Source organism: Haematobia irritans, chromosome 1 (assembly GCF_050003625.1).
Source record: "Haematobia irritans isolate KBUSLIRL chromosome 1, ASM5000362v1, whole genome shotgun sequence".
In the NCBI taxonomy this organism is placed as follows: domain Eukaryota; kingdom Metazoa; phylum Arthropoda; class Insecta; order Diptera; family Muscidae; genus Haematobia; species Haematobia irritans.
The window spans coordinates 17766714-18055071 of record NC_134397.1 but is presented as its reverse complement, the minus strand read 5'-3'; the positions used below and the strand labels follow the sequence as shown (position 1 = coordinate 18055071).

General features: G+C 26.7%; 1 protein-coding gene across 2 annotated transcripts; it reads right to left on the bottom strand.

Moving 5' to 3' along the window:
* Window positions 1-50912: 50912 nt before the first annotated feature.
* On the bottom strand, window positions 50913-275915 carry wat (waterproof). 2 transcript variants are annotated; one of them, XM_075289488.1, is made up of 10 exons: window positions 275110-275915; window positions 209125-209155; window positions 89655-90078; window positions 69526-69597; window positions 69134-69246; window positions 64124-64628; window positions 63818-64010; window positions 63503-63742; window positions 57266-57523; window positions 50913-51745 (listed from the first exon to the last, which is right to left on the bottom strand). In XM_075289488.1, the coding sequence occupies exons 3-10, from the start codon at window positions 89848-89850 to the stop codon at window positions 51655-51657; spliced, it is 1668 nt and encodes a 555-aa protein (XP_075145603.1). In that variant the 5' UTR covers window positions 89851-90078; window positions 209125-209155; window positions 275110-275915; the 3' UTR covers window positions 50913-51654. The 2 variants fall into 2 exon arrangements, with proteins under 2 accessions (XP_075145603.1, XP_075145604.1); XM_075289489.1 differs by lacking the exon at window positions 209125-209155.
* Between the last annotated feature and the right edge of the window lie 12443 nt (window positions 275916-288358).

Genomic DNA, 288358 nt, shown 5'->3' with positions numbered 1-288358 from the left:
TATCAACCAATTACCAGAATAAATTCGGGTAATTCACTCAACCCAAAGTGAACTACACTTGAACCTCCCGAAAAAGGGTTTGATAGTCGGCTACTGCCTAAACAAATTTGCAAGCATTTCTCTTTTCCTTTGCCAAACTCAAATCATCGATTTGAATGTATATGGCTGGGTTTGTTTTTGAGCGTGCTTCCTCTATCTTCATTCGTTTTGTTCGTTATTGTTGGCTTCTCTTCAATCGTTAGTTTTGTTTTTGATCTCAGCTTAAAGCCATGCATTGACTAAACTACATGTGTAGCTTAACCAACAGAGGAAAATTTTATTTCTATAGAAAATGTTGTCAAAATTGTATTTCCATACAAAATTTTGTCAAAATTTTATTTCTACACAAAATATTGTCAAAATTTTATTTCTATACAAAATGTTGTCAAAATTGTATTTCCATACAAAATTTTGTCAAAGTTTTATTTCTATAGAAAATTTTATCAAAATTTTATTTATATAGAAAATTTTGTCAAATTTTATTTCTGTAGAAAATTTTGTCCAAATTTTATTTCTGTAGAAAATTTTGTTCAAAATTTGTTTCTCTAGAAAATTTTGTCGAAATTGTATTTCCATACAAAATTTTGTCAAAATTGCATTTCCATACAAATTTTTGTCAAAATTGTATTTCCATACAAAACTTTATTAAAAATTTATTTCTATAGAAAATTTTGTCAAAATTTTTTGTCTATAGAAAATTTTTTCAAAATTTTTGTCTATAGAAAATTTTGTCAAAATATTTTGTCTATAGAAAATTTTGTCAAAATATTTTTTCTATAGAAAATTTTGTCAACATTTTATTTCTATAGAAAAATTTGTCAAAATTTTTTGGCGGTAGCAAATTTTGTCAAAATATTAAGTATATTTAACTATAGCCAGTGTATTTAACTATAGCTCCCACAAAAAATTTAAGAATTCATCCCGGAACAAACTCCCAATTCCTCTCCCTTTGCATAGATACACACACAAGATTTTCCATAGTTAAGATGTTAACATATCATTTGTGTGTTTTGTTTGCCATTAACTTCATTTCACCAATATCCATATCTCACATTCCTAAATTTCCCCTAGATAAGACAAAAAAAAAACAGAATACCAGCTAATATTAGCCTGCTCATAGGTGGAACAAAACATAGATCCAAAACAAAAATTAAGGCTCGCAATAGCAAAATCATTAGCCAAGATAATATAGCTAGAATTTAAGATAAACTCTCCAAAAGCTATTAAAAATTTTCGATAATGACTCTTAATGATTTTTATTGCGTCCTCTTTTTTACGTTATCCTTGCATCTCTTGTGAGTTTCCTTCACAGTTTTAACCTAACCACCATCCCATGTGTGTGTGGGGGGATGGCTGAATGAAAGAATTTTGCTGATATTCATTTCATGGATTGACTGAATAGCAGGGAGTCTTACTCGTTGTTTTTAGCATCATACAAATTTCCTAACAAGAGATGACATACAAGGAAATGGAAGGAAAGGAGATTTTTTGTAAAGGGAAATTTTTATAATTAAAAAAATCGCTTGAAAAATGTATTTGAAGGCGCTTTTGAAATCATAGTTGAATATCAAATAGCTTATGTTCGGGTTTACATCTCATAATGCTTTTATATGAATATTGTTTATACAGTGAAAACTCTTAAAACTTGCATACTCTAAGAACTCCCTCGAAAGTACACAGAAAAAAATTTCACAAAAATTTTTCCAATTAATATCTTAATTGAGTTTTAAAAAATATTCAATTAAAACTTTAATTGTTTAAACAAATTTTTTAATTGAAAAAAAAAACTATCATAAAAATTAATAGTATCAATTAATTTTTTTTTAAACTGACTTTCAATTAATTTTTTAATTGATACTATCATTTGTGTGATTGAAGACATTTCAAATAAATCGATTTCGTGATTGAATCAGAAAAAAATTTTGTTTTTTGTTTTTTTTATTTTGTTTTGTGTGTACAGACAAAAAAAATGTTTTTTTTTTTTTTAATCTGATCCAATTTTGAGGCAATTTTGCAAAATTGTATTTATGATTTATCGGTAGATAAATATGTATTAGAAGTATTGGCAAATTGGAGTAATTTTTACAAGTTTTCGACTTAGCAGTATAGCGATTTTATAAGGAAAATTTTGTTATTTTGGGCCATTTTTGCCCAAATTGGAAAAACGTATTTATGGAAGCTATATCGAAATCTGAACCGATTTCTATCAAATTTATCAAGCATAGTTACTATGTTAATTCTACTCCCTGTGCAAAGTTTCAAGTAAATCGGGGTAAAACTTTGGCCTATGTGGTCACATTTGTGCAAATCGGGCGAAAGATATATATGGGAGTTATATCTAAATCTGAATCGATTTAAATCAAATTTCGCACACTTCACTATAGTACTAATTGTTTTCCTTGTGCAAAATTTCAAGCAAATTTGAGTAAAACTCTGGCTTCTGGGGCCATATAAGTCCATATCGGGCGAAAGATATATATATAGGAGCTATATCTAAATCTGAACCGATTTCAATAAAATTTAGCAAAATTGATTATAGTACTAATTGTACTCGTAATGCAAAATTTCAAGAAAATCAGGGTAAAACTCTGGTTTCTGGAGCCATATAAGTCCATATCGGCCTAAAGATACATATGGGAGCTATATCTAAATCTAAACCGATTTCTTCCAAAATCAATAGGGTTTTATTCTGACCCAAAACAGAAACTTGTGCCAAACTTGATTGGACTAAAACTGCGACCTAGACTTTGATTTAAAAAACTATGTTCACCGAGAGATGGACGCAAGGACAGACGGACATGGCTAGATCGACTCAGGGACCCATCCTGAGCCTTATTGCCAAAGACTCCATGTGTCTATCTCGTCTCCTTCTGGATGTTGCAAACATATACCCTAACTACTACAGGGTATTGCGTATACGTATTAAGGTAAAAATTAATAATACGTATACGCACTAAAGGCTGAAACTTAGACATTGGTGCGCGTAAGTTTTATGATTATTAATTTTATTTTATTTTTTTTTAGTTTTAGATCTCGAAAACAAAATATTCCTTAGCTGTTGTAGTGAAGAATAGTTAATTTTTGGTAAAATCAGTATTTTTTAAATACATAAAAATAATCCAATATCTCTTAAAAAAAACACACTCTACTGCTAATAATATAATAAGTATGCGACTGTATTCAATTTGAGGTCAAAATTAATAATACGTATACGCACAGAGGGCTGAAACCCAGACATTGGTGCGTATGAATATTATTATTTTTATACCCTCCACCATGGGATGGGGGTACATTAACTTTGTCATTTCGTTTGTAACACATCGAAATATTGCTCTAAGACCCCATAAAGTATATATATTCTAGGTCGTGGTGAAATTCTGAGTCGATCTAAGTATGTCCGTCCGTCCGTCTGTTGAAATCACGATAACTCCAGAACAAAAAAAGCTATCGACTTGAAACAATTAGTTGTTATTGAAGCAGGTCGGATGGCATTGCAAATGGGCCATATCGGTGCACTTTTACGTATAGCCCCCATATTAACGGACCCCCAGATATGGCTTGCGAAGCCTCTTGAAGGAGATAAAATTCATCTGATCCGGTCGAAATTTGGTACGTGGTGTTAGTATATGGTATCTAGTAACCATGCAAAAATTGGTCGATATGGGTCCATAATTATATATAGCCCCCATATAAACCGATCCCCAGATTTGACCTCCGGAGCCTCTTGGAAGACCAAAATTCATTTGATTCAGTTGAAATTTGGTACGTGGTGTAAATATATCGCCTCAAATACCCATGCAAAAATTGGTCGAAATCGGTCCATAATTATATATAGTCCCCATATAAACCGATCACCAGATTTGACCTCCGGAGCCTCTTGGAAGACCAAAATTCATCTGATTCGGTTGAAATTTGGTAGGTGATGTTAGTATTGGATCTCCAATAACCATGCAAAAATTGGTCCACATCGGTCCATAATTATATATAGCCCCCATGGCCCAGATTTAGCTTTCGGAGCCTCTAAGAGAAGCAAACTTCATCCGATCCGGCAGAAATAGGGTACGTGGTGTTAGTATATGGTCTCTAACAACCATGCAAAAATTCCTCCATATCGGTCCATAATCGCCAGATTTGAACTCCGGAGCCTCTTGGAGGAGCAAAATTCATACGATTCGGGTGAAATTTGGTACATTGCGCTAGTATATGGCCGCTAACAACCATGCTAGGTTAGGTTGGGTTAGGTTAGGTGGCAGCCCGATGTATCAGGCTCACTTAGACTATTCAGTCCATTGTGATACCACATTGGTGAACTTCTCTCTTATCACTGAGTGCTGCCCGATTCCATGTTAAGCTCAATGACAAAGGACCTCCTTTTTATAGCCGAGTCCGGACGGCGTTCCATATTGCAGTGAAACCACTTAGAGAAGCTTTGAAACCCTCAGAAATGTCACCAACATTATTGAGCTGGGATAATCCACCGCTGAAAAACTTTTTTGGTGTTCGGTCGAAGCAGGAATCGAACCCACGACCTTGTGTATGCAAGGCGGGAATGCTAACCATTGCACCACGGTGGCTCCCCTATATTCCCTATCCCCAATCACACAAATATTGGTCCATATCGGTACATAATCATGGTTGCACTCGAGCCAAAAATAATCTACCAAGATTTTATGTCTATAGAAAATTTTGTCAAAATTTTATTTCTATAGAAAATTTTGTCAAAATTTTATTTCTATAGAAAATTTTGTCTAAATTTTATTTCTATAGAAAATTTTGTCAAAATTTTATTTCTATAGAAAATTTTGTCAAAATTTTATTTCTATAGAAAATTTTGTCTAAATTTTATTTCTATAGAAAATTTTGACAAAATTTTATTTCTATAGAAAATTTTGTGAAAATTTTATTTCTATAGAAAATTTTGTCACAATTTTATTTCTATAGAAAATTTTGTCAAAATTTTATTTCTATAGAAAATTTTGACAAAATTTTATTTCTATAGAAAATTTTGTCAACATTTTATTTCTATAGAAAATTTTGTCTAAATTTTATTTCTATAGAAAATTTTGTCAAAATGTTATTTGTATAGAAAATTTTGACAAAATTTTATTTCTATAGAAAATTTTGTGAAAATTTTATTTCTATAGAAAATTTTGTCAAAATTTTATTTCTATAGAAAATTTTGTCACAATTTTATTTCTATAGAAAATTTTGTCTAAATTTTATTTCTATAGAAAATTTTGTCAAAATGTTATTTCTATAGAAAATTTTGTCAAAATTTTATTTCTATAGAAAATTTTGTCAAAATTTTATTTCTATAGAAAATTTTGTCAAAATGTTATTTTTATAGAAAATTTTGACAAAATTTTATTTCTATAGAAAATTTTGTGAAAATTTTATTTCTATAGAAAATTTTGTGAAAATTTTATTTCTATAGAAAATTTTGTCAAAATTTTATTTCTATAGAAAATTTTGTCAAAATTTTATTTCTATAGAAATTTTTGTCAAAATTTTATTTATATTGAAAATTTTGTCAAAATTTTATTTCTATAGAAAATTTTGTCAATATTTTATTTTTATAGAAAATTTTGTCAAAATTTTATTTATATTGAAAATTTTGTTAAAATTTTATTTTTCTAGAAAATTTTGTCAAAATTTTATTTCTATAGAAAATTTTGTCAAAATTTTATTTCTATAGAAATGTTTGTCTAAATTTTATTTCTATAGAAAAATTTATCAAAATTTTATTTCTATAGAAGATTTTGTCAAAATTTTATTTCTATAGAAAATGTTGTCAACATTTTATTTCTATAGAAAATTTTATTTCTATAGAAAATTGAGTCAAACTGAATTATATACGTATTTAATCGGTTTTTTTGTGAAATATATATTTCGTATGGACTAACTTACAATTTAGAAGACGGTATTAAGAAGTTTTAAGATAGCTTGCTATCGTCAAGTATTATCGCAACCCAAGGTGGAGGGTACATAATATTCGGCCTGGCCAAATATTATGTATACACCTTACGACCGTACGGTATATGCTTTTTTATTTTTAGATCTTGAAAACTACATATTCCTTAGCTGTTGTAGTGAAGAAAAGTTAATTTTTGGTTAAATTAGTATTTTCTTAAAATAAAATAAAAAATTCAATATCTCTTAAAAACACACTTTACTGGTATAATTAGTATGCGACTTTATTCAATTTGAGGTCAAAATTAATAATACGTATACGCACAGAGGACTGAAACCCAGACATTGGTGCGTATGAATATTATTAGTTTTAATTTGTTTTATTTGTAAACTAGGAAAGTTATATATTCCTTAACTGTTACAATGAAGATAAATTAATTTATCGTAAATTTTAACCCATGGTGTAGACTGTAGGCAACATACCGTTCGAATGCCTCAAAATTAATAGAAATAACTTCTTTTGCTCAATCACGCACTGTATCCCGTGGTTTACATACTGAGCTAATAAACTTGTAAAAATTGAACAATCAGGTGGCACTACTTGCTGACATTGACATTTCTTTATTGACTATTGGTATTTACGAAAAGTGCCGGTTTGGTGTGAATTCAAAAAATAATACAAATTGTTGTGCTTGTGTTTTGTGTGTAATCTTGATAAATTGGAGAGGTAAGTGTTTGATCTTTTTGTAGAATGTTCTATTTGAACTATTTTTTCCTTTTGAAAATAAAGATTCCATGATTTTTTTTAATTTTATAGTGTTTTGAAAATTGTCTCTTATAATTCGTACATTTTTTCATATTATTATTAATAATTTTGTTTTATTTTTAAACATTGAAAGCTATATATTCCTTAACTGCTACAGTGAAGATAAGGTAAATGTAAGTGTTCTCTAAAAATAAAAAATAAAGATCCTGTGAATTTCTTGATTTTTATATGTTTTTTTTTTATATCTCGTAAAAAAAACTTTGCCGGTAATAATATAAGTATGGGACTGTATCTAATTTAATTTTATGTCATAATTAATAATACGTATACGCACTAAGGGCTATAACTTACACTATGGTGCGTATAAGTATTATTATTATTTTTTATTTTAGGACCTAAATAGCCATTTATTCCTTAATTATTTTTTTTAATGAAGATAAGTTAATTTGTGGTATAATAAATATAAGTGTTTCCTAAAAATTAAAAAATCAAACACACACACACGTTTGACCATCTCTTATGAAAACGTCTTCCATATTCCAATATCCTAGTAGATTTCCTTAAGTAGTCTATTAAATTTCCTTTCACATTCTCACATTCTCTTTTGTTTGCTATTAGCCAAAAGGACATCCCTAAAAATTTTGGAATATTTTAGCTTCGAAGAAGAATGGAATATTCAAATCTTGATAAAACCATCACATGCAGATTTGTAAAATCAATGGTAGAAGATAGGCAGGCAACTTACACTTGAATTTCAATATTCCCGCTAAGCGGATGAAGATGAAATACACTTTCTCGGATATAAATGTGTGTGTGTGTGAAAAAAGCGCTTTGCAGGTTGTGAATGGCTGTGATTGCGATGATGATGATGGTGATGGCACTCTTAACGAAGCCGGCAGGTGGTATTTTGCAAGCTCGATATGTTGACCACACGTTTCGACTTACAGGGCCATTGGCAATGTAAATCACCCGGTCTGATGTTGTCGCGGTTGCCGCCGTCGTCGTTGTCGTAGCCACGGTCGTTTCACGGTGTTTTAATAAACACGTAAAAATTACTTTCCGCCAGGTTTTTTACCGTCAGTCTTTAGTAACTTGTGCTGGTGATTGTTTTCTGTTTTTTTATGGAAGCATTACAAGTTTGTGTGTGTCCATAGGAGAAGTGTAATAAACACTTTATGAACTTGGTATATTCATTCGTTCAGGGTTTTTTCCGCCTCTACATTTCATTTACTTGATTGTGGCCATTGAACTTCCGCCAACATAAAATTTTCCGGTAATCATTTTTTTATTATTTTATTTTTTTTTCGAATTTGAACACGTCCGTATGTTAATTTTCTACGAAGTTTTTATAGTTAAGGAATATACCGTAAATACGCTCACACAAAACCAAATTAAATGTCCACGTCCATCTTCATGGTGAAAGTGTACCGAACTAAATGCCAGAGCATCTGAAAACAGGACATATGCATTAAATTCCTGTGTTTGGTTCAATTTTTCGGTTTCGGTTTCTGTTTGATTGAGAGTTGAATATTAAAAATTCAAGAAATCAAAAAACAAAGAGTTTTTCTTTTATACCCTCCCACTTTGACAACCACCTTGGAGGGAAAAACAAAATTGCAATCACAGAAAATATGGACACATCAATCTTAGACAACAAAAAAAAATTCTAAACGAATACGTTACTCATCCGTTTCCTCATATCCAAACAATAATGGAGAGGGAGAGAGAGAGAGTGTGCTATATTTGAGTTAACTGTAAATGCAGAGAACTCTGCAAACATATCCAGAAAATTTAAGGGAGTCACACTTTCGCTACTCTTTTTCCCCTTATGGCTGTGTGTGAGAGTATGAGTGTGAGTTATTTCTCTGCATTTGCATTCTCTGAGAATGCATTTAGTTTTGGCTGATGGAGTTATTCCATATGGGTGAAATGGTCTAGACCTTAAACATATCCCGAATTCAAATGGGTTCTATTCGAATTGAATAGGATTTAGATTTCCGTTATACGAGGGCTCACTTTTATATGACGAGATTAGAGAACAAAAAAAAATTACTTCCATAGAAAATTTTGTTAAAACTTTATTTCTATTGAAAATTTTGTCACAATTTAATTTTTATAGAATCTTTTTTTCAAAATTTTATTTCAATAGAAATTTTATGCAAAATTTTATTTCTATAGACAATTTTGTAAGAATTTCATTTCAGTAGAAATTTTTGGCAAAATTTTATTTCTTTAGAAATTTTTGGCAAAATTTTATTTCTTTAGAAATTTTTGGCAAAATTTTATTTCTTTAGAAATTTTTGGCAAAATTTTATATCTATAGCAAATTTTGTCAACATTTTATTTCTATAGAAAAGTTTGTCAAAATTTTATTTTTATAGAAAATATTGTAAAAATTCTATTTCTATATAAAATTTGGTCAAAATTTTATATCTATAGCACCATTTTGTTAAAATTTTAATCTTATCGAAAATTTTGATAAAATTTTACTTCTATAATTTTTTTTTTTTAATTTTATTTCTCTAGAAAATTTTGTCAAAATTTTATTTCTATAGAAAATTTTGTCAAAATTTTATTTCTATAGAAATTTTGTCAAAATTGGATTTCTATAAAAAATTTTGTCATTATTTTTGTTTTTATAGAAAATCTTATTAAAATTTTATTTTTATAGACAATTTTTGCACAATTTAATTTTTAAAGAAATTCTTTTTTTTAATTTTAGTTCTATTGAGAATTTTGTCAAAATTTTATTTCCATAAAAAATTTTATCAAAATTTTATTTCTATAGAAATTTTATGCAAAATTTTATTTCTATAGAAAATTTTGTAAGAATTTAATTTCAGTAGAAATTTTTGGCAAAATGTTATATCTATAGCAAATTTTGAAAAAAATTTATATCTATAGCAAATTTTGTTAAAATTTTATATCTATGGCAAATTTTGTTAAAATTTTATTTCTATAGAAAATTTTGTCAAAATTTTATATCTATAGCAAATTTTGTCAACATTTTATTTCTATAGAAAAGTTTGTCAAAATTTTATTTTTATAGAAAATTTTGTAAAAATTCTATTTCTATATAAAATTTGGTCAAAATTTTATATCTATAGCACCATTTTGTTAAAATTTTAATCTTATCGAAAATTTTGATAAAATTTTACTTCTATAATATTTTTTTTAAATTTTATTTCTCTAGAAAATTTTGTCAAAATTTTATTTCTATAGAAAATTTTGTCAAAATTTTATTTCTATAGAAAATTTTGTCAAAATTGGATTTCTATAAAAAATTTTGTCATTATTTTTGTTTTTATAGAAAATCTTATTAAAATTTTATTTTTATAGACAATTTTTGCACAATTTAATTTTTAAAGAAATTCTTTTTTTAAATTTTAGTTCTATTGAGAATTTTGTCAAAATTTTATTTCCATAAAAAATTTTATCAAAATTTTATTTCTATAGAAAATTTTGTCAAAATTCTATTTCAATAGAAATTTTATGCAAAATTTTATTTCTATAGAAAATTTTGTCAAAATTTTATTTCAATAGAAATTTTATGCAAAATTTTATTTCTATAGCAAATTTTGAAAAAATTTTATATCTATAGCAAATTTTGTTAAAATTTTATATCTATAGCAAATTTTGTTAAAATTTTATTTTTATAGAAAATTTTGTAAAAATTTTATATCTATAGCAAATTTTGTCAACATTTTATTTCTATAGAAAAGTTTGTCAAAATTTTATTTTTGTAGAAAATTTTGTAAAAATTCTATTTCTATATAAAATTTGCTCAAAATTGTATTTCTATAGCACCATTTTGTTAAAATTTTAATCTTATCGAAAATTTTGATAAAATTTTACTTCTATAATTTTTTTTTTTAAATTTTATTTCTCTAGAAAATTTTGTCAAAATTTTATTTCTATAGAAAATTTTGTCAAAATTGGATTTCTATAAAAAATGTTGTCATTATTTTTGTTTTTATATAAAATCTTATTAAAATATTATTTTCATAGACAATTTTTGCACAATTTAATTTTTAAAGAAATTCTTTTTTTTAATTTTAGTTCTATTGAGAATTTTGTCAAAATTTTATTTCCATAAAAAATTTTATCAAAATTTTATTTCTATAGAAAATGTTGTCAAAATTTTATTTCAATAGAAATTTTATGCAAAATTTTATTTCTATAGAAAATTTTGTATGAATTTCATTTCAGTAGAAATTTTTGGCAAAATTTTATTTTTGTAGAAAATTTTGTAAAAATTCTATTTCTATATAAAATTTGCTCAAAATTGTATTTCTATAGCACCATTTTGTTAAAATTTTAATCTTATCGAAAATTTTGATAAAATTTTACTTCTATAATTTTTTTTTTAAATTTTATTTCTCTAGAAAATTTTGTCAAAATTTTATTTCTATAGAAAATTTTGTCAAAATTGGATTTCTATAAAAAATGTTGTCATTATTTTTGTTTTTATATAAAATCTTATTAAAATATTATTTTTATAGACAATTTTTGCACAATTTAATTTTTAAAGAAATTCTTTATTTAATTTTAGTTCTGTTGAGAATTTTGTCAAAATTTTATTTCCATAAAAAATTTTATCAAAATTTTATTTCTATAGAAAATTTTGTCAAAATTTTATTTCAATAGAAATTTTATGCAAAATTTTATTTCTATAGAAAATTTTGTAAGAATTTCATTTCAGTAGAAATTTTTGGCAAAATTTTATTTCTATAGAAATTTTTGGCAAAATTTTATATCTATAGCAAATTTTGTTAAAATTTTATATCTATAGCAAATTTTGTTAAAATTTTATTTTTATAGAAAATTTTGTAAAATTTTTATATCTATAGCAAATTTTGTCAACATTTTATTTCTATAGAAATTTTTGGCAAAATTTTATATCTATAGCAAATTTTGTTAAAATTTTATATCTATAGCAAATTTTGTTAAAATTTTATTTTTATAGAAAATTTTGTAAAATTTTTATATCTATAGCAAATTTTGTCAACATTTTATTTCTATAGAAAAGTTTGTCAAAATTTTATTTTTATAGAAAATTTTGTAAAAATTCTATTTCTCTATAAAATTTGGTCAAAATTTTATTTCTATAGCACAATTTTGTTAAAATTTTAATCTTATCGAAAATTTTGATAAAATTTTACTTCTATAGAATTTTTTTTTTAATTTTTCTTCTATTGAAAATTTCGGCAAAATTTTATTTCTATTGAAAATTTTGTCAAAATTTTATTTCTATAGAAAATTTTGTCAAAATTTTATTTCTATAAAAAATTTTGTCATTATGTTTGTTTTTATAGAACATTTTATTTTTATAGACAATTTTTGGACAATTTAATTTCTAAAAAATTCTTTTTTGAAATTTTATTTCTCTAGAAAATTGTGTCAACATTTTTTTCTATATGAAATTTTGTCAAAATGTTAATTCTATAGAAAATGGTGTCAACATTTTATTCCAAATTGAATAGTTTGTGAACAAAACCCTTATCAGGTTTACCTGCAAAAGAGATCATCGGAAAGTATACATCTACAATTGTCCAACATGACTTAGCACGCGTTAAGCAAGTATGACTTAGAAAAAATTCATTTCATTTTTACCGCAAAAATTCTATTTTGTCAAAATTTTAATTTCTATAGAAAATTTTGTAAAAATTTTACTTCTATCGTAAATTTTGTCAATTTTAGTTCTATAGAAACTTTCTTTATTGGGAGCCACCGTGGTGCAATGGTTAGCATTCCCGCCTTGCATACACAAGGTCGTGGGTTCGATTCCTGCTTCGACCGAACACCAAAAAAGTTTTTCAGCGGTGGATTATCCCACCTTAGTAATGCTGGTGACATTTCTGAGGGTTTCAAAGCTTCTCTAAGTGGTTTCACTGCAATGTGGAACGCCGTTCGGACTCGGCTATAAAAAGGAGGTCCCTTGTCATTGAGCTTAACATGGAATCGGGCAGCACTCAGTGATAAGAGAGAAGTTCACCAATGTGGTACCACAATGGACTGAATAGTCTAAGTGAGCCTGACACATCGGGCTGCCACCTAACCTAACCTAACTTTCGTTATTTCTATACAAAATTTTTTTCTATAGAAAATTTTGTCAAAATTTTATTTCCATAGAAAATTTTCTCTAAATTTTATTTCTATAGAAAATTTTCTCTAAATTTTATTTCTATAGAAAATTTTGTAAAAACTTTATTTCTACAGAAAATTTTGTTAAAATGAGGTACCCTCTTTTCACCACATGATTACCTTCTTCGTTCTCCGAACATTTTTCATGTGAAAAAATAAAATTATTTTATAACAAAAGCAAATGTGATGAATTCAAAATATACAATTTTGTAATGTGAGCTGTATGTAACAAGATTTTCCCGCCTTTCCGTTGAAACTTTTCTTGCATTTTCTATCTCTATAAACCTCACAGGGCCCGAGACATTTCCAACGAATTCAAAACCGTGGAGTTATTGCGTCAGGAAGGAAACCCCGACTTATTTTTATATATTAGAAGATTGTGTCAAATTTTTATTTCTATAGAAAATTTTGTAAAATTTTTATTTCTATAGAAAATTTTGTAAAATTTTTTATTTCTATAGAAAATTTTGTAAAAATTTTATTTCTATAGAAAATTATGTTTCTGTAGTAAATTTTGTCTAAATTTCAATAGAAATTTTTTATGGAAAAATTTCTGAAAATTTCATTTCTATGCAAAATTTTGTCAAAATTTTATTTCTTATATTTCATGTTAGCCTGATACCGAAACAGGCAATTGACGTCCAAATGCATTATATATAATTATACAATTATTTTTCGAGCTTTATGGACAGATATAGATTAAGGAACATGGTTAATAGAGCCATTGAAAAGAAAACGCCAGATACAAATCTATACACGCCTGGACTGTACATGTTTCGGTTCGGGCGAATGAACCTTTCCACAGCCTTTAGTATAGATCTGGCTGGGAGAGATAACACAATTTTGGGCCCTTTATGCTAACTCCTTATGGAGAAAACATTTGGGAAATTTCCTCTTAAGCCAGATCTATACTGAAGGCTGTGGAAAGGTTCATTCGCCCGAACCGAAACATGTACAGTCCAGGCGTGTTTAGATTTGTATCTGGCGTTTTCTTTTCAATGGCTCTATTAACCATGTTCCTTAATCTATATCTGTCCATAAAGCTCGAAAAATAATTGTATAATTAGAAAATTTTATTTCTCTAAAAAATTTTATCAACATTTTATATCTATAGAAAATTTTTGTAAAATTTTAGTTCTCTAGAAAATTTTGTTAACATTTTATTTTCATAGAAAATTTTGTCAACATTTTATTTCCATAGAAAGTTTTTGTAAAATTTTATTTCTTTGAATTTTTGTTTAATTCCGTATTTTTAGAAAATATTATTTGTTTTGTTTTCACCTCAAAAATGTACTGCTTCAAAAAGGAGTGCAACTCTTGCCCAATATTTGGACTGATTGCCTTACGGTACGTCACTACAATCAAACCAGTAAACATATTTAGCTCATAGTGGATACATAACATCACAATAGGAGCTATTTCCTAAAATTGTATCCAGCTATTTCGAAAATGTTCTGGGAAAAAAGTTTGACACTCATTTTGGTGAAATATTTGCCAAATGTTACCATACCCTTAGTTTCGCATAAATTCCAAAGGCCTGGAATTAATACTTCCCCCTTCTCGTCCCTTCTGATTCCCTCGTATTATTTATATTGCATTTACTTATCATCAATTTGAAGTGTTCATTCAATAATGACAATTCCATACAAAGGTCTTTCATTATGAAACTTTATGACAACCACAAACCAACTTAATCAAATGAATGTTGATTTGGTCTACTGTTAAATTCGTGCCATACACACATACGCACACACAGCCCCAACAAAACTGCATAGCTTTGCTGCAATGTTATCTGCTATTTGATGTTCTCATTTAAACTAAACTTTGTACATTTCCCCTAGAGCATCATAGGAGCAAGTGACTCAGTATGTGTGTGTGTGTGTAGTAGTAGTGCAGTCATGCATGTCCTTTGTGTTTTGTTCAAAAACAGCAGTTCCAGCGATGTGACATAGCTGTAAAATCACTATGAACTTAAAATAGTTTGGTGAGTAATAGGAACTCACCTCTGTTCACCTAGTCATAAAAGAGAAAAAACTACTCTATCATACTCGCACATTGCCCTGTAAAATCATTAGCAGAATTGTCATAGTCAAAGAGTAAGAGAGTGACAGAGAAGAGAAAATGAGACGAGATTAAACGAAATTTTAGTATGGTTAAATTGTTTTACAGTGAATGAGATTTCCTTATAAATGCGATTAATGTTCACAGTGGACTATCTGTGTGTGTGTCCGTGTGCAATCTCTGTTTATATGGCCAAGTCCCATAGGGAATATTCAAGAGCAATAGACAAACTTCTGTAGGTATTATTCAAATGCCCCAATAGGTGACAAGGACAACTAAAGCTAACGTCAACAAAAATGCTTTGTAACAACATTGCGCTTCTGTTTTAATATCATAACTCAAAGTTTGTTAAAAAAAAATAACTTTCATTTATGGACTTCTTAATTTTGAGTAATTGAATTTTCTTATCGTTAAATTAAAAAGTGAGAGTTATTGAAATTATGATAAACAATTATATAGAGACATTAACAGAAGAAGATGTTTGTGTTTTATACTCTTCACCATAGGATGAGGGTACACAAATTGAATAGTCAAAGTTCAAGTTTAACTTAGGTCCACATTAGAACTAAGGTTCTATTTGGCGCAAGAGATGGTAGTGGTGGGATTGAAGAGTCCCATAAAATCACATATACAAAAAGAAGAGTGTAATCACAACAATTGAACTCGTGCCTAATTTGAATGAAAATGAGTTACAGATTTTGTCCAAATTTTATTTCTATAGAAAATTTTGCCAAAATTTTATTTCTACAGAAAATTTTGTAAAAATTTTATTTCTATAGATAATGTTGTCAAAATTTCATTTCTATAGAAAGTTTTGTCAAAATTTTAATTCAATAGAAAATTTTGTCAAAATTTTAATTCTATAGAAAATTTTGTCAAAATTTTAATTCAATAGAAAATGTTGTCAAAATTTTATTTCTATAGAAAATTTTGTCAAAATTTTATTTCAATAGAAAATTTTGTCAAAATTTTAATTCTATAGAAAATTTTGTCAAAATTTTAATTCTATAGAAAATTTTTCCAACATTTTATTTCTATAGAAAATTTTGTTAAAATTTTATTTCTATACAAACTTTCTTTATTTCTATAGAAAATTTTGTCAACGTTTTATTTCTATTGAAAAATTTGTCAAAATTTTATTTCTATAGAAAATTTTGTCAAAATTTTATTTCTATAGAAAATGTTGTCAAAATTTTATTTGTATACAAAATTTTATAAAAATTTTATATCTATAGAAAATTTTCTCTAAATTTTATTTCTATATAAAATTTTGTAAAAATTTTATTTCTACAGAAAATTTTGTTAAAATTTTATTTCTACTGAAAATTTTGTCAAAATTTTATTTCTATAGAAAATTTTGTGAAAATGTTTTTTCTATAGAAAATTTGTTCCAATTTTTTTTTCTATGGAAAATGTTGTCAAAATTTTTTTTTTAATAAAAAATTTTTTCAAAATTTTATTTCTATTGAAAATTTTTTCCACATTTTACTTCTATAGAGATTTTGTCAAAATTTTATTTCTATAGAAAAGTTTGTTAAAGTTGTTTTTTTGACAGAAAATTTGCTCAAAATGTTATTTCTATATAACATTTCGTCCACATTTTGTTTCTATAGAAAATTATGTCACAATTTTATTTCTACAGAAACTTTATTTATTTCTATACAAAATTTTGTCAAAATTTTATTTCTATAGAAAATGTCGTCAAAATTTTATTTCTATAGAAAATTTTGTAAATTTTTTTTTCTATATCAAATGTCCTACAGAACATTTTGTAAAAATTTTATTTCTACTGAAAATTTTGTCAAAATTTTATTTCTACTGAAAATTTTGGCAAAATTTTATTTCTATAGAAAATTTTGTTAAAATCTTATTGCTATAGAAAATTTGTTCCACATTTTATTTCCATAAAAAAATTTGTCAAACTTTTATTTCTATAGAAAATTATGTCACAATTTTATTTCTATAGAGACTTTCTTTATTTCTATACAAAATTTTGCCAAAATTTTTTGCTATAGAAAATTTTGTCAAAATTTTATTTCTATAGAAAATGTTGTCAAAATTTTATTTCTATAGAAAATGTTCTCAAAATTTTATTTTATAAAAAATTTTGTCAAAATTATATTTCTATAAAAATTTTGTTCAAAATTTTATTTCTATGTTTTATTTCCCCAAAATTTTATTTCTATAGAAAATTTTCTAAAAATTTTATTTCTATAGAAAATTTTCTAAAAATTTTATTTCTATAAAAAATTTTGTTAAAAATTTATTTCTATACAAAATTTTGTCAAAATTGTATTTCTATAAAAATTTTGTTCAAAATTTTATTTCTATATTTCGGCAAAATTTTATTTCTATAGAAAATGTTCTCAAAATTTTATTTCTATAGACAATTTTGTCAAAATTTTATTTCTATAAAAAATTTTCTAAAAATTTTATTTCTATAGAAAATTTTCTCAATATTTTATTTATATAACAAATTTTGTCAAAATTGTATTTCTATAAAAATTTTGTTCAAAATATTATTTCTATGTTTTATTTCCCCAAAATTTTATTTCTATAGAAAATTTTCTAAAAAGTTTATTTCTATAGAAAATTTTCTAAAAATTTTATTTCTATAGAAAATTTTCTAAAAATTTTATTTCTATAGACAATTTTGTCAAAATTTTATTTCTATAGAAAATTTTTTAAAAATTTTATTTCTATAGAAAATTTTCTCAATATATTATTTCTATCGAAAATTTTGTCAAAAGTTTTTTCTATAGAAGAATGTGTCAAAATGTTATTTCTATAGAAAAATTTGTCTAAATTTTAATTCTATAGAAAATTTTGTTAAATTTTTATTTCTATACAAAATTTTGACAAAATTGTATTTCTATAAAATATTTTTTCAAAATTTTATTTCTATAGAAAATTTTCTCAAAATTTTATTTCTATGTTTTATTTCCCCAAAATTTTATTTCTATAGAATTTTTCTTTTAATTTTCTAAAAATTTTATATCTATAGACAATTTTGTCAAAATTTTATTTCTATAGAAAATTTTCTAAAAATTTTATTTCTATAGAAAATTTTCTAAAAATTTTTATCTATAGACAATTTTGTCCAAATTTTATTTGTATAGAAAATTTTCTAAAAATTTTTATCTATAGACAATTTTGTCAAAATTTTATTTCTATAGAAAATTTTCTAAAAATTTTATTTCTATAGAAAATTTTGTTAAAAATTTATTTCTATACAAAATTTTGTCAAAATTGTATTTCTATAAAAATTTTGTTCAAAATTTTATTTCTATATTTTGTCAAAATTTTATTTCTATGGAAAATTTTCTCAAAATTTTATTTCTATAGACCATTTTGTCAAAATTTTATTTCTATACAAAATTTTCTAAAAATTTTATTTCTATAGAAAATTTTCTCAATATTATATTTATATAGCAAATTTTGTCAAAATTGTATTTCTATAAAAATTTTGTTCAAAATTTTATTTCTATGTTTTATTTCCCAAAAATTTTATTTCTATAGAAAATTTTCTAAAAATTTTATGTTGTCAAAATTTTATTTCTATAGAAAAGTTTGTTAAAGTTGTTTTTTACAGAAAATTTGCTCAAAATGTTATTTCTATATAACATTTCGTCCACATTTTATTTCTATAGAAAATTATGTCACAAGTTTATTTCTATAGAAACTTTCTTTATTTCAATACAAAATTTTGCCAAAATGTTTTTCTATAGAAAATTTTGTCAAAATTTTATTTCTGTGGGAAATGTCGTCAAAATTTTATTTCTACTGAAAATTTTGTAAAAATTTTATTCATATACTCTCTACATTTTATTTCTATATAAAATGTTCTACAGAACATTTTGTTAACATTTTATTTCCACTGAAAATTTTGTCAAAATTTTGTGGAAAATTTGTTCCACATTTTATTTCTATAGAAATCTATAGAAATGTGGAACATTTTAGTTGGTAGAAATTTACCATTTTTGGTAAATTTCTAGTTTCATAAAGTACATGAACTCACCGTTGTACAAAACAAGTTAGACTGGAAAGGGCCAAGGATTTGCTTCGCTTGCAAGAATGTTTGGTTACGTTAGGTTAGGTATGGTGGCCGTTAGGCAATCCGATATTTTAGTTCACACTGGCATATCGGATTGCCTAACGGCGTTCCACATTCCCGAGAAACCACTAAGAAAAGTTTTGAAAGACTTAGATATGTTTCCAGCATTATTGAGAGGGGATAATCCACCGCTGAAAAACTTTTTGATGTTTAGTTGAAACTAGGATTGAACCTATGACCTCATATATGCAAGGCGGTAGATCATTTTTAAGGATTTTCTATAAACCAAAAGTTAAAGGTATATGAGTTCTAAACCAAAAGTTAAAGGTATATGAGTTTAGACCCAGCCTAAACCTGAAAAAATTTTAAAATTTAATATCATTACACTCAATATGGATTTTTCTTGTTAACAAAAGCATTTCTCCGTTACCCTAAAACTTTACCTTTGGGTATAAAGACAAACAAAAGAAAACTAATTTTCCCCCCAAAAACTCTTACTGTTATTTTAATAAAAAATTAATGAGCCAATAAAATAGTTTTGACAATGCATTCCTTTTGGAAAAAAAATTGAAAAGGGAAAGGAAAATGTTGTCCATGTTAAAACCTAAGACCGTTAATCCCCAATGACATGGCTAGGTAATATGAAATGTTGCTTGTTCTTTTAAATTAAGAAATTTATTTGTGGTTAGTTTCACACTATTTGGGGTTTACATACAAGCTGTGCATCCCATGGGTGCTGATTGATTCCATAGAAAAAAAGGCAACATAACACAAAATATATTTAAATACTTATAAGCCTGAATGTGTGCGTGTGTATATGTTTTTATTTATATGACCAGTACATGTGTTTGTGTGATATCAGTACCCAATTTCGAAAAGATAACATGAAAGTGCTCTTAGGTTTTAACTCTTATTAAAAATCCTTTCAATTACTCACTCTCTCTCGGTTTTTTGGTGAGTAATAACAAATACAAGTATACACTTAACGGCCATGCAAACACACACGCACATACACATGAACCCATAGGCCTAAATTCATGCCATCCATACATTGTGCATTTCTCCAGTGATGGGCTCTTTTTTCTTGTTGTCCCAAAACATTTACGATACCCACACTCTCAAACGCACACTTATACCCATTTGTGCTAGAGAGTGAGTGAGTAAATGAATGAATGTCTTTCGACCATACGCACACAATTTACACATCTCATCATCATCACCATGTCTATCTCCCTGTCTGCCAGTATGGGGTTCCATTGCTGTATTGTAAGCTTTAACCCAATGTTGTCGCGGTTGCCACAGTTGGTAGAATTTAACTAAAAATTGTAGATTTTTTACTGTTTGGTAGATAGGTAGAATTCTTGATGTTTTTGTAGATTTTGCAAAACATTCCTCCCTAACTAAGTGGTACTTCAATTTTCTATAGAAATAAAATGTTGACAAAAATTTCTTTAGATAGAAAATTTTGAGAACATTTTCTATAGAGATAAAATTTTGTCAACATTTCCTATAGAAATAAAATTTTGTATGAAAATAATATTTTGAAAATATTTTCTACAGAATTAAAATTTTGAGAAAATTTTTAGTAGAAATAAAATTTTGAGAAAATTTTCTATATAAATTAAATTTTAAGAAATTTTTCTACAGAAATAAAATTTTAAGGAAATTTTCTACAGAAATAAACTTTTGAGAAAATTAAAAAAAAAATCTATAGAAATAAAATTTTGGGAAAATAAAATAAAACAAAATTTTCTATAGAATTAAAATTTAGACAAATTTTTCTATAGAAACAACATTTTGACACATTTTTCTATAGAAAAACTTTTGACAAAATTTTCTATAGAAATAAAATTATAACAAAATTTTCTATAGAAATAAAATATTGAGAAAATTTTCTATAGAAAAAAAATTTGACAAAATTTTCTATAGATATAAAATTTTGGGGAAATAAAACATAGAAATAAAATTTTGAACAAAATTTTTATAGAAATACAATTTTGACAAAATTTTTATAGAAATAACAAAATTATGTATAGAAATAAAATTTTTAGAAAATTTTCTACAGAAATAAATTTTTGAGAAAATTTCCTATAGAAATAAAATTTTGACAAAACATAGAAATAACATTTTGAACAAAATTTTTATAGAAATACAATTTTGAAAAAATTTTGTATAGAAATAAAATTTTAACAAAATTTTCTATAGAAATAAAATTTATAGAAAATTTTCTATAGAAATAAAATTTTGAGAAAATTTGCTATAGAAATAAAATGTTTAGAACATTTTCTATAGAAATAAAATATTGAGAAAATTTTCTAGAGAAATAAAATTTTTAGAAAATTTTCTATAGAAATAAAATTTTTAGAAAATTGTCTATAGAAATAAAATGTTGGGGAAATAAAACATAGAAATAAAATTTTGAACAAAATTTTTATAGATATACAATTTTGACAAAATTTTGTATAGAAATAAAATTTTAACAAAATTTTCTATAGAATTAAATTTTTGACACATTTTTCTATAGAAAAAATGTTAACAAATTTTTCTATAGAAAAAAATGTTGACAAAATTTTCTATAGAAATAAAATGTTGAGAAAATTTTCTATAGAAATAAAATTTTGACAAAATATAGAAATAAAATTTTGAACAAAATTGTTATAGAAATACAATTTTGACAAAATTTTGTATAGAAATAAAATTTTTACAAAATTTTCTATAGAAATAAAATTTTTAGAAAATTTTCTATAGAAATAAAATTTTGACAAAATTGTCTATAGAAATAAAATTTTTAGAAAATTTTCTATAGAAATAAAATTTTGAGAAAATTTTCTATAGAAATAAAATATTGAGAATATTTTCTATAGAAATAAAATTTTTAGAAAGTTTTCTATAGAAATAAAATTTTGGGGAAATAAAACATGAAATAAAATGTTGAACAAAATTTTTATAGATATACAATTTTGACAAAATTTTGCATAGAAATTAAATTTTAACAAAATTTTCTATAGAATTAAATTTTTGACACATTTTTCTATAAAAAAAAATGTTGACAAATGTTTCAATAGAAAAAAATGTTGACAACATTTTCTATAGAAATAAAATGTTGACAACATTTTCTATAGAAATAAAATGTTGAGAAAATTTTCTATAGAAATAAATTTTTGACAAAATATAGAAATAAAATTTTGAACAAAATTTTTATAGAAATACAATTTTGACAAAATTTTGTATAGAAATAAAATTTTAACAAAATTTTCTATAGAAATAAAATTTTTAAAAAATTTTCTATAGAAATAAAATTTCGACAAAATTGTCTATAGAAATAAAATTTTTAGAAAATTTCTATAGAAATAAAATTTTGAAAAAATGTTCTATAGAAATAAAATATTGAGAAAATTTTCTATAGAAATAAAATATTTAGAAAATTTTCTATAGAAATAAAATTTTGGGGAAATAAAACATGGAAATAAAATTTTGAACAAAATTTTTATAGAAATACAATTTTGACCAAATTTGGTATAGAAATAAAATTTTAACAAAATTTTCTATAGAATTAAATTTTTGACACATTTTTCTATAGAAAAAAATGTTGATAAATTTTTCTATCAAAAAAAAAATGTTGACAAAATTTTCTATTGAAATAAAATGCTGAGAAAATTTTCTATAGAAATAAAATTTTAACAAAACTTTCGATAGAAATAAAACTTTTGCAGAATTGTCTATAGAAATAAAATATTGAGAAAATTTTCTATAGAAATAAACTTTTTAGAAAATTTTCAATAGAAATAAAATTTTGAGAAAATTTTCTATAGAAATTAAATTTTCACAAAATTTTCTATAGAAATAAAATTTTGAGAAAATTTTCTGTAGAAATAAAATTTGGACAAAATTTTCTATAGAAATAAAATTTTGAAAAAAAAAAATTTTTTTGAAAAATTTTTGACAAAGTTTTCTATAGAAATAAAATTTTCTCTAGAAATAAAATTTGAGAAATTTTCTATAGAAATAACATTTTGACAAAATTTTTTATAGGAATAAAATTTTGACAAAATTTTCTATAAAAATAAAATTTTAACAAAATTTTCTGTAGAAATATTTTTTGTTTTTTTTTTTTTTTTTTAATTTTGATTTTGTTTATGCTTTGTAGATTTGTGGTAAAATTTTCTTCAAAGTTTGGTTGATTATTTTTAGTACGAGCGGCAACCCTTGAATGGTGTTGGATCGTTTACTGTTTGTTTCTTCTCAATTTTTGGTTTATTTTTATATCAACAAAAAAGCAAGTGCGTTTAAATGCTTTCCCATAGACTCTCACACATACTTAATCACATACATAGAGGTTTTAGGTGATGGTAGATTGTTTTGTCCTTGCTTTTGATGTCTATGCTGATGGTGTTATGCTCAGTTATGCTGGATTGTTCTGACATGCAGCTATGAAAATAGAGGATCAAAGCGAAAACAAAACAAACGTGTTTGGCGTTTGCTCTGCTCATCTGTCCATACATAACCTCACAATCCCTTTGAGAGATATATGTATGTATTTTGTATGTCGTATGTTAACGCTACAACGGCTCTTGTTTTTCTGGCCTTTTCTTTGGGTTAGGGTGATGGTGTTGGGGAGTGTTGTTGTTGGTGGTAAGTTTTTACTGCTTCTCTCCTACACTAATATGATGCATTTTCCCCAAGGTGCATTTTATGCTTGGAAAATCTAATTTGAAAGATTTTTCCCATTTACGCCGTTTGTGTTACATGCAATACTGAATTTTTTTTCATGGGTTTTTTGCTCCATTTCCTTGTTTTTCTCAATCACTTTGTTTTTGACGCTCAGGTTGGGTCATGTTGGTGGACTGAATAATGGAGGTAAACGTTGGGGGACTTGGACCTGCCGTTGTTATGATAGTTTTACCAACATATCTTGAAAGGCTTTGCCAAAAATCATCAGAAAAAACAAACGCAATAAACACAATGCGAGGGATCTCAATGGAAGTTATAGGAATTTAATGGAACAATTTAGGGTTACTGAACAGAAAAAAGTATAACTCAAAAATATTTCCAATTAATATTGGGAATATTGTGATGATACCGATCATATTGTTTTTTTTTTCACAAATTGCTCAATTTAGAATGGCTTTTAATCGGGGAAATCCAAAAAAAAATTTCAGAAAAATCTCCTATCGAAATAAAATGTTGGCAAAATTTTCTATAGCAATAAATTTGAGACAATTTCCTGTAGAAATAAAATTTTGACAAAAGTTTCCATAGAAATAAAACTTTGACAAGATTTTCTATAGAGAAAAAGTTTGGCAGAGTTTTCTATAGAAATAAAATTTTCTACAGAAATTAAAGTTTGACAAAATTTTCTATAGAAATAAAACTTTTGTATAGAAACGCAATTTTGACAACATTTTCTATAAATATAAAATTTTGACAAAATTTTCTATAGAAATAAAATTTCGACAAAATTTCTATAGAAATAAAATTTTGACAACATTTTCTACAGAACTAAAATTTTGACAAAATTTTTTATAGAAATAAAGTTTTGAGAAAATTTTCGATAGAACTAAAATTTTGAGAAAATGTTCGCTAGAACTAAAATTTTAACAAAATTTCCTATAGAAATAAAATTTTTAGATTATTTTCTATAGAAATAAAATTTTGAAAAAATTTTCTATAGAAATAAAATTTTGAGAAAATTTTCTATTGAAATAAAAGTTTGACAAAATTTGGTATAGATATAAAATTTTGACAATATTTTGTATAGATATACAATTTTGACAAAAAATTTTCTAGAAATAAAATGTGTAGAAAATTTTCAATAGAAATAATATTTTGACAAAATTTTTAGAAAATTTTCTATAGAATTAAAATTTTGACAACATTTTCTATAGAAATTAAATTTTTGAGAAAATTTTCAATAGAAATAAAAATTTTGGCAAAATTTTTATAGAAATACAATTTTGACAAAATTTTCTAAATAAAATCTATATATATATAAAATTCAATCTATGTTTGTTTATTTGTTTGTTTGTTTGTTTATTTGTATGTTCCGAGTTGGCTCCAAAACGGCTGAACCGATTTACTTGAAACTTTCAGAGATCGTAGGGGGCGTTCATGTGGTGAAAATAGGGTACCTCATTTTTTCACACCTGGTCGCGGAGGGGGACCACCCCTTTGTCGGACTTTTTGAAAATTGTACCAAAGTTGACCGATTTGCTTGAAATTTTCATTGAAGGTTGGGGTTGGTATCTAGACAAAGATCCGCTACTTTATATTTCGATATTTGGTGGTGGAGGGGGACCTCCCCTTTGTTCGACTTTTTTTAAAGTACAGTGAAAAAACTAAAATTCTCTAAATTATCTGAGATTTACAGAGAACATGCGGTGAGGTTATGGAATTAATATGGTGTACCTGATGATTTCATATGTGGACGGGGAGGGGGACCTCCCCCTTGCCCTACTTTTTGAAACTTGGAATAAAATTATGCGATTTGCTTGAAATTTTCATTGAATTTTTTCGATGTTTGGTCGGGGAGGAGGACCACCCATTTGCCCGACTTTTTTTTAAAGTACAGTGAAAACAAAACTAAACTCCTCCGACTGAAATTTTACGGAAAAAATGGGTGAGGTTATGAAATTTATATCAGGTTCCTGATTTTTTAATATTTGGTCGGGGAAAAATAAAAGGGCATAGGGAGACATCCGCTTCTCTTAAGTATGTTACATACAGAGAAACCATTAAACTTTACCAAATTTACAGAGGACTGGGGAGAGGTTACGATATTAATAGTTGATACCTGATTTTGTGATATTTGGACGGCCTCTCCCCTTTAGGCTTAAAATTTGCTTGACATTTTCTGGGACGTTTACAAAAGATACGCTACATCAGGAGGTCCTCCTCTAAAACTGCAAAAAAAAACAAAAATTCTTAAGTTTTCTTGAAATTTACAAAAGCAGGGGGGGTAAGTTATGAACGAAGAGGCAACCTTCCTTGCCCCACACTTGAAGGAAAGTTTCAAGAATTTTCTGGGATGGTTAGGGGTGCTATTCACTACGGTGTTTGTCGATATTGTATCGGGGAAAGTGCCGTCCCTTTAAAACAATAGAGCAAAATTTGAACATCTCCGATCTACTTGAAATTTACAGGGAACGTGGGAGGAGGTGATTAAATTTATACATGATTTTTAAATTAGTATATGATTTTTCGATATCTGGTTGGGGAAGGGGAAAATTGAAATAAACTTTGTCGATTTACTTCGATAGAATTTATAGGGACCATTGAGTAGTTGTGAAATTAATATAGTGTACGTGATAGTCCGATATCAGGTGGGAGTGGAGCGAAGGTGGTTTCCCTTTTGTCCGTTTTTTTTTCTTAAATTGAAAGTAGAGGATTGTCCGTAAATGGGAACTCTGTACATAATTTTATTATTTTTGCACAAGCTTCTGCCAGACTTCTTTTTAGTAAAGAACTTAAATTTACTTGAAATTGGGAGCCAACGTAGAGGATGCATCATTTTCCAATATTTTAGCAAATGTTAATGTGGTAAAATTTTTTACTACTTTTGCTTTTCCGATTTATTGGATGGGAAACAGTAATTCTTTGTATGTTATTATAATTTAATTTTCACATATGTTGAGGAGAAGGATACCTTTCCTTGACAAACCACTAAAAAATTCACAAGAAATATAGACGATTGTCCAACTACTTGAATACAGAACATTATTAAAAAAATTTGGAGGAAAGGGTACACCTTCTCCCCGACATTTTTTAAGACGAACCGGTTTACATATGCAAGTAGTCCGATTTTACGAAAAAGCAAGTAGTCCGATTTGTTTGAAAGAATTCAAATCTTTTCGAATTTGTTTTCAGCACGAAGGATTTGGTTGACTAAGTTCACGCAAAATGTTCCTACAAATACGCTTCGGAAGGCGCAGCGAAGCGGGCCGGGTTACGCTAGTTTACTATAAAAATAAAAGTTTGACAAAATTTGGTATGGATAAAAAATTTTGACAACATTTTCTATAAAACTAAAATTTTGACAAAAATTTTTATAGAAATATAATGTATAGAAAATTTTCAATAAATAAAATGTTGGCAAAATTTTTTATAGAAATACAATTTTGACAAAATTTTCTATAGAATTAAAATTTTGACAACATTTTCTATAGAAATAAAATTTTGACAACATTTTCTATGGAAATAAAATTTTGACAAAATTGTCAATAGAAATAAAATTTTGGCAACATTTTTATAGAAATAAAATTTTGACTAAAATTTCTATAGAATTAAAAATTGTCACAAAATTTTTATAGAAATACAACTTTGAGAAAATTTTTTAAAGAAATAAAATTTTAACAAAATTTTGTTAGAAATAAAATTTTTAGAAATAGAACTAAAATTTTGTCAAATTTTTATAGAAATACAATTTTGAGAAAATTTTCTAAAGAAATAAAATGTTAACAAAATTTTCTATAGAAATAAAATTTTTAGAATTTTTTTTTTTTTTGAAAATTTTCTATAGAAATAAATGTTTGACAAAATATTGTATAGATATAAAATTTTGACAAAATTTTCTATAGAAATAAAATTTTGAGAAATTTTTCTATAGAAATAAAATGTGTAGAAAATTTTCAATAGAAATAATATTTTGACAAAATTTTTTATAGAAATAAAATTTTTAGAAATTTTTCTATAGAATTAAAATTTTGGCAAAATTTTTATAGAAATAAAATTTTAACAAAATTTTCTATAGAAATAAAATTTGAACAACATTTCCTATAGAAATAAAATTTTTAGAAATTTTTCTATAGAAATAAAATTTTTAGAAAATTTTCTATAGAAATAAAATTTTGAGAAAATTTTCTATAGAAATAAAATTTTGAGAAAATTTTCTATAGAAATAAAAGTTTGACAAAATTTGGTCAACATTTTCTATAAAACTAAAATTTTGACAAAAATTTTTATAGAAATAAAATGTGTAGACAATTTTCAATAGAAATAATATTTTGACAAAATTTTCTATAGAAATAAAATTTTGACAAAATTTTCTATAGAAATAAAATTTTGACAAAATTTTTTATAAATATAAAATTTTGACAAAATTTTTTATAAATATAAAATTTTGACAAAATTTTTTAAAACTTTTGAGAAAAATTTCCTGTCGAAATAAAATTTGGGCAAATTTTTCTTTAGAAATAACATTTTAACAAAATTTTTTATAGAAATAAAATTTTGAAAACATTTTCTATGTAAATAAAAAATGCGGTAGAAATGAAGCGAGTCACCTCTTTTTTAATACATTCTTGGTTGACGCGTTCTGAGTGCGATAGTGCTGAGTCCGATTGCGATGTCCAAGGTGTGGGGCCAAAATGTTTTTTTACTCAGGGTTGCAATACCACCATGGAATGGTGATGAGGGTATAATATGTAAGTCATTTCATCAGACTATCTTAAGCAAATATCGATTTTTAAGATTAAAATCTGTATGCCGCGCTTTACAGACTATCAGTTATTCCGGACGACAGTGCTCGTGTCGAACATATCCCATATATTGTGCATATTATAAGTTAAGTCCGAAGGCATAATCGATACTGCTGCATGTTTATGGGATCAATAACAAATTTACCGATTATTTAGTCATCGCCGACAAGTCGTATCGTTCCGACACACTGTAAGATTCTTTGCAAACACCGACATTCCGTCCGGAATAACTGATTGTCTGTAAAGCGCATTACTCTGAATGTCGATTTTCGTTGCCTCTTTTCTTTATTGAGCTAACTACCATTGAAGCCCCACGTATAGACTGCATGAATCCATCAAATGCTATTAAAACTATCGTCCATATGATGTTTGCTTCAATCTGAGAGGATTTCATAGAGCAAAAAGGGAACAACTACAACAACAACAACAATCAACAAAATGGTCATATGTTCATCCAAAAAGATTTGCCAGAGTAACAAATAACATTGACAGCAAGCGCCAAGAGCCGATCGAAACGTTATGAAAACGACAACGACAACAACAACAACAAAATGATGATAATAATAATCCAATAAAAAAACACCAACGTCAAACTGTTAAAGAAAAACAAGAATGATGAGAACATTCTACCGATACCGAGGCTAACAACATACTCCCCCTACCAAACACACACATGGCAATCACTTCTCATAGTTTATAACTGGCAAGAGAGGTAAAAAAAGAAACCTCACCTCACCATTAAGATCTCTCCACGGTGAGATAGGGTAGAGTGGGGTATTGGTGTTTAAATTTGCTTGAATTTGTATCACAGCCATTGAACACAATAACATCGTGCGACTGGTTTGGCTGGCTGGCTGACTGTTTTGCTGGTCCTATTGCCTTTTTCTTGTGTCCTCATACTTTTTTTTTTTGGTGGGGGGTCAACACTAAAGGAGCAAACGATTTCTTCCTATGATGAATTGTTGGAGATCGTGGTGAAGGCTTTGTATGAGGTGCACTGGCATCGTGGATAGGTTTACTGGTGTAACTGGTGTAAACCTATTTATGTGGTCCTGCCGTTTCGGTTATGTGTGCCATGGCAAAGTACTTTAATTGAGAGCATTTTGATGTCATAATTCTTGAGTGTTGCTTTAGGGACGCTTAAATTACTTCAATCAACAGTATGTCGTGATTGACAAACCGTTTTTACATCGTTTCTATCATTCCGAGTATTCCCTCCTATCCAACATAAAATATATGTGTGTGTGTGTGTGTAAATGTACCAAATGTCCCCCATCCGTCTCTCACTATTTCTCTCGTTTAGTTTGCTCCCTTTGTGAATTTTATTTGTCATATTTGAGTTGTGATGCTGTTGTTTTTCAGATTCACTTTAACATCCTTATCCCCCTCCTCTTCAACATTGGGGTTTCTTGCCTTCATTTGGCTTTTATGGTTTTCCTTATTCAGAGGATTTTACCCATCATTCTTTTTGCAGCAGCCGTTGCCGCTGTTTTATACTCAACACCAATACCCTAACCCCCATCGCCATCATCACTAGCACTACCACTTTTGTGATTGTTTGTTACTTTTGGATACTTGGGGGTATTGTTTTTCGCCTATGATATAGTGTACGTGGCTATAAACGAGGGGTGTTAAACTAAAGCCCATGCTCTATCGAATGATGAGAAAGAGTCATCCTGACCAAAACAAAATACAAATGAAATGCGGTTATGTGACCATGACCGATATTGATTAAATTGGATTGGAAAGTTTTTCGTTTTCTTTATGAATGGCAAGCAAATTATAACGATGTACTTCTTATAATCAAGGAGTTAGTTAGGGATTGTTAAAATAAATCACTGCCTTTATATATCCCTATCCATTCAACAAAAGCAAAGTTGCTGAAATATTTAAAGCGTCGAAATTTTAAAATCAAAAATTGATTGGATTGTATTATGATCTAACAAGTATATACTGAATCCAGGCCGAATCTTATGTACCCTCCACCATAGATTACGTAGAAACTTTTAATAAAGAATGTCATCCACAATCGAATTACTTGGGTTGCGGTAACACTTGCCGATGGCAAGGTATCTTAAAACTTCTTAATACAGTCTTATAAATTGTAAGTTAGTCCATACGGGGTTTATGTGTTAACAAAAGGCCGATTAAATACGTATATAGTTCAGTTTGACAAAATTTTCTATAGAAATAAAAATTTGACGCAATTTTCAACTGAAATAAAATTTTGACGAACTTTTCTATAGAAATAAAATTTTGACAATATTTTCTATAGAAATAAAATTTTGACAAAATTTTCTATACAAATAAAATTTTTACAGCATTTGCTAAAGAAATAAAATTTTGACCAAATTTTCTAAAGAAATAAAATTTTGACAAAATTTTCCAAAGAAATAAAATTTTGACAAAAATTTGTAATGAAATAAAATTTTGACAAAATTTTCTTTAGAAATAACATTTTGACAAAATTTGCTATAGATATAAAATTTTGACGAACTCATCTATAGAAATAAAATTTTGACAATATTTTCTATGGAAATAAAATTTTGACAAAATTTTCTATAGCAATAAAATTTTGACAACATTTTCTATAGCGATAAAATTTTGACAAAATGTTCTATAGCGATAAAATTTTGACAAAATTTCTATAGAAAAAAAATTCTATAGAAATGAAATTTTGACAAAATTTTCTTTAGAAATAATATTTTTTTTGACAAAATTTTCTATAGAAATAAAATTTTGACAAAATTTTTTATAGTGATAAAATTTTGACAAAATTTTCTATAGCAATAAAATTTTGACAAAGTTTTCTATAGAAATAAAATTGTGACAACATTTTCTATAGAAATAAAATTGTGACAAATTTTTCCATAGAAATAAAATTGTGACAAAATTTTCTATAGAAATAAAATTTTGACGCAATTTTCTATAGAAATAAAATTTTGACATTATTTTCTGTAGAAATAACATTTTGACAAAATTTTCTATAGAAAAAAAATTTCGACCAAATTTTTTATAGAAATAAAATTTTGACAAAATTTTCTATAGCGATTAAATTTGGATAAAATTTTCTATAGCGATAAAATTTGGATAAAATTTTCTATAGCGATGAAATTTTAATAACATTTTCTATAGCGATAAAATTTTGATAACATTTTCTATAGCGATAAAATTTTGACCAAATTTTCTATAGCGATAAAATTTTGACAAAATTTTCTATAGCGATAAAATTTTGACAAAATTTCTATATAAAAAAAAAATTGACAAAATTTTCTATATAAATGAAATTTTGACAAAATTTTCTATAGAAATAATTTTTTTGACAACATTTTCTATAGAAATAATATTTTGACAAAATTTTCTATAGAAATAAAATTGTGACAAAATTTTCTATAGAAATAAAATTGTGACAAATTTTTCTATAGAAATAAAATTGTGACAAAATTTTCTATAGAAATAAAAGTTTGACGCAATTTTCTGTAGAAATAAAATTTTGACGAACTTTTCTATAGAAATAAAATTTTGACAATATTTTCTATAGAAATAAAATTTTGACAAAATATTCTATAGAAACAAAATTTCGACCAAATTTTTTATAGAAATAAAATTTTGACTAAATTATCTATAGCGATAAAATTTGGACAAAATTTTCTATAGCGATAAAATTTTGATAACATTTTCTATAGCGATAAAATTTTGACAAAATTGTCTATAGCGATAAAATTTTGACAAAATTTCTATAGAAAAAAATTGAAAAATTTTTCTATAGAAATGAAATTTTGACAAAATTTTCTATAGAAATAATTTTTTGACAAAATTTTCTATAGAAATAAAATTTTGACAAAATTTGGACAAAATTTTCTACAGAAATAAAATTTTGACAAAGTTTTCTATATAAATAAAATTGTGACAAAATTTTCTATAGAAATAAAATTGTGACAAATTTTTCTATAGAAATAAAATTGTGACAAAATTTTCTATAGAAATAAAATTGTGTACTATTTTTATGTTAGCCTGATATCAATGCAGGCTGGTTCAATGTCCAAATCATTTAAACTATAAATTATTACAATATTTATTCGAGCTTATTGTACAGGAATATTTCTATAGAAATAAAATTTTGAAAAAAATTTCTATGGAAATAAAATTTTGATAAAATTGTCTATAGAAATAACATTTTGGTAGATTATTTTTGGCGATATGGACCAATTTTTGTGTAATTTTGTACAAGTTTTATTTCTATAGAAAATTTTGTGAAAATTTTATTTCTGTAGAAAATTTTGTCAAATTTTTATTTCTATAGAAAATTGTGTCAAAATTTTGTAGCTATAGAAAATTTAGGCCAACGTTTTATTTCTATAGAAAATTATGTCAAAATTTTATTTCTATAGAAAATTATGTCAAAATTTTATTTCTATAGAAAAATTTTTAAAAATTTTATTTTTATAGAAAATTTTGTCAAAATGTTATGTAGAAGATATTGTCAAAATTTTATTTCTATAGAAAATTATGTCAACATTTTATTTCTATAGAAAAATTAGTCAAAATTTTATTTCTAAAGAAAATTTTGTCAAAATTTTATGTAGAAGATATTGTCAAAACTTTTTCTCTAGAAAATTATCGCTGCTGTCTATATGATCCTCGTTATCCTTATTAGTATTTTGAGGATATTGCGGTGATATTAAACTGTAGCCGCTTTCCGATTTCCTCCTTAAAACTGTTCTTGATAAAACCACAACCTTAAAACTTGTTGTTATTTTCTCTTTAGGGCAAATACCTTCATACATAAACATAGTCATACACATATACATCACATACTGGTACACACATGTACACATACTAATATACAAGTAGTTTTACAAACGTTGAGATAAATAAAGTGCAAGGATTTTTTTGATGTTGTTTTTATGTTGAAGTAACTTTACTTGAGCTTCATTCATATTGTCGGTGTCGTTGTTGTTGTTTATCCTTTTTGGCTTTCAATTTCATTTAGTTTTCTATGCAAGTATGTGAGAGTGTGTGTGTGTGGATTTGTTTTTATTTTTTTCTACCATACGGTCCTCTTATTCATCCATATCCTTGGCCCTTGACTATAAAATCTAGACGAACGACCCAAGGACCAACTATGCTAAGCCAACATTAGACTCTCGACTTGAGTTGCGGTAAACAGGAAATGTTTAACTTGGGATTTGGAATTATTAAAAAACAAAATACTCATAACAGCAACAACAACAACCACAAAAAGAACAACAGCAATAGCAAAATAGCAACAAGGCAATATTTACAACTATTGTGGTTGTTTTGGCTTTTTGTTTCTATTTTTTTTTTCAGTTTTTTTTAGTATTTTACCATAAGGACTATTACATGCTATGCGAGTCTGTCTATTTGTATCCATCAAAGCGGATGCGGATGCGCGCCTGTCTGTCACAATGTGCGTTGGTTTTGCAAAACTCATACTATCTTAAAAGGAAGTGTTTTGTACAGTGGTATCATATGGCGTTTTTTTCTTAAAGGAATTGTTTTTATTTTTAAAGAGAAAAAAAAAACATTTACATTATACACACACTTAAAAAAAGATTAGTCGATTTTATAATTAAGAAAATTTCGACTTCAAATTTTTGTGAAAAAAATTCAATTCAAAAAAGTTTTAAACCTTCCCTTACATATTGATTCCGATCCGGCTTCTTTAAAGTAAAGACATTTGTTAGGAAGCAATCTGGTTTTAAATCCAGGCTCCATAAAATTCAAATTACACTGAAAAAAATTTTTTGACAAAATTTTTATAGAAATAAAATTTTGACAAAAATTTTTATAGAAATAACATTTTGCCAAAATTTTCTATAGAAATAAAATTTTTAACAAAATTTTCTATAGAAATAAAATTTTTAACAAAATTTTCTATAGAAATAAAAATTTGACAAAATTATTTATATAAATAAAATTTGTAACAAATTTTCTATAGAAATAAAATTTTGACAAAATTTTCTATAGAAATAAAATTTTGTCAAAATTTTCTATATAAATAAAATTTTGACAAAAGTTTCTATAGAAATAACATTTTGACAAAATGATCTATAGAAATAAAATTTTGAAAAAATTATTTTTACAAAAAACTTTGACCAAATTTTCAATAGAAATAAACATTTGACAAAATTTTCTATAGAATTAAAATTTTGACAAAAATTTTTATAGAAATAAAATTATGCCAAAATTTTCTATAGAAATAAAATTTTTAACAAAATTTTCTATAGAAATAAAAGTTTGACAAAATTATCTATATAAAAAAAAATTTGTAACAAAATTTTCTGTAGAAATAAAAATTTCACAAAATTATCTATACAAATAAAATTTGTAACAAAATTTTCTATAGAAATAAAATTTTTTATAGAAATAAAATGTTGTCAACATATATTTATATAAAATTTTGACAAAATTTTCTAAAGAAATAAAATTTTGACAAAAGTTTCTATTGAAATAACATTTTGTCAAAATTTGCTATAGAAATAAAATTTTGAAAAAAATTTCATTCCAAAAACTTTGACAAAATTTTCAATAGAAATAAACATTTGAAAAAATTTTCTATAGAAATAAAATTCTGCCAAAATTTTCTATATAAATAAAATTTTTAACAAAATTTTCTATAGAAATAAAAATTTGACAAAATAATCTATATAAATAAAATATGTAACAAAATTTTCTGTAGAAATAAAAATTTGACAAAAATATCTATATAAATAAAAAATAAAATATCTATAGAAATAACATTTTGAGAAAATTTTCTATAGAAATAAAATTTTGAAAAAAATTTTTGTACAAAAAACTTTGACAACATTTTCTATAGAAATAAACATTTGACAAAATTTTCTATAGAAATAAAATTTTGACAACAATTTTTATAGAAATAAAATTTCGCCAAAAGTTTCTATCGAAATAAAATTTTTAACAAAATTTTCTATAGAAATAAAAATTTGACAAAATTATCTGTATAAATAAAATTTGTAACAAAATTTTCTGCAGAAATAAAAATTTGACAAAATTATCTATATAAATAAAATTTGTAACAAAATTTTCTATAGAAATAAAATTTTGACAAAATTTTCTATAGAAATAAAATTTTGTCAAAATTTCCTATATAAATAAAATTTTGACAAAATTTTCTAAAGAAATAAAATTTTGACAAAAGTTTCTATAGAAATAAAATTTTGTCAAAATTTTCTATAGAAATAAAATTTAAAAAAAAAAATCTATACAAAAAACTTTGACAAACTTTTCAATAGAAATAAACATTTGACAAAATTTTCTATAGAAATAAAATTTTGCCAAAATTTTCTATATAAATAAAATTTTTAACAAAATTTTCTATAGAAATAAAAATTTGACAAAATTATCTATAGAAATAAATTTTTAACAAAATTTTCTATAGAAATAAAAATTTGACAAAATTATCTATATAAATAAAATTTTGACAAAGTTTTGTAAAGAAATAAAATTTTAACAACATTTTTTATAGAAATGAAAATTTGACAAAATTATCTATATAAATAAAATTTTAACAAAATTTTCTAACGAAATAAAATGTTGACTAAAGTTTCTATAGAAATAAAATTTTATCAAAATTTTCTATATAAATAAAATTTTGAAAAAAATTTCCATACACAAAAACTTTGACAAAATTTTCTATAGGAATAAAATTTTGACAAAATTTTCTATAGAAATAAAATTTTGACTAAATTTTCTATAGAAATAAAATTTTGACAAAATTTTCTATAGAAATTAAATGTTGACTAAAATATCTACAGAAATAAAATTTTGACAAAAATTTTTATAAAAATAAAATTTTTGCCAAAATTTTCTATAGAAATAAAATTTTTAACAAAATTTTCTATAGAAATAAAAATTTGACAAAATTATCTATATAAATAAAATTTGTAACAAAATTTTTTATAGCAATAAAATTTTGACAAAATTTTCTATAGAAATAAAATTTTGACAAAATTTTCTATAGAAATAAAATTTTGACAAAATTTTGACAAAAGTTTCTATAGAAATAACATTTTGACAAAATTTTCTATAGAAATAAAATTTTGAAAAAAAAATTCCATACAAAAAACTTTGACAAAATTTTCTATAGGAATAAAATTTTGACAAAATTTTCTATAGAAATAAAATTGTGACAAAATTTTCTATAGAAATAAAATGTTGACAAAATTTTCTATAGGAATAAAATTTTGACAAAATTTTCTATAGAAATAAAATTGTGACAAAATTTTCTATAGAAATAAAATTTTGTCAAAATTTTCTATATAAATAAAATTTAAAAAAAATTTCCATACACAAAAACTTTGACAAAATTTTCTATAGGAATAAAATGTTGACAAAATTTTCTATAGAAATAAAATTGTGACAAAATTTTCTATAAAAAAAATTTTTGACAAAATTTTCTATAGAAATAAAATTGTGACAAAATTTTCTATAAAAAAAAATTGACAAAATTTTCTATAGAAATATATAGAAATAGAATTTTGACAAAAATTTCTAAAGAAATAAAATTTTGACAAAGTTTTCTATATCAATAAAATTTTGACAAAATTTTCTATAGAAATTAAATGTTGACTAAAATTTCTACAGAAATAAAATTTTGAAGGCAATAGATCAAAGTGATTTTGTAATCTTGTAAACAATGCAATTATCTGTGACCCGAATAAATCTGTTAGCTGTCAGACAAGCGGTTTAGAAATTATAGCAATCTGAAGTTGGTGGCATTATCTATCGGTCACTCTGTCTAGATAGACTTTACAAGATTTCTCCAAAGGGATTAAAAAATTAATTCGCTAGACTTACCTATTTCTCCTATACAAAAAATAAAACAGATTTCTAGTAAAATTCTATCCACTGTCCACTTTGTGGACTTTTGGGTGTTTTTTTTTTTGCAGGCGTTATTAGCCTCCTCTATAGAGGTATTGAGGAAAAACAACACGAAGGAATGTGCAAAGGCAAAGAAGAAAAAAAAAACCTCAAAACAAAGTTATTTATTTTAACGGAAGAACAATTTTATGAGGTTGTGCCTCCACTTGACTATGCAGATTCAAGGATGGGTTTCTATATCACATAGCTGGGGTTTTTTGTAATTTTTTTTTGCTTAGGTTCCTTTTGGTTTTACTAGCAATTCACGTTGTTGTTGTTACTACTGCTGCTGCTGTTGTTTTTCCCATTAAATTGTTTTCCATTCCAGGCCCCTATTGGTCTATGGAACTCATTACGCATTTGTGCTTTGTTTTCAATTTCAGTTTTCCCCCCAGTTTAACGTCATAAAATTTAAATGAATATTCCATATAAGTTTCGATGGGACAACATTTACGGTAGCGATTGAGCAGGGGGGGGGGGGGGGGAGGGGGGCTAGATAGATAGAAAGAAATTAATTAAGAGTGACAACATTTTGCTGCAACGTTAAGGTATGGCACAAAGACACAAGAAAATCTAAAATAAAAAAAAACACAACAACAGAAAAAAATAACATAAAATTATTGAACGTTCTCTGACCATCATAAAATAGGCATAATGACTTGAAACTCTCTCCTTCACTCACTCATAAGTTCAGACTATAAAAGCCATTGGGAAATTTCAGCTATATTAATTACTTGGCTGTTATGGCGAGAGGTGGTTGGGGGAATGGTTATAAAAGAAATTAATTTTGAAAGTGATTGTTTTTCGAAATTAAGGTAAACTTTGAAAAAAAAAAACGAAATTAAATATTATTTCAGCTGGGACTATCACAATTTACAGGGCTTCCTTTTTGGCGGTTATACTACGTAACTAGCAAATCTTGTGATTAAAAAAAATGTAATAAAAATAATCTTATAAAAAACCATCAAACAAATTTTAAACCTTTGTAAAGGGTGATTTGTTAAGAGCTTGATAACTTTTTTTTTAAAAAAAAACGCATAAAATTTGCAAAATCTCATCGGTTCTTTATTTGAAACGTTAGATTGGTCCATGACATTTACTTTTTGAAGATAATTTCATTTAAATGTTGACCGCGGCTGCGTCTTAGGTGGTCCATTCGGAAAGTCCAATTTTGGGCAACTTTTTCGAGCATTTCGGCCGGAATAGCCCGAATTTCTTCGGAAATGTTGTCTTCCAAAGCTGGAATAGTTGCTGGCTTATTTCTGTAGACTTTAGACTTGACGTAGCCCCACAAAAAATAGTCTAAAGGCGTCAAATCGCATGATCTTGGTGGCCAACTTACCGGTCCATTTCTTGAGATGAATTGTTCTCCGAAGTTTTCCCTCAAAATGGCCATAGAATCGCGAGCTGTGTGGCATGTAGCGCCATCTTTTTGAAACCACATGTCAACCAAGTTCAGTTCTTCCATTTTTGGCAACAAAAAGTTTGTTAGCATCGAACGATAGCGATCGCCATTCACCGTAACGTTGCGTCCAACAGCATCTTTGAAAAAATACGGTCCAATGATTCCACCAGCGTACAAACCACACCAAACAGTGCATTTTTCGGGATGCATGGGCAGTTCTTGAACGGCTTCTGGTTGCTCTTCACTCCAAATGCGGCAATTTTGCTTATTTACGTAGCCATTCAACCAGAAATGAGCCTCATCGCTGAACAAAATTTGTCGATAAACACATTTCGAACCGAACACTGATTTTGGTAATAAAATTCAATGATTTGCAAGCGTTGTTCGTTAGTAAGTCTATTCATGATGAAATGTCAAAGCATACTGAGCATCTTTCTCTTTGACACCATGTCTGAAATCCCACGTGATCTGTCAAATACTAATGCATGAAAATCCTAACCTCAAAAGAATCACCCTTTATATTGAGGACATTACTCTAGCTGAACTTATGAATCCTTAACAATGTGGTTAATCATCATCTATACTATTACAAACGAGGTTATTCTGATGAGAATTGGTTGATATAAAAATCTTTTATTTGTATAAAACATATAGTATACTTTTAGGCATATACATGAAATGTCAATTGGTATAATATGTTCTACAGATACTAACGATGGCTTAACATTTTAATATTTATAGCATACTTTTTGGCGATTATTTATAATTCCACACTAGAGTCTCCCATACGAAATATTAAATGATCCTCGTGATGGTCTATGCGTAATAGAGGGGGTTTCCAATATAAGATATTATTTTAATATTCCAAAAAAAAAAAAAAAAACAAGTGTATACGGTCGTAAATTCGACCAGGCCGAATCTTATGTACCCTCCACCATGGATTGCATGGAAACTTGTACTAAAGGCCGTCATCCACAATCGAATTACTCGGGTTACGGTAACACTTGCCGATGGTAAGGTATCTTAAAACTTCTTAACACCGTCTTCTAAATTGTAAGTTAGTCCATACCGGGTATATGTTAACCAAAAAAAAAAAAAATAGGCCGATTAATTACGTATATAATTCAGTTTGACAAAATTTTCTATAGAAATAAAATGTAGACAAAATTTTGTATAGTAATAAAATTTTGACAAAATTTTCTATAGAAATAAAATTTTGACAAACTTTTCTATAGAAATAAATTTTCTCCAAATTTTAGTACTATAGAAAATTTTGTCAAAATTTTATTTCTATAGAAAATTTTGTCAAAATTTTATTTCTATAGAAACTTTGGTCAAAATTTTATTTCCAAAGAAAATTTTGTCAAAATTTTACTTCTATAGAAAAGTTTGTCAAAATTTTATTTCTATAGAAAATTTTGTCAAAATTTTATTTCTATAGAAAATTTTGTCAAAATTTTATTTCCAAAGAAAATTTTGTCAAAATTTTATTTCCAAAGAAAATTTTGTCAAAATTTTATTTCCAAAGAAAACTTTGTCAAAATTTTATTACTATACAAAATTTTGTCTATATTTTATTTCTATAGAAATAAAATTTTGTCAAAATTTTATTTCCAAAGAAAATTTTCTCAAAATTTTATTTCAAAAGAAAATTTTGTCAAAATTTTATTTCCAAAGAAAACTTTGTCAAAATTTTATTTCCAAAGAAAATTTTGTCAAAATTTTATTTCCAAAGAAAATTTTGTCAAAATTTTATTTCTGTAGAAAATTTTGTCAAAATTTTATTTCCATAGAAAATTTTGTCAAAATTTAATTTCCAAAGAAAATTTTCTCAAAATTTTATTTCAAAAGAAAATTTTGTCAAAATTTTATTTCCAAAGAAAATTTTGTCAAAATTTTATTTCTGTAGAAAATTTTGTCAAAATTTTATTTCCAAAGAAAATTTTGTTTACATTTTATTTCCAAAGAAAATTTTGTCAAAATTTTATTACTATACAAAATTTTGACTATATTTTATTTCTATAGAAATAAAATTTTGTCAAAATTTTATTTCCAAAGAAAATTTTCTCAAAATTTTATTTCAAAAGAAAATTTTGTCAAAATTTTATTTCCAAAGAAAACTTTGTCAAAATTTTATTTCCAAAGAAAATTTTGTCAAAATTTTATTTCCAAAGAAAATTTTGTCAAAATTTTATTTCTGTAGAAAATTTTGTCAAAATTTTATTTCCATAGAAAATTTTGTCAAAATTTAATTTCCAAAGAAAATTTTCTCAAAATTTTATTTCAAAAGAAAATTTTGTCAAAATTTTATTTCCAAAGAAAATTTTGTCAAAATTTTATTTCTGTAGAAAATTTTGTCAAAATTTTATTTCCAAAGAAAATTTTGTTTACATTTTATTTCCAAAGAAAATTTTGTCAAAATTTTATTACTATACAAAATTTTGTCTATATTTTATTTCTATAGAAATAAAATTTTGTCAAAATTTTATTTCCAAAGAAAATTTTCTCAAAATTTTATTTCCAAAGAAAATTTTCTAAAAATTTTATTTCCAAAGAAAATTTTGTCAAAATTTTATTTCCAAAGAAAATTTTGTCAAAATTTTATTTCCAAAGAATATTTGGTCAAAATTTTATTTCTATAGAAAAGTTTGTCAAAATTTTATTTCTATAGAAAATTTTGTCAAAATTTTATTTCCCTGGTGGGGGGTATAAAAATGTAAATTTGTTTTTATACAAATGATTGAATGTTTATATAACAATAAAAAGGAAGATATGTGCGATAACTATGGCCAAATGACCATAGGCGAAATGGGGAAAAAACTCCTTTTATATGATTTGAAATCTGAAATGAAAACTAAATTCTATACTCCCTTATTGCTATTGTTGTCCACTAGCTCAAGAAGTCAATCGGGAGAGTAGGAAGTAGACGAGAACGAAACTGTGAAGTGAAACTTCGCCAGTAGGTGGCAGTTATGAGGAAAGATTCTCTCATGTCATGTAGTTTTTGTCGGCTTTCTCTCAAATATCATACAGTTTGCTTCGACATCACCCACTTCTGTTCTCTGTCGGCTGTACAAAACATAAGGACAATACACTCAAAAAAAAAGTTTACTTGGATTTAAATATTTTGACCTTCCCTTAAGGATTTTGGTATTGATTCCGAGCCAAAGATACGGCTTTTTTAAATAAAGAATTTTTTTAGCGATCTATCTGTCTTTAAATCTAGGACCAATTAAACTAAAATTAGGATACAGATCTCATTTATCAAAACATAGGCCGGTGCAAACCATATTCGGCTCATTTATGTATTTCTGGACCCATAATACCTCTATATTTCCAATTTATAGCAAATCGAATTAAAATTGCGAGTTCTAGAAGCTCAAGAAATCAAATATGAAGATGGGTTTATATGGGGGCTATAACAAAACATAGACCGATACCCACAATATTCGTCATACCTATTTAAAGTACTGCTAGATTTCCAATTTCAAGCAAATCGGATAAAAACTGCGATTTCCAGAAGCCTAAGAAGTCAAATCGGTATATCGATACATACAGAGGCTGTACCAAAACTTGGACCTATACTCACCATTTTCGGCACACCTATTTGTGGATCTGAAAATACTTCCGGATTTCCACTTTCAGGCAGATCGGATCTAAATTGCGATATCTGGAAGCCCAAGAAATCAAACCGGGAGATTGGTCTGGGTTAGGTTAGGTGGCAGCCAGATGTTTCAGGCTCACTTAGACTATTCAGTCCATTGTGATACCACATTGGTGAACTTCTCTCTTATCACTGAGTGCTGCCCGATTCCATGTTAAGCTCAATGACAAGGGACCTCCTTTTTATAGCCGAGTCCGACCGGCGGTCCACATTGCAGAGAAACCACTTAGAAAACACTCAGAAATGTCACCAGCATTACTGAGGTGGGAACCCACGACCTTGTGTATGTAAGGCGGGCATGCTAACCATTGCACCACGGTGGCTTCCAACATGGACCGATACAAAACCTATATGACACAGCTGTTTATGGGTCAACAGTACATTTACAGTTCCTAAAAAGGTAAATCGGATAAAATTTGAGGTATCTTTAATCACACGACATAGAATCGGGAAATCAGTCTATATACACCATATTCAGCATACTTGTTTATGGATCTATAGTAAACAATTTCATGGAGCCACCATGGTGCAATGCTCGCCTTGCATACAAAGGGGTCGTGGACCAAAATTGGTCCAAAAAATTTATCAATTTTTAAATTTGGTCGGGCCAAATGGAACTTTGTTGATTTTGGTCTATTTTCGTCAAATCGATACTTTCTTTTTTTTTAATTTTCTAAAGAAATAAAACTTTGACAAAATTTACTATAGAAATAAAATTTTGCCAAAAGTTTGTAAAGAAATAAACTTTAAACAAATGTTGTATATTTACAATATTACACCCTCAAAAAAAAATCGCTTCTTTAACATATGTTCCAAACATATTTTGCAGGAAGCACATATATTATTGGATACTGCCGAAATATTAATATGTTTGTTTTATGTGAACATATTATATGTTTGGAAGCATTTTGAGCCCAAAAATATTATATGCTTGGAAGAATTTTTCCCCAAAGAAGATTGTGATCATTCCCTCACATAATTTTCACTTCCACGAAATTTTTAGTTCTTGGCACCTTTTTCTGTAATACAAATAATGTTGAAGAAATTATTCAATTTTATATTTTTTTTTTTTAATTTTACCTTTCGCCTGGGCGGAGAATCGAACCGAGGCCCATACAGTTTGTAAGCCAACACACTATCCACTGGGCTACGTAGTAGTTATAGTCACCAGTAGACAATTATCGTTACAAGTTACATTTATATAGCATACTTTGCAGCGCCCACGAGCCCATGCAAACATAACATTATTTAAAAGAAACATACATTTGTTGGCCACGTGGAACAGTGGTTAGCATGTCTGCCTTGCATGCAAAGGGTCGTGGGTTCAATTCTTGCTCCGACCGAACCAATTTTTTTTTTTTTGCAATTTAGACATTTATACTATATTAAATTTTTATAATGAAACTTCGAAATGTGGGTTATTAAAAATTTACAGTCCCCACATACATAAAATTCTCCTCTCAAGGCGAAAACACATGCTGTTTTTTTTTTTTCAAATCTCTATGCTCTTGGTTCCAAATGTCTATTCTCTTTACTCCGAATACTCATTCTAATATTCAAATTAAATAATATTTAGACTTAAGCATATAACATTTTTGGCCTTATTATAAAGCAGTTTTCCGAAACAACATATAACCGTTTCACAGAAATTGTAAACATATATATGTTTGCTCGAAATTTGTAAATTTATATATGTTTACATTCACACATATTATTTTTATGAAACATTCATATCCCAAACATAATATATTTTAACATATTAACATATGTGTCCCAAACATTTAGTGTTAGTTTAGGAACATTACATGTTGGCACTTAAATATGTTGTGTTTAAAAATTGTGCCCGAAACACATTTTGTTTATATCGGAACATATGAAAAACATATTTTTCTAACAGTGTATGCAAAAATTTTGTATAGGAAGAAAATTTTGTAAAAATTTTATACAGAAATAAAATTTTGCGATAACTTTCTAAGAAATACATACTTTTGCAAAATTTTCTATAGAAATAAATTTTTGACAAAATTTTCTTTAGAAAAAAATACCAAAAATTTTGTATAGAAAGGAAATTTTGTAAAAATCTTAAATAGAAATAAAATTTTTACATTTTTTTTCTATTTGACAGAATTTTCTATATTTTTTTTGCAAATTTTTCTACAGCAATAAAATTTTCACAAAATTTTGAAAAATTTTCTATAGAAACAAATTTTTTTGCAAAATTGTCTATAGCAATTAAATTTGGACAAAATTTGCTATAGATATAAAATTTTGACAAAATTTTCTATAGAAAAAACATTTTTGAAAAAATTGTCTATAGAAATGAAATTTTGACAAGATTTTCTATAGAAATAAAATTTTGACAAAATTGTCTATAGAAATAAAATTTTGACACAATTTTCTATAGAAATAAAATTTTCAAAAAATTTTCTATATTAATAAAATTTTGACAGAATTTTCTATATCAATAAAATTTTTACAAAATTTTCTATATCAATAAAATGTTTAAAATTTTTTTTTGCAAAATTTTCTATAGAAATAAAATTTTTGCCAAGGCTTACATTTTTTTTGCCAAATTTTCTATAGAAATAAATTTTTTACAAACATTTTTTTTGAGATAGAAATAAAATTTTGGCAAAGTTTTCTATAGACAATAAAACTTTGCCAAAATTTTCTATAGAAATAAAATTTTTACAAAATTTTCTATATCAATAAAATTTTTACATTTTTTTTGCAAAATTTTCTATGGAAATAAAATTTTAGCAAGACTTATATTTTGATACCCAACACCATAGAATGGTGACGGGGGTATAATAAGTTTGTCATTCCGTTTGTAACACATCGAAATATCTATTTTCGACTATATAAAGTATATATATTCTTGATCAGGGAGAAATTCTAAGACGATATAAGCATGTCCGTCTGTCCGTCTGTCTGTCTGTCTGTCTGTCTGTCTGTTGTAATCACGCTACAGCCTTCAATAATGGCGATATAGTCCTGAAATTTGGCACAGATTCGTCTTTTGTCGGCAGGCAGATAAAGTTCGAAGATGGGCTATATCGGTCCAAGTTTGATATAGTCCACATATAAACCGACCTCCCGATTTGGGGTCTTGGGCTTAAAAAAACCTTAGTTCCTATCCAATTTGCCTGAAATTGGAAATCTAGAGGTATTTTATGACCACACAGAGGTGTGCCAAAAATGGTGATTATCGGTCCATTTTTTGGTATAGCCCCCATATGGACCGGTTTCCCAATTTTGCTTCTTGGGCGTCTAGAAAGTGTATTTTCTATCCGATTTGACTGAAATTTAAAATCTACAGGTATTTTAAGACCACAAATTGGTGGGTCGAAAATGGGGGTATCGGTCCATGTTTTGGTATAGCGCCCATATAGACCGATCTCCTGATTTTATTTCTTGGGCTTGTAGAATCCGTAGTTTTTACCCAATTTGCCTGAAATTTGAAATCTAGAGGTATTCTAGGACCATAAAGAGGTGTGCCGAAAATGGTGAGTACCGGTCCATGTTTTGATATAGCCACCATATAGACTGATGTCCCGATTTTACTTCTTGGTCTTCTAGAATCCGTAATTTTCATCCAATTTGCCTCAAATCGGAAATCTAGAGGTATTCTAGAACCATAAAGAGGTGTGCCAAAAATGTTGAGTATCGGTCCATGTTTTGATATAGCCCCCATATAGACCGATCTCCCGATTTTATTTCTTGGGCTTCTAGAATCCGTAGTTTTTATCCAATTTGCCTGAAATTATAAATCTAGAGGTATTCTAGGACCATAAAGACGTGTGGCGAAAATGGTCCGTAGCGGTCCATGTTTTGGTATAGCCTCTATATATAGACTGATCTCCCAATTTTGCTTCTTGGGCTTCTCGAATTCGTAGTTTTTATCCAATTTGCCTGAAATTATAAATCTAGAGGTATTCTAGGACCATAAAGACGTGTGGCGAAAATGGTCCGTATCGGTCCATGTTTTGGTATAGCCTCTATATAGACTGATCTCCCGATTTTACTTCTTGGGCTTCTAGAATTCGTAGTGTTCACCAAATTCGTCTGAAAGTGGAATTCTAGTGGTATTTGAGGAACATTAAGAGATGGTGAGTATTGCTCCTTGTTTTGGTATAGCCCCCATATGGACCTAACTCCCGGATTTATTTCTAGGACTTCTGGAATCCGGCTGACCACAAATAGTTCAGCCGAATATGGTGTGTGTCGACCCGTGTTTTAGTATAACATAGCCTCCACTTAGACCGATCTCCAGATTTAACTCCGTTTGGTAAGGCATCGATATATGTTAGACCTATTTAACTTCTTGAGGGTACACCCAAAAAAAAAAATATTTTCCTCCAGAAATAAATTTTAGACAAACAAAATTCCCTTTCGTATAAAGTATTTTCGTTTAGAGCAAACTAATACGAATTTTTGATAAGCGATTCAACGATTGTATCTAAAATTTGTGTCAAAAGAAAACTTTGCTTGTCTAAAATTTCGTTCCTCAGAAAAGGAAACACTTCTTTCAGGGTATGGCAGGTGCACTGATCATGAAAATTGCTTGAAACTAAAAGTAAAATTTCCAGATTTTACTCCTCGTATTCATTTAAATAATGGAGGAAAATCTACAGATTTACGATTTAAAATAAGGCGTTATTTCATCATATACACGATATGTTTATGATTTCTCTAAAACTCAAACAAAATTGGTTTTCATAAATCCAGAATCTAATCTAGTCTTCATAGGAAGAATCTGGTTGAACTGATTTACTTGGGAGAAAATTTGTCATCAAACCCCCCAAAATTCTATATATTATCAAGAAACCCGTTACAACGAAGAGTTTTCAAAGTAAACTATTACATTTGAGTCATGGTGGTGGGTATTTAAAATTCAGCCCGTCCGAACATACTGCTGTATATACTTGTTTTTTGCAAAATTTTCTATAGAAATCAAATTTTTACAAAATTTTCTATAGAAACAAAATTTTCTATAGAAATCAAATTTTTACAAAATTTTCTATAGACAATAAAATTTTACAAAATTTTCTATATCAACAAAATTTTTACAAATTTTTTTGCAAAATTTTGTATGGAAATAAAATTTTGGCAAGATTTACATTTTTTTTTTGCAAAATTTTCTATACAAACAAAATTTTGCTAAAATTTTCTATAGAAATACAATTTTGACAGAATTTTCTATATTAATAAAATTTTTACAAAATTTTCTATAGGAATAAAATTTTGACAAAATTTTTCTATAGAAATAATATTTTAACATTTTCTATAGAAATAAAATTTTGACTAACTTTTCTATAAAAATAAAATTTTGGAAAAATTTTCTATAAAAATTTGAAAAAATTGTATATAGAAATAAAATTTTGTCAAAATTTTCTATAGAAATACAATTTTTGCAAAATTTTCTATAGAAATAAAATTTCGACAAAATTTTTCTATAGAAATAATATTTTAACAACATTTTCTATAGAAATAAAATCTTGACAAAATTTTCTATAAAAATAAAATTTTGACAAAATTTTCTATATCAATAAAATTTTTAAAAAATTTTTTGCAAAATTTTCTATAGAAATAAAATTTTGGCAAGACTTACATTTTTTTTGCAAAATTTTCAATAGAAATAAATTTTTTACAACATTTTCTATAGAAACCAAATTTTGCCAAAATTTTCTATAGAAATAAAATTTTGACAAAATTGCTATACAAATAAAATTTTGGCAAAATTTTCTATAGAAATAAAATTTTTGCAAAATTTTCTATAGAAATAAAATTTTGGCAAAATTTTCTATAGGCATAAAATTTTGACAAATTTTTTCTATAGAAATTATATTTTAACAACATTTTCTACAGAAATAAATTTTTAACAAATTTTTCTATAAAAATAAAATTTTGGCAAAATTTTCTATAATATTTTGAAAAAATTGTATATAGAAATAAAATCTTGTCAAAATTTTCTATAGAAATACAATTTTTGCAAAATTTTCTATAGAAATAATCTTCTATAGAAATAATATTTTAACCACATTTTTTATATAAATAAAATTTTGACAACATTTTCTATAAAAATAAAATTTTGGCAAAATATTCTATAGAAATAAAATGTTGACAAAATTTCTACAGAAATAAAATTGTGACAGAATTTTCTATAGTAATAAAATTTTTACAGAAATTTCTATACCAATAAAATTCTTAAAATTTTTTTTGCAAAATTTTCTATAGAAATAAAATTTTGGCAAGACTATAGAAATAAAATTTTGACAAAATTTTCTATAAAAATAAAATTTTGACAAAATTTTCTATATCAATAAAATTTTTAAAAAATTTTTTGCAAAATTTTCTATAGAAATAAAATTTTGGCAAGACTTACATTTTTTTTGCAAAATTTTCAATAGAAATAAATTTTTTACAACATTTTCTATAGAAACAAAATTTTGCCAAAATTTTCTATAGAAATAAAATTTTGACAAAATTGCTATAGAAATAAAATTTTGGCAAAATTTTCTATAGAAATAAAATTTTTGCAAAATTTTCTATAGAAATAAAATTTTGGCAAAATTTTCTATAGGCATAAAATGTTGACAAATTTTTTCTATAGAAATTATATTTTAACAACATTTTCTACAGAAATAAATTTTTAACAAATTTTTCTATAAAAATAAAATTTTGGCAAAATTTTCTATAATATTTTGAAAAAATTGTATATAGAAATAAAATCTTGTCAAAATTTTCTATAGAAATACAATTTTTGCAAAATTTTTTATAGAAATAAAATTTCGACAAAATTTTTCTATAGAAATAATATTTTAACCACATTTTTTATATAAATAAAATTTTGACAACATTTTCTATAAAAATAAAATTTTGGCAAAATATTCTATAGAAATAAAATGTTGACAAAATTTCTACAGAAATAAAATTGTGACAGAATTTTCTATAGTAATAAAATTTTTACAGAAATTTCTATACCAATAAAATTCTTAAAATTTTTTTTGCAAAATTTTCTATAGAAATAAAATTTTGGCAAGACTTACATTTTTTTTTTGCAAAATTTTCAATAGAAATACATTTTTTACAAAATTTTCTATCGAAACAAAATTTTGCCAAAATTTTCTATAGAAATAAAATTTTGACGAAATTTCTATAGAAATAAAATTTTGGCAAAATTTTCTATAGAAATAAAATTTTGGCAAAATTTTCTATAGGCATAAAATTTTGACAAATTTTTTCTAAGAAATTATATTTTAACAACATTTTCTACAGAAATAAATTTTTAACAAAATTTTCTATAAAAATAAAATTTTGGCAAAATTTTCTATAATATTTTGAAAAAATTGTATATAGAAATAAAATTTTGTCAAAATTTTCTATAGAAATACAATTTTTGCAAAATTTTCTATAGAAATAAAATTTCGACAAAATTTGTATATAGAAATAATATTTTAACCACATTTTTTATAGAAATAAAATTTTGACAGAATTTTCTATAGTAATAAAATTTTTACAGAATTTTCTATATCAATAAAATTTTTAAATTTTTTTTGCAAAATTTTCTATAGAAATAAAATTTTGGTAAGACTTACATTTTTATTTGCAAAATTTTCTATAGAAACAACATTTTGCTAAAATTTTCTATAGAAACAACATTTTGACAAAATTTTCTATAGAAACAAAATTTTGCCAAAATTTTCTATAGAAATAAAATTTTGACAGAATTTTCTATAGTAATAAAATTTTTACAGAATTTTCTATATCAATAAAATTTTTAAATTTGTTTTTGCAAAATTTTCTATAGAAATAAAATTTTGGTAAGACTTACATTTTTTTTTGCAAAATTTTCAATAGAAATAAATTTTTTACAAAATTTTCTATAGAAACAAAATTTTGCCAAAATTTTCTATAGAAATAAAATTTTGACAAAATTTCTATAGAAATAAAATGTTGGCAAAATTTTCTATAGAAATATAATTTTGGCAAAATTTTCTATAGAAATAAAATTTTGGCAAAATTTTCTATAGACAATAAAATGTTTACAAACTTTTCTATATCAATAAAATTTTTGCAAAATTTTCTATAGAAACAAAATTTTGCTAAAATTTTCTATAGAAATAAAATTTTGACAAAATTTTCTATAGAAATAAATTTTCTATGGACATAAAATTTATAAAATTTTGACAAAATTTTCTATAGAAACAAAATTTTGACGAAATTTTCTAAAGAAATAAAATTTTGACAAAATTTTCTATAGAAATAAAATTTAGACAAAATGATGTTAATTTTATTTGAAAAAATTATACGCTAGTACGAATTTTTGGTCAAATAGTGGGAAAATATTGATCCAAAAAAAATTGATTGTGGCAATGCTTATTTCAACACAATTGACCTCAAATAGTTAATATGGAGAAACTAAAGCATACTTTTAGGCTCATTATTATAAAAGCCTTAGGCAATCTTTACCTTAAATGAATTTTCACACATTGTTGTTGTTGTTTAATTTATTAATAATAATATTTTGGCTTGGACCATAAAAACCCATTTTAGAAATAAAATAAAAATTTTAAATACATACAGATATATAATTTAAACAAATTAGTAAACAAAACAAAACTTAAGTTACTGGTATTTATGTTCAAATCGTTTCGTCGTTTTTTTTTGTTCTTTCTTATTTTTTTACATTTCGTTTTACATTCTACAAACTAAGTTAAAACATAAAAAAATCTAATAAAATTAAATTTAGCATTTCAAAAGAACAAACAAAAAAAATTAAATTAAAATACAAATTATAATAATAATAATAAACGTAAAATAAAATAAAGGGAATACTCGCAGCAATATAACAATAAAACAAAATTGTATTACAGTTACATTATAAAAACTAAAACAGACAAACAATGGCAAACGAACAGAAATAAAGGAAGGAAGATAAAGTAATAAATTTTGTAATCATAAACGAAAGTCGCACAAAAAACAAAACTGAAAGAAGTAAGGAAAAAATGTACAAAAATTCAATAGAATTATATGGAAACATGAAAAGCAATGATGGGGAAGTGAAGGATATCGAGAGAGAGAGAGTGGGAATATACACAATAAACATCATAAGGCCTTCTTTTTGCAGTAGTACAGCTAATCCGGAAGTAGTCATTTACATTTCCGTTATGTTTTGCAATGAGCTCACTCGTCGCTCACACGCCGCTACGCTACGCTCCTTCTTCAATGTCCTTAGAAAAAGACAAATTTGAATAATTGATACAAAATGAAAAACGACAAGGCATAAATCACACACAACGTTGTATAGTGCAAGATTTTTAAACTGTAAAGGAAGAAATGGAAGAGAAGAGAAGAGAAAAAAACTTAGAATAAAGTAAGAAACATTAAAAATGAAGACAAAAAGCCCAGTCTGCCTGGGATCCCGTCAGAAGGCTTCTCATAGGCAAAGCTGGTAAGGCTGGCTGTAAGAAATGTTCTTAAATTATGAAAACAATAAAGGACAACAGGGAAAAAAAGACGGATATCAATAACGACGACAAAAGCAACTGCGCCACCATTCTTAGTGACAATGATAACAATCACCATCGCTTCATAGTCATCGACAAATGACAATGATAGCGTTTCCGCCATCATCACACAATTGCATAGTGGGACAAAAATAATTCGAAAATAAATTACGATTCAGTGACAACATTTTCGAAAGAATAAAATAGACCACCACAGAGAAAAAAATTGTCTACACAGAGCGAAATTGCTTCTTCATAGGCAAATAGTCTCCACAGAGACGAACGTTACATGGACACAATCGTGTCCAATGAGAATGAATCTGTCTCCACAGAGACAAAATTTGTCCCAACAGAGACAAAATATGTCATCATAGAGACAAAATTCGTATCTACAGAGATAAGATTTGTCTCCACAAACACAAGATGGTCTCCGCACAGCCAAAATTTATCTCCAATGAAACGTAACTGTTTCGAAATAGACCAAATGTTGTCTCCTCAAAGACAAAATTGTCGCCACTGAGACAACCTTCGTCTCCACATAGACAAAATTATATCCAATAAAACAAAATTTTGTCTCTATTAAAGCAAAATTGTCTTCGAATTGAAAAATTGTATCATACAGACAAATTTGTCTCTACTGTGAGAAATTTGGACTCAGCAGAGGATAGACAAAATAGACAAATTGGTCTCCAAATGGAACAAATTGTATCCATAGAGACAGAATTTCTCCACAGGGACAAAATTAGTCTCCACAGAGACAAAATTCGTCTCCATAGAGACCAACTTGTCTCAGCCGAGACAAACTATCAAAATATTTTCCACAAAGACAATTTGTCTATAAAGCGCCAAATATTGTATCCACTTAGACATATATTGTCTTCACCTAGATAAATTTTGTCTCCATAGAGACCAAAATCGTCTGCACATAATCAAAATCCCTCCAAAAGTTGTCTCCACATAGACGAAATTGTCTCCAAAGACTTTTTCTCCATATGAGCGAAATTATTTCAACAGAGACGAAATTGTCTCCACAGAGACGAAATTGTCTCCACAGAGACCAAATTGTCTCCACAAATACATAATTCGTCTTCACAAGAAAAAAGCTGTATCTACGTAGACAAACTTTTACTACACCGAAACAAACCTTGTCTCCAAATAAAAAGACATGAAATGTTTCTCCGCATAGATCAAATTGTCTCCACAGTAACAAAATTATCTCTAGAGACATAATTGACTCCAAATAGGCAAATTGTATCCCCAGAGGCAAATCGTCTCTACAAAAGGAAAATTGTCTCCACAAAATCAAAAAGACATAATAACAAATATTGGTTCTGGTAAGGAGACAAAGTTTTCACCCAATTGTCTCCAAATAGACAACAGCAGACAACATTTTTTTTCCAAAAGACAAAAATGTCTCCAAAGTGGCAAAATTGTATCCATAGAAAAAAGATTCGTCACAATAGAGACAAAATTGTATCCACAGAGACCAAATGGTCTCAATAGAGGCCAAATTGTCTCTACGAAGACATAATTCGTTTGCCACTTTAAAAATTTGGTCTCCACAACGAGGATATTGTCGCCACATCGACAAAATTGTCACAGCAGAGACAAAATTGGTCTCCAAATAAACAAAATTGTCACAACACAGACAAAATTCATCGAGACAAAATTGCCTTCAAAAGATATCCTCAGAGCCATAATTTGTCTCCACAGAGACCAAATGGTCTCAATAGAGGCCAAATTGTCTCTACGAAGACTTAATTCGTTTGCCACTTTGAAAATTGGTCTCCACGACGAGGATATTATCGCCACATCGACAAAATTGTCACAGCAGAGACAAACTTGGCCTTCCAAATAACCAAAATTGTCCCCACAGAGACAACATTCATCGAGACAAAATTGCCTTCAAAAGATATCCTCAGAGCCATAATTTGTCTCCACAGAGACCAAATGGTGTCAATAGAGGCCAAATTGTCTCTACGAAGACATAATTCGTTTGCCACTTTAAAAATTGGTCTCCACGACGAGGATATTGTCGCCGCAGAGACAAAATTTTCTCCGCAGAGACAAAATTGGCCTTCCAAATAACCAAAATTGTCCCCAAAGAGACAAAATTCATCGAGACAAAATTGCCTTCAAAAGATATCCTCAGAGCCATAATTTGTCTCCACAGAGATCAAATGGTCTCAATAGAGGCCAAATTGTCTCTACGAAGACTTAATTCGTTTGCCACTTTAAAAATTGGCCTCCACGACGAGGATATTATCGCCACATCGACAAAATTGTCACAACAGAGACAAAATTGGCCTTCCAAATAACCAAAATTGTCCCCACAGAGACAAAATTCATCGAGACAAAATTGCCTTCAAAAGACATCCTCAGAGCCATAATTTGTCTCCACAGAGACCAAATGGTCTCAATAGTGGCCAAATTGTCTCTATGAAGACATAATTCGTTTCACACTTTAAAAATTGGTCTCCACGACGAGGATATTGTCGCCGCAGAGACAAAATTTTCTCCGCAGAGACAAAATTGGCCTTCCAAATAACCAAAATTGTTCCCAAAGAGACAAAATTCATCGAGACAAAATTGCCTTCAAAAGATATCCTCAGAGCCATAATTTGTCTCCACAGAGACCAAATGGTCTCAATAGAGGCCAAATTGTCTCTACGAAGACTTAATTCGTTTGCCACTTTAAAAATTGGTCTCCACGACGAGGATATTATCGCCACATCGACAAAATTGTCACAACAGACAAAATTGGCCTTCCAAATAACCAAAATTGTCCCCACAGAGACAAAATTCATCGAGACAAAATTGCCTTCAAAAGATATCCTCAGAGCCATAATTTGTCTCCACAGAGACCAAATGGTCTCAATAGAGGCCAAATTGTCTCTATGAAGACATAATTCGTTTCACACTTTAAAAATTGGTCTCTACAAAGAGTATATTGTCGCCACAGAGACAAAATTTTCTCCACAGAGACAAAATTGGTCTCCAAATAAACAAAATTGTCACAACACAGACAAAATTCATCGAGACAAAATTGCCTTCAAAAGACATCCTCAGAGCCACAATTTGTCTCCACAATAGAGGTCAAATTGTCTCCACAGAGATGTAATTCGTTGCCCACTTTAAAGATTGGTCCCCACAAAGAGAATATTGACGCCACAGAGACAAAATTTTCTCCGCGGAGAAAAAAAATGTCTTCAAATAACCAAACTTGTCACCACAGAGACAAAATTCGTCTCCATAGACACAAAATTGTCATTCTCAGAGTCACAGTTTGTCTCCACAGAGACACAATTTTGCCACAGAGACAAAATTAGGTCAAATTGACTCCACAAAGATGTAATTCGTTTCCCACTTTAAAAATTGGTCTCCACAAAGAGGATATTGTCACAGCAGAGACAAATAGCCAAAATTGTCCTCACACAGATAAAATTCATCGCCATAGAGACAAAATTTCTTCCAAATAGGCAAATTGTATCCACAGAGGCAAAATATCTCTACGAAAGCAAAATTTTCTACACAAAGACAAATTTGTCTCCAAAAGACATGCGCAGAGCTACAAGTTGTCTCCACAGAGACAAAATTAGTCGCCACATAAATAAAATTATCTCAGCAGAGACAAAATTTTTTTCAAAAAGTCAAAAATGTCTCCAAAGAGGGAAAACTGTATCCACAGAGACAAAATATCTCTACAAAAGAAACATTCCCTACACAAAGACAAATTTGTCTCCAAAAGACATCCGCAGAGGTACAAGTTGTCTCCACAGAGACAAAATTAGTCGCCACATAAACAAAATTATCTCAGCAGAGACAACATTTTTTTTTCCAAAAAGACAAAAATGTCTCCAAAGAGGCCAAATTGTATCCAAAGAAAAAAGATTCGTCACAATAGTGACAAAATTGTCTACAGATTCGTCACAATAGTGACAAATTTGTCCACAGATTCGTCACAATAGTGACAAAATTGTCTACACAAAGACGTAATACGTTTCCCACCTTAAAACTTGGTCTCCACCAAGAGAATGTTGTCGCCATATCGACAAATTTGTGACCGCAGAGACATAATTGGCCTTCTAAATAACCGAAATTGTCCCCACAGAGACAAAACTCGTCTCCATAGAGACAAAATTGCCTCCAAATAGGCAAATTGTATCCACAGACGTAAATCATCTCTACAAAAGCAAAATTGTCTGCACAGAAACAAAATTGTCTGAAAAAAACATCCTCCACAGAGACACAAATTTCACCACCAGAGACAAATTTTTTTTCCACAGAGACAAACATGTCTCCTCAGAGGCAGAATTATATCCATAGAGACAAAAGTCGTAGCAATAGAGACAAAAATGTCTCCACAGGGACAACATTTTTCTCTAAAAAGACGAAATTAGTCCTGTGGAGCAAAATGACAACCACAGAGATAAACTTTGCCTCCAGTTAGCCAACAAGCGTCTTCAAATAAATAAAATTGCCTCACACAATTGTGTTCACAGAAACAAAATTAGTCTCCAATAACACAAAATGGTCTCAGAATAGAAAAAATATCTATGGGAGGGACATAGACCACACAGTGTCTCCACAGTGGCTATAAAGACAAGAGTCGTCACAATAGAGACAAAATTGTCTCCACAGGGACAATATTTGTCTGGAAATAAACGAAATTAACCCTACTAAGACAAAATTGTAGCCAGTAAAATAGAATTGGTGTCTACATAGACGAAATTGTCTCGATTGTTACTTTGCCTCCACATATTCAACAGACAAAATTTGTCTCCACAGAAACAAAATTGTCATCTGAGAGACAAAATTATTCTCGACAAAAAATTTGTTTCCCTAGATACAAAAATGTCTCCACAATGGAAGAATGTCTCCAAAGAAAATGAACACCAAGTAGACAAAATTAATTCCCGCGGCACAAAATTTGTTTTCACATAGACATTGTCTCCATTGTCTCCAAAGAGACAAATTTTTCTAAAGAAACTTTTGCCTTCACATAGATACATTTTAGGAAAGAATTCTGATAAAATTTTTTTTAAGAATTTTCTGTTGTCTCCCCAGAGACATACATTTTTCCAAAGAGACTTTTGTCGCCATGGAGAACATTTTTGTATACTCCTCATTTTGTTATAAAAGTTCTACACATTTTCCCTGTTTTTGGCCCACTATGCATTGCCTCATGCCTCAGTTGTGATTATTATTGGCTCCATCAATCGTCACGGCTCGTTCTTTGCCGTATGCCACAAATTCCTCGATACGCACTGTTCAACTTGCTTACTTGGAACAGCCATAGCGTACTCCTGTGATTTCCAACAGATTTGGCTACCTACCGTTCATGTCGCTTCACCGATTCTGCCACTGTACTTGGTTCATCCTTCACCACATAGGACCGCAAACCCCATAAGCTGATGCGAAACAGTTCAGTCCAATCTATGGGCCGCATATCGAAGGCAAACAATTGCTTATCCTTCGCATCCAATTTATCCCAGAGTGCTCGCACATTGCTATTGTCAAATATGAATTCATTGGACGAGAAATATTCCATCACCGAGCAAAATTTGTGGATTTTCCGATAAATTTTCAACATTCTGTGTTTGGATAAGGAAGAGAGAAGGAGAATGGGAGAGTTAGAATGATGAAACAATACCAAAATCAAAATGCATAACAAAAAAAAAAAACAAAACGCTGGAAAATGGCTGAAAGAAATGACACCAAAAAAAGTTCTTAGGGTTAGAGAGATATCGATGATATCAGGCGAGAAGAGGCCAGGATTTAAAAACGAAAACCGCACCTAAACAAAGCACAATCAGCCGCGAAAAGCCAAATATTTGTTGAAAAACATTGGAATAAGGCGTAGCGGCCAGGAAACCCAAAAACCAAAATTTTCACCACACACACACAGATATTCGCCTGTATAAGAGAGTGGGAGAGGGAACATTCATACATTTTGGGTTTGGAATAGTTAACCATACAAAACCACACAAAGTCCTCTAAACTATCGGTATTTGTGATATCATGGATTTTCAGAGGTATGGTCATAACGAATTGGGCTAGGAGCTAAAAAAGCCAACAATGTCGTAGATAACATTAAAATTTAGTATCCGTTTTGATTTGTTCGAATTGGTTAACTTTGGTAACAATTATGGCCCTCAAACGGCTGACAAAGCAAACGCAGGATAAAGTGACTCTGCGATATTTTAGCTTGTTGTAGGCGAAGCGCCTTCTTAAGATGATCGACAATTTTGTTAGTGCCAAGCTTACTCTTCAAAATGCCCCAATGGGCAAATCTCCAACGGATTGAGATCCGGAGATTTTGGTAACCATTGTGCGGTAGAAATTAAACGTGGTACCAACTTTTTAGCCGTGCTGAGTGCAATGTCAAGATCTAAGCACTCTGCGACCAAGGCGGGATGAGTCCTAATTGTGAGCTGGGGTTGAGTCGGGTAGTTTTGGCAGAGCAAGCGAAAATATGACGCGTGTCATATAGCCCTTGGTTGTAGATGCGACACACGTCACGCTGCTATCAATCACTGCGAATTGAGGCAGCTGCACTTGCCTGATCATAGTTGGTCTGCCCCGGGGCAAATCTCCAACGGATTGAGATCCGGCGATTTTGATGACCATTGTGCGCTAGAAATGAAGCGAGGAACCATCTTTTTTAGACGTACTGAGTGCAATGTGGGATGAATCCTTAGTGATCTGGAGGGTGAGTCGGGTATGGCCCTTGGTTGTAGATGGGATACACGTCACGCTGCTATCAATAACTGATAAGTAGGAATGGAGGCAGCTGCACTTGTCTGATCTTAGTTAGGTTAGGTGGCAGCCCGATGGCTCACTTAGACTATTCAGTCCATTGTGATACAACATTGGTGAACTTCTCTCTTATCACTGAGTGCTGCCCGATTCCATGTTAAGCTCAATGGCAAGGGACCTCCTTTTTATAGCTGAGTCTGAACGGCGTTCCACATTGCAGTGAAACCTACTTAGAGAAGTTTTGAAACCCTCAGAAATGTCACCAGCATTACTGAGGTGCGTAATCCACCGCTGAAAAACTTTTTGGTGTTCGGTCGCAGCAGGAATCGAACCCACGACCTTGTGTATGCAAGCCGGGCATGCTAACCATTGCACCAAGGTGGCTCCCTCTGATCTTAGTTGGTCTGCCGTGAGAGGTTTGTTTCTTCCGGTGTTATGAGTAGTGGTCGAACTCCGAGAACAGGATGATCTTGGTCTCCACAAAAAGATGTTCCGGGGATGTACTGCGTAGACATCCAGCCGAAGTTCCAAGAACAGCGTTGTAACAGGTCTGTATGTTACTCCACTGAGTGTCAATTGTCGGGGGTCTTACTTGGTCCAAAACAATCCTGGTCTACCGGTGCTGTGGGCGGTGGTCGAACTTTGAGAACAGTATTAACTTTGTAGCTTCCTACCTCTTCAGCAAAAGTTTCCTACTGAAATCTGTTCAAACCTGTTTGATCTAGAGGGTATCTGTTGTTACGCTGGATCTAGTGCTCTAGAAAGTATAGGTCAAATCTTACGCACCGTGGTGGTTGCATATCCATTAGATTCCAAGGAGATACGACTTTGACAACATGTAATTGAGTCAGCGCAAAGGCGTTATCTTGATCTCTACATAAAGATGTTCCAGCGATGTACCGCGTAGACATCCAGCCGAAGTTCTAACGGCAGTGTTCTAACAGGTCTGTAAGTTACTCCACTGAGTGTCATTTTTCTCCGGTGCTATGGGCGGACTCCGAACTCCGAGAACAGGATTAACCTTTTAGCTTCTCGTCACTTCAGCTACAGTATCTTCATGAATCCTGCTCACGCCTTCCTGAACTAGAGGTTATCTTTTGTAACGGTGGACTTCGAGGCTAAGGTTGTATATCAACCCTTACATTCCTGGGTTGTGGTTGCATAACCACAAAATTAAGATTTGCTATTACTGCTATAACAACCCAGGGATATTGCTTGGAGTACAAGTAATTGTGTACTATATGAAGGCCAAGGGATGATCTTGGTCTTCATATAGTGGTGTTCCAGGGATGTACTGCGGAGATATACTGTCGACGTGCTAAGGGCAGCGTTCTGAAAGGTCTGTATGTTATTGTACTGCGTATCACTTGTCTAAGGTGTCCACACTGGTGCCGCATAGTCCGACGACTGACCGGCTAATTGTCTCAAATGTCATCAATAAGGTTTCTTTGTGTTAAATTTCTAGCAAAGAAATAACTGGTAAGATCAGCAAGGTAGATGTTTCGCAAATGTCGGCGACAATGAGCCCGGATACTATGATTGTACAGTCGTTCGCATATGATACAATCTCAACGGCATAAGGTGCGCGTGGAATAGATGGTAGATAGAGGTTGAAGAATGCCGGAAATATTACTCCACCTTGGATAACTCCATGTTTTACTCTACGTGGTCTTGATTTTTTGTTCCTAAATTCCTCATACAATTGGCGCCCCCAAAGATAATTAAGAACTCACCTTGGAAAACTCCCTGTTTCACTCTACAAGGTCTTGATTTGTTCTTCCTAAATTCCTCGTACTATTGGCGCCCCATAGATAATTAAGAACTCAAAGTTTGGTTCCTGTTAGGACGTATTTTCAATGTTCTCGAAGAGTGTGACATGGTTGACCTAACGAATCGGATATCGTATCCTGGTACACGTCATTTTTCAGATATCTGGTATAATGAATGGTTCGAAGGGGAAATTGAGGAGTCTTGGCAAGAACTCAACTTCCAGCATTCCCAGATGCTTCAGCATTAGCATAGAAATTCCGTAGGAAAGCTCCTATCGCCTTGGATGGTTTCGTGCTGTTGATGACACTGGTAAATTCGGCTGTGGTAAATTTTGGTGTGTCGTTGGCTGGGAGACCACGAATGCGTCAAATGACTCTCCTTTTCGCTCTATCACCCTCGGGATGCTCAAAAAACTATCGGTTGAAAAACTTCGCTCATCTTTTCGGATCAGTCACTGTCACGCCAAAGGTGACTATGATCCCATCCTCTATTGTAGCAGGGTTCGAGAGTGCTTCACTGTTGACCCCGACTTTCCTGTGTCAGTGCCCAGGTTTCATTGCTTCAGTTGATGTAACCAAGTGTCCCGTTAGCGCTCGTCGATAGTTCCCTGATTCTTAGATCAGTAGGGATATCACGACGGGGAGTTGCTGTGAAATTGGGATCCACATGGGCAATTCGAGCAGCGAGTATGAAGCGAGCGTCTGCGGCATTCATGATGTCCCGGAACACCTTCTGGGCAAGATAAATATGGTAGGGGGACGGGAGTTCACTGAAGCGTCAATCTGTGTATTCTCTGCAGCATTCCCAGTTGGCTTTCAGGCGATTAGAGGTTATGAAATTGGAGCCTGAGATTTAGGGGGAAATGGTCTAATCTCAGGGCGGAAAATGTAAGGCGCCATGCACTCTAACGACCCAATGCTGCCGTAATTGGCACAACATTTTACCACTGGTAAGCTTCTAAATTATGGTACGTCTCTGGCTCGAAGAGAACGAATTGATCTCCTTTTCTCTCTATCACTCTCGGGATGCTCGACAAGTCTCTCCTCGGATCAGTCGCCGTCACGTCGCCAAAGGTGACTAAGATCCTACTATCCCTTGTAAGGGGGTTCGAGAGATCTCCTACCGATGGCTACAACATACCTGTGCCAGGGCTTGGGTGCTCTAATCATGTGACCTGCTTGTGATCGTGTACTATCTTACTAAACTCCAGATTTAGTTCCGTGATTCTTAGATCAGCAGGGTTAGCACGGCAGTGAGTTGCTGGGAAGTTGAACCACGAGCGGGTTCTGTAATGATGACGTCTCGAAACACCTTTCGGACTTGGTAGGATGATGCCGCGATCTGTGTATTCTTTGAAGCATTCCCAGTTGGCTTTCTTTTGGTTGATGAACGTCCGCTATTACAACTTACCTGTTCCAGCACCTAGGATACATTGCTTAAGGTGCTCTAACCACGTGTTCCGCTTGTGCTCGTCGACTCGATCTTAGCTAGAGATTGATCAGTTCCATAATTCTTGGATGAGCACAGTTAGTACGACGGGGAGTTTGGCCTCACCAATTCAAACAGCGGCTGTTGCATTGATGATGTCCCGAAACACTGCCTGAAGCATACCCAGTTGGCTTTCTTTTGGTTGATGAACGTCCGGTATTCAAAGGTTATGAAATCGGAGCGTCGGTCAATGGTGAGAATTATGAGGAAATGGTCCGTAGGGCATATGTAGGAGGGGAGAGGGGTCATGTAGTCTGATTGCCCAGTGAGGATGTCGTGTGTTGACATAGTATCTTGCCATTATACTCTCGTAGCGAGGCCGGAATAGCTTCGCAAGTGCACCCACTCCAAACACCGGTTGCAAACTCGCCGAAACGGAACAGTGTTGAATCTGGTTTCGGCAGACTGAACAATGCCGTGGTCCTGGGGTTTCCTCTCTTTTGGCTCCGACGAGACGCAAACGAAGACGGAAGAAACAACAGCCACTGAACGAGGAGGCTCCGAGGATTACACCAAAAAGACCGACGAAACAACAGCTACTGACCGATGACCTAAACCCATCGCATCAATCCGTTAAAAAAACATGCCGCCGTGCGATAGGAGTTTGATGATGATGGAGTCCTGTTGGAATGTCCATGGTATGCGGCCGCAATGTTTGTTTGTCCCGATATTGGGCATTTATTTTGACCACACAATCGATGCGACCATGTATCTTTACGGCGACCCATTCCATTACCATAGACGGTGGAAGATGTAAGTTTTCAGCTGAGCTCTTTGGCAAGTAAGCGAGATCACTTTGGTTGTTCAAAAACGGCTCAATTTGGAATGGCTTATCATTGTAGAAAATCAAATTCGGTAACTGTACGGTCTAACCCGCCGTGGTGGGATCGGAGTTCGATGATGATAGAGTTCTGTTGGAAATTCCATGGTCTGCGGCCGAAATGTTTGTTTGTCCCGATAATATTGGGTATTTGGAATGGGTTCCACATAGGAGAAAATCAAATTCGGAAAATGTCTAGTCTAACTTTTTTCGTACATCGGTGAACTCTTGCACTTTTTGGACCTTCAATCGCCACATTTCTAAAATTTCAAGTAATTCCTTGCTAAAGACAAATCCTTTCTGTACTCCAAACAAATTTTTCTAAGCCCACTCTCACCTATATCAAAAGCTTCGATAAATCAAACATAACATCCATTCAATATACGTCCTTCGCGTAAAGGGTTATCCACCAAAAACAAAAAAAAGGTTAATCAAAATTCATTGGAAAATTGAATGGTTGGACGAATTTGAATTTCAATGTTTGAGTTTTTGATCGGCCACTGAGGCAGTAGCATCAAGGACCTTATGTCACGCTATATCCTTTTTGCTTGCTTTTCACTTTAGGGGCTATGCTTTGATTTACATTTGAACTTTACGCGTATGAACGTGTGTTTAGGTTTGGGTCCGTGGAATGATGGACCATTTTGGTTTGTTTGGATTTCGCAGGATTTTCTGTTTTTTTTTTTTTGTACGTTTTTGGCTGTGGCCAAATATTGACTTAATATTCACACTTTACCTGGGTTTTTTGCCAATAACCAACATTAACATATCCATAAATAAGGCGGGTAATGTGTGATACAAAAATGAGAGTAAAGAAAATTGCCATTTAGAGCTGACAATGGTGAAACATGGATACCATATTGATTTACGCAATGGCAATTTGCGACCATATTCAATGGCATATTCCATAAATTCGCGCCAACTGGAAAGATTTTCCGAATCTGGGACATAATTGTAAATGGGTGGTGTGTCATAACTGGGGAAAGAGAACAAAAAATGGAAATTATTACAAAACCTTGGGAAGGTTTCAATATGGATATCATCCACTTACGTATTACGGGCAATATCCCAGGCACTGGTTAGTAGGGCATTAACACACAAATCCACAGGTACCATATGAGCTTTATTTTCCACCTTGCCACTAAAGATACGCATTACTCCCGAGCCCACACCAACTATAATGCCACAGGGTCCATACATATTATCAATCCAACCGGAAACAGGTTCACGATATGTGGTAACAACTAAAAACAGGGATAGAGGATTTTTTTATTATTTAGGATTTAATTAAATAATTTCGCGATTTTAAAATTATTTTTCCAATTTTTCGAAAACTTCCTCCCCGGAGCTTACTTACCTATACCCGGGCGAAATATGGTCACTGGTAAACCTCCTCCATAGCTTTGTATTATATCCTCAGCTAAAACTTTGGTAAAGGCATAGGTATTTGGAAAATCTTTCACTATAGTCGGCGTTAATGTGTTCAATGTTTGTTCATCCAAACATTCTCCCAACTGTAGAGCCTTATCACCAGACAATGCACAATTATAGAATTTCTCTTGTATATGTTTACGATTGCAATGGGCAAATGCTGTGGACACATGCACGACAGCCTTCAAATGTACAATCTCTTTGGCCAATTTGAGAATTTCCTTTGTCCCACTAACATTTATACCAATGGCCATTTTAAGTTTTTCATCGAAGCGTACTGTGGCTGCACCATGGATGATTATATTCACTTGATCTCGTAGCATTTCACGATCTTCATCGGAGATACCTAAAGCTGGCATTGAGACATCACCACTGATTACAGTGATTTTGTCACGATAATTTGGTGTGATCTTTTTGAGTTTTTCAAAGACCTGAAAGTAGAAATAGGGGAGAGGGGTGCAAAAGATAATAATATAAAAATAGGCTAATAAAATGGTTTGATAAAAATATAAATAAATAATATTTGGTTGGTACGCCACTATCACTACTCAAAAAGCATTTTCTAGGATATGCAATCTTCTGACCTACAGTTGTAACATCGAGACCTTCGCACCTACAGTTCGAACACTGAGCCCTTTGACTCTAAAGTTTACAGTTTCCCGAATGCGATTTTCGGGCCTACGGGTTTTCTACTGGGCCCTTCAAACCGAGTGTACACTTCCCCCACTGACGCCTTCGGGCGTACAATCCCACCACTAAAACCTTCGCGGCTACAGTTTCGCCAATGTGATCTTCGGGGTCACCAATCCTCTACTGGGCCCTTCAAATCTAGAGGTTTTGTGTGTACATTTCCCCCACTGAGGCCTTGGAACCTACAGTTCCTTCGCGCCTACAGTTTCGCCAATGTGATCTTCGGTCCTACGATTCCTCTACTGGGACCTAGAGTTTTTGAGTGTACATTTCCCCTACTGAGGCCTAGTTGCACTATTAAAACCTTCGGTACTACGATTTTCCTATAGAGATCTTCGGGTCTACATTTCCTATAATAGGCCCTTGAGGCTATAGTTTTCGGATTTACACTTCCGTCACTGAGATCTTTGGGATTACATTTCAACCACTAAGGCCTTCGGACATAGATTTTAGACCTTCGGGCCTACAGTCTACATGATCCAAGAACTTTGGGTCTTGGATCACACAACCCAGACCTTACGGCCTACAGTTCTCCCACTGAAACTCTCGGGTCTAGACTTCACTGAGGCCTTGGAGCCTACAGTATCACTATTAAAACATTCGGTTTTACGTTTCCCTATAGAGATCTTCGGCCTACTGTTCCTCCACTAAACCCTTAGAGGCTACAGTTTTCTGGTTTGCACTTCTTCCACTGAGACTATGGGACTACATTTCTACCACTAAGGTCTTCGGGCCTACATATTCACCCACTGAGATCTTTGGGCCTTGGATCACACAATTTAGATCTTACGGCCTACAGTCCCCTCATTGAGACTTTCGGATCTATACTTCACTGAGACCTTAGGGACTATAGTTCCACAACTAAAATCTTCGGTACTAGCGTTTTCCCATAGATATCTTCGGGTCTAGAGGTCCTCCAATAGGCCCTTAGACATTACAGTTTTCAGGTTGACACTTCCACCACTGAGACTTTTGAACCACATTTCCACCTCTAAGGCCTTCGGGCCTACAGTTTCACCTTTGAGATTTTCAGGTCTATAGTTGGTATACTGTACCCTTCCGGGTACCCTTCCCTTCCCCCATTGAGGCCTTCGGAAGCACTAGGGCCTTTAGGCTTACAGTTGCAATACTGAGATCTTCGAGCCTACATTTCCACCATTGACAACATTGGGCCTTAGATAACACAACTTCGATCTTCTGGCCAACAGTTCACCCACTCAGTCGTGACAGCCTACAGTTTTTGGGTTTACGCATCCTCCACTGTGGCCTTCGGGTTAACATTCCATCACCCTTTCGGGCATAAAGTTTTCCCATTGCAATGTTAGAGCCTTCTCGGATCTACTTTTGCATCATTGGCCTACATTTTCATCACTGAGCTCTTCGAGCCTGAAGTTTTCAGGTCTACACGTCCTCCACTACAATTCCACAAATAAACAGTTGTACGACTGAGATCTCCGGGCCTTGAATTCCACAACTGGGCCTTCGAGTCTACAGGTTTCGCTCTACATTTTTCCCACTGAGACCTTCGGACCTGACAGTTCACATCTCCAATGTGATCTTTGGACCTATACTTCCCCACTACAGTTGCAACGCTGAGACATTTAAGCTTATACCACTGAGATCTTATAGTCTAAATGTCAACCACTGAGCTCATCGAGCCTGAAGGGTTTACACTTCCTCCACTAAGCCGGTCGCGACTAAAGTTCAAACTTTGGACCCACAGTTCTACCACTGAGATCCCCGGGCCTATAATTCCACAACTGGGCCTTCGAGTCTACAGGTTTCGAGTCTACATTTTCCCCACTGAGACCTTCGGGCCTACCAGTTCACATCTCCAATGTGATATTTGGGACTATACTTCCCCACTACATTTGCAACGCTGAGACATTTAAGCTTATACCACTGAGATCTTATGGTCTAAATGTCAACCACCGAGCTCAACGAGCCTGAAGGGTTTACACTTCCTCCACTAAGCCGGTCGCGACTAAAGTTCAACTTTTGGACCCACAGTTCTACCACTGAGATCTTCGGCCCCCCTTCCGCAACTGGGCCTTCGAGCCTACAGTTTTCGGATCTACACTTTCCCCACTGAGACCTTCGGGTCCATACTTCCACCACTGGGGCCTGCAGACCTACAGTTGCAACAGTGAGAGCTTTGAACCTACACCCCCGAGATCTTCCGACCTATATTTCAACCACTGAGCAGTCCAACACTAGTGTTTTGGGATCTACGATTTTTGAGCCTACATTTAAACCACTACAGATTTCGGGTCTATACTTCCTCCACTGAGGCCTTCGAGCCTATAGTTTAACTTTCGGGCCTGGAGTTCCTCCACTGAATCTTTCGGTCCTATAGTTTCCCCACTGAAATCTTCAAGCCTACATTTGAAACACTGGGATCTTCTAGTCCACAATTCCTTCACTATATCTTTCGAGTTTACAGTTTCCCCGTTGAAACCTTCGGGTCTACAGTTGCACCACTGAATCTTTCGGTCCTATAGTTTCCCCGTTGAGAACTTCGGGCCTACAGTTTTTCTACTGAGGCCGTATGGCTTACAGTTTCTCTAAAGTTTACAGGTCTACACCTTCCATACTGAGGCATACGTGGAACTAGAAACTAAAACTTTCGGTCCTATAGTTCCTTCACTAATACCTCCTGGATTTTACCATCTCCACTGAAGCCTGCAGGTCTACAATTGCAACCCAGTGACCTTTTGGGCCTACTACTGAGATCTTCCTCCAGTAAAGCCTTCGGGCCTCCAGTTTTAACATATAAACCCTTAGGTCTACAATTTTCATTCAGATCTTCGAACCTGCATTTGAAGCACTGAGCTCTTCGAGTCCACACTTCCTCCAATGAGACCTTCGGGTCTACAGTTCCACCACTGAATCTTTCCGCCCTACAGATTTCCCTTCTGGCCTAGAGTTCCTGCACTGAATTTTTCGATCCTACAGTTTCCCGTTGAGACCTTCGGGTCTAAGTTCCTCTACTGAAACCGTATGGTCTACTAAGGCCTAAAATTTCCCACTAAGACCGGCCTACAGTTCCTCCACTAAGACATTTAGGCCTACAGTTCTTCTACTGGGTCCTTCGTGTCTACAATTTCTCCCCAAATGAGTAATACGGGCTCAAAGTTCCTCTGCTGGACCCATCAAGTGCATAGTTTTGTGGACTACACATTCCCCACTGAGGCCTTCGGGCCTACGTGAAACTGGAAACTAAGACCTTCGGTTCTACAGTTCATCCACTAAGAGAGGCCTTTTGGGCCTACATTACTGAGATCTTACGCCCTACATATTAACCATTGAGCTCTGCCATTGTCGGGCCTTCCTCCGGTAAGACCTTCAGGCCTACTGTTCCATCACTTAAAAATTCCAGCCTACAGTTTCCCCATTAGTATCTTGAAGCCTACATTTGAAGCACTGAGCTCTTTGAGTTTACAGATTTCGGGACCTTATGGATTACTGAGACCTACAAATTCCTACTAAGAGCGGCCTAAAGTGCCTCCACTGAGACCTTCGCGCCTACAGTTCCTTCACTAAGACCTTCGGACCTATACCTTCCCCGCTGAGGCCTGCAGGTCTACATTTGCAACTTCTAAACTTCCTGCAGTAAAGCCTACAGTTCCACCACTTAAACCTTCAGGCCTAATATTTCCCCCATTGAGATCACCGAGCCTACATTTGAACTACTAAGTTCTTCGAGTCAACACTTACTCAACTGAGGCCTACAATTTCACCATTGAATCTTTCGAGCCTACCGTTTCCCCGTAAAGATCTTGGGGACCTACAGTTTCACCAATGAGATCTTCGGACCTATACTTCTTTATGTGGGGCCTACAGATAAAACACTAAGATTTTCGGTCTATATTTCACCCACTGAGTTCTTCGAGCCTACACGAGTATACACGTCCTCCACTGAGGTCTTTGGATCTCACTGAACTGGTGAACCTGGAAGCGACGGAGCGTACCTCAATCGACGATAAAACCACGTTACATAAGTTCTTACTCGAGCGCTTTCAAATCACATTAGCTTTGGTGTTTGCACTTCAAATTCCTGAGAATTTTCAATTATATTTTTTGGAAATAAGAAATTTACAACTTTCATCTAAGTTTGTCTCTTGTTTTTCTGGGATTACAATAAAAATAGCATAAAAGGATTTGGGGGAAAAAATCTCGAAAAAACACAAAGAAAACAAACATCCATCGACAGACATTAGAGTTAAACTAAATTAAAAACACTTACCGGTTCATTGAAAATGTCATCCAAGCGGGTCTGGACATCTTTACCCTTTTTGGTGCGTATCAGTAAAAAGATTTGACCCACATCGGTAACGCGTAATAATTTTTCAATTATAACTGGAAAATATAATCAATTAAATCATTACAACTAAAGACATCCGGAGCAATGGCAAACGATTCGAAGACAAGTGGCATTAACAGCCCCAAACCTTGTAATTCCACAACAAACCCCACCCTCACACAAACATCGTCCAACATTTCTATGGACCACACATAAATTCAAACACAAATCAGTGTTTTTTTTTTCAATGAATGAAGGGTGTGCACAAGGGGCGGAAGTGTAATACAAGGTTTCGTTTCGAATGCGGAAAAAGGGTTTACTTATGTTGAACTTACTTTTACCAAAAAATCCTGTGCCTCCAGTTAGAAAAATGCCTTTATCCTTGTAGAACATTTGCATGGGTGTTTCTTGAAAAGAGAGAGAGAGCGAAAAAAACAAAATCAGAAAATGCCATTAAAATAAGATTTATTTATGGGAAGTCAATATGACCAAAACAAAAACCATGGGATAAACATTTTTTCGTGGGTGAGGAGGGGGGGAGGTGATACGTTAAAATATTCACAAAATAAGACCCTTCTCAGGGCATATGCGATACCAGAATCCAGAAGTAGCACCAGTACCCCATGACCGTCAACACCAAACAGGGCCAGATACTCAATGGAATGTTAAAGGGTATAATATAATCGCGGTTTCCTTTATGCAGAGGGAAATTTCGGAAGGTTGAATTCTATTTGTAAGGAGGGAGAGTTTGTTTTCTTGGCCCGAAATGTTAAAAAAAAAAACATTTTCCAAAATTTACATTACTTCGGAAATAAAATTTTGACAAAATTTTCTATAGAAATAAAATTTCGACAAAATTTTCTATAGAAATAAAATTTTGACAAAATTTTCTATAGAAATAAAATTTTGACAAGAATTTCTATAGATATGAAATTTTGACAAAATTCTCTATAGAAATAAAATTTTGACAAAATTTACTATAGAAATAAAATGTTGACAAAAGTTTCTATAGAAATAACATTTTGACAAAATTTTCAGAAATAAAATTTTGATAAAATTTTCTATAAAAAAACTGACAAAATTTTTTATAGAAATACAATTTTGATAAAATTTTCTATAAAAAATTGACAAAGTTTTTCTATATAAATTAAATTTTGACAAAATTTTCTATACAAATAAAATTTTGATAAAATTTTCTATAAAAAATTGACAAAATTTTTCCATAGAAATAAAATTTTGACAACATTTTCTATAGAAATAAAATTTTGAAAAAATGTTCTATAGAAATAAAATTTTGACAAAATTTTCTATAGAAATATTTTGACAAAATTTTTGACAAAATTTTCTATAGAAATAAAATTTTGACAAAATTTTCTAAAGAAATAAAATTGACAAAATTTTCTATAGAAATAAAAGTTTGACAAAATTTTCTATAGAAATAAAATTTTGACAAAATTTTCGATAGAAATGAAATTTTGACAAAATTCTCTATAGAAATAAAATTTTGACAAAATTTACTATAGAAATAAAATTTTGACAAAATTTTCTATACAAATAACATTTTGACAAAATTTTCTATAGAAATAAAATTTTGATAAAATTTTCTATTAAAAAAATGACAAAATTTTTTATAGAAATACAATTTTGACAAAATTTTCTATAGAAATCAAAATTTGACAAAATTTTCTATATAAATAAAATTTTGACCAAATTTTCTATAAAAATAAAATTTTGACAAAATTTTCTATAGAAATAAAATTTTGTGTAGAAATAAAAATTTGACAAAATTTTCTATATACAATTTTGACAAAATGTTCTATAGACATATATAAAAATTTGGCAAAATTTTCTATAGAAATAAAACTTTGAAAAAATTTTAAAAATTTTGATAAAACTTTCTATAAAATAATTTACAAAAATTTTCTATAGAAATAAAATTTTGACAAAATTTTCTATATAAATAAAATGGTGACAAAATTTTGTATACAAATAAAACTTTGACACAATTTTCTATAGAAACACAAATTTGACAAAATTTTCTATAGAAATAAAACTTTGACAAAACTTTTATAGAAATAAAATTTTGACAAAATATTGTATAGAAAAAAAATGTTGGGAAAAATTTCCATAGAAATACAATTTTGACAAAATTTTCTATAGAAATAAAATTTTGACAAAATTTTCTATAGAAATACAATTTTGACAAAATTTTCTATAGAAATAAAATTTTGACAAAATTTTCTATAGAAATAAAATTTTGACAAACTTTTCTATAGAAATAAAATTTTGACAAAATTTTCTATAAAAATAAAATTTCGACAAAGTTTTCTGTAGAAAATGAAATTTGACTAAATTTTCTATAGAAATAAAAATTTTGGCAAAATTTACTATGGAAATCAAATTTTAACAAAATTTACTATAGAAATAAAATTTTGACAAAAGTTTCTATAGAAATAAAATTTTGAAAATTTTTGCCGCTTTTAGGCATATAAAGAGAAATCTTCCTTCAAAAGGCCTCCTTTTAGACGACTTACTCCCTATTTGCCACCCGCTTGGAGATCTGATGATGCTACTCTCTTTCTATTACACTCCAGTGTTATTCTTCCATACTTCTGTAGTTGCTTTTGTTGTCTTTGGCAATGAAGTGACAATGGTTCCTTTAACATCACTAGGCTCAAGAACCCAAGACTTGTTTCCTACTTCCCTTTTGATGGGGATCGAATAAAGATTTTCGGTCTTGTTTCGCTTTTGTTGATTTTTTTTTTGTTCGTTCTTAGCTGCTTTCAGAAGGGAAAAATTCTTCTTAAGTACTTTAAGGTGCCAATGAAATATTCGTTATTTACATTTACATAAATTATCATTCTTTTCGGTTTGTTTTCACTCGAGTAAGCTCTTTTGGACTTTCGATGGTTTATGTGTGACTTGAATAAACCGCCATCACTACCCTTACCAGAACGCATAAGGACAATGATGACGATAGCGATTATGCGGCTGATTGTTCTTCACTTACACACACACAATTAAACCAACATATTTTACATACTGCTTGATACACTACGCTAGGTAGGTGATATATACCAAGAGACATCTAATATGTACCATCAAAAAACACAGAAAAATTTTCCCAAATATGTGATCAATCAAAAATAGTTTAAAAAAATTCAATTAAAAATACAATTGATGCCCTTAAATTGAGACTCTAACAAAAATAAGGTACTTACTTGGTGAATGTCCCCAAACTAAGCCATCATTGATATGTCCCCAAAATAGGTAATCAAATTTGTGGTCTCTTTAAAGACTTAAAAATTACGATTACACTGCGTACTTTCATTGTCTATAAAACAACTGTGTGGTAAAAATTTGGCTTCATACTAGTCCTGCAATTGCCCTCAAATTGTGTCGCTTTTGATTATTTTCAACGTTACTTATATGATTCAAATAAGTCCGAGGTATTGGTAAATTAGAGTACGATGAGTCTCGCGCCAAAAAAATATTCCCAAAAATGCCTAAATAAGTTTTTCATGTTAATTTTTGGATGAACATAACGCAACTATATGGTACATTTCACAAAAAAATGTTTTACAAAAATTAGATTACATGGAGCATGTCCCCAAAATAGTTCATCCTGTTTTTGTCCCTCACAAAATTCCATCCACTTCAATGACTTGAGAACCGCTGAGTTATAGTAGGACGAATAATCAATAGAATTTATAGGGATTAAGTGAGGAAAGCGGGAGTTTGTATTGCACCAATTTCGTTCGTAGAGTATGTTCAAATTTTTCGTCATACTATGGTTTAGAAATATCACTGAAATTTTCTTAATGCTCAAAATTAAGCCATAGTCGATTAGTATCAAAGTTAAATCAACAAAATTTGATTTATAGCCAATTTAGAATAGAGCTATAAGTTTATCGCCAAAATTCACCACATATGATGGCGTCCCCGAAATTGGAGCATATCTTCTTATGGCTCTCAAAATTACTCTAAATTAATTTGCTCCTAAATTAGGTCTCTACTTAAGATACTTGAATCAATTTGATTTGAAATATTGCCAACTTTGACTAAATTACCTAAAAAACAAACAACTATGATATGTCCCCAAAATATACCTAATTTTGCTTTTCTTCATACAGTTTAGAACTCGAAGCATTGGAATATTATTTAACTATCTCTGATATATTTCTAAAAATATCATAGCAATTTAGACCCAAAACTAGATTACTTGATGTATGTCCCCAAACTTAGCCATCTTTAATATGTCCCCAAAATATGTCATGAAAATTTTACCGCTTTTAGGGTTTACAAAAAATTGGGTATCGATTTTGTAATGCGATTTAAGTAAATCTGAAATATACCAGTGTCTAATTTTTAGATTCCCCCAAAACAAATGTCATCTGCAAATGTCCCCAAAATGTACCAAAATTAGCCATTTTGTCTAAAAGTAAATTTAAATTTCTCCCTTCTATGATATCACCATTATATCGTAACACTTTTTATCTAACACTAGTTAATTTCATAGATATGTCCCCAAATTTAACGATTGGATCAGCGTTTCATATTCTCTAAAAAAAAATTACAATCATTGTTCCCAAAATTTGCTTTTTTCTTATGGCTACAACTTCACAAAGATATCACCAAATTATATCGTAAACAATATTATTATTATAACTTATAGAATGTCCCCAAACTAGGTCATCTGTATTTCTACTTAAAGGTGGGTATTAAGTTCGAGTTAAGTCGCTAAACTCAAAAATAAATCTTGAAAAAAAGTATAAAATTATACCTCCTTGATGCACATTTTATTAAAACTTGATGGAAAATAGTCCAAAGCAACTTGTTATAAAGTTTATATTCTTTAAAATGAATTATTAAACTAAAGTAATCGTGAAAAAATTGCGATTTTAGCGGCTAAACTCGAACTTAATACCCACTTCAAAAATTTTCTATAGAAATAAAATTTTGACAAAATTTTCTATAGAAATAAAATTTTGACAAGAATTTCTATAGATATGAAATTTTGACAAAATTCTCTATAGAAATAAAATTTTGACAAAATTTACTATAGAAATAAAATGTTGACAAAAGTTTCTATAGAAATAACATTTTGACAAAATTTTCAGAAATAAAATTTTGATAAAATTTTCTATAAAAAAACTGACAAAATTTTTTATAGAAATACAATTTTGATAAAATTTTCTATAAAAAATTGACAAAGTTTTTCTATATAAATTAAATTTTGACAAAATTTTCTATACAAATAAAATTTTGATAAAATTTTCTATAAAAAATTGACAAAATTTTTCCATAGAAATAAAATTTTGACAACATTTTCTATAGAAATAAAATTTTGAAAAAATGTTCTATAGAAATAAAATTTTGACAAAATTTTCTATAGAAATATTTTGACAAAATTTTTGACAAAATTTTCTATAGAAATAAAATTTTGACAAAATTTTCTAAAGAAATAAAATTGACAAAATTTTCTATAGAAATAAAAGTTTGACAAAATTTTCTATAGAAATAAAATTTTGACAAAATTTTCGATAGAAATGAAATTTTGACAAAATTCTCTATAGAAATAAAATTTTGACAAAATTTACTATAGAAATAAAATTTTGACAAAATTTTCTATACAAATAACATTTTGACAAAATTTTCTATAGAAATAAAATTTTGATAAAATTTTCTATTAAAAAAATGACAAAATTTTTTATAGAAATACAATTTTGACAAAATTTTCTATAGAAATCAAAATTTGACAAAATTTTCTATATAAATAAAATTTTGACCAAATTTTCTATAAAAATAAAATTTTGACAAAATTTTCTATAGAAATAAAATTTTGTGTAGAAATAAAAATTTGACAAAATTTTCTATATACAATTTTGACAAAATGTTCTATAGACATATATAAAAATTTGGCAAAATTTTCTATAGAAATAAAACTTTGAAAAAATTTTAAAAATTTTGATAAAACTTTCTATAAAATAATTTACAAAAATTTTCTATAGAAATAAAATTTTGACAAAATTTTCTATATAAATAAAATGGTGACAAAATTTTGTATACAAATAAAACTTTGACACAATTTTCTATAGAAACACAAATTTGACAAAATTTTCTATAGAAATAAAACTTTGACAAAACTTTTATAGAAATAAAATTTTGACAAAATATTGTATAGAAAAAAAATGTTGGGAAAAATTTCCATAGAAATACAATTTTGACAAAATTTTCTATAGAAATAAAATTTTGACAAAATTTTCTATAGAAATACAATTTTGACAAAATTTTCTATAGAAATAAAATTTTGACAAAATTTTCTATAGAAATAAAATTTTGACAAACTTTTCTATAGAAATAAAATTTTGACAAAATTTTCTATAAAAATAAAATTTCGACAAAGTTTTCTGTAGAAAATGAAATTTGACTAAATTTTCTATAGAAATAAAAATTTTGGCAAAATTTACTATGGAAATCAAATTTTAACAAAATTTACTATAGAAATAAAATTTTGACAAAAGTTTCTATAGAAATAAAATTTTGAAAATTTTTGCCGCTTTTAGGCATATAAAGAGAAATCTTCCTTCAAAAGGCCTCCTTTTAGACGACTTACTCCCTATTTGCCACCCGCTTGGAGATCTGATGATGCTACTCTCTTTCTATTACACTCCAGTGTTATTCTTCCATACTTCTGTAGTTGCTTTTGTTGTCTTTGGCAATGAAGTGACAATGGTTCCTTTAACATCACTAGGCTCAAGAACCCAAGACTTGTTTCCTACTTCCCTTTTGATGGGGATCGAATAAAGATTTTCGGTCTTGTTTCGCTTTTGTTGATTTTTTTTTTGTTCGTTCTTAGCTGCTTTCAGAAGGGAAAAATTCTTCTTAAGTACTTTAAGGTGCCAATGAAATATTCGTTATTTACATTTACATAAATTATCATTCTTTTCGGTTTGTTTTCACTCGAGTAAGCTCTTTTGGACTTTCGATGGTTTATGTGTGACTTGAATAAACCGCCATCACTACCCTTACCAGAACGCATAAGGACAATGATGACGATAGCGATTATGCGGCTGATTGTTCTTCACTTACACACACACAATTAAACCAACATATTTTACATACTGCTTGATACACTACGCTAGGTAGGTGATATATACCAAGAGACATCTAATATGTACCATCAAAAAACACAGAAAAATTTTCCCAAATATGTGATCAATCAAAAATAGTTTAAAAAAATTCAATTAAAAATACAATTGATGCCCTTAAATTGAGACTCTAACAAAAATAAGGTACTTACTTGGTGAATGTCCCCAAACTAAGCCATCATTGATATGTCCCCAAAATAGGTAATCAAATTTGTGGTCTCTTTAAAGACTTAAAAATTACGATTACACTGCGTACTTTCATTGTCTATAAAACAACTGTGTGGTAAAAATTTGGCTTCATACTAGTCCTGCAATTGCCCTCAAATTGTGTCGCTTTTGATTATTTTCAACGTTACTTATATGATTCAAATAAGTCCGAGGTATTGGTAAATTAGAGTACGATGAGTCTCGCGCCAAAAAAATATTCCCAAAAATGCCTAAATAAGTTTTTCATGTTAATTTTTGGATGAACATAACGCAACTATATGGTACATTTCACAAAAAAATGTTTTACAAAAATTAGATTACATGGAGCATGTCCCCAAAATAGTTCATCCTGTTTTTGTCCCTCACAAAATTCCATCCACTTCAATGACTTGAGAACCGCTGAGTTATAGTAGGACGAATAATCAATAGAATTTATAGGGATTAAGTGAGGAAAGCGGGAGTTTGTATTGCACCAATTTCGTTCGTAGAGTATGTTCAAATTTTTCGTCATACTATGGTTTAGAAATATCACTGAAATTTTCTTAATGCTCAAAATTAAGCCATAGTCGATTAGTATCAAAGTTAAATCAACAAAATTTGATTTATAGCCAATTTAGAATAGAGCTATAAGTTTATCGCCAAAATTCACCACATATGATGGCGTCCCCGAAATTGGAGCATATCTTCTTATGGCTCTCAAAATTACTCTAAATTAATTTGCTCCTAAATTAGGTCTCTACTTAAGATACTTGAATCAATTTGATTTGAAATATTGCCAACTTTGACTAAATTACCTAAAAAACAAACAACTATGATATGTCCCCAAAATATACCTAATTTTGCTTTTCTTCATACAGTTTAGAACTCGAAGCATTGGAATATTATTTAACTATCTCTGATATATTTCTAAAAATATCATAGCAATTTAGACCCAAAACTAGATTACTTGATGTATGTCCCCAAACTTAGCCATCTTTAATATGTCCCCAAAATATGTCATGAAAATTTTACCGCTTTTAGGGTTTACAAAAAATTGGGTATCGATTTTGTAATGCGATTTAAGTAAATCTGAAATATACCAGTGTCTAATTTTTAGATTCCCCCAAAACAAATGTCATCTGCAAATGTCCCCAAAATGTACCAAAATTAGCCATTTTGTCTAAAAGTAAATTTAAATTTCTCCCTTCTATGATATCACCATTATATCGTAACACTTTTTATCTAACACTAGTTAATTTCATAGATATGTCCCCAAATTTAACGATTGGATCAGCGTTTCATATTCTCTAAAAAAAAATTACAATCATTGTTCCCAAAATTTGCTTTTTTCTTATGGCTACAACTTCACAAAGATATCACCAAATTATATCGTAAACAATATTATTATTATAACTTATAGAATGTCCCCAAACTAGGTCATCTGTATTTCTACTTAAAGGTGGGTATTAAGTTCGAGTTAAGTCGCTAAACTCAAAAATAAATCTTGAAAAAAAGTATAAAATTATACCTCCTTGATGCACATTTTATTAAAACTTGATGGAAAATAGTCCAAAGCAACTTGTTATAAAGTTTATATTCTTTAAAATGAATTATTAAACTAAAGTAATCGTGAAAAAATTGCGATTTTAGCGGCTAAACTCGAACTTAATACCCACTTCAATTCTTCGAATTCAAAACTTGAAATTTTAGACTAGATTATTTTAAATAAGTTCCCAAAGTAAACCATAATTGATATGTCCCCAAACTAGATCATCTGTATTTTTACGTACGTCTTCGAACCCAAAACTTGAAATGAATTTTTGCTATCTGAGTTAGCACCAAATTTTAACATAAATTAGATTATTTTTAATATGTACCCAAAGTTAGCCATAATTGAGATGTCCCCACACAGAAAAAAATTTCACGAAAATGTTTCCAATTAAAATTTTAATTGAGTTTTAAAAAATATTCAATTAAATTTTTAATTGAATCAACAAATTTTTTAATTGAAACAAAAATCAATCACAAAAATTAATAGTATCAATTAATTTTTTAATTGGATCAATTAATTTTTTAATTGACCTTCAATTAATTTTTTAATTGATACCATCATTTCTGTGATTGAAGACATTTCAATTAAAAAATTAATTGGATCAATTAATTTCGTGATTGAATCAGAAAAAAATTTTTTCGTGTGCAAACTAGGTCATCCGTATTTTTACTTAAGTCTTTGAACTAAAAACTTGAAATTAATTTTAGCTATTTAAGGACAATTTCGTTTCGCAAAGTTTATCGCCAAAAGTTTATCGCCAAAGGACAATTTCGTTTCGCACACAAAAAAATTTTTTTGTGATTCAATCACGAAATTAATTGATCCAATTAATTTTTAATTGAAATGTCTTCAATCACAGAAATGATAGTATCAATTAAAAAATTAATTGAAGGTCAATTAAAAAGTTAATTGATCCAATTAAAAAATTAATTGATACTATTATTTTTGTGATTGATTTTTGTTTCAATTAAAAAATTTGTTGAATCAATTAAATTTTTAATTGAATATTTTTTAAAACTCAATTAAAATTTTAATTGGAAAAATTTTCGTGAAATTTTTTTGTGTGTATGTTGCCTTGGTGTTACGCTATTTTTTCCCTTATTGTATTTCGACCAATATATATATAGAGTGATTCCAAAGTTATTGTTGATTCATAATATTGTGATGGATACAGGACTCAAAAGCTATGACAGTGTCCTTCATATTTTGTAATCATTTTCGAATATGTTGCACCGTATTTTTTTCAATCGAAATCACCTATAGAGCATGTCCCCAAACTAGGTCATCTGTATTTTTTACTTAAGTCTTCGAATTCAAAACTTGAAATTAATTTTAGCTATCTAAGATATCATCAAATTTTAACAAAAATTTGATTATTTTGAATATGTCCCCAAACTTAACCATAAATGATATGGCCCCAAACTAGGTCATCCGTATTTTTACGTACGTCTTCGAACTCAAAACTTTTAGTTTATTAATTTAATTTAATTAATGTTATACCGTTTTGTTTTTTTTTTTTTTCAATCGAAATCTCCAAATTTTAAATTTAACCAAAATTAGATTACTTAGACCATGTCCCCAAACTTAACCATAAATGATATGTCCCCAAAAATGTTCATCAAACACAATTTTATTTGTCCTTCTTAGGGCTCTCGAAATTCGTTCACCTTCATTACTATATCCTTAAGCAGATTTTACATTAAACTTTACAAAAATTCATAAGCATTTTGTGTGTGTGTGTGTTGCAGAAAAACTTTTAAACCAATACCCAAGAATTAACATACACCAGTCAACGATAACACAGAACACACATGAATAAATATGGGAAAAAGGATCCCAACAGGATATTTACTTACAGTGATACTCTTTCATATTCAAAAACTGACACACATAGATGTGTGTTCCCACATACGTATACGAGTATGTACACATATGCAACCAGCTTAACAAGGTCTCATGTTTTTATCATCAGTAGCCATATAAAAACATTGATGACTTATTCTACTTTTGCCTTTGACTTGGTTCCATGGGATATCAATATGGCATGGCATGGCAAGGGACGGGTAATTGTCTGTATTGGTATATATATGAAATTTCCCCAATATATGAGAGAGGGAGCGAGCGAGTATAGGTGTGTGTGTGTGTGTGTGAGTTGGAGTGTTAAACACATCCTAATGAATATATCCACAGCAGCTTGTCTTATTTTGCCTGTCGTCTCACTTTCAAGTGCCAAATTAATCGGTAACAGCCTATGACTTTCTGGCCCAATGACTAACTGCTGGTTGAATGCTTCTCTGTACAGTATGTCTGTCTCTTTGCCAATTTGTCTGCCTGGCTGTCTGTCTGTCTGACCGATTCATTGTTCTTTGTATTTGTGCACAGAGGTGTACACAGGTCCTTCCTGGCCTGGCCTGGTCTGGTCTGGTCTGACTTTCATGAAAGCCTATCGAGATAACAGTTTTCTACATAAACAATTTATTTCACCAGATTTACTTTGCATATGCATATATTTTTCGTTTTTCGGTGCGAACCAATTCGTCTCTCGCCAGGATCCTTCTTAAATTAACTCTACATTTGTGGTAGTGTGCGTGTGGTGATGGCCTTAACTTTATTGAACTTTGTATTAGTATTTGAGGCATTTATATGGGTATTTGATTATACGAGTGTATGTGTTTGTGCGTGTGTGTGTGTATGCAATGTCATTGTGTTAAGTGGTTAACGTGTGAATATCTCTTAATAGCCAATCATCGGTGTTTAAATACCACTTGACTGAAGAACTATAGGCTGTAGTAGACTGAAGCCCAATACCAAGTGGCAACCCATCGACCAGCAACCAATTCAAGCATCACCATAACAGCCAAGTCAACAAAAAGTGAAACAGCCCCCCCAACTACCCTTCTAAATATTCAAATGAAGCCGTGAACGGAAGGAAGAAAGAAAGGCAATGTGCCTAACACTTTATTGGTTTAGAAAGCAAAAGCTAAAGCCAGCATCCAACCAACAATGGCCACAATGTTCGATGATGATGTTGGTGTTGATGTTGTTGACGATGCAGCAGTAGCAGCAACAATGCACTTGAATCCATTCTTAAGAGTGGCAATAAGAAGTCCGTCCTCCCCCCCTCACAAGCGTAGAATTTTTAAGGGCCATAGACGATGTGAAATGGGAAATGTGTATAAGCAACACCATTACCAAGTACATAGAGAAAAAAGAATCGATGATTGATGATTTATACACTCAGGAAAAAAGTTGGATCCAAAGAATTTGGATCAGGATTTTGGCCTTGATTTCGAGCCAAAGATGTGGCTTCTTTAAACTGAAAACAAATTTCGACACAATTTTCTATAGAAATAAACTGTTGATAAAATTTTCTATAGAAATGACAAAACTGAAAAAAATTTTCTATAGAAATAAAAAAATTGAAAAAAAAAATCTTTAGAAATATAAAAATTTAAAAAAATCTATAGAACAAACCAAGTGAAAAAAAATTCTATAGAAATAAAATTTTGACAAAATTTTTTATATAAATAAAATTTTGACCAAATGTTCCATAGAAATAAAATTTTGCTAAAATATTCTATAGAAATAAAATTTTGACAAAATTTTCTATGGAAATACAAGACTACGACAAAATTTTCTATATAATAAAATTTTGACAAAATTTTCTATAGAAATAAAATTTTTCAAAAATTTTCTATGGAAATAAAATTTTGACAACATTTTCCATAGAAATAAAATTTTAACAAAATTTTCTATATAAATAAAATTTTGACAACAATTTCTATAGAAATAAAATGTTGACAAAATTTTCTATAGAAATAAAATTTTGACAAAATTTTCTATAGAAATAAAATTTTCACACAATTTTCTATAGAAACAAAATGTTGATAAAATTTTCTCTAGAAATACAAGATTTTGACAACAATTTCTATAGAAATAAAATTTTGACCACATAGAAAAAAAAAACATAGAAAACAAAAATTCGATTGAAATAAAATTTTGACAAAAATTTCTATAGAAATACAATTTTGACAAAATTTTCTATAGCAATAAAATTTTGATAAAAGTCTATACAGAATTAAAAATTAACAAAATTTTCTATAGAAATAAAATTTTGGTAAAATTTTCTATAGAAATAAAAAAAAAATTATATAAATAAAATTTTGACAAAATTTTTTATATAAATAAAATTTTGACAAAAATTTCTATAGAAATAGAATTTTGACAAAATTTTCCATAGAAATAAAATTTTGACAAAATTTTCTATATAAATACAATTTTGTTAACATTTTCTATAGAACAAACACTTTGTTAACATTTTCTATAGAGCAACAACTTTGTTAACAATATCTATAGACATAAAATTTTGCCAAAATTTTCCATAGAAATACAATTTTGCAAAAATTTTCTATAGAAATAAAATTTTGATAAAATTTTCTATGGAAATAAAATTTTGGCACAATTTTCTATAGAAACAAAATTTTCTATAGAAATAAAATTTTGACAAAATTTTCTATAGAAATAAAATTTTGACAAAATTTTCTATAGAAATAAAATTTTGACAAAATTTTCGATAGAAATAAAATTTTGACAAAATTTTCTATGGAAATAAAATTTTGTCACAATTTTCTATAGAAACAAAATTTTTACAAAATTTTCTATAGAAATAAAATTTTGACCAAATTTTCTATAGAAATACAAGATTTTGACAAAATTTTCCATAGAAATAAAATTTTGACAAAATTTTCTAGAGAAATAAAATTTTGACAAAATTTTCTACAAAAATAAAATTTTGTTAACATTTTCTATAGAAATAAAATTTTGACAAAATTTTCTATATAAATAAAATTTTGACAAAATTATCTATAGAAATAAAATTTTGACAACATTTTCTAGAGAAACAAAATTTTGACAAAATTTTCTATAGAAATTAAATTTTGACAAAATTTTCTATGGAAATACAAGACTTTGACAAAATTTTCAAAAAATTTCAAATTTTCTATAGAAACAAAATTTTGACAAAATTTTCTATAGAAATAAAATTTTGACAAAATTTTCTATATAAATAAAATTTTCTATGGAAATAAAATTTTGTCACAATTTTCTATAGAAACAAAATTTTGACAAAATTTTCCATAAAAATAAAATTTTGTTAACATTTTCTATAGAAAGAAAATTTTGACAAAATTTTCTATATAAATAAAATTTTGACAAAATTATCTATTGAAATAAAATTTCGACAAAATTTTCTATAGAAATAAAATTTTGACAAAATTTTCTATAGAAATAAAATTTCGACAAAATTTTCTATAGAAATAAAATGTTGACAATATTTTCTATAGGAATAAAATTTTGACAAAATTTTCTATAGAAAGAAAATTTTGACAAAATTCCTATAGAAATAATATTTTGACAAAATTTTCTATAGAAATAAAATTTCGACAAAATTTTCTATAGAAATAAAATTTTGACAAAATTTTCTACAGAAATAAAATTTTGACAAAAATTTCTATAGAAATAAAATTTTGACAAAATTTTCTATAGAAATAAAATTTTGACAAAATTTTCTACAGAAATAAAATTTTGACAAAAATTTCTATAGAAATAAAATTTTGACAAAATTTTCTATAGAAATAAAATTTTGACAAAATTTTCTGTAGAAACAAAAATTTGACAAAATTTTCTATAGAAATAAAATTTTGACAAAATTTTCTATAGAAATAAAATTTTGGCAAAATTCGTAGTCTTTTCAAATGGAGACATGTACCGCCAGAAAATATATAAAGAAAATTGTCTATAGTGTATGAAGCAAGTTACTCCTAATTCCGATGCAATGGAAGTAAAATAATTTTTAGATTCAGTATTGTGAAGAAATTGTAATCTAAGTTCTCTCATTTGATTTTATGGATACTAACATTAATTTAGAAACATTTTGTTGAAATCCAATCTACAGTTGCTTTAAACTTAGACAACGAACTTAGCTGAGACCTATCTTCTCTATAGTAACATATTCAAAAATATTCATATTTAAATAAAGAACTAAACTGAACCGAAAAAAAGAAAAAAAATAAACTTAGACAAACCGTCTGGAAGGCAAATGAAAATATGGCCACAAAAATACCTAAAGGATTTTTTATAAAAAAAAAAGTTTTACTGCCTCTAATACATTGATCCTTTATTCTAAGAAACGCCAAAGTCTAAGCGATTGAATTAAAAACTGTTTTCACTGAAAATAGCCGCAATTTGATTTATTCAATGTCTTAACGTCTTTATTATTATTATTTTATTTTTTTCTTTTACTCTTTGTTTTATTTTTGCCCTATTAATTCATTCCTTGAAGCCAAGCAAATGAGCAAATTATCAAATGAAGTAAACAGGACTCGGAGGGAAGAACAAATATTCCAGCACACAAAGTCAAGCCGTTTAAAGGTTCAAATCACTTGAATACATCACAACTTGTGTTGACTTATGCTAATTGTGCTTTGCTTGAGTGCTTGAGTTGCAGAAAATGCATTTCGATGAACCTGAAAGTGCTCGACAACACAAAAAAAATCAAAGTAAATAAACTCTAACGACACTAAGGCACTTTACTAGGTGATAAAGTACAGAGGTTGGTGCATTGTATATATTGTAAATATATTCTGAATATTGGATATAACAAGCCAGGAGATATTTTTTCAACTTTGCTTATTAATTTTCAAAAAATAAAATGTTGAGCTATGAGTTTTCAAATAATTGAAATACATATAATTAATCATCACCATTTCACTGTTGTGTACCAATGGCATTTTTCGGATAAATAATAATAATTTTTCACTTAAAATAATAACAAATTGAAAATTCTCTAATCTAATTACATCTTACGATATTATTTTTTTAGTATACAAACGAAATTTGGTTTCGCTGCAAGTCCAAAAAATATCAACTTTCAGGACGTAGTATATGTAGGCGCCTGAAAGTATGCAATGCAATATTATTATATTGAAATAAATACAATACACTCCAAAACAAAACAAAAATATTTACGAGGCATTAAAGATTTTACAAATTTTAGGATGCGCAATTTACGAAATTGCTTTAAAATAATGAGATTTTAATGAAAAGAAAGTTTATAGACTTTGCTTCAAATTTTTTTCTATTAAATTTAGGGCACAAATTTTGGAAATTTGTGTCCCTTCATTTTTTATTTAAACATATCGTCCTTAAATTAATTGAAATAATGAATTTTCAGATTTTTAGCTTAAACGCTTAAAATATAGGCTAAGCCTTGCTTTGAGGATGTTGTATCTTTGGTTTCAATTTTTTTTGTGAAATTAACAAAACATTTGTTACTTTGAAGTACCCGTTATAATTTGGATTTTTAATCTGGCAGTTGTTTGAACGTGAATAGCTTTATTAATATACCGCGAAAGGAGAATGAAAATTCGATAAATGAGACCTGTACACGGTTGCCAGTAGTGCCAAAAATAATCTACCAAAATTTTAAGAAAATTTTACCAGAACTCTACAAAACCAAAAAACAACTTTATTTTGAAGTGTTTAATCAAAATTGTTCCAAATGTTAAAATTTGTCAAAACAATGTCAAAATTTTATTTATTTGCAAAATTTAGTTAAAATGTTTATTTCTATAGAAAATTTTGTCAAAATGTTATTTCTATAGAAAATTTTATCAAAATTTTATTTCCATCGAAAATTTTGTCAAAATTGTATTTCTATGGAAATTTTCCCCATTTTTTTTCCTATAGAAAATTTTATAAAAATGTTATTTCTATAGAAAATTTTCTAAAATTTTTTCCATAGAAAATTTTGTCAAAATTTTATTGCTATAGAAAATTTTGTCAAAATTTTATTTCTATAGAAAATTTTGTCAAAATGTTATTTCTATAGAAAATTTTGTCAATTTTATTTCTATAGAAAATTTTGTCAAAGTTTTATTTCTATAGAAAATGTTGTCAAAATTTTATATAGAAAATGTTGTCAAATTTTTATTTCTATAGAAAATTTTGTCAAAGTTTTATTTCTATACAAAATGTTGTCAAAATTTTATTTCTATAGAAAATTTTGTCAAAATTTTATTTCTATACAAAATTTTGTCAAAATTTTATTTATATAGAAAATTGTGCAAAATTTTTATTTCTATAGAAAATTTTGTCAAAATTTTATTTCTATAGAAAAATTTTGTCCATTTTTTTATAGAAAATTTTATCAAAATTTTATTTCTATAGAAAAATTTGTCAAAATTTTATTTCTATAGAAAATTTTGTCCAAATTTTATGTCTTTAGAAATATTGCAAAAATCTTATTTCTATAAAAAAAAAAATATTTCTACATAAAATTTTGTTAATTTTATTACTTAAAAAAAATCTTTTAATATCTATTATTTCTATTTATTTCTATAGAAAATTTTGTCAAAAATTTATTTCTATAGAATGTTGTCAAAATTTTATTACTCTAGAAGTTTTCCTCAAAATTTTCCTTCTATCAATAATTTTGTCAAAATTTTATTTCTATAGAAAATTTTGTCAAAATTTTATTTCTATAGAAAATTTCGTCAAAATTTTATTTCTATAGAAAATGTTGTCAAAATTTTATTTCTGTAGAAAATTTTTACAAAATTTTATTTCTTTAAAATGTTGTCAAAATTTTATTACTATATTTATATATACTATATTTATATTTATTAGTTTTCGTCAAAAATTTACTTCTATCGAAAATTTTGTCAAAATTTTATTTCTATAGAAAATTTTGTCAACATTTTTTGTCTTTAGAAATATTGCAAAAATCTTATTTCTATAAAAAACAAATACTTCTATATAAAATTTTATTAATTTTACAACTTCAAAAAATCTTTTAATTTTTCTTATTTATACTTATTTCTATAGAAAATTTTGTCAAAATTTTATTACTCTAGAAGTTTTCGTCAAAATTTCACTTATATCAATAATTTTGTCAAAATTTTATTTCTATAGAAAATTTTTTGAAAATGTTATGTCTTTAGAAATATTGCAAAAATCTTATTTCTATAACAAAAATATTTCTACATAAAACTTTGTTAACTTTATTACTTCAAAAAAATCTTTTAATATCTTTTATTTCTATGTATTTCTATAGAAATTTATGTCAAACATTTATTTCTGTAGAATGTTGTCAAAATTTTATGACTACAAGTTTTCGCCAAAATTTTACTTTTATCAATAGTTTTGTCAAAAAATTTTTTTTTCTATAAAAAATGTTGTCAAAATTTTATTACTGTAGAAGTTTTCGTCAAAAATTTGCTTCTATCGAAAATTTTATTTTTACAGAAAATTTTATCAATTTTATTACTTAAAAAAATATTTTAATATCTTTTATTTCTATAGAAAATTTAGCAAAAATTTTATTTCTATAGAAAATTTTGTCAAAATTTTATTTCTATAGAATCTTGTCAAAATTTGATTACTCTAGAAGTTTTCGTCAAAATTTTACTTCTGTCAATAATTTTGTCAAAATTTTATTTCTATAGAAAATTTTGTCAAAATTTTATTTCTATAGAATGTTGTCAAAATTTTATTACTCTAGAAGTTTTCGCCAAAATTTTACTTCTATTGAAAATTTTGTCAAAATTTTATTTCTATAGAAAATGTTGTCAAAATATTATTTCTATGCAAAATTTTCTCAAAATTTTATTTCTATAGTAAATTTTCTCAAAATTTTACTTCTATCGAAATTTTTCTCAAAATTTTATTTCTATACAGAAAATTTTCTTAAAATTTTGACAAAATTTTCGATAGAACTAAAATTTTGAGAAAATTTTCTATAGAAATAAAATTTTGAGAAAAGTTGTTATAGAAATAAAAATGTAAGAAAATTTTCTGTATAATTTTCTTACATTTTTATTTCTATAACAACTTTTCTCAAAATTTTATTTCTATAGAAAATTTTCTCAAAATTTTAGTTCTATCGAAAATTTTGTCAAAATTTTACTTCCATCGAAAACTTTGTCAAAATTTTATTTCTATAGAAAACGTTGTCAAAATATTATTTCTATAGAACATTTTCTCAAAATTTTACTTCTATCGAAAATTTTGTCAAAATTTTAGTACCATCGAAAACTTTGTCAAAATTTTATTTCTATAGAAAATTTTCTCAAAATTTTACTTCTATCGAAAATTTTTTTTTCTATGGGAAATTTTTTCTATGGAAATTTTTCCCAACCTTTTTGTTCTATAGAAAATTTTATTAAAATGTTATTTCTATAGAAAATTTTTTCTATAGAAAACTTTGTCAAAACTTTATTCCTATAGAAAATTTTGTCAAAATTTTATTTCTATAGAAAATGTTGTCAAAATTTTATTTCTATAGAAAATTTTCTCAAAATTTTACTTCTATAGAAAATTTTCTCAAAATTTTATTTCTATGGAAAATTTTCTCAAAATTTTATTTCTATAGAAAATTTTGTCAAAATTTTATTTCTATAAAAAATTTTATTAAAATGTTATTTCTATAGAAAATTTTTCAAAATTTTTTTCTATAGAAAATTTTGTCAAAATTTTACTTCCATCGAAAACTTTGTCAAAATTTTATTTCTATAGAAAATGTTGTCAAAATATTATTTCTATAGAAAATTTTCTCAAAATTTTATTTCTATAGAAAATTTTGTCAAAATTTTATTTCTATGGAAAATTTTGTCAAAATTTTATTTCTATAGAAAATTTTGTCAAAATTTTACTTCTATCGAAAATTTTGTCAAAATTTTACTACCATCGAAAATTTTGTCAATATTTTATTTCTATAGAAAATGTTGTCAAAATATTAGTTCTATAGAAAATTTTCTCAAAATTTTATTTCTATAGAAAATTTTCTCAAAATTTTATTTCTCTAGAAAATTTGGTCAAAATTTTATTTCTATAGAAAATTTTGTCAAAATTTTATTTCTATAGAAAATTTTGTCAAAATTTTATTTCCATAGAAAATTTTCTCAATATTTTTTTTCTATTGACAATTTTGCCAAAATCTTATTTCTATATACAATTTTATTTCTATAAAAATTTAAAGTACATAGTAGATGGACAGGAATATTTTGGAAAATCTACCAAAATATCAAAAATTCTAAGAAACAGTAAAAAAATCTACCATTTTTGTGGACCTGTATCCTAAGTAAAATTTATTTATCCTAGATTAAAAGCCAAAGATATAGCTTAAAAAATGTCTTTATTATAAAGAAATCGCATCTTTTGATCGGAATCAATACTAAAATTCTTAAAGGAAGGTCAAAATCTTTGGAGACAAGAAAAATTGTTTTAGAGTGTGGAAGTCCAAAAATATCAACTTTCAGGGCATAGTATATTCAGGCCTTTTGACCTTCCCTTAAGGTTTTTGGTACTGACTCCGAGCTAAAGATGCGGCTTCTTCTGAAATAAGCACGTTTTTTATGAAGTTAAATAGCTTTAGATATAGTTGTATAATAAAAAGGCTGATGATAAATAAAAAAATCTTCTCTAATCCATTGTTATTATTTAAATACTAATTATCTCTCCCACCCCCTCGCCACTTATCTATTCTTTCATAATTTTACCCTTGACCTTCGTAACTTACCGTCCATACAATCCATGATATTTGTGGCATCCATTTTTGGAAATAATAGCAGGGGTGCAGCAGCGGCTTGAGCTTTCATCGATAATTTCTCCATGGTGTTGTGTGAATTGTTGAATGTTTTCATATTTGTCCCATAATCCTTTATGTGAGAGTCGAATTTAATGTCTGTCTGTAATGTTGCCATCTCATTAATCATGTTCAATGTTCAATGCGGGTAGCGAGATGATGTTAATGTTGGCGTAAATCCTTTGTTTGTAAACTCTTTGCTTTGCCACTTGCTCAATGTCTCCCTCTCTCTTTTACTCGTTCACTCTTTGTTGCTCTTGTTCACTAGTATGAATACTCTTCTCTATGAATAGCTGGCTACCAAAGCCAATATGAGTTTGTGTGAGTATGTGCGCGTATAACAAACCTAATTGATTATCTGTAATGAGGATATAAACGAACGAAAAAAAAATATAACAATTTAATTAGATTTATTAAATTTTAGGTCCTTGGTGTTAAATAACATTTGATATGGGATAGAAAAGGGAATTAAAAAAGCACACACAATTTATTAACTATGTTGCAATGTTTAACGAGGGAAAAAACGACAATCTATAATGACATAATTTTCATAGTGAAGTAATGAATTCATTTCCATAGCGTTTTTTTTTTTTTGCATGTTCTGTTTTATGTTTTGTAATATCATCATCCATGTTTGTGTCATTTAAAATATTTTTATGGCATTTTTATTAATTAAAGCGCATATTTATTTATTAACAATTTAAATTTTATTCCATAAAGAGCCTGTAGCATCGGGAAGAGAGTAAGTCAAAAGTTTTAGGTTGGTTAAATGATTTGAGACATGTGATAATACAAAGTTTAAGGGATAGGCTGAATTTTTCGAAATCTAGCAAAGGAATAGATTTACTAAAAAATATGGAATAAAATTATTATGTAAAAAAAAATTAAATTCTTATTCAAATTGTTTTCTATTTTTGAAATTAATTAACAAATATGCTAAAAACTTTTAAAATAAAAAACTAAAAATTCTATTTTGGAGAAAAAATGGTTAGTTAGATGATTTGAGATATGACTGACTTTTACAAACTCTCTCAAGGCATAAATTTTCTTAAGGACAAGAATACATTTTATAAAAAATATGAAAAAAATCGTTTTCTAAAAAAAATTAAAATTTTAATATTTCAACATTTTAAATACCTATTAAAACTGTGTTTAATATGTTTGAAAATAGTAAACAAATATTTTAAAAATTAAAAAAAAAACTAAAACTCAGAAAAAAAGGTTGGTTAGATGATTTGAGACATGTGATAATACGAAGTTTAAGAGATTGACATAAGTTTACAAACTCTCTCTAAACAAGTATATACACACAAAGAAAATTTCATTAAAAGTCAGCCAACGAAAAATATTCATTGATATAACGCAACATTTTCATTAATACAATGAAAATATTCGTTAATAGTACGAAACGTTACGTTGATTGGCAGAAATTCGTTATATTAACGAAAAAATTCATTGTATTAACGAATTTGTTTCATTGGCTGACTTTTAACGATACATTTCGTTAATATAGCGAAACTTTTTCTATTAGTGTACAGTAGTAAGTTCGGCCGAATCTTAAATACCCACCACCATGAATCAGATGTATGTACTTCCTTTGAACATTTCAGGGGGGGTTTGATAAAAAATATTTTCCCAAGCAGATCAGTTTAACCAGTACGCTTCCCAAAGACAAATGTAAAGATTTTACCTATGAAGACTAGATCAGATTCTGGTTTTTTTTTTAAGAACCATTTTTTGTTTGAGTTTTAGAGGAATCATAAACATCTCTTGTAAGTGCGCAAGAAAATTATGAAATAACGCCATGATTGCAAGTCTAAAATTTTGAAATGATTACGAGAATTAAAATCTAGAAATTTTACATTCAGTTTCAAGCAATTTTCATGATCAGTACACCTTCTGTACCCCCTATATCTGAAATCGGTCTATATGGAAGCCTTATCAAATGGACCGATAAAATTAAATTATATACACTTTGTTATGGGACTAAAATGCCAGTATATTTTCAAACCCTAGGAGTTAAATCGGGAGTTCGGTGTAATGGGGGCTAAAGGGTGATACGGCCAAAATTTGGTCAAGGGAAAACGCGTGTAAATCGGTGAAATCGTTTATTTAAAAAATCAAATTAAATTTCTTTTTCAAGTTCAATTAGTATAAAATTCAGGAAAAATATTCAGTTAGGCTTTCGCTTTTCCAAATCCGAATTGCCGGGCCTCACGCTTGACACCTGCCATCAGATTTTGTACAGCCACCTTGTCCGCCTTCTTCGCCGCAGAAAGCCAGTTTGCCTTGAACTGCTGCTCGTCCTTAGCAGTTTTCTTTTTAGTCTTCTTTAGGTTCCGCTTGACAATAGTCCAGTATTTCTCAATTGGGCGGAGCTCTGGCGTGTTGGGAGGGTTCTTGTCCTTGGGAATCACCTGCACGTTGTTGGCGGCTTACCACTCCATGGCCTTTTTACCGTAATGGCAAGATGCCAAATCCGGCCAAAACAGTACGGAACAACCGTGTTTCTTCAGGAAAGGCAGCAGACGTTTATTCAAACACTCTTTCACGTAATTTCTTGGTTGACAGTCCCGGAAGCTATGAAAATGCTGCTTTTCAAGCCACAGGTACAGATGGCTTGCCAAACCAGATATTTCTTTGCGAACTTTGACAGTTTTATGTGCTTGACAATATCTGCTACCTTTCCCCTTCCTTTTGCCGTATAAAACTCCTGTCCCGGAAGCTGCTTGTAGTCGGCTTTGACGTAGGTTTCGTCGTCCATTACCACGCAGTCAAACTTTGTCAGCATCGACGTGTACAGCCTCCGGGATCGCGCTTTTGCCGTCGTATTTTGTTTATCATCACGATTTGGAGTCACTACCTTCTTGTAAGTCGATAGTCCGGCTCGTTTTTTGACTCGTTGCACGGTTGTAGACGATACACCCAGCTTATTTGCGGAATCTCGGAGAGAGAGGATAGGGTTTCGCTTGAAATAACCGGAAACTCTCTTTGTCGTCTCAGCGGCTTCCGGTTTTCGATTTCCCCCCGATCAAGACTTCCTGGCTGTCAACAAACGTTCCCCAAACACTTTAATTACATTTGTAACGGTTGATTTGGCAACTTTTAGCGATTTTGCCAGCTTTGCGTGCGAGTAGCTCGGATTTTCGCGATGCGCGAGCAAAATTTTGATACGCTGCCCTTCTTGCTTGGACGGCATTTTGACAACTGGAGAGTGAATACCAAAATCAAAATAGGAGCAACATTCTACACACACACACCTTCAAAATGAGGGGTGTTCAGGTTTTTTAAATGCAAAATTGAAAGAAATACGTCAAGTTTATATTGACCAAATTTTGACCATATCTCCCTTTTTATATCCAAATATTGACCGATAATCACCATTTTCAGCACACCTCTTTATGGCCCCAGAATACTCTAAATATCCAATTTCAGGCAAATTGTATAGAAACTACGGATTCTAGATGCCGAAGAAGTAAAATCGGGAGATCGGTCTATATGGGGGCTATATCAAAACATGGACCGATAATTACCATTTTCGGCACACCTCTTTATTTTCCTAGAATACCTCTACATTTCCAATTTCAGGCAAATTGGATAAAAACTACGGATTCTAAGGTCCTAGAATACCTCTAGGTTTCCGATTTGAGGCAGATGGGGTAAAAATTACAGATTCTAGAGTAGCAAAAAGTAAAATCGGGAGATCGGTCTATATGGTGGCTATATAAAAACATGGACCGGTACTCACCATTTTCGGCACACGTCTTTAGGGTCCTAGAGTACCTCTAGATTTCAAATTTCAAATAAATTGTATAGAAACTACGGTTTCTATAAACGCAAGACCCCAAATCGGGCGATCGGTTTATATGGGAGCTATATCAAAACCTGGACCGAAATCGCCCATCTTCGACTAGAGTGACCGCAACTTATATGGGGCAAAAAAATATCGGAATCTTGTTCGCCTTAACCGCACAAAACGAATCCCGAAATTTTATGCTATGTACAAAATTGTTGTAACTCTGAGTCAAACCGAGTTACGCCAGCCTTTAGCTTCGAAAACGCCACCTGGTGCCACTAGGAGCATTCACCTCAACCCCACAAAACTAATCCCCTTTCCAGATATTGGAATAGCCAAAATTTGAGCCCGATTAAACGATGTTAACAAGTGCCGCCAAACTTTTTGGCCAAAAAATTCGTTTTTTTTTTCAAATTTTGAGCGACGAGCGGCACGTGTTAACGTCGTTTAATCGGGCTCAAATTTTGGCTATCCCAATATCTGGAAAGGGGATTCGTTCTGTGGGGTTAAGGCGAATGCTCCTATTGGCTTCGCGTTTTCGAAGCTGATTTTTTTGAGAATTAAATATTTTGAATATTTAAAAATTTTCTAATAAAATATGGAAAAAACGTTTTCAAGAAAAAAACAAGTAAGGAAAGTCTAAAGTCGGGCGGGACCGACTATATTATACCCTGCACCACTTTGTAGATCTAAATGTTCGATACCATATCACATCCGTTAAATGTGTTGGGGGCTATATATAAAGGTTTGTCCCAGATACATACATTTAAATATCACTCGATCTGGACAGAATTTGATAGACTTCTACAAAATCTATAGACTCAAGATTTAAGTCGGCTAATGCACTAGGGTGGAACACAATGTTAGTAAAAAATATGGGAAACGTTTACATCTGAAGCAATTTTAAGGAAACTTCGCAAAAGTTTATTTATGATTTATCGCTCGATATATATGTATTACAAGTTTAGGAAAATTAGAGTCATTTTTACAAGGAAAATGTTGGTATTTTTACCATTTTTGTCGAAATCAGAAAAACATATATATGGGAGCTATATCTAAATCTGAACCGAAATTTGGCACGCATAGCTACAATGCTAATTCTACTCCCTGTGCAAAATTTCAACTAAATCGGAGTTAAAAATTGGCATCTGTGGTCATATGAGTGTAAATCGGGCGAAAGCTATATATGGGAGCTATATCTAAATCTGAATCGATTTCAACCAAATTTGGCACGCATAGCAACAATGCTAATTCTACTCTCTGTGCAAAATTTCAACAAAATCGGAGTTAAAAATTGGCCTCTGTGGTCATATGAGTGTAAATCGGGCGAAAGCTATAAATGGGAGATATATCTAAATCTGAACCGATTTCAACCAAATTTGGCACGCATAGCTACAATGCAAATTCTACTCCCTGTGCAAAATTTCAACTAAATCGGAGCAAAAAATTGGCCTCTGTGGTCATATGAGTGTAAATCGGGCGAAAGCTATATATGGGAGCTATATCTAAATCTGAACCGATTTCAACCAAATTTGGCACGCGTAGCTACAATGCTAAATCTACTCCCTGTGCAAAATTTCAACCAAATTGGGGTAAAACTCTGGCTTCTGGGACCGTATTAGTCCATATCGGGAGAAAGATATATATGGGAGCTATATCTAAATCTGAACCGATTTCAATAAAATTTGGCACACTTGACTATAGTACTAATTGTCCTTCTTGTGCAAAATTTTAAGCAAATTAGGGAAAAACTCTGGCTTCTGGGGCCATATAAGTCCATATCGGGCGAAATATATATATGGGAGCTATATCTAAATCTGAACCGATTTCTTCCAAAATCAATAGGGATCTATTCTGAGCAAAACACATACTTGTGCCAAATTTGAAGTCGATTGGACTAAAACTGCGACCTAGACTTTGATTACAAAAATGTGTTCACGGACAGACGGACAGACGGACATGGCAAACATATGCACTAACTTATAATACCCTGTTCCACAGTGTGGAGCAGGGTATAATAATAACATCTTAACATTTCAATATTTTAAATTCGTATCGAAATTAATTTTTTGTTTGCTGTTTTTGAAAAAAAAAATATAATTAAATTAATTAAAATTAAAAATAAAAATAAAAAACAAAAATCATTTATTGGAGAAAAAGTACAAAAAACTTTTATATGTATATGAACATTCTATTTATTATTTTATTTTTTGTTCAAGAAAATTTATAAAATTTACAAAATACCCTCAAAAAATTGTGTAGTAGATCTTAAAAAATTCATCAAAGAAAAAAAAACTAAATATCTTTTTTGGAGAAAAAAGCTCAACAAACTTTTCTATGAAAATAAACATTCTACATAAAACTAAATGCAGTTGAAAAATTTCTCAAAAAAAAAAATTATTGTTTTTTTTTTTAAGAAAATTTTTAAAATAATGTTGAAAATACCCTAAAAAATTGTGTAAAAATTAGGTCAAGTAGTTCTTAAAACAAATTCATCAAAGAAAATAAAAACTTAAAATTATTTTTTGGAGAAAAAGCTCAACAAACTTTTCTATGAACATAAACATTCTAAAACTAAATATATTTGAAAAAATTTAACATTTTCAAATTTCTGTGAAAAAATAATTTTTTGTCGTATTTTTTTTTCAACGAAAATTTATAAAATTTTTGTGTAAATACCCACTAAACAAACTTTAAAACTTTAAATATATGTGAAACATTTTATGAATTTCAAGTTTCTTGTGTTTACTATGTTGATAAATTTCCTTAATCTTCTTTCTCCATAAAGATCGACTTTTAATTAATTGTAAATTAAAAACATGCATTTGTAAGTTAATCGCCTGTTTCGGTATCAGGCTATCATGAAAATAAATTGAAATTTCTCTAAAACAAAAAATGCTGTTTTCTTAAATAAAATTTATAAAATTAAGTTCATCATACTTTCAAAAACATTGACCAATTCCAATTTTAATAACTTTTTTTGTGAAAACAACAATTTTCCCAATTTATATTTCCCACCTCAATTGTCTATTCATCTAAATTTTACTTCCCGCAGCGAGCTTGCAATGTTACCACAACAATACCATAATTCGATAAAAAACAAAAACTGATTTTTTCCTATATTAATTTTTTTGGTATCACATCTTTTGTTAAGTGAATATAGTTATGTGTGGATTAATATCATATTTACATTAATTAGTTAATTAATAACAAAATTGTTCGCATATAATTAGTACTTTAATAAAAGTACTGTAGCACACACACACACATACATACAAATATAATCAAAGGATACTACCATGGACACAAGGAGACACATATGCTTCATTCTCAAATACACAGACACACACATACTCACATATTTAAGTTCTTTTTACAAAGAGTTAAGCAGACATGTTTAATAACAATATTATGTGCATTTTTTTAAATAAAATTAAATTGAAATAAAATTAAAACGAACATATGACCAAACGAAAAAACCACGAAACATTTACGTACTGACATAGGGCAATTTTCACAATTGCAAAAAAGGGGTTATTGGATGGTTGACTGTTTGGTAAGCCGATGCAGTTGTTGCAATTATTTTTGAAGTGAATAAAGGAAGTAGGGAAGACATATAAATGCATCACTCTGTTAAGTTTATATAGAAATAAAATTCTCAGAAAATTTTCGATAGAAATAAAAAATTTAGAAAATTTCATATGAAAATAAAATTTTGAGAACATTTTCTATAGAAATAAAATATTTAAAAATTTACTAAAGAAATAAAATTTTGGGAAATTTTTCCACAGAAATATAAATCATGAGATAATTTTCCAGAAATAAAATTTCTATAGAAATACAATTTTGACAAAATTTTCTATAGAACTAAAATTTTGACAAAATTTTCAATAGAAATAAAATGTTCACAAAATTTTCTATAGAAATAAAATCTTGACAAAATTTTCTATAGAAATAAAATTTTGACAAAATATTCTATAGAAAAAAAATTTGACACAATTTTCTATAGAAATAAAATTTTGACAAAATTTTCTACAGAAATAAAATTTTGACAAAATTTTCTATAGAAATAAAATTTTGACAAAATATTATATAGTAACAAAAAAATTTGACACAATTTTCTATAGAAATAAAATTTTGACACAATTTTCTATACAAATAAAATTTTGACAAAATTTTCAATAGAAATAATTTTTTTTTGTTGTTTTTGATTTCAGCTTAAAACCATGCACGGACTAAACTACAAGTGTAGCTTAACCAACAAAAAAATTTTCTATAGAAGTAAAAAATTTAGAAAATTTCCTATGGAAATAAAATTTTGAGAACATTTTCTATAGAAATAAAATATAAAAAAATTTACTAAAGAAATAAAATTTTGGGAAATTTTTCCACAGAGATATAAATCATGAGCAAATTTTCCATAGAAATAAAATTTTGACAAAATTTTCTATAGAAATACAATTTTGACAAAATTTTCTATAGAACTAAAATTTTGACAAAACTTTCTATAGAAATAAAATTTTGACAAAATTTTCTATAGAAATAAAATTTTGACAAAATATTCTATAGAAATAAAATTTTGACACAATTTTCCATAGAAATAAAATGTTGACACAATTTTCTATAGAAATAATTTTGTTTTTTTGTTGTTTTTGATTTCATCTTAAAACCATGCACGGACTAAACTACAAGTGTACCTTAACCAACAAAAAAAAATTCTATAGAAGTAAAAAATTTAGAAAATTTCCTATGGAAATAAAATTTTGAGAAAATGTTCTATAGAAATAAAATATTAAAAAATTTACTAAAGAAATACAATTTTGGGAAATTTTTCCACAGAAATATAAGTCATGAGATAATTTTCCATAGAAATAAAATTTTGACAAAATTTTCGATAGAAATGCAATTTTGACAAAATATTCTATAGTAACAAAAAAGTTTGACACGATTTTCTATAGAAATAAAATTTTGACACAATTTTCTATAGAAATAAAATTTTGACAAAATATTGTATAGAAATAAAATTTTGACACAATTCTCTATAGAAATATTTTTTATTTTTGTTTTTGATTTCAGCTTAAAACCATGCACGGACTAAACTACAAGTGTAGCTTAACCAACAAACAAATTTTCTATAGAAATAAAAAATTAGAAAATTTCCCATGGAAATAAAATTTTGAGAACATTTTCTATAGAAACAAAATATTTAAAAATTTACTAAAGAAATAAAATTTTGGGAAAATTTTCCACAGAAATATAAATCATGAGATAATTTTCCATAGAAATAACATTTTGACAAAATTTTCTATAGAAATACAATTTTGACACAATTTTCTATAGAACTAAAATTTTGACAAAACTTTCTATAAAAATAAAATGTTGACAAAATTTTCTATAGAAATAAAATTTTGACAAAATATTCTATAGAAATAAAATTTTGACACAATTTTCTATAGAAATAAAACTTTGACACAATTTTCTATAGAAATAAAATTTTGACAAAATATTCTATAGAAACAAATTTTTGACACAATTTTCTATAGAAATAAAATTTTGACACAATTTTCTATAGAAACAAAATTTTGACAAAATTTTCTATAGAAATACATTTTTTTGTTGTTTTTTATTTCAGCTTAAAACCATGCACGGACTAAACCACAAGTGTTGCTTAACCAACAAAAAAATTTTCTATAGAAGTAAAAAATTTAGAAAATTTCCTATGGAAATAAAATTTTGAGAACATTTTTTATAGAAATAAAATATTTAAAAATTTACTAAAGAAATAAAATTTTGGGAAATTTTTTCCACAGAAATATAAATCATGAGATAGTTTTCCATAGAAATAAAATTTTGACAAAATTTTCTATAGAAATACAATTTTGACAAAATATTTTATAGTAACAAAAAAATTTGACACAATTTTCTATAGAAATGAAATTTTGACACAACTTTCTATAGAAATAAAATTTTGACAAAATATTGTATAGAAATAAAATTTTGACACAATTCTCTATAGAAATATTTTTTTTTTTTTGTTTTTGATTTCAGCTTAAAACCATGCACGGACTAAACTACAAGTGTAGCTTAACCAACAAACAAATTTTCTATAGAAATAAAAAATTAGAAAATTTCCCATGGAAATAAAATTTTGAGAACATTTTCTATAGAAACAAAATATTTAAAAATGTACTAAAGAAATAAAATTTTGGGAAAATTTTCCACAGAAATATAAATCATGAGATAATTTTCCATAGAAATAACATTTTGACAAAATTTTCTATAGAAATACAATTTTGACACAATTTTCTATAGAACTAAAATTTTGACACAATTTTCCAGAAATACAATTTTGACACAATTTTCTATAGAAATAAAATTTTGACAAAATTTTCTATAGAAATAAAATTTTGACAAAATATTCTATAGAAAAAAAAAATTGACACAATTTTCTATAGAAATAAAATTTTGACACAATTTTCTATAAAAATAAAATTTTGACAAAATTTTCTATAGAAATAATTTTTTTTGTTGTTGTTTTTGATTTCAGCTTAAAACCATGCACGGACTAAACTACAAGTGTACTTTAACCAACAAAAAAAATTTCTATAGAAGTAAAAAATTTAGAAAATTTCCTATGGAAATAAAATTTTGAGAACATTTTCTATAGAAATTAAATATTAAAAAATTTACTAAAGAAATAAAATTTTGGGAAATTTTTCCACAGAAATATAAATCATGAGATAATTTTCCATAGAAATAAAATTTTGACAAAATTTTCTATAGAAATACAATTTTGACAAAATATTCTATAGTAACAAAAAAATTTGACACAATTTTCTATAGAAATAAAATTTTGACACAATTTTCTATAGAAATAAAATTTTGACAAAATATTGTATAGAAATAAAATTTTGACACAATTTTCTATAGAAATAAAATTTTGACACAATTTTCTGTAGAAATAAAATTGTGAAAAAATTTTCTATAGAAATAAAATTTTGACAAAATATTCTATAGAAAAAAAAAATTGACACAATTTTCTATAGAAATAAAATTTTGACACAATTTTTTATAGAAATAAAATTTTGACAAAATTTTCTTTAGAAATATTTTTTTTTTGTTTTTGATTTCAGCTTAAAACCATGCACGGACTAAACTACAAGTGTACCTTAACCAACAAAAAAAATTTCTATAGAAGTAAAAAATTTAGAAAATTTGCTATGGAAATAAAATTTTGAGAACATTTTCTATAGAAATAAAATATTAAAAAGTTTACTAAAGAAATAAAATTTTGGGAAATTTTTCCACAGAAATATAAATAATGAGATAATTTTCCATAGAAATAAAATTTTGACAAAATTTTCTATAGAAATAAAATTTTGACAAAACTTTCTATAGAAATAAAATTTTGACAAAATTTTCTATAGAAATAAAATTTTGACAAAATGTTCTATAGAAATAAAATTTTAACAAAATTTTCTATAGAAATAAAATTTTGACAAAATATTCTATAGAAATAAAATTTTGACACAATTTTCTATAGAAATAATTTTTTTTTTTGTTGTTTTTGATTTCAGCTTAAAACCATGCAAGGACTAAAATACAAGTGTAGCTTAATCAACAGAGGAAAAGAATCTTTGTCAAATTTATATAGAATATAGAATAAAATTTTTCATAAAATTGTCTATAGAAATAAAACTTTGAGAAAATTTTTTATAGAAATAAAATGTTGAGAAAATTTTTTTATAGAAATAAAAAAAAATAAAAAAAATTTTCTATAGGACAAAATTTTTCAGGAAATTGTCTAGAGAAGTATAATTTTGCTGAAAATTTTCCGTAGAAATAAAATTTTGACACAAATTTCTATAGAAATAAAATCTTGACAAAATCTTCTATAGAAGACAAAAATTTTCAATAGAAATAAAATGTTCGGAAATTTTCAATAGAAATAAAATTTTCAGAAAATTTTGCATAGAAATAATATTTTCAGAAAATTTTCTATAGCAATAAAACTCTCAGAAAATTTTCTGTAGGCATAAAATTATCAGAACATTTTATATAGAAAACAAATTTAGCAACATTTTCTATTGAAATAAAATTTTACGAAATTGAGAGTATAGAGCTTTTTCTGAAAATGTAATTTCTATAGAACATTTTAAGAAAATTTTATTTTTGAAGAAATTTCGGAGCTATGTTTTATTTCAATCTTGACAAAATTTTCTATTGATAGGTTTTCTTAGAAAAATTGTTAATAAAATTAATTTTATATTTTTTTAACCATTACATCCCTAATACCAAGGCCTAGTAAAAATAGTTTGCCAGTATACGACTGATGATGTTGTAGTTGCATGTTCATGAGAGTTTATGATGCATCTGCCACCAATGCCACTATCTGAGCCACAGGCAATGATAATAATCATGTTAATGATATGATGCCACTGCCACAATGGCATTGCCACCATTACAACTGGCACATAGAATAGCGTGTCATCGCGTGGCATTGCCATTGCAACTCTGATGGCTGGAACAGCCCATCATCACCGCATTTGTTCGCCCTCAAAGCTATTTTGATTTGGGCTCAGTAGGATGAGTTGTTGAGGGCGGTGACATAGCCAAGTGGCATTGCCACTCATTGACTGTCGTCTCCCGGCGCTTCTGGCAAACAAAAAAAGCATGAGAGAAAATAGTATTATTTCCTTTTGTTGTTGTTAATGAAACTCATTTTGATCTTTTTGGTTTGTGGATATACCGCGACGAGGCAGGCAAGCAATCACCCGCCTCGGTTTGCATGCCACACACAATTTATATGGAGACGCATAAGTAGTGAAATAATTAACCTGCATACAATGAAATAGTCCACTATGTTAATTCTTTCCATGGGTGATGATGATGACGATATCCTTTTATGATTATTTTTGTTGCCATAGTTTTTGACGATGTTGTCCAATTGTCCGTCCTACAGGCCAACGTGGTGATAGCACAGTATTTTGCTATGGTATCATATAAACGTTACAAATAGTTTTGGTTTCTATAGAAAATTTTGTTAAAATTTTATTTCTATAGAAAATGTTCTCAAAATTTAATTTTGTCAAAATTTTATTTCTATAGACAATTTTGTGAAAATTTTATTTCTTTGGAAAATGTTGTCAAAATTTTATTTCTATAGAAATTTTTCAACATTTTATTTTTACAAAAAAATTTGTCAACATGCTTATTTCTATAGAAAATTTCGGCAAAATTGTATTTCTACAGAAAATTTTGTCAAAATTTTATTTCTTTGGAAATTTTTGTAAAAATGTTATTTCCTTGGAAAATTTTATTTCTATAGAAAATTTTGTGAAAATTTTATTTCTTTGGAAAATGTTGTCAAGATTTGGAAACATTTTATTTCTATAGAAAATTTTGTCAAAATTTTATTTTTATATAAAACATTGCCAAAATTTTATTTCTATAGAAAATCTTGTCAAAATTTAATTTCTATAGCAAATTTTGTCAAAATTTTATTTTTATAGAAAATTTGTCAACATTATATATCTATAGAAAATTTTGTCAAAATTTTATTTCTATTGAAAATTTTGTCAAAATTTTATTTCTTTGTAAATTTTAGTCAAAATTTTATTTCTTTGGAAAATGTTACTTCTATAGAAAATTTTGCCAAAATTTTATTTCTAACGAAAATTTTATCAAAATTTTTTTTCTATAGAAAATTTTGTCAAAATTTTATTTCTTTGTAAATTTTTGTCAAAATTTTATTTCTTTGGAAAATTTTATTTCTATAGAAAATGTTGTCAAAATTTTATTTCTATAAAAAATTTTGTTAAAATTTTATTTTTATAGAAATTTTTTGTCAAAATTTTATTTCTATAGAAAATTTTGTCAAAAATTTCTTTTTATAGAAAATTATGCCAAAAATGTATTTTTATAGAAAACTTTGTTGAAATTTTATTTCTATATAAAATTTTGTCAAAATTTTATTTCTATAGAAAATTTTGTCAAAATTGTATTTCTATAGAAAATTTTGTCAAAATTTTATTTTTATAGAAATTTTTGTCAAAATTTTTTTTCTATAGAAAATTTTGTCAAAATTTTATTTCTATAGAAAATTTTGTCAAAATTTTATTTCTATAGAAAATTTTGTCAAAATTTTATTTCTATAGAAAATTTTGTCAAAAATTTATTTTTATAGAAAATTATGCCAAAAATTTAATTCTTAGTAAATTTTTGTCAAAATTTTATTTCTATAGAAAAATTTGTCAAAATTTTATTTCTATAGAAAATTTTGTCAAAATTTTATTTCTATAGAAAATTTTGTCAAAATTTTATTTTTAATTTTTTTATTTTTGTCAAAAATTTAATTTTATAGAAAATTTTGTCAAAATAATGTTTTTATAGAAATTTTTGTCAAGGTGTTATTTCTATAAACAATTTTGTCAAAATTTTATTTCTAAAAAAAATTTTGTCAAAATTTTGTTTTTATAGAATTTTTTGTCAAAATTTTGTTTCTATAGAAAATTTTGTCACAATTTTATTTCTATAGAAAATTTTGTCAAAATTTTATTTTTATATAAAATATTGCCAAAATTTAATTTCTATTGAAAATCTTGTCAAAATTTCATTTCTATAGAAAATTTTGTCAAAATTTCATTTCTATAGAAAATTTCGTCAAAATTTTATTTCTATAGATAATTTTGACAAAATTTTATTTATAGAGAAAATTGTGTCAAAATTTTATTTCTATAGAAATGTTTTTGGAAAATTTATTTTTTTTAGAAAATTTTTGGAAAACTTTATTTCTATACAAAGTTTTTAAAATTGTATTCTTATAAAAATTTCTATTCTATATTTTACATAGCATATTATTTCCTAAGGGAATTTGCAATTTTTATTAAATTATATTTATTTATATATATATATATTTTTTTATTAATATTAAACCTTTATTTATAATTATTTTTTATTTAATTAATTATTTTTTTCATTATTTTTATATAATGAATTTCCTTAAACTACTATGACCCATAGTCCACTCATTTTAGTCTTTATTGTTACATTGAAAATTGTGATAATTTGAAAAAATTGCCTTTATTTAATATGACCACATATGTGTGGTATGCTTCATAGTGGTTGCTTCTGTTGGCCTTTATCTCTCCCTCTCTCTTTCTCTCGCTCTGCCTCTCATTTCCTATAATAAAAATGATGGTGATAGCGGTGGTGATGGTGGCGTTTGTCAATTCATTTACGAGTAATGAAGTTGGCGGTTGACAGGATTTAAATTGATTAAAATTTAGTGAAAACCTCTTTTGGTAGGCACGATTAAATATAAAAGGCATCTACTTATCGCCCCCTGAATGGCCACAAGTCCATAAATTTGTCTACGAATTGAATGACAGTTGCGGAAAATATTGATTGGCATATGCCTGTTTGTTTGTCATTTGCCATTGAAGTGGAATTATCTTCGATTATGAGTTTACTTCACCGGGCATTTTACCGTTATGTGTGAGTTATTAAAGGGGACTTAAATGAGATGATATTGATTTATGAAATTAAATTTAATCGTTTAAAGTACTATAGATATTGCTGAAGTAGACAAAAGAAAAACAAAATGCTCCCAGAGATATCGAGCAAAAGCACCAAATACCAGCAGATTTGTTAGTTTGGCCACAGCAATATCAAAATTTCCGTCAATGGATAGGAGTAGGGATTTTGTTTTTATACCCTGCGCCACACTATTATAAGTTAGTGCATATGTTGCAACACCCAGAAGGAGACAAGATAGACATATGGTGTCTTTGGCAATATTGCTCAAGGCCAACTCCAGAATCGATCTAGCCATGTCTGTCTGAGAACACATTTTTACAATCAAAGTCTAGGTAGCAATTTTAGTCCAATTGAGTTAAAATTTGCCATAAGTATGTGCTTTGAGTCAGAATAGAACCCTGTTGATTTTGGAAGAAATCGGTTCAGATTTAGATATAGCTCCCATATATATCTTTCTCCCGATATCTACTAATATGGCCAAGAAGCCTGAATTTCAGTCTGATATGCTTTAAATTTTGCCCGAGGAGTGTAATTTATAGTGTCGTAAAGTCTGCCGAATTTGGTTGAAATCGGTTTAGATTTAGATATAGCTCCAAGATATATCTTTCACCCGATATGCACTTATATGACCCTTGAAGCCAGAGTTTTATTCTGATTTGCTTTAAATTTTCTACAGGGAGTAGAATTAACGTTCTCAATATACATGCCAATTTTGGTTGAAATCGGTTCAGATTTATATATAGCTCTCATATATATCCTTTGCTCGATTTACACTCATATGACAACAGAGGACAAAGTTGTAATCCGATTTATGTGAAATTTTGCACAGGGAGTACACTTAACATTGTAACTATGCATGCCAATTTTGGTTGAAATTGGTTCAGATTTAGATATAGCTCCCATATATATGTTTTTCAGATTTCGACAAAAATGTCAAAAATATCAACATTTTCCTTGTAAAATCGCCAGCGCTAAATCGAAAACTTGTAAGAATGACTCAAATTTTCCGTTACTTCTAATACATATCTATCGACCGATAAATCAAAAATACACTTTTGCGAAGTTGCCTAAAAGATGCTTCAGATTGCAGATTGTTTCCCATATTTATACCCTGCGCCACACTGTGGAACAGGGTATTATAAGTTAGTGCATATGTTTGTAACACCCAGAAGGAGACGAGATAGACACATGGTGTCTTTGGCAATAATGTTCAGGGTGGGTCCCTGAGTCGATATAACCATGTCCGTCCGTCCGTCTGTCTGTGAACACATTGTTGTGATCAAAGTCTAGGTCGCAATTTAAGTCCAATCGCCTTCAAATTTGGCACATGTTCCTCATTTGGGTCAGAATAGAAACCTATTGATTTTGGAAGAAATCGGTTCAGATTTAGATATAGCTCCCATATATATCTTTCGCCCGATATGCACTAATATGGACCCAGCAGCCAGAGTTGTATGCCGATTTGTTTGAAATTTTGTACAAACATAACACTTAGTCATATAGTCAAGTGTGCAAGATTTGATTGAAATCGGTTCAGATTTAGATATAGCTCCCATATATATCTTTCACCCGATATGAACTTATATGGCCCCAGAAGCCAGATTTTTGGCCGAATTTGGTTGAAATTTTGCTCTAGGAGTACAATTAGTAATATAGTCAAGTGTGCAAAATTTGATTGAAATCGGTTCAGATTTAGATATAGCTCCCATATATATCTTTCGCCCGATATGGACTAATATGGCCCTAAAAGCCAGAGTTTTGGCCCAATTTGGTTGAAATTTTGCACAGGGAGTAGATTTAGCATTGTAGCTATGCGTGCCAAATTTGGTTGAAATCGATTCAGATTTAGATATAGCTCACATATATATCTTTCGCCCGATATGCACTTATATGAACCCTGAAGCCAGAGTTTTATCCCGATTAGCTTGAAATTTTGCACAAGGAGTACAATAGTCATGTGTGCCAAATTTGATTGAAATCGGTTCAGATTTAGATATAGCTTCCATATACAGTAGAATTCGGTTATAGCGACCGCCAAGGGACGGAAATTATACGTCGTTATAACCGAAAGTCGTTGTATCCAAATAAGTGTACACAATATTTTTAAGTCTTTTTATATCGTGTATATTCATATTTATTGAGATTGGATATAGTTTAGAATTGTGGTTTGTTTTCTATTTACAAGAATTTCTTTTAATAATTTACTTTCAATAATTTCAACGGAACTATATAAACTCTCTGATATATCAGAACCCCCAAATCGTAAATACAGTTTTATGTGTGCACCGCCCTCAAAGTTTCTGTCCTAGTTGGAATTTTGATTGGCCCATCTTTTTAACGTCCAAGTAAAAGTGCAGCACGCAACCTTACCTGCGTTTAGTTGAGCTGGATTACAGATTCTTATGTAAATAAACAATTTCTATAACACCGCTGGTAATTAAAAAGTGAATGTTTATTCGTCCATCAGCTTTTACGACTCAAACTGGTTTAAATATTTCTTCTTTGTCATTTGCACCTCTGTTTGGGATAGTCGAAAACAAATTCTGTGATTGCCCGCAGTATATGTTTCTTTATGTAGTATTGGATGACGACAAAAAATGGAATGAAAAAAATAAAAATTAGTACACAAAACTTACATCGTCGTTATAACCGAATGTCCATTCCAAAGCAGACGTGCAAATTGGTCGTTATAAGCAGATTGTCGCTAAAACCGGAGTCATTCTAAGCGAATGCTTGCGCATGTACAAACTATTAAAAACCAAACTTGCTTTGAAAATCCGTCGTTATAAACGGATGGTCGTTATAACCGAGGTCGCTATAAATGAATTCTACTGTATATTTTTCGCCCGATATGGGCCTATATGGCCCAGAAGTCAGAATTTTGGCCAAATTTGGTTGAAATTTTGCACTAGGAGTACAATTAGTAATATAGTCATGTGTGCCAAATTTGATTGAAATCTGTTCAGATTTAGATATAGCTCCAATATATATATGTTTTTCTGATTTCGACAAAAATGGTCGAAATACCAACATTTTCCTTGTTAAATCGCCACTGCTTAGTCGAAAAGTTGTAAAAATGACTCTAATTTTCCTAAACTTCTAATACATATATATCGAGCGATAAATCATAAATAAACTTTTGCGAAGTTTCCTTAAAATTGCTTCAGATTTAAATGTTTCCCATATTTTTTTACTAACATTATGTTCTACCCTTGTGCATTAGCCGACTTAAATTTTGAGTCTATAGATTTTGTAGAAGTCTATCAAATTCTGTCCAGATCGAGTGATATTTAAATGTATGTATTTGGGACAAACCTTTATATATAGCCCCCAACACATTTGACGGATGTGATATGGTATCGAAAATGTAGATGTACAAAGTGGTGCAGGGTATAATATAGTCGGCCCCACCCGACTTTAGACTTTCCTTACTTGTTTTTTACTAACATTGTGCTTCGACCACAGGGCATTGCCGATTTAAATTTTAAGCCAAGTGATTTTGTAGAAGTCTAAACAAAATTGGGAATATAAACCTTTATACATAGAACCAAACAAACTGAAAAGATTCACAGAAAAAAATTTCACGAACATTTTTCTTTTTTTTTTAACTGAGTTTTAAAAAATATTCAATTAAAACAATTAAAACAAAAATTAATAGTATCAATTAATTTTTTGATTGGATCAAATAATTTTTTAATTAACTTTTTAATTGATACTATCATTTCTGTGGTTGAAGACATTTCAATTAAAATATTAATTGGATCAATTAATTTCGCGATTGAATCAGTTTTTTTTTTTGAAAGTCGACCCTGCCCGACTTTAGACTTTCCTTGCGTGTTTTTTTTTTTAACAAAAAGGAGCTATGTCAAATGTAGTTTGCAACGGTCAGTGTTTCGATATAACTTCCTTTATAGACCAATCTCCCAATTTGATCCCATATAAACAGCAATTTCACCTGGCATGCTAGCAATTTATTTTGAGCTCATACACGCAAAAAAATAATTCTTTCCTCCCAAACGAAATTTTAGACAAACAAAATTCGTTTCTCATTTGCTTTTCGCTGTAAGGAAGTGTATTTGGAAGAAAAGTATATACTTTTTGTGATAAACGTTTATTCTTTTCCAGGATGTAAAAACAATTTCATAAAGACAAACTCAAAAAAAAAACATTGTTTTCTTGCTAATTTCATTTTCCCTCACATCTTTCTCACATCCACGAGGTTTTTTAGTTCTTAACACCTTTTCCTGTAATACCAACAATGTAGAAGAAATTATACGATTTTATAAATTTTTAAAATTTTTTTACCTTTCGCCTGGACGGAGAATCGAACCGCGGACCATGCACTTTGTAAGCCAACACACTAACCACTGAGCTATGTACCTGTTATGGTCATCAATAGATAAATGTCCATATAAGTTATATTTATATAGCATAGCTTGCGGCGCCCACGAACCGAATAAACAAAGTTTATTTAACAGAAACAAACAGTTAGTTTGGCACCGTGGAGCAGTGGTTGCTACGTCCGACTTGCATGCCAAGGGTCGTGGGTTCGATCCCTGCTACGACCAAAGTTTTTTTTTTTTTTTTTTAACATATATTCCAGATATGTTCGGAAGATTCCGAAAAAATCTTCAACATTACATTGTACTATATTCAATTTTGAACAGTAAAATGTGTCTTATTAAAGACCTAAAGTCAGAAAAGAACAGTGTTTGATATAAACGAAATGGACTGTGTTGTTGTTTCAAAAATAACTTTTTTTATTGAAAAAATAAAAATTTTGTAACAAATGAATTTTATTGGTGATAAAAGTTTAAAATTTTCGAATCAATTCAAAAAACTCTAACAAAAGAAAAACGTTTTCGGTACACGTTTTCCAAACGTTTTTTTTTCTTTGCGTGTAGAGAACTCTAAATAAATAGCATTAATTTTTGTGGTTAATTTGTTATAAACCCCATATAGACCAATTGAAATTGTCCATTTCTACCAAAAACCAACCACTGTATAAATTGGATGAAATAAAACTTCATTCCATTTTTGGTTCAAGTAAGCAGCAGCAGTAAAAGCTTTTCTATATCCAATGGGAAAGATATCTCGAATTTAAGCCAATTGCTTAAACAATATCCTCCTCCGACCCGAACTGACAACAGCTCTTTCTCAGTTATTTTACAAGAAAAATAAAAAATCCTTATAACCTTTCTGCTGTTATTCGCAATTATGGCGATTGAATAAAGTAAATAAAAATTCTTTAAAAATTGCATTTAATTGCTCATTATAAACACACACAAGCAATGTCACAACTTGACCTTTATGGAGTAAATATTCTCAGATGAATCGAAACAAACAATAAACCAAAAAAAACAGAAATTCTTTATCTTGTCTCTTTACTTTTTTATCGGCTTGTTGAATTTTCGCCATATGCGAACGTTGAAATGTCCATAATACCATGACATTTTTCACACATTTTTAATGCAAACGGAGCAATTAATTGCCAACAATTTCAATCTCCTCTGCCTCTCTCTAGCTCTCTCATCAAGCATACCACGGCATCAATATTACCACATATTTTTTAATGATTTAATAACCGCCACTTAATTATTGTTCATTTAATACACCAATATAACCGTAGAGCAAAAATATATAGCTACCTATGTATTGCATTGTGTATATTGGCTTATTGTGTTATAACAAGAGAGAGAGAGCGAGAGAGAGTGTCTGAGTGTGTTTGCCTCCTCAGTGTATGCATCCGTATGTTTATATGATGTATACAAAAAACGTATTTGTATCCTCTGTCATATTTACATGTGAATGTGTCTGTTTGGTTGGGGCATTTCATTACTCTTCACTATTGCCCATGTCGTTGTTGTCGCTTCTGTTGCTGTTTTGTTATTTTTTTTTTTATTGAATGCATAAAACAATGACATTATGTACCATTAAATCAGAATAACACTTGACAAGGACAATAAAAACAAAGAATGAAAAGAGAGATCTCAGCGAGAAACAAACAAAAACATAAAAAATAGTAACCCAGACAAATGAAGAGCAATACAATAGCAACAAGAACAAAACGATGAATGTTTTAAAAATATATAAAAAACGAAATAAATAAACTGGCCAACTAAAGCATGATAATGGTGGACCAAAAGAATTTCCCAGGATTTTTATTAGCAATTGTTAAGAAATTCAAATCTAAGATTTAAGGACTTCTACTAAAAAATGTAACATCTCTAAATGCATTATTAATTAGCAACCATTTTTAACAAAATAATTTGGCCATAAGGGCAATCAGAGAAGTGAAACCCTAGAGTGTCGGTTTTCAGCGAAATAAAATCGTATTTAGGCATGGAAAGATTTGTGATCGATTTATACACTGTGGCTGATGTGTATTACAACCAACTTCAGGTTGCTATCATTTCTAAACAGGTCGCCTGAAAGATTTATTCCAGTGACATTTCATTTTATTGTTTACAAGCTTACATAAAAAGTTTGATCTCTTTCATTCAGAAACAAAGTTATTGGTGACGACATCAAGGTTGCCACAGTTGGTAGACTTCTAACAAAATTGGTAGATGTTTTACTGAGATTTTGCAAAATATTCCTCACCAACTAAGAAGTACTTCATACATTTTCCATTGAAGTAAAATTTTGGCAAAAATATCTATGGAAATGAAATTTTGACAAAAATTTCTATAGAAATAAAATTTTGACAAAATTTTTCTATAGAAATAAAATTTTGACAACATTTTTTTATAGAAATAAAATTTTGACAAAATTTTCTATAGAAATAAAATTTTGACAAAACTTTCTATAGAAATAAAATTTTGACAATATTTTCTATCGAAATAAAATTTTTTTTCATTCGTTTTGTTTTGTTATTGTTGGTTTATGTTCTTTAATCATTGTTGTTGTTTTTTTTGATTTCAGCTTAAAACCATACATTGACTAAACTACAAGTGTAGCTTAACCAACAGAGGAAAATAATGTTTGTCAAATTTATTTGGGCAAAGCCCTATAGCCTGCACGATGGTTGGATGGACGCACGTTTCGGAATTACCACATTCCTCATCAGCATCATCTACTTGCAGCAAAAAGTTGGACAAAATTTTCTATACAAATAAAATTTTGACAAAATTCTATAAAGAAATAAAATTTTGACAAAAATTCCAATAGAAATGAAGTTTTGATAAGATTTTCTATAGAAATAAAATTTTGGCAATATTTTATATAAAAATAAAATTTTGACAAAATTTTCTAAATAAATAAAATTTTGACAAAATTTTCTATTGAAGTAAAATTTTGACAAAATTTTCTATAGAAATTAAATGTTGACAAAATTGTCTATAGCAATAAAATTTTGACAATATTTTCTATAGAAAAAAATTTGACAACATTTTCTATGGAAATAAAATTTGGAGAAAAATTTCTATAGAAATAATGTTTTGGCAAAATTTACTTTAGGTACTTTTAGTTAAATGTGGTATCACAATGGACTGAATAGTCTAAGTGAGCCTGAAATTTAATCGGGCTGCCACTTTAATCTAACCTAACCTAACCTTTGGCAAAATTTTCTATACAAATAAATTTCTATAGAAATTAAATTTAAACAAAATTTTCTATAAAAATAAATTTTTAACAAAATTTTCTATAAAAATAAAATATTGACAAAATTTGTGCCAATTTTTTTTTTTTTCAGAAATAAAATTTAGACAAAATTTTTTTATAGAAATAAAATTTTTACAACATTTTCTATAGAAATAAAATTTTGACAAAATTTTTATAGAAATTAAAATTTTAACACAATTTTCTATAGAAACAAAATTTGGACAAAATTTTCTATAGAAATAAAATTGTGATAAAATTTTCTCTAGAAATAGAATTTGCAACAAAATTTTTGTATAGGTATAAAATTGTGGGAACATTTTCTTTAGAAATAAAATTTTGACAAAAGTTTCTATAGAAATAAAATTTGGACAAAATTTTCTACAGAAATCACTATTTTGACCAAATTTTCTATAGAAATAAAATTTTGACAAAATTTGATATAGAAATAAAATTTTACTAACATTTTCTGTTGAACTAAAATTTTGGTAACATTTTCTATAGAAATAAAATTTTGACAAAATTCTATGAAGAAATAAAATTTTGAAAAAAATTTCTATAGAGATAAAATTTAAACAAAATTTTCTATAGAAATAAAATGTTGACAAAATTTTCTTTAGAAATAAAATTTTGACAAAATTCTCTATATAAAAATTACAATTTTAACAGAGTTTTCTATAGAAATAAAATTTTAACAGAATTTTCAATAGAAATAAAATTTAAACAAAACTTTCTATAGAAATAAAATTTTAGCAAAATTTTCTATAGAAATAAAATTTGGACAATATTTTCTATACAAATAAAATTTGGACAAAATTTTATGTAGAAATTAAATTTAAACAAAATTTTCTATAAAAATAAATTTTTAACAAAAATTTCTATAGAAATAAAATATTGACAAAATGTTCTATAGAAATAAAGTTGTGCTACTTTTTTTAAGAAATAAAATTTAGACAAAATTTTTTATAGAAATAAAATGTTTACAACATTTTCTATAGAAATTAAAATTTTAACAGAATTTTATAAAGAAGTAAATTCTTTGCAGAATTTTCTATAGAAATAAAATTTTGACAAAATTTTTATAGAAATAAAATTTGGAAAAAATTTTCTACAAAAATAAAATTTTGACAAAATTTTCTATAGAAATAAAATTGTGTCAATTTTTTTTTTTTTCAGAAATAAAATTTAGACAAAATTTGTTATAGAAATAAAATGTTTACAACATTTTCTATAGAAATTAAAATTTTAACAGAATTTTCTATAGAAATAATATTTTTACAGAATTTTCTATAGAAATAAAATTTTGACAAAATTTTTATAGAAATTAAAATTTTAACAAAATTTTTTATAGAAAAAAAATTTGGACAAAATTTTCTATAGAAATAAAATTTTGATAAAATTTTCTATAGATATAAAATTTTGGGAACATTTTCTTTAGAAATAAAATTTTGACAAAAGCTTCTATAGAAATACAATTTGGACAAAATTTTCTACAGAAATCACTATTTTGACCAAATAGATATAGATATAAAATTGTGGGAACATTTTCTATAGAAATAAAATTTTGACAAAATTTTCTATAGAAATAAAATTTGGACAAAATTTTCTACAGGAATCACAATTTCGACCAAATTTTCTACAGAAATAAAATTTTGACAAAATTTTGATATAGAAATAAAATTTTAATAACATTTTCTGTAGAACTAAAATTTTGGTAAAATTTTCTATAGAAATAAAATTTTGACAAAACTCTATAAAGAAATAAAATTTTGAAAAAAAATTCTATTGAAATAAAATTTAAACAAAATTTTCTATAGAAATAAAATGTTGACAAAATTTTCTTTAGAAATAAAATATTGACAAAATTCTCTATATAAAAATAACAATTTTAACAAAATTTTCTATAGAAATAAAATTTTAACAGAATTTTCAATAGGAATAACATTTTGACAAAATTTTTATAGACATTAAAATTTTAACAAAATTTTCTATAAAAATAAAATTTTGACAAAATTTTCTATAGAAATAAAATTTAAACAAAACTTTCTATAGAAATAAAATTTTAACAAAATTTTCTATAGAAATAAAATTTGGGCAAAATTTTCTATAGAAATAAAATTTGTTGTTGTTTTTGATTTCAGCTTAAAACCATGCATTAACTAAACTACAGGTGTAGCTAAACCAACAGAGAAAAAGAATGTTTGTCAAATTTATTTGGGCAAAGCCATATAGACTGCAAGATGGTTGGATGGACGCACGTTTCGGAATTACCACATTCCTCATCAGCATCCTCTACTTGCAGCAACACTATCAACCAATTATCAGAATAAATTCAGGCAGTTCATTAAACCCAACAATGAACAACACCTGAACTTTCCGAAAAAAGGTTTTGTATGATAGCCGGCTTATGCCGAAATAAATTCGTACAAACATATCTCATTTCCTATGCCATTTGAGTGCAGTTGACTGGGTTTATTTTGAGAGTGCTTCCTCTTTTTTCATTCGTTTTGTTAAAATTTATTAAAATTTTAATAACATTTTCTGTAGAACTAAAATTTTGGTAAACTTTTCTATAGAAATAAAATTTTGACAAAATTCAATAAAGAAATAAAATTTTGAAAAAAAAATTCTATAGAAACAAAAATTTAGACAAAATTTTCTATAGAAATAAAATTGAGACAAATTTTTCTATAGAAATAAAATGTTGACAAAATGTTCTTTAGAAATAAAATTTTGACAAAATTCTCTATGTAAAAATTACAATTTTAACAGAGTTTTCTGTAGAAATAAAATTTTAACAGAATTTTCAATAGAAATAAAATTTTGACAAAATTTTTATAGACATTAAAATTATAATAAAATTTTTAAAGAAATTAAATTTAAACAAAATTTTCTATAGAAATAAAATTTAAACAAAACTTTCTATAGAAATAAAATTTTAACAAAAATTTCTATAGAAATAAAATTTGGACAAAATTCTCTATACGAATAAAATTTGGACAAAATTTTCTACAGAAATTAATTTTAACAACATTTTCTATAAAAATAAAATATTGACAAAATTTTCTATAGAAATAAAATTGTGCCAATTTTTTTTTTTCAGAAATAAAATTTAGACAAAATTTTTTATAGAAATAAATTTTTTACAACATTTTCTATAGAAATTAAAATTTTAACAGAATTTTCTAAAGAAATAAATTTTTTACAGAATTTTCTATAGAAATACAATTTTGACAAATTTTTTATAGAAATTAAAATTTTAACAAATTTTTTATAGAAATTAAAATTTTAACAAAATTTTCTATAGAAATAAAATTTTGACAACATTTTTAAAGAAATTAAATTTAAACAAAATTTTCTATAGAAATAAAATTTAAACAAAACTTTCTATAGAAATAAAATTTTAACAAAATGTTCTATAGAAATAAAATTTTGACAAACTTTTCTATATAAATAAAATTTGGACAAAATTTTTTATAGAAATTAGATTTAAACAAAATTTTCTATAAAAATAAATTTTTAACAAAATTTTGTATAAAAATAAAATATTGACAAAATTTTCTATAAAAATAAAATTGTGCCAATTTTTTTAGAAATAAAATTTAGACAAAATTTTTTATAGAAATAACATTTTGACAAAATTTTTATAGAAATTAAAATTTTAAATAAATTTTCTATAGAAAAAAAATTTGGGCAAAATTTTCTATAGAAATAAAATTTTGATAAAATGTTCTATAGAAATATAATTTGGAACAAAATTTTCTATAGATATAACATTTTTGGAACAGTTTCTATAGAAATAAAATTTTGACAAAAGTTTCTATAGAAACAAAATTTGGACAAAATTTTCTACAGAAATTACTATTTTGTCCAAATTTTCTATAGAAATAAAATTTTGATATAGAAATAAAATTTTAATAACATTTGCTGTAGAACTAAAATTTTGGTAAAATTTTCTATAGAAATAAAATTTTGACAAAATTCTATAAAGAAATTAAATTTTGAAAAAAAAAAATCTATAGAAACAAAAATTTAGACAAAATTTTCTATAGAAATAAAATTTAGACAAATTTTTCTATAGAAATAAAATGTTGACAAAATGTTCTTTGGAAATAAAATTTTGACAAAATTCTCTATATAAAAATTACAATTTTAACAGAATTTTCTATAGAAATAAAATTTAAACAGAATTTTCAATGGAAATAAAATTTTGACAAAATTTTCAATGGAAATAAAATTTTGACAAAATTTTTATAGACATTAAAATTTTAACAAAATTTTCTACAGAAATAAAATTTTGACAAAATTTTTAAAGAAATTTAAACAAAATTTGCTATAGAAATAAAATTTTGACAAAATATTCTATAGAAATAGGATTTTGAACAAAATTTTCGATAGAAGCAAAATTTTGGGGACATTTGCTATAGAAATAAAATTTTGCCAAATTTTCTATAGAAATAAAATTTTGCCAAATTTTCTATAGAAATACAATTTTGACAAAGTACACATAATATTATGTCGCATTATAGCTCCATATAAGTATGACACCCATATAAGTATTACTAAATACTTGGGTTAGTAAATACGAATTCAAGTTTAAGGTATCAGACGGAGCCTAAAAAGGCGGACCAAAATGCAGAAAGACGGACATTTTGATAGTGTCCATATTTTTTTAATATTACCATATACGTATACTTAATATTATATTGCATTGTGGCCATGGGGGTCGTATACGTATCAGCGCTGATAACCATACGCCACACTGGTCCTTTTAATATAAAGGAAACTTAAATATTGATATATGAACTGAGTAAAAAGTTTGCTATTATCGCGTGAAGTACACAACTTAAGATCATGGGGACCCTTCTAGAAAAATACGAAATCGAATTCACGGGAGATATCAGCAAAGAACAAAGTTTGTAAGGTAATTAAAACGGACAGACTGACATTGTTGTAGGTTTCTAGAATCTACCCCTTGATGAAATTCATTCATTACTTGGGGTATTCTCAAATCGCATCATCCTAAAACATATCATCTTATCATATTTATTGTTGTAAATAAAATACCGCCAAATTCCATTATTCACTTATTCTTCCAAATGGTCACCAGAATGTTTACGTCATTGAAAAGCATACCAATAAAAAACAAAACACAAAATAAAATATCTCGGAAAGGAAATACAGACATATTTATATGACGGCATGTGTCATATTGTGTTAAAAATGTTGATGACACTTGAAAATGGTGAAAAACAATTGACAAATAACAACAATGCAAGTAACAATGACACTGCAACAAGAAGAACAAAAAACAGGACAAAGCAACAACCATACTATGAAACTTTATAGAGCCAACCCAATGGCCACCAAGAATCATTCTCGATCCACAAAATTCATCCAACGACCAAAAGTGACAACACCAGGGAGAGGAGTTCATAAAAACACTTCGTGAGTATTTAACAATGACACCAACATCAGGCTGACTCCAGACACAAAAATGGCCAACAACTACCAGGAGAACTATGAGGATGCTGCTGCCTGCCTGCCTGCCTGCCTGCCTGCCTGCTGTTGATGCCAACGATACACAACAGTTGCAAAGTGGTAAGCAAAAACAATAACAACAACAACAGAATGAAACATTGCAACAAATGCATAATAACAAAATGTTGAAACCAATCTCAGAAACTTCAGAGAAAAAATTGGATTTTTTTGGCTATTTTGCCAAAAACAAAAATACATCTCCCTTCAAAAAGCGAATGTTGAGCTAAAAGTCCTCAACGGAAACCAAAACAAATAAAATAACCATTAAATGGATGGCAAGGAGCAAAAAGGCAAACACACGGTGATAAAAACAGAATAGGAACGAACCATGAAGAATTCTTGGAAATTCTAGACAATGAGAAACAGATACACCGATACAGAGATCAATGGATGGATAAAGGGGTAGTCACTTGAACAAAGAATCAAATAAACCTTCACGACAATAAGCCAATATTTTTTGAAGATTTTTATTGATTCAATACAAATGTGCAAAAAGTTTTTCAATGAAGTAGAAGCTTGCAGCAAAAATACTAATTCGAAGTGTCATCTCAAAGCAAGAGAACTGAAAAGGCATATAGAGGATTGGAAACGGCACTGGAAACTACAACCTACAGATGTACGAATCAAACACGAGACCACCGCGATGTTGAAGATATTGAGGTAGGAAATATAATTATTAAAAAAGGATAATAGGGAAGACGAAGGAACTAGGGCACACTTGCCACTCGATTCAAAAATAATATACCAAATTTTGAAGAAAATTTTACTAACAATCTACAAAAGCAAAAAAGTCTTGCTTTGCAAAATTTCATTTCTTAAACAATTTTGTCAAAATTTGATTTCCTTAGAAAATTTTATTTCCATAGAAAATTTTGTCAAAGTTTTATATCCAAAGAAAATTTTGTCAAAATTTCATTACTATAGAAAATTTTGTCATAATTTTATATCCATAGAAAATTTTGTCAAAATGTTATATCCATAGAAAATTTTGTCAAAATTTTATTTCCATAGATAATTTTGTCAAAGTTTTATATCCAAAGAAAATTTTGTCAATATTTTATTTCTATATAAAATTTTTTCAAAATTTTACTCTGTAGGAAATTTTGTCAAAATTTAGTAAAAATTATACTTCTATAGGACATTTTATGTCTATAGAAAATTTTGTACAAAGTATCTGGGTTGCAACCCCAGAACAAATACTATAAACGACAAAGAGTATTCCAATGAGAGGTCCGTTTGGCTATACTATTGCCCGTCCGTCTGTGTGTATTTTTGTACGTCCTTCTGTCTGTTCTAATCTTTTTACACACATTTTAAGTCTATGTTAACATTAAACGAGGATTCCAGAGGGTTCAATTTAATGGTAAATCGTGTATTTCAGGCGATAACTTGAATTTTCTTCTCAGTTTAAATATCAAAATTTGCGTAATTTATGGGCACCAGTGGGTCGTATGTTTACTAACCCGGATATTTTGGTATTACTTATACGAACCCCTGTGCTATAATTGAAAAATGGGAAATATGTCAAGGCAGAACTTACTCAGAAAGGACTTTGATAAATAGTATGACCTAACACGTAAATTAAAATATTGAATTGATAGAAAACTATAAAAAAAAAATTCCTCAAAAATTTAACTCTTTGGAAAGCTTTTCAAAATTTTATTTCGTTGTCAAAAATTTATTCCTATAGAAACTTTGTCAAAAATTTATTTCTATAGAAAATGTTGTCAACATTTTATTTCTATAGAAAATTTTGTCAACATTTTATTTCTATAGAAAACTTTGTCAACATTTTATTTCTATAGAAAATTTTGTCAAAATTTTATTTCTATAAAAAAGTTTGTCAAAATATTATTTCTATTGAAAATTTTGTCAACATTTTATTTCTATAGAAAATTTTGTCAAAATTGTATTTATATAGAAAATTTTGTCAAAATTGTATTTATATAGAAAATTTTGTCAAAATTTTATTTCTATAGAAAATTTTGTCAAAATTTTATTTCCATAGAAAAATATGTAAAATTTTCTCAAAACTATATTGCTTTGGAAAGCTTTTCAAAACTTTATTTCGTTGTCAAAAATTAATTTCTATAGAAAATGTTGTCAACATTTTATTTCTATAGAAAATTTTGTCAACATTTTATTTCTGTAGAAAATTTTGTCAAAATTTTATTTGTATAGAAAATTTTGCCAAAAATTTATTTTTATACGAAATTTTGTCAAAATATTATTTCTATAGAAAATGTTGTCAAAGTTTTATATCTATGAAAAATTTTGTCAAAATTGTATTTATATAGAAAATTTTGTCAAAATTTTATTTCTATAGAAAACTTTGTCAAAGTTTTATTTCAAAATCTTATTTCCATAGAAAAATATGTCAAATTTTCTCAAAGTTTTATTTCTTTAGAAAGCTTTTCAAAACTTTATTTCGTTGTCAAAAATTTATTCCTATAGAAATTTTGTCAAAAATTTATTTCTATAGAAAATGTTGTCAACATTTTATTTCTCTAGAAAATTTTGTCAACATTTTATTTCTATAGAAAATTTTGTCAAAATTGTATTTATATAGAAAATTTTGGCAAAATTTTATTTTTATAGAAAATTTTGTCAAAATTTTATTTTTATAGAAAATTTTGTCAACATTTTATTTCCATAGTATTTATTTCCATGTATTCCCTTGGAAAGCTTTTCAAAACTTTATTTCGTTGTCAAAAATTTATTCCTTAGAAACTTTGTCAAAAATTTATTTCTATAGAAAATGTTGTCAATATTTTATTTCTGTAGAAAATTTTGTCAACATTTTATTTCTATAGAAAATTTTGTCAAAATATTATTTCTATAGAAAATTTAGTCAAAATTTTATCTCTATGAAAAATTTTGTCAAAATTGTATTTATATAGAAAATTTTGTCAAAATTTTATTTATATAGAAAAATTTGTCAAAATTATATTTCTATAGAAAACTCTGTCAAAATTTTATTTCTATAAAAAATTTTGTCAACATTTTATTGCCATAGAATAATATGTCAAATTTTCTCAAAATTTTATTTCTTTGGAAAGTTTTTCAAAACTTTATTTCGTTGTCAAAAATTTATTCCTATAGAAATTTTGTCAAACATTTATTTCTATAGAAAATGTTGTCAACATTTTATTTCTGTAGAAAATTTTGTCAACGTTTTATTTCTATAGAAAATGTTGTCAAAATAGTATTTCTATAGAAAATTTTGTCAACATTTTATCTCTATGAAAAATTTTGTCAAAATTATATTTATATAGAAAATTTTGTCAAAATTGTATTTATATAGAAAATTTTGGCAAAATTTTATTTTTATAGAAAATTTTGTCAAAATTTTATTTTTATAGAAAATTTTGTCAACATTTTATTTCCATAGAAAAATATGTCAAATAGCCTCAAAATTTTATTTCCTTGGAAAGCTTTTCAAAACTTTATTTCGTTGTCAAAAATGTATTCCTATAGAAACTTTGTCATAAATTTATTTATATAGAAAATGTTGTCAAAATTTTATTTCTGTAGAAAATTTTGTCAACATTTTATTTCTATAGAAAATTTTGTCAAAATTGTATCCATAGAGAATTTTGTCAAAAATTTATTTCTATACGAAATTTTGTCAAAATATTATTTCTAACATATAGAAAATTTTGTCTATGAAAAAATTTTTATCTCTATGAAACATTTTGTCAAAATTTTATTTCTATAAAAAATTTTGTCAAAATTTTATTTTCATAGAAAAATATGTCAAATTTTCTCAAAATTTTATTCCTTTGGAGAGTTTTTCAAAACTTTATTTCTTTGTCAAAAATGTAATTCTATACAAAATTTTCTCAAAAAATAATTTCTATGAAAAATGTTATCAAAAAAAAGTTTCTATAGAATATTTTGTCAAAATTTTGTTTTCTATAGAATATTTTGTCAAAAATTTATTTCTATAGAAAATTTTGTCAAAATTTTACTTCTATAAAAAAGTTTGCCAAAATTTTATTTCCATAGAAAAAATATGTAAAATTTCCTCAAAATTTTATTTCTTTGGAAAGTTTTTCAAAACTTTATTTCTTTGTCAAAAATGTATTTCTATATAAACTTTGTCAAAAATTTATTTCCATAGAATATTTTGCCAAAATTTTATTTCTATAGGATATTTTGCCAAAATTCTATAGAAAATATTGTCAAAGTTTTAATTTTTTAGAAAATATTGTCAAAATTTTATTTGTATAGAAAATTTTGTCAAACTTTTTGTTTCCATAGAAAATTTTGTCAAAAAGTTATTTCTATAGAAAATATTAAAAATTTATTTCTATAGAAAATTTTGTCAAAATATTATTTCTAGAGAAAATTTTGCCAAAATATTATTTCTATAGAAAATTTTGCCAAAAATTCTATAGAAAATATTGTCAAAATTTTATTTCTATAGAAAATTTTGTAAAAATTTTATTTTTTAAGTGGAGTGGAATGTTTTACAAAATCTACCCAAATGTCAAAAATTCTACCAATCTACCAAACAGTAAAAAAATTACCATGTTTGGTAAAATGCTAACAACTGTGGCTACCGTGATTGGAAACCCCTCATAATTCAATAATTATTTCCATTAAGATGACATAAAATATGCATTCCATCTCTCTCTCTCTACCCCTCGTTTATCATTTATTTATACTGAGAGCTAAGAGATTACTCCCCCTATTGCCAGCATGTAAACACAACAGACAGGTAAACTTTTTTCAATTGCATACCATCTTCATTGAATCGATCTGTAAATATAAGTATGCATTTTACTTATATGTGATTTTAAACAAAAAGAATTATGAACGGTATATTTTCCTCTTTATTATGAAATAAATAACCGATCATTCATTTCTTCCTCTTCTTTGAAACCCCCTCTTTAAATCAATATATATTTCCATTAAGTTAACATAAGAGCTAATTGCATACATGTCATTATCATTCTCTCTAAATCTCACTCTTTCTCTATCACCCTTTTGTCATTTAATTGTACTGAGAGCTGAGAGAATACTCCCCTATTGCCAGCATGTAAAATTTTTTCATTGCTTACGATCTTAAATTGAATCGATCTGTAAATGTAATTATGCATTTTACTTATATGTGATTTCAAACAAAAAGAATTATGAACTGTATATTTTCCTATTTATTATGAAACCCCCCCGTTAAATCAATAATTTGTTCCATTAAATTGATATATAAGCTAATTGCAAATATGCCATTATCATTCTCTGTCTCAATCTAACTCTCTCTCACTCTTTTGTCATTTATTTGTACTGAGAGCTGAGAGATTACTCCCCCTATTGCCAGCATGTAAACACAACAGAGAGGTAAATATTTTTTCAATTGCATACCATTTTAAATTGAATCAATGGATTTGACTTTTGTGTGATTTCAAACAAGGAGCAAACCAAAAAATAAAAATGAGTGAATTTACATTTGTACGAGTAAGAGTGAGTACGTATGTCCACAAATACCAGAATGAATGAATGAATCCATTCATACAGGCAGATATGAATGAAATTCGTAGATAAACAAACATTTCGATGAATAGTAAGAGTGAATGACATATTCCAAAGATATTCAAGCTGATTTGTAACCATCATACATATTTCAACTATTCATTGAAACTATAAACCATAAGGAGATATTGATAAAAAAAAGTCGGTGTGTTTTTGTTTTTTTTTTTTTAATAAATTGCATTTATTTTTTGCTTTAAAAGTGATTTTATATGTTTGAAAAAAAAAAAAACTTTCGTTTGATGGATTTCAAAATTGTAGCAGACCTATAAATTCTCTTGTTCTCCCATTTGTCAATTCGTAGTCAAGTCGTTGTTTGTGAGTGTAGCAAACACCATAGCTACGTGCTTTTTACATTTTTGTTTTGCTTTGAAATTTCGCGCCTCTATTTTCGATGACATACGTCCCAACGACCAAAAAAAGGTAAATCCATTAGCCTATTAATATGATTTATTCATAGACATTAAACAAAAAACAAAAAAACAAAAAGATATATAAGAGGGGGATCATTGATTCAAGCCAATTGAGAAATCTATAACTACTTTGAAAAATTAACTTAAACGTTTGACGTCTCAAGTGTTGTATTGGTAATATTATATCATAAAAAAAACAATCGATGTGGGATGGCATGTCAAAAAAAAAAATTATTATAAAATAATAAATAATGCCGGCAATTTACACAAGCTATTTGTCCAAATATCTTAAGATTGTTAGATGGCTAAGGTACATAATTCACACGAAGATAAAGACAAAAGTTCGCTTAAATGCCCACCACCATGGAACAAATACAGAAAAAAAAAATTGTCTTTGAAAACATTTTCTCGTAATGGATTGGCTTTTAGAGAACAAAGATAATATAACAATATAATATAACGATTTTGGCTGCCAATACTTTTAAGATCACATCTGCAGGAAATTGTAACAACTTAGGGCCATTTGAGACCACAAATTTATTGCAAATTTTCAGTCAAATTTATTGAAGCATACCCCTCTCATTGGTGAACCAATGTGGTATCACAATGGACTGAATAGTCTAAGTGAGCCTGATACATCGGGCTGCCACCTAACCTACCCCTCTCTCAGGACAAGGGGTTCCGAAATTAAATTTGAAAAACGAGGTCTGCAATTAAAACTTTGTAAAATTTTGACAAAAATTTTGTCAAATTTGTATACCCCCCACCACTACTGTGGTATAGGGTATAATAAGTTTGTGCATTTGTATGTAACGCCAAGAAGGAAAAGTCTGAGACCCATCGTTTAGTATACCGATCGTCTTAGAATTAAATTCTGTGAGTTTTACCTTACTTGCTTCAAATTTTGCACAAGGAGCACGTTTAATAGTATCGGTAAGTGTTCCAAATTTAGTTGAAATCGGTGCAGATTTTGGATATAGCTCCCATATATATCTTCCGCCCGATTTACACTCATATGACCACGGGGGCCAAAGTTATAATCCCATTTACGTGAAATTTTGCAGAGATTACAGAATTATTATTCTAACTATGCATGTCAAATTTAGGCAAAATCGGTTCAGATTATATACAGCTCCCATATATACGTACACCAGAGTTGGGGAAATATGGTAGACTATTTCATATTTTAGACCCATTTTCAATAGGATTTTCCTCCAGTTGACTGGATAGTTTCCACAGAGAATATATTTAATATGATATTTAAGTGTGTCAAGTTTGATCTAATTTGGTTCAGATTTAGATAAAGCCTCCATATATTCGTTTTTCCGGTTTATACAAATATGGCCAAAATTCTCACACTTTACACAAAATTCTATGATGATTTCCCCATATCTTAGTCATATCCTACACACTGTAATGCCAAACATCGGGGGAAAGAATTATATGGGAGCTATATCTAAATCTGAACCGATTTAGTTAAGCTACTCTTGTAGTTTAGTCAACGCAATGGTTTTAAAGCTGAGATCAAAACAACAAATAAGATTGAAGTACAAACCAACAATAAAATAAAAAAAAAAAATATTTCTATAGAAAATTTTGTCAAAATTTTATTTCTATAGAAAATTTTGCCAAAATTTTATTTCTATAGAAAATTTTGTCAAAATTTTATTTCTATAGAAAATTTTGTCAAAATTTTATTTCTATAGAAAATTTTGTCAAAAGTTTATTTCTATAGAAAATTTTGTCAAAATTTTATTTCTATAGAAAATTTTGTCAACATTTTATTTCTATAGAAAATTTTGTTAAAATTTTATTTCTATAGAAAATTTTGTCAAAATTTTATTTCTATAGAAAATTTTGTCAAAATGTTATTTCTATAGAAAATTTTGTCAAAATTTTATTTCTCTAGAAAATGTTGTCAAAATTTTATTTCTATAGAAAATTTTGTCAAAATTCTATTTCTATAGTATAATTTCTATAGTAAATTTTATCAAAATTTTATTTCTATAGAAAATTTTTAAAAAATTTTATTTTTTAGAAATTTTTTATTTTATCAAAATTTTATCAATATTTTATTTCTATAGAAAATTTTTACAAAAATTTTATCAAAATTTCTATAGAAAATTTATTTATCAAACTTTTATTTCTATAGAAAACTTTATCACAAATTTTTCAAAATTTTATTTCTATAGAAAATTTTATCAAAATTTTATTTCTATAGAAAATTTTTCCAAAATTTGGAAATTTTTTATTTTATCAAAATTTTATCAAAATTTTATTTCTATAGAAAATTTTTTAAAAATCTTATTTTTTAGAAATTTTTTATTTTATCAAAATTTTATCAATATTTTATTTATATAGAAAATTTTTACACAAATTTATTTTATCAAAATTTCTATAGAAAATTTATTTATCAAACTTTTATTTCTATAGAAAACTTTATCACAAATTTTTAAAAATTTTATTTCTATAGAAAATTTTATCAAAATTTTATTTCTATAGAAAATTTTTACAAAATTTAATTTTTAGAAATTTCTTATTTTATCAATATTTTATTTCTATAGGAAATTTTTACAAAAATTTATTTTTTCAAAATTTTCTTTCAATAGAAAATTTTGACATAATTTTATTTCTTAGCAAATTTTGTCAAAATTTTATTTCTATAGCAAATTTTGTCAAAATTTTATTTTTATACAAAATTTTTGGAAAATTTTATTTCTATTGAAAATTTTATTTCTATAGCAAATTTTGTCAAATTTTTATTACTATATAAAATTTTGCCAAAATTTTATTTCTACATAAAATTTTGCCAAAATTTCATTTCTATAGAAAATTTTGTCAAAATTTTTTTCTATAGAAAATTGTTACAAAATTTAATTTTTTAATAATTTTTATTTTATCAATATTTTATTTCTATAGAAAATTTTTACAAAATTTTATTTTATCAAAATTTCTATAGAAATTTTTTTCAAAATTTTATTTCAATAGAAAATTTTGACAAAATTTTATTTCAATAGAAAATTTTTACAAAATTTTATTTCTATAGCAAATTTTGTCAAAATTTTATTTTTATAAAAAATTTTATTTCTATAGAAAATTTTTGGAAAATTTTATTTCTATAGAAAAATTTGTCAAATTTTATTTCTATTGAAAATTTTATTTCTATTGAAAATTTTATTTCTATACAAAAATTTGTCAAATTTTTTTTCTATTGAAAATTTTGCCAAAATTTAATTCTATAAAAAATTTGGTCAACATTTTGTTTGTATAGAAAACTTTATCACAATTTTATTTCTATATAAAATTTTGCCAAAATATTATTTCTATAGAAAATTTTGTCAAAATTTTATTTCTATAGAAAATTTTGTCAAATTTTTATTACTATATAAAATTTTGCTAAAATTTCATTTCTATATAAAATCTGGTCAAAATTTTATTTCTATATAAAATTTTGCCAAAATTTTATTTCTATATAAAATTTTGCCAACATTTTATTTCTATAGAAAATTTTGTCAAAATTTTATTTCTATAGAAAATTTTGTCAAAATTTTATTTCTATAGAAAATTTTGTCAAAATTTTATTTCTATAGAAAATTGGTCAAAATTTTATTTCTATATAAAATTTTGACAACATTTTATTTGTAAAGAAAATTTTGTCAACATTTTATTTCTGTAGGAAATTTTTGCAAATTTTTGTTTCTATAGAAAATTTTGTCCAAATTTTATTTCTACAGAAATAAAAAAAAAATATGGACCGATATATAGCAGACGTTTTATGTCGAACATGGACCGATATAACCCATCTTCAAACATGACCTGCCTGTAGGCATAAAAATCTACGACGTGAATTTAAAATGTCAACCATTTTGTCTCGAGAACTTTCTGATCAATACTTTATCTTTAAAAAAGTTTCCCTTCATTAGTTTACCTCTTTGCGTCTACCACGACCACAAATCCGACCAAAGATCCTTTAAAGTTCCTTTCAGTTTCATTTCATTAATTTCATCAAAGAGATACCTCTGTATATGGTATAAAAACCCATATAGGTTCCATAGTAGTATTCAACTGTCATTGTTAGTGGATTTTCAGGGAAAAAATGACAGGAAATGTTGGCAAAATAAGAGACAAATAACATGAGCAACACAGAACACAAGAAAACTTCAATAACACCAACAATAACACTGATACCAAAGTTCCATTTCACTTATAATGTACACACATGCATGCACACACACTCACACGTATACATGTACTCACAAACAATGCCAGCGAAAAGTGCATGAAATTTGTAATGCACAAACAATGCAACACTAGGACAATAATGAGAAAAGCCATACAATGATGTTGTTGCTGGTACTGGTGATGATGATGATGACAATGAGCGTAATGATTATGACGTAGAGAGATGGCATTTATGATGCTACATCAGACATTGATGTACTTCCTTATGATTGCTTGTAGAGAGACAGAAAGAAAGAGAACGAAGATAACGGTAGGTATATCAATACGAGTAGTTTTATATACATATGCTTTTATAAAACAGTGATGCCAACTTGCCGCAATGTGAGCTTATTTAATAAAAATGGATCAATATCTAGGAATTACGCCATTTGAAATGAAAAAAAAAAAAATCAATTAAAATTAAAAAGAAAGAAAACTAAAAGAAAAAGAAAAAAGTGGAACATGTACCACACATGTTTTTAAGATAATTCTGGGGACATTTTTTCCATTTTTTAGTAATCAGTTTTAGGCCTTTTTTATGAAAATTTAAATTTTGAACAGAAATGTTGTAAAAACGAAGCTGACTTGCAATTACTTTTTTTTAAAGAGAATTCTGGGGTAATATATAATTTTTTTAGGAATTACGCCTTTTGGCCTTTCTAAAATTTTAATTTTGGAGAGAAATGTCGAAAAACAAAACAAAATACTTAATCAATAAAAATTAAAAAAAAAAAAAAACAAAATTAAATTTCTACACCTTTCTTTTGAAGAAAATTCGGGGGACATTTAGGAATTACCCCTTATTAGCCCTTTTAAATGAAAATATAAATTTTGAACAGAAAAATTCCCTAAAATAATAAAAATTCCATACGAATTAAAAAAAAAAACAATAATAATGCAAAACAGGAAGCTGAACCAAGCACATTACTTTTTAAGAGAATTCTGGGGTAATTTATCATTTTTATAGGAAATACACTTTTTTGCCTTTTTAAATGAACACTTAAATTTTGAACAGAAATTAAAAAAAAAAAAAAAAAAAAAAAAAAAAAACAAGACAGAAGTTGGAAGCTGTACCACACACCTTCCGGGGACATTTATTATTATATTTAAGAATTACGCTTGTTAGCCTTTTTAGATGAACATTTAAATTTTAAACAGAAACGTTGCAAAAAATAATAACAATACAATAAGAATTAAAAAAAAATTTAATTAAAAATTTCATCTCAGTGGGAATTTGAACCTGTGCCGTTTGACCTTTTCATTTCCCTGGAAATTCTTTTGGGAAAGTTTTCCAAATTAGAAGAGCTGTCAATGTTTTTTCTATAATTTAAATAGAAAAAATAGACATAAAAAAATAATGCAGAAAACAAAACAATGTATAATATAAAAAAAAATAAATAAAAATAAAATTTTGTTTTTTAATATTTTTGAGATGTTTATACTGGTGAGAGCATTTGGCCGTTTTAAATGAAAATTTAAATGTTGCCAAAAAAATTTGAAAAAATAATAAAAACTAAAAAAAAAAAAAAAACAAAAACTTAAAACAAAACACAATTAAAAAAAAAAACAATCAACACAAATTAAAAACAAAAATGTAAATCTTGGGCATTCAAATGTGCCAAAAAAATTAAAACTTAAAAACAAATAAGTAAAATATAATTTAAATCTCAGGGGGAATTTGAACCTGTCCCGCGTTTTCTTCCATCAATTCATGCATTGCGTTCAGCAATTTTCTAGCAACTCTAAATTTGCATCACTATATATAATTTTCCATAGCTCACTCACTCTCTATTAATGTCTGTCTATTTATCTATTTAAGTGGTGATCAATGGTTACGTAAATCGTTTATATACCACGGGCTTAGGGATATGGTTTTCTCTTCTTTCTCGTTCCCTCTCTCTCTCTCTCTCTCTTTCTATTACTGTATCTTTATCTACTTTACAGATGATGAATGGTCACGTAAATCTTTTATACCCAACGGGTTTGGTATTATAGGTTTCTCTTTCTCTCTCTCTCTCTCTCTCTCTCTCTCTCTCTCTCTCTCTTAAATCCTACAATATTTTTCTCTGAGCATCAATTGTTCCATTGCGTTCAATGTCCTTAGTGACTGGGCGTTCGTTTATAGTGCCAGCTTTCTTATTGATAAATTCTTCAAAGAAAACATATCCCATATGGCATCCCTGCCCAGTGCACATTGTGATGAAAACCTTTGTTGGATGGATGCCATAGAGATATGGCATTCATGCAGTCAGTGTCTTTTACACTTCCATCTGTGGCAAGCGAGAGTGTATCTGGGAAACTTTATCTCTACTTAATCCCGGCAACTTGTTTAATCCGAACTTTATTCTTTTACCAGAGTCAGCCAATGTGAATGGTGATGGTGGTGGTGAGTGAAGGATGTAAGATTGTCTGCATTACCATCCAGTTGTTGCATGCCTTAACAGCAGCAGCTATATTTTGATGTTGCTATGGATGATTCTGCTGCAGTTTGGAAGTTGCTTGGCATAATTAAAGTTTCAATTTTCAGTTGGGGAAAGGAATTTTGTTCTTTTTTTGTTATTAAGGAATGAAGCCAGCCAGTGGCAGAGAGCTTAAATAAACTTAAAACTTAACACAGCCACAATATTAAAATGAAAATATATGTGTATGAAAAAATTCTGAAAGGGAAGAATTCCCAAAAAAATGAGAGGGGGTGTTACAATATAACACAGTATTTTGTTGCTTTTGGGAAATATTATTTCAGGTTATATAAACATTAATTTTTTACGGGGATTTTTACCTCAAAAATCTCAGAGATAACTATTGCATTATTAAAAGAGAAAGAGAGTGAGAGAGAAAACTAGAACCCCAAGCAGCGTTGCTACAACGAAATTTTAGTTTGGACCAATATTTTTTCCAAAATTGGACCAAAATTCGTACCAGCGGATCATTTTTCCTAATTAAGAAACAAACATAAGCTTTAAGAGATAAATTTTTTCTAAAATTTTACGTCGATAGAAAATTTTGTCAAATTTTTATTTCTATAGAAAATTTTGTCAAAATTTTATTTTTATAGAAAATTTTGTCAAAATTTTATTTCTATAGAAAATTTTGTCAAATTTTTATTTCTATAGAAAATTTTACCAATATTTTATTTCTATAGAAAAATTTGTTAAAATTTTAGTTCTTTAGAAAATTTTGCCAATATTTTATTTCTATAGAAAAATTTGTTAAAATTTTAGTTCTATGGAAAAATTTGTTAAAATTTTATTTCTTGTCAATTTTTTTTAAGATGTTTTTAGTTCTTTAGAAAATTTCGCCAATATTTTATTTCTATAGAAAATTTTGTCAAAATTTTATTTCTATAGAAAATGTCGTCAATATTTTTTTCTATAAAAAATATTGTCAATATTTTATTTCTATAGAAAAATTTGTTAAAATTTTAGTTCTTTAGAAAATTTTGACAAAATTTTATTTTTATAGAAAATTTCATTAAAATTCCATTTCTATAGAATATTTTGTTGAAATTTCATTTATATAGGAAATTTTGTCACAATTTTATTTCTTGTCAAAATTCTTTTCGATAGAAAAATTTGCCAAAATTTTATTTCTATTGAAAATTTTGCCAAAACTTTATATATATAGAAAATTTTGCCAAAAATTATATTTTTATAGAAAATTTCTATAGAAAGTTATCGCAAAATTATTTCTATATAACATTTTTAAAAAATTTTCTTCCTATACAAAATGTTTGCATAATTTTGTATCAATATAATTTTTTTTTAAATTTTTTTTTCTGTACAAAATTTTGGGAAAATTTAATTTCTAAAGAAAATTTTGTTAAAATTTAAAAATTTGGTAAAATTTTATTTCTTTAGAAATTTTTGTCAAAATTTAATTTCCACACAAAATTTTGTCAAAATTTTAAAAATTTGGACAAATTACCGAAAATTTGGACAAATTACCGATTTGACCATATGACCAAATGGAAAACTTAATAATTTTTGGACCAATTTTGGTCCGATCGAAAAAAATGGCAACCCTGCTCCCAAGCCCGTGATGTATAAAAGATGTACGTGACCATTGATCACCTCTTAGATAGTTAAAGAGACATTAACAGAGATAGAGAGAGATAAATAACAGAAAACCAGAATCCCAAACCCGTGGTGTATAAAAGATTTCCGTTACCATTCATCATCACTTAAATAGATAAAGAGACATTACCAGAGAGAGAGAACACTTAAGATGACCAGTGATGCCAAATTATCTATTTTATAGTTAGAACAGATAATTTTTGATGTTGAGTTGCCTGAAATTTCTGATATTGCTATTTACCTCTGTTTCATTTCGAGTTTGACACTTTTTTTTTAAATTAAACCAACATTGTATTTCCTTTATCGAAGGTTAAAAGAACGATTTATCAGAATCACATAACGATTACTCCTACCAATTCAAGTAAGCTATGCAAAAGTATCAATAAATCAGTCTAACCGAAAGCGATCTCTCTAGTATTGCGTTTTCTTCCGTCCATCAGCTAGGGGAGTGCGATCACTCCAGCCGCTTGTTCCTTAGCCCATAACCCATAAACTAGAGGAAAGCGACCTTTCTTCCATCCATCACTGAGATTTGATCTAACTTATATTTTCATCACTGTGGCTCCCTATGTAAACCCTAATTGTTTCACTATTAATCACTAAATTGCGGAATCGTCGATTCAAACCACTGTCTACTTTAACTGAAAAATGCATTGAAAAAAGGCTACGGGTCATAGGTCACAACATAGGAAAGTTGCAAATAAAATCATACAGAACAATTAGTTCAGACTGCACCGACCCTCCACCACCATCACCATCCAACATCAACACAATGGCAACAACTGTTACACATTTAAGTTTTGTTCTCAACTCTTCTTCTCTCGCCACATTTTGTTTCACTTTTTATTTCGGACTCGAGTTGCTGCTGGGTTTTCAAAACTTTACCTTAAAGTGGAGTATGAGGACCATTTTGCTTTCCTGGTTATTTCCTCTCATTTGGTTTCCTCTGATGTGCCACAATATTGTGTAAATTTGTTTTTTTTTTTTATTTTAATTTTTCTTTTCACTCATGTTTTTGTGTGTGTGTGTGTGTGTTGGTGTTTTTGGGTAACGAAGACCCAGCGGCGGAAATCGCTCTTCATAAGGCCTTTTAAAAGGCATTTATTTGCAGACACAAGGCATTGACTTCCCATTACATATTCATTGTATTTTTACACAGGGTGTCATAGCCGACCAAGGGCTCCGACTTCAACTTACAGCATAGGGGCTAATATAAGGTCATTATTTTAAGGCCTTTTAGGAAGTGCCTCAAATAAGTTCTTTATAATGTGTGATAAAATAAGGCCTTTTATAATGTATACATCAAAAGGCTTTATGAAGCATATATAAATAGAGGCCTCTTAATAGGAGTTTAAAATAATGCCAATTTAATGCCTTTTTATGAAGGCTGTTTAAAAGGCATTGTTTACATACCTTATAAAGAACCTACTCCAAATTTCATATATAAACAAGAACCCCAAAATTTGTGCAGAATTCTTTTTATTTTATTTTGTACTATATAAAATTGTACTATAAAAAATAAATCACCTTCTTCATAGGAACTGATTTCGTATTGGACGTCTGATTTCCACATATTGAAAAGATCATTGGCTTTCATGGTAGAAGTTGCCGCTAAATAAATAAGTAAAATTATTATAAAATTATTATTATAATGTAATTCAATATTCGTCAAAAAATATATACTTACCGCATATTTGACACTTCAGCTACTTAAAATAAAAAACAAACACCTCGACTTGCTCAAACGAAATCACAAACCCGAATGAAGAAACACGTGTTGCTTTAAATTGTGCAAAATTATTTTTATTCTTAACTTTCGGTTACTAATAAACTTACGGCATAAGGGCTTATCAAAGGTCTCTTAGATCAAAGAAGTGCGCATACGAGAACATGTCTTTTTTTTTAAAGCCGTTATAATGTCTGTGACTCGTTGTCGAAAAACTTATAAATTGGCTTACGACATAAGGGCTTTTCAAAGGTCTCGTAAATTATAAGAGCTTGCTATGAGAATATGAGTTGCTTTTTAAAAATCGTTTTATTTTGCCTCGTTGCAAGAACACACTGTAATTCACAATACAAAACAAGGCCTATTAGGAGTCCTTTAAAATGTGTCTTTAAACACATGTCCCAGATAAGCCATTTCAAAAGGCCACGACAAGTATGTTATGAGAAAAGGAATAGCGATCTTAGTAAATAAAGACCTTTTTTAAGGCCTGTTTTTTGCAATGAATGATGAATGAGTATCAACTTTTTTTGTAAAGAAGGAAGAGGTCTTACAAAAGGGATTATTTTATAAGACCTAATCGTATGAGTATTGCCTCTAAAATAAGGGCTCCGTGAATGCTTTAAATCGAAAGTGCTCTCGATTTACGCCGCTGGGGAGTTTTTGTTCATCTATGTGTTATTGCAACACTGTGGCACATTATGGTGTTGCCCATGATGGCGTTATTATTGTTTTTGTTATTGTTGCTGCTGCTGTTGATGCTGGTGTCGTTGGTGCAAAGTGCATTCATTGAAATTTTTCATTTAATGTTAACTATTTACCACGGTTTCATTTTTTCCCCTGTTCCGTCACTCTCGCACGCCCTCTCTCTGCTTCACATAAAATTTTTTCTCCAAATTCCCTTCCACGCACTCAGACTGTCATAATAAAGTGTTAAATTGAATGCATATAACATGCAATTTATACAGTGTGAAACAAAAGTGTTGAGTGTAACCAATGTAATAATGACATTGTGAGAAGAGAATAGAAAACAATGTAGATATGAAAATAAGTTGAATTCAAGGCTGATATTATAAATTCAATGTGAAGTAGTTTCTTTAGAAATGTTCGAGTTTTATTGTAAAGGTTGACAATGACAATTCCTATAATTTTTAATAAAATGTAAAGAAAATAACGTTAATTGATTGATGTATGTGGTAGATATCGAAAGATTTTCTATAGAAATAAAATTTTGACAAAAATGTCCATAGAAATAAAATTTTGACAAAATTTTCTATAGAAAAAAAAATTCACAAAATTTTTTAGTAGAAATAAAATTTGTAGTAGAAATAAAATTTTCTATGAATGAAATTTTAACAAAATTTTCTATAGAAATAAAATTTTCCTTCGTTTTGTTTGTTATTGTTGGCTTCTCTTCAATCGTTGTTGTTGTTTTTGATCTCAACCAACTAAATACAAATCGATGATTTGAGTTTGGCAAAGGAAAAGAGATATGCTTGCAAATTTGTTTAGGCAGTAGCCGAATATTAAACCCTTTTTCGGACGGTTCAAGTGTATTTCACGTTGGGTTGAGTGAATTACCCGAATTTATTCTGATAATTGGTTGATAGTTTTGCTGCAAGTAGAGGATGCTGATGAGGAATGTGGTAGTTCCGAAAGAGCTGTACATCCAACCATCTTGCAGTCTATAGGGCTTTGCCCAAATAAATTTGACAAGCATACTTTTTCTCTGTTGGTTAAGCTACACTTGTAGTTTAGTCAATGCATGGCTTTAAGCTGAGATCAAAAACAACAACAACGATTGAAGAGAAGCCAACAATAACAAACAAAACGAATGAAGATAGAGGAAGCACGCTCAAAAACAAACCCAGCCAACTAAATACAAATCGATGATTTGAGTTTGGCAAAGGAAAAGAGATATGCTTGCAAATTTGTTTAGGCAGTAGCCGAATATTAAACCCTTTTTCGGACGGTTCAAGTGTATTTCACGTTGGGTTGAGTGAATTACCCGAATTTATTCTGATAATTGGTTGATAGTTTTGCTGCAAGTAGAGGATGCTGATGAGGAATGTGGTAGTTCCGAAACAGCTGTACATCCAACCATCTTGCAGTCTATAGGGCTTTGCCCAAATAAATTTGACAAGCATACTTTTCCTATGTTGGTTAAGCTACACTTGTAGTTTAGTCAATGCATGGATTTAAGCTGAGAACAAAAACAACAACAACGAAATAAAATTTTGACAAAATTTTCTTTGGAAATAAAAGTTTGACAAAATTTTCTATAGAAATGAAAATGTTGTCAAAATATTCTGTAAAAAAATATTGGCAAAAATTTCTATGAAAATAAAATTTTGACAAAATTTTTTACAGCAATGAAAATTTGCACAAAATTTTCTGTAAAAATAAAATTTTGACAAAATTTTCAATAGAAATAAAATTTTGACAAAATTTGCTGTAGAAATGAAAATTTTGACAAAATATTCTACAAAAATAAAAATATTGACAAAATTTTCTATGGAAATAAAAATTTGACAACATTTTCTATAGAAATAAAATTTTAACAAAATCTTTTACAGAAATAAAATTTTACCAAAATCTTCTAGAGAAATAAAATTTGGATTAAATTTTCTAGAGAAATAAAATTTTGACAAAATTTCCGATAGAAATAAAATTTTGACAAAATTTTCTACAGAAATAAAACTTGATCAACATTTTTAATAGAAATAACATTTTGATAAAATTTTGTATAAAAACAAAATTTTACTATAATTTTCTATAGAAATAAAATTTTGATTAAATTTTCTATAGATATAAAATTGTGAGAAAATTTTCTACAGAAATAAAATTTGAGTAAAATTTTCCATAGAAATAAAATTTTGATAAAATTTTCTATAGAAATAAAATTTCGAAAAAATTTTCTATGGAAACAAAATTTTGAGAAAATTTTCTATAGAAATAAAATTTGAATAAATTTTCTAAAGATATAGAATTTGGAAAAAAAATTAATAGAAATAACATTTTAACAAAATTTTAGAAATACAATTTTGACAAAATTTTCTACAGAAATAAAACTTGATCAACATTTTTAATAGAAATAACATTTTGATAAAATTTTGTATAAAAACAACATTTTAATATAATTTTCTATAGAAATAAAATTTTGATTAAATTTTCTATAGATATAAAATTGTGAGAAAATTTTCTATAGAAATAAAATTTGAGTAAAATTTTCCATAGAAATAAAATTTTGATAAAATTTTCTATAGAAATAAAATTTCGAAAAAATTTTCTATGGAAACAAAATTTTGAGAAAATTTTCTATAGAAATAAAATTTGAATAAATTTTCTAAAGATATAGAATTTGGAAAAAAAATTAATAGAAATAACATTTTAACAAAATTTTCTATAGGAATGAAAAGTACGACAAAACTTTATATATAAATGAAAATTTTGACAAAGTTTTCTATAAAAATAAAATTTTGACAAAATTATCTATAGAAGTAAAAATTTTTACAAAATTTTCTATAGAAATAAAATTTTGATAAGATTTTTGATTGAAACAAAATTTTGAAAAAAATTGTTAAAAGAAATAAATTTTTGACAAAAATTTTCTATAGAAATACAATTTTGTATGGAAAAATAAAATTAAAAAAAAATTACAAAAATAAAATTTTGACAAAATATCCTATTGAAATAACATTTTTTATAGAAATGATCATTTTGACAAAATTTTGTATAAAAATTAAATTTTGACAAAATTATCTATAGAAGTAAAAATTTTTACAAAAATTTCTATAGAAATAAAATTTTAACAACATTTTCTATAGAAATAAAATGTTCCCAAAATTTTCTATAGAAATAAAGTTTTGCAAAAATTTTCTATGGAAATTAAATTTTGACAAAATTTTCTATAGAAATAAAATGTTCCCAAAATTTTCTATAGAAATAAAATTTTGCAAAAATTTTCGATAGGAAAAATTTGACAAAATTTTTTATAGAAATGAAAATGTTGACATGTTGAAATGAAAATTTTGAAAAAAAAATTCCTCTGAAAATAAAATTTTTCTATAGAAATAAAATTTGGAAAAATGTCCTATAGAAATAAAATATTGACAAAAATTTTTAATAGAAATAAAATTTTATTTCTTAGAAAATTATGATAACATTTTATATCTATTAAAAATTTTATCTAAATTTTATTTCTATAGGAAATTTGGTCAAAATTTTATTTCTATAGAAAATTGTCATTGCAGAGTTAAGAGTGAAAAAAGTTAAGAAACATTTCATTTTTGTATGACAAGCCCATGTAATATGCATAGCTTCTGAGCCATTTTTGTGCATTACTTCGGGGTGCAAAACAAACATTTTCGTTGCTTTTTTCGATACGCTTTTTTTGTTGCTGGTTAGTTACCTGAGTTTTTTATATTCCATAGTTTCCTGAGATAGCTACGTACCTGTAAGTAAGAAAAATATATGCTTGTTAATCATCAATAGCAGAAAATGAAAATTAAGAAATTCTTAATTATGGTCAATTGAATCTTATTGAAGATAATTCTACGTTCACATTAGCCATGAAGTTTCAATATTTAGCATCAAAATCTCTATACAAGAATCAAGTTTTCATACTGTAAAAAATTGCGAGTTTTTCATATTTTTGAACCTTGCATAATACTCGTAGAATATTTTAACAATTCTCCCTCTCATTGGATTTACTCTTAATGTTAGTTCACTTTGGTCTCTTAGTGTTCTTATTCCATGTAATGATTTTGTTTTTGTATAATACTCTGAAGTTCTACTACATATCCTTATTTTTGTATTTGTTTGTAGCCAAACATAACACTCAGAACGAGAATGCATTTATTTACTCCAACAACGAATAAAAAGGGCATAAGCACAAAAAAAAGAGCAACAAACGTGTGGTGAGTATACACAATCCCAGCGGCGGAAATCGCTCTTCATAAGGCCTTTTAAAAGGCATTTATTTGCAGACACAAGGCATTGACTTCCCATTACATATTCATTGTATTTTTACACAGGGTGTCATAGCTGACCAAGGGCTCCGACTTCAACTTACAGCATAAGGGCTAATATAAGGTCATTATTTTAAGGCCTTTTAGAAAGTGCCTCAAATAAGTTCTTTATAATGTGTGATAAAATAAGGCCTTTTATAATATATACACCAAAAGGCTTTATGAAGCATATATTAATAGAGGCCTCTTAATAGGAGTTTAAAATAATGCCAATTTAATGCCTTTTTATGAAGGCTGTTTAAAAGGCCTTGTTTACATACCTTATAAAGGACCTACTCCAAATTTCATATATAAATAAGAAACCCAAGATTTGTGCAGAATTATTTTTATTTTATTTTGAACTATATACAATTGTACTATAAAAAATAAATCACCTTCTTCATAGGAACTGATTTCGTATTGGACGTCTGATTTCCACATATTGAACAGATCATTGGCTTTCATGGCAGAAGTTGCCGCTAAATAAATAAGTAAAATTATTATTGTAATGCAATTCAATATAGTATAATATTCGTCAAAAAATATATACTTACCGCATATTTGACACTTCAGCTACTTAAAATAAAAAACAAATGCCTCGACTTGCTCAAACGAAATCACAAACCCGAATGAAGAAACACGTGTTGCTTTAAATTGTGCAAAATTATTTTTATTCTTAACTTTCGGTTACTTATAAACTTACGGCATAAGGGCTTATCAAAGGTCTCTTAGATTAAAGAAGTGCGCATATGAGAACATGTCTTTTTTTTAAAGCCGTTATAATGTTTGTGACTCGTTGTCGAAAAACTTATAAATTGGCTTACGGCATAAGGGCTTTTCAAAGGTCTCGTAAATTATAAGAGCTTGCTATGAGAATATGAGTTGCTTTTTAAAAATCGTTTTATTTTGCCTCGTTGCAAGAACACATTGTAATTCACAATACCAAACAAGGCCTATTAGGAGTTCTTTAAAATGTGTCTTTAAACACATGTTCCAGATAAGCCATTTCAAAAGGCCACGACAAGTATGTTATGAGAAAAGGAATAGCGATCTTAGTAAATAAAGACCTTTTTTAAGGCCTGTTTTTTGCAATGAATGATGAATGAGTATCAACTTTTTTTGTAAAGAAGGAAGAGGTCTTACAAAAGGGATTATTTTATAAGACCTAATCGTATGAGTATTGCCTCTAAAATAAGGGCTCCGTGAATGCTTTAAATCGAAAGTGCTCTCGATTTACGCCGCTGGGGAGTTTTTGTTCATCTATGTGTTATTGCAACACTGTGGCACATTATGGTGTTGCCCATGATGGCGTTATTATTGTTTTTGTTATTGTTGCTGCTGCTGTTGATGCTGGTGTCGTTGGTGCAAAGTGCATTCATTGAAATTTTTCATTTAATGTTAACTATTTACCACGGTTTCATTTTTTCCCCTGTTCCGTCACTCTCGCACGCCCTCTCTCTGCTTCACATAAAATTTTTTCTCCAAATTCCCTTCCACGCACTCAGACTGTCATAATAAAGTGTTAAATTGAATGCATATAACATGCAATTTATACAGTGTGAAACAAAAGTGTTGAGTGTAACCAATGTAATAATGACATTGTGAGAAGAGAATAGAAAACAATGTAGATATGAAAATAAGTTGAATTCAAGGCTGATATTATAAATTCAATGTGAAGTAGTTTCTTTAGAAATGTTCGAGTTTTATTGTAAAGGTTGACAATGACAATTCCTATAATTTTTAATAAAATGTAAAGAAAATAACGTTAATTGATTGATGTATGTGGTAGATATCGAAAGATTTTCTATAGAAATAAAATTTTGACAAAAATGTCCATAGAAATAAAATTTTGACAAAATTTTCTATAGAAAAAAAAATTCACAAAATTTTTTAGTAGAAATAAAATTTGTAGTAGAAATAAAATTTTCTATGAATGAAATTTTAACAAAATTTTCTATAGAAATAAAATTTTCCTTCGTTTTGTTTGTTATTGTTGGCTTCTCTTCAATCGTTGTTGTTGTTTTTGATCTCAACCAACTAAATACAAATCGATGATTTGAGTTTGGCAAAGGAAAAGAGATATGCTTGCAAATTTGTTTAGGCAGTAGCCGAATATTAAACCCTTTTTCGGACGGTTCAAGTGTATTTCACGTTGGGTTGAGTGAATTACCCGAATTTATTCTGATAATTGGTTGATAGTTTTGCTGCAAGTAGAGGATGCTGATGAGGAATGTGGTAGTTCCGAAAGAGCTGTACATCCAACCATCTTGCAGTCTATAGGGCTTTGCCCAAATAAATTTGACAAGCATACTTTTTCTCTGTTGGTTAAGCTACACTTGTAGTTTAGTCAATGCATGGCTTTAAGCTGAGATCAAAAACAACAACAACGATTGAAGAGAAGCCAACAATAACAAACAAAACGAATGAAGATAGAGGAAGCACGCTCAAAAACAAACCCAGCCAACTAAATACAAATCGATGATTTGAGTTTGGCAAAGGAAAAGAGATATGCTTGCAAATTTGTTTAGGCAGTAGCCGAATATTAAACCCTTTTTCGGACGGTTCAAGTGTATTTCACGTTGGGTTGAGTGAATTACCCGAATTTATTCTGATAATTGGTTGATAGTTTTGCTGCAAGTAGAGGATGCTGATGAGGAATGTGGTAGTTCCGAAACAGCTGTACATCCAACCATCTTGCAGTCTATAGGGCTTTGCCCAAATAAATTTGACAAGCATACTTTTCCTATGTTGGTTAAGCTACACTTGTAGTTTAGTCAATGCATGGATTTAAGCTGAGAACAAAAACAACAACAACGAAATAAAATTTTGACAAAATTTTCTTTGGAAATAAAAGTTTGACAAAATTTTCTATAGAAATGAAAATGTTGTCAAAATATTCTGTAAAAAAATATTGGCAAAAATTTCTATGAAAATAAAATTTTGACAAAATTTTTTACAGCAATGAAAATTTGCACAAAATTTTCTGTAAAAATAAAATTTTGACAAAATTTTCAATAGAAATAAAATTTTGACAAAATTTGCTGTAGAAATGAAAATTTTGACAAAATATTCTACAAAAATAAAAATATTGACAAAATTTTCTATGGAAATAAAAATTTGACAACATTTTCTATAGAAATAAAATTTTAACAAAATCTTTTACAGAAATAAAATTTTACCAAAATCTTCTAGAGAAATAAAATTTGGATTAAATTTTCTAGAGAAATAAAATTTTGACAAAATTTCCGATAGAAATAAAATTTTGACAAAATTTTCTACAGAAATAAAACTTGATCAACATTTTTAATAGAAATAACATTTTGATAAAATTTTGTATAAAAACAAAATTTTACTATAATTTTCTATAGAAATAAAATTTTGATTAAATTTTCTATAGATATAAAATTGTGAGAAAATTTTCTACAGAAATAAAATTTGAGTAAAATTTTCCATAGAAATAAAATTTTGATAAAATTTTCTATAGAAATAAAATTTCGAAAAAATTTTCTATGGAAACAAAATTTTGAGAAAATTTTCTATAGAAATAAAATTTGAATAAATTTTCTAAAGATATAGAATTTGGAAAAAAAATTAATAGAAATAACATTTTAACAAAATTTTAGAAATACAATTTTGACAAAATTTTCTACAGAAATAAAACTTGATCAACATTTTTAATAGAAATAACATTTTGATAAAATTTTGTATAAAAACAACATTTTAATATAATTTTCTATAGAAATAAAATTTTGATTAAATTTTCTATAGATATAAAATTGTGAGAAAATTTTCTATAGAAATAAAATTTGAGTAAAATTTTCCATAGAAATAAAATTTTGATAAAATTTTCTATAGAAATAAAATTTCGAAAAAATTTTCTATGGAAACAAAATTTTGAGAAAATTTTCTATAGAAATAAAATTTGAATAAATTTTCTAAAGATATAGAATTTGGAAAAAAAATTAATAGAAATAACATTTTAACAAAATTTTCTATAGGAATGAAAAGTACGACAAAACTTTATATATAAATGAAAATTTTGACAAAGTTTTCTATAAAAATAAAATTTTGACAAAATTATCTATAGAAGTAAAAATTTTTACAAAATTTTCTATAGAAATAAAATTTTGATAAGATTTTTGATTGAAACAAAATTTTGAAAAAAATTGTTAAAAGAAATAAATTTTTGACAAAAATTTTCTATAGAAATACAATTTTGTATGGAAAAATAAAATTAAAAAAAAATTACAAAAATAAAATTTTGACAAAATATCCTATTGAAATAACATTTTTTATAGAAATGATCATTTTGACAAAATTTTGTATAAAAATTAAATTTTGACAAAATTATCTATAGAAGTAAAAATTTTTACAAAAATTTCTATAGAAATAAAATTTTAACAACATTTTCTATAGAAATAAAATGTTCCCAAAATTTTCTATAGAAATAAAGTTTTGCAAAAATTTTCTATGGAAATTAAATTTTGACAAAATTTTCTATAGAAATAAAATGTTCCCAAAATTTTCTATAGAAATAAAATTTTGCAAAAATTTTCGATAGGAAAAATTTGACAAAATTTTTTATAGAAATGAAAATGTTGACATGTTGAAATGAAAATTTTGAAAAAAAAATTCCTCTGAAAATAAAATTTTTCTATAGAAATAAAATTTGGAAAAATGTCCTATAGAAATAAAATATTGACAAAAATTTTTAATAGAAATAAAATTTTATTTCTTAGAAAATTATGATAACATTTTATATCTATTAAAAATTTTATCTAAATTTTATTTCTATAGGAAATTTGGTCAAAATTTTATTTCTATAGAAAATTGTCATTGCAGAGTTAAGAGTGAAAAAAGTTAAGAAACATTTCATTTTTGTATGACAAGCCCATGTAATATGCATAGCTTCTGAGCCATTTTTGTGCATTACTTCGGGGTGCAAAACAAACATTTTCGTTGCTTTTTTCGATACGCTTTTTTTGTTGCTGGTTAGTTACCTGAGTTTTTTATATTCCATAGTTTCCTGAGATAGCTACGTACCTGTAAGTAAGAAAAATATATGCTTGTTAATCATCAATAGCAGAAAATGAAAATTAAGAAATTCTTAATTATGGTCAATTGAATCTTATTGAAGATAATTCTACGTTCACATTAGCCATGAAGTTTCAATATTTAGCATCAAAATCTCTATACAAGAATCAAGTTTTCATACTGTAAAAAATTGCGAGTTTTTCATATTTTTGAACCTTGCATAATACTCGTAGAATATTTTAACAATTCTCCCTCTCATTGGATTTACTCTTAATGTTAGTTCACTTTGGTCTCTTAGTGTTCTTATTCCATGTAATGATTTTGTTTTTGTATAATACTCTGAAGTTCTACTACATATCCTTATTTTTGTATTTGTTTGTAGCCAAACATAACACTCAGAACGAGAATGCATTTATTTACTCCAACAACGAATAAAAAGGGCATAAGCACAAAAAAAAGAGCAACAAACGTGTGGTGAGTATACACAATCCCAGCGGCGGAAATCGCTCTTCATAAGGCCTTTTAAAAGGCATTTATTTGCAGACACAAGGCATTGACTTCCCATTACATATTCATTGTATTTTTACACAGGGTGTCATAGCTGACCAAGGGCTCCGACTTCAACTTACAGCATAAGGGCTAATATAAGGTCATTATTTTAAGGCCTTTTAGAAAGTGCCTCAAATAAGTTCTTTATAATGTGTGATAAAATAAGGCCTTTTATAATATATACACCAAAAGGCTTTATGAAGCATATATTAATAGAGGCCTCTTAATAGGAGTTTAAAATAATGCCAATTTAATGCCTTTTTATGAAGGCTGTTTAAAAGGCCTTGTTTACATACCTTATAAAGGACCTACTCCAAATTTCATATATAAATAAGAAACCCAAGATTTGTGCAGAATTATTTTTATTTTATTTTGAACTATATACAATTGTACTATAAAAAATAAATCACCTTCTTCATAGGAACTGATTTCGTATTGGACGTCTGATTTCCACATATTGAACAGATCATTGGCTTTCATGGCAGAAGTTGCCGCTAAATAAATAAGTAAAATTATTATTGTAATGCAATTCAATATAGTATAATATTCGTCAAAAAATATATACTTACCGCATATTTGACACTTCAGCTACTTAAAATAAAAAACAAATGCCTCGACTTGCTCAAACGAAATCACAAACCCGAATGAAGAAACACGTGTTGCTTTAAATTGTGCAAAATTATTTTTATTCTTAACTTTCGGTTACTTATAAACTTACGGCATAAGGGCTTATCAAAGGTCTCTTAGATTAAAGAAGTGCGCATATGAGAACATGTCTTTTTTTTAAAGCCGTTATAATGTTTGTGACTCGTTGTCGAAAAACTTATAAATTGGCTTACGGCATAAGGGCTTTTCAAAGGTCTCGTAAATTATAAGAGCTTGCTATGAGAATATGAGTTGCTTTTTAAAAATCGTTTTATTTTGCCTCGTTGCAAGAACACATTGTAATTCACAATACCAAACAAGGCCTATTAGGAGTTCTTTAAAATGTGTCTTTAAACACATGTTCCAGATAAGCCATTTCAAAAGGCCACGACAAGTATGTTATGAGAAAAGGAATAGCGATCTTAGTAAATAAAGACCTTTTTTAAGGCCTGTTTTTTGCAATGAATGATGAATGAGTATCAACTTTTTTTGTAAAGAAGGAAGAGGTCTTATAAAAGGGATTATTTTATAAGACCTAATCGTATGAGTATTGCCTCTAAAATAAGGGCTCCGTGAATGCTTTAAATCGAAAGTGCTCTCGATTTACGCCGCTGGGATCATGCATACCCGATATATGTGTATGTTATGTGTGTGTGGGTGGGTATTTGTAATTGCATTCATATACATAATATAATATGTATTCATTAACATGAATAAATGACTGCTGTATTTAAGCGGTATATTTTATTTCATCAAATAAAGGACTTACTTCTTTTGTCGAGGATGTGTAATTATACGAATAGGTTAAGCGCATACTTAATTTACCACAAAATGAATTCATTCATGATGGCCACAAAAACATACTACTACTACTACTACTACTACTACACCAAACATACTCCAACGTAACAAAACAAAAAAAAAAGAAGGAACAATCATACACACACTCACACACGCATTTACAAGCTTTACATACCCCACACATATCCATGCAAATAATAGAGCATAAGTGAATACATTTGTGGCTAAAGATTGAAAAGTTAATGGAAAATGCTTCACAAAAATTATTTAAAAACAACAATGTATGCTTGTGATTATTTGAAATTTTCCACTTTTAGAAGTGGAAATTGTTACAAAATGCGAAATATTCCCAATTGTTTCAATATTAAAACTAATTTTAAATATTCATGATTTTTTTTGTTGGTATTACATATAGTGGTGGGATTCTCTAAAAATCTGTAATAAAGTGAATTTCATAGGAAAAATTGTATACATTATGGTCACTGAAGGACCATTAATCGATATACTCTTTAAGTCCAACCAAAACGTATTCGACCGAATGTGTATCTTAAACAAAGACCACTCATATTGGGTTGTAGCAAGAGTTCGAAGATACGCAATGATTTATTTTAATAAAAAAAAAAAAACAAGTATATAGAGCACTAAGTTCGGCCGGGCCGAATCTTAAATACTGTAGTGTGCCCATCACCATGAACCAAATATTAGGGTTTCCTTTGAAATTTCAGGAGGGCTTGAGGACTTGAGGACACTTCCGCAAGATAAATTTAAAGATTTCACCTATGAGGACTATATCAGATTCTGGATTTATAAGAACCATTTTTGTTTGAGTAATCATTAACATCTCTTGTAAGTGTGCAAGAAAATTATAAAATAACGTCTAGATTTGAAATCTTAAATCTGTAGAAGTAAAATCTGGAAATTTTACATTGAGTTTCAAGCAATTTTCATGATCAGTGCGCCTTCTACACCCTCAAGAAGTGAAGTCGGTCTATATGGAGGTATTACCAAATGGACGATAAAAACTTAATCCGATACACGTTTTTGTGAGCCTAAAATACCAGAATATTTACAATTTCAGGTAAATCAGATAAAAACTACGGTTTCTAGAAACCCAAGGAGTTAAATCGGAAGATCGTTCTTATGGGGGCTATACTAAAATATGGACCGATACTCACCGTTTTCGGCACACCTCTTTATGACCTGAAAATACCTCTAGATTTCCAATTTCAGGCAAATAGGATAAAAACTACGGTTTCTATAAGCCCAAGACTCCAAATCGGGAGGTCGTTTTATATGGGGACCGTACCAAAACATGGACCGATACTCACAATTTTTGGCACACGTATTTGTGGTCCTACAATACCTCTAGATTTCCAATTTCAGGTAAATTGAATAAAAACTGTGGTTTCTTTAAACCCAAGAAGTAAAATCGGGAGATCGGTCTATATGGGGGCTATACCAAAACATGGACCGATACTCACCATTTTTGGCACACCTCTTTATGGTCATAAAATACCTCTAGATTTCAAATTTCAGGCAAATTGGATAAAAACTTCGATTTCTATAAGCCCAAGACCCCAAATCGGGAGGTCGGTTCATATGGGGACTATATCAAAACCTGGACCGATATAGCACATCTTCGAACTTGACCTGCCTGCAGACAAAAGAAGACTCATTATTGAAGACTGTAGCGTGATTACAACAGACAGACAGACAGACGGACGGACATTGTTATATCGTCTTAGAATTTCTCCCTGATCAAGAATATATATGCTTTATATAGTCGGAAATCGATATTTCGATGTGTTACAAACGGAATGACAAACTTATTATACCCCGTCACCATTCTATGGTGGTGGGTATAATAATAAATTTAATTAAAAAAACACTTATCCATGTTGTTTCCCGCAACGAGGGTCGCCTTTATAGTTCGGGATTATAAAACACAAAATATTAAAAAAATATATATATATAAAGGGTGATTCTTTTGAGGTTAGGATTTTCATGCATTAGTATTTGACAGATCACGTGGGATTTCAGACATGGTGTCAAAGAGAAAGATGCTCAGTATGCTTTGACATTTCATCATGAATAGACTTACGATCTGCCACAACGTCGAATTTTCAGTGAATGGGCCCTAGAAAAGTTGGCAGAAAATCCGCTTTTTTATCGACAAATTTTGTTCAGCGATGAGGCTCATTTCTGGTTGAATGGCTACGTAAATAAGCAAAATTGCCGCATTTGGAGTGAAGAGCAACCAGAAGTCGTTCAAGAACTGCCCATGCATCCCGAAAAATGCACTGTTTGGTGTGGTTTGTACGCTGGTGGAATCATTGGACCGTATTTTTTCAAAGATGCTGTTGGACGCAACGTTACGGTGAATGGCGATCGCTATCGTCCTCTCTATCGACCTTCACGAATTTCGTGTTGGAGTGTCCTCCGAGGACCTCAGTTGAATTCACCATACCATCGATAAACACTGGTACTCGATAGAGCTTCATCGCCAAAAATTGATGAATTAAGGGCATCAATGCACTGTCGTTGAGTTAATCCACGTCGAAGGTTCTACAAAATAATCGTACGATAATTCCTTGGTCCTATATCAGCATGACTATTAGGCCTATTTCGTGAAATTTATGTCTGAGGTACCTAATGCTACTGCACTCAGCGGTCTGTCAGTACAAGATTCTGGAATTTTATTCTCAGTGGTAGCCAACTTTAGGGGACCTACAAAGAGGGCGATCATATGTAATGCAGATGCAATCAACAGAATAATACAAAGAACCCAATTGAATAATTACAGATTCCAAAGTAGTTTTCATATTAATGTGAGAAATTGAAAGCAATAGACCAAGATGATTGAAAAGTTATTTTAAGTACATCTGTAGATCCTGATAATTCAACTATACCAACTTACCCAAGGTAATTAATTAAAATCTTCTAATTAACTAATCAGTAGCAATGTAATAGCAAGCCACTATTATCTAACCCAAGTAATCATACGATTAATTTCATAGTTCAATTTTATCGCCATTAATTTTAGTTTTTAGGATGACTAAATTAAAAGACAATTTAAAAACTTTTATAGACTTTTTTGCAATTCGTGACATTTTGTTTTTTATTACCATACTAATCCACTAAAATGTTTGCATGTGGTACAAATTGTTTGATATCCTATAAATAAATGTTTTAGAATAATAGGGAGGGTCGATTTTCAGAAATAAAAAAGTTTACCAAAACTCGAACACGAAAGAATGGTTGAAAAATTCAATTTCATTGCCCATAACAAAAAATTACAAAGAAACCCCCACAATATCCAAAATTCTTTGGAAATATTTATACACTCAAAAAAAAAACAACAAATTGATAAAAAAAACGTATTCCCAGCAAAAAAGTTTGGAAGTTGTTCTAAAGGCACAACTTTAAAAGCACTTCCAAAAATGTCCTTCCAAAGATGGAAAAATTAATAAATAATAAAAACAGAGTAAGAATTTATAAAATGGTAAAAATCATTTAGATTCTGTCGAAAAAGGGACTAAATCCATTCTAGAAAAATTGCGAATTTTTGAAAATTTTTGGGTTAAAAAAAATTGTAAAAATTATTTATTTGGCAAAATATCATATAATTTTTTAATTCACATCTAAAACACTGATTTCGGATCGCTACTTAAGAAGTATATAAATTCAGTGCAGCGGCTGTTGAAATGGTGCATATCCGTCCTACGACAAGCACATGTTAAATTCATCGCTTCTGCGCCAATTTTGCACCACTTACGAATCCAAAAAGAACATTTTCATTACCTTTTTGGCGACGCTTATCCTTGCTGGGTTACATGTGAAACGAAAAGTACATTAATTCGTTATCATAAAAAACAAAAATTATTTAGAATTCTTCAAAAATTATTATGAAAAGCTACCAACCTAGCCCCTACCCTCCCAAATTCAAATACTCCACAAAAATTCTCAAAAATCCATTCATCCATCCATTCAAAAATTATTTTTTTCATATCATCTCAATAGGAGATTAGTTTGTGACCACCACCAAAAAATCACATTTCCCTTGAAATCTTGGAAAATTATTACAAAAATTATTTTTGTTCAAAAACACTTCTTAACCCTATACAGAAAAAAATATCACCAAAATTTTTCCAATTAAAATTTTAATTGATTTACAAAAATAATATATTCAATTAAAAATTTAAATGGTTAAACAAAATTTTTTATTGAAACAAAAGTCCATCACAAAAATTAATTGTATCAATTAATTTTTTAATGGTATCAATTAATTTTTTAATTGTATCAATTAATTTTTTAATTGGAACATTTAATATTTTAATTGACGTTGGTGATTGATACTATCATTTGTGTGATAAAAGACATTTCAATTAAAATATAATTGCATCCAATAATTTCGTGGATGAAGACAAAAAATATATATTTTTTTTAGACAGTCATCTTTCGTCAAAGTTGAGACGCCTAATTTTATTTTCGATCTAAACTGTATTTTGGTCGATTGCGTTATGACAAATTTAAATTTTATTCCAAATCAAAGACTTTATAATTTTTTTATGTTAATTAAAAATGAACTCTATAAAATATTAAAAGTAAATTTTGGTTTTCATCTTTGCTCGTGATGCAATTTAAAGGCCCATAGTCGAAATGACGAAGGATGACGTTAGTGTACAAAAAATAACGATGGCTTTCCACCTCTAGACAATTCTTGAAAATTTTTGAATTTTTTTAATAAAATATTAAAGAAGTATATTTAATTATATATTTATAATTTAATTATATTATTTCATTTTTGTCTCCTAAATGTACTCTATTCATGGCCATCTAAAAACAAAAACATCAAAAAATCTAAGAGAATCTCAAAAAAAAAATTATATCGAAAGCTTATCTCATTAAATATCCAACATAGAGAGAAAAAAATTCACACGTGAGTTAAATGAGAGAATTTTCAGGTTCCTGGTGACCCCTCTGAGATTTAAAGATAATCAGTATATCCTATTTTCATCTAGTCTATAAGTATAAAGATTACAACAATCACCTCTGTCATTACTTTGTCAAATTTTCTACAATAATCCACCCTAATATAATGGCATATTTAAATGTTATATAAATAAAATTGGATAATTGAATAAGTACACATGTGTATTAAATCAAACCTAATAATGGCATATCAAAAAATTCCCTCACGATTTCTGAGTACATTACACAAAAAAAAACGCTCCACCAACAACAACAACACTAACAACGTTGAAAACCATAAAAATAAACAAAACATTAAAGCCAGTGACAGTGAGGGCCAAGCCAAGCCAAGACCAATCAACCCACCCAACAACAATATCATCTTACAGCACTAAACGTGCATTACAAAATCCAGACACAGTTTGTATACAAATACAAACATATGCCGATATCATAGCCCCCCATCAACTCTTACTTACACTCACTCACACTCATTTACTCTCATTCCCTCAAAGAGTCAAAATAACGTAAATAATGTTTCAATTACATATCGTTTTTATTTTGAAGAAAAGAAAAAAAAACCAACAAGTTCAAAGCGCCACCAGTGGGAGACCGTGAGCGAGAGCAGAAGGAGATGGAGGTAATGGAGAGTAATATCATTATCATCAATGTACAATAAAATCCCAACAACAATTTTAACAACAACAGGCCAAAGTGACCAAATTAAATGCGGCATTAGCCCTACAATAAAAATTGAAGATGAAGACAAGAAAGTTGTCTTCAGAAGACAAAACGAGGAAGAAGAAGACAAAGTAAAAACATCTCAATCGAGAAGATGAAACAAATGAAGAGCGAAAGAAGTAGCAGCAACAACAACAGCCACAACAACGACGACGACGAAGAAAACCTTTTGTGTACACAAACACGATATCCAACAGTGAAAAAGCCATTGGCGCTTATAGGCACGAGCTTAACAGACCTAACGACCCCATCATCAGTGAGGCAACCATCCATCCGGCCAGCCCGTCCCAGCCACATAACAATCAAATCAAAATACGAAACAATAAAAAAATAATCAATTATTGTGTGCGTAAAACTGTTCATTTAAGTGCAAATACAAAGAGCACAAGACACATAAATGGTAAAGACAAAAAAAAAAAACCGAATGCCGAATGACAATTCACAGTGACAACGACTAAAAAAAAGTAATTGGTCAGCATAAAATGGCATAGGGGACCTGATTTTTTGTTTTCGTTTTGTCCATATTTTAAATAACACAAATCGACATAACTGAAACGATTTATTTGAAATATTCAGTGAACATTGGGATGAGACCGTTGATGCTCATGTGGTAGAAAAGGTTGGAGAAGTGACCCTCTTTTATTGAAGCTTTTCCTAAGTCATTATAATTGAACCAATTGAGATGATATTTTGGGTAAAAACTGAGAGAGAGAGAGAGAGAAATTGTAACATTGGGTTGACACCAGTCATGCACAATAGTACACCCAGAGAAGGAATATGATCACCTCAAACATGTTTTAAGAGCAAAATGTTTTTTTTGGGTGGTGACCATGTAACATGGTTTTCGCAACCATGTTATTTTCTCGGAAATCATGTATCTGATTTCGGCAAGCAGTTTATATTTGACAAGAAAATAACATTTCAGTGACAAACATGTTACATGGTCACCATACAAAAATAACATTTTACTCTTAAAACATGTTTGAGGTGATCATATTCCTTCTCTGCGTGTAGAAAAGGAGTGCCGCTTCATTAATTAAGGTAGGTCAAGGGATTGAATCCATGACCCTGTGCATAGAAGGCGGGCATGCTAATCATCGTTGCACTTCTAAATATATTTTTGTAAAACACTGTTCCAATATCATATTTAGCTTTGTCATTTCGACATTCATTCATTATAAATTTCATCTTCAAAAAGTCATAAAAAAAATTGTCATCATAAAACAATAAAAAAAAGTAAAGAAATAAAATAAAAACAACACACAAAAGAAAACGATAGCGATGCTGGTGGCGGTGGTTATTTTAAATTGGCCAGGTTTATGATTTGGCCTATACCAGTTTTTTTTCGTAACATTTAAAACAAAACAACAACAAAAAACTTTTGCAGTGTGACATTACATGGATGTTATTGATGTGTTAGCTCTTTTGTTGTTGTTGCACAGCATTTCTCTTAACTCAGTAGGGCTTTTGTGTTTCAACTTCCCACTCATGGTAGTTAGTTATGATGCTGTTGTTGTTGCTGTTCGTTCGTTTTGCTCCCCACTACACACACACATACAAAAAAAATGTGTAAGCTTTGAAAAGATGCGAACATGTCATGTAGACATCACAGATCTCATTATTCATATTTACTCCCTCAATTTGTTAGGCAAAATTTACTGTTACACTTGAAAAAAATTTCAGTGCTGGATAAAAGCCTTTAACAGCATGGAAGAGAAATTTGGCGTACCCCCATTTTCATGAAACTCCGTTAGTGCTACGTTAGCTAACGAACTTCTAAACCGTGACTACATATCTGTCATCTTGCGTATATAATATTCCATATGACAGTTAGAAAGTTAACTGCTGAACATTTTTCAGTTAAAGTTAACCGGAGAAAAGATAATTCAATTTTTCTTTCTGTTAACTGGCAGTTAAAACCTAACGGAGCTACATGAAAATGGCCGATAGAATTAGTTTTATAGGTAGTAGAGGACAAAAGTCTTGGATTTAGTGGAGTAATAGAGACAATTGGTGTTGATTTATTTCTATAGGGTTCAGAGAGAGAGAGTGAGTGCGTGAGAGAGAGAAAGATAAAACTGTTGTAGAACTAGGTTTTGGTTTGGTGGCGAATGTCTTAGATTTAATGTAGTTGGAGAGAAAACTGGAGTAGGGTACTGAGAGGGTGAAATTGGGATGCATTTCGGCTTTGCCAATCACAGTTGTGGACGATGTAGAAGATTGATCAACAGAGAAACAACTACTGAGAAGCAAAAATAGGTAGATCAAATAATAATAGCGAATATGATTACAATTAGACTTAAATCTTTTTTTGTTTAGGGTACAGCGAGAATGAGAGAAAGGGAGAGGGAGGGAAAAAACTGAGATAGAATTACTTTTACTAAAAGATGTAGTGGTGGAGAGGGTTGCCATTTTGGTCCGATCGGACCAAAATTAGTCCACAAAATTATTAATTTTTAAAATTCGTCCTATCGACCAAATGGAATTTGGTTGATTTTGGTCAATTGTTTTTGTCAAAATTTTCTATAGAAATAAAATGTTGACATTTTCTCTAGAAATACAATTTTAACAAAAATTTGTATAAAAATAAAATTTTGCCAAAATTTTGTACAAAAATAAACTTTACAAAAAAATTATATAGATACAAAATTATCAAAAAATTGTGTATAGGAAGAAAAATTAAAAAAAAAAAAATTATAAATAAAATTTTGCGATAGCTATCTATAGAAATAAAATATTGACAAAAATGTCTATACACGCAGAGAAGGAATATAATCACCCCAACCATGTTCCAAGAGCAAAATGTTACTTTTTCACGGAAAACATGGAGCGTGTTTGTCGAAACCATTCACTTTTCTCGGAAATTATATATCTGATTTTGAAAAGCATGTTATGCTTGAGGAGAAAATAATATTTTTGCGACAAAAATGCTACATGGTCGCTGTGAAAAAGTAACATGGTGCTCTTGAAACATGTTTGAGGTGATCATATTCCTTCTCTGGGTGTAGAAATAAAATGGTTGCTAAATTTTCTATAGAAATAAAATTTTGGCTAAATTTTCTATAGAACTGAAATTTTGACAAAATTTCCTAAAAAACTGAAATATTGACAACATTTTCTATAGAAATGAAATTTTGACTACAGAAAATTTTTCTTTACAAACTTTCTAGCCCATTTCTCATATGAAAAAAATGTCTGATAATTTTTCCAAGTGCATCATCTTCTTTGTTGTTATGTTGTAGTTCATGTGCTTATTTTTTATGTTATTTGACTGTTGTATTTATTATTTGAGCTTTTGTTTTTTTTTTAATTTCCTAGCCCACTTCATTTCTGTGTCAAGTTTAAAGATGTTTTATGACGATAAAACTCCCTTTGTGTTTTGTTGTTGTTTTTTTTCTCCCACTCTCCATTGCTACTTGGCATTAGGCTTCTCTCAACACCCCCTACTGTTAAATTCATTAAATTACACGCTTTGTTCTTTACGTGTATGTGTTTGTGTCAAATTTTTAGCATTATTATTATTTCTTCTTCTTGTTTTTTCTCCCATGCATATAAAGCTATTTTTTAAAATTAATTTTATTAAAATGGACGGCCATAAAGACCAACAAAAAAATATGAAAAAAAAAATCATACTGAAGGGTATTAAGAAATTAAAAAAAAAACATTTTCATTAACAACTGAGTCGAAAATAAGAGAGGCGCTTAACAGTGGATTTTGTTCTGTAAATGCAATACACACATACATAATTCTCACGATAATTCCATGAGAGACAAGATGAAACTTCAATATCATATCAATCAGTAAAACAAACATATGAGAATGGATATTTTTTAAAAACTCCCTATTGGCACCCAAGAAAAAAATTTAAACAAATCGTTAAATTATGTACAAAGCGGGGGTGGGTGGCAGAGAATGCAAGAGAGTATGCAATTAATGATGGTGGAATAGGTTTGGTGTGTTGAGTATGTGGATCTGTTGTTCTCTCACATTCAATTCAATATGAGTAGAGATTGAGAACAACTTCATCATTCTCTGGTCATTACTTAGAAAACTCAAAAAAAATCACATCTCAGCACAAAAATCTTGTAACTGTGAGATCATATCGGGTCCGTGTTATATGCACTCCGAAGGAGTTAATGCATTGGTTGGGAGTCATAGACCACAAAGCTGATGGCTATAGTAACTATTACAAGCTGTGATCCACACCTCGACTACTTGAAAAGTTTGATCACTGGGATGTATAGTACATCGAATTATTGGCCCAATTTGATCCCCAATTAAAGGAAGAACTGTCCCACTTGGCAAAAACAAACAAAAAAACATACAAATAGATCAGATAACACCTCCCCTTCCCTTGCGAATGTCAAATAGAACAAACAGTTTGATCACACGTTTGAACTAGGCCAAATTATTGGGCCAATTGTATATAAAAAAAATTTACACAAAAAGAAAATTTCATTAAAATTAAAATTTAATTTTCATTCAGACTATGAACATGTTCATTAATAACACGAAACATGACATTGTCTAACAAAAAATTCGTTATAATCCTGAGAATCTTTGTTATATTAACGAATTTTTTTCATTGGCCCGATTTTAATGGCATATTTCGTAAATATAATGACGTTTTTTATTTCTATAGAAAATTTTGTCAACATTTTATTTCTATAGAAACATTTGTCAAAATTTTATTTTTATAGAAACATTTGTCAAAATTTTATTTCTATAGAAAATTTTGTCAAAATTTTATTTCTATAGAAAATTTTGTTAACCATTGCACCACGGAGCCACCGTGGTGCAATACATCGGGCTGCCACCTAACCTAACCTAACCTAACCTTTATTTCTATAGCAAATTTTGTCAACATTTTATTTCCATAGAAAATTTTGTGAAAATTTTATTTCTGTAGATAATTTTGTCAAAATATTATTTTCATAGAAAATTTTGTCAAAAAATTATTTTCATAGAAAATTTTATTAAAATTTTATTTCCATAGAAAATTTTGTAGAAATTTTATTTCTGTAGAAAATTTTGTCAAAATTTTATTTCTGTAAAAAATTTTGTCAAAAAATTATTTTTATAGAAAATTTTATTAAAATTTTATTTCCATAGAAAATTTTGTAGAAATTTTATTTCTGTAGAAAATTTTGTCAAAATTTTATTTCTGTAGAAAATTTTTTCAAATTATTATTTTTATAGAAGATTTTATTAAAATTTTATTTCTATAGACAATTTTGTCAAAATTGTATTTCTATACAAAATTTTGTCAAAGTTTCATTTCTATAGAATGTTTTTTCAAAATTTTATTTCTATAGAAAATTTTGTCAAAATTTTATTGCTATAGAAAATTTTGTCAAAATTTTATTTCTATAGAATGTTTTGTCAAAATTTTATTTCTATACAAAATTTTATTTCTATAGAAAATTTTGTGAAAATTTTATTTCTATAGAAAATTTTGTGAAAATTTTATTTCTATAGAAAATTTTGTGAAAATTTTATTTCTATAGAAAATTTTGTCAAAATTTTTTTTCTATAGAAAATTTTGTCAAAATTTTATTTCTATAGAAAATGTTGTCAAAATTTTATTTCTATACAAAATTTTGTCAAAATTTTATTTCAATAGAAAATTTTTTTAAAAATTTGATTACTACAGAAAATTTTGCCAAAATTTTATTTCTATAGAAAATGTTGTCAAAATTTTATTTATATAGACGATTTTTATTTATTTAGTTATTTTATTTTTTTATTTTATTAAAATTTTATTTCTATAGACAATTTTGTCAAAATTGTATTTCTATACAAAATTTTGTCAAAGTTTCATTTCTATAGAATGTTTTTTCAAAATTTTATTTCTATAGAAAATTTTGTTAAAATTTTATTGCTATAGAAAATTTTGTCAAAATTTTATTTCTATAGAATGTTTTGTCAACATTTTATTTCTATAAAAAATTTTGTCAAAATTTTATTTCTATAGAAAATTTTGTGAAAATTTTATTTCTATAGAAAATTTTGTGAAAATTTTATTTCTATAGAAAATTTTGTCAACATTTTATTTCTATAGAAAATTTTGTCAAAATTTTATTTCTATAGAAAATTTTACCAAAATTTTATTTCTATAGAAAATTTTGTCAAAATTTTATTTCAATAGAAAATTTTTTTAAAAATTTGATTACTACATAAATTTTTTCCAAAATTTTATTTCTATAGAAAATGTTGTCAAAATTTTATTAATATAGACGATTTTGTTATAATTTTATTTCTATAGAAAAATTTTGTCAAAGTTTTATTTCTATAGATGTTTTGTCAAAATTTTATTTCTATAGAAATTTTTGTCAAAATTTTATTTCTATAGAAAATTTTGTCAAAGTTGTATTTATATAGACGATTTTGTTAAAATTTTATTTCTATAGAAAAATTTTGTCAAAACTGTTATTTAAATTTTGTTAAAATTTTCGTTGTATAGAAAATTTTGTCAACATTTTATTTCTATAGAAAATTTTGTCAACATTTTACTTCCATAGAAAATTTTGTCAACATTTTATTTCCATAGAAAATTTTGTGAAAATTTTATTTCTGTAGAAAATTTTGTCAAAATATTATTTCTATAGAAAATTTTGTCAACATTTTATTTCTGTAGAAAATTTTGTCAAAATATTATTTTTATAGAAAAATTTGTCAAAACATTATCTTTATAGAAAATTTTATTAAAATTTTATTTCTATAGAAAATTTTGTGAAATTTTTATTTCTATAGAAAATTTTGTGAAATTTTTATTTCTATAGAAAATTTTGTGAAATTTTTATTTCTATAGAAAATTTTGTCAAAATTTTATTTTTAATAAAAATTTTGTCAAAATTTTATTTCTATAGAAAATTTTGACAAAATATTATTTTTATAGAAGATTTTATTAAAATTTTGTCAAAATTTGATTTCTCTACAAAATTTTGTCAATGTCTTTTTTCTATAGAATGTGTTTTCAAAATTTTATTTCTATAGAAAATTTTATCAAAATTTTATTTCTATAGAAATTTTTGTCAAAATTTTATTTCTATAGAAAATTTTGTCAAAATTTTATTTATATAGACAATTTTGTTATAATTTTATTATACCCTGCGCCACACTGTGGAACAGGGTATTATAAGTTAGTGCATATGTTTGTAACACCCAGAAGGAGACGAGATAGACACATGGTGTCTTTGGGTGGGTCCCGTCGATGTAACCATGTCCGTCTGTCCGTCCGTCTGTCTGTGAACACATTTTTGTGATCAAAGTCTAGGTCGCAATTTAAGTCCAATCGCCTACAAATTTGGCACATGTTCCTAATTTGGGTCAGAATAGAACCCTATTGATTTTGGAAGAAATTCAGATTTTCAGATTTAGTTATAGCTCCCATACATATCTTTCGCCCGATATGCACTATAATGGACCCAGCAGCCAGAGTTTTATACCGATTTGCTTGAAATTTTGTACAAACATAACACTTAGTCGTATAGTCAAGTGTGCAAAATTTGATTGAAATCGGTTCAGATTTGGATATAGCTCCCATATATATCTTTCGCCCGATACGGACTTATATGGCCCCAGAAGCCAGATTTTTGGCCGAATTTGGTTGAAATTTTGCACTAGGAGTACAATTAGTAATATAGTCATGTGTGCCAAATTTGATTGAAATAGGTTCAGATTTAGATATAGCTCCCATATATATCTTTCGCCCGATATGGACTAATATGGTCCTAAAAGACAGAGTTTTGGCCCAATTTGGTTGAAATTTTGCACAGGGAGTAGATTTAACATTGTATCTATGCGTGCAAAATTTGGTTGAAATCGATTCAGATTTAAATATAGCTCCCATATATATCTTTCGTCCGATATGCACTTATATGGACCCAGAAGCCAGAGCTTTATCCCGATTAGCTTGAAATTTTTCACAAGGAGTACAATTGGTAGTATAGTCATGTGTGCCAAATTTTATTGAAATCGGTTCAGATTTAGATATAGCTTCCATATATATATATCGCCCGATATGGACTTATATGGCCCAATTTGGTTGAAATTTTGCACTATGAGTACAATTAGTAATATAGTCATGTGTGCCAAATTTGATTGAAATCGGTTCAGATTTAGATATAGCTCCCATATATATTTTTTTCTGATTTCGACAAAAATGGTCGAAATACCAACATTTTCCTTGTTAAATCGCCACTGCTTAGTCGAAAAGTTGTAAAAATTACTCTAATTTTGCTAAACTTCTAATACATATATATCGAGCGATGAATCATAAATAAACTTTTGCGAAGTTTCCTTAAAATTGCTTCAGATTTAAATGTTTCCCATATTTTTTTACTAAAATTGTTTTCGACCCTAGTGCATTAGCCAACTTAAATCTATAGATTTTGTAAAAGTCTATCAAATTCTGTCCAAATCGAGTGATATTTAAATGTATGTATTTGGGACAAACCTTTATATATAGCAACTAACACATTTGACGGATGTGATATGGTATCGAAAATTTAGATCTACAAAGTGATGCAGGGTATAATATAGTCGGCCCGCCCGACTTTAGACTTTCCTTACTTGTTTTAATTTATTTTTATTCAATATTTCGTCTTTTTATTGACAACAGACTCTGAGTCGTAAGGTTCTATTCAATAGTGGGTGTAATATTTCTATTGTTTTCAAAAAAAAATTTACCGATGAAGTCTTTTAATAAAAAGACGAAATATTGAATAAAAATAAATTAAAAACACAGACCTCGAGCTCGTTTTTATCAAGAATTCATTAATTGGAAAAATTAAAGACAGGTCGAATACAATTTGTAGCAAATTTTCATTTATATTGGATATTTTGTCAACATTTTATTTTTATAGAAAATTTTATCAAAATTTTATATTTATAGAAAATTTTATCAAAATTTTATTTCTATAGAAATTTGTATCAAAATTTTATTTCTATAGAAAATGTATTATTTCTATTACTTTGATTTGTCTTAAAGCAAGCGGAATATCCCCCTTCCCCTTAGACAAAATTAATCTCTGCTATCACAATAAAATTAACAGTCTAGTCTAAAAGTTACTGTAATAACAAACACCCACACTTTACTAACCTAACTTTATAGTTTATTCTAAAAATAACCACCTGTTGGTAATGCCAACATAATTGTTTCATAAATGAAAATCTCTTGTAATTCCTAAAGAAAATAGACATTCCACTCTATAACCCCCTCAGCCCACAGATATTACCTTATGAATGGTCTCTATTGTCTCTATTGTAATAATCATAATCATCATAGTCACAATTATCATAAGCATTGTTAATAAAACACCATAGCTTACTCGTAGTGGTAGAAAGAGAGCGCGAGAGGATGACAGACAACAAAGTCATCTACATTGCTAACGCCGTCATTATTATAAGTCTTAGCATTATTGTCATCATCATCATCATCGACGACAACATCATTACAATATCATTGCCACACAATTAAATTTGTCTTAGTCATGGAAATAAAATCTCCGAGCAGACACCAAGATATTTTTCACAATTCCCAATACTCCTGCCCTTATGCCCTTAGTACCCTAGCTTAGTGGTAGTAGTAGTAGCTATGATGGCTGATAATGTTGTTGTTGTTGCTGCCACTAGTAGCTACTATAATGAAGAGAGTAAGTTACTACAATTGTCACGCCTAGGGAGGCACACACTACCTTAGAGGCCCTTGGGAAAATTCTCTAGAATAAAATGAATGAATTTTCAAACTCATTTTCTAGATGTCATGATTTTCCCATTGCTATTGTTGGTGATGGTGTCGATTCAAATGGTAGAAAAGACACAAAAAACACAAACCAATTAGTGTAAATACATTATAATTGCAGCATACTAATTATTTAACAATTAAATCCACGAACACAAATATTTGTTAATTGTTTAAAAATTAATTTTCTTTATTATTTGTTTTTCGCCTTTGCCATTTTATGTTTCTTTTTTTTTTTGGTATAGGCTTAACAATTAGAGTTCATATGAATGTTATTCTTATATTTTTATAATTATTCCCATGAATGTAAGCTAACTTTTTTTTTTTAAATTAATTATTTTAGTTTGGGGCTTAAAAATTATATTCCACCTATTGAAGAATGAATTCAAATTGAAATGTCTTTGAATTCTTATGGGACTCTATTGCAAAAAGACCCTTTTTAAGAAATCACTAATTTGAATTATTTGCAATAGAATAAAATCAAATTAAATTCAATAAAATTATAGACAAAGACCTAAGGATGGCATAGAACCAACCAAGACCTAGGAGTCTGAATACGAGCCAAGAAGACTAATAGCGATTTCGATTGGGAAAAAAATGTGCAACATTCTCGAAATTGATAGCAAAATATGAAGGACACTGTAATAGATTTTGGATCCTGTATCTCTCACAATATTAGGAATTAACAATAACTTTGGAATGACGCTATCATTTGGTCGAAAATGCAATGAGGAAAAAAGTATGGTAACACCAAGGCAACATCTTTTTTGCGAATCGAAAACGCTATAAGATAACCAATGTAAGGCACCAACTTATTTGGGGCGTGATCACCATACTGGATACACTGTGAAAAAAAAAATATACGTGATATTAGAGATTTCGCAACCTAAATTTTAGGATGCGCAATTTACAAAATACTAAGTACAAAATTCTTTAAAATAATGAAATTTTAATTAAAATTAAGTTTATAATCTTTACTTCAATAAATTTATTTTGAATTTATGTTAAAGTCGCATGTCTTTGAACTAAGGCAAATTTCCCCTAAAATTAAAAAAACACATTTTTGACTTAAAGAAATCGTCCGTAAATTAACGGAAATATTGAATTTTTAGATTTCAGATAAAAACACTTCAAATATAGGCTATGACTTAATTTGAGGATTTTGCATCTTTGGTTTAAAGTTGGAATGAAGAAAACCTTTTTTACTTTGAGGTATCCGTTATAATTTGGATTTTTAAACTGGCATTTGTTTGCACGTGAATAGGTTTATTAATATACCGAAAATTCGACAAAAGAGATCTGAATCCTAATACTAATTTTATTGATCCTAGATTTAAGGTCAGATATGTCGGTAAAAATTTTTTTTTTATTTTAAAGAAGTCGCATTTTTGGCTCGGAATCAATACCAAAATCCTTAAGGGAAGGTTAAAATTTTTGGATCCCAGTAAACTTTTTGTGAGTTTAGGCTGAAAATTCTTAGTAGTAACCTTGGAGAGAAAACTAAATTGGAAGTGTCACATCAAAGAGTGGACTGAGAAAGTTTACAGATCTTGGTGACAATGTATAAGGGTGGCAGGGCCGGTATGGGACATAATTCGAATGATGACACGCTTGATATAAGTAATGTAATAAGGCAGTATGAAAATGGGACCCAGGAAAATGGGCCCCAAAACCCCAAATGAAAAAAGGCCACAAATGTGGGGCGACGTATGACGCTATGAATATAAGCCTCATGAAAATGAGCCCCATTTTGTCTAATGGAAAAGTAGCCCAATAATTATAAGGGGTCGTATTTCATTTTTTTTTAGGTCTACTATACATAATGAAAATTGGCCCTAAAATTTCGTAATGAAAATGGGCCCAATATTTTTTGGGGCCTGTTTTGCTTATACATCTAAAATGAGCCCCACTTTGTCTAATGGAAATGTAGCCCAATAATTATAAGGGGTCGTATTTCATTTTTTTTAGGTTCTGCTATACATAATGAAAATTGGCCCTAAAATTTCGTAATGAAAATGGGCCCAATATTTTTTGGGGCCTGTTTTGTTTATACATCTAAAATCTTTAATAATTATTTTGATGCATTTTTAATTTTGTGGCACACTTTCATAGTTTTGGGGTCCAAAATTATTTTATGAAAATGGGCCCCAATTTGTTCTTTGTGGGCCATCTTCATTTTTATCACTTATAGAATTGGGACCCATGTTCATGGGATTTTGTTGTCATAACAAAAAAGGACCTTTAACTTGGGCCCTGCTTCATTACCAATTTGGGGTTTATTTTCATGGGACGTAGTTTATAGCGCCGCACAAAGCCTATTCAACTCAATTTTAGTTCATGGAATTGTAATGTTTGATAATAATTTTTCTTGCAAAATCTATATTGTATATATAAAATTCAAAGTATGTTTGTTTATTTGTTTGTTTGTTTGTATGTTCCGAGTGAGCTCGGAAACTGATATACTTGAAACTTTCAGAGATCGTAAGGGGAGCTCATGTGGTGAAAATGTTGATACTTGGTCGTGGGGGGGATCTCCCCTTTGTCACGAGTTTTGAAAATTGGACCAAAGTTCACCGATTTGCTTGAAATTTTCATTAAAGGTTGGGGTTGACATCTACACAAAGATACGCTACTTTATTTTTTGATATTTGGTCGCGGAGGGGGACCTTCCCTTGTCCAAAAACTAAAATTCTCTAATTTACGGTGAGTTTATGAAATGAATATGTGTTCATATATAGACGGGGGGGGCCCTTTCCCAATTTTTGGAAATTGGAACAAAATTATCCGATTTGCATGAAATTTTCAGGGAAGGTTGAAAGGGGCCTTTAGACAAAGCACGGCTACTTTATTTTTCGATATTTGGTCGGGGAGGTGGACCTCTTCTTTACCCGACTTTTTTTTTTAAGTAGAGTGAAAACAAAACTAAAGTCGGGGAAAATAAAAGGACATAGGGAGACATCCGTTTTTCCTTAAGTACATACAGAGAATGAAACAATTCAACTTTTCCAATTTACTTGAAATTTCCAGAGGTCGTGGGGAGAGGTTAAGAAATTAATATAGCACGCCTGATTCTGTGATATTTGGACGACCGCCCCTTGCTCTTCTTTTTGAAAATTGGGCTTATAATTTGCTTGACATTTCAAGATACGCTACATTACTTTTCGATATTTGTTCGGGGAGGGGGGACCTCCTCTAAAAATAAAAAAAAAAATAAAATTCTAAAGATTTCTTGAAATTTTCAAAGGACGTGGGGAAAGGTTATGAAATCAATATGATGTACCTGTTGTTTGTTTGGACGGGGACGGTACCTTCTTCTTAATAAATAAAAAAATAGATCTAAACAGATCTATACTAAAGGCTATGGAAAGGTTCATTCGCCCAAACCGAAACATGTACAGTCCAGGCGTGTATAGATTTGTATCTGGCGTTTTCTTTTCAATGGCTCTATTAACCATGTTCCTTAATATACAGCCCTAGTCAAATGTTATTACACATTGATAATTTTTTCGTTTTTGTCGTACTTCTCTGATTGTTGTTATTATTTCGAATATAAAGCAAGTATGTTGTTTTTTGGATAGAATGAGGTGTGTGGAAGACGCGAGCAAAAATTCGCAAAAAAATAACGGTACATTTCCCGAGAAAAAAACACATTTATCTGATGCTTTTTAGCGTCAAAATTTATTACACTATTTTTTCAAATCAAAAATAATTACACATGACTTTGTTTTATGTTTTATAAAAAGAATTATTTATTTTTTATTTTTTTTACTTATTTTAAAGAGTTAATATTTAGTAATTCCACCATTGGCATCAATTACTGCTTGCAACCTGGCAGGGATAGACTCAATGAAGGTTTGGATAAAAGAAAGAGGTATTTTAGCCCAAATATTTTTAATTTCTTCAATGGTGTCATCCAGTTTTCGATTTCTATCGATTATTCGGTTTTGTTTCATGAAACTCCAAACATTTTCAATGATGTTAAGATCCGGGCTTTGAGGGGGCCATGCAAGAACAGCTTGATCTACCTCCTTTAAAAACTTTGTTATTAACCATCCTTTATGGCAAGGAGCATTATCCTGTTGTAGAATCCAGTCGTTACTTGGAAATAGGCTATTTGCTGAAGGAAATGCATGATCGTTCAACACATCGATATACCCAGACTGATTCAAAGCTCCTTTAATTGGTACGAGCTCTCCCAATCCATAGAATGATATGCATCCCCAAAACATTACAGATCCTCCGCCGAATCTGTTCAGAGGCTGTCGTGCTTTGCTTTTAAGAGTTGAGGATAGATGCATATACTTTCTTCCAAATGAGCCCTGGAACTCAAAAGAAGACTCGTCAGTCCACAAAACGTTGTGCCAAAACTCTTTTGGCTTATTAAGATGTTCTCGAGTAAAAGCAAGCCGTTTGGCTTTGTTGATTGGCGTTATGTCGATCACTTTGCGGACTACATAGGTTTTGATTTCCATGCTGTTCATCTTGCGACGTAAAGTAGCTTCACTTACTTTTTTCCCAATTACTTTTTCCGAATTTTCTGCAATGCGAATAGGGCTTATTGTTGGATTTACCATAAGGACTCTCATTAATCTTGTTTTCTCCCTTTGTCCAATAATAGGTTTTCGTCCACTTTTCTTTTTATCTTCTAAATTTCCACAAGTATCCTTCTTTTTTAATAAATTGTACACCGTTTTGAGTGAAATGCCATACATTTTCACAAGATCTGAAGCCGAAATTCCCTTTTTAAATTTTGTCACAATCTCGGATCTTGTTTCAATATTTAAATGCTTTCTTTTGACAATTTTCGTATATTAAATTAACAATGTTAATATTTTGCGTAATCCTCTACAAGAGTAATGTAAAACACAACTACTTAACTCACAAGGTAGCGAAAAACTTATGATATTGCTATTGTTTAATTACTTTTGATTTGAAAAAATAGTGTGTAATAACTTTTGACGCTAAAAAGCATCAGACAAATGTGTTTTTTCTCGGGAAATGTATCGTTATTTTTTTGCGAATTTTTGCTCGCGTCTTCCACACACCTCATTCTATCCCAAAAAAAAAAAACAAAATGGCTTTATATTCGAAATAATAACAGCAACAATCTGAGAAGTACAAAAAAAAAACGAAAAAAAATTAGCAATGTGTAATAACATTTGACTAGGGTTGTATATCTGACCATAAAGCTCGAGAAATAATTGTATAATTAAATAAAAAAATAAAAATTAATCTCAATAAGTTTTACATGTTTTATATTTTGAAATTTCTTAATTTTTTTTATAACATTTTATGTTAGTGAAATACATAATCACTGACGTTTTCTTTGATAAATATCATGAAATAATTAATTGTACGATCATTAAATAAAAAAAAATCATTGAAAGCTTACAAATTGCATTTCACTCACACACATACACCTAGTGAAAACCTATGTTAAACTTGTCATGGTTCTATTACACTGAGACCCATAGACTATAGACTTTAGATAGATGATCCACTATTCTCTTTAAAAACAATGTGTCAGTTCCAAAAATTAATTTTCTGACATTTCGTTTTGATTTTTTCGTAAAGAGTCAGTCCCAAACATTAATTTTCGTGCATTTGCTTTTGTGTTGATCGTAAAGAGCAATGCTGCTCAAAATTAAATTTCGTATTTTCGCGGTTTTGGTCACAATTTTTTGTTCAAATATGAACTTTTAATATATTAATTTATTTATAAATCCACTGGTACATCATAAACGTTCTAATTTTGTGTAAAATTGGCAAACTACAGAAAGGAAAACGAAAGAGATTGTAAGCGTGCTCTTATTTTTCTCGTTTATTCTTAATCTTCGGAACTGTCAAAAATAGTTTGACACTCATGGCTCATCTATCTAAAGTCTATAGTCTATGCTGAGACCAATATAAATGTAAACACAAATGTAATTGACATTTAGATGTTATTCATGAATTGTTAACAATGAAGACCCCAAAGACATTTACTTAACCATATCAAAGAGAGGCTAACCAAACACTTTGTATGGCAACCAAAATCAAAATACAAAGCATCTCAACAACAATATAGCCAACATTTAGACGAGAACAATCAATATGGTCGGCAATAAAAGTTAAAACATATCCATTACCGGTCAAATTGCACAAGACACAAACAAATACAAGCGACATTGCACACACTCACACACACACATCTACTTACACAACATAACATTGGCATAAATACACATTTAGGCCATAAAGTATGGCCTACAAATCACACAGTCAGTCATACATACACCGCACATTGTTCACAGCAATAATACGACCACACACACACACACACACAGAGCATTATTCAATTCAAGTTTACACGCCTCCTATTGCATTGCATATAGTCAACACTCAGGATCCTAAAATAAGACGTCAAAACGATAATCCACAAAAATAAAAACCAAAGAAGATGAATGTCATGCAATATATAAACTCACCTCACCCCCTAAAGGTGTGAGTTTTAATATATAGTATGTGGCTGTGTGTGTGTATGTGTTTGAGTACCAAAGTGTTCTTGTGGTATACCATAAGGTTCTATGCATATATGCATTGCTCACTGGCTATGGCTACAAAATGGATTTGGATCTCCCTAAGAGTATGAGTGTATATGTGTGAGTGAGCGAGAGAGAGAGCGAACAATATGGTGTTTGCCTTAGGTTATAAAAATTAACCTCTCTTAAAACGAAATTTCGTGATTTATATGTGTCATTACATTTTATTGCCATTTCACTTTACAAATCAAAATCTTGTGCTACCCACAAAGAAAAGAAACAAGAATAATGGCCTACATACCCTCGGAAATTGATGCCAAGATTCTACTAACCCCCCCAAAAGGCTCTTATGAAGGTCCAAAATAGTACCAAGAAATTTATATCAAAAAGTACTTCAAACAATAATAAAAATCAAAATAAATAGGTTTCCCATACATACACACAAACACACACACATAAAATAAATACGACAACAATGTGAATAGCCTTCGTATACAAACAAATCCATATAACATACATATTGTAATGTTGAGGACCATTTCACGCACATAAACATATATTATGTTTGGAAATGCTCCTAAGAAAATGCTTTTTAGTGGCAAACAATGTTGATGACGACAATAATGATGCTGCCGGTGTTGGTGTAAAGCAAGAAGAATAAGATCCACACACTTGCTGCTATATGAGCTTTATACACCTCCCATTTAACACGCCCAACAAGTCTCATTTATCGATACAAATACCCCACCATTTTGGGTGAGTAGTGCTTATGGAAGCAAATATATTAAAATGGCCCCAGAGCAGGGGAAAGTATATCAAAACGAATTAAGAAATACGCTATTGTCAAAAAATAAATCGAACATTTTTTTATAGAAATTAAATTAAAATTAGAAATTAAATTTTTGCCAAAAATTTTCTATAGAAATAAAATTTTCTATAGGTATTAAAAATTTTCCCATAAATTTTCTATATAAATAAAATTTCACGAAAATTTTCTATAGAAATAAAATTTTCCAAAAATTTTCTATAGAAATAAAATTGTATTTATATAGAAAATATTTAGAAATCGTATATGTTATATTTTCTGGAAATTTTCTATATAAATAAAATTTCCAAAAATTTTCTGAAAAAAGGTCTGCAAAATTTTATAGGAAATTTCTATAGAAAATTTTCTGCAAAATTTGGAGAATGTTTTTGCAAAATTTTATAGAAAATTTCTGGGAAAACATTTGGAAAATTTTATTTCTATGGAGGAATTTCTGAAAATTTTATTTATATAGAGAATTTTTTTAAATTTTTTTTTGTATAGAAAATTTTCGTAGTTTAATTTATATAGAAAATTCTTGAAAAATCTTATTTCCGCAGAAAATTTTGTTAGAATTTTACTCTAAGAGATTTTTTTTTTTAATTTTATTTCTAAACAAATTTGTTTCAAAATTTCTGTATAAAAATTTGCGGACAATTTTATTTCTAGAAAATAAAATTTTCAGAAAATGTCCTACAATAATAAAATTTTCCATAGAAATAAAAAAAAAATCCATAGAAATAAAAACAAAATTTTCCATAGCAAAACATTTTTGGCAAATTTGTCTACAAAATTTTATAATCAAGCTCCAAGTTTATGGTAATGGATTTCCTTATTTAATTGCCTGAAAAAATAAAGTTTCCAAACCTTTTTTTAATAAAACCAAACGTCCTTCATTTTTCTATTCCTTTCCTTATCCTTAGCTCACAATGCATCGCCATTTCTTCCATGTGTCTAGTGTAGGGTATTATTCCCCAAAATGTAAACAATAAAGCTTTGAGAAATAGTAACAGTCAAAGACAATAAACTTGAGGAAGATAGGAAATTGGCTTGCGTCATACCAAATGTTGCATTTACCATGTTAGTTCCATACATGTTCGTAATTTTTTTATTTGTTTTTCTTTTTTTACATTTTAAATGAAAAACTTAATTTTCTTAATGAAACAATGTTAAATTTTAGGCAACAACAAAAAAATTACATTTTCCCGTTTAAGGAAATTTATTTCGTGCACTTAATTTCTCTTTATTTGCATTTTAATGCTATGTCAATACTTGTCGTATACGCGTTTGGTTCGAGTATGAAACTAACACGGTAAATGGTTTGATCTCCTCAGTAGCCAATTTCCTATCTTCCTCAAGTTTATTGTCTTTGGTAACAGTAACAACAATGAAATGACTTGTGCATCATCATAAGCAAAATATTTACACACACACAAATTGCTGGGTTACCCACATTCATTCACGGACATTTAAACGTATCCCCACTCCACAGACATACTTGAACCGAAAAAACAACAACAACAATAACAAGTCCAAAAAGAATAATAGCAATACAAAAACAACAAAAGCAACTGACACTTATGGTCTATTAAAGATGAATGGCTAAGTACATGTGGCGTAAATAAGCAACAATAACAGCAACTATGACAGAGAGAAAAAACAAAAACATAGAATGTTTGCTAACATTAGGGAGTAGAAGAGAGAGAAATGGGAAGATATATTTTGTGAGAGAAGGTAATGAAGGTTATTCTAAAGAGAATGGGAGATGGATTAGATCTTTAAGTTTATTAAAGAAATGTGAAAACATTGTCGGAGAGCCTTAGATCAGGCATAACAAGAAGATTAAAAAATTAAATACTGACAATATTAGAACATACAAAATATCAAAACTATGAAAAATGATTGATAGAAATTATTAGAGTATAATACTAGAATAGTGGTGTTCTAACTTTAAACTGAGTCGATTTTGCTGAGGATGCCCGTTTATTTCCTTTTAATTTGTATGGGATTTTATTGAAATACTGACTTTGCTGGAATTTACAGATGGGATTATGGCTATATGGTTATCACGATCAATATGTAAGACGAATTTACTAACATCGTCAATTGATCCCAAGATACAATAAAAGTTATTCTTATTTCATAATAATTCCGAGCTATTCCTTAAAAATCAAAACCCTAATATCCACAGACCAATACAGTTTTGTGTATATGAGTCTGTAGGAAAGACACATACAATTTTTCCATGCATGCATTTATAAAGTCTGTGTATGGGACATTCCATAACAAACTACAAATATGTCGACATGGTTAGTGTTTAACACTTGGATGGAGGAAATGGGCCAATGATGTCAAGACTACTCAGGCTGAGCAGAAGGGCCAAGAGAGTTCTTACGATATCATATAGCTGGGCAAGGCCTAGGGGAAATGAATGAATACAAAACATAATTGGTCCCACATCCAACAGAGAACTTAGAGGGCTTACTTGAGTTTTACAATGACGAAATATTGGGTGTACGTGAATATAATTAGGTCACTCCTAACACACGAACCTACAGTCTGGTGGACATTCATGTAGAGAATGTTCAACTTATAAGGATTTTCCAAGGGTTCCTAAATGTTGTCTCTTCGGCAATCACGAACATTTTAGCAAAATTTTCATATCTATAGCAAATGTTAATAAAATTGTATTTCTATAGTAAATTTTTGCAAAATTTTAATTCTATAGAAAATTTTTGCAAAATTTCCATTTCCATAGAAAATTTTTGCAAAATTTTCATTTCTATAGAAATTTTTTGCAAAATTTTCATTTCTATAGAAAATTTTTGCAAAATTTTATTTCTATAGAATTTTTTGCAAAATTTTATTTCTATAGAAAATTTTTACACAATTTTTTTTCTAGAGAAAATTTTTGCAAAATTTTATTTCTATAGAAAATTTTTGTAAAATTTTATTTCTATAGAAAATTTTTGCTAAATCTCATTTCTATAGAAGATTTTTGCAAAATTTTATTTCTATAGAAGATTTTTGCAAAATTTTATTTCTATAGTAAATATTTGCAAAATTTTTATTTTAATAGAAAATGTTTGCCATTTTTTTTGTCTATAGAAAAAATTTTAGAAAATTTTATTTCTATAGAAAATTTTTACAAAATTTTATTTTTATAGAAAATTTTTGCAAAATTTTCATTTCTATAGAAAATTTTTGCGAAATTTTATTTCTATAGAGAATTTTTGCAGAGTTTTATTTCTATAGAATATTGTTGCAAAATTTTCATTTCTATAGAAAAATTTTGCGAAATTTTATTTCTATAGAAAATTTTTGCAAAATTTTATTTCTATAGAAAATTTTTGCAAAATTTTATTTGTATAGAAAATTTTTGCAAAATTTTTATTTTTAAAGAAAATATTTGCTAAATTTTATTTCTATAGAAAATGTTTGAAAATTTTTATTTCTATAGAAAATGTTTGCAACAATTTTATTTCTATAGAAAATTTTTGCAAAATTTTATTTCTATAGAAGATTTTTGCAAAATTTTATTTCTAAAGAAAATGTTTGCAAAATTTCATTTCTACAGAAAATGTTTGAAAAATTTTATTTCTATAGAAAATTTTTGCACAACTTTATTTCTATAGAAAATGTTTGCAAAATTTTATTTTTATAGAAAATGTTTGAAAAATGTTATTTCTATAGAAAATTTTTGAAAAATTTTCATTTCCATAGAACATTTTTACAAAATTTTATTTCTATAAATAATTTTTGCAAAATTTTCATTTCCATAGAAAATTTTTGCAAAATTTTATTTCTATAGAAAATTTTTGCAAAATTTTATTTCTATAGAAAATTTTTACAAAATGTTATTTCTATAGAAAATTTTTGCAAAATTTTATTTCTATAGAAGATTTTTGCAAATCCAAGAGAGAACTTAGAGGGCTTACTTGTGTTTTACAATGACGAAATATTGGGTGCACGTGAGTATAATAAGCTCACTCCTAACACACAAACCTACAGTCTGGTGGACATTCATGTAGAGGATGTTCAACTTATAAGGATTTTCCAAGGGTTCCTAAATGTCGTCTCTTCGGCAATCACGAAAATTTTTGCAAAATTTTATTTCTATAGAAGATTTTTGCAAAATTTTATTTCTATAGAAAATTTTTGCGAAATTTTATTTCTATAGAAAATTTTTGCAAAATTTTATTTCTATAAAACATTTTTGCAAAATTTACATTTCTATAGAAAATTTTTGCAAAATTTTATTTCTATAGAAAATTTTTGGAAAATTTTATTTTTATAGAAAATTTTTGCAAAATTTTATTTCTATAGAAAATTTTTGCAGAAATTTTTGCAAAATTTTATTTCGATAGAAAATTTTTGGCCAAATTTTGTTTCTATAGAAAATTTTTGCTAAATTTTATTTCTATAGAAAATTTTTGCTAAATTTTATTTCTATAGAAAATTTTTGCAAAATTTTATTTCTATAGAAAATTTTTGCTAAATTTTATTTCTATAGAAAATTTTTGCAAAATTTTATTTCTATAGAAAATTTTTGCTAAATTTTATTTCTGTAGACAATTTGCGCTAAATTTTATTTAAATTTATCGAAGATGAAGGAGGTCGGGACAGAGACAACGAGATTCTAGTCCAATTGCGTTTAATAACCAAGGACCGTAAACATATTCATCGATAGCCAGAAGGCGTTCACAGAAGTATTGGGCATTACAGTGAAATTACGTAGGGTATAAGGTAGGTTAGGTGGTTCCAGGTTTCCTGTCTCATATCGGCTTACATACACCTAAGACATTATTCGGCTTGTTGTACGTTCAAATATCTCATTTCCATTGTATTCTTATTTTATACCAGGAAATCGGCGTCTTTAAAGAATTTTCCAACTTGTTTCCGGACGCAGCGAGAAGTTGACCAAGAAGACGACTTGGAGACCTCATGGCCCATAGAGACTACGAGGACTAAGTGGAGAAACGAAAAAGGAATCTGAAATCTAAAAAGCGTACAAAGTCTCGACGTTAAAAGTCGACTTTTTCATAAATGATAAAGTCAAAATGTAAACAAATTTAAAGTTAAAAGATTTCAAATTTAAAAAATTTGAAAATTTAAAGAATTTAAATTTAGAAAATTTAAATTAAAAAAAAAATAGAAATCTGAGTTTTCTTCTTACAATCCCTTTGTCGAATGTCCCATATGTAAATCTGTTTATGTGTATGTCGATGCTCTCTTACCAAAGTGTGAGACCTGTAATAGTCACTGGGTTTGTGTATGTGTGTGTGTGTGTTCATGTTTCCTTTGTTAATACAATATTTTTATAGCAAATAATAACAAAACACTTCTTTCATCTGTTTTATTTTTTTTTTTGGTCAAATCCTTCGGACTCGATACCTTCATGTCATTGTTCCCTTCCCCATTCTTCAAATAAATATTTCACTTACTTTTGTGGTCTTTTGTTTTGATGATGATTTTGATTTCAGCTTGCTTTTGTTCTCTCTCAAATGATGAGATTTAGCATTCTCTTATGTCGATGGTTATTGTTGGTGGCTCTTGTTTATCTTCGGTCCATTCTAGAGAGTAACCAATGTCGATGTTGAAGAACCATTATAGTGTTGTTATGACCTTTTATAGAGATTTTTATTGGTTACCTCTCCCTCTCACCCACCCATGCCCTCGTCGCAACTGTATAAGAGAAAGTATAATACCACTGATAGTAATGACTGGTGATGATTGCTGTTGATAGTGACAATAATGCTGGGAGTAGCAAAAATCAAAAATAATTTTTATCTATGCAAAAAAAATGGTAATTGATGGTACCAGACATAGAGCTAAAGAGCTTTTAAGTTAGGTGTCAAGCAAGATTTCATTGAGGGTATACTAAAAAATTGTGGACATTTCATATTTTGAGATTTAATTACATATGCCATGTGGCGCTAAGGGCTTGGGTCATCATAGGTCTTTTTTATGACAAGATTAGCATTTTAGAATCCCATAAAAAAGTGATGCATTGTGATCCCGGTTACCACTCCATCCAAAAACACTAACAAAATATGGAGAAAAATTTTGTCAAAATTTTATTTCTATAGAAAATTTTTATCAAAATCTTATTTCCATGGAAAATTTTTATCAAATTTTTATTTCTATAGAAAATTTTGTCTAAATTTTATTTCTATAAAAAATGTTCTCAAAATTTTATTTCTATAGAAAAATTTCTCAAAATCTTTTTTCTATAGAAACCTCGTCAACATTTTTATCAAATTTTTTTTTCTATGTTATAGAATATTTTGTCAAAATTTTATTTCTTGGAAAACTTTGTCACAATTTTATTTCTATAGAAAATTTTGTCAAAATTTTATTTGTATAGAAAATTTTGTCAAAATTTTATTTTTATAGAAAATTTTGTCAAAATGTTATTTCTATAGGAAATTTTGTCAAAATTTTATTTCTATAGAAAGTTGTGTCCCAATTTTATTTCTATACAAAATTTTTTCAACATTTTATTTCTATAGAAATTTTTGTTAAAATTTTATTTCCATAGAAAATTTTGTCTAAAATTTATTTCTATAGAAATTTTTTTCACAATTTTATTTCTATAGAAACCTCGTCAACATTTTATGCCTTTAGAAATTTTTTATCAAAATTTTATTTCTATAGAAACCTCGTCAACATTTTATGCCTTTAGAAAATTTTTATCAAAATTTTATTTCTATAGAAAATTTTGTCAAAATTTTATTTCTATAGAAAATTTTGCCAAAATTTTATTTCTATAGAAAATGTTGTCAAAATTTTATTTCTATAGAAAGTTTCTGCCACTTTTATTTCTATAGAAAACTTTGTCAAAATTTTATTTCTTAAAAAGTTTTCTCCCAATTTTATTTCTATACAAATTTTTTTCAAAATTTTATTTCTATAGAAAGTTTCTGCCACTTTTATTTCTATAGAAAATTTTCTCAAAATATTATTTCTATAGAAAATTTTCTAACAATTTTATTTCTACAGAAACCTCGTCAACATTTTATGTCTATAGAAAATTTTCATCAAAATTTTATTTCTATAGAAATTTTTTTCAAAATTTTATTTCTATAGACATTTTTGTCAACATTTTATTTCCATAGAAAATTTTGTCTAAATTTTATTTCTGTAGAAAATCTTTGCAAAAGAAACCTCGTCAACATTTTATGCCTTTAGAAAATTTTTATCAAAATGTTATTTCTATAGAAAATTTTGTCAAAACTTTATTTCTATAGAAAATTTTGCCAAAATTTTATTTCTATAGAAAATTTTGTCACAATTTTATTTCTATAGAAAGTTTCTGCCACTTTTATTTCTATAGAAAACTTTGTCAAAATTTTATTTCGTAGAAAGTTTTCTCCCAATTTTATTTCTATTAAATAAAATATCTAAAATATTCTAAAATATTATTTCTATAGAAAATTTTCTAACAATTTTATTTCTACAGAAACCTCGTCAACATTTTATGTCTATAGAAAATTTTCATCAAAATTTTATTTCTATAGAAAATTTTTTCAAAATTTTATTTCTATAGACATTTTTGTCAAAATTTTATTTCCATAGAAAATTTTGTCTAAATTTTATTTCTGTAGAAAATCTTTGCAAAATTTTATTTCCATAGAAATTTTTTTTTAAATTTTATCTCTATAAAAATTTTTTGCAAAATTTCTTGTCTGTAGAAAATTTTGTCGAAATTATATTTCCATAGAAAGTTTCTTTCACTTTTATTTCTATAGAAAACTTTGTCAAAATTTTTTATTTCTATAGAAAGTTTTCTCCCAATTTTATTTCTATACAAAATTTTTTCACAATTTTATTTCTATAGAAATTTTTGTCAAAATTTTATTTCCATAGAAAATTTTGTCTAAATTTTATTTTTATAGAAAGTTGCTGCCACTTGTATTTTTAAAGAAAATTTTGTCAAAATTTTATTTCTATAAAAAATTTTATTTCTGTTGAAAATCTTTACAAAATTTTATTTCCATAGAAATTTTTTTCAAAATTTTATTTATATAAAAAATTTTTGCAAAATTTCATGTCTGTAGAAAATTTTATCAAAATTTTATTTCTATAGAAAATTTTGTCAAAATTTTATTTCTATAGAAAATTTTGCCAAAATTTTATTTCTATAGAAAATTTTGTCAAAATTTTATTTCTATAGAAAGTTTCTGCCACTTTTATTTCTATAGAAAACTTTGTCAAAATTTTATTTCTATAGAAAATTTTGTCAACATTTTATTTCCATAGAAAGTTTCTTCCACTTTTTTTCAATACAAAATTTTATTTCTAAAGAGATTTTTGTCAAAATGTTATTCCCATAGAAAATTTTGTCTAAATTATATTTCTATAGAAAATTTTCTCACAATTTTATTTCTATAGAAACCTTTTCAACATTTTATGTCTATAGAAAATTTTTATCAAAATTTTATTCCTATAGAAAATTTTGTCAAAATTTTATTTCTATAGAAAATTTTGCCAAAATTTTATTTCCATAAGAAATTTTGTCAAAATTTTATTTCTATAGAAAGCTTCTGCCACTTTTATTTCTATAGAAACTTTATCAAAGTTTTATTTCTTAGAAAGTTTTCTCCCAATTTTATTTCTATACAAAATTTTTTCAAAATTTTATTTCTATCAAAAGTTTCTGCCACTTTTATTTCTATAGAAAATTTTCTCAAAATTTTATTTCTATAGAAAGTTTCTGCCACTTTAATTTCTATATAAAACTTTGTCAAAATTTTATTTCTATAGAAAGTTTTCTCCCAATTTTATTTCTAACATATACAAAATTTTTTTCAAAATTTTATTTCTATAGAAATTTTTGTCAAAATTTTATTTCCATAGAAAATTTTGTCAAAATTTTATTTCTGTAGAAAATCTTTGAAAAATTTTATTTCCATAGAAAATATTTTCAAAATTTTATTTCTATAAAATTTTTTGCAAAATTTCATGTCTGTTAAAAATTTTGTCGAAATTTTATTTCCATAGAAAATTTTGTCAAAATTTTATTTCCATACACAATTTTATTTCCATCAAAATTTTATTTCCATATGGAAAATTTTGTCAAAATGATAATTGGTTGATAGTTTTGCTGCAAGTAGATCAGGAGTGTGGTAATTCCGCAACGTTCGTTCATCCAACCATCTTGCAGTCCATAGGGCTTTGCCCAAACAAATTTGACAAACATTCTTTTCCTCTGTTGGTTAAGCTACTCTTGTAGTTTAGTCAACGCAATGGTTTTTAAGCTGAGATCACAACAACAAATGCGATTGAAGTACAAACCAACAACAACAAAGCAAAACGAAACTTTTATTTCTATAGAAAATTTTATTTCCATAGAAAATTTTTTCAAAATTTTATTTCTATTATTTTGTTTGCAAAATTTCATGTCTGTAGAAAATTTGGTCGAAATTTTATTTCTATAGAAAATGTTATCAAAATTTTATTTTTATAGAAAATTTTGTCAACATTTCATTTCTATAGAAAATGTTATTTCTATAGAATATTTTGTAAAAATTTTATTTCCAAAGAAAATTTTGTCAAAATTTTATTTCTATACAAAATTTTATTTCTATAGAAAATCTTTGCAAAATTTTATTTCCATAGATTTTTTTGTCAAAATTTTATGTCTATAGAACATTTTTCGAAAATTTTATTTCTATAGAAAATTTTGTCAAAATTTTATTTCTATAGAAAATTTTGTGAATTTGAGATAGGCCCTCACTAAAACTAAAGTTTTCAACATTTCGGTAGTAAAATGAATAAAATTTGTAACCAAGATTAATGGTGTCCTCTAAATACGATTTTGAAGTTTTTTTTTTTTTTTAATTTTTATGGCATTTAATTATTTCGTTTTATGATAATTTACGTGCCTCATTATTTCGTTAGCATTGATCACTTGCCACGTTCGTACATTTTGTTATAATTTTCTAATGACATCACATCTCATAAATAAATCAAAAAACAAAATAATAATAATAATAATTTACACAAATTCATATAGCTCTCTGTCATTGACCTCCAATATCCGTTTATTTTACTAATCATTGTCGTTGATCACACTTAGCACTTAACAAGGCTATTTCACTTGGTTTGCTTTGTCATGGAGTTGAATGAAACGATTTCAAATTCCCCCAGAAATTATACATGGTTATTACAATGGACTACCTTTATGTAGCTCTTCAATGCTGTAAATATAATAACAGCAACAATGACAACAAGGTGTGAAAATTAGATTAATTAAAGCACAAACGAAAAAAATATAAGCAAAAGTATTTAATGTCAATTATTTCTTTAAAAAATGTCAAAGATATTTTCAATAACAAAGAGCTATATAACACTCTTAAATTCCTTCCAATTCCTCTGAGTATATTACCACATATGAGTGGCATAATATAAAGAGAAGAAGAGAGAATTAGCTAAATGTGATAAAGTAATCACGATAAAGAGTTTTCATATCTCTTTGAAATCGGCATAGGTGAGATATGCTTGAAAGAGCACAAGTGGAAATTATGAGATAAAAATCGCTCTTTTAATCGAGAGGATTACCTACATATGAGGGGTATTAAAATAAAGAGATGGTTTGGTTAGGTTAAGTGACAGCACGATGTATCAGGCTGTGATACCACATTGGTGAACTTCTCTCTTATTACTGAGTGCTGCCCGATTCCATGTTAAGCTCAATGACAAGGGACCTCCTTTTTATAGCCGAGTCCGAACGGCGTTCCACATTGCAGTGAAACCACTAAGAGAAGCTTTGAAACTCTCAGCAATGTCACCAGCATTACTGAGGTGGGATAATCCACCGCTGAAAAAAATAAAGAGAAGAAGAGAGAAGTTTCCACATGTGATAAGATAATCTGACCAGGGCTGCCAATAAAATTTCAAGAAAAATCGTCACTTTTTTCGATAAAAATCGTCATAATCGGCACTTGCATATTCAAAATCGTCAAAAAATAGAATTTTATCATAATTAGTAAAAGTTTCTATTGCACATTCTGTTTAAATCACTATCAATTTTGGTATTAAAACAATTTGAGTTATTTCATTTTAGGTTGTTTTTTGAACAGAATATTCCATCCAATGAATTATTCTCCAGCTATCATCTAATTTTAGTTTTTTGCTTAAACATGTCTACGTTTGCTGTGGAGTTTGGAAGAATCATGATTATTTGTACGAATTTTGACAAAACTCGAAAAGCCAACATTTTTCAAATTTATTTTAATATTTTCAAAAATTTCTTCAAAATGTAAAACCTTAAACTCCATAAACTATGTGTCTAATATCGTTAAAATCGGAAAAAAATCGGAGTTGTCCATTTTGTGAGTAAAAAGTCGTCAAAATGCCGATAAATCGGCAAAATTGGCAGCCCTGAATCTGACAAAGAGCTACAGTATCTCTTTGAATTCGGCATAGGTGAACCGACATACTTGAAATTTACAGAGAGCAAATTTGGAAATTATGAAATAAAAATTGTTCTTTCAAGCGAGAGAAGTACCCATATATGTGTGGTATTCATATAAAGGTAAGAAGAGAGAAGTATCCATATGTGATAAGGTCATCAGGATAAAGAGTTTCCATATCTCTTTGAATTCAGCATAAGCGAACCGATATTGCTGAAATTTACAGAGAGCACAACTGAAAATTATGAGATAAAAATTGGCCTGTCGATCGAGAGGATTACCTCGATTTTTTAGAGGTGGCTTTATACGATTTTCATATCTATCTACTAAATCCACCATTAAAAATTTCACTACAATCTTAACATTATTATTTCATTGTTAACGACAATCATGCAAAAGTCAAAATGTTTTAAAGGTTACAAACAACGAAAGTTAAGAATTTACATTAAACAAGAGTGAAAAAGAGGGAGAGAGCAAGAAACGCAGTGAATGTGCATCATCAACACCGTTAGTGTAGGAGGCTATGGAATGTGGAATTATGCAAGAGAAAAAGGTGTTTTCTTTAATTTCTTAAATGCCTTGGCCATCAACTATCTGTGTTTTGGTTTTTTGTGTGGGGGGGGGAGTGGAAGAAAAAGACACATTCTCTGCTTTCTTTAATTTTCAGAATGTTTACACTGTCTCGTCGTGTTATATCATCCCACCTGTCCATAACTGAGTGTCTCTTAATGACTTCTACTCTGTCTGTGTGGTATGGTTGTCTGTTGCCTGTCTGTTGCCGTCTTGTTGTCTGCAGTTTTACTGGTCTCCAATCCGCAGAGTGAATTGAAAATTTCGTTTTCATTTGGACGTGATTTACGTGTTCGTTCGTTATACCAGTCTCGATTGCTATTGTTTGTTGGTTGCCAGTAACGAATACTCTCTCTCCTCAGTTGCTTTTTTGTTTCTTAAACGACACGATTTTTACATTTGGTACTTTTTTTATTGTTTTTCGAATGAAAACTCGAAAGACTTACATATTTAAATTAAGGGACAGTGGTGTTGTAGAAGAAAATATTGGTATTTAGTTTGCATCACAATTATGGAAAATAAATATGACACAACAAACTGAAAAACAAATTCATTAAAAAATAACAATATTTAACTACATCTATAACTTACACCTTTTTTTATTGCCATAAATACCTGGAAAAATAAAAAAAAAAAACAAACAATAAATATTTGTAAAACTGTTCGTTGACAAATGCTATCTATCTGTTATTACAATATACATTTTATTGCTAAATAAAATAACACTCAATATTTATTTTAATTCTATGGAAAATAAAGAAGAAAATTTTATTTTTATAGAAAATTTTCTCAAAATTTTATTTCTATAGAAAATTTTCTCAAAATTTTATTTCTATAGAAAATTTTCTAAAATTTTATTTCTATAGAAAATTTTCTCAAAATTTAATTTCTATAGAAAATTTTCAGAAAATATTTATTTCTATAGAAAAATTTCTGAAAAAAATTATTTCAATAGAAAATTTTCTCAAAATTTAAAATTTGATTTCTATGGATAGTTTTCTCAAAATTTCATTTCTAAAGAAAATTTTCTCAAAATTTTATCTTTATAGAAAATTTTCTCAAAATTGTATTTCAATAGAAAATTTTCTCAAAATTTTATTTCTATAGAAAATGTTGTCAAAATTTTATTTCTATAGAAAATTTCGTCAATATTTCATTTCTAAATAAAATTTTCTGAAAATTTTATTTCTATAGAAAATTTTCTAAAAATTTTATTTTTATAGAAAAATTTTCTAAAAATTTTATTTTTATAGAAGATTTTCTCAAAATTTTATTTCTATAGAAAATTTTCTCAAAATTTTATTTTCTGAAAATTTCGTCAAAATTTCATTTCTAAAGAAAATTTTCTCAAAATTTCATTTCCAAAGAAAATTTTCTCAAAATTTTATTTTTATAGACAGTTTTCTCAAAATTTTATTTCTATAGAAAATTTTCTGAAAATTTCATTTCTATAGAAAATTTCGCCAATATTTCATTTCTAAAGAAAATTTTCTGAAAATTTTATTTTTAGAGACAAATTTTCTCAAAATTTTATTTTTATAGAAAATTTTCTCAAAATTTTATTTCTATAGAAAATTTTCTCAAAATTTTATTTGTATAGAAAATTTTCAGAAAATATTTATTTCAATAAAAAATTTTCAGAAAATATTTATTTCAATATAAAATTTCTCAAAGTGTTATTTCTATAGAAAATTTTCAGAAAATAATTATTTCAATAGAAATTTTTCTCAAAATTTCATTTCTAAAGAAAATTTTCTCAAAATTTTATTTCTATAGAAAATTTTCTGAAAAAAAAAATATTTTCCAAAAATTGTATTTCTATAGAAAATATTCTGAAAATTTTATTTATATCGAAAATGTTATTGCTATAGACAATTTTTGGAAAATTTTATTTCTATAGCAGATATTCGGAAAATGTTACTACTATAGCAAATTTTCGGAAAATTTTACTTTTATAGAGAATTTTCGGAAAATTTTATTTGTACAGAAAATTTTCGGAAAATTTTACTTTTATAGAGAATTTTCGGAAAATTTTATTTTTATTAAAAATTTTCGAAAAATTTTACTTTTATAGAAAATATTCTGAAAATTTTATTTTTATAGAAAATATTCTGAAAATTTTATTTATATAAGAAATTTTTCCAAAAATTGTATTTCTATAGAAAATATTCTGAAAATTTTATTTATATCGAAAATGTTATTGCTATAGACAATTTTTGGAAAATTTTATTTCTATAGCAAATTTTCCGAAAATGTTAATTCTATAGCAAATTTTCGGAAAATTTTACTTTTATAGAGATTTTTGGGAAAATTTTATTTTTATAGAAAATTTTCGAAAAATTTTATTTTTATAGAAAATTTTCGAAAAATTTTATTTTTATAGAAAATATTTTGAAAATTTTAATTATATAAGAACATTTTCAAAAAATTGTATTGCTATAGAAAATATTCTGAAAATTTTATTTATATCGAAAATGTTATTGCTATAGAAAATTTTTGGAAAATTTTATTTCTATAGCAACTTTTCGGAAAATGTTACTTCTATAGCAAATTTTCGGAAAATTTTACTTTTATAGAGAATTTTCGGAAAATTTTACTTATACAGAAAATTTACGGAAAATTTTATTTTTATAGAAAATTTTTGGAAATTTTATTTTTACAGAAAATTTTCGAAAAATTTTATTTCTATAAAATATACTCGGAAAATTTTATTTATATAAGATTAGGTTAGGTGGCAGCCCGATGTATCAGGCTCACTTAGACTATTCAGTCCATTGTGATACCACATTGGTGAACTTCTCTCTTATCACTGAGTGCTGCCCGATTCCATGTTAAGCCCAATGACAAGGGAGCTTAACATTGTATTTCAAAAATTGTATTTCTATAGAAAATATTCTGAAATTTTTATTTATATCGAAAATGTTGTTGCTATAGACAATTTTTGGAAAATTTTATTTCTATAGCAAATTTTCGGAAAATGTTAATTCTATAGCAAATTTTCGGAAAATTTTACTTTTATAGAGAATTTTCGGAAAATTTTATTTTTACAGAAAATTTTCGAAAAAATTTATTTTTTTAGAAAATATTCTGAAAATTTTATTTTTATAGAAAATATTCTGAAAATTTTAATTATATAAGAAAATTTTTCAAAAATTGTATTTCTATAGAAAATATTCTGAAAATTTTATTTATATCGAAAATGTTATTGCAATAGACAATTTTTGGAAAATGTTATTTCTATAGCAAATATTCGGAAAATGTTACTACTATAGCAAATTTTCGGAAAATTTTACTTTTATAGAGAATTTTCGGAAAATTTTATTTTTACAGAAAATTTTCAGAAAATTTTAATCTTATAGAAAATTTTCGGAAATTTTTACTTTTATAGAAAATTTTCGAAAAATTTTATTTTTATAGAAAATTTTCGAAAAATTTTATTTTTATAGAAAATATTCTGAAATTTTTATTTTTATAGAAAATTTTCGAAAAATTTTATTTTTATAGAAAATATTGTGAAAATTTTAATTATATAAGAACATTTTCAAAAAATTGTATTGCTATAGAAAATATTCTGAAAATTTTATTTATATCGAAAATGTTATTGCTATAGAAAATTTTTGGAAAATTTTATTTCTATAGCAAATTTTCGGAAAATTTTACTTTTATAGAGAATTTTCGGAAAATTTTACTTATACAGAAAATTTACGGAAAATTTTATTTTTATAGAAAATTTTTGGAAAATTTTATTTTTACAGAAAATTTTCGAAAAATTTTATTTCTATAAAATATATTCGGAAAATTTTATTTATATAAGGTTAGGTTAGGTGGCAGCCCGATGTATCAGGCTAACTTAGACTATTCAGTCCATTGTGATACCACATTGGTGAACTTCTCTCTTATCACTGAGTGCTGCCCGATTCCATGTTAAGCCCAATGACAAGGGAGCTTAACATTGTATTTCTATAGAAAATATTCTGAAATTTTTATTTATATCGAAAATGTTGTTGCTATAGACAATTTTTGGAAAATTTTATTTCTATAGCAAATTTTCGGAAAATGTTACTACTATAGCAAATTTTCGGAAAATTTTACTTTTATAGAGAATTTTCGGAAAATTTTATTTTTACAGAAAATTTTATTCTTATAGAAAATTTTCGGAAAATTTTACTTTTATAGAAAATTTTCGGAAAATTTTATTTTTATAGAAAATTTTCGAAAAATTTTATTTCTATAAAATATATTCGGAAAATTTTATTTATATAAGGTTAGGTTAGGTGGCAGCCCGATGCATCAGGCTCACTTAGACTATTCAGTCCATTGTGATACCACATTGGTGAACTTCTTCTCTCTTATCACTGAGTGGTGCCCGATTCCATTTTAAGCCCAATGACAAGGGAGCTTAACATTGTATTTCAAAAATTGTATTTCTATAGAAAATATTCTGAAATTTTTATTTATATCGAAAATGTTGTTGCTATAGACAATTTTTGGAAAATTTTATTTCTATAGCAAATTTTCGGAAAATTTTACTTTTATAGAAAATTTTCGGAAAATTTTATTTTTATGGAAATTTTCAAAAAATTTTACTTTTATAGAAAATTTTCGGAAAATTTTATTTCTATAGAATATATTCGGAAAATTTGATTTTTATAGAAAATTTTCGAAAAATTTTATTTTTATGGAAAATTTCTCAAAATTTATACGAAAATTTTTTCAAAATAATATTTTTATTATAATATTTTAGAAAATTTTTCAAAAATTACATTTCTATACAAAAATTGCAAAAAAAAATAATATTTCCAATTACGCTACAAGAAATCTTCAAGATAATTTTCGAAAAATTTTATTTCTATAGAAACTATTCTCCACTTTTAAAATAGAAGAACTCCTGTGCATTACTACGAATTTGATAATGCCATTCAAGTGTAACAAATACCAAAAACTAACAAACAAATGTTCACAACTTTCATGGACACTAATTCAATTGGGAAGTTCACAAACTCAATTATAAAGTGAATGAATAAGAGAGGGAATGAATGCTGTTTTAAATATTTTTTTTTATGGATTGACTCTAATTACACTCCAGCTACACGTAGACCATAAACTAAAAAAGAGTAATCAAGATCAAGCAAGTGATGTATAAACCAACAGCGTTAATAAAAATACGGCAAATTTAAATGACAATTATCACATTAATCGCTTTACTGATTAAGTAAAGCGAAAAGCTGAGCCATAGAATTTACTTCGTAATTCCTAGAAATAAATCTTAAAACATTTTGGTAATTAATTCCATGATAATCTTTATGGATTTTTATACCTTCCCAAATGACCTTGAGCCTAAATCTGATATTCTGATTCAAAACCATTTGAAATGCCAGTCGGCATTGCCAAAACTAAAACCATAAGACCCAACCTATTTTCTCAACGACATTAACTACGCCAATTACGCTATAAGAAATCTTCAAGCTTAGGCCATTCGAGATTTCTGTTACTTGTGGCAAAAATTATGACGCACAAGCTCACATAAATCGCAGATTTATTACTAACTCGTTCACAGCTGCCGTACAAGAGGAGGGCTTACCAAAAGCTTTTCTAATACTCCGTCAGTTAGTTAACCGCAGTAGCATCTGCCTTTAGGGGTGTGGATATACAGTGAGTACGGCCATACATGGTCAAAGTGTGATTATTTAGGTAAACAAACATAATCAATTTTTATTTGCTAAACAATTGTTAACTAATAGGAAAAACAAACTGGCTATAAAATATAAACCTACCTAGTCAAATTCTACATTCTACATAGTTGACTATATACATGCCAGGCAAATATCATAGTCGTAATAAAGTATCTTTGTGATTATAAGCATGAGGCAGGTGTGATCATGATGGGTTGATGATCATAGAAAAAATAAAATTTTTCTAAAATAGAAAAAAAAAAGAAATTTTCAAAACATTTTCTATCAAAATAAAATGTTGAGCAAATTTCCTATAGAAATAATATGTTGACAAAATTTTCTGTAGAAAAAAAAATTCAGAAAATTTTCTATGGAAATAAAATTTTTCAAATTTTTTTACAAAATTTTCTATAAAAATAAAATTTTCTATAAAAATAAAATTTTCTATAAAATTAAATATTCCAAAAATTTTCTATGGAAATGGAAATTTTCCGAAAACTTTCTATAAAAATAAATTTTTCTGAACATTTTCAATAGAAATAAAATTTTACAAAAATGTTCTATAAAAATAAAATGTTGAGAAAATTTTCTATGGAAATAAAATATTCAGAAAATTTTCTATAGAAATAAAATTTTTAGAAAAAAATCCATAGAAATAAAATTTCCAGAAAAATTTTATGTAGACCTAAAATTTTTGACAAAATTTTCTATAGAAATAAAATTTAATAAAATTTTGTGTAGAAAAAAAAAAATTTTCAGAAAATTTTCTATGGAAATAAAATTTTTCAAAAATTTTCTATAGAAATAAAATTTCCCGAAATTTTCTACAGACATACAATTTTTCGAAAATTTTCTACATTCCGAAAATTTTCTATAGAAATAAAATTTTCCGAAAATTTTCTATAAAAACAAAATATTCCAAAAATTTTCTATGTAAATAAAATTTTCCGAAAACTTTCTATAAAAATAAAATTTTCCGAAAATTTTCTATAGATATAAAATTTTACAAAAGTGTTCTATAAAATTAAAATGTTGAGAAAATTTTCTATGGAAATAAAATTTTCAGAAAATTTTTTATAGAAATAAAATTTTGAGAAAAAATCCATAGAAATAAAATTTTCAGAAAAAATTCCATGGAAAGAAAATTTTATTTAGACCTAACATATTCAGAAAATTTCTATAGAAATAAAATTCTGAGAAATTTTCTATTAATTATATTAAAATTTTTCGAAAATTTTCCATAAAAATAATTTTTTCCGAAAATTTTCTGTAGAAATAAAATTTTACAAAAATGTTCTATAAAGATAAAATAAAATATAGAAAGTTTTCTGAAATAAAATTTTCAGAAAACTTTCTATAGAAATAAAATTTTTAGAAAAAAATCCGTAGAAATAAAATTTCCAGAAAAATTTTATGTAGACCTAAAATTTTTGACAAAATTTTCTATAGAAATAAAATTTTCAGAAAATTTTCTATAGAAATAAAATTTAACAAAATTTTCTGTAGAAAAAAAAATTTCTGAAAATTTTCTATGGAAATAAAATTTTCCCGAAATTTTCTGCAGACATACAATTTTTCGAAAATTTTCTACATTCCGAAAATTTTCTATAGTAATAAAATTTTCCGAAAATTTTCTATAAAAACAAAATATTCCAAAAATTTTCTATGTAAATAAAATTTTCCGAAAACTTTCTATAAAAATAAAATTTTCCGAAAATTTTCTATAGATATAAAATTTTACAAAAGTGTTCTATAAAATTAAAATGTTGAGAAAACTTTCTATGGAAATAAATTTTTCAGAAAATTTTCTATAGAAATACAATTTTGAGAAAAAATCCATAGAAATAAAATTTTCAGAAAAAATTCCATGGAAAGAAAATTTTATTTAGACCTAAAATATTCAGAAAATTTTCTATAGAAATAAAATTCTAAGAAATTTTCTATTAATTATATTAAAATTTTTCGAAAATTTTCCATAAAAATAATTTTTTCCGAAAATTTTCTATAGAAATAAAATTTTACAAAAATGTTCTATAAAGATAAAATGTTGAGAAAATTTTCTATGGAAATTAGATATTCGGAAAATTTTCTATAGAAAGAAAATTTGAGAAAAAAATCCATAGAAATAATATTTCCTGAAAAATTTTATGTAGACCTAAAATTTTTACAAAATTTTCTATAGAAATAAAATTTTTGACAAAATTTTCTATAGAAATAAAATTTTCAGAAAATTTTCTATAAAAATAAAATTTAACAAAATTTTCTGTAGAAAAAAAATTTTCAGAAAATTTTCTATGGAAATAAAATTTTTCAAAAATTTTCTATAGAAATAAAATTTCCCGAAATTTTCTACAGACATACAATTTTTCGAAAATTTTCTACATTCCGAAAATTTTCTATAGAAATAAAATTTTCTATAAAAACAAAATATTCCAAAGATTTTCTATGTAAATAAAATTTTCCGAAAACTTTCTATAAAAATAAAATTTTCCGAAAATTTTCTATAGATATAAAATTTTACAAAAGTGTTCTATAAAATTAAAATGTTGAGAAAATTTTCTATGGAAATAAAATTTTCAGAAAATTTTCTATAGAAATACAATTTTGAGAAAAAATCCATAGAAATAAAATTTTCAGAAAAAAATCCATGGAAAGAAAATTTTATTTAGACCTAAAATATTCAGAAAATTTTCTATAGAAATAAAATTCTGAGAAATTTTCTATTAATTATATTAAAATTTTTCGAAAATTTTCCATAAAAATAATTTTTTCCGAAAATTTTCTATAGAAATAAAATTTTACAAAAATGTTCTATAAAGATAAAATGTTGAGAAAATTTTCTATGGAATTAAAATTTTCAGAAAATTTTCTATAAAAATACAATTTTTAGAAAAAAAATCCATAGAAATAAAATTTCCAGAAAAATTTTATGTAGACCTAAAATTTTTGACAAAATTTTCTATAGAAATAAAATTTTGACAAAATTTTCTATAGAAATAAAATTTTCAGAAAATTTTCTATAAAAATAAAATTTAACAAAATTTTCTGTAGAAAAAAAAAATTTCAGAAAATTTTCTATGGAAATAAAATTTTTCAAAAATTTTCTATAGAAATAAAATTTCCTGAAATTTTCTACAGACATACAATTTTTCGAAAATTTTCTACATTCCGAAAATTTTCTATAGAAATAAAATTTTCCGAAAATTTTCTATAAAAACAAAATATTCCAAAAATTTTCTATGTAAATAAAATTTTCCGAAAACTTTCTATAAAAATAAAATTTTCCGAAAATTTTCTATAGATATAAAATTTTACAAAAGTGTTCTATAAAATTAAAATGTTGAGAAAATTTTCTATGGAAATAAAATTTTCAGAAAATTTTCTATAGAAATACAATTTTGAGAAAAAATCCATAGAAATAAAATTTTCAGAAAAAATTCCATGGAACGAAAATTTTATTTAGACCTAAAATATTCAGAAAATTTTCTATAGAAATAAAATTCTGAGCAATTTTCTATAGAAATAAAGTTGTGAGAAAATTTTCTACAGAAATAAAATTTTGACAAAATTTTCTATAGAAATAAAATTTTCCGAAAACTTTCCATAAAATTAATTTTATCCGCAAATTTTCTATAGAAATAAAATTTTACAAATATGTTCTATAAAGATAAAATGTTGAGAAAATTTTCTATGGAACTAAAATCTTCAGAAAATTTTCTATAGAAATAAAATTTTTAGAAAAAAAATCCATAGAAATAAAATTTCCAGAAAAATTTTATGTAGACCTAAAATTTTTGACAAAATTTTCTATAGAAATAAAATTTTGACGAATTTTCTATAGAAATAAAATTTTTACAAAATTTTCTGTAGAAATAAAATTTTGACTAAATTTTCTATAGAAATAAAATTTTGACAAAATTTTCTATAGAAATAAAAATTTGGACAAAATTTTCTATAGAAATAAAATTTTTCAAAATTTTATATAGAAATAAAATTTCCCGATATTTTCTACAGACATATAATTTTCCAAAAATTTTCAACATTCCGAAATAAAATATTCCGAATATTTTCTATAGAAATAAAATTTTCCGAAAATTTTCTATAAAAATAAAATATTGCGAAATCTTTCTATGGTAATAAAATTTTCCGAAAACTTTCTATAAAAATAAAATTTTCCGAAAACTTTCTATAGAAATAAAATTTTACAAAAATGTTCTATAAAATTAAAATGTTGAGAAAATTTTCTATGGAAATAAAATTTTCAGAAAATTTTCTATGGAAATAAAATTTTGAGAAAAAAATCCATAGAAATAAAATTTTCAGAAAAAGTTCCATGGAAAGAAAATTTATTTAGACCTAAACTATTCAGAAAATTTTCTATAGAAATAAAATTCTGAGAAATTTTCTATAGAAATAAAGTTGTGAGAAAATTTTCTGCAGAAATAAAATTTTGACAATTTTTTCTATAGAAATAAAATTTTACAAAAATGTTATATAAAAATAAAATGTTAAGAAAATTTTCTATGGAAATAAAATTTTCAGAAAATTTTCTATAGACATAAAATTTTGAGAAAATTTCCTATAAAAATAAAATTTTCAGAAAATTTTCTATAGAAATAAAATTTTCAGAACATTCTCTATAGAAATAAAATTTTGCGAACAAAAATAATATTTCGAGAACATTTGCTATAGAAATAAAATTTTTCTAAAATTTTTTATATAGAAACAACGTTTTGAGAAAATTTTCTATAAAAATAAAATTTTAAGAAAATTTGCTATAGCAATAAAATTTTGTGAATATTTTCTGTGGCCATAAAAATATTGAAAAAAATTTTTCTATAGAAATAATATTTTCAGAAAAAATTGAATATAAATAAAATTTTCAGAAAATTTTCTATAGTAATAACATTTTGAGAAAATTTTCTATAGAAAAAACATTTTGTGAAAATTTTCTATAAAAATACAATTTTGAGAAAATATTCTATAGAAATAAAATTTTCCTAAATTGGTCTATAAAAATGAAATTTTCCGAAAATTTTCTATAGAACAAAAATTTTCCGAAAATTTTCTATAAAAATAAAATATTCCGAAAATTTTCTATGGAAATAAAATTTTCCGAAAACTTTCTATAAAAATAAAATTTTCCTACAATTTTCTATAGAAATCAAATTTTACAAAAATGTTCTATAAAAAGCAAATGTTGAGAAAATTTTCTATGGAAATAAAATTTTCTATAGAAATACAATTTTGAGAAAAAATCCATAGAAATACAATTTTCAGAAAAATTTCCGTGGAAAGAAAATTTTATTTAGACCTAAAATTTTCAGAAAACTTTCTATAGAAATAGAATTTCGACAAAATTTTCTTGAGAAATAAAATTCTGAGAAAATTTTCTATAGAAATAAAATTCTAAGAAAATTTTCTATAGAATTAAATTTTGACAAAATTTTCCTTAGAAATAAAGTCGGGGTTTCCTTCCTGACGCAATAACTCCAGAACGCACGAAACGATTTCCACGGTTTGCATTCGTGGGAAAGGTATCGCGCTCCATAAGGTTTATAGCAAAGAAAATTCAAGAAAAGTTTCAACGGAAAAGCGGGCAAATCTTTTTTTATATACAGCGCCTTCTCTGATGCAACTCCAGAACGCACGAACTGATTTCCGAGATTTTGCATTAGTTGGAAAGGTCTTTCTATAGAAATAAAATTTTTCGAAAATTTTCTATAGAAATAAAATTTTTAGAATATTTTCAATAGAAAAAAATTAAAAACAAATGTATAAAAATGCCATTTTCGGAAAATTTACAGAAAATAAAGTTTTCGGAAAATTTACAAAAAATAAAATTTTCGGAAAATTTAAAGAAAATAAAATTTTCGGAAATTTTTCTATAGAAATACAATTTTTCGAAAATTTTCTATAGAAATAAAATGTTCTAAAAATTTTCTATAGAAATAAAATTTTTCGAAAATTTTCTATAGAAATAAAATGTTCTAAACATTTTCTATAGAAATAAAGTTTTTCGAAAATTTTCTATAGTAATGGAATTTTCTGTAAATTTTCTATAGAAATAAAATTTTCCTAAAAATATTCTTTAGAAATAAAATTTTCAGAAAATTTTCGATAGAATTAAAATTTTCCTAAAAATATTCTTTAGAAATAAAATTTTCAGAAAAATTTTTTATAGACATGAAATTTTCAGAAAAATTTTTATAGACAAAAAAAAATTCTGAATATTTTAATATTAAGAAAATTTTTTATAGACAAAAAAAATCTGAATATTTTAATATTCAGAAAATTTTTATAGACAAAAAAAAATTCTGAATATTTTAATATTCAGAAAATTTTTTATAGACAAAAAAAAATTCTGAATATTTTAATATTCAGAAAATTTTCTATATACATATAATTTTCAGAAAACTTTCCATAGACATGAAATTTTCTATAGAAATAAAATTTCCAGAAAATTTTCTTTAGAAATAAAAATTCCAGAAAAGTATCTATGGAAACAAAATTTTCAGAAATTTTTCTATAGAAATAAAATTTTGACAATGTTTTCTATAGAAATAAAGATTTTAGAAAATTTTCTACAGACATAAATTTTTCTATAGACGTAAAATTTTCTATAGACATACAATTTTCTATAGAAATAAAATTTTCTTTTGAAACGAAATTTTCTAAAATTTTTATTTCTATAGAAAATTTTCTGGAAATGTTAATTCTAGAAATTTTTCTGAAAATTTTATGTGTAGAAAATTTTCGGAAAATGTTATTTCTATAGAAAATTTTCTCAAAATTTTATTTGTACAGAAAAATTTCTCAAAATTTTATATCTATAGAAACTCATGATATTAGAGTTTTTATGACGCCCAGCATTTCCTTGAATTATCATCCTTCCCCTCCTCAACTTTCATGTGAAAATGTATACATTTTGTGGCAATAAAGTAAACGATGATGAAGAAGCATTTTATGTCAAAACTAACCAACAATCCGGATCTGGTGATGTGCAAGTTGAGTTACCCGAAGGTAGGCTAAACCATAGAGCTAAAAATTCAGCAAAGAATCACGCATAGTAGCAGATAATAAGAGTTGCCGTTTGTTCATTTTACGAGGTGATAACAACACCAATATGGATGACGATTGCAGATTCAACTGAATGTCCAAGAACAGATGTACATGCTCATATGCATGGAGATAGTATAAGTAGTATGACACCGTAGATAAACAAATATTACGATATATTTGGGACGTGTCATAATTGGAACCCCCATAACTCTCAGATGATAATATACACAAAGAAAATTAATCTAAAAAACAATCCATTGACATAATGAATAATATTCATTGTAATAATGAACAGGTTCATTAATGGTATGAAATCAATATCTAATCAAAAAAATTATTTTCCATCACGACAGTATTTTTCTCAGTGTATCATGGGAAAATTTGTTATCACAATTTTTAGGTATTTTCCCGATCCCTTTCTTGCTCAAAAGATTTAAAAAACAACCAAGAAGATTTATTGTAAGACCCCTTCCCTCCTTCTTCACAACTTAACAGAAAAAAACAAAACATAACATAACATAACCTAAGAGGAAATGTTGATGTTGACAAAGACGTAGATGAAACCAAATGAATTTGGAATTGAAATGAATGACTGAAATAATTTGTCATTTCCTTGGGAATGGTAGAGTTGGGGATGCGATAAAGAGATTGAATTCGTGTAAACGACATATGAGGTTTCGGGCTAGCATTTAGACACCAGGACAGGCAATCCGGTATTCGATATGACAAAATAGAGCAGCATGTGGGCGCGAAACCATGAAACATTAACAAAAATAAAGAAAAAATTTCTGAATTAATGACCCTGGGACAGGGTGATGAAGCCAATGGTCATGTTCTTTGTAGGTTTATCTATTTCGGAGTTATTTATTTATTTATTTTATTTTTTTTTTTGTTTCTGTTTTATCTACCAGTGGGTGACAATGGGGTTCTTTCCACAAAAAAATTGATAAGGAAAATAAATAAAATGTACAATGAATTTAAATTGATTCCTTTAAATCAATCCAGAAAGTTTAAATCTATACAATATTCAATCGAGTAAGTTTATTAGTTGATTTTCTAACTTTATACTATTGAGCTTAATTCTAGGCTTTCAATTTCTCATTTACTTTGGCTGTAACAAATAAATTTTTTCAAAATTTTATTTCTATAGAAAATTTTGTCAAAATTTTATTTCTACAGAAAATTTTGTCAAAATTTTATTTCTATCGGAAATTTTGTCAAAATGATATTCCTATAGAACATTTTGTCAAACTTTTATTTCTGTAGAAAACTTTGTCAAAATGTTATTTCTTTAGAAAATTTTGTCAAAATTTTAATTCTATAGAAAGATTTGTCACAATTTTATTTCTATTGAAAAATTTGTCAAAAATTTTATTTCTATTTAAAATTTATATCTGTAGCAAATATAAAAAAAAGATAGAAACTTTTTTCAAAACGTTATAGAACTTTTTTTCATAGAAAATTTTTTTATTTCTATAGAAACTTTTGTGACAATTTTATTTCTATAGAAAATTTCGTCAAAATTTTATTTCTATAGAAAATTTTGTCAAAATGTTATTTCTATATAAAATTTATATGTAGCAAATATAAAAAAAAATATCGAAATATTTTTCAAAACGTTATAGAACTTTTTTTCTTAGAAAATTTCTAACGAAAATTTTGTGAATATTTTATTTGTATAGAAAATTTTGTCAAAATTTTATAGAAAAATGTTGTCCAAATTTTATTTTATTTCTATAGAAAATTTTGTTAATATATTATTTCTATAGAAAATTGTGTCAAAATTTTATTTCTATAGAAAATGTTGTCAAAATTTTATTTCAATCGGAAATTTTGTCAAAATTTTATTTCGACAGAAATTTTTCTAAAAATTTTATTTCTATAAAAAATTTTGTCAAAATTGTATTTCTATAGAAAATTTTGTCAAAATTTTATTTCTATGGAAAATTTTGTCAAAATTTTATTTCTATACGAAATTTTGTCAAAATTTTATTTCTATAGAAAATTTTGTCAAAATTTTATTTCTATAGAAAATTTTGTCAAAATTTTATTTCAATCGGGAATTTTGTACAAATTTTATTTCAACAGAAATTTTTCTAAAAATTTTATTTGTAAGCATTGTTGTTGTTTTTTATTGCAGCTTAAAACCATACATTGACTAAACTACAAGTGTAGCTTAACCAATAGAGGAAAAGTATGCTTGTCAAATTTATTTGCGCAAAACCCTATAGACTGCAAGATGGTTGGATGTACAGATGTTTCGGAATTACCACATTCCTCATCAGCATCCTCTACTTGCAGCAAAACTATCAACCAATTATCAGAATAAATTCAGGCAGTTTATTAAACCCAACAAAAACCACACTTGAACCCTCCGAAAAAAGGTTTTACATTGATTATTTTTAGAGAAAATTTTCTCAACATTTTATTTCTAGAAAAAAATTTTTTTAAATTTTCTATAGAAATAAAATCTATAGAAAATTTTTTCAAAATTTTATTTTTATAGGAAATTTTGTCAAAATTTTATTTTTATAGGAAATTTTATCAAAATTTTATTTCTATAGGAAATTTTGTCAAAATTTTATTTCTATAGGAAATTTTGTCAAAATTTTATTTCTATATAAAATGTTCTCAAAATTTTATTTCAATAGAAAATATTCTCTAAGTTTTATTTGTATAGAAAATTTGTCAAAATTTTATTTCTATGGAAATTTTCTTAAAAATTTTATTTCTATAGAAAATTCTGAATAGAAAATTTTATCAAAATTTTATTTCTATAGCAGAAAATCTACCACTTTTTGGCAGAATTCTACCAACCGTGTGAACCGCGATTGCAATACATTCCCGAATTGTGGAGTATGACAAGCATCAACTGTGGAACATTCCCATTATCTTTGGCCATTAACTAACGATATGAAACAATTTCAATTAATTTATAGCATATCAATTATTTATACACTATAATCACGAAAGATTTAAATATTCATTTCCGCAGCAATGAGTAACGAATTTCAGGCAATTTCAATAACAACCAAAAAGCAACCAACGGTGTCAACAACTGAGGGATGAAGTTAAACAGGCCATTTATTTATATGGATAATTTATAAAAGGACATGATAAAAAAAAAACAACGTTTTTATGTTGAAGATAATTTTTTACTAAGGAAATAAATTTAATGTGGAAAAAAACAATAAAGGAAAAAAATTTCCATTCTAAAATAAAGGGAAAAATTGCAAAACGCCAAAAGTCATTGAATCTAAAAAAATGTTTAAACCCGCTAGTATGAGTATAAATGAAATAATCGTAATAAAATTTCAATGTCAAGTTCATAAAGGTCATTGCCATTGCATCCATCGTCTTCATCCTCATGATCATTATCATGAACATAATCATCTCCACTATTGTCATTATCATCATTGCTATTGGCTTGAAGTGCATTAAAACTGGAGCAAAGGCACTAAAGGCAAACTGGTTTAGAACTTAACTTCAATGCTACGAAGGTTATGGACGGACCACAATAATTTTACGTCAGCAAACATTCTGACAGCAGACATGCAATAATGCTAAGGAAAATTACCAAATTGCTTGGGAAACATACAGGGACATGAGATCATTAATCACCCGTAGACATAAATACCTAAATCGACATTACAACAAAGTCCACTTTTTGTGCATATTTATATGTAATATTTTACAATGACCAAGAATCCGTGCAGGTGTAACAAAATCGCATTGTCATTCAAAGCATTTTAATTAAACGATTTTTTGTAAATAATTTTGTAATTTTCTGAGAATATTTAAATGCATGAAATTGAAAGTAGTTTAATGGCTAAGAGAGGAAGATGATATTGATGTTCAATCTTACGAGAGGTGGTTCAAAAGTTTCCAAAAAAAAAAAAACAAAAATAAAATTAATAATATATTTTCATTAAATATTAGCACTAGTGCAAAAATAATATTCCAAAAATTAAAAAAAAAATTTTTGAAGCTTTGATCTAATTTTTGTGGTGGTCAAAAAAAAAATTTTTTTTTTTTCTTCGAATGAATGAATAATCCCTCCTATTAGCGACAATGTTTTTATACCCTCCAACATAGGATGGAGGGGTATATTAACTTTGTCATTTCGATTGTAACACATTGAAATATTGCTCTCAGACCACATAAAGTACATATTCTGGGTGGTCGTGAAATTCTGAGTCGATCTAAGCATGTCCGTCCGTCCGTCTGTTGAAATCACGCTAACTTCCGAACGAAACAAGCTATCGACTTGAAACTTGGCGCAAGTAGTTGTTATTGATGTAGGTCGGATGGTATTGCAAATGGGCCATATCGGACCACTTTTACGTATAGCCCCCATATAAACGGACCTCCAGATTTGGCTTGTGAAGCTTCTAAGAGGAGCATATTTCATCCGATCTGGCTGAAATTTGGTACATGGTGTAAGTATATGGTCTCTAACAACCATGAAAAAATTGCTCCACATCGGTCCATAATTATATATAGCCCCCATATAAACCGATTCGCAGATTTGGCTTGCGGAGCCTCTAAGAAAAGCACATTTCATCCGATCTAGCTGAAATTTGGTACATGGTGTTGGTATATGGTCTCTAATAACCATGCACAAATTGGTCCACATCGCTTCATAATGATATATAGCCCCCATATAAACCGATCCCCAGATTTGGCTTTCGGAGCCTCAAAGAGAAGCAAATTTCATCCGATCCGGTTGAAATTTGCTACATGGTGTTATTATATGGTCTCTAACAATCATGCCAGAATTGGTCCATATCGGTCAATAATTATATATAGCCCCCATATAAACCGATCCGCAAGATCCGCCTCTAAGAGAAGCATATTTCATCCTATCTGGCTGAAATTTGGTACATGGTGTTGGTATATGGTCTCTAAGAACTATGCACAAATCGGTCTACATCGCTTCATAATTATATATAGCCCCCATATAAACCGATCCCCAAATTTGGCTTGCGGAGCCACAAAGTAAAGCAAATTTCATCCGATCCGGTTGAAATTTGGTATATAATGTTGGTATATGGTCTCTAATAACCTTGCAAAAATTTGTCGACATCGGTCCATAATTATATATAGCCCCCATATAAACCGATCCCCAGATTTGGCTTGCGGAGCCTCTAAGAGTAGCAAATTTCATTCGATCCGCCTGAAATTTGGTACGTGGTGTTGGTATATAGTCTCTAACAACCATGCCAGAATTGGTCCATATCGGTCCATAATTATATATAGCCCCATATAAACCGATCCCTAAATTTGGCTTGCGGAGCCTCAAAGTGAAGCAAATTTCATCCGAGCCGGTTGAAATTTGGTATATAATGTTGGTATATGGTCTCTAATAACCTTGCAAAAATTTGTCGACATCGGTCCATAATTATATATAGCCCCCATATAAACCGATCCCCAGATTTGGCTTGCGGAGCCTCTTGGAGAAGCAAAATTCATCAGATTCGGCTGAAAATTGCTACATGGTGTTAGTATATGGTCTCTAACAACCATGCCAGAATTAGTCCATATCGGTCAATAATTATATATAGCCCCCATATAAACCGATCCGCAGATTTGGCTTGCGGAGCCTCTAAGAGAAGCAAATTTCATCCGGTCCGGTTAAAATTTGGTATATAATGTTGGTATATAGTCTCTAATAACATTACAAAAATTTGTCGACATCGGTCCATATTTATATATAGCCCCCATATAAACCGATCCACAGATTTGGCTTGCGGAGCCTCAGAGAAAAGCACGATCCCCAGATTTGACCTCCGGAGCCTCTTGGAGGAGCAAAATTCATCCGATCGGGTTGAAATTGGGTACATGTCGCTAGTGTATGACCGATAACAACCATGCCAAAATTGGTCCGTATCGATCTATATTATATATAGCCTCCAAAAATTTTATATTTCTATAGAAAATTTTGTCAAAATTTTATTTATATAGAAAATTTTGTCAAAATTTTATTTCTATGTAAAATTGTGTTAACATTTTATGTCTTTAGGAAATTTTGTCAAAATGTTATTTCTATAGAAAATTTATGAAGCATTTCATTGTTGGGGAGGAATATTTTGCAAAATCTTCCAAACCATCAAGAATTCTACCAATCTACCAAACAGTAAAAAATCTGCCAATTTTGGTAGACTCGTGTTCATATAACATATATAGCCCCCATATAAAGCGACCCCCCATATTTAAATTCTGGCTTTATAGTTACCGCACAAAAGTTCATATCGGTTCGTAATTATTTCTTCCCTATATATACGACCTTCCTTTTGTCTACCGACCTTTTTTTTGTCTACTATATATCCCGCATGGACTAACTTACAATTTAGAAGATGATGTTAAGAAGTTTTAAGATGCCTTGTCATTGGCCGCAACCCAAGTAATTTAATTGTGGATCACTGTCTTTAGTAGAAATTTCTACGCAATACATGGTGGATCGTATGAAACAAGTCGAAAATTAATTTTTTTAAAGAAATTGAATTTGGTCAACATTTTACTTCTATTAAAAATTTTGCCAAAATTTTACTTCTAAAGAAAATTTTTGCAAAATTTTATTTCTATAGAACATCTTGTCAAAACTTTATTTCTATAGAATTTTTTTTTTAATTTTATTTCTGTAGAAAGTTTTATCAAAATTTTATTTCTATAGAACATTTTGTCAAAATTTTATTTCTATGGGAAATGTTTGCAAAATTTTATTTCTATAGAAAATGTTGGCAAGATTTGATTTCTATAGAAAATTTTGTCAAAATGTGATTTCTGTAGAAAATGTTAATGAAAATTGTATTTCTACAGAAGATTTTGTCAAAACTTTAATACTATAGAAAAATTTGCCAAAATTTTATTACTATAGAAAATTTTGTCAAAATTTGATTTCTGTAGAAAATTTTTATGAACATTTTATTTCTACAGAACATTTTGTCAAAATTTTATTTCTATAAAAAAATTTTTGTTAAAATTTTATTTCTGTAGAAAATTTTATCAAATTTTTATTTCTTGTTGTTGTTTTTGATTTCAGCTTAAAACCATGCATTGACTAAACTACAAGCGTAGCTTAACCAACAGAGGAAAAGAATGTTTGTAAAATTTATTTGGGCAAAGCCCTATTGCAAGATGGTTGGATGGACGCACGTTTCGGAATAACCACATTCCTCATCAGCATCCTCTACTTGCAGCAAAACTATCAACGAATTATCAGAATAAATTCAGGCAGTTCACTAAAACCAAATGTGAGCCACACTTGAACCTTCCGAAAAAAGGTTTAAACGATAGCCGGCTTGTGCCGAAATAAATTCGTACAAACATATCTCTTTTCCTTTAACACCGTCAAATCATCGATTTGAGTGCAGTTGGATGGGTTTATTTTGAGAGTGCTTCCTCTTTGTTTCACTCGTAGAAAATTTTATCAAATTTTTATTTCTATAGAAAATTTTGTCACAATTTTATTTCTTTAGAAAATTTTGTCAATTTTTTTTTCTATAAAAAATTTTGTCAAAATTTTTTTTCTATAGAAAATTTTTTCAAACTTTTTTCTATCTGTAAACTGTTGTCAAAATTTTATTTTTGTCAATATTTTATTTTTATAGAAATTATCAAAAATTTATTTCTATAGAAAAAATTTAGTTAAAATTTTATTTCTATAAAAAAAATTTTTGTTAAAATTTTATTTCTGTAGAAAATTTTATTTCTTTAGAAAATGTTGTCAAAATTTTTGTTTCTATAGAAAATTTTCTCAAAATTTTATTTCTTTAGATTTTTTTTTTAATTTTATTTCTATAGAAAATTTTATCAATTTTTTTATTTTATAGAAAATTTTTGTAAATTTTTGTTTTTCTATAGAAAATTTTGTCAATTTTTTTCTATAGAAAATTTTGTAGATTTTTTTTTCTCTAGAAAACTTTTATCAACATTTTATACTTATAGAACCTTTTTATCAAAATTTTATTTTTACAAAAACAAATTTTCAAAATTTTATTTCTATAAAAAAAATTTTTGTTAAAATTTTATTTCTGTAGAAAATTTTATTTCTTTAGAAAATGTTGTCAAAATTTTTGTTTCTATAGAAAATTTTCTCAAAATTTTATTTCTTTAGATTTTTTTTAATTTTATTTCTATAGAAAATTTTATCAATTTTTTTAATTTATAGAAAATTTTTGTAAATTTTTGTTTTTCTATAGAAAATTTTGTCAATTTTTTTTCTATAGAAAATTTTGTAGATTTTTTTTCTCTAGAAAACTTTTATCAACATTTTATACTTATAGAACCTTTTTATCAAAATTTTATTTTTACAAAAACAAATTTTCAAAATTTTATTTTATAAAAAATTTCCCACCAATTTTACTTCTATAGAAAATTTTGTCAAAATTTTATTTATATAGAAAATTTTATTTCTACAGAAGATTGTGTCAAAATTGTATTTCTATAGGAAATTTTGTCAAAATTTTATTTCTGTAGAAAATTTGACAACTTTTATTTCTACAGAAAATTTTGTCAAAATTTTATTTCTATAGAGAATGTAAAAAATTTATTTCTATAGAAAAAGTTTGTTAAAATTTTATTTCTGTAGAAAATTTTATCAAAATTTTATTTCTATAGAAAATGTTGTCAAAATTTTATTTGTATAGAAAATTTTGTCAAAATTTTATTTCTATAGAAAATTTTGTCAAAATTTTATTTCTATAGAAAATGTCAAAATTTTATTTCTAATGAAAAATTTTGTTAAAAGTTTATTTCTGTAGAAAATTTTATTTCTATAGAAAATTTTGTCAAAATTTTATTTCTATAGATGATTTTGTCAAAATTTTATTTCTATAGAAAATTTTGTCAAAATTTTATTTCTTTAGAAAATTTTATCAACATTTTATACTTATAGAAATTTTGTATCAAAATTTTATTTTATAAAAAATTTTCCCACCAATTTTATTTCTATAGAAAATTTTGTCAAAATTTTATTTCTTTTTGTTTTGTTATTGTTGGTTTATTCTTCAATCATTTCATTGTCTTTGATTTCAGCCTAAAAAAATATATTTTTTTTTTAAATTTTGGCAAATTTTTATTTCGATAGAAAATTTTTCAAAATTTTATTTCTATAGAAAAATGTTCCCAAACTTTTTGTTTCTAAGAAAAATTATTTATGCAGTATTTGTTTTTCGGCATTTTTCACACATTTACGTTATGATATCACCTTAATTACACGTTTTAAATGCTTCATGAGCTCGTATCGCATCATTATTCTCGGAATTTATATAATCGTTCATTTCCCTATTGACATGCTGCCATACAGAGGCTTAATGAAATTATTAACAAATTCACCCAAAAATGGCAAATTAAGTTAAATGCATACCGTTGCCGTGTAATTAACAAATTACCATTGAGTAAATATTTATTTCACAATTTTTCTGTGCATTTTATTTAAAGTGACACTGTCTGTCTGTCTGGTTGGTTGGTTGGTTTTGTTGATTCGCTAGCTCGGTGGTTCAATGGTTGACTGACTGGCTAACTGTCTGTCTGAAATTGATGTATTCGGTTAGGTTGAGGTTGATTTGGTCACCAACCCATGGGTTGGTTGTTGTCATCCTGAATATTGCTTGGAGGGTGTCATTCGATATTTATTTCGCATTTTACCTTAATTCAAATATTTGTTGCCAATTTGTTATTCGTGTTATTATTATTTTTTAATATAATGCAATCATTTGGCAATAGGTCCCTAAATTGGATTGCCCTAAATTATGTGACTATATCGGCAAGTATTTGGCTACGCTCCACAGCAAAAACAAAATTATTGGTAGTTATTGCACAAACATTCCATTTTAGGTGCATCCCGAGATCCTCTGTCAATAGTTTTCACTTTCGGTGAAATTCTTTTGGACAAGTCTTAGAAAATACCACATTTGGACGTCTTTATTTATTTTTGAAAATTTAAATATCACAAAAAACTTAAAAAAAAAAACATTGAAAATAAAATTACAAAAATTGAACCCATCGATTATTTGAAGTATTCCTATTGAATTAGAATTAGTTCAGATTGATGAAACTTTGATTAAAATTTGTCGGGTCAGTAGTATTTTTGTGCCACTTTCTTAGGCGGTGACTATTGTGGTACTTTTTTTTAATATACCACCAAGTGCTATACTTTTTACAAACAAATTCACAAACATATTTGCTTGGAAACCCCAGTTGCCAGAGAACTTTATTTTTATAAAAACCAAAGGTTAACCTCCAAAGAGAGGCATCAATCAGCCACCGCATAATAGTAATTTTTCCAAAATACAAGTTGGTTATGCAGCACACTATCTGGTATTCACCATCATCAAGTTGTATAGATGCGCACTAGCATTGGCAGTTGTCTGAATTGGACAGTAGAATCTTTTGTGGTTTTACACACTGACATATTATGAAGTTTCGTAGAAGAAGTTTTCGTATCTTTACAAATAGTGTTTATGATATTGGAGATTTTTCTATGTCAATTTTAATTCTAAAATATTGTGGGAAAGATGTGTCAATATCTTTTGACAAATTCTGCTCACTGGACTTCGATAAAAATTCAAAATTTTATTTCTATAGAAAATTTTGTCAAAATTTTATTTCTATAGAAAATTTTGTTAAAATTTTATTTCTATGGAAAATGTTGTCAAAATTTTATTTCTAAAGAAAATTTTGTCAAAATTTTATTTGTATAGAAAATTTTGTCAAAATTGTAATTCAAAATTTTATTTCTATAGAAAATTTTGTCAATAGAAGATTTTGTCAAAATTCTATTTCTATAGAATTTTGTGTCAAAATTTTATTTCTATAGCAAATTATGTGCAATTTTATTTCTATAGAAAATCTTGTCAAAATTTTATTTCCAAAGAAATTTTTGTTAAAATTTTATTTTTATAGAGTATTTTGTCAAAATTGTATTTCTATAGAAAATTTTGTCAAAATTTTATTTCTATAGAAAATTTTGTCAAAAATTCTATAGAAAATTATGTCAAAATTTTATTTCTATAGAAAATTTTTTAAAAATTTAATTTCTATAGAAAACTTTGTCAAAATTGGATTTCTATAGAAAATTTTGTTAAAATTTTATTTCTATGAAAAATTTTGTCAAAATTTTATTTGTATAGAAAATTATGTCAAAATTTTATTTCTATAGAAAATGTTGTCAAAATTTTTTTTTCTATAGAAAATTATGTCAAAATGTTATTTCTATAGAAAATTTTTTAAAAATTTAATCTCTATGGAAAATTTTGTCAAAATTGTATTTCTGTAGAAAATTTTGTCAAAATATTATTTCAATAGTAAATTTTGTCAAAATTTTATTTCTATAGAAAATTTTGTCAATTTTATTTCTATAGAAAATGCTGTCATTTTGTTTGTTTCTATAGAAAACTTTGTCAAAATTTTATTTTTCTAGAAAATTTTATTTGTATAGAAAATTTTGTCTAAATTTTATTTCTATAGAAAATTATGTCAAAATTTTATTTCTATAGAAATTTTTTTAAAAATTTAATTTCTATAGAAAATTTTGTTAAAATTTTATTTCTATGGGAAATTTTGTCAAAATTTTATTTGTATAGAAAATTTTATCAACAACTTTTGACAAATTTTGCTCTCTGGACTTCGATAAAAATTAAAAATTTTATTTCTATAGAAAATTTTGTCAAAATTTTATTTCTATAGAAAATTTTTTTCAAAATTTTATGTCTATAGAAAATTTTTTCAAAATTTTATTTCCATAGAAAATTTTTTCAAAATTTTATGTCTATAGAAAATTTTTTCAAAATTTTATTTCCATAGAAAATTTTTTCAAAATTTTATTTCCATAGAAAATTTTATAAAAATTTTATTTCCATAAAAAATTTTGTCAAAATTTTAATTCTATAGAAAATTTTGTCAAAATTTTATTTTTATAGAAAATTTTGTCAAAAGTTTATTTCTATGGAAATTTATGTCAAAATTTTATTTCTATAGAAAATTGTCAAAATTTTATTTCTATAGAAAATTTTGTCAACAACTTTTGACAAATTTTGCTCTCTGGACTTCGATAAAAATTCAAAATTTTATTTCTATAGAAAATGTTGTCAAAATTTTAATTCTATAGAAAATTTTGTTAAAATTTTAATTCTATAGAACATATTGTCAAAATTTTATTTCTATAGAAAATTTTGTTAAAATTTCAATTCTATAGAAGATTTTGTCAAATTTTTATTTCTATAGAAAATTTTGTCAAAATTTTATTTCCATACAAAATTTTGTTATAATTTCATTTCTATGGAAAAATTTGTCAAAATTTTATTTCTAAGAAAATTTTGTCAAATTTTTATTTCTTAGAAAATTTTGTCATAATTTTATTTCTATAGAAGTTTATGTCAAAATTTTATTTCTATAGCAAATTATGTCACGATTTTATTTATATAGAAAATTTTGTCAAATTTTTGTTTCTATCGAAAATTTTGTCAACATTTTATTTCCATAGAAACTTTTGTAAAAATTTTATTTCTATAGAAAATTTGGTCAAAATTTTATTTCTATAAAATATTTTCTCAAAATTTTACTTCTATAGAAAATTTTGTCAAAATTTTAATTCTATAGAAGATTTTGTCAAAATTTTATTTCTATAGAAAATTTTGTCAAAATTTTAATTCTATGGAAGATTTTGTCAAAATTGTATTTCTATAGAAAATTTTGTCAAAATTTTAATTCTATAGAAGATTTTGTCAAAATTGTATTTCTATAGAAAATTTTGTCAAAACTTAAATCCTGTAGAAGATTTTTTTCAACGTTTTATTTCTATAGAAAATTTTGTCAAAATTTTATATTTATAGAAATTTATGCCAAGATTTTATTTCTCTATAGAAGATTTTTTCAAGATTGTATTTCTATAGAAAATTTTAATTCTGTAAAGATTTTGTCAAAATTGTATTTCTATAGAAAATTTTGTCAAAATTTAAATTCTATAGAAGATTTTGTCAAAATTTTATTTCTATAGAAAATTTTGTTAAAATTTTATTTCTATAGAATATTTTGTAAATATTTTACTTCTATAGAATTTTATGTCAAAATTTTATTTCTATAGAAAATTTTGTCAACAACTTTTGACAAATTTTGCTCTCTGGACTTCGATAAAAATTCAAAATTTTATTTCTATAGAAAATTTTGCAAATTTTTATTTCTATAGAAAATTTTCTCAAAATTTTATTTATAAAAAATTTTGTTATAATTTCATTTGTATAGAAAATTTTGTGAAAATTTTATTTCTATAGAAAATTTTGTCAAAATTTCATTTCTATAGAATATTTTGTCAAAATTTTATCTCAATAGAATTTTATGTCCAACTTTTTATTTCTATAGAAAATTTTGTCAACAACTTTTGACAAATTTTGCTCTCTGGACTTCGATAAAAATTCAAAATTTTATTTCTCTAGAAAATTTTGTCAAATTTTTATTTCTATAGAAGATTTTGTCAAAATTTTATTTCCATAGAAAATTTTGTAAAAATTTTATTTCTATAGAAAATTGTGTCAAAATTTTATTTCTATACAAAATTTTGTTATAATTTCATTTCTATACAAAATTTTGTTATAATTTCATTTCTATAGAAAGTTATGTCAAAATTTTATTTCTATAGAAAATTACGTCAAAATTTTATTTCAATAGAAAATTATGTCAAAATTTTATTTCTATAGAATTTTATGTCAAAATTTTATTTCTATAGAAAATTTTGTCAACAACTTTTGACAAGTTTTGCTCTCTGGACTTCGATAAAGATTCAAAAGATTATTTCTATAAAAAATTTTGTCAAATTTTTATTTCTATAGAAAATTTTGTTTCCAGAGAAAATTTTGTAAAAATTTTATTTCTATAGAAAATGTAGTCAAAATTTTATTTCTATAACAAATTTTGTCAAAACTTTATTTCTATAGAAAATTTTGCCAAAATTTTAATTCTATAGAAGATTTTGTCAAAATTGTATTTTTATAGAAAATTTTGTCACAATTTTATTTCTATAGAAATTTATGTCAAAATTTTAATTCGATAGAAAATTATGTCAAAATTTTATTTCTATAGAAAATTTTGCCTAAATTTTAATTCTATAGAAGATTTTGTCAAAATTGTATTTCTATTGAAATTGTTTTCAAAATTTTAATTCGATAGAAAATTTTGTTAAAAGTTTTATTTCTATAGAATATTTTGTCAAAATTGTATTTCTATTTTATTTCTACCAAAATTTTATTTCTTTGAAAAATTTTGTCAAAATTTTATTTCTATAGAAAATTTTGTCAACATCCTTTGACAAATTGGACTTCGATAAAAATTCACTGGACTTCGATAAAAATTAAAATGCAGTAAATAACAAAAAGGATACATATTTTCCACGAACATGTCATGGAGAATAAGGGGATATTTTCCTCTTATTTTACGAAATGGGAGAACTTACAATGGACTTTGATAGTATGACCGAAAACAAAAAAATAAAGAAAATAGAAATATTGTCAAATAGAAAATTTTGTCAAAATTCTGTTTTTATAGAAAAAATTTCTATAGCAAATTTGTCAAAATTCTATTTCTATAGCAAATTTGTCAAAATTTTATTTCTACAGAAAATTAATGTACCTTTTAGTTGGAGAGAAATATTTTGCAAAATCTACCAAAATATCAAGAATTCTACCAATCTATTAAATAGAAAAAATCTACTATTTTTAGCAGATTTCTACCGTGATAAAGACCACACATCACATTTATACAAACTACCATCCACAATATCATTTATGAATTTTAAATTAAAAAACAAAAAATAATGCATCTCTATATGTCTCAAATTGTAAACAACAGAAATGATTGACAAATTGAAATGATTGATTGATTGGCTTCATTAGAAAAAAATGCAAACAAAAAAACTACCGCAATAAGGCATAGAAAATATTCCATTAAAAAAAAACAATAAAGTTCCTATGAACATAACAGACAAAGGAAATCACTGAGAAGAGTATAGCTTCTAAGATTGACATCGCAAAAAAAATAAACAGATAAGGATCACTACAATAGAATCCTCCTCCTCCCCAATCCTCCTTCTTCAAATTGTTAAATATCTATCATTTGGATATTGCAATATAATTTGAATAGCTGCCAACTTAGATTAATAAGAACTTAAGGAATGACAACAAAACGAACACATATGTTTCAATTACGCTCCATGTCTTTATTTAGCCATCAATCAATCATGATTATTTAAAAAAATATATATTGAATTATTTGCTTATTATTTCCATGATGTATTTCTTGAAATTCTTCCCATTATTATTTTTTTTTTTTCAATTTAAACGTCAATTATTTGTTTTTTTTTTAATATTTCAATCAATAATAATGTCATTTGGAGAAAAAATCATATTTGTGTTCATTTTTTAATACAAGACTTACCTTAAAATTTTAATATTTATAAGAATCCCAACTGTAACGAAATGAATAAAAATATAGACAACAATTAGAAAACTTATATTTTGTTAAATTTTATTTTAAGAGATTAGATTGCAAGTTTAAATTTTATTTCTTTAAAAAAATGTTGTCAAAATTTTATTTCTATAGAAAATGTTGACAACATTTTATTTCTATATAAAATTGTATCAAAATTTTTATTGCTATTAAAAAATGTGAAATGCCTCTTAGTGTTTGAGAGGAATATTTTGCAAAATCTTCCAAAACAGAGAATTTTACAAATCTACCAAACGGTTAAAAAAATCTACCATTTTTGGTAGAATTCTACCAACTGTGACAACTACGATTGCCACTGGATATCACTGCAAATGATCTCGGTGGGGCAACACTGCGACCTACTCACCCACCAGCACCTGATAAAGTGCAGAGGGGTAAACCACCTGAACCATGCCGCAGCCAAGAGGGTACCATCTGAACGAGTCAAGCCAATCCAGTTCGATTTCAGCAAAGAGATAAACTCAATTGACTCTCACTTGATTGGCAATAACAGTGATGAAGGAATAAGGATGGTATTGTGGGCGGCGTTTGTTGTGCTGGATGGAAGACCACCACCCAGTGTTCCCAGAGTATTTTTCGGTTTACCCAAAGTTCCATACTGTCTCCCTTTTCTATAGAATTTTTTGACAAAAATTTCTAGAGGAATAACATTTTGACACAATTTTCCATAGAAATAAAATTTTGAAAATATTTTCTATACAAAAAGAATTTTTTTTATAAGATTTACTATAGAAATAAAGAAATTTCTATTTAAATAAAAGTTTGACAAAATTTTCAGTAGAAATAAAAGTTTGACAAAACTTTCTAAAAAAATAACATTTTGACAAAATTTTCCATAGAAATAAAATTTTGACAAAATTTCCTATAGAACTAGGTTAGGTTATGTGGCAGCCCGGTGTATCAGGCTCACTTAGACTATTCAGTCCATTGTGATACCACAGTGGTGAACTTCTCTCTTATCACTGAGTGCTGCCCGATTCCATGTTAAGCTCAATGACAAGGGACCTCCTTTTTATAGCCGAGTCCGAACGGCGTTCCACATTCCAGTGAAACCACTTAGAGAAGCTTTGAACCCTCAGAAATGTCACCAGCATTACTGAGATGGGATAATCCCCTGCTGAAAAACTTTTTGGTGTTCGGTCGTAGCAGGAATCGAATCCACGACCTTGTGTATGCAAGGCGGGCATGCTAACCATTGCACCACGGTGGCTCCCTATAGAACTAAAAGTTTGACAAACTTTTCTACAGAAAAAAAAACATTGACAAATTTTTCTATAGAAATAAAATTTTGCCAAAATTTTTTTATGGAAATAACATTTGGATAGCATTTTCTATAGAAATAAAATTTTGAGAAAATTTTGTATAGAAATAAAATTTTGAGGAAATGTTGTAGACAAATAAAATTTTGACAAAATTTTCTATAGAAATAAAAGTTTGACAAAATTGTCTAACGAAATAAAATTTTGAAAAAATTTTCTATAGAAATAAAATTTTAAGAAAATGTTCTATAGAAATAATGTTTTGACAAAATTTTCTATAGAAATAAAACTTTGACAAATAAAATGTTGACCAAATATTCTACAGAAATAAAATTTTGAAAAATTTTTCTATAGAAATAAAATTTTGATGAAATTTTGACAAAATTACCTATAGAAATAAAATTTTGACAAAATTACCTATAGAAATAAATGTTTGACACAATTGTCTATAGAAAAAAAATTTGACAAAATTTTCTATAGAAATACAAAATTTGACAACATTTTCCATAGAAATAAAATTTTGACACAATTTTTTATGGAAATAAAATTTTGAAAAAATGTGGCAAAATTTTCGATAGAAATAAAATTTTGCACAAATTTTCTATAGAAACAAGAAATTTGACAACATTTTTGATAGAAGTAATATTTTGACAAAGTTTTCTATAGAAACAAAAAAATTGACAAAATTTTCTCTTGAAATAAAATTTTGAAAAAAAAATCGATAGAAATAAAATTTTGCTAAATGTTTCTATAGAAATAAAATTTTGCCAAATTTTTCTATAGAAGTAAAATTTTGACAAAATTTTCTATAGAAATAAAATTTTGACAAAATTTTCTATAGAAATAAAATTTTGGGAAAATTTTCTATACAAATAAAAAATTTGACAAAATTTTCAATAGAAATAAAATTTTGACAAAATTTTCTATATAAATAAATGTTTGACAAAATTGTCTATAGAAATAAAATTTTGACAAAAATTTTCATAGAAATAAAATTTTGAGAAAATGTTCTATAGAAACAAAAAATTTTACAAAATTTTCTATACAAACAAAAAATTTGACAAAATTTTCAATAGAAATAAATGTTGTCAACATTTTTTTCTATAGACAATTGTGTCGTCTATAGAAAAAAATGTTGACAAAATTTTCTATAGAAAATTTTCTATAGAGATACAAAATTTGACAACATTTTCCATAGAAATAAAATTTTGACAAAATTGTTATAGAAATAAAATTTTGACAAAAATTTCTATAGAAATAAAATTTTGACACAATTTTCTATAGCAATAAAATGTTGAAAAAATTTGGCAAAATTTTCTACAGAAATAAAATATTGACAAAATTTTCAATAGAAACAAAAAATTTTACCAAATGTTTTATAGAAGTAAAATTTTGACAAAAATTTTCTATAGAAATAACATTTTATTTATTATTATATTTAATTTTATTTCTATAACAATTTTTCAAAATTTTACTTCTATAGAAAAATTTTGTTAACAATTTTATTTCCCTTTTTGTTTTTATAGAAAATTTTCTCAAAATTTTATTTCTATAGAAAATTTTGTCAAAATTTTATTTCTATGGAAAGTTTTGTAAAAATTTTATTTCCAAAGAAAATTTTATCAAAATTTGATTTCTAACGAACATTTTGTCAAAATTTTATTTCTATAGAAATTTTTGTCAAAATTTTATTTCTATAGAAATTTTTGTCAAAATTTTATTTCTATAACAATTTTGACAAAAATTTATTTTTATAAAAAATGTAGACAAAATTTTATGTCTATAGAAATAAATTGTTTGCCAAAATTTTATTTCTATAGAAAATTTTGTCACAATTTTATTTCTATAGAAAATTTTGTCAAAATTTTATTTCTCTAAAAAATTTTGTCAAAATTTTATTTCTATAAAAAATTTTGTTAACCATTTTATGTCTCTAAAAAGTTTTGTCAAAATTTTATTTCTATAGAAAATTTTGTCAAAATTCTATTTCTGTGGAAAATTTTGTCAATATTTTATTTCTATAGAACATTTTGTCAAAATTTTATTTCTATAGAAAATTTTGTTAAAAATTTTATTTCTCTAAAATAATTTTGTCAAAATTTTATTTCGATAGAAAATTTTGTCAAAATTCTATTTCTATGGAAAATTTTGTCAAAATTTTATTTCTATAGTAAATTTTGTCAATATTTTATTTCTATAGAAAATTTTGTCAAACTTTTATTTCTATAGAAAATTTTAACATTCAAATATTGGATATGCAATACAAGAATAAAAATCAATGATTTTTGGTTACAAATGATGGATATTTTGTTGTCAAAATTTTATTTCCATAATAAATTTTGTCATAATTTTATTTCTATAGAAAATTTTGTTAACACTTTTTTGTTAACAAGTTTTGTCAAAATTTTATTTTTTTGAAAATTTTATCAAAACTCTATTTCTATGGAAAATTTTATCAACATTTTATTTCTATAGTAAATTTTGTCAATATTTTATTTCTATAGAAAATTTTGTCAACATTTTATTTCTATAGAAAATTTTGTCAACATTTTATTACTATGGAAAATTTTGTCAAAATTTTATTTCTATAGAAAATTTTGTTAAAAATTTTATTTCTTTAAAAAATTTTGTCAAAATTTTATTTCTCGAAATATAATATACGCCCTAACAGTCAAATATCGAAATATGCATTACAAGAACAAAAATCAATGATTTCTGGTCACTAATGATGGATATTTTATAGTTATGTGAACCAGCAAGTGCAAAGGTCCCCACGCAATGCAAAATATTATTGCAACCAGTCGTCCTTTATTCACAAATAAATCTCTTCAATTTTACCAACATGCATATATTTTTCTCAAAATTCTAACACAAGATATATGGCTTTTACATCGACTGGTTTTAATATTACCCATACATAAGAATCAATTTTTAAAATCGAATATCTATTTGGATTATTACCAACATTAACTTCATACATTGTTTTAAGGTCAAACTGATTTGACGAGAGGAGGTCGCATATTAGTAACTAAATTTACAAGATATTTTACATCAAGTCCGCACAATTATGTGGCATTGCTTGATAGAGACAAGCAACAATAACAAATGCATTTTACAATTAAACACAATTTAATTGTTAATACTTCACGGTGTTGCATTGAATTTTTGTGGCTGTGGCTAAGTCTAAATAGAATAGAATCTTACTTAACCATGAAATTTCAATTAAAATAAGAAAAAGTTGCATTTTAATGAGTTAAGCCTAGAGAAATAAATCAAAAGAACATGTTTTCGGTAGCTAGATACTTTATATAGAAATGTAGTAGCGACTTGAGTTTATAATTTTATTTTTTTTTTATATGAAAAAAATATATATTTAAAATTTCCAACTGCTATTTTAGATCTGATTATAGCTATGAAGTTGTACCAATAACCATACCAATATGAATGCCTCCCAATCTCCATTATTCATATATCAAGAGATGGCTCGTTCATCCTTCCTACCCTTAGTAAAAACGCATTACAAGTTTATCCACTATTTTATGCAATTGCACTGCATTATCGACATTTTCCTCAAATTCATATACATGAGTAGAAGCAAAGAGAATTCTTAAATTCGTACACTCTTGACTAGAAGCAAAAAGAGAGAGAGAGGTCTACCGGATTCTTGCCAAAACCAATGGAAATAAATGAACAAATGCTTTAATGTCTAAAAATTCTATGTACCTACCCCGAAAATATTGGCTAAAAACAAAACTACTAAATCAACTTAAACTAACAACAAGATCCATGCATGTATATTCGAACAGTTCAAATTGGTACAAATCGCTAGTAGATCTATGTCTAACCGTTTGGGTAGAGGCACATAGCCACTCATAGCCTCCTCTCTCTCCTCCCATTATCAAGTTTACAATGGATAACCACAACAACTACGGCATCATCGTCATCGTCGTTGCTGTTGTAATGTAATAATGTCGAAAATAATTACAAGGAAAACCACTGCAGAAGTGCATTGACGATAGCTGAACGTTTCTGTTTTAATTTTTGTTGGGATTTTGTTGTCTTTTTCAATACACAAAACACCAACAAAAAGACAAGGTCAATGTGCATGAATGGCGAGCATGCGCTTTGAAGGAATAGCAGCAATGCTAGCAAGAGCCATTACAAATGGTATGCTACCACACATATGAGCACTAAGAAAAATGTTAAGGAAAATATAGGAAAATACAATTAAATTATTTTTAATTTAATTTAATTTTTTTTAACTTAAATAAATACAATTATATTTTTTTATTAAATTTAAATTATTAATTGAATTATTAGTAAATTTATTTTCATAAAAAATAAATTAACATTAAATTATTATAAATTGAATCAAATTAGAATTAAATAAAATCAAAATTAAATTATGTTAAATATAATTTAATTTGTGATTAAAATATTATTAATTATTATAATGAATTTAATTAGAAATAAAACTATTTAATTATTAAAACTATTTTGTTTAAGTTTTTCTTCATTATTACTACTTTTATGAAAATCAAATTTTCTGCATACACATTAAAGCTATTTTTTTACTTAAATAAATTCAATTATATTTTTTATTAAATTAATTTTAAATTATTAATTGAATTATTAGTAAATTTATTTTCATAAAAAAAATTAACATTAACATAAAATTATTATAAATTGAATCAAAATTGCATAAATTAAATCAAAATTAAATTATGTTAAATATAATTTAATTTGTGTTATTAATTATTATAATGAATTTAATAAGAAATCAAACTATTTAATTATTAAAATTGTTGTGTTTAAGTTTTTCTTCATTATTACTACTTTTATGAAAATTACAAAATTTTTTGCATACACATTAAAGCTTAAATATTTTATTTTAAATATTTAATTTATTTTTTTTTTACTTAAATAAATTCAATTACATTTTTTTATTAAATTAAATTTAAATTATTAATTGAATTATTAGTAAATTTAGTTTCATAAAAAATAAATTAACATTAACATAAAATTATTATAAACTGAATCAAAATTTAATAAAATTAAATTATGTTAAATATAATTTAATTTGTGCTTAACATATTATTAATTATTATAATGAATTTAATTATAAATAAATTTATTTAATTATTAAAATTGTTTTGTTTATGTTTTTCTTCGTTATTACTACTTTTATGAAAATCACAAAATTTTCTGCATACACATTAAAGCTTAAATATTTTATTTTAAATATTTAATTTATTTTTTTTTACTTAAATAAATTCAATTATATTTTTTTATTAAATTAAATTTAAATTATTAATTGAATTATTAAAAAATTTAGTTTCATAAAAAATAAATTAACATTAACATAAAATTTTTATAAATTTAATCTAAATTGAATAAAATTAAATTATGTTAAATATAATTTAATTTTTGATTAAAAAATTATAAATTAATACAATGAATTTAATTACAAATAAAACTATTTAAATATTAAAATTGTTTTGTGTAAGTTTTTCTTCATTATTACTACTTTTATGAAAATCACAAAAATTTCTGCATACACATTAAAGCTTAAATATTTTCGTTATTTCAAAATAAAACAAATTAAATTGAATTAAAATAAAATACATATAAATAAATTCAAAACAAAAAAAAATAAATAAAAAGTATAATTAATAATAATGCAAATAAAAATAAGATTACAATTAAATTAATTTATATTCATTTAACGACCATTTTCATATAGCTCCGTTAGAAGCTAATAAAACAATAAAATAAATACATTTGTTAGCGGTTTAATTTTAAATTGAAGAAAAATTTTGCACTTAATATTAAATTAATTTAAAAATCATTAAAATTGCTTTTTGTTCAATTCAATTTAAATTTTTTCAATGCAATTAATTTCAAATCAATTCAATTTAATTTGTTGAAATTAAAAATAAACTAAATTTAAATATAATTAACTATTTAAGTTTAATCAACTAAAATATACATTTTAAGAGAATTGATGTAAATCAAAATTAAATAAAATTGAAAAAATATATATTTTAATAAAAAAAAAATAATTCACATTATAATTAAATTAAATCAAAACTAAATTATGTTAAATTAAATGTAATTTGTTATAAAAATTTTAAAAATTTTATAATTAATTACGTTAAAAATATAAAACTATATAATTAAAATAAATTATTTAATTATTTTTAATTTTAATCATACAGTTAATATATAATAAAAAAGAAATCATGACCTCTAATTATTAAATATTAAATACAATTTAATTGTTTTATTTTTAAATGTATTAATTAATTAATTAATGATTTTAATTACTACTTTTATCAAAATCAAACAATTTTTCGATTCCTTTTTAAGTAATACCTTTTTCCCAAGTAATTGAACATATTTGAATTTTAATTTAATTTAAGTCAGTTTTTATTCCTTTCCATATAATTTAATGGTAATGTTATTTTGTTTTTTTATTGATTTTTTTTTTAATATTATTAATTTTACATTTACATAATTTCAATTACATTTATTAAAAAAATTATAAATTATTACGTTAAAAATATAAAACTATATAATTAAAATAAATTATTTAATTATTTTTAATTTTAATCATACAGTAAATATAAATATAATCAACTAAAATATACATTTTAAGAGAATTGATGTAAATCAAAATTAAATTAAATTGAAAAAAAATATATATTTTAATAAAAAAATTAATTCACATTATAATTAAATTAAATCAAAACTAAATTATCTTAAATTAAATGTAATTTGTTATAACAATTTAAAAAATTTTATAAATTATTACGTTAAAAATAGAAAACTATATAATTAAAATAAATTATTTTTAATTTCAATTTTAATTTTAATCATACAGTAAATATATAATAAAAAAGAAATCATGACCTCTAATTATTAAATATTAAATACAATTTAATTGTTACATTTTTTAATGTATTTTAATTATTATTTTTTCTTGTATTTTAATTATTACTTTTATCAAAATCAAACAATTTTTCGATTCCTTTTTAATTAATACCTTTTTCGCAATTAATTGAACATATTTGAATTTTAATTTAAGTCAGTTTTTATGCCTTTCCATATAATTTAATGCTAATGTTATTTTATTTTTTATTGATTTTTTTTAATATTATTAATTTTACATTTACATAATTTCAATTACATTTATTAAAAATTTTATAAATTATTACGTTAAAAATATAAAACTATATAATTAAAATAAATTATTTAATTATTTTTAATTTTAATCATACAGTAAATATAAATATAATCAACTAAAATATACATTTTAAGAGAATTGATGTAAATCAAAATTAAATTAAATTGAAAAAAAAAAAATATTTTAATAAAAAAAATTAATTCACATTATAATTAAATTAAATCAAAACTAAATTATGTTAAACTAAATGTAATTTGTTATAAAAATTTTAAAAATTTTATAAATTATTACGTTAAAAATATAAAACTATATAATTAAAATAAATTATTTAATTATTTTTAATTTTAATCATACAGTAAATATATAATAAAAAAGAAATCATGACCTCTAATTATTAAATATTAAATACAATTTAATTGTTTTATTTTTAAATGTATTTTAATTATTATTTTTTTAATGATTTTAATTATTACTTTTATCAAAATCAAACAATTTTTCGATTCCTTTTTAATTAATACCTTTTTCCCAAGTAATTGAACATATTTGAATTTTAATTTAATTTAAGTCAGTTTTTATTCCTTTCCATATAATTTAATGCTAATGTTATTTTATTTTTTATTGATAAAAAAAATTTCAAATTTTATTAAATTTATTTTTTTTTTCATTATTTTATTTTTTTATTGAAAAAAAATTTAAATTTTATTAAATTTACATTTACATAATTTCAATTACATTTAATTTTTTTTTTTTATAACATTTAAGATTTAATCTGCATTGCAATCATTTATTATTGCAATGCAGATTATATCTTAAATTTTATAAAAAAAAAAATTAAATGTAATTGAAATTATGTAAATGTAAATTTAATAATATTAAAATTTTTTTTCAATAAAAAAATAAAATAACATTAGCATTAAATTATATGGAAAGGAATAAAAACTGACTTAAATTAAATTAAAATTCAATTACGTTAAATTAATTGGGAAAAAGGTATTAATTAAAAAAAGGAATCGAAAAATTGTTTGGTTTTGATAAAAGTAATAATTAAAATACATGAAAAAAATAATAATCAAAATACATTAAAAAATATAACAATTAAATTGTATTTAATATTTAATAATTAGCGGTCATGATGAAATATTTCAAAAGATATGAATTACAAATATTTAATTATAACAAATCATTCATTTATTAAATTAAATTTTATTATGTTATTTTTATTTAATTTAATTTATTTTTTAATTATTTAAAATTATATAATATATTATTTTGTAATAGCCAAAATATTTAAGAAATCTAGAAAATGCAGATTTTTTATGATTTTTATAAAAGTAATAATAATTACAATTTATTAAATAAAATTTTATTTAAATAAATTTATTGTATAACTTAATTAATTTAAACAATTAATTAGTTTTAAATCAGAAATTAAATTTTGTTATAATTTAATTAAATTATTTTTGATGTTTAATTTAATGTTAATTTAAATTTTTTTACTTTTGATTTAATTAAATTTAATTTTGTTACAACATTTATAAAAGTAATAATAATTACAATTTATTAAATAAAATTTTATTTAAATAAATTTATTGTTTAACTTAATTAATTTAAACAATTAATTAATTTCAAATCAGAAATTAAATTTAGTTATAATTTAATTTAATTATTTTTGATGTTTAATTTGATGTTAATTTAATTGATTTTTTTTTTTAAATTTGATTTAATTAAATTTAATTTTGTTATTACATTTAAGTTTTAATCTGCATTGCAAGCCAATAGGAGTTAATAATAATAATAATAAATAAAAAAAAAAAAAAATATATATATATATATATATATATATATATATATATATATATATATATATATATATATATATATATATATATATATATATATATATATATATATATATATATATATATATATATATATATTTTTATTATTATTATTATTAACTCCTATTGGCTAATGCAGATTAAAACTTAAATGTAATAACAAAATTAAATTTAATTAAATCAAATTTAAAAAAAAAATCAATTAAATTAACATCAAATTAAACATCAAAAATAATTAAATTAAATTATAACTAAATTTAATTTCTGATTTGAAATTAATTAATTGTTTAAATTAATTAAGTTAAACAATAAATTTATTTAAATAAAATTTTATTTAATAAATTGTAATTATTATTACTTTTATAAAAATCATAAAAAATCTGAATTTTCTCGATTTCTTAAATATTTTGGCTATTACAAAATAATATATTATATAATTTTAAATAATTAAAAAACAAATTAAATTAAATAAAAATAATAAAAAAGGAAAACAAAATTAAAATTAAATTCAATTCAATTAACGGCCAATTTCATAAAGCTCCATTACGATTTAGCTGTCAGTAATACAAAATAAATTTAACCTATTTTTGTTGCAGATTAATTTTAACTTCATTTAATTTAAATTTAATTAAAATAATTTAAATTCAATTTATTTCAGATTGCATTCGATTAACTCAAAATGAAATTAAATTATGTTAAATTTAATTTGATTATTGAAAATTAATTTAAAACAAAATATCCAATTATTAAATATTTTTTAAGTTACTTAATTATTAAAATTTATTTATCAAATTTTTCACCATGTTCCCCTATTTCCATTGACTTGAGAATACAATGCAGATTACAGCCGAAATATTTTGGTTATTTCAAAATAATTTTTTGGCCACTTCATAACGAGGATATCTTTGATACCTCTATTGAGAGTGTGAGTGAGTAGTTTTTGGCTGTTAATTCTTAGTTTTTGGTCTTTCATACATACCAAAAACACTTGGCATTCACTTAATTTTATATTTGGCATTCAAGTAAATGATCAAATGGTGAGAAGAGCTGGTTTGTATTACTGGGGCCAGTGTTAGGATTTCGCAATAGAAACAACCTTGAGTTCCAGTCTGATCAGAAATTTGTTGTTGTTGCTTGGATTTTTGTATTTTTGTACAACAAAAAAATGCATATACTCGGTGCAATTGAACTAGAGGCCTTATCTATGACCAGTGTAGTAAATAAAAAAATTACAAAATATTTTCAAAATATTCAATACCATGAATAAATTACGTTTTGGGGTAAATGAATAACGTTTTTCAATGGAAAATTTCCGTCTGTCTGTCCATTTCGATGGACAGACAGGTGGTATTTTTTGATGAAATATTCACTAAATTTTTCATAGATTATTAGCACCAAGCCCTTTCTTATTTGTGGCCAGAGGAACATTTACGATTTGCACTTAAGATATCCACGACGTCTTACTCTCTTGTATTTCTTCCATAGTAATTTTATCGCTTTTCATATGCGAAATCATGCATATTTGATTTTGGATTTTATTAAAATTTCCTCAGGTCCTGGGAGCCTGGCAAGGGTCTGTATATACCTTCCTTTTCTCTTAGAATCCAAAATACTATTACTAGTTTTTAATATCAACAAACATTTTTTCTATATTCCCTAAAAAAACTTCGTATTTCTTTTGACCTATATTCACATTCACATATTCTGCAAACTTTTTTCATAGGAATTTTAAAACTCCATAATAAATAAATAAATTCTATATAGATTTACTACGTTTTAAACAAATCTATGAAATTTATTCAAATGTCACCATTCAAATTCATTTAAATTCGGTTTTTGTATTTATTTAAATTGAATTAAACATGAAAAAAGGTTAAAATAATAAATAACGATGTTAACGATTATTGGTATTTAAAAAAAAAGAATGAATTTGCAAAAACAAAAAATTTTTTGAATGGTCGATAAACAAAAATTATGGTCTCCCCTCTAGCGATTATAATGAAAATAAAAAAAATCGATTTTTCGAGTTGTCAATTTTCTCACAATTTTAAATAGTTGAATTTTCGTTCATTCCACTTTTTTTTTTAATTGGGAAATGTTGAATTTTCAACTTTTGGGGTCATTCGCTTTTGACGTCGACTTTTAAAGTCGCGATGTTTTGATGAATTTCGAAAATAAAATAAGTCCCTTTTCAACTTTTCGATTTAAAAAAATCGAAAAATAGATTTTTCTTGACAAAAAATGCAATGAGAAGAAGAGTACGAGTGTGATGGGGATGAAATTTTCTGTGCTTGTAAAATGATCAATTAGACGAATAATTTACTCTCTCTCTCTCTCTTTATTTTTTTAATTTGAGTTTTTTTTTTTTAAATTGGGAAATGTTGAATTTTCAACTTTTGGGGTCATTCATCTTTGACGTCGACTTTTAAAGTCGCGATTTTTTGATGAATTTTCAAAATAAAATGAGAAAATAGATTTTTCTTGACAAAAAATGTTGAGTGGCTCTTGTTTGATTGGTTGTGTATATGGATTTGGATTTGCTGCCATGCAGAAAACAGTTTGAGAATCATTGATAGAGCATTAATAGCAAGAGCTGGTGTTAAAGCAATGAGAAGAGTACGAGTGTGATGGGGATGAAATTTTCTGTGCTTGTAAAATTATCAATTAGACGAATATTTTACTCTCCCTCTCTCTCTCTTTATTTTTTTAATTTGTGGTTTAGGTGAAGAAACTAACGTAACTAACTTTGTTGAGAGGCCCTTGTTTGGTTGGTTGTGTGTCAATTTGGCTATTCTGACATAGAGAAAACAGTTTTATAGTCATTGGTAGAGGGTGGCTTAAAGCAAGAGAATGAGTTAATGCAATGAGTAGGAATGTAAAACATAAAAATAAATCTCATTGGCGTCATCTAAAGACCATAATAAATAAATAGTCAATCCTGACTATTTAAGAAACTTTATTTTACATCTCTTGCAGTTTAGTACGTTGAACTTATTCATAGGTGAATGAAATTTATACTGATATTTAATTCATGACATTTTGTGACATATACTTGGGATTAATTTCATTTCTCTGAGCTGGGGATAATTGCGAACAAAAATTAAAACTCAATTTAAAACGAATACATTTTTAAAAGAATTTATTTTAATAAAAATAAAATCATTGGAGCATTGTCAATTCAATTTAAATTTGGATTAATTTCACTCAATATTAGAACAAGTACCTGACCTCTACTCATTATCATTTTTAATTTACCAGGCTTATAATGTTATTATATAAAACAAGCTGCTCTATCAGTTGTTTATGTTAATTCAAAAATTTACAAATTATCCCGAAATTCATTTCAGAAATTTTCCATTTAGTGACTAATGTGATGAGTGTAAAAATATTGAAATGCTTGGAAAATTTACGAAAGCTTCCAAAGGAATATTCTGTTTAATTCTATGGAAAATCACTGTAAGAGACTGCTAGCTAATGTAGTGAATATTCGATTTAATATCATTTAATATATTTGAATGGGGAATTTGAAATAGAATTAACAAATGTTTAAGGGAAACACACAAAATTATAATTAATCCGAGTGTGTGTGTTTATGAGTGTGTGAATCAATGCTCACATCAATAGGAATTTCAAGCTTAATTTAGTTATGTATATCCGGTATAATTACATCAAAAGATTATTATAAATATAGGATAAGTCCAAAAGACTATTATAAAATATTCGAGTTCTAATATATGGAGTAGATTTGGCACTGGCCTAATACGAACGACTCAGAATTATCTACTGAATTGGTAAAGCCCTTGACAAAATTTCTTATAAAAATGAAATTTTGACAAAATTTCCGATAGAAATGAAAGTTTGTTGAAATTTCCTATAGAAATAAAATTTTGTTGAAATTTCCTATAGAAATAAAATTTTGTCAAAATTTTCTATAGACATGAAATTTTGTCAAAATTTCCTATAGAAATGAAATATTGTCACAATATCCTATAGAAATGAAATTTTGACAAAATTTTATATAGAAATGACATTTTGTCAAAATTTCCTATAGAAAACAAATTTTGTCAAAATTTCCTATAGAAAACAAATTTTGTGAAAATTTCCTATAGAAATGAAATCTTCACAAAATTTCCTATAGAAATGAAATTTTGAAAAAATTTCCTATAGAAATGAAATTTTATTGAAATTTCCTATAGAAATGAAATCTTCACAAAATTTCCTATAGAAATGAAATTTTGACAAAATTTCCTATAGAAATGAAATTTTGGTGAAATTTTCTATAGAAATGAAATTTTGTCAAAATTTTCTATAGAAATGAAATGTTGTCAAAATTTTCTAAAGAAATGAAATTTTGTCAAAATTTCCTATAGAAATGAATCTTTGTTGAAATTTTGACAAAATTTCTTATAGAAATGAAATTTTGTCAAAATTTCCTATAGAAATGAAATGTTGACAAAATTTTTTATAGAAATGAAATTTTGGTGAAATTTTTTATTGAAATGAAATTTTGTCAAAATTGGCTATAGAAATTAAATTTTGTCAAAATTTCCTATAGAAATGAAATTTTGACAAAATTTTTTATAGAAATGAAATTTTGTCAAAATTTCCTATAGAAATGAAATTTTGTCAAAATTTCCTATAGAAATGAAATTTTGTCAAAATTTCCTATAGAAATGAAATTTTGTTGAAATTTTCTATAGAAAAAAATTTGACAAAATTTCCTATAGAAATGAAAGTTTGTCAAAATTTCCTATAGAAATGAAATTTTGACAAAATTTTGTAAAGAAATGAAATTTTGACAAAATTTTGTATAGAAATGAAATTCTGTCAAAATTTCCGATAAAAATGAAATTTTGACAAAATTTCCTATAAAAATGGAAGGTTTTAATAAAATTTCCTACAGAAATGAAATGTTGACAAAAATGTCCCATAGAATAATGCTATTATAAAGCATTCGTGCTATCATATACGGAATTATTTGACCCTGGCTAGCTTTGATTGACTCAGAATTATCTCCCTTGGTGTCCGTCCGTCTAACATATTTCTGTTTTGTTTGGATCTTCAAGAACTTCAGGAAAATTGTTGTAGTGTTTTTTTCTTATATAAAGAAGATTAAGTATATCTTTCTTTCAGAAATGTTGTCTTTTTATCCTCATTTTCTAACGAATCATTTATATATATTGTTTTTTTTTTTTTTTTTTTTTTTTTTAATCTATATTAAATATCTATAGTTTGTTTGATTTGAATTTTTATTAATTCTTATATCTTAGCTTTGTCCCATTTTCATAATAAAGTCCCTTTTAATGAGTGAATAGCAATGATTGGATCAATACCGGTAAATATTAACATATTTGTCTTCGATTTATGGTGCTAATGCAATTTTAATTTATTGCTACTAGGGCACACTGCAAGAAAAGGTTTTGTAGAAAATAAAAAATAATTTTAAATTAAAAAGTCAACATAGAGAAATTATACAGAAAGACAAGAATAATTGTAAACAATTTCAAATAATTTTCTTTTCAGAAAAAATATCAAATTGCAATATTTTTTTGAGTGTCCTACTTTTGTAATACCCATATTAATTCCATCCAAATTTTCATTCTATGAATTAATTTCGATGCCACCCATACACACACACACTCAGCACCCAAAAGTAGCAACATTAGTATAGAATCAAGCAGAAAAACACTATTGAGCTAATGAAAATCTATGTCAAATGCATACAAATTAATTGCTGTTTATCTATTTTAAATCATATTTACCCGCAATGCAATCACACCACAATATTATGGATACGCATTGATATGTGAATTAATTAAAATTTAAATTCAAAACTCAAATAGTGAAACAAAGTGTGTTAAATTGATTATAACACATTGAGTCAAATTTTATTGTAGCAATTTAATTTTCAAAAATTTTCTGTAGAAATAAAATTTTGCAAAAATTTTCTATAGAAATCAAAATTTTGCAAAAATGTTCTGTAGAAATGAAATTTTGCAAAAATTTTCTATAGAAATCAAAATTTTGCAAAAATGTTCTATAGAAATAAAATGTTGGAAAAATTTTCTATAGAAATAAACTTTTGCAAAAATTTTCTATAGAAATAAAATTTTGCAAAAATTTTCTACAGAAATAAAATTTTGCAAAAATTTTCTGCAGAAATAAAATTTTGCAAAAATTGTCTATAATATTTTACAAAAATTTTCTATTGAAATAAAATTTTGACAAAATTGTCTATACAATTAAAATGTTGGTAATGTGTTCTATAGAAAAAAATTTTAAGTGTTCTATAGAAATAAAATACAAAGAAAAATTTCTGTAGAACTAAAATATTGACAAAATTTTCCATAGAAATGGAATTTTTACAAAATTTTCTATAAAAATAAAATGTAGACCAAATATCCCACAGAAGTGAAATTTTGACAAAACTTTCTATAGAAATAAAATTTTGACAAAATTGTCTGTAGAAATACATTTTTCTAAAATTTTCTATAGAAATAAAATTTTGACAAAATTTTCTTAAGAAATGAAATTTTGACAACATTTTCTATAGAAATAAAATTTTGACAACATTTTCTATAGAAATAAAATTTTTACAAAATTTTCTATGGAAATAAAATTTTGACAAAATTTTCTATAGAAATAAAATTTTGACAAAATTTTCTATAGAAATAAAATTTTGACAAAATTTTCTTAGAAATAAAATGTTGACAAAATTTTCTATAGAAATAAAATTTTGACAAAATTTTCTATAAAATAAAATTTTGACAAAATTTTCCATAAAATAAAATTTAGATATAGAAATAAAATTTTGACAAAATTTTCTATAGAAATATAATTTTGACAAAATTATCTAGAGAAAAAGAATTTTGACAAAATTTTCTATAAAAATAAAATTATATAGAAAATATAAATGAAATTTTGAAAACATTTGCTATAGAAATAAAATTTTGACAAAATTTTTTATAGATATACAATTTTGACAAAATTTTCTAGAGAAACACAATTTTGACAAAATTTTCTAGAGAAACACAATTTTGACAAAATTTTCTATAGAAATAAAATTTTAACAAAATTTTCTAGATATTTCAAAATGATATTTATTGACGAAATTTCTATATAAATAAAATTTAGACAAAATTCTATAGAAATAATATTTTGACAAATTTTTCTATGGAAATAAAATTTGACAAAATTCCCTTAAGTAATGCAATTTTGACAAAATTCTCTATAGAAATAAAATTTCACAAAATTCCCTATAGTAATGAAATTTTGACAAAATTCCCTATAGTAATGAAATTTTGACAAAATTCCTTAAAGAAATGAAATTTTGAAATTTTCTATAGAAATAAAATTTTGATAACATTTTCTATAGAAATAAAATTTTGATAACATTTTCTATCGAAATAAAATTTTGACAAAATTTTCTATCTAAAAAAATTTTGACAAGGATTTCGAGAGAAATAAAATTTTGACAAAATTTCTTATAGAAATGAAATGTTGACAAAGTGCCTACAGAAATTAAATTTGAAATTGCCTATTTCCTATAGAAATGAAATTTTCACAAAATTTCTTATAGATATGAAATTTTGACAAAATTTTCTATAGCAATAAAACTTTGACAAAATTTTCTATAAAAATAAAATGTTGACAAAATTTTCTATGATATGAAATTTTGACTAAATTTTCTACATAGATGTAATTTTTGCTATATAAATAAAATTTTGACAAAATTATTTAGAGAAATAGAATTTTGACAAAATTTTCTATAGCAATGAAATGAAATTTTGACTACATTTTCTATATAAATGTAATTTTGACAACAGTTGCTATATATATAAAATTTTGACAAAATTTTCTAGAGAAATAGAATTTTAACAAAATTTTCTAGAGAAATAGAATTTTGACAAAATTTTCTATAAAAATAAAATTATATATAAAACATAAATGAAATTTTGAAAACATTTGCTATAGAAATAAAATTTTGACAAAATTTTCTATAGAAGTAAAATTTTGACAAAATTTTCTAGAGAAATAACATATTTTCTATATAAATAAAATTTGGACAAAAGCTTCTATAGAAATAAATGGAAATAAAATTTTGACAATTTTTTCTATAGAAATGATAACGACAAAATTCCTTAAAGAAATGAAATTTTGTTGAAATTTTCTATAGAAATAAAATTTTGATAACATTTTCTATAGAAATAAAATTTTGATAACATTTTCTATCGAAATAAAATTTTGACAAAATTTTCTATCGAATTAAAATTTTGACAAAATTTCATATGGAAATACAATTTTGATAAAATTTTCTAAAAAAAACGAAATTTTGACAAAATTTTCTAAAGAAAGAAATTTTAACAAAATTTTCTAAAAAAAATAAATTTTGACAAAATTTGTCATAGAAATAAAATTTGGGAAAAATTTTCTATAGCAATAAAATTTTGCAAAAATTTGATCAAACATTCCGAAATGGGAAAGTTTTTAAATTTTGTAGAATTTTTTTTAAGAATTTTGATAGATTATTTTTAACTGATGTGGCCATCGTGATTCGAATACCATTTTTAAATCATAAAATATCTCACCTTCAACATCGTTGATATTATGAATTTATTTGTAACATAAATGTAAATTAATACACTAAGTACATATATTATAGTAAATACACTAAAATCCTGCTAATGATTGAATCTAATATATGGCTGAAATATATTCCAATGTAATTTAATTCTAATATAAGGTTCTAAATAAAACATGCTTCAAACGCACACAGACACACACACACACATCGCCACCTAATTTTCCTATATTTATAGCAAAAACATTGTATACATTTCAATTATAGAAAGATATGTGGGGCAGAATGTGTATACATAGGTTTTTGTGTGAGAGAGTGAGTGTAAATATATAATTACATAAATGCATAAACAAAACAAGAGCATTGTTTATGTTTGTCCTATTGTATCATTCATATTTCTCGCAACTCCCTCTCAATAATAACTGTATGGTTAGACCACAATGACCACCCACTCATAATCATCATTATTATCATCATTACCATTGTGGTCATTATTATTATTATTATTATTATTATTTATTTTAATTTAGTTGTAAATGGACATTTATTTGCATTTATTTATTTATTTAGTGGCATTATCATTAAATAGACTCTTAAATATGATCATAAATATTATTATAGTTATTTTAGTAGGAATTTTATATTTTGTAAATAGTTTTTACTTTTTTTGCTTGTTTGGTGGCTATTTAACATTCTCATTAGCTAACATGACAGCATGGCAGTTAGATGGCTGACAGGGATCCACCTACTCGACCACCCTTTCTGTTTTTGCGAGTACAAATATAAAAGTGGGGAGTCCAATCATTTGGCTGTCACTTGCAATTATGCATTTTTAAAATTCTTTAGGGTGCGCTTTAACACAAAATGCAGACGATGAAAAGAGAAATGGTGATGTGGGGATGAGGGAGGTTTAGAGACAATTAAAATGTGAATGGCAATATTGTAATTTTTTTAATACCCTACACTAGCCTATGTCATAGCTTTTAGTGAATAGAAATAATCATACTGGACCCATGGTTATACTGGCTTTCAACACTTCAAGGGAAAAAACTCTGAATATTGATTTTTTTGATTCGGGGTTTTCTTATATTGTACAAAAGCCAGGATAGTGTGTAGATTCCATCAATAATTTTACGTTTTTTTATAATGTTTATTAAGGGTATCATAGGGTCGGCTTTAGTCTATTATAGCTCTTCCTAATAGTCTTCAGTATTTTCTTTCCCTCTCTCCCTCTCTCCATCTCTCCCTCTCTCCCTTGTTTCTCTGCATCACCCTTTACGATTGCTCACAGAGACATTTGTTAGCAGAATGTTAATTGACATCTTAAGATTCCTTATGAACCCCCACCACCCACCTTTTCCCCACTCATCTCATCACTTTCTTTCGCCTATCTCGATAGAATTGCATGGCACATTCACTAACAAGTTGCCAGAGTGGCACCTTCATTGTTTCCTACCCCTTTGCCTAATATTAAAAGGGGAATTTTTTTTATGAGTTCTTCTTATCCAATGGATGCAAATTAGTGAGACATGTTTGTAATTCGATTCCAGCCAAAAGGGAAATGTAATATGTAAATTAACACCAAAATGACATGATTGTAAAGAGACAGACTATATACAGATGGAGGGACGGACATACGGATGTATGAAGAGCCATGTATGGTACTATCATAGCCTAAGCTGTAAATGTGTTTCAGAGAGAGACCCAATTTCTTTCCCTCTCATTATCTGCCTCTCGTTTAATCTCTCCCTGCTTAATATTAGCAATGTTTTATTTGGCATTTAATTAGAAAATTTTGTTTATTTTCTTTGTATGCAAATTTTCCTAATTCTAAATGATCACAATCTAAGTAATAACCGTTTATGGTGCCAAATTCCTACACAGAAACAATGTTGCTGATTGATTAGTGATTGGTTGATAGGTGTGCATGGAATATATTTGAAATCGATAATTAATTAATTTGTAATTATATGCCTTGACATAATTGACTAAAATACAAAAAGAAACAGGAAATAACAAAAATTAGATTAAGGTGTTTGTTTTAGAGATGCCAATAATACAGAAGTACTACAGCACTACTTTTGAAATGAAGCAAATATATACGGCCGTAAGTTCGGTCAGGCTGAATCTTATAAATAAAAATAAATAAAATAAAATTTTGACAAAATTTTTTATTGAAATACATTTTTGACAAATTTTGTATAGAAATTATATTTTGACAAAATTTCCTAAAGACATAAAATGTTGACTAAATTTTCTATAGAAATATAAAATTTTGGCAACATTCTCTAACATATGGCAATAAAATTTTGGTATATTATTTTTGGCTCGAGTGGCAATCGTGAGTTATCTGTGATTGGGGATCGGTTTATTTGAGGGCTATATACAATTATGGTCCGATATGGACCAATTTTGGCATACACTAGCGTAATGTACCAAATTTCAACTGGATCGGATGGATTTTGCTCCTTCAAAAAGCTCCGGAGGTCAAATATGGGGATCGGTTTATATGGGGGCTATATATAATTATGAATCAATATGGACCAATTTTTGCATGGTTGTTAGAGACTATATACCACCACCATGTTCCGAATTTCAGCCGGATCGAATGAAATTTACTTCTCATAGAGGCTCCGCAAACTCAAATCTGGGGATCGGTTTATATGGGGGCTATATATAATTATGGACCATTTTTTGCATGGTTGTTAGAGACCATATACAAACATCATGTACCAAATTTCAGCCGGATCGGATGAAATTTGCTTCTCTTAGAGGCTCCGCAAGCCAAATCTGGGGATCGGTTTATATGGGGGCTATATATAATTATGTACCGATATGGACCAATTTTGGCATGGTTGTTAGAGACCATATACTAACACCACGTACCAAATTTCAACCGGATCGGATGAAATTTGCTTCTCTTAGAGGCTCAGCAAGCCAAATCTGGGGATCGGTTTATATGGGTGCTATATATAATTATGGACCGATATGGACCAATTTTGGCATGGTTGTTAGAGACCATATACTAACACCACGTACCAAATTTCAACCGGATCGGATGAAATTTGCTTCTCTTAGAGGCTCAGCAAGTCAAATCTGGGGATCGGTTTATATGGGTGCTATATATAATTATGGACCGATATGGACCAATTTTGGCATGCTTGTTATCGGCCATACACTTGCGAAATGTACCAAATTTCAACCGGATCGGATGAAATTTGCTTCTCTTAGAGGCTCCGCAAGCCAAATCTGGGGATCGGTTTATATGGGGGCTATATATAATTATGGACCGATGTCGACAAATTTTTGCATGGTTGTTACAGACCATATGATAACACCACGTACCAAATTTCAACCAAATCGGATGAAATTTGCTTCTCTTAGAGGCTCCGCAAGCCAAATCTGGGGATCGGTTTATATTGGGGCTATATATAATTATGAACCGATGTGGACCAATTTTTGCATGGTTGTTAGAGACCATATACTAACACCACGTACCAAATTTCAACCGGATTGGATGAAATTTGCTTCCCTTAGAGGCTCTGGGGATCGGTTTATATGGGCGGCTATATCTAATTATAGACCGATATGGACCACTTCTGGAATAATTGTTAGAAACCATATACTAACACCACGTACCAAATTTAAACCGAATCGGATAAAATTTGCTTCTCTTTGAGGCTCCGCAAGCCAAATCTGGTGATCGGTTTATATGGGGGCTATATATAATTATGGACCGATATGGACCAATTCTGGCATGGTTGTTAGAGACCATATACAAACATCATGTACCAAATTTCAACCGGATCGGATGAAATTTGCTTTTCTTAGAGGCTCCGCAAGCCAAATCTGGGGATCGGTTTACATGGGGGCTATATATAATTATGAACCGATGTGGACCATTGTGCAAGGTTGTTAGAGACCATATATCAATACCATGTACCAAATTTCAGCCGGATCGGATGAAATTTGCTTCTCTTAGAGGCTCCGCAACTCAAATCTGGGGATCGGTTTATATGAGGGCTATATATAAATATGAACCGTTGTGGACCAATTCTGGCATGGTTGTTAGAGACCATATACTAACACTAATTTTTAAATATTGATCGATTTTGTTGGAGTTCTATAGAAACTCGATTTTACTCTCTAAACTGTATTGGACCAATACACCCATAGCTGACATGTTAATTCTATTCTCTGTGGGAATTTTGAAAGTAAATTGGAGAAAAAACTTTTATGGTCATATGAGTGTAAATCGAGCAAAACATACACTGAAGGAATAGTTTTTTTTCAATCGAATTCTCCCCAAAAATCTATAGTGATCAATTCGGACTGAAAACCCATACTTGGGCTAAATTTAAAATTGATTAGACAAAAAATCCATTTCATTCAGACAGAAGGATTTAACAGTAGACTCTAACCCTTATTACCTCATACCATGACCATTTCCCATATATGCAAATTACTTACAAATGAGATTTATTTTGGCATACCTGCAATGAAAGAGAAAAACTTGTTAATACAAATTAAGAAATAAAATTAAACATAAATAGAATATCGATAAATTGACATATATTCTATTGTTTTGAAATTACTTTTTTCATATTGTAACGAGCCAATTGTTCGTACATATTGCTTTTTCGATTTAAGTAATTTAGCCCTCGTACCAATGTACCTCATTTATTTTCCCTATATTTCCCCCTTCGTACCATTGTACCCACTTGCTTGCTTTGCAACAGTTTCCATTACTGGCATAAAGTACAAGTGGTATCGAAGGGAGGTTACTTTCATCACCCAACGTTTTTGAATTATACGTTGGTAATTCCCATTTAGTTGGTAGTACTGTCGACTTAAGAACGAGGGTCTGTCGGGACGATGGCATGAATCAACCGAGGCTTGACGAATAGTAATGCGAGTGGCAACGACCGCAGCCGAACTTCCGATAGCAACACCCGATTCATCCTAGCGCGATTCGTTCGCATCCCGATTGTAATTAACGCGATTCGTTCACATCCAAACCTTGTAATTAACCAGCACTCCGCACTACCTTCTCCGACACCCCTTCCTCTATAAGGCTTCACTGGCACCCCTCCTAACGCGGTGCGTCCGCTCACGCGATTCGTTCGCTTACGCAGTTCGGCTGCTTACGCGGTTCGTCCGCTAACCTAACCTAACCTACGCGGTTCGTTCGCATCATTCAAGTGCTATTATAGCCGAATCTTTTTCCCTGTCCCTCTTCTCGTTACAGAAACCGGCTCGACACAATCGTCATCCACGTATATGTGCACCGTCGGTCCGACACAATCGTCATCTCCGCACACGAACACCATCGGCCCTGTCCCTATTCTCGTTACAGAAACCGGCCCGACACAATCGTCATCCTCGTATACGAGCACCGTCGGTCCGACACAATCGTCATCTCCGCACACGAACACCATAAAATGTTTATTTCTATAAAAAATTTTGTCAACATTTTATTTTTATAAAAAATTTTGTGAAAATGTATTTCTATAGAAAATGTTGTCAAAATTTTATTTCTATAAAAAATGTCAAAATTTTATTTCTATAAAAAATTTTGCCAAATTTTTTTTGCTATCAAATATTTTGTCAAAATTTTATTTCTATAAAAAATTACGTCAAAACTTTATTTCTATAGAAAATTTTGTCAAAATTTTATTTCTATAAAAAATTTTGTCAAAATTTTATTTCTATAAAAAATTTTGTTAAAATTTTTTTCTATAGAAAATTTTGTCAAAATTTTATTTCTATAAAAAATGATGTCAAAATTTTATTTCTAAAAAAATTTGTCAAAATTTTATTTCTATCAAAAATATTGTCAAAATTTTATTTATATAAAAAATTTTGTGAAAATTTATTTCTATAAAAAATTTTGTCAAAATTTTATTTCTACAAAAAATTTTGTCAAAATTTTATTTCTATAAAAAATGTTGTCAAAATTTTCTATAAAAATGTTGTTAAAATTTTATTTCTATAAAAAATTTTGTCAAAACTTTATTTCTATAGAAAATGTTATCAAAATTTTATTTCTAAAGAACATTTTGTCAAAATTTTATTTCTATAGAAACTTTTGTCCAAATTTTATTTTTATAAAAAATTTTGTAAAAATTTTGTCAAAATTTTATTTCTATAAAAAATTTTGTCAAAATTTTATTTCTATAGAAAATTTTGTCAAAATTTTATTTCTATAAAAAATTTTGTCAAAATTTTATTTCTATAAAAATTTTGTCAAAATTTTATTTCTATAAAAAATTTTGTCAAAATTTTATTTCTATAAAAAATTTTGTGAAAATTTATTTCTATAAAAAATTTTGTCAAAATTTTATTTCTATAAAAAATTTTGTCAAAACTACATTTCTATAGAAAATTTTGTCAAAATTTTATTTTTATAGAAAATTTTGTCAAAATTTTATTTTTATAGAAAATGTTATCAAAATTTTATTTCTAAAGAAAATTTTGTCAAAATTTTATTTCTATAGAAACTTTTGTCCAAATTTTATTTTTATAAAAAATTTTGTCAAAATTTTATTTCTATAAAAAATTTTGTCAAAATTTTATTTCTATAAAAAATTTTGTCAAAATTTTATTTCTATAGAAAATTTTGTCAAAATTTTATTTCTATAAAAAATTTTGTCAAAATTTTATTTCTATAAAAAATTTTGTCAAAATTTTATTTCTATAAAAAATTTTGTCAAAATTTTATTTCTATAAAAAATTTTGTGAAAATTTATTTCTATAGAAAATTTTGTCAAAATTTTATTTCTATAAAAAATTTTGTCAAAATTTTATTTCTATAAAAAATTTTGTCAAAACTACATTTCTATAGAAAATTTTGTCAAAATTTTATTTTTATAGAAAATGTTATCAAAATTTTATTTCTAAAGAAAATTTTGTCAAAATTTTATTTCTATAGAAACTTTTGTCCAAATTTTATTTTTATAAAAAATTTTGTCAAAATTTTATTTCTATAAAAGATTTTGTCAAAATTTTATTTCTATAGAAAATTTTGTCAAAATTTTATTTCTATAAAAAATTTTGTCAAAATTTTATTTCTATAAAAAATTTTGTCAAAATTTTATTTCTATAAAAAATTTTGTCAAAATTTTATTTCTATAAAAAATTTTGTGACAATTTATTTCTATAGAAAATTTTGTCAAAATTTTATTTCTATAAAAAATTTTGTCAAAATTTTATTTCTATAAAAAATTTTGTCAAAACTTCATTTCTATAGATAATTTTGTCAAAATTTTATTAATATAGAAAATGTTATCAAAATTTTATTTCTAAAGAAAATTTTGTCAAAATTTTATTTCTATAGAAAATGTTATCAAAATTTTATTTCTTTAAAAAATTTTGTCTGCGATGTGTCCGATGGCGTTCGTGCGCAGAAATGACGGTGGTATCGGGCCGGCAGTGGCCTACCATAGCCCACGAAGAAAACCTCGTTACACTATGATTCCTTTGATTTATATTTAAGACCGATCCATTATTTTAAACGAATACCAATTTTGAATAGAAACGAACTTTTAAAACTCCAAACATATTCTAAAGAAATAAAATTCTGCAAAACTATTATATGAAAATAATGTTTGCAAACATTTCCTAAAGAAATAAAAATTTTGCAAAACTTTTCTATAAAATAAAATTTTTTGCAAAAATTTTTTATAGAAATAAAATTTTTTCAAACATTTTCTATAGAAATAAAATTTTTGCAAAAATTTTCTATAGAAATAAAATTTTGCAAAAAAAATTCTATAGAAATAAAATTTTGCTAAAATTTTTTATATATATAAAATTTTGCAAACACTTTCTATAGAAATAAAATTTTTTCAAAAATTTTCTAGAAAATAAAATTTTTTAATTTTTTTTATAAAAAAGGATTTTGACACATTTTCCATTTTTTTAAATACCTTTATTCTTGATTTTTATTCCATTATTTTTAAAACGAACACCACGCCTATTATTACAATATGATATTTGTATGCACGCTGTACATGTCATAATGTGTGTGTGTATAAGAACTTTTTGCTATTATGCGACTAATTAGGGAAATTACTTCCTTCTTGTCTGTGTATTGATTTGCATAAAATTCAGAAACATAAGCGCAAACACAAACACAAGAATACCGTTATTAATCGCTCGTATCAAAAACTATAATGAACGCACACACACATGCATGCATATGTTACTAACAATACAAGTTATAATTAGTTTAAAATTTGGATTAAATTGAACATGCATAATCCAGAAAGTCCTTTATAACAAGAAATTGCTCGAATGCGAAAAAAAAAACAAAACAAACACAAACGCAAAAATCCCAGTAAAATATATCAAAATAATAATTAATTAAAGTAGCAAACAAAAAAAAAACAGTTAAAACTTAATCAGCTATGTGTGCAAATGTATATGTGTACATATCACCACATCGGACACAGACACATACATACGCTCACATTTGTATAAAATATGCCAATCTATTAATTAAAAAATGTTTCCCAATTTTATTCGGTTTAAATGCATTTTTTTTAATTCCATAAAAGGATATCGTTTTAAATGAATGAATGTACAAATGAATGAATTGCATTTCCATATGTATATTGAATGATATTAATTAACAATATGTTATAGTGATACAAATAAAATAAATACAAATATTGGCATTTGCAATTAAGAGTTTAATGGTAAATAAGAAAATATGTATGCAATATGTATTTTAAATTATTTTTTAGTTCTCCGCTATACCATGGGTTTTTATAGCTATGTCCGTCCGTCCGTTAAAAGAATACTATCTTCCGCATAAAAATAGAAAAAATTGTCAATAATTTTATTTCTATAGAAAATTTTGTCAAAATTTTATTTCTATGGAAAATTTTGTTAAAATTTTATTTCTTTAGAAAATTTTGCCAAAAATTTTATTTCTATAGAAAATTTTGCCAAAAATTTTGTCAAAATTACATTTCTATAAAAAATTTTGTCAAAATTTTATTTCTATAGAAAATTGTGTCAAAATTTTATTTCTATAGAAAATTTTGTCAACATTTTATTTTGTCAACATTTTATTTCCATAGAAAATTTTGTCAAAATCTTATTTCTATAGAAAATTTTGTTAAAATTATATTTCTATAGAAATTTTTGTTAAAATGTTTATTTCTATAAAAGATTTTGTCAAAATTTTATTTCTATACAAAATTTTGTCACAATTTTATTTCTATAGAAAATTTTGTCAAAATTTTTTTTCTCTCGAAAATTTTGCCAAAAAATTTATTTCTATAAAAAATGTAAAAAAAAAATTTGTCAAAATTTTATTTCTATAAAAAATTTTGTCAAAACTTTATTTCTATAGAAAATTTTGTCAAAATTTTATTTCTATAGAAAATATTATCAAAATTTTATTTCTAAAGAAAATGTTGTCAAAATTTTGTCAAATTTTATTTATCAAAAAAAAAATTTATTTATCAAATTTTGTCAAAATTTTTTGGGAGCCACCGTGGTGCAATGGTTAGCATGCCCGCCTTGCATACACAGGGTCGTGGGTTCGATTCCTGCTTCGACCGAACACCAAAAAGTTTTTCAGCGGTGGATTATACCACCTCAGTAATGCTGGTGACATTTCTGAGGGTTTCAAAGCTAAGTGGTTTCACTGCAATGTGTGGAATAAAAAGGAGGTCCCTTGTCATTGAGCTTAACATGGAATCGGGCAGCACTGAGTGATAAGAGAGAAGTTCACCAATGTGGCATCACAATGGACTGAATAGTGCAAGTGAGCCTGATACATCGGGCTGCCACCTAACCTAACCTAACCTTGTCAAAATTTTATTTCCATAGAAAATTTTGTAAAAATTTTATTTCTTTAGAAAATTTTCTCAAAATTTTATTTCCATAGAAAATTTTGTCAAAATCTTATTTCTATAGTTTTTGTTAAAATGTTTATTTCCATAAAAAATTTTGTTAAAATTTTATTTCGATAAAAAATTTTGTCAAAATTTTATTTCTATAAAAAATTTTATCAAAACTTTATTTCTATAGAAAATTTTGTCAAAATTTTATTTCTATAGAAAATTTTGTCAAAATTTTATTTTTTATAAAAAACTTTGTCAAAATTTTATTTCTATCGAAAATTTTGCCAAAAATTTTATTTTTATTAAATATTTTGTCAAAATTTTATTTCTATAAACAATTTTGTCAAAATTTTATTTCTATAAAAAAATTTATCAAAACTTTCTATAGAAATTTTATCAAAATTTTAATTCTAAAGAAAATTTTGTCAAATTTGAAGCACGCTCAAAAACAAACCCAGCCAACTACATTCAAATCGATGATTTGAGTTTTGCAAAGGAAAAGAGATATGCTTGTAAACCTTTTTTCGGAAGGTTCAAGTGTAGTTCACTTTGGGTTGAGTGAATTACCCGAATTTATTCTGATAATTGGTTGATAGTTTTGCTGCAAGTGCTGATGAGGAATGTGGTAATTCCGAAACAACTGTACATCCAATCATCTTGCAGTCTATAGGGCTTTGCCCAAATAAATTTGACAGGCATACTTTTCCTCTGTTGATTAAGCTACACTTATAGTTTAGTCAATGCATGGTTTTAAGTTGCAATAAAAAACAACAACAAATTTTATTTCTATAGAAAATTTTGGCAAAATTTTATTTCTATAAAAAATATTGTCAAAATTTTATTTATATAGAAAATTTTGTCAAAAATATATTTATATAGAAAATTTTGTCAACATTTTATTTCTATAGAAAATTTTGTCAATTTTTTCTATAGAAAATTTTGTCAAAAGTTTATTTCTCCTCTTTGCCAACATAAAAAATTCTAGCAATCTACCAAACAGTAAAAAATCTACCATTTTTTGGTAGAATTCTACCATCGGTGGCAACCGTGGTGGCGATACTTAAGTGCCCGAGAAAATAACATAGTTGCGACAAACGTGTTACAAGCTGGGTCCAAACGCATGAATTGAGTTCGATACACGGCTCCTGTGATCGTTTCACTCGGTTGCAACAGCTCATTGTACGCCGTACCTACACACAGAAAAGAAGTGTGATCACCCCAATATATTTGAAGAATATAAAATTTCGTTTTCACAACAAACATATATTATGTTCGTCGCAATCATGTTATTTTCAAGGAAATTAAGTTTCCGATTTCGACAAACTTGCTATGTTTGTCGAAAAATACCATTATGCTCTTGAAACATGTTTGGGGTGATCTTATTTCTTCTCTGGGAGCAGCTGGTCTCAACAAATACATAATGTTTTCGCTTGGACCCTATGAATAAATATGGACCCCTGAAACTGATTCTCATAACCTAAATGAAGTGGGGCCCAAAAATATTTATATGGAAACAACAACAATTTTTTTGTAACTTAGTTTTATATTTGGGGATAGTTTGTATTATGAAAATAAACCCCATTATTTCAAATGAAAATTAAGCCCAATTTCCTTTTTGGAATTGAACAGTTGGTAGAATTCTACCAAAAATGGTAGATTTTTTACTGCTGGGTAGATTTGTAGAATTCTTCATGGTTTGGTAGATTTTGCAAAATATTCCTCTGCAACAAAGAGGTTCTTACAAATTTTATATAGAAATAAAATTTTGACACAATTTTCCATAGAAATAAAATTTTGACAAAATTTTCTATAGAAATAAAGTTTTGAAAAATGCTGGTGTTAATGTTTTTCATTACTTTTTATTGAAATATTGCTGTTCTCGGATATTTCAATACACCAACGGTGATCATCTTCATCGAGATATTATCTATAAATTGTAATAATTTAAATATTTTACAATATTAAATTTAACAACGTTTTGAAACAAAAATATAACATTAATTATATTTACATTTTACAAAGTAATAGACTTTCTCCTTACAAATAAAGTTTTGACAAAATTTTCTATAGAAATAAAATTTTCACAAAATTTTCTATAGAAATAAAATTTTGACAAAATTTTCTATAGAACTAAAATTTTGACAAAATTTTCTATAGAAATAAAATTTTGACAAAATTTTCTATAAAAATTAAATGTTGACAAAATTTTCTATAGAAATAAAATTTTGACAAAATTTTCTATAGAAATAAAATGTTGACAAAATTTTCTATAGAAATAAAATTTTGACAAAATTGTCTAAAGAAATAAAATTTTGAAAAAATTTTCTTTAGAAATACAATTTTGACACAATTTTCTATAGAAATAAAATTTTCACAAAATTTTCTATTGAAATAAAATGTTGACAAATTTTTCTATAGAAATGAAATTTTGATAAAATTTTCTATAGAAATAAAGTTTTCTATAAAAATAAAATGTTGACAAAATTTTCTATAGAAGTAAAATTTTGACAAAATTTTCTATAGAAATAAAATTTTGACAAAATTTTCTATAGAAATAAAATTTTGACAAAATTTTCTATAGAAATAAAATTTTCACAAAATTTTTTCGATAGAAATAAAATTTTGACAAAATTTCCTATAGAAATAAAATTTTCACAAAATTTTCTATACAAAAAAAAATTGACAAAATTTTCTATAAAAATAAAATGTTGACAAAATTTTCTATAGAAATAAAATATTGACAAAATTTTCTATAGAAATAAAATGTTGACAAAATTTTCTATAGAAATAAAATGTTGACAAAATTTTCTATAAAAACAAAATGTTGACAAAATTTTCTATAGAAATAAAATTTTGACAAAATTTTCTATAAAAAAAGTTTTGACAAAATTTTCTATAGAAATAAAATATTGACAAAATTTTCTATAGAAATAAAATTTTGACAAAATTTTCTATAGAAATAAAATTTTGACAAAATTTTCTATAGAAGTAAAATTTTGACAAAATTTTCTATAGAAATAAAATTTTGACAAAATTTTCTATAGAAATAAAATGTTGACAAAATTTTCTATAGAAACAAAATTTTGGCAAAATTTTCTATAGAAATAAAATTAAGACAGCATTTTCTATAGAAATAAAATTCTGACAAAATTTTCTATAGATAAAAAATTTGACAAAATTTTCTATACAAATAAAATTTTGACAAAAATTTCTATAGATAAAAAATTTGACAAAATTTTCTATATAAAAAAAATATAGACAAAATTTTCTATAAAAATAAAATGTTGGCAAAATTTTCTATAGAAATCAAATGTTTACAAAATTTTCCATATAAATAAAATTTTGACAAAATTTTCTATAGATATAAAATGTTGACAAAATTTTGTATAGAAATAAAATTTTTATAAAATTTTGTATAGATATAAAATTTTGACAAAATTTTCTATAGAAATAAAATTTTGACAAAATTTTCTATAGAAACAAAATGTTGACAAAATTTTTTTATAGAAAAAGATTGACAAAATTTTCTATAAAAAAGTTTTGACAAAATTTTCTATAAAAATAAAATGTTGACAAAAATTTTCTATAAAAATAAAATGTTGAAAAGAAATAAAATGTTGAAAAATTTTTCTATAGAAATAAAACTTTGATAAAATTTTCTATAGAAATAAAATGTTGACAAAATTTTCTGTAGAAATAAAATGTTGACAAAATTTTCTATAGAAATAAAATTTTTATAAAATTTTGTATAGAAATAAAATTTTGACAAAATTTTCTATAGAAATATAATTTTAACAAAATTGTCTATAGACAAAAATGTTGACAAAATTTTTTTATAGAAAAAAAATTTACAAAATTTTCTATAAAAAAAAAATACAAAATTGTCTATATAAATAAAATGTTGACAAAATTTTCTAAAGAAATAAAATGTTGAAAAATTTTCTATAGAAATAAAATTTTGATAAAATTTTCTATGGAAATAAAATTTTGACAAAATTTTCTATAAATTTAAATGTTGACAAAATTTTCGATAGAAATAAAATTTTGACAAATTTATCTATAGAAATAAAATTTTGACAAAATTTTCTATAGAAATAAAATTTTGACAAAATTTTCTATAGAAATAAAATGTTGACAAATGTTTCTATAGAAATAAAATGTTGATAAAATTTGCTATAGAAATAAAATTTTGACTAAATTTTCTATAGAAATAAAATTTTGACAAAATGTTCTATAGAAATAAAATTTTGACAAAATTTTGTATAGAAATAAAATTTTGACAAAATTTTCTATAGAAATAAAATTTTGACAAAATTTGCTATAGAAATAAAATGTTGACAAAATTTTCTATAGAAATAAAATGTTGACAAAATTTTCTATAGAAATAAAATTTTCTCCAAATTTTGGCAGATTATTTTTGTCTAGAGTGGCAACCGTGTTTGCGACTTTTTCCTATGGACAAATTCTAATGTGGCCAACAGGATTCCACAGTGGCAAAAGAGTAGTATTAAGAATGTCTTATATGGTCAGATTACAAAGTGAAAAGCCAAAGCGAACCAACAGTTAGTGCTCATATTTTCTATGAAGAGTCGCCCCTCTTTTGGTAGCCTATTTCATTTAAGTTTTTAGGCTTATTTTCTTGGGATGAATTTTCATACCGCCTTTTGCTTAGTATCGTCGTATTGAATCCACTTTTCGGCGGTACCCCGAGAGGCGACTAATTTAGCTTTGGGCTCATTTTCATTAGCCCTATTTAATTTCATGTTCACGTTTTGTGGCCTTGTGTTAATACCGAGTCATATAACACATTCCGTTATTGTACACACTTCTGCCTGCAGGACCACCAGAATCCTGAATAGGATGTCGATGTCTGGGTCCTCCACATATAACATACGCCCTATATTTCCCTCTGGGATCTGTTGTGGGGTCCCATTCTCCCTGGTCAATTTTCTGCAATCTCTGCAAATAAACCCGAATTTATCACAAACCATGCAAAGATTGTCTGTAACAGTTTTTTATTTGTCTTTAAAAAAATGTTTTACTTTTACCATCAGAAGAAATTTTTGTGTGTCTAAAGTTTCATTTCACAGAAAAAAATCTTCTTTCAATTTAACAAAAATTTTTTAAAAACTTTCCACAATCACAATCAGGTTTCATAAAATTTAAACATTTTATACAATTTATAAAAAATTTAAATATCACCCTCTTTTGGTGCAAAAACGGAATTATTTAATACCCAAATGTATTAAAATGAAAATGTAAATCAATAATCTGCTTTTCTTGTTGTTCACAAAATATGTTTCAATTTCAAACCAAAAAATAAAAATCCTCTATTAATTATTAAAAAATTCTATCAGACACAATAATACCATTATATGGCATTATCATTACATTTAAATTATTCACAAAAGCACAAAAAAAAATAATAAAATACATGACCTCGAATGTAACACATACAGACAAATGGAAATGCTAATGGACACAAGGACAAAAAGGAACCCTAGGATATATTATTAAAAATCCATATGATGATGATAAACAATTGAAACATATTACATTAATGTTAATAAAAATATTATTTATTAGGGATTTTGTGTGTGTAGCCCATACCCTCCCTACAGACGGTGGTGGTGGGTAAGTAATCAAAATCCAAACATTTCATCATGTGTCACCAATAAGCCTCTATAAAATAATATTTAGGATTCACTGACGCACAAAGCCAGTTGTTGGTTGACGTTCCCTTTGGAAATATAGTAGATCCAAACATATATATTTTTTATTATAACATAATTCTTTTTTGTAGGGCAAAAACAAAATGAATGGGTTCAAGTTTATTTCGTTTTAGATTAACATTGACAGTGGTAAACATATAGACACATAGAAACACACACACATAGATACACTCAATACATGAATGTATTTATGATTATTAATTTCAATAAAAGCCCAAAGTGCCTCATGTGGCTAAAATATGACTTTTCAATTGATTCGAAATTAATCCTTCAGAAATCCCCCATGAGTATGAAAGAGACACGTTTGTATACTCAGCATACTCAGCATACTCACCCTCACACCCATACTGACTCTTACTCTTTGAAGAGAGGGAGAGAGAGCCTTACATATATTTTGTTGCAATTATTCAATCATACTTACAAAGGCAAAAGTAGAACACAACCAAAACGAATTTATATACAGCGATAAGCATGCATGGATGATTTCTGATATACATATGAGAGTGAGAATGGGTGTGAGCGAGGGTTATGAGATTCTTTCCCTAAAGCAAAAACAACAACAAACTTCACTATATGAAAATTCTATTATATTCATATACGATTGAAACAAAAACTTATAGCGTGCAAAAAAAGAAAAAAACAATGTAGAAAAGGCAAAAGCAAAAACAAAACCCACAACGTCATATTTGTTAAAGGATATATTGAATAACCGTAACAGCATCCTATAAATTAATATTATAGTAGATTTTGATTTTGACCAAAATTATTTGTTTTGTTTTTTCATTGTTGTTTGTGGTATGGCAGGCATAAATATGGGTCATTCCATAAAGTGAAGATTTAAAGAAAGAAATATGATTTAGAGATTGAATTTTTCTCCAAAGCTGCTTATCTCATCTAACACAAAAAATAATATTATAATTTTTGAGCTAACAATAAATTGTTGTTACAGAAAATTTTTTAGTTCAACAAAATTTTTGTTGATATAACAAACTGTTTGTTGATATAACAAAATTAGTTGCTAAAGTGACTAAAATCGTAATTGTATTTACAAATTACGTTGTTAGCTCAAATATAAACCTAATTTGTATTGTATTGACAATCATATGAATTGATACTTTTTTGGTGTGAATATATAAAAATAAGTCGGGGTTTCCTTCCCGACGCAATAACTCCAGGGAAAGACATGTTTTCCAACACTTTAACAAATGTTAATATGGTCAATTTTTAAGTACTTTTACTTTTTCCGATTTATGGGACGGTATGTTGATGAGAAGTATACCTCCCTTTGAACAATTACGCTTGAAATTCACAGGAAATGTAGAAGATTGTCCAACGATTTGAATACAGAACAATTAAAAAACAAAAAAATCGTTGAAAGGGAGAACCCCTACACGACGTTTGTTAAGCCGGTCCGTTTGCATCTGCATAACCGCCCTATTTCTGTATCTAAACGAAAAAGCAAGTAGCCCGATTTTTTTTATATGTACGGGACACGTATGTAGAAACCATGGAGTGATTAATCAGTACTTCAGTTTTTGTGCCAGACTTCTCCTAACCCTATTTTCTAAAAAAGTTCAAATCTTTTCAAATTTGTTTTCAGATCGAAGGATATGGTTGACTAATTTAAAGAAAATATGTTTCGGGAGGCGCAGCGAGGTGGGTCGGGTTACACTAGTGATTTTATAATTTTTAGAACTTAAGCTATTTGTCTTTTAGCTATCAGTCATAGAACATTGGTATGGAAAGTTATAATTATTGCATTTCTTTTTTGTCATATGGCTATTCTCTCTTTCTCTCAATTTGATTGAAATCTAATAGATAAGAGAGTAGAAAATAAATATAAGAGAACGACAGTTTCTATAGAAATAAAGTTTTGACAAAATTTTCTATAGAAATAAAATTTTGACAAAATTTTCTATAGAAATAAAATTTTGACAAAATTTTCTATAGAAATAAAATTTTGACAAAATTTTCTATAGAAATAAAATTTTGACAAAATTTTCTATAGAAATAAAATTTTGACAAAATTTTCCATGGAAATAAAATTTTGACAAAATTTTCTATAGAAATGAAATTTTGGCAAACTTTTCTTAAGAAATAAAATTTTGACAACATTTTCTATTGAAATAAAATTTTGACAAAATTTTCTATGGAAATAAAATTTTGACAAAATTTTCTATAGAAATAAAATTTTGACCAAATTTTCTATAGAAATAAAATTTTGACAAAATTGTCTATAGAAATAAAATTTTGACAAAATTTTCCATAAAATAAAATTTTGACAAAATTTTCCATAAAATAAAATTTAGATAAAATTTTCTATAGATATAATATTTTTACAAAATTTTCTATAGAAATAAAATTTTGACAAAATTTTCTATAGAAATAAAATTTTGACAAAATTTTCTATAGAAACAAAGTTTTGACAAAATTTTCTATAGAAATAAAATCTTGAGAAAATTTTCTATAGAATTAAAATTTTTGACAAAACTTTCTATAGAAATAAAATTTTGCCAAAAATTTCTATAGAAATGAAATTTTGACAAAATTTTCTATAGAAATAAAATTTTGACAAAGTTTTCTATGGAAATAAAATTTTGACAAAATTTTCTATAGAAATAAAGTTTTGACAAAAATTTCTATAGAATTAAAATTTTTACAAAATTTTCAATAGAATTAAAAATTTTGACAAAATTTTCAATAGAATTAAAAATTTTGACAAAATTTTCTATGGAAATAAAATTTTGACAAAATTTTCTATGGAAATAAAATTTGGACAAAATTTTCTATAGAAATGAAATTTTGACAACATTTTCTATAGAAATAAAATTTTGACAAAATTTTCAATAGAATTAAAAATTTTGACAAAATTTTCTATAGAAATAAAATTTTGACAAAATTTTCTATAGAAATAAAATGTTGACAAAATTTTCTATAGAAATAAAATTTTGACAAAATTTTCTATAGAAATAAAATTTTGACAAAATTTTCTATAGAAATAAAATTTTGACAAAATTTTCTATAGAAATAAAATTTTGACAAAATTTTCTATAGAAATAAAATTTTGACAAAATTTTCTATAGAAATAAAATTTTGACAAAATTTTCTATAGAAATAAAGTTTTGACAAAATTTTCTATAGAATTAAAATTTTTATAAAATTTTCAATAGAATTAAAAAATTGACAAAATTTTCTATAGAAATAAAATTTTGACAAAATTTTTTATAGAAATAAAATGTTGACGAAATTTTCAATAGAATTAAAAATTTTGACAAAATTGTATATAGAGATAAAATTTTGACAAAATTTTCTATGGAAATAAAATTTTGACAAAATTTTCTATAGAATTAAAATTTTGACAAAATTTTCAATAGAAATAAAGTTTTGACAAACTTTTCAATAGAAATAAAATTTCGACAAAATGGAAATAAAATTTTGACAAAATTTGACAAAATTTTCTATAGAAATAAAATGTTGACAAAATTTTCTATAGAAATAAAATTTTGACAAAATTTTCTATAGAAATAAAATTTTGACAAAATTTTCTATAGAAATAAAATTTTGACAAAATTTTCTATAGAAATAAAATTTTGACAAAATTTTCTATAGAAATAAAATTTTGACAAAATTTTCTATAGAAATAAAATTTTGACAAAATTTTCTATAGAAATAAAGTTTTGACAAAATTTTCTATAGAATTAAAATTTTTATAAAATTTTCAATAGAATTAAAAAATTGACAAAATTTTCTATAGAAATAAAATTTTGACAAAATTTTTTATAGAAATAAAATGTTGACGAAATTTTCAATAGAATTAAAAATTTTGACAAAATTGTATATAGAGATAAAATTTTGACAAAATTTTCTATGGAAATAAAATTTTGACAAAATTTTCTATAGAATTAAAATTTTGACAAAATTTTCAATAGAAATAAAGTTTTGACAAACTTTTCAATAGAAATAAAATTTCGACAAAATGGAAATAAAATTTTGACAAAATTTTCTATAGAAATAAAATTTTAACAAAATCTTCTATAGAAATAAAATTCATGACCTGAAACTTAATTTTGAAGGTGAGCCCGTGTTCCCATATCTTTGTTTCCTAGTTCTACAGTTTGACAGAATTGAAGTTAATGGAATAAATTTCAATTAGCTGTGAATTGAACGAAATTTCCAACTCAGATTCATTGGCAAAGCCCCATATAGCTTGCAAATCCTTACTACATGCGTATTTCTCTCGACATGTCACATTTGCAGGACAAATCCCAGTTTCAACAACAAATCACTGTTTTTATTTATGCGAACCTCTTTTCAGATTTCTGACTTTCATTTAGGTTTTTTTCCACTCTCTCGATGGTCCAAAATATTTTCTATTTTATTTCTTGTACATTCTATGGTGGCTGCTGGGCTGGTTTTTTCTTTTTCGACCGTATGCGTATCATGGTCCAAGCCTGGCAGCTGGCATTTTGTTATGGCCTGTTTGACTTTTTATCGCTGACAGGACACATGGTGAGCATGTATAGGAAATCTGTAGGACTTGGAATAAAAACAAAAAAAACTACGACAACGAATTGGGAAAATATGAACTCAAACGTATATCACATGCACACACACACACACACAAGCACACAAATCTCATAATCATCATATATAGTATGAATATGAATTATGGCTGTACTATCAACCTCCAAACATGATGATGAAAAAAAATCCAACAAGCCCCAAAAATTCCTTCCCACTCTTTGAAATATTCCTCCCCCTCCCCCATAGCAATAATATGAGATGAAATGCCCGAAATGCTATCAAGAGTAACAAAAAAACAAAATCCAGAAAATCGCCATATCGACAGGTCGTACAACAACATCAAATTCTATGAGATTTATTTGCTACACTTTAATCCATATATTCTTTCTTCCAGATATATGCCCTTAAAACAATATAATTTATTGAATATTATTAGTAGTTGCAAATTTGTTTTGACATTACATTGGAAGAAAAATACAAGCAGATCACAAATCTACCAATGGACTTTGAACGTAACCCGAAAATTAAAATTTTTATAGAAATTTACTTTTTAGAAAATGTTGTTAACATTTTATTTCAATAGAAAATTTTCGAAAAATTGTATGTCTATAACAAATTTTGTCAAAATTTTACTTTTATAGAAAATTTTGTGAAAATTTTATTTCTATAGGATTTTTTCCCGACATTTTATTTCTACAGAAAATTTTGTCAAATTTTTATTCCTATAGAGAAATGTGTCAAAATTTTATTTCTATAGAAAATTTTGGTAAAAATTTATTTCTATTGAAAATTTTGTCAAAATGTTATTTCTATAGAAAATTTAGTCAAAATTTTATTTTTAAACAAAAAATTGGTAGATTATTATTTCTTTCGAAAATTGTGTCCATATTTTATTTCTATCGAAAATTTGGCACAATTGTATTTCTATAGAAAATTTTGTCAAAATTTTATTTCTATACAAAATTTTGTCAAAATTTTATTTCTATAGAAAATTTTGTCAAAATTTTATTTCCATAGAAAATTTTTTTTCAAAATTTAATTTCTATAGAAAATTTTATTTTTATAGAAAATGTTGGTAGAATTGTATATCTTTCGAAAATTGTGTCAAAATTTTATTTATATCGAAAATTTGGCAAAATTGTATTTCAAAATTTTACTTCAATGCAAAGTTTTTTTCAAAATTTTATTTCTATAGAAAATTTTGTCAAAATTATATTTCTATAGAAAATTTTGTCAAAATTTTATAACTATAGAAAATTTTGTCAAAATTTTATTTCTATCGAAAAATGTGTCAACATTTTATTTCTATAAAAAATTTTGTGAAAATTTCATTTCTATCGAAAATTTTATATATTTTGGTAAAAATTTATTTCTATTGAAAATTTTCTCAAAATTTTATTTCTATCGAAAATTTGGAAAATTTTAATTTCTATAGAATTTCAAAATTTTATTTCTATACAAAAATTTATTTGTATTTTATTTCTATACAATCTTTTTTCAAAATTTTATTTCTATACAAAATTTCTTTCAAAATTGTATTTCTATAGAAAATTTTGTCAAAATTTTATAACTATAGAAAATTTTGTCAAAATTTTATTTCTATCGAAAAATGTGTCAACATTTTATTTCTATAAAAAATTTTGTGAAAATTTCATTTCTATCGAAAATTTTGGTAAACTTTTATTTCTATATTTATATATTTTGGTAAAAATTTATTTCTATTGAAAATTTTCTCAAATTTTTTTTTCTATCGAAAATTTGGAAAAATTTAATTTCTATAGAATTTCAAAATTTTATTTCTATACAAAAATTTATTTGTATTTCAAAATTTTATTTCTACACAATTTTTTTTCAAAATTTTATTTCTATACAAAATTTCTTTCAAAATTAAATTTCTATAGAAAATTTTGCCAAAATTTTACTCCTATAGAAAATTTTGTCAAAATTTTATTTCTATCGAAAATTTTGTTAAAATTTTATTTCTATCGAAAAATGTGTCAACATTTTATTTCTATAAAAAATTTTGTGAAAATTTCATTTCTATCGAAAATTTTGGTAAACTTTTATTTCTATATTTATATATATTGGTAAAAATTTATTTCTATTGAAAAATTTCTCAAAATTTTATTTCTATCGAAAATTTGGAAAAATTTAATTTCTATAGAATTTCAAAATTTTATTTCTATACAAAAATTTATTTATATTTCAAAATTTTATTTCTATACAATTTTTTTTCAAAATTTTATTTCTATACAAAATTTCGTTCAAAATTGTATTTCTATAGAAAATTTTGCCAAAATTTTATTCCTATAGAAAATTTTGTCAAAATTTTATTTTTATACAAAATTTTTGGTAGAATTTTATTTGTTTCGAAAATTGTGACAAAATTTTATTTCTATCGAAAATTTGGCAAAATTGTATTTCTATAGAAAATTTTGGCAAAATTTTATTTCAATGCAAAGTTTTTTCAAAATTTTATTTCTATAGAAAATTTTGTCAAAATTTTATTTCTATAGAAAATATTGTCACAATTGTATTTCTATAGAAAATTGTGTCAAAATTTTATTTCTATAGAAAATTTTGTAAAAATTTTATTTCCATAGAAAATTTTTGTCAAAATTTAATTTCCATAGACAATTTTTGTCAAAATTTAATTTCTATAGAAAATTTTGTCAAAATTTTATTTTTATAGAAAATGTTGGTAGAATTTTATATCTTTCCAAAATTGTGTCAAAATTTTATTTCTATAGAAAATTTTGTCAAAATTTTATTTCCATAGAAAATTTTTGTCAAAATTTTATTTCTATAGAAAATTTTGTCAAAATTTTATTTCCATAGAAAATTTTTGTCAAAATTTTATTTCCATAGAAAATTTTTGTCAAAATTTAATTTCTATAGAAAATGTTGTCAAAATTTTATTTTTATAGAAAATGTTTGTAGAATTTTATATCTTTCGAAAATTGTGTCAAAATTTTATTTCTATCGAAAATTTTGTCAAAATTTTATTACTATAGAAAATTTTGTCAAAATTATATTTCTATAGAAAAATTTATCAAAATTATATTTCTATAGAAAATTTTATCAAAATTATATTTCTATAAAAAAAATTGTTAAAATCTTATTTCTATGGAAAATAATGTTCAACTCTCTCCATGGTTCTGTCCAGGGGCTGTCCAGGTGTCTGACCTGCATTTGCACCTTAAAAACAGTCACACTATTTTTTGACATTCACTGTATACTGATTTAGTGGACTTAAATTTTGCCAAATTTCCCATACTTTATTTTTCATAGTGTATGGATAGGCGTAGGCGTTATTCCTGTAGTTTCTCATTATCATTGAGCTTATGACTTCCTTTTTCCATTCCATTCGATTCTTTTCCTTCCTTTATTCTTTTCCCCAGCCTGCGGTGACAACTTGAGCATTATGCAGTATACTCTGCTGTTGATGAAGTCTGTGGCTTTTGCCTACAGGATATCATCTGAATTGTATTCGATTTGTCTGCAAAAATAATTTAACTATTGATTCGATATCCCAGTGTGAACCACAGGATCCCTTAAACCATCACCATTGAAAGATGGATAATACCAAACGATGGACATATGAAAGAAAACCATGACTTTCAGTCCTGGTAATGATTGAAAAGAGTTGTAAAGGTTAAAACATTCAATGAAGTGATGTGAAGAATGTGTAAATTAAGGGATTTCATGTTGAGGCACAGATTCCTTCTTCATATGAAACCCAGATGTAGAGTGCTATTAAGTGATTTAAGGATATTTTATAATATGCTTTGTTTGTATTGCTATAGAATGTGGCGAGAATGTGATTTAACAAAAGATTTAATCATTATGTGATAAATATATCAATGATTCTAAGAACAATTTGAGAGATGTTTCAATATTTTGGGTACATTGTGAAACAATGGCAACTCCTGCTGTTAGGGAATATGTAGAAAATCCGTCCAGAAAAATTGTATATTAATCAAAAATGAAATAGTCATATATAATATAAGATATAAGCCAAATTTGACACCGGTATTAGCGGACCTAAAATACCCCTAGATTTCCAATTTAAAGTAAATCGGATAAAAATTGCGGTGTGTAGAAGGCTAATAATTCAAATCGGGATATGAGTCCATATGGAGGCAATATTAAAACATAGACCGATACATGAAATTTTTGGTACACCTATTTGTATTTGTATCTTTACGTCTATATTTCGAATTTCAGCGAAATCAGATTAAAATTGTGGTGTCAAGAACTCAATTGCCACAGCTGGTAGAATTCTACCAAAAATGGCAGATTTTTTACAGTTTGGTAGATGGCTACAATTCTTGATGTTTTATTAGTTGTTTTTTCTTAAATCTTCCTCTCCAACTAAAGGGTGATTCTTTTGAGGTTAGGATTTTCATGCATTAGTATTTGACAGATCACGTGGGATTTCAGACATGGTGTCAAAGAGAAAGATGCTCAGTATGCTTTGACATTTCATCATGAATAGACTTACTAACGAGCAACGCTTGCAAATCATTGAATTTTATTACCAAAATCAGTGGCAGAAAATCCGCTTTTTTATCGACAAATTTTGTTCAGCGATGAGGCTCATTTCTGGTTGAATGGCTACGTAAATAAGCAAAATTGCCGCATTTGGAGTGAAGAGCAACCAGAAGCCGTTCAAGAACTGCCCATGCATCCCGAAAAATGCACTGTTTGGTGTGGTTTGTACGCTGGTGGAATCATTGGACCGTATTTTTTCAAAGATGCTGTTGGACGCAACGTTACGGTGAATGGCGATCGCTATCGTTCGATGCTAACAAACTTTTTGTTGCCAAAAATGGAAGAATTGAACTTGGTTGACATGTGGTTTCAACAAGATGGCGCTACATGCCACACAGCTCGCGATTCTATGGCCATTTTGAGGGAAAACTTCGGAGAACAATTCATCTCAAGAAATGGACCGGTAAGTTGGCCACCAAGATCATGCGATTTGACGCCTTTAGACTATTTTTTGTGGGGCTACGTCAAGTCTAAAGTCTACAGAAATAAGCCAGCAACTATTCCAGCTTTGGAAGACAACATTTCCGAAGAAATTCGGGCTATTCCGGCGAAATGCTCGAAAAAGTTGCCCAAAATTGGACTTTCCGAATGGACCACCTAAGACGCAGCCGCGGTCAACATTTAAATGAAATTATCTTCAAAAAGTAAATGTCATGGACCAATCTAACGTTTCAAATAAAGAACCGATGAGATTTTGCAAATTTTATGCGTTTTTTTTTTAAAAAAAGTTATCAAGCTCTTAACAAATCACCCTTTAAAAGTACTTCAATTTGCTATATACAAAAATACAATTTTCATTAAATTTTGTATAGAAATAAAATTTTAACAAAATTTTCAATAAAAATAAAATTTTAACAAAATTTTCTATAAAAATAAAATTTTGACAAAATTTTCTCCAGAAATAAAATTTTGACAACATTTTCTATTGAAATAAAATTTTGACAAAAGTTTCTGCAGAATTAAAATTTTAACGAAATTTTCTGCAGAAATAGAATTTTGTCAACATTTTCTATAAAACTAATATTTTGACAAAATTTTCTATAGAAATAAAATTTTGACAAAATTTTCTATAGAAATAAAATTTTGAGAAAATTTTCTATAGACTATAAATTTTGATAAAAAATTTCTATAGGAATGAAATTTTGATACAAAAAATTTCTATAGCAATAACATTTTGACAAAATTTTCTACAGAAATAAAATTCTAAAAAATTTTTCTATAGGAATAAAATTATGACAAAATTTACTATAGAAATAAAATTTTAACAAAATTTTCTGTAGAAAGAAAATTTTAACAAAATTTTCTATAGAAATAAAATTTTGACAGCATTTTCTCCGGAAATAAAATTTTGACAATACTTTCTATAGAAAGACATTTTTACAAAATTTCCTATGGAAATTAAATTTTGACAACATTTTTTGTAGAAATAAAATTTTGACAAAATTTTCGTTAGAAATCAAATTTTGGTAAAAAAAAATCTATAGAAATAAAATTTTGAGAAAATTTTCTATAGAAATAAAATTTTGATAAAAAATTCTATAGAAATAAAAGTTTGAGATAATTTTCTATAGAAAATTTTGAGAAAGTCTTCAATAGCAATAAAATGTTGACAAAATTGTCTATAGAAATAAAATAGTGACAAAATTTTCTCCAGAAATAAAACTTTTACAAAATTTTGTATAGAAATAAAATTTTGACAAAATTTTCTATAGAAATACAATTTTGACAAAATTTTCTATAGAAATAACATTTTGACAAAATTTCCTATAGAAATAAAATTTTGACAAAATTTTCTATAGAAATAAAATTTTGACAAAATTTTTTATAGAAATAAAATTTTGACAAAATTTTCTATAGAAATAATTTTTTGACAAAATTTTTTATAGAAATTTGAAAAAATTTTCGATAGAAATAAAATTTTTACAAAATTTTCTCCAGAAATAAAATTTTTACAAAATTTTCTATAGAAATAAATTTTTGACAAAATTTTCTCCAGAAATAAAATTTTTACAAAATTTGCTATAGACATCAAATTTTGACATAATTTTCTATAGAAATAATTTTTTGACAAAATTTTCTATAGAAATAATTTTTTGACAAAATTTTTTATAGAAATAAAATTTTGACAAAATTTTGAATAGAAATAAAATTTTGACAAAATTTTCTATAGAAATAAAAATTTGATAAAATTTTCTATATAAATAAAATTTTGACAAATTTTTCTATAGAAATGAAACTTTGAGAAAATTTTCTATAGAAATGAAACTTTGAAACAAATTTCTATAGATAAAAAATTTTGAAAAAAAAAAATTCTATAGAAATAACATTTTCCGAACATTTTCCATATAAATAAAATTTTGACAAAAATTTCTATAGAAATGAAATTTTGAAAAAAAAAAATATATAGGAATAAAATTTTGAAAAAAATTCTATAGAGATACAGTTTTGACAAAATTTTCTCCAGAAATAAAAATTTGACAATATTTTCTATAGAAATAAAATTTTTACAAAATTTTCTGTAGAAATAAAATTTTGACAACATTTTTTGTAGAAATAAAATTTTGACAAAATTTTCGTTAGAAATCAAATTTTGATAAAAAAAATCTATAGAAATAAAATTTTGAGAAAATTTTCTATAGGAATGAAATTTTGATACAAAAAATTTCTATAGAAATAACAGTTTGAGATAATTTTCTATAGAATTAAAATTTTGAGAAAGTCTTCAATAGCAGTAAAATTTTGACAAAATTGTCTATAGAAATAAAATGTTGAAAAAATTTTCTATAGAAATAAAATTTTGACAAAAATTTCTATAGAAATAAAAGTTTGAAACAATTTTCTATAGAAATAAAATTTTGACAATATTTTATATAGAAATAACATTTTGACAAAATTTTCTATAGAAATAAAATTTTGACATAATTTTCTGTAGAACTAAAATTTTGAGAAAATTTTCTATAGAAATGAAACTTTGAAACAAATTTCTATAGAAAAAAAATAAAAAAAAAGTTCTATAGAAATCACATTTTCAGAACATTTTTTATAGAAATAAAATTTTGACAAACTTCAAAATACGGTAGCTTTAAGATTTTTGATTTTTTTTTTTAATTTTTGGTAAAATTTTCTTAAAATATTCCTGGACTATTTTTGATACGTGCGATAAAGTGTGGGGGGAGGTCGATTTATATGGGGGCTTTATCAAAATATGAACCGATAAGCCCATCTGCTTACTGTCAAAAAAAACGAATTTGTGAAAAATTTCGGGACGATTGCCCAATTACTCAAGACAGTTGCGTGATTTTATATAAAATTAAAATTAGGATAGGGATCTCATTTATCGAATTTGCATTCTTTTTTCGCGGTATAATAATAAAGCTATTCACGGACAAACAAATTTCAGTTTAAAACTCCAAATAATGTTATCTTAATTTCAAAAAAATCTTTAAACCAAAGACGTTAAATCCTCAAAATATATCTTAGTCTATATTTGAAGCTTTTTAATCTTAAATCTAAAGATTCAATATATATTTCAGTTCATTTAAGAAAATTTGTCAAAGAAATTTGTCCTTAATATTTTGTAAGTTGTGCGTCCTAAAATGTAGGTTGCATAATCTTTAATATCACGAAAATATTTTGTTTTTTTTAGTGTATGTAGTTAAAATAAAAAACAGCTTTTGGGGGGTCATTTTGGAAAGTACTTTTAAAGTTTTGCCTTTAGAACAACTTCCGATTTTTTTTACTGGCGTAGGGATTGAAAATTTCCTAAAATGTCGACTCGAAAGTTTTTATAGAAAAGTCGAATTTTGACGTTACTACTATCGCCACTATTTGATGAATTTTCAGCATAAAAAGAGCTCTGCATCACAATCCTTTTATAAGGCGATCTTCACTTTTGGATTTTTTTAAGGAGGCCAAATTTCCTACATTGTAAGTTGAGAGCATACTGAGTATGTGTGTATTGAGTTTGATTATAGATCAATAAATTTCCTTATTCACTAAAATATCAAAAACACCCATATTATATAAGGACGTGTGTGTGTGTGCGTGAGTGTTGGTGAGTGCTTGAGATAGTTTTGAAAAGAAAACCCACTGGAGCAGTCATAATTGAAATCACCAAGGCGTATGAGTAATCTATACTCACATTTATCATAACATAAGCATCTATTGTTTTGTGGCTGTCTATGTGAATGGGCAAATGGAAATGGGCCACTGATAGAATGGGTGGTCCGCAAACACACCAACAGACATACACAGACATCCGTTCAAGCCCACTTGGCTCAATCGATTGTTGTCGATTGTATCAGGAAGAGCTTTTCAGCTTAAGGCTAAATGAAGCGCATAAAATTTAACTTGAAATCAAAATCAATATAATCATAATGGTCCAATATATTGTTGCTATAATCATCGATGTCCAATATGCATGCATTCCTTATATCCTCCTTCTGTGCTTCATAGAGAATAGGGATATGAGAACAACTACAACAAATAACATATACAAATTATCAAACAAACTCTCCCTCTCACACACACACCCACACACAAACTCATACATGCAATCGCGCATTTCCAAGGAATATACAAGTGTATGTGTATTTGGGGGTATGACGAGATCGAAAGGTGGTTTGGTGGATAAGGTGGAGGAGGAGGCGAAGGAGGGATTAATATTATAGCTTATGATTTATATGCGATAAAGAGCTATGAATCCCAAACCTATCCCACTCATTCCATTGTTCTTAATCAATTGTTTGAAATATAACATAAACATATAGACAACAACGATACATCAATCTATAGATGGGGGATATGTTTGTATTCATCTGTACTTGTAGATGTTTGTATATGTGCAATTTACATAACATATAAAACATGAAAGGAGATGAAAACAATATTAATTCTTGCACGATACAAATCCCTTAGACTTTTGCCAAGGCATCATTAACAATCAACCTTTTTTGTTGTTGTTGTGGCTACCATAGCCTCTCTTTAGAGCTATTGAATGGATAGAGTAATAGATTTCTATAGAAAATTTTGTCAAAATTTTATTTCTATAGAAATTTTCGAAAATTTTATTTCTATCAAAAATTTTGTCAAAATTTTATTTTTATAGAAAATTTTGTCAAAATTTTATTCATATAGAAAATTTTGTCAAAATTTTATTCATATAGAATATTTTGTCAACATTTTATTTCTATAGAAAATTTAGTCAAAATTTTATTTCTAAAGAAAATTTTATCGAAATTTTATTTCTATAGAAAATTTTGTCAGAATATAATTTTCACAGAAAATTTTGTCAAAATAGAAAATTTTGACAAAATTCTATTTCTACAGAAAATTTTGTGAAAATTTTATTTCTAGAGAAAATTTTTGAAAAGTTTTTTTTCTATAGAAAATTTTGTGAAAATTTTATTTCTATAGAAAATTTTGTCAAAATTTTATTTCTGTAGAAACTTTTGTCAGAATTTTATTTCTATAGAAAACTTTGTCAAAATTTTATGTCTACCTTTTTAACAATTTTATTTCTGTAGAAAATTTTGTCAAAAATGTATCGCTATAGAAAATATTGTCAAAATTGTATTTCTATAGAAAATTTTGACAAAATTTTATTTCTACAGAAAATTTCGTCAAATTTTATTTCTGTAGAAACCTTTGTCAAAATTTTATTTCTATAGAAAATGTTGTCAAAATATTATTTCTGTAGATACTTTTGTCAAAATTTTATTTCTATAGAAAATTTTGTTAAAATTTTATTTCTATAGAAACTTTTGTCAAAATTTAATTTCTATAGAAAATTTTGTAAAAATTTTATTTCTGTATAAACTTTTGTCAAAATATTATTTCTATAGAAAATTTTGTCAAAAATTTATCGCTATAATTTTTTTTCAAAATTTTATTTCTATAGAAAATTTTGTAAAAAATTTTATTTCTATAGAAATTTTTGTCAAAACTTTATTTCTATAGAAAAATTTTCCCAAATTCTATTTGTAACGAAAATTTTGTCAAAATTTATTTCTATAGAAAATTTTTGCAAAATTTTATTTCTATAGAAAACTTTGACAAAATTTTATTTCTATAGAAAATTTTGTCAACATTTTATTTCTATAGAAATTTTTGTCCAAATTTTATTTCTATAGAAAATTTTGTTAAATGTTTTTCTATAGAAAATTTTGTCAAAATTTTATTTCTATAAAAAATTTTGACAAAATTCTATTTCTATAGAACATTTTTGCAAAATTTTATTTCTATGGAAAACTTTGTCAAAATTTTATGTCTACCTTTTTAAAAATTTTATTTCTGTAGAAAATTGTGTCAAAAATTTATCGATATAGAAATTTTTGTCAAAATTTTATTTCTGTAGAAATTTTTGTCAAAATTTTATTTCTATAGAAAATTTTGTAAAAAATTTTATCCCCATAGAAAATTTTGTCAAAATTTTATCTCCATACAAAATTTTGTCAAAATTTTATCTCCATAGAAGAAAATTTTGTCACAATTTTATTTCTATAGAAAATTTTGTCAAAATTTTTATTTCTATAGAAAATTTTCTCAAAATTTTATTTCTATAGAAAATTTTGACAATATTGTGTTTCTATAGAAAATTTTTGCAAAATTTTATTTCTATAGAAAACTTTGTCAAAATTTTATTTCTATAGAAAATTTTGTCGAAATTTTATGGCTAAGAAAATTTTGTCAAGCAAATTTTGTCAAAATTTTTTTCTATAGAAAATTTTCGCAAAATTTTATTTCTATAGAAAACTTTGACAAAATTTTATTTCTACAGAAATTTTTGTCAAAATTTTATTTCTATAGAAAATTTTGTCAATGTTTTTCTATAGAAAATTTTGTCAAAATTTTATTTCTATAGAAAATTTTGACAAAATTCTATTTCTATGGAAAATTTTTGCAAAATTTTATTTCTATAGAAAATTTTGTCAAAATTTTATTTCTATAGAAAATTTTGTCAAAATTTTATTTCTATAGAAAATTTTGTTAAAATTTTATTTCTATAGAAAATTTTGTGAAAATTTTATCTCCATAGAAAATTTTGTCAAAATTTTATTTCTGTGGAAACTTTTGTCAGAATTTTATTTCTATAGCAAATTTAGTCAAAATTTTATTTCTATAGAAAATTTTGTGAAAATTTTATTTCTATAGAAAATTTTGTCAAAATATTATTTCTGTAGAAAATTTTGTTAAAATTTTATTTCTATAAAAAACTTTGACAAAACTTTATTTCTATAGAAAATTTGTCAAAATATTATTTTTATAGAAAATTTTGACAATATTGTATTTCTATAGGAAATTTTTGCAAAATTTTATTTCTATAGAAAACTTTGTCAAAATTTTATTTCTATAGAAAATTTTGTCAAAATTTTATTTCTATAGAACATTTTTTAAAAAATTTATTTCTATAGAAAATTTTGTCAAAACTTTATTTCTATAAAAAATTTTCTCAAAATTTTATTTCTACAGAAAATTTCGTCAAAATTTTATTTCTGTAGAAACTTTGTCAAAATTTTATTTCTAAAGAAAATTTTGTTAAAATTTTATTTCTATAGATGTTGTCAAAATTTTATCTCCATAGACAATTTTGTCAAAATTTTATTTCTATAGCAAATTTTGTCAAAATTTTATTTCTATAGGAAATTTTCTCAAAATTTTATTTCTATAGAAAATGTTGTCGTAATTTTATTTCTATAGAAAATTTTGTCAAAATTTTATTTCTATAGAAAATTTCATCTCCATAGAAAATTTTGTCAAAATTTTATCTCCATAGAAAATTTTGTCAAAATTTTATTTCTATAGAAAATGTTGTCAAAATTTTTATTTCTATAGAAAATTTTGTCAAATTTTTATTTCAGCATTGTTGTTGGTTTTTATTGCAGCTTAAAACCATGAATTGACTAAACTACAAGTGTAGCTTAACCAACAGAGGAAATGAATGTTTGTCAAATTTATTTGGGCAAAGCCCTATAGACTGCAAGATGGTTGGATGGACGCACGTTTCGGAATTACCACATTCCTCATCAGCATCCTCTACTTGCAGCAAAACTATCAACCAATTATCAGAATAAATTCAGGCAGTTTATTAAACCCAACTATAAACAACACTTGAACCCTCCGAAAAAAGGTTTTACATTGATAGCCGGCTTATGCCGAAATAAATTCAAAACAAACATATCTCTTTTCCTATGCCACTGTCAAATCATCGATTTGAATTCAGTTGGCTGGGTTTATTTTGAGCGTGCCCCCTCTTCTGTTTCCATTCTTTTTGTTTTGTTATTGTTGGTTTTGTACGTTAAGCATTGTTGTTGTTTTTTATTGCAGCTTAAAACCATACATTTTTATTTCTATAGAAAATTTTGTCAAAATTTTTTTCTATAGAAAATTTTGTCAATTTTTTTTTTTTAGAAATTTTGTCAAAATTTTATTTCTATAGAAAATTTTTGAAAAATTTTATTTCTATAGAAAATTTTGTCAAAATTTTTATTTCAATAGAAAATTTTCGAAAAATTTTATTTCTATAGAAAATTTTCGAAAAATTTTATTTCTATAGAAAGTTTTGTTAAAATTTTTATTTCTATAGAAAATTTTCGAAAAATTTTTATTTCTATAGAAAATTTTCGAAAAATTTTATTTCTATAGAAAAACTACCATTTTTGATAGAATTCTACCAACTGTAGCAACCGTGTTCACAATATTTTCATATTTTATTCCGGTACTCCCCGAAAACTTCTTCATGGTCTGTTGAAGTTCCCTAAAAAAATTTACCTATATTTATTTAATTTTTATTTATCTATAAGAAATCTAAAATTTTTCCCATTATATTGTATTGCTTTGTATGGACAACCATCCATTAATTTATGAACTAATTCCTCAGGTTATAACATTCAATTATGATGAAATTAATCAAATGAAAAAGAAATAAGAAAAACCTCAAGTGATTTGTAAATTAATTTACAATATTTAAATATTCAGTTTAAAATGTATTTTAGTGAGATGTGTTTGCCACCTGTCTATGTTATGACCTAACCATCTTTCACACATACCGAAATATTTGGCATTTCAAAAGCAAAATAACTTAACACTAAAGTTTGTGTATGTTGGAATAAAAAACATAAATCAATAAAAGAAAATTATTTAAAAAAAAAATCGTGAATTTTGTTTGTGTGCATTTCCAATAAAAATTTATTTATTAAAATTAATATATTAATTACGTGATTGGAAAAATATTTTTTTTTTTGAGTGTGGTAAAGGGTATATTGGAGATTATTTCATTTTAATATACATTATTTCAATTTATTTTATTTAATATAATTTCCGTAATGAATCAGAAATCCCTATTTGTTGTTCGCAATTTAAGGGTCACAATTTTTATCCAAACTTCATTAAATTTAAAATAAGATATACATATTTTGTTTAACAACTAAATCATATAAATATAAATCATTTTAATAATTACTATTTTTTATACCCTAAACCACATAGTAGTCAGGATAGAATAACTCTGAACTGCCAAAAAATGTACCTAGCAGAAATATTGATTTTGGGCTGAGTCGATCTAGCCCTTGGTGTCCGTCCGTCCGTCCGTTTCCTATATCAAGTACGCAAAAAAACTCATTAGTCGATCTATCCCTTGTTGTTCGTATGTCTGTCGGTCCGTCCGTATGTCCGTACGTCTTCTGTCTACGTATTTGTTGATCGCAGGATACCGGTCGCATTTTTAACCGATTTTGATGAAATTTGCTACACGGTGGTTTCTTGACACAAGGGGCCAAAAGTCGATAAACTTTTCAATGAGGTCGTTTTGTCTTTATAGTTAGGCGATTCGACTTAAAAATGGGTGTCTGTTCATACGTTCGTCCATCCGTACATCCGTTCATACATCTGTCCATATATTTGTTGTTCGCAGGGTTTCGGTAGCATTTATTAACCGATTTTGATGAAATTTGGTGCACGGTGTTTACTTGGCACAAGGTCTTTTGAATTTGCAACAATTCCGATCAAATTTAGATATAGCTCCCATATATATGTATCGCCCAATTTCGATAAAAAAAGGGTCATAGTTGACTTTTCCGTGAACGGTTAGTAAGATAAGCCAAATTTGTCACAATGCAATCTTATTCACCATAATTTAAGTGTGCAAAATTTTATCGAAATCGGTCCATATTTAGATATAGCTCCCATGTATATGTATCCCCCGATTTTCAAAAATTTCGCCATAAAACCCTTATTTAATAAGCGATCTTATTCAAACTTGGCTAGATCTAATCATCTGTTGTACTACCTATATGAGTAAAGAATCATTAAAAACGGTTGACATTTATATATAGCTCCCATGGTATATGTATTGCCCGATTTTCCAAATGTTGACCATAAAACCCTTATTTATTAACTGATCTTACTCAAATTTAGGACAAATGGGCCATATCGGTCCACTTTTACCTATAGCCCCCATATAAACCGATCCCCGGATTTGGCTTGCGGAGCCTCTAAGAGAAGCAAATTTTATCCGATCCGGCCATATCGGTCCACAAATTGGCCAATGGGTCGGTCCACTTTTACGTATAGCCCCCATATAAACGGACCCCCAGATTTGGCTTGCGGATACTCTAAGAGAAGCAAACTTCATCCGATCCGGCTGAAATTTGGTACATGGTGTTAGTATATGGTCTCTAACAACCACGCAAAAATTGGTCCACATCGATCCATAATTATATATAGCCCCCATATAAACCGATCCCCAGATTTGACCACCAAAGCCTCTTGGAGGAGCAAAATTCATCTGATTCGGTTGAAATTTGGTACGTGGTGTTAGTATATGGTCTCTAACAATCATGCAAAAATTGGTCCATAATTATATATAGCCCCCATATAAACCGATCCCCAGATTTGACCTCCGGAGCCTCTTGGAAGAGCAAAATTCATCCAATTCGCTTGCAATTTGGTACGTGATGTTAGTATATTGCCTCTAATAACCATGCAGGAGCTGGTCCATATCGGTCCATAATTATATATAGCCCCCATATAAACCGATCCCCAGATTTGACCTCCGGTGCCTTTTTGAGAAGCAAAATTCATCCTATCTGATTGAAATTTAGTACGTGGTGTTAGTATATAATATTTAACAACCATGTCAAAAGTGGTCCATATCGGCCCATAATCATATATAGCCCCCCATATAAACCGATTCCGAGATTTGGTTTTGGAGCCTCTTGGAGGAGCAAATTTCATCCGAGTCAGTTGAAATTCGGTCTATATCGGTCTATAGTTATCAGGGCTGTGGAGCCGGAGTCGGAGTCTGAATATTTTGCTGGAGTCGGAGTCGTAAAAATAAACCAAATTTTTTAAAACACTTCACATTTTTGTAACTAAGCAAGTTTCTATAGAAAATTTTGTTTGTTACACAAAAATTTTTCAAAATTTTATTTCCATTGATAATTTTATTTCTATAAAAATTTAAGTCAAAATTTTATTTCTATAGATAATTTTTTCAAACTTTTATTTCTATAAAAATTTTTGCCAAATTTTATTTCTATAAAAATTTTATTCAAAATTTTATTTCCATATATTTGGTCAAAATTTTATTTCTATAGAAAATTTAGGCAAAATTTTGTTTCTGTAGAAAATTTTGCAAAATTTTATTTCTATATAAAATTTAAGTCAAAATTTTATTTCTATAGAAAATTTTGCCAATAGATTTTTTTATTAGAAAATTTGGTCAAAATTGTATTTAAAATTTTTGCCAAAATTTTATAGTAATAGATTTTTTTTATTAGAAAATTTGTTCTAAATTTTATTTCTATAGAAAATTTTGACAAAGTTTTATAGTAATAGATTTTTTTTATTAGAAAATTTAGTCAAAATTTTATTTCCATAGAAAATTTTGTCAAAATTTTATTTCTACAGAAAATTTAGTCAAAATTTAGTTTCTATAGAATATTTTGCAAAATTTTATTTCTATAGAAATTTTGCAAAATTTTATTTGCTACACAATTTTTATACCCTTCACCACTACTGTGGTACAGGGTATAATAAGTTTGTGCATTTGTATGTAACGCCAAGAAGGAGTAATCATAGACCAACATTTTAGTATACGGATCGGCTTAGAATTAAATTCTGAGTCGATTTAGCGATGTCCGTCTGTCTGTCTTTCTGTCTGTTGATGTATTTTTGTGTGCAAAGTACAGCTCGCAGTTTTAGTCCGATTGTCCTAAAATTTGGTATAGGGTCCTGTTTCGGCTCAAAGACGATCCCTATTGATTTTGGAAAAAATCGGTTCTGATTTAGATATAGCTGCCATATATATTTTTCACCGATCTGGTCATAATTGGCGTGTATATCAACCGATCTTCCTCAAATTCCGTACATCCGAATATTTTATGAGTCTCGAAAAACTTGCAAAATATCAGCCAAATCGGTTCAGATTTAGATATAGCTCCCATATATATATTTCAACCGATTTACATTCATTTGCCCACAGAGGCCAATTTTTTGCTCCGATTTAGTTGAAATTTTGCACAGGGAGTGGAATTGGCATTGTAGCTATTCATGCGAAATTTGGTTGAAATCGGCTCAGATTTAGACATAGCTCCCATATATAGCTTTCGCCCGATTTACACTCATATGACCACAGAGGCCAAGTTTTTGGTCCGTTTTAGTTGAAATTTTGCACAGGGAGTAGAATTAGCATTGTAGCTATGCGTGCCAAATTTGGTTGAAATCGGTTCAGATGTAGATATATCTCCCATATATAGCTTTCGCCCGATTTACACTCATATGACCACAGAGGCCAATTTTTTAATCCTATTTAGTTGAAATTTTGCACAGGGAGTGGAATTAGCATTGTAGCTATGTGTGCCAAATTTGGTTGAAATCGCTTCAGATTTAGATATAGCTCCCATATATAGCTTTCGCCCGATTTACACTCATATGACCACAGAGGCCAATTTTTTTCCACCGATTTAGGTGAAATTTTGCACAGGGAGTAAAATTAGCATTGTAGCTATGCGTGTCAAATTTGGTTGAAATCGGTTCAGATTTAGATATAGCTCCCATATATATGTTTTTCTGATTTCGACAAAAATGGTCAAAATACCAACATTTTCCTTGTAAAATCCCCACTGCTTAGTCGAAAAGTTGTAAAACTGACTCTAATTTTCCTAAACTTCTAATACATATATATCGAGCGATAAATCATAAATAAACTTTTGCGAAGTTTCCTTAAAATTGCTTCAGATTTAAATGTTTCCCATATTTTCTTACTAACATTGTGTTCCACCCTAGTGCACTAGCCAAGTTAAATTTGGAGTCTATAGATTTTGTAAAAGTCTATCAAATTCTATCCAAATCGATATTTAAATGTATGTATTTGGGACAAACCTTTATATATAGCCCCCAACACATTTGACGGATGTGAGATGGTATCGAAAATTTAGATCTACAAAGTGGTGCAGGGTATAATATAGTCGGCCCCGCCCGACTTTAGACTTTTCTTACTTGTTTTCACCGTATCAAGTTCATAATTGTATATAGCCCCCCATATAAGCGACCCCCATATTTCAATTCTGGCTCTCTAAACTGTTGAAAAAGACTGTTTTTCATATGTTTGGCTATAAACATTATATGTTTGGAACACAAATTTTTAAACACAATATTTTTGAGTGCAAGCATATAATGTTCATAAACTAGCATAACATGTTTGGGACATATATGTTAGAACATATTATGTTTGGGACATAAAATGTTTGTAAATATAATATGCTTCAATGCAAACATATATTAATTTAGAAATAGCCTATAAACATATATGTGTTTAGTAGCTTGGAGCTCTATTTAACAGGGAGCGATATTGAATTAAGTTGGTGGTTGTTGCTTGTTATTACAAAATTAACATTTTATTTTTCCTTGGGCAATTGATCAGCTACTTCTTTGATCCTTACAAACTGTGTGGTCCGCTGCTCGAATCCCCGTCCGGCAAAAGGTAAAATTAAAATAAAAAAAAATCATAAAATTGGATAATTTCTTCTACAATGTTTGTATTACAGAAAAAGGTGCTAAGAACTAAAAAATCTCGTGGAAGTGAGAAAGATGTCGGGGAATATACAATTGGGCAGAAACAAAATTTTGAGCATTCAGGTCGAAAACCTATGTTGTTAGCACCTATATTACCTGTTTATTGTCATAATTCTTTATGATTGTAAATATATAAATAAATAAATAAAATTTTGAGCACAATATTGTTTGGGAGAATTTTTTTTAAGCATATAATATTTTTGGGTGCAAAATGCTTCCAAACATATTATATGGTCACATAATAACATATTGTTTTTTGGAAGACAACATTATTGAATTTAGATGCAAAAATACAAAATGTTTGGAACTTAGACGACCCAAACATATATTGTTTAGACCAATATGCTTTCAAACATATTATATATTGGTAGAGATCAAACATATAAATGTTTGGGCAATACCCAAAAATGTATATGCTTGAAGCAAAATATGTTTGGGAGTATATGTTACAGAAGCGATTTTTTGTGAGGGTGTACGTACCGTTCAAAAGTCCGTATCGTCCATATACCTTTTTTTCTAATATATACCACGTATGTACTAATTCACAATTTAGAAAACTATGTTAAAAAGTTTTAAGATACCTTGTCATCGGTAAATATTACCACAACCCAAGTAATTCCTACAATCGAATTACTTGGGTTGTGGTCTGACAGTCTTTCGTAGAAGTTTCTACGCAATCCATGGTGGAGGATACATAAGATTCGGCCTGGCCGAAATTACGGCCTTGTTTCTTTTTAACACTTGTTTCTTTTTAATTTTATAAATTATCAATCACATTTTACGCAGTCATGGATAACTTTTGTTATTTATACAATTTTGCATTTCATTGAGATAATCTTCATTCAACGCCCATCATATACAAAGGTCTATCGTTGAATTTCTACTTGTATTTGCATAAATGTAAGATATAAAACAAAAATTAATTCAGGTATTCTTCTATACAAAAAAAAGAAGAAGAGCAATATGCCAGTCGCCGTATGCCAGCCAGTAAAAATATACACCTGTATATTTTTCCCATCGTATTCATCTATGACGACAATGACTAAGGGGCTATGCAAACGACATAGTTAGTGATGATGCTGATGATGATATGCACTGAAAATTATAAATTCATGCTGTTGAAGTGATGATAGGGTGGCGGCGTTAGTTTCGATGTTGGTGGCGGCGTTAGTTAGTGAGAGTAGTTTAGGCAACAACTAATCTCATATGCATATGCATAACTGTCTCACTGCCTCATCTCAGTCACCGTCGTCAACCACCATCTCTGCCACAGATAACGTATATGCTGTTGTTGATAATTAAATGATTTTTGATAAGTGCATATAGTTATTAAATAATCTACGGTAAATGGTTTTAAGCAAATGCAACTAGTAAGTCACCCAATTAAATTGTTAATAACATAATACATTAGACGTAAAAATATAAAAGTTCTAGAGAAGTCTAATGTCAACTATCGTTATTATTATTATTAAAGGCAATATAGGAATTAAAATAAATTTCTGGAGAATCCCAAATTCCATGGAAAAGCTTAAGGGCTTATAAAATATGCCATTAATTTGCATATTACTTTAGACGAGAGAATTAATATATTTTATTTAATTTAATTCACTACGATATAGTTGAAGTTATCAAACAGGGTAGTTGCCACAAAATGTCACCACTACAGCATAGGGCCATGAATTTCATTTCTTGGAAAAAATTGTTTTATTTTTATACCCACCACCATAGAATGGTGACGGGAGTATAATAAGTTTGTCATTCCGTTTGTAACACATCGAAATATCGATTTCCGACTATATAAAGTATATATATTCTTGATCAGGGAGAAATTCTAAGACGATATAACGATGTCCGTCTGTCCGTCTGTCTGTCTGTTGTAATCACGCTACAGTCTTCAATAATGAAGCAATCGTGTTGAAATTTTGCACAAACTCGTCTTTTGTCTGCAGGCAGGTCAAGTTCGAAGATGGGCTATATCGGTCCAGGTTTTGATATAGTCCCCATATAAACCGACCTCCAGATTTGGGGTCTTGGGCTTATAGAAATCGTAGTTTATATCCAATTTGCCTGAAATTTGAAATCTAGAGGTATTTTAGGACCACAAATACGTGTTCCAAAAATTGTGAGTATCGCTCCATATTTTGGTATAGCCCCCATATAGACCGATCTCCCCATTTTACTTCTTGGGCTTATATAAACCGCAGTTTTTATTCAATTTACCTGAAATTGGAAATCTAGAGGTATTGTAGGACCACAAATACGTGTGCCAAAAATTGTGAGTATCGGTCCATGTTTTGGTATGGTCCCCATATAAAACGACCTCCCGATTTGGGGTCTTGGGCTTATACAAACCGTAGTTTTTATCCAATTTGTCTGAAATTGGAAATCTAGAGGTATTTTAGGACCATAAAGAGGTGTGCTGATAATGGTGAGTGAGGTGAGAACTCAAACAAAAATGTTTCTTATAAATCCAGAATCTAATATAGTCCTCATTGGTGAAATCTTTAAATTTATCTTCGGGAAGTGTTCTCAAGTCCTCAAGCCCTCCTGAAATTTCAAAGGAAACCCTCACATTTGGTTAATGGTGGTGGGTATTTAAGATTCGGCCCGGCCGAACTTAGTGTTTTTATTTTGTGAATATTTACATTATGGCTTACATTTATCATTGTCGTCAAATGCAATGAATCTTCAAGTGCAACATACAGTAGAATTGGTAGCTACATTAGAAATGTTTTATAGATTGAATACAAAATATATTTTTTTTTTTTTCGAAATACTAATGCACGTGTTTTGTGATAGAAAAAAAAAAAACACACAACAACAGCAATATTCTAGTTAAGTATTCGAAAAGCATAGCAGGGAATTTCTGATATGCCTAGGCTTGTCAACTAATGCATTTGAAATTATTTATTAATATTTTTTGCTCAACAGCAAATATATACACGTGATGTCATATAATTGTTTTATATTTTTGTAAAAAAGCACAATAAAATTTATATTTTTAACAATATCTTAACTCTATAAGAAAATGTAAAAAAATATCAAATATTATTTTTTTTATTTTCTAATAGATTTGAAATATTGCCAAAAATTTGGGTTCTGTCACCAATATATTTCCAATTAAAAAGTTAATTGAAGTTGAAAATTTCTTCAATAAATAAATTTATTGATGCAATTAACTTTTTAATCAAACTCGGAAGACTAAGGTAATTAAAACAAGCGAGGAAAGTCTACAGTCGGGCGGGGCCGACTATATTATACCCTGCACCACTTTGTAGATTTAAATTTTCGATACCATATCACATCCGTCAAATGTGTTGGGGGCTATATATAAAGGTTTATCCCAAATACATACATTTAAATATCACTCGATCTGGACAGAATTTGATAGACTTCTACAAAATCTATAGACTCAAAATTTAAGTTCGCTAATGCACTAGGGTGGAACACAATGTTAGTAAAAAAAAATATGGGAAACATTTAAATCTGAAGCAATTTTAAGGAAACTTCGCAAAAGTTTATTTATGATTTATCGCTCGATATATATATGTATTAGGAGTTTAGGAAAATGAGAGTCATTTTTACAACTTTTCGACTAAGCAGTGGCGATTTTACAAGGAAAATGTTGGTATTTTGACCATTTTTGTCGAAATCAGAAAAATATATATATGGGAGCTATATCTAAATCTGAACCGATTTCAACAAAATTGGGCCTATGCGTGCCCAATGCTAATTCTACTCCCTGTGCAAAATTTCAACTAAATTGGAGTAAAAAATTGGCCTCTGTGGTCATATGAGTGTAAATCGGGCGAAAACTATGTATGGGAGCTATATATAAATCTGAACCGATTTCAATCAAATTTGGCACGCATAGCTACAATGCTAAATCTACTCCCTGTGCAAAATTTCAACCAAATTGGGCCAAAACTCTGGCTTTTAGGACCATATTAGTCCATATCGGGCGAAAGATATATATGGGAGCTATATCTAAATCTGAACCGAATTCAATCAAATTTTGCACACTTGACTATACGACTAAGTGTTATATTTGTACAAAATTTCAAGCAAATCGGTATAAAACTCTGGCTGCTGGGTCCATTATAGTGCATATCGGGCGAAAGATATATATGGGTGCTATAACTAAATCTGAACTGATTTCTTCCAAAATCAATAGGGTTCTATTCTGACCCAAATTAGGAACATGTGCCAAATTTGAAGGCGATTGGACTTAAATTGCGACCTAGACTTTGATCACAAAAATGTGTTCACAGACAGACGGACATGGTTATATCGACGCAGGAACCCACCCTGAGCATTATTGCCAAAGACACCATGTGTCTATCTAGTCTCCTTCTGGGTATTACAAATATATTCACTAACTTATAATACCTTGTTCCACAGTCTGGCGCAGGGTATAAAAAATCATTTCTACAATATTTTGTGTAAAACAAGATTTTAAAAAAAGTATAATTTCATTTTGAATCGAAATTTAATTTTAATATTTCCCAATAGAAAATTAAAATTTTCAAAAAAAATTACCACTTTTCAAAAAAAAAAATAAATTTCAACTAAACAAAAAAAAACAAAACATTAATTGATTAAAAATTTACTTTAAAAAAATTTACAGAAAATTTTGTCAAACTTTTATTTCTATAGAAAATTTTGTCAAAATTTTATTCCTATAGAAAATTTTGTCAACATTTTATTTCTGTAGAAAATTTTGTCAAAATTTTATTTTCATAGAAAATTTTGTCAAAATTTTATTTCGATAGAAAATTTTGTCAAAATTTTATTTCTGCAGAAAATTTTGTCAAAATTTTATTTCTATAGAAAATTTTGTCAAAATTTTATTTTCATAGAAAATTTTGTCAAAATTTTATTTCTATAGAAAATTTTGTCAAAATTTTATTTCTATAGAAAATTTTGTCAAAATTGTATTTCTATAGAAAATTTTGTCAAAATTTTATTTCTATAGAAAATTTTGTCAAAATTTTATTTCTGTAGAAAATTTTGTCAAAATTTTATTTCTATACAAAATTTTGTCAAACTTTTATTTCTATACAAAATTTTGTCAAAATTTTATTTCTGTAGAAAATTTTGTCATCATTTTATTTCTGTAGAAAATTTTGTCAAAAATTTTATTTTCATAGAAAATTTTGTCAAAATTTTATTTCTGTAGAAAATTTTGTCCAAACTTTATTTTCATAGAAAATTTTGTCAAAATTTTATTTTCATAGAAAATGTTGTCACAATTTTCTTTCTATAAAAAATTTTGTCAAAATTTTATTTCTATAGAAAATTTTGTCAAAATTTTATTTCTGTAGAAAATTTTATCAACATTTTATTTCTATAGAAAATTTTGTCAAAATTTTATTTTTATAGAAAATTTTGTCAAAATTTTATTTTCATAGAAAATTTTGTCAAAAGTTTATTTCTATAGAAAATTTTATCAATATTTTATTTCTATAGAATATTTTGTCAAAATTTTATTTCTATAGAAAATTTTGTCAAAATTTTATTTCGGTAGAAAATTTTATCAACATTTTATTTCTATAGAAAATGTTGTCAAAATTTTATTTCTATAGAAAATTTTGTCAAAATTTTATTTCTGTAGAAAATTTTGTCAAAATTTTATTTCTATAGAATATTTTGTCAAACTTTTATTTCCATAGAAAGTTTTGTCAAAATTTTATTTTCATAGAAAATTTTGTAAAAATTTTATTTTCATAGAAAATTTCGTCAAAATTTTATTCCTATAGAAAATTTTGTCAAAATTTTATTTTCATAGAAAATTTTGTTAAAATTTTATTTTCATAGAAAATTTTGTCAAGATTTTATTTCTATAGAAAATTTTGTCAAAATTTTATTTCGGTAGAAAATTTTATCAATATTTTATTTCTATAGAATATTTTGTCAAATTTTATTGATTAAAAATTGATTAATTGATTAAAAATTTACTTTAAAAAAATTTACAGAAAATTTTGTCAAACTTTTATTTCTATAGAAAATTTTGTCAAAATTTTATTCCTATAGAAAATTTTGTCAACATTTTATTTCTGTAGAAAATTTTGTCAAAATTTTATTTTCATAGAAAATTTTGTCAAAATTTTATTTCGATAGAAAATTTTGTCAAAATTTTATTTCTGCAGAAAATTTTGTCAAAATTTTATTTCTATAGAAAATTTTGTCAAAATTTTATTTTCATAGAAAATTTTGTCAAAATTTTATTTCTATAGAAAATTTTGTCAAAATTTTATTTCTATAGAAAATTTTGTCAAAATTGTATTTCTATAGAAAATTTTGTCAAAATTTTATTTCTATAGAAAATTTTGTCAAAATTTTATTTCTGTAGAAAATTTTGTCAAAATTTTATTTCTATACAAAATTTTGTCAAACTTTTATTTCTATACAAAATTTTGTCAAAATTTTATTTCTGTAGAAAATTTTGTCATCATTTTATTTCTGTAGAAAATTTTGTCAAAAATTTTATTTTCATAGAAAATTTTGTCAAAATTTTATTTCTGTAGAAAATTTTGTCCAAACTTTATTTTCATAGAAAATTTTGTCAAAATTTTATTTTCATAGAAAATGTTGTCACAATTTTCTTTCTATAAAAAATTTTGTCAAAATTTTATTTCTATAGAAAATTTTGTCAAAATTTTATTTCTGTAGAAAATTTTATCAACATTTTATTTCTATAGAAAATTTTGTCAAAATTTTATTTTTATAGAAAATTTTGTCAAAATTTTATTTTCATAGAAAATTTTGTCAAAAGTTTATTTCTATAGAAAATTTTATCAATATTTTATTTCTATAGAATATTTTGTCAAAATTTTATTTCTATAGAAAATTTTGTCAAAATTTTATTTCGGTAGAAAATTTTATCAACATTTTATTTCTATAGAAAATGTTGTCAAAATTTTATTTCTATAGAAAATTTTGTCAAAATTTTATTTCTGTAGAAAATTTTGTCAAAATTTTATTTCTATAGAATATTTTGTCAAACTTTTATTTCCATAGAAAGTTTTGTCAAAATTTTATTTTCATAGAAAATTTTGTAAAAATTTTATTTTCATAGAAAATTTCGTCAAAATTTTATTCCTATAGAAAATTTTGTCAAAATTTTATTTTCATAGAAAATTTTGTTAAAATTTTATTTTCATAGAAAATTTTGTCAAGATTTTATTTCTATAGAAAATTTTGTCAAAATTTTATTTCGGTAGAAAATTTTATCAATATTTTATTTCTATAGAATATTTTGTCAAATTTTATTCCTATAGAAAATTTTGTCAAAATTTTATTCCTATAGAAAATTTTGTCAAAATTTTATTTCTATAAAAAATTTTGTCAAAATTTTATTTCTATAGAATATTTTGTCAAAATTTTATTTCTATAGAAAATTTTGTCAACATTTTATTTCTATAGAAAATTTTGTCAAATTTTTATTTCTATAGAAAATTTTGTCAAAATTTTACTTTTATAGAATTTTTTTTTCAAAATTTTATTGCTATAGAAAATTTTGTCAAAATTTTATTTCTATAGAAAATTTTGTCAAAATTTTATGTCGGTAGAAAATTTTATCAACATTTTATTTCTATAGAAAATTTTGTCAAAATTTTATTTCTATAGAAAATTTTGTCAAAATTTTATTTTTATAGAAAATTTTGTCAAAATGTTATTTTTATAGAAAATTTTATCAAAATTTTATTTTTATAGAAAATTTTTTCAAAATTTCATTTCCATAGAAAATTTTGTAAAAATTTTGTTTCTATGGAAAATTTTGTCAAAATTTATTTTTATTTATCTACAGAAAATTTATGATCTTCCCATGGAATTTTTGTTGAAATTTGGTGAAAAATATTTTTTCGATAAAAATTCAATTTTTTGTACTTTTTTCAAAAATTGTATTTTTCATCGAAATCTAATGCTAACTATTCTAACTATAACTCGACAAAGTTATTGAAACAAACAAAATTATATCGCCAAATTTTGATAATATTTCTAAAAAGACACATTTCCCCAAAAATGTTCTAAAAAAAATTAAGATTTTGTTTTTAATTTTCCTTAAAAAAAAATAAAAATACTATTTTCTAAAAGAAGAAAAATCTACAAAATTGTTTATTAATTTTAATGAGCTTTTTATAAGCCTAATGGCAAAGGACCAACTTTTTATAAAATACCACCCACAATGCATGTGAAACACTTTGATATTGAAAAACTTTGATATTCTTTAAAATATCACTAGCAATACAGAAAATGTTTTAGATTTTTTGTATAAGTAAAATATTTGTTTTAATTGCTATAATTACCTGATAGTCTCCAAAAGGTGTGTAAACAATATTGTTATCGTTCAATAATAATCCACTTGTGATTCCTTTAACGTAAAAATTTTACGAATGTTGTTATTTGATAGCCGTTGAAATTGAAATTTCACAAACTTTATTTATATGTTTGCCTTTTCAGAATTCAAATGGGCACTTGATGGTTTTGTTTTATAGATTTGTTTTGTTTTTTTTTCCTCTATGGAGACAAATCACTTTATAATTGTATTTAATCTGTATGCAATTTACAATGTTGTTGATACAGTAAATTGTTATTGAATACACTTTTATGTTGTATTACAAAAAAAATATAAAATCCATTGATTTTTTATGTCACACAAAAATCGAATGAAAAACAAAAATCGCTCATATGGGAAATCGTAACGCGTTTAATTTTTTGGCCATTGAATTATGGACAAATGTATGATGATTGATTTTTCAATGTAGTTTTAACACAAACACACACACTTATAGATAAATCGTATTTATAGATAAATCGTATTAATAAATAAAGTAAATATCGAAAATTCTTTTTAAATATCAATGTGAAAAAAAACTAGAACTTTATGGAATATCTCTGCGATGGTCTAAATGCCCATGACAAATATGGGTAATAATTACACAAACAACGGATGTTAATTTAAATTTTCTTTTTTTCTTAGATTTTTTTTTCAAAAATTCTTTTTAGTTTGCAAAATTGATTGAAAAAGCTTTCAGTATCGTTTTAAGGAATCCACGGTGTTTACCGAACGTTCAGAACCTTCCTGTTGGGCTGTCGAAAGCAGACTCAACGTTTAGTGATCGTGCAAAAATATGGTAAGACAGTTCAAAAAGCACGTCTTTTAGTTACCACCAAGTTACCAGCCAAGCTCAACGACGTCAACGACGACTACATTGGCTAGCAGGCAAACCAACGTCGTCACAGCAATGCTAACCTAAACAAAAGCTTCGCCATACAAAACCCCACTTACAAGCCCAATACACAAGCTAAGCTTCGCTATTGATTGTCATCACCTCACATCTTCGTTGGTCAATTGAGTTGAAAAGGTGATATTGTTGCTTGACTATCTACCAGCCAGCGATCATCTTCGTTGGCCCTCTGTAGTTGTCGTAATCGTTGACGTCGTCGGCGTCTTCGTTTTCGTATTCGTATTTTCATACAGCCACACTCTCATAGCTTATAGATCGTGTACGCTAACGCACAAGAGTCAAGTAGGCTGGTAAACAGAGAGCTACTTAACACAAGCTGCCTATATGTAAATGTGTTATTAACGTAACGTAAATTTGTTTACATTTTTGGCAATAAAGCGAGGTGAGTTTAGCAAAGCTGGAATAGTTTACAAAAACAACTAACCAACGTTTTGTAGTTGTGTGAATGAAAGGAAAATAAATAAAAGTGGTGATATTAATATAACTTAAAACAAGGAAGTGTTTCATCAATCAGAATATTATCCAAAATAAGAACCATAATAACAACAGCAGTGACTATGGCGTCAATCACTATACCAACACAAAAACTATAGAAGAGGAATATAGAGAAACAGCCGAAAATTACATAAAAATCAAGCAAATATTGCTTATTAATATTTAAATAAAATTTAATAACATTTGTGAGTTTTCCATAAATTAAGAACAAGCAAACATGCATCCAGAGAAGGATCTAAAGATACATGAACTTTATAACACTCTTAACGAATTCCTCTGAGTACACATATGAGTAGTATTAATATAAAGAGAACAAGAGAGAAGTATCCATATGTGATAAAGTCATCATGACAAAGAGCTACAGTATCTCTTTGAATTCGGCATAGGTGAACCGATATGCTTGAAATTTACAGAGAAGACAACTGAAAAGTATGCGAAAAAAATCGGTCTGTCAATCGAGACTATCTTTTCCTTGTTGGATAGTTGTTTTTTATAGGTGACTTTATCTGTCACTTCCTTTGTTTGCTGTTAACTGTCTACCCAGCGCACCATTAAAAATTTCACTACAATCTTAACATTGGTATAGTATTGTTAACAACAATCATCGAAAAGGCAAAACTATTAATGTTTAAAAACAACGGAAGTTAAGAATTTTCATTAAACAAAAGTGAGGAAGAGAGAGATAGAGGGGGAGAAACTCAGTGAATGTGCATCACAAACACCGTTTGTGTATGAGTCTATGTTACACGCAGACAAGAAACATGATTGTCACAATCATATTCGAAGAGCAAAATAATATGATAGGAGCTATTTTTGCGGCGACCATGTAACATTTTCACCTGCAACCATGTTTGCTCAGTGAACATGGTTCTAAGAAAAATAAAATTGTCCTTATCTAAAATGTTATTATATTGATAAAAAAGAATTTTGTTTGAATCAAAAGACAATGGTCACAATCTAAAATGTTATGATATTCGTAAAAAATGGGTTTCTTCTAGTTAAAAGAACATGATTACCACCTAACATGTTTTGATCTTTATGAAAAAAACTTTTTTCGTCGTCGAAAAAAGAACGACACTTGAGAAAAGAAAACAACAAAATTAACTTTATTTATTGGTTTTTATTTATTTATAAATTGAATCATTGTTGATTTGTATTTATAATGTCGTGCAAGCAAACATTATATATTTGTACACACTCTATTTTGGTTCGATTTCAACAATAAGTAATCATTCCATATTTTATATGAGATTGGTTTATATTTGGCTGAAAAATCATAAGTTGATCGCTCCACGCTCGTCTACATCAACTGTGGGATCAAATTATCGGGAAGACAGCAGTGGGAGTAGGAAAATTTGTAAAATTTTCGTTTCTATAGGAAATTTTGTCAAAATTTCGTTTCTATAGGAAATTTCAACAAAATTTAATTTCTATAGGAAATTCTGTCAAAACGTCATTTCTACAGGAAATTTTGTCTACATTTTATTTCTATAGAAAATTTTGTCAAAATTTTATTTCTATAGAAAATTTTGTCAAAATTTTATTTCTATAGAAAATTTTGTCAAAAGTTTATTTCTATAGTAAATTTTGTCAAAATTTCACTTCTATAAGAAATTTTCTTAAAATTTCATTTTTATAGGGATCTTTTTTTTTTAATTCATTTCTATAAGAAATTTTCTCAAAATTTTATTTCAATAGGAAATTGTGCCAAAAATTCATTTCTTTAGGAAATTTCAACAAAATTTCATTTCTATAGGAAATTTTATTTCTATAGGAAATTTTGTCAAAATTTCATTCCTAAAGGAAACTTTTTAGTATATTGCAACAAAATTTTATTTCGAGAGGAAATTTCAACAAAATTTTATTTCTATAGGAAATATTGTCAAAATTTAATTTCCGTCTAATATGTTGTCAGAATTTCAACCAAAATTTCATTTCTATAGGAAATTTTGTCAAAATTTTATTTCTATAGAAAATTTTGTCAAAATTTTATTTCTATAGGAAATTTTGTCAAAATTTTATTTCTATAGAAAATTTTGTCAAAATTTTATTTCTGTTGAAAATTTTGTCAAAATTTTATTTCTTTAGATAATTTTGTTAAATTTTATTTCTATAGAAAATTTTGTCAAAATTTTATTTCTATAGCAAATTTTGTCAAAATTTCATTTCAATAAGAAATGTTTTTAGAATTTCATTTCTATAGGAAATTTTGTCAAAATGTCATTTCTATACGAAGTTTTGTCAAAATTTCATTTCCGTATAATATGTTGTCAAAATTTAATTTCTATAGGAAATTTCAACCAAATTTCATTTATATATTCTATTGTAAATTTTGTCAAAAGTTCAATTCTATAGTAAATTTTGTCAAAATTTCACTTCTATAAGAAATTTTCTTAAAATTTCATTTTATAGGGAATTTTTTTAAAATTTCATTTCTATAAGAAATGTTCTCAAAATTTCAATAGGAAATTGTGCCAAAAATTCATTTCTTTAGGAAATTTCAACAAAATTTCATTTATATAGGAAATTTCATTTCTATAGGAAATTTTGTCAAAATTTCATTCCTATAGGAAACTTTTTAGGATATTTCGACAAAATTTTATTTCTAGAGGAAATTTCAACAAAATTTTATTTCTATAGGAAATATTGTCAAAATTTAATTTCCATATAATATGTTGTCAAAATTTCATTCCTATAGGAATTTTCAACCAAATTCATTTCTATAGAAAATTTTATCAAAATTTTATTTCTATAGAAAATTTTGTCAAAATTTTGTTTCTATAGAAAATTTTGTCAAAATTTTATTTCTATAGAAAATTTTTTCAAAATTTTATTTCTGTAGAAAATTTTGTCAAAATTTTATTTCTATAGAAAATTTTGTCAAAATTTTATTTCTACAGAAAATGTTGTCAAAATTTCATTTCAATAAGAAATTTTTTTAGATTTTCATTTCTATAGGAAATATTGTCAAAATTTCATTTCCGTATAAATTGTTGTCAAAATTTCATTTCTATAGGAAATTTCAACAAAATTTCATTTGTATAGGAAATTTCAACAAAATTTAATTTCTATAGGAAATTTTCTCATAACTTCATTCAATATGAAATTTTCTCAAAATTTCATTTCTATAGGAAATTTTGTCAAAATTTCATTTATATAGGATATTTTGTCAAAATATCATTTCTTAGGAAATTTGGTCAAAATTTCATTTATACTGGAAATTTTGTCAAAATTTCATTTCTATAGGATATTTTTGAAAAATTTTATTTATATAGGAAATTTCAACAAAATATCAAATCTACCATACCAAAGCGTCGATCATCTCAATGTGCCGCAAAGCCTGGGTGACACTACGAAAGGTTATGCTTAATTTTGGGTGGTATTGAAAAGGAATCATGGACAATGATCATGGGATCAAATTATCGGGAAGACAGTAGTGAGAATAGGAAAATTTATCATTAGGAAATTTTGTCAAAATTTTATTTCTATAGAAAATTTTGTCAAAATTTTATTTCTGTAGTAAATTTTGTCAAAATGTCATTTCAATAAGAAATTTTCTTAAAATTTCATTTTTTAGGGAATTTTCTTAAACTTGCATTTCTAAAGGAAATTTTGTCAAAATTTCATTTTTATAGGAAATTTTGTCAAAATTTCACTTCTATAAGAAATTTTCTTAAAATTTCATTTTTATAGGAAATTTTGTCAAAATTTCATTCCTATAGGAAACTTTTCCGAATTTCATTTCTATAGGATATTTCAAAAAAAAAAATTATTTCTATAGGAAATTTCAACAAAATTTTATTTCTATAGGAAATATTCTCAAAATTTCATTTCCGTATAAAATGTTCTCAAAATTTAATTTCTATAGGAAATTTTGTCAAAATTTCATTTCTATAGGAAATTTCAACAAATTTTCATTTCTATAGGAAATTTTCTCAAAATTTCATTCAATATGAAATTTTCTCAAAATTTTGTCAAAATTTCATTTCTATAGGAAATTTTTGAAATATTTCATTTCTATAGGACATTTCAACGAAATATCATATCTACCATACCAAAGCGTCGATCATCTCAATGTGGCGCAAAGCCTGGATGACACTACGAAAGGTTATGCTTAATTTTGGGTGGTATTGGAAAGGAATCATTGGCAATGAGCTACTCCACCCAAGTCGAACTATTGATTCTAAGCTTTCCTGTCATATATCCCCTACCAAGAAAAAGTATATATAAATCCTTATCTTATAATTTGACATATAAAAATAAATCATTGTTATATTTCAGTGTTATTGCAGGTCATCATAAACAATTTTTTGTTTTTTGATTCCCTATCATACAAAGCATCTATATGGACGATTTTTTACGATGGTACTTTTTGACAATCATCCCTAAAACTTTATAAGGGCAATAACCTTAGAAAATTAATGATTTCATTGCATATCGTAAAATGACGAATTACTTTTTTCACGGACATAAAAACATTAGTATTGGATTGATTATCAGTGACAGAAGGTATTAAAAATTAAATAAACGAATAAATTCATGTCCAACATCCAATGCATTTACGCCAATTAGGTTTTTAGTCATATTGCCGCTATAAGGGAATGAAAACAAAATATGATGCAAAATCAACAAGAATGAATCAGATAATAATGCAGGTAGCAACGTATAGGCATAAGTGATGGTAATAATACAAAATTTGAATAGGAGTAAAATTCTTAAGCGATATGTCTAAGTCCGTCTGCCCGTGCATCTATCGATACGCCATTGAAAATTAAAAAAAAAATACAGCTAATCGTATATAAATAATCATAAATAATCACTGGTAAAATTTCTGGCGACTGTAAACATTGATTCATTTTAGGTACGAGAACTATGTATCATGTATGAATTCCAACATATCAATCGAAATTCTTTTCGTTTTCTAATATCAAAATATAGTTCAAGTTGAAGTAAAGAAAGCGACTTTGGGACATCGCATACACACTAATAACTTTACCTTCCTGTACAAAACAAATCAGTGAAAAAAAAACTTGACGAATTAAATTTTTTTTGTCCACATTTCTATTTCGAAAATAAAAATTACCAAAAACAAAAAATTTACTTATATTTAGAGTTATGGATCGAATATTAATCAAACATGCGAACAAGTGAAAAAAAAAACAACAACAATGGGAAGACATATCAATCGCCCAGGGTAAACGATTTTAGTATGTTAAAAAACCATTTGGTCTATGTTTGGTCAGTCTGCTATGTTAAGAAAGCCACACAGTGTTTCATTTCTATGGGAAAATTTGTCACAAAAAATTTCATTTCTATAGGAAATTTCCACAAAATTTCATTTCTATAGAAAATTTCAATAAAATTTTATTTCTATAGGAAATTTTCACAAAATTTATTAAATTTGCATTCCTATAGGAAATTTTGTCACAATTTCATTTCTATAGGAAATTTCCACAAAATTTTATATTTCTATATGAAATTTCAACAAAATTTCGTTTCTATAGACAATTTCAACAAAATTTCATTTCTATAGGAAATTTCAACAAAAATTCATTTCTATAGGAAATTTCAACAAAATTTCATTTCTATAATAAATTTCAACAAAATTTCATTTCTATAGGAAATTTTGTCAAAATTTCATTTCCCCAGCACATTTTGTCAAAATTTCGTGTCTGTAGGAAATTAAAAAAAAACATCATTTCTACAGAAAATTGTGTCAAAATTTCATTTCTATAGGAAATTTTGTCCAAATTTCATTCCTAAGGGAATTTTGTCGTAATTTCATTACTATAGGAAAATTTTGTCGAAATTTCATTTCTATACGAAATTTTTTAAAAATTTCATTTCTATAGGACATTTTGTTAAAATTTCATTTCTACACGAAATTTTGTTAAAATTTCATTTCTATTGGAAATTTGGTCAAAATTTCATTTCTATTGGAAAATTTGTCAAAATTTCATTTCTGTAAAAAATTTTGTTAAAATTTCATTTCTGTAAAAAATTTTGTTAAAATTTTATTTTTATAGGAAATTTTGTCGAAATTTCATTTCTATAGGAAATGTTGTCGTCAAAATTTCATTTATACAGAAATTTTGTCGAAATTTAATTTCTATAGAAAATTTTGTCAAAATTTCATTTCTATAGGAAATTTCAAAAAAAAAATGCATTGCTATAGGAAATTTCAACAAAATTTTATTTCTATAGGAAATTTCAACAAAATTTCATTTCTACAGCAAATTTTGTCTAAATTTTATTTCTATAGGAAATTTTGTCAAAATTTAATTTCTGTAGGAAATTTCAACAAAATTTCATTTCTATATGAAAATTTTAACAAAATTTCTCAAATTTGCATTCCTATAGGAAATTTTGTCACAATTTCATTTCTATAGGAAATTTCCACAAAATTTTATTTTTATATGAAATTTCAACAAAATTTCGTTTCTATAGACAATTTCAACAAAATTTAGTTTCTATAGGAAATTTCAACAAAATTTCATTTCTATAAGTAATTTCAACAAAATTTCATTTCTATAGGAAATTTTGTCAAAAATTCATTTCCACAACACATTTTGTCAAAATTTCGTGCCTGTAGGAAATTCAAAAAAAAATTCATTTCTACAGAAAATTTTGTCAAAATTTCATTTCTATAGGAAATTTTGCAAAATTTCATTTCTATAGGAAATTTTGCAAAATTTCATTTCTATAGGAAATTTTGTCAAAATTTCATTTCGATAGGAAATTTTGTCAAAATTTCATTTCTATAGGAAATTTTGTCAAAATTTCACTTCTATAGGGAATTTTATCAAAATTTCATTTCTATAGGAAATTTTAACAACATTTCATTGCTATAGAAAGTTTTGAAATAGTTAATTTCAAAAAAATTTCATTTCTATAAACAATTTTACATTTTGTCAAAATTTCTTTTCTATAGGAAATTTCAACAAAATTTCATTTCTATAGGAAATTTCATCAAAATTTCATTTCTATAGGAAATTAAAAAAAATGCATTTCTATAGGAAATTTTACCAAATTTGTCAAAATTTCACTTCTACAAAAATGTTGTCAAAATTTCATTTCTATAGGAAAATTTGTTAAAATTTTATTACTCTAGGAAATTTTGTCAAAATTTCATTTCTATAAGAAATTTTGTCCAAATTTCATTTCTATAGGAAATTTTGTCCAAATTTCATTCCTATAGGAATTTCGTCGTAATTTCATTTATATAGGAAATTTTATCAAAATTTAATTTCCATTTATCAAAATTTAATTTCTACAGGAAATTTTGTCAAAATTTAATTTCTACAGGAAATTTTGTCAAAATTTCATTTCTATAGGAAATTTTGTATAAATTTTATTTCTACAGAAAATTTTGTCTAAATTTTATTTCTATAGAAAATTTTGTCAAAATTTCATTTCTATAGGAAATTTTATTAAAATTTCATTTCTATAGGAAATTTAGTTAACTTTTCATTTCTATAGGAAATTTTGTTAAAATTTCATTTCTATAGGAAATTTCAACAAAATTTCATTTCTATACACGCTCACAAAAAATCGCTTCTGTAACATATACTCCCAAACATATTTTGCTTCAAGCATATATATTTTTGGGTATTGCCCAAACATTTATATGTTAGATCTCTTCCAATATATAATATGTTTGAAAGCATATTGGTCTAAACAATATATGTTTGGGTAGTCTAAGTTCCAAACATTTTGTATTTTTGCATCCAAATTCAATAATGTTGTCTTCCAAAAAAACAATATGTTATTATGTGAACATATAATATGTTTGGAAGCATTTTGCACCCAAAAATATTATATGCTTAAAAAAAATTCTCCCAAACAATATTGTGCTCAAAATTTTATTTATTTATTTATATATTTACAATCATAATGAATTATGAAAATAAACAGGTAATATAGGTGCTAACAACATAGGTTTTCGACCTGAATGCTCAAAATTTTGTTTCTGCCCAATTGTATATTCCCCCACATCTTTCTCACTTCCACGAGATTTTTTAGTTCTTAGCACCTTTTTCTGTAATACAAACATTGTAGAAGAAATTATTCAATTGTATGATTTTTTTTTATTTTAATTTTACCTTTTGCCGGACGGGGATTCGAACAGCGGACCACACAGTTTGTAAGGATCAAAGAAGTAGCTGATCAATTGCCCAAGGAAAAATAAAATGTTAATTTTGTAATAACAAGCAACAACCACCAACTTAATTCAATATCGCTCCCTGTTAAATAGCGCTCCAAGCTACTAAACACATATATGTTAATAGGCTATTTCTAAATTAATATATGTTTGCATCCAAGCATATTATATTTACAAACATTTTATGTCCAAAACATAATATGTTCTAACATATTAACATATATGTCCCAAACATGTTATGCTAGTTTATGAACATTATATGCTTGCACTCAAAAATATTGTGTTTAAAAATTTGTGTTCCAAACATATAATGTTTATAGCCAAACATATGAAAAACAGTCTTTTTCATCCGTGTAGGAAATTAAAAAAAAAATCATTTCTATTGGAAATTTTATCAAAATTTAATTTCCATTTATAGGAAATTTTGTCAAAATTTCATTTCCATACGAAATTTTGTCAACATTTCATTTCTATAGGAAATTTTCATTTCTATAGGAAATTTAAACAAAATTTCATTTCTATAGGAAATTTCAACAAAATTTTATTTCTATAGGAAACATTGTCAAATTTAATTTCCGTATAATATTTCAAAATTTCATTTCTATAGGAAATTTTGTCTAAATTTTATTTCTATAGAAAATTTTGTCAAAATTTCATTTCTATAGGAAATTTTGTCAAAATTTCATTTCTATAGGAAATTTTGTCAAAATTTCATTTCTATAGGAAATTTTGTCAAAATTTCATTTCTATAGGAAATTTTTTCAAAATTTCATGTCTATAGGAAATTTTGTCAAAATTTCATTTCTATAGGAAATTTTGTCAAAATTGCATTTCTATAGGAAATTTTGTCAAAATTTCATGCTGTAGGAAATTTCAACAAAATTTCATTTCTACAGGAAATTTTGTCAAAATTTCATTTCTATAGATAATTTCAACAAAATTTCGTTTCTATAGGAAATTTCAACAAAAATTCATTTCTATAGGAAATTTCAACAAAATTTCATTTCTATAAAAAATTTCAACAAAATTTCATTTCTATAGGAAATTTTCCCAAAATTTCATTTCCACAGCACATTTTGTCAAAGTTTCATTTCTATAGGAAATTCTGTCAAAATTTCATTTCTATAGGAAATTTCAACAAAATTTTATTTCAATAGGAAATTTTGTCAAAATTTAATTTCTATAGGAAATTTTCTCAAAATTTCATTTCTATAGGAATTTTTGCCAAAATTTCATTTCTAAGGGAATTTCGTCGTAATTTCATTTCTATATGAAATTTCAACAAAATTTCATTTCTATATGAAATTTCAACAAAATTTCATTTCTATATGAAATTTCAACAAAATTTCGTGTCTATAGGAAATTTCAACAAAAATTCATTTCTATAGGAAATTTCAACAAAATTTCATTCCTTTAAGAAATTTCAACAAAATTTCATTTCTATAGGAAATTTTCTCAAAAATTTCATTTCCACAGCACAGTTTGTCAAAGTTTCATTTCTATAGGAAATTCTGTCAAAATTTCATTTCCATACAAAATTTTGTCAAAATTTCATTTCTATAGGAAATTTTGTCAACATTTCATTTCTATAGGAAATTTTGTCCAAATTTTATTTCTATAGGAAAATTTGTTAAAATTTTATTACTCAAGGATATTTTGTCAAAATTTCATTTCTATAGGAAATTTTGTCAAAACTTCATTTCTATAGGAAATTTTGTCAAAATTTCATTTCTATAGGAATTTTGTCGTAATTTCATTTATATTGGAAAATTTAACAAAATTTCATTTTTATAGGCAACATTTTGTGCAAATTTCATTTGTACAGGAAATTTTATCAAAATTTCATTTTCATACATTTTGTCAAAATTTTATTTCTATAGGAAATTTCAACAAAATATCTGTCTAAATTTTATTACTATAGCAAATTTTGTCAAAATTTTGTTTCAATAGAAAAAATTTGTCAAAATTCCATTTCTATACGAAATCTTGCCAAAATTTCATTTCTATAGGAAAATTCAACAAAATTTCATTTCTACAGGAAATTTTGTAAAAATTTCATTTTTATAGGAAATTTTGTCAAAATTTCATTTTTATAGGAAATTTTGTCAAAATTTCATTTCTATAGAAAATTTTGTCAAAATTCCTTTTCTATAGGAATTTTTGTCAAAACAGATTTTCCAAACAAAATCCCTTTCTATTACTACTGTTCATCGAGGGGCTTGTATTTTTCCGTAAACCTTCATAGCAACAAGTTCACCATTTAGGTGCTGGCACATGCGTTTCTTTTTAGTATTCTGACCACATACGACCATACACAAAGAAAGGGGCCAACAAATTATTAATTTACCCGCCGCCAAAAAACAAAACACCATGTGCCCCATAGAGAGAACGTGTGCGCTTGCGCAATGTTCACAAATCAGGTTAAGGGGGGCTGGCTTTGTTCAATTACCAAAAAACCATAGCATTTTTTTGGCGAAAATATTTTATTGGGTTAGTGTTATAAGAGATAGTAAAAATACGTAGGAATATTTTTTTTTATATATATAAAAAAAATAAAATTGCTTTGATATCAGATACTTAGTTAAGAATATTTGAAGTTTCACACATTTCATCATTACTCTACAGTACAATAAAAGTGATTTGGTTTGCTGTGTTCTATTTGTGGAACAATCGCAAGCTTTGTTTAAATTTATTATCTGTTTTTTATTTTTTTTTTTATTTTGTTTTTACTAATTTTTAGACAATATAATTGCTGCACTTTAATTGCCCTCTTAAAATTATTTGTGCAGTAAATGGTCAAAGAAACAATTTTTTTAGAAATAATTTTTAATTAATATGGAATCATAACAATTTTTTATTTGTTGTATATTTGTTGTTTTTTTTTTATTGAATTTAAATTGGTTTTTAGTATTTTCTGTTTATTATGTGTTGCTAATTGGAGAATGCTACTGCCAAAACCTATTAATCACTTACTACAGATGAATAGAGAGACGATTATTTACCATGTCTTGAAGAGATTCGTTTGTTACGGGTTTACGAAATGAAATTGGCTAATGTGTTTTCGAAATTAAATTTTTCAAAATTTTCTATTGAAATGAAATTTTGACAAAAATTTCATACAGAAATGATATTTTGACAAAATTTCCTATGGAAATGAAATTTTGACAAAATTTTCTATAGAAATTAAATTTCGACAAAATTTCTGTATAAATGAAATTTTGACAAAATTTCCTGTAGAAATGAAATTTCGACAAAATTTCCTATAAAAATGAAATTTTAACAAAATTTTTTACAGAAATGAAATTTCGAAAATGAAATTTTGACAAAATTTCCAATAGAAATGAAATTTTAACAAAATTTCGTGTAGAAATGAAATTTTAACAAAATTTCGTGTAGAAATGACATTTTTACAAAATTTCGTATAGAAATGAAATTTTGACAAAATTTTCCTATAGAAATGAAATTTCGACAAAATTTCCTATAAAAATGAAATTTTGACAAAATTTCTTATAGAAATGAAATTTTAACTAAATTTCGTATAGAAATGAAATTTTGACAAAATTTCCTATAGAAATGAAATTTCGACAAAATTTCCTATAAAAATGAAATTTTAACAAAATTTTTTACAGAAATGAAATTTTAACAAAATTT

Coding starts and splice junctions, on each gene's coding strand:
- wat (XM_075289488.1), bottom strand. CDS start 89,850: ATGATTAATGAGATGGCAACATTACAGACAGACATTAAATTCGACTCT. Junction 64,629..69,133: donor ATGACATTTTCAATGAACCG/GTAAGTGTTTTT, acceptor TTCTACTTTCAG/GTCTTTGAAAAACTCAAAAA. Junction 57,524..63,502: donor GTTATTGGCAAAAAACCCAG/GTAAAGTGTGAA, acceptor ATCCAAACACAG/AATGTTGAAAATTTATCGGA.